Genomic DNA, 288,358 nt, shown 5'->3' on the forward strand with positions numbered 1-288,358 from the left:
TGGCCTGCAGGTCGCATGCAGCCCATCAGGGTAAGCTGTGTGCAGGCCATGAGACATTTTGAGGATGTTGACCATCTGCAGGCACAGACTCCTGCAGCTCCGAGTCTGGCCACCGCTTCCCGCAGCTCCCATTGGCCGGGAATGGCGAAACGCGCCCACTGGGAGCTGCGGGGGGCTGTGTCTGCAGACAGTCAACATAAAAAAAATGTCTCATGGCCCCAATCAGCTTACCCTGATGGGCTGCAGGTTGCTCACCACTGATCTAGAGGCAGAAGGGTATGTGGACTAGTGGTTTAAGGCAGCACTGGCAAATGCAGCGATTTGGCTCACTCATCCTAAGGAAGTGCAGCTTAGGTCTGCCATAATAGAGACTTGGGCTAGATTCTAGCTCCTAATCTGCTGGTGCACAGGAGCAATAAAGGGCAGATTGCCCTCCAAATGAATTCCTCCAACACAGGAGTGGCACAGAGCTGACACATATGGCCTTATGGCTGCTATGGCCTTTCATAGCACAAAACATAGGGCCATGCCAGGGGAATTAGGGGCATATTTGGGCAGTAAATGGAGTACTCTGGCAATTCTGGGCTGTATTACAGGCAGCTGTGTTAAGGTTGTTGTAAGTTAGAGCAGCCTCCATTTGCACCGGTTCGTGGTTTCAGAAAGCGCTTCAAATACAGTACACAATTCATTGTGAGGAGAATACCCATTTAAATCACTATGATTTTGGAACTTAATTAAGCACTGAACTGAACACTCCGTTTCCTCATTCTGCCCATATTATTTGGATACATCTACACAGCAGCCAGAGTTGCACTTTCCAGCATGAGTAGATGTACGTGTGCTTAGTTTTGTTGGACTAGTGCACAAAAAGTAGCAGTATAGCCCCGGTGATGCAGATGGCAGCACTGGCTGGCCATCTGAGTACAATCCTGTCTGATACATTCAGTATGTACTTGGGTGGCTAGCTCACACTGCTATGCTTCTATTTTTAACATGCTTGTTCTATCAAAACTATCACATGTACGTCTATCCATGCTGGCAATTACACCTCCTGTTGCTGTGTAGATGTTGCCTTTGTTTCTGAGTAATGCAATGTCATTCTGGGTACTCACTCTTGAAACTATTATTGCCTGTCTTTGATCACTCTATTACTGGCAACCTTTCACCTCTCTCAGCCAGTGTGGGGGGTTTTCAAACACTGGTTGCCCCAGAGCTGCATTTTCCCCATCTCCTTTCACTATATTCAGACACATAATTAACCTTTATAATTCTACAATGTGCCATGATCAGCCTCCAAATTCAAAAGAGGACGCTGCATACTAGATACTCCTAGATCTTTGCTGTAGTGACACAGCCCTCCCAGTTAACACTACAGGCATAGATAAGGAGAATTTTTTACACTTTCTTCATTCATGCCTGTGAGACACTTGCCTGCATCTAGATATATAATATGCTCCTGCCCTTCAACAACTCATTCAGCCAGCTGGAATTGTATTTACTATGTGGTTGAACACACAGAATTCTTGATCTGAGAGCAGCCATCATTGAATATATGTCCAATAAAATAGAAGTAGGTACAGTTCTTCATTCTGCCCAATGACTAGGGTGACCAGATGTCCCAATTTTATAGGGAGAGTACTGATTTTGGGGGCTTTTTCTTATATAAGATCCTATTACCCTCCACCCCCTGTCCTGATATTTCACACTTACTGTCTGGTCACCCTACCAATGGCCCAGGTTAGAAGGAACACCTCTTTCATATGATGAAACCCCTCATGATTTCTGCCAAAGCAGCCAGTGCTCTAAAGCACCACAAAGTCAAGCATCACACATATTCCTTGTTGAAAAATAAAATGGACAGAATGAAGAGAAAGCCCAGACCTCAGCCAGGCCTTTCCTTTCAGTATCTCAGAGATCAATGATAAGCTTATGATTTCTTAGGCCCTGATTCAGCAAAGCACTTAAACATGCTGTTTAAGCACAACAAAGTGCTTAACTGTTCACTTTAGTTGAACCATTTATGTGTTTAAATTATCCAAGTGCTTTGCTGAATAGGGGCCTTAATGTCAATAATTAATCATCAGGGCAAAGGTTCAAATGGGAGTGACTAATTGGTGCCTGGAAAATTTACATTTATCGACTGTGTATGTCCATTTTGCACAAACATTGGGTAGCTGTATAAGCAAATAGGCACTGTGGCCCATAATTGCCCTGTGGGCACTGATAGATGGCTATACATGCCACTTTGGCCCCACCACAGATGCAGGTTATGACTCCTGAGCATATCCATTGCACTTGTAAATTTGCATGCACAATTTAGGCAGCTAGTTTTTTTAATATATGGCTCTCAGTTTGTTGGATTACTGAAAAAGTATTAGGGAATGATTCTCATTTACACTAAGGTCTCTTTATCTCCCTCTGGCAATGTAAAGTGGTCTTGTGCAATTTACAGACATTTTAAGGCCCTATTATCATTGGTGGAATGGTGAATAGGAGCTTTAGCCTAAATGAAAATCAAGAACTCAATCTCAAAACACTTTGCATAAACGTAAAATAAATATCCATTCTTGGTGAATGGAGCTTAGTTGTCTCAAACTAAACCTTCAAACCTTTTGTGGTTCATTATGAACCTGTGAAATCCAGTAGACTATAAATCTGTTAAGATACCACTGACTGGGATTCAACCTAGATCACCAGTTTGTTGACCTGCACATTTGATCTAAGCTAGCCTTACAATTTGCAAGGAAACTTTTCAGTTTACTGAGGTGCCATCTGAAGAGGGTTGCCCTTTGTAACCACACAACCAAGATCACTTACTTTTAAATGATTCAGCTAACACTTTCTCACTCTCCAATTTTGCCCTTTACTAGTACTTTAGTGTAGCATTCTTGTGCTGTATTATGCATAGAGTATACATAGTGAAGTATAAAAATACAGTGCTCATGATCATGAATTATTCAGTAGCCTGGGCCATAGGCAGTTAAATACCTAAGATATCCAGTTCTACATCCTTTCTGCAGTACAAACTATTTAAAAAAATCTTACATATATCATGTATTGTACATGAAGTTTTTCTTATGTGCCATGAATCCGAATGTAATATGGGCCAAAGAACAGAAAAAGAAACCACCATGTCTAAATGTAGGGCAGGCATTTAAAGTCTGAGGGTGCTTCAAGAATGAAAGCATGTTAATAGCCTCACATCTCCAGCACAGTCTTGGAGCTGTGACATATCCAGCAAATTTTCTTCATCCAACACACAAACTCTTGGCTTATACTCCACACACTTAACCTTTTTACTACATCGTATATTCTTTTCAGAAGTCTAATCTCAATGGAGCCCACTTATGAGGGAAACTAAATAGTTTTTAGTGGTATTATATTTCTTTATTAGATGGAAATATTTAGCGACATTTCAGCTTTTTTACTATCCATACACTTTCACTAGAAGTTCATCTTTACTGCATGAATATCAATATAGATTCATTTTGCAGTGTGTACGTTATATGACAAAGCTATATTATACCATTAACATTTAACACCGACTGCCTGGCAATTGAAAATATTGATTTTACCAGTTGCTGCATGCTCCATTCTGGAAGCCACTGTGTGCAGAAATTCTAGATTAAAGCCTGTGGCATACTTTGCCATATACTTCATTAACTTCTCCTAGTTATCTACTATCTGATACTTGTAAAAGCTCTCGAAATATTCATGCATCAAAAGTTAGAGACAATAAAATTGAATTGAGCTTGTGATTTTTTATTATGAGAAAACAACCAATCTCACCCGCACAAGACACTAGAATCTGGTATATGATTTTTTAGTATGCATAAGTAACAGCTTAAAGCAAACAATATGTTGGAATGGGTACTAGCTGTTGGTGCCAAAGCTTACTTTGATCAGGATACAGCATATGTGATTCTCTATACAGTGAAAACATATTACACTCTGCATAACCAGAAAATAATGCGATCAACATAATATACCTGACTCTGGCTTGTTAACTGCAGTTAACACTTTTTACTATTGAAATAATGGCTTTTGCCTGACACAGTCCAGCACGCCTTGATCATGCAAAACTGGGATGAAACCATACACACACACACACATCACCTTTAGGTTTCAGAGTGGTAGCCATGTTAGTCTATATCAGGAAAAAGAATGAGGAGTAGCTGTGGCACCATAGAGACTAACAAAAGCCCACTTCATCAGATGCAGGCAGAGGAAAATACAGTAGGAAGATATATATATACAGAGAACATGAAAAATGGGGGTCGCCATACCAACTCTAACAAGACTAATCGATTAAGGTGGGCTATTATCAGCAGGAGAAAAGAACTTTTGTAGTCAATAACAAGTTATTTATTCTCTACAATAAAAAAGAAAAAAAAAGCTAATCAGCTGGTAGTAAGGAAATGATGAAATAAATAATCTCTGTGTGTGTGTTCATGCAGTAGAGTTGTGTCAGTCCTGCTCACTTGAGTATTTTGGACACAGACATTGAGAGAGCTGCTGAGATGATGTGAAATGGTGTCAGTGCTTCCTAAATGCCTGTGCATGGAAACGTTACAGACCTCCAGCCTCTTTCCATTAACAAATAATCAGGATGGCCTATTTCAAACAGTGAGTAACAGTAAGGGGAAAATTAACATGGAAAAATAGTTTTTACTTTGTGTAATGACCCATCCACTCCCAGTCCTTATTCAAGCCTAATTTAATGGTGTCCGGTTTCCAAATAATTCCAGTTCTGCGTTTTCTCATTGTTGTCTCTTTTTGAAGTTTTTGTGTTGAAGAATTGCGACTTTTAGGTCTGTAATTGAGTGACCAAGGAGGTTGAAGTGTTCTCTGACTGGTTTTTGAATCTTATACTTCTTAACATCTGATTTGTGTCCATTTATTCTTTTGTGTAGAGACTGTCTGGTTTGGCCAATATACATGGCAGAGGGGCATTGCTGCCACAAGTACTCCTCATTCTTTTTACATCACTTTTAGGATATTCTTAGTATACTAGGAAATTTTTCATAGGTTCTGAGACCAGAAGGGACTATTATGATCATCTAAATCTGACCTGTTGTATAAGACAGGCCCTAGAACTTCTTTGAAATAATACCTTTTGAAACAGAGCATATCTTTAAAAAAAAGAAATCCAATCTTGATTTAAAAATTGCCAGAGATGGGGAATCCATGAGAACCTTTGTTTTCTCAACCTATGCCTTTTAGCAATGTGAGTCATCAATGCCAGGGCCTGAAGTTACTGGTTATCCTTGACCCTGGCCGCTCACACAGTTCTTGTCTCTCAGACAACTCTCCCAGTGAGGCCACTACTTACATATCAGTGGATCACCATCTTCACTTCACTCTAGATCCACTGTCCCTATAGAGTGGGCAGTGACATTCAATGATTAGCAAGGTTAGCAGGCCACTTGGGGACATGGGTACAAGGATGGACAGAGATGTAGGAGAAAAAGCAGGATGAAAGAGAATATTTGAGTAATTACTATAGAATGCTGGAATGTGTATGCTAATCCCATTAAGATGGGTTTTAAATATTTAATATATATGTGTATATTATATATGTATATACACATACATATATATCCTCTTGTGAAAGGTTTTTCAAATATCTTATTTGATCTATAAAATGCCTAGTACAGTTTTGGATGCAATATTAAAATAATATTAACACTACATGGCTGGACAATTTGTAACATCTGTCTGATGAATGAATCCATCAGGTAGATGAATGAAAGATGTAAATATGTGTTGGACAATTACAAAAAACATGTGTTTTTTCCATTTGTATAAAATGACTGAAGGAAACACTCTGCTCTCTATTACATATCTACTTTTTTCCAGGCTTATTCAATCCATTATATAATTACATATCTAGACAATCTGTAAAACTGCATACTGTGTACAGGATAATGTGTAATAACCCTCAATTACTTTGTAGGAATCATTTTATTGTTCTTTGACATAAGACTTCATAGACCTACTTTTCCACTCCAGAATGAGGAGTATAACAAAGCTAATACTGATGTGATTTTTCAAAAAGCTCAGTGCACAGTGACTTAGGCCTATCTTCCTTCACCCTTCAGAGAAATCCACAAGAGTATATGAAGAAATCCACAAGTTTTAAATGCAGATTGTTAGCCCTATTTCTCAACCACTGCAGGATGAAGTTACCATCTTCTCAAAGAGTCAATGGACATTTTCCAGCATCCTATGTGAATTCAGCCTGACAAAGAAATGACCAAAACAATTTGGCAAACGTGTTTCAAATTCACAAATAATTTTAGGTTGAACAAAACAAAACAATTTTTTAGGGAATAATCTATTCATCCCCCCGCCCCCCAAATCACCCAGTTCTAATCTGGAGGCATCTGAGCTGACTCATTCCTCTCAGACACCACATTCCCAGATGGTGACTGCTTTTTACTCCTCCTCTGAGGATAATACAGATACAGATGTGAAATAAATGATGCTTTGAACAGCACTGACTTCTGCTCAGTTATCCATGTATTCCTGAGGGAAGCATGCTGTAGAGGAAGACATCTTCCTGGAACCACTTTTCTGCCCCCTTCTACTTTCTGCACACTCCCTGAAATCTCACAGTGCCTATCCCAACAAATGCTCCATAGGCCACAAGAGCTGGAGATAGTGGTGCTGCCGCACCCTCTGGCTTGAAGTGTTTTTCATCATATACATAATTTACAGTTTGGTTCAATGGCTCTCAGCACCCCCACTATGCTGATTGTTCCAGCATCCCTGCCATGGGCTCAAGGGCAGGAGGAAAATGTGCCAGGTTGTTTCTGTTCCTCTAGCTGATTTCTGAGACTTTTCCACTCTATTTTACTTAAGTGCTCTGATGAACTGCCGCCTAAAACCCTGAAACTGCAGGCATTCATATACTTCCTTTTACTCATAAGGGTAGTCCCACTGAAGCTAACTGGCTACACACACTTAAAGATTTACATAAGCATGTGTTTGGAGGGTTGGGGCATAAATGAAGAGATGCCAATGGCTTTGTGTACTAGAGGAGGGAGGCAGTTGTAGGCCATGAAAACAGATGTAAATACAGTTTTGTGCACAAATTGCTCTGTCTCTCTGCCCCCTCTCCACACCACAGTCAGGACTCTTGCTCTCTGCTCTCTTTCAGCAGGCTTTCTGCTTATCACACACACACACACACACCTTGCCAAAGAATCCCTTAGCTCTTGAGTTTGCCACTAGTCCCAGGGAAACCCCACTTTTTCTCCCTGAGTTAGTTCTTACTCAGGCTCTGGCTACACTGGTGCTTTACAGCACTGCAAATTTCTCGCTCAGGGGTGTGAAAAACACCCCCCTGAGGGCTTGGCTACACTGGAGAGTTGCAGCACTGGTGGAGGCTTTACAGCGCTGCAACTTAGTAACTTTCCACACCTGCAAGGCACATCCAGCGCTGCAACTCCCTGGCTGCAGTGCTGGCTGTACACCTGGTCTGCTTGGGGTATAACGACTGCAGTGCTGGTGATGCAGCACTGCTTGTCAAGTGTGGCCACACACCAGCGCTGTTATTGGCCTCCAGGGTATTAGGAGATATCCCAGAATGCTTTTAACTAAATTACTCTCTTTGTTTTGTTATGCAGCCTCTCTTTCTTTTGTTGTGAACTCGGGGCTCCGGGAGCTGCTTATCTAAAAAACAAACACAGCTCCTGTTTGCTGTGATCAATCTGTAACTGACTGAACAATCAATTGAAATAATCCACTACCTTGCTGTGAATGAGGCAGGCAGGGGGATGAATGTCTACAGCCTAGTGTTTGCTTGAGGAGAGAAACAGCAGGAGGGGGAGAAATGGAGTCCATTGGAGCAGCTGCTTATCTGGTCTGCAGGCTATTTGCAGTTAAGAGTGAATGAGGGGTCGAGGAAATGTTCAGATTTTCAAGGCAGGGAGCTGACACACAGTGTCGGCTCCAAAAATCCACTCTCTCTCTCTCTCTCTCTCTCCCCAGCTCCCTGTCACACTCCACCCCACCCCCCTCTTTTGAAAAGCACGTTGCTGCCACTTGAACGTGGGGATAGCTGCCCATAATGCACCACTCCCAACAGTGCTGCAAATGCTGCAAATGTGGCCACACTGCAGCGCTGGTAGCTGTGAGTGTGGCCCTACACAGCTATACGAACACAGCTGTAACTCCCAGCGCTGCACATCTGCAAGTGTAGCCAAGCCCTGAGTGCAGCAAGTTACAGCGCTGTAAAGCGCCAGTGTAAACAGTGCCCAAGCTGTAAGCTAATCCCCTCGTGGAGGTGCAGTACCTCCAGCGCTGGGAGAGAGCTCTCCCAGCGCTGGTGCCTCACCACACTCGCACTTCAAAGCACTGCTGCGGGAGCACTCCCGTGGCAGCGCTTTGAAGTTTTGAGTGTAGCCAGGGTCTCAGGCCTTGCTATGTGGTGTAGTGATTTGAGCAGTGGGTTCTATCGTCTCCACCTGTCTTTATGTAAAAGGGACTTAATTTTCCTTCCATTCAGTCTGAATGAAGAGTGTTCAACACACCCATGGGATTTAAATAGATGTGTGATTTTCTAATGATCAAAGACCGCCTTGATGGCAGCCATTAACACCTTCCAGCATAAACTATGCATTCAACCTTAATTTCAGCAAGAGTTGCAAGTGTGTGAGGGCAGAATTGGGCCTGTATTGTCTACATAATTTTTAACAATATAACAGAAAAATGTCTTTCTGCTGAGCAAATGTTATAAAATATTCTTAAATGCAAAATTTTAACTATATAGAGCTATATCCTGTTTTCATTCCAATGTCTATGAAGGTAGAATCTGAGTTCAGATTAAGGGCTGGATAAAATTCTTACAGTTCTATTAGGCGGGCAAAAGCATATATAGACCTACTATATTGATTGATGTTTTATAAAGAATCAGTATATTTCTGTTTTAACATTTCCAGTGGCTGACTCTCAGTTCCACACTTTGTCTGAAATCCTGGACCCGCTGAAATCAATGGCAAAACTCCCATTATCTTCATTGTGGTTAGGATTTCACCCTTGGTTAATTGAAATTGTCCAATTTAAGGCCTCAAAGCAAGACACTTTATAATAAAAGATTAACAAAGTAGCAGAAAGTTCTCTACCTCCTGGGAAGCAGCAGAAATGGCATCTGAAGGATATATTAGTGGAGACCTACCTTCCCTCACAGCAACAAGGAGGCTTTAGGAGGTGGATAGAGCAGCTGAGACCCAACCCCACACATACTTCAATGAGAGTTTTGCCTGAGTAAGGGCTGAATAAAAACTGAGTCAAGTATTCAGGATTTGGCAGTGTAACCTACTGTGTCTGGACAGATCTCACTGAAAATGCCAACGTCAGGGCAGACTGAAAAAAGGGAGAGCAGATACTCCCAAAACTGGTAGTTTACACTGAAGTTAAATTCACCAACCAGTCACAAATTGTACTTCTGATCCCTCACAATGGTTATCAAGAAGCTAAAAAAAGAAATCACACAGCCCCCTTTACAGCATTCCAGTTCTCTGGCTCCCAATCAGCACATAGGTCCACTACAGTCAGAAGTTATTTAAAAACTCTGCTCACATATACAAAAATGTCCTTCTGATCCCAAAGGGTAAGCCATGTTACCAGGTCAATATTAGTTTGGATCTTACCCAAAATACCATGCTGCCAGCCAATCCTTGGGTGTCTGAAACTAAAGGTTTATTATAAGGAAAGAAGAAAGAACAAGAAAAGAATTGTTAAATGATAAAGCACTCAGACACATACTGAGACTTCAAAGTCCATATATCAGGTTCTTAGCAATATTGGTGGGTTTGTTGGCTTGAAAGTCCCTCTGGAACACATCCATAGCTTGGATGGGTCATTCAGTCTTTTGTTCAGAGGATCTTTGTAGAAGATTTATTCCAGAGGTAAGAAGCAGGAATGAAGACAAAATGGAGAAGATGCAACTGCCCTTTATATTCCTGTTGCCAAGTGGCTTGTACTTCCTGTGTCCCAAACATAAGCTTCCCGGCATATTGTATTGAAAAGCCTTAGAGTTCTCTGTCCACAGGCATGCCCCTACAAGTCCTGCTGTCTCAGTGGGTCAGTTGTATTGCTGATGACCCTTGATGGGCCATTGAACAGGCTAGGCAGTGTTGATGCCAATGTGTCTGGGGTTATCACCCAGAAACACAGCACAAGTTTGGAAATACATATATACCATATGTATACTATATACCATACCATATACCATATATCTATAGCTTACAATACAAAGGTGATACAAACATATAAACAAGATTATCATACTTGGCAAATCATAACATTATCACTGACACCTTACATGGCATATCTGGTCAGATTCATTGCAATTTTATAATGTTGGTATTAATAATATCACAAAAAGTGTTCCACATATTCCATACAGCATCACAGGTAGGTATGTGTTATGTATAGAGCACTCACTTTTGCCAGCCTAAGTTTGGATGGGTTCCTCTTCAATTCTTAATATAGACCACAGTCCTCACATCAGCCCAGAAAAAAAAATTAGTTGTTTTTTTTTTTAAATTGAGGTGTCCGTAATTTTTTAAAAGTGGTTTTAAATACCAGGGAATAATGTTTCATGAACAGTAAATCCAAAATAAAAATCAAGAAATTTGGCAATCCTTGAAGTCCGAAAGGTCCTTCTGTGCCACTAAGAGCCCTTACTGCCCACTGACATAGGGTACACAGTCTCTCATCAAACCCATCCAACTCACTATACCCAATACTCGGTTCGCATGATATTTATCCATTATATAAACTATTGTATGAAAGCTAATAATACACTGGTTATTAAAACATTGTAAAATGTGTGTGTTAATGTTATATGTAGAGTTAAGAATTCCCTCTGTATGATGCTACTAGAACAAGTTTAAGACCAGATAGCTCAGTCTAGGTAAAGGAAATAAAAAGGTCTGTCCTGGACAAAGAAATATGTGTTTACCTCAATTTACATATAAGGAACAGAAAGAGACTCCATCTTTATCCCTTCACCTTAGGAGACAAAGCATTTGTTTTCTGTGATGGAGCCTGGTCAGGCTGGCCAGTAAAAGCTGGAAAGGAGACTGTGGGTGAGAGAAACCATCTTCAACAAGGACTCTTTCTTGCTAGAATAAGTTTTAGTCTTTTAAATGCATGTTTTCACTTTTATTTGCTTGTAAGCATTTCTACCTTTATCCCTTTTACTTGGTATCACTTAACCCATTACTTCTATTTAATAACCTTGCATTATTTTAAACTATAAACCACTTCAGTGCTGTGTTAGAAGGGAAGTATGTACTTATCCCAGTGAAATTAATAAACTACAAGGTACTGTCTCTTTAGCAGAGCAGTAAACTTAATATCTTCTGTGAATGTACAGTGATAAGTGCTGTGCATTGTGGAGAAACATCTCTGAGGTGCTCAGGGGATGGTGTTCACTGATTGTTATCTGCTAGGCAAGGTTTGGGCTGGGAGAGCTTTGAGGAGCTTACTGTTGAGGAAGACAGATTGGTGTGGCAGGGAGCTGATATGCAGTCTAAACTCCAGAAAAGTTCAATCTTGCTGAAGCAGAAAGGTAACAGTGGCTCTCAGCTCTGGGTCTGTTACACAACCCAAATTAATTCAAGAAATGTGCCAATCCTGAAGCCCATAAAGTCTTTAAATCCCTGTGATTTAGGGCTTATCTACACTTGAAATGCTACACTATCTACACTGACTGGAAGGGTTCTCCCTGAGAGGTAGTAGCTAAGTTGACAAAAGAATTCTTCTGTCGACCTAGCATTATCTACATGGGTACTTAGGCCTTGTCTACACCACAGGGGAAATTTAATCTAAGCTATGCAATTTCAGTTACGTGATTAGCCTAACTCAAATTGACATAGCTTAGATCTTCTTACCCCGGGGTTCACACTACACAATGTTGATGGGACACTCTCCCATCGACTCTCCCTACTCTTCTCAATCTGGTAGAGTACAGGAGTTGATGGGAGTGCAATTTGTGGTCGATTTAACGTTAAATTGACCCGTTAAATTGACCGCTGATGCATCGATCACCATTCATCGATTCCCCGGTAAATGTAGACAAGCCCTTAGATCAGCTTAACTATGCTACTCAGGAGTCTGGATTTTTTTCATATCCTTGGCCAACAAAGTTAAACCAATGTAATTTTCTAATGTATACCAGACCTTATTATTTTCTTTCTAAATCATTAATGAATGCTGGCAGAGAAGTGTTTAAACACACAATACAAATAATCATAGGAACCTGGGAAAAAGGATTTAATTTAAAAAAATACTAGGTCCAATTTTAGGTCATTCAGTTTTGATGACATACCTATAAGTGATGGAAAAGTGAAATAAGTGATGTACAATTATCTAGAAAGGTAATTCCCTAGGGTCAGGCAATTCAAATAGAGTGCTATTGAACTCTTCAACTTTTTGGCAATCAGAAGCTTTTATCATTAAAAGACAGAGTTCAAGTTCTTGAAATTATAGCATAATAGAGATTCATATTTGAAAGGTCTACTAACCACTCCTAAAGACTAGCTTTTTTCCAAAACAATGCTGTTAACATCTTTTCTGTAGTTAACTCTGTTGATACCATGGCTTTTATGACAACATTTTTATGACCCAAATTTTGAACAGTGCCTCTGTCTTACATATACACAGGGCAGCTGTACTGAATTGCCTTGCCTGTAAGAGGTTAATCAGTTCAATTAACTTAGTTGGCACCTGACCAGAATGACCAATGGGGAAAGAAGATACTTTCAAATCTGTGGGGAGGAGGTTTTGTTTGTGGTCTTTGTTTGTTCCCTCTCTGGACAGAGAGAGGGACCGGGAAGAAGAAGAAAAAAAAAACCATCTCCTGGAAACATACCATAAATGAGCATCTAACATTACAAAAATTGTAAGTAAAGCAAGGAAATGCATTAGATTATCTTTTGTTTTAGCTTGTGAATTTTTCCTATGCTAAGAGTGAGTTTTATTCCTGTTTTTGTAACTTTGAAGCTGAGCCTAGAGGGGAATACTCTGTGGTTTTAATCTTTTTATTATCCTGAAAAGTTACCTTCCATCCTGATTTTGCAGAGGTGACTCTTCTACTTTTTTCTTTATAATAAAGTTCTTCTTTTAAGAATCTGATTGATTTTCAGTGTCCTAAAAACCAAGGGGTTTAGTTTGTGCTCACATTGTAACCAATTGATTAGTATATTATTCTCAAGCCTCCCCAGGAAAAGGGGTGAAGGGACTTGGGGGAATATTTTTGGGAAATAGGGACTCCAAGTGGTCCGTTTCCTGAATTTTTGTCCAAATCACTTAGTGGTGGGAGCAATACCATCCAAGGACAAGGAAAGGATTTGTGCCTTGGGGAAGTTTTTAACCTAAGTTGTTAGAAATAAGCTTAAGGGGTGTACATAATTTGAGGAAACTAAAAAACTACATCAGGAAAGGTGTTTAACACACAAATAGCATTTTTTTTTAGTTTTAGTTTTGAGCTGTCTATCCAAAGCTCAAACAAAGTTTTGTTTAAAATGTGTCTTCACCAGGTCTTCAATGGTTTTGAATTTCAAAAATTCAGTTGTTCACTTATAACAATGGGAACTAATTTACCTGACTAGAAACTCCAAGAAGGTTTTGCATTAAATTATATTAAAGTGTCTCAGTAACTGGAATATGTTTAGCAGGGTTGTATTAAAAATGAAAAAAAAAAAGTTTTGAAGTTCTGAAAGAAATACCTGGTGAAGACTTCAGGGAAGATGGCTCCCTACAGCACAGTGCATGGAACCAAGAGTCACCATTTTGGGGTTTCTTTTTTAAAAACCACACATGATCTTAAGAATTACATCCATGCGACAGCATAGACTTTCAGCTACTAGTTATTTTAAATATTGCTTTGCATGCCCTGTATGTGTTAATTGACAGAATGTTATCTAAGCTAAGTCCTTTGGGACATATTCTATTTCACTCATTCCCATCAGTTAGCACCTTATTCCACACTTATTTCCACTGAAGTTGACTGTGGATGTTTCATTTGTGGAACATTTTGCTATTCAACATGAGTAAGGATATCAAAATCTGGCCCTTTCTGTTTATCTGAAATGAATGTTATTCCAAGTACCTATCACCACTGTATCTGAGTGCCTATTCTGTATACCTAAGAAGCTGAACTAAAGGAGAGAAAAGTTGTGCAAACCTATTTTGTCACAAGGGAACTTCAGGCTATAGCAAGGAGACTGGGGGCTGCATATGATGGTTTTGTCTGGCATGTTCAAGACATATAACTGAGCAAAACAGGCCAGTGTAAAGAGGGCACACAGTGTGCTTTGTGACACAGTAATTGATTTTGTACATCTCCTCTTGTTTGATGCTATCTAAAATAATCTCAAAAGGTTCAGTACAGATATCTGACTTTACAAAAAAGAGCTCAAAAACATATTTAAAGTGACTCAGTCAAATTCATCCCTGGTGTAACCATTTGTACTATCGGGGATGATATTGGCACATTATGTGTGATCCCAGAACTTAAGTTATTGAGTTTTACAATAAGAAGTCTTTTTCATTATAATTTAGTGCGTTTCTTGTGTTTGATTCAACCACATAATTTGCACAGATTGTTTCTGCATATGCATTGCTAATCAGAAATCATAATTAATTCTGAATACTTAAGCATCAAACTGGCATCATTGAGAACATATTGAGACAAAGAATAGTCTTACTGAAGGAACGAATAGATGGATATTTAATTTCAATAAATTTTGTTTGGCTCCAGAGTTTTCAGATGATCCTGGTCCAAAATCATACACAGGATATTAATTTCCTGGATTATCAGAAATGGGTGGGTCAGTGTAGAGTAGAAGTCTGTGGTTTTTGGAATGAAGTGTTATGTATCCCTCAGAGACCCCTGCAGGCTATTCCAAGGCCATTGAATAAAACTGTTTTCAATTTGTAAAACATCAATTATTGGAAATGTAACCTGAATTCACCAAATTGCCCACATAAAATCAGATAAGAAACCAAGGTATCTGCCAGCTCGGCTACAGCACTTTTATGTTCATTCCCCTTCATTCACCCTGGTGAATTTAGATCTGATGTTTAGCATACACTTCTTCTGTTGGTTTTGTTCAAAGCACAAGAGTCTGATGAATAGAGTAGCTAATCTTCAGTGATTTCTCATGGGTATCATTACTGAGGAAATCACATACTTGATATTTGTTTGGTCAATATATCCATTTCACTTTGGATTGAATTCTCTAAGTAAAAATTTTTTTAGTCTACGCTTAGAAAAATGGTCTAAACTTTTAAAGATACTCTGGACAACTATTCCAAATTAGTGCAAGTTAGAATTGTTTCAATAACTGTTTTCTTACTAAACTCAGCAGAACTTTAAAGGACACTGCCAGGTATTATTTAATGTACTAGTTCATCATTAATGTTATATATGTGGCTAATACTTATATAATCTGAACCAATATTATTCCCAAATTAATTTGTAAAGCAAAGTTTTTTATATATACAGTGTTCAGATGGGGAGATGGGATGATATTTTGTGAATTTATTACATCTAAGGTACAAATGAATTTACCTTGTATCTACCAAAACAGTTGGAATATTTCAGAAACAATTAAAATACCATCATACCAGCTGGGATTTGTAACGGAGCCTAAAACAATTCAGTGTACAACTCCCACTGATTTTCATTAACTTCCTTAGACTCCTTTGAAAATCCTAGCCACTAAAATAATTAAAACATTATAGAGGAGAAAATAAAAACCAAACATAGTGAAAATGAGGGAAGACAATTCTGAACTATAAAAGAGGAATTGCCACGTTAGAGTTTTTGGTGAGGAAACAACTAATGTTGTCAAAAGCTCTGGCTGTGAAAAGCAAGCAAACTCAGCTACAAATGGTCTGCTAATAATTGTAACTAGTCAGATAGCCTTATAACACCAGTGCTATTACTGTGATTGTAAGTAAATAAAAAATTTTGCCAGCCCAAAGTACGTAAATGTAGACATTTTGTTGAGTTAGAGTGAGGGAGAGGGAGTAACTTTTGTAGCTAACAAAAGGTGTACAGGCTTAGGTCTTGACCCTTCAAACACTTAAGCTCAGAAACTGCTCTATTTTTCCTCTAGCTGCCTGAGGGCTCTGTTTCCATCCAGAATTCTCACAGAGCTGAACACTACAGGAACATCAGATCCTTCTCTCAGTCCTACCCTTTACATGCTGCCTACATCAGGGTCTGTCAGGAGGAACAACATACTACTCTTTGCATTGTCCTTACTCTGCTACTGTGCTAGGAGAATGGTCCCTTGGCCAGCTCCCATTCCTGTATGACACCTATACACTGCTGAAGCAGACTGGAGCAAGGACAGAATTGGTCCCTTTATTTCTTGCAGAAAATTTAGTTGGTACTTTCACCTTGAATATTTAAAAAAAACACAATTTTTTTCAAGTAGAAATCTTGTATCCACCAGAGAATGATAACCAAACAAATGAGGTCCTTTATAACAGCTCTAGTTCTCCCACTACATGCAAATGTCTTCATTCTGTTACCTTTCTAAAAAACCCCAGCAAGCTGGTAAGTCAAGACTGACCTATAGTTTTGCCATTGTAATGTCAGCATATGACAAGAGCTCATCACACGGAGGTGTCTGTGATACTACATTACTTTGCTGTATCTAGACAAAAAAATATATGCAGATTCTATTTTGTGATGGCAACTGGTAGTAAAAGTGATTTATTGCTGACTACTGTAACTGTTGCATTGTGTGCATAATGGCTGAAATTCACCCCCAAAGGGCTAACAGGGGGTCTTTGCACTACTCACATCCTAAGTTGTGAAAGGAAATGGTTAAGGCTCTAGCCTAGGATATCTGAGAATTGGGTCTTAGTCTTGTTTGGTCAGACTTTCTGTGCGATTTTGGTAAAGTCACAACCTCTCTGTGCCTCAGTTCCCTGCCTGTAAAAATAGGGATACTAGTGGTTCCCTCCCTCAAGGGGTGTTGTGAGGATAAATACATTCAAGATTGTGAGGTGCTCAGACACTAGCATACTGGGGCCACACAAGTTCCTAAGCTCGATAGATTTGAACTCTAGGTTGAAGTCTTAAGTGGGACTTAAGTTGTGCAAAGACCCCCAGTTAGCCCACTGCAGATAGGTGAATTTCACCCAGCATGTAGTTCTCAACTAAACTTTATTTTGTTATTGTTGCAATGCAATTCCTGTCTGTTTGACATGCCACAAATCAAAGTTAATTTGCTGACACCATGCAATCATGCTTTTTCTTTCTTATGTACATGTAGATTTCTTCACTGCAGCTCACCCATTTTAAAATAGCTCAATAATCCAATTATAAAACATTTATGAACCCAAAATTCTCAAGTAAACCTGAAGTGTTGTGTTGTGTCATTTAACTACTTTGTCTTCTGCCTGTTGTGTAATTCTAGACTATCTGACAACTGAACAAATAAAAACTAGGGTGTAATTTATGCTTTGTTTTCTGAGCTATCATGAAATATTTCATAATTCATATGATCTTTGTTAATTGTGTAGTATGCCTTCACAAATATATCCACACTAAAAACAAATATAACTATAATATAACAGAATCATAGAAATTAAAATTGGAAGTGATCTATTAGGTCATTTAGAGATCACATCCCCCATACTTCAGGAATTTTCACTATCATACTTTTTATATTTTAGCTGTGTGCTACATTCTGAATCTGTGTATGATTGTACAATTTGAAAGTGAGATCTTCGGGCAAATATTAGCCAGCCAGTAATTAATCCCACCTAGTGGCAAAGATTAAAACCATGATGCAGTAAGAATGACAATGATTTTAGGAAAAAAAACAGGAGTACTTGTGGCACCTTAAAGACTAACAAATTTATTTAAGCATGAGCTTTCGTGAGCTACATCTCTGACTCCACTGTAATCATTCCATAGCAGAGACAGCCAAGGAAAAGAATCTTCTGGTTATATATCCCAAGTAACAGGAGAGCTCTATCATATTTCAAGGAGAAATACTGCTGCCTAGGGGAACCCTGAATTTTCTGGACCCAGAATCACTTTTCTGACATCCACTTTTGGAGAAGAGACTTCATCACGAGGCATTTGGGCATTTGTCAAGTGGGCTGGTCCTTTCCTTGGATCTCTGAGCCAGTTTGCTCGCAGTTGCATGCATGTATGCTAAGCACCTGCTCTTCAGAACATTGCTATATCCTTACAGCATGTGATGCCTCAGGCAACTCACAAGAGGAAACCAGTGCTTAATTGAAATTTGCCAGGTGAGGCTGTTCAGCTGTAAAAGCAGCATCAGTTGCAGCAACATGCCTTTCTGCACTACTGGTTCCTTGGAGGATTCCTTTGGTCAACAGCTGTGAAGACTCACAAACCTGAGGCTTTCCTTAGTCTCCAACCCCACAAGAATCAAAAACAATCCAAGAGGGGAAAGAATGTAGATTATTCCAGTGGTGGTGAGAACAGAGGAAGCAGGTAGATTTTGTGGGAGAGGGGACTTAACAGAAGTTACGTATGAGTGTGCATACGATCTTTAAAAATACTTAAATAGAATAAGGTGAGTTCTCTGAGGGGTGATGTCCTAGCTACATGAGTCTCCCTTTTGGTAGTGCCCCCAAACATGGCTTGTTTTCTCTTGGTATAGTCTGAAGTTGTTGGAGAGAGGAACCTGGGTGTTACATGTTAGAGGGGACCTGAGATTCATGCCCAGACGGACAACAAACATCAGATTACTCCTCAAGGACTATTGAGAATATTTCCTAAAGTTTTGGTTTGTTTATTTGGGATTAAGGTCATAGAATCATAGACTATCAGGGTTGGAAGGGACCTCAGGAGGCCATTTAGTCCAACCCCCTGCTCAAAGCAGGACTAATCCCCAACTAAATCAACCCATCATCAAGCCTGACCTTAAAAACCTCTAAGGAAGGAGATTCCACCACCTCCCTAGGTAACCCATTCCAGTGTTTCACCACCCTCCTAGTGAAAAAGTTTTTCCTAATAGCCAACCTAAATCTCTCCCACTGCAACTTGAGACCATTACTTTTTGTTCTGTCATCTGGTAACACTGAGAACAGTCTAGATCCATCCTCTTTGGAATCCCCTTTCAGGTAGTTGAAAACAGCCATCAAATCCCCCTCATTCTTCTCTTCTGCAGACTAAACAATCCCAGTTCTCTCAGCCTCTTCTCATAAGTCATGTGCTCCAGCCCCCTAATCATTTTTGTTGCCCTTATCTGGACTTTTTCCAATTTTTCCACATCCTTCTTGTAGTGTGGGACCCAAAACTGGACACAGTACTCCAGATGAGAGCTCACCAATGTCAAATAGAGGGGAATGATCACGTCCCTCGATCTGCTGGCAATGCCTCTACTTATACAGCCCAAAATGCTGTTAGCCTTCTTGGCAGCAAGGGCACACTGTTTACTCATATCCAGCTTCTCATCCACTGTAACCCCTAAATCCTTTCTTGCAGAATTGCTGCCTAGCCATTCGGTCCCTAGTCTGTAGCAGTGCATGGGATACTTCCTTCCTAAGTGCAGGACTCTGAACTTGTCCTTGTTGAACCTCATCAGATTTCTTTTGGCCCAATCCTCTAATTTGTCTAGGTCCCTCTGATAGATGGAGACCTACAGAGAATGAGAGGATGAAAGGGGCCTTGATTTTAATTTTCTGATTGCCTCCATAGGTGATGCGAACTTTGATTTACATCTGGGATGTCATCTGACTCTGACTCACTGGGAGGAATGTAGTAATATCCAAACTGTGTGATCTTTGGAATTCAGGGATGTTAATTGCAACACTTCCTTTAGTGGTGGCCCAGTCATTGCCTTCCATGGAGAGCTGTGATCAGCCATGAGCTTAGCAGGTATTCCCAGCCCTTCTTTAGCTGTAAATGAGGATGAAAGAGTGACTCATTGTTCATTAGGCAAAATATAAAGAAGTATTTGGGCTTTGTACCAGGAACCAGTGAAGCAACAGAGTCTTCCTGCAACCTGCATACAGCAAGTCTATGTCTACTACTTTAACAGAAAGCTGTAATAGTGCTCACAGCACACAGCAAGTCCTCCTCACTACCAGTCAGCGCATATGTCCAGTAGACCAATAATTTATGGACCAACTGACCGTGGTCTCATCTGGTATGTACATGGCATACAAACAGAGAAATTAGGTAAAAACTTGAATGCTTTTGCTAGAAGGTTTTAATGTAACTCTACTTTATTTCTTTGAATTCAGAACAATAACACACAAGACTCCAAAAACAGAGAGAGAAAAAAACAGGCTGGTCCATAAAGCGGTGAGATAAACTTTACCTCACCTTGCTTTAAGATGGTTCTTTCCAGACTTATTCATAGATTTTGTAAATTCTAAGGGTAGATGGAACCATTGTGATCATCTACTCTGACCTCCTGTATGACACAGGCCATAGAACTGCCACAAAATAATTTTTTTCATGTATCTTTTAGAAAAAAAAATCCAACCTTGATTTTAAATTTGTCGGTGATGGAGAATCCACCACAACCCTTGGTAAAATATTCCAATAATTAATTACTCTCACCATTAAAAATTGACACCTTATTTTCCGTCTGAATTTGTATGGCTTCAACTTCCAGCCATTGGATTGTGTTATACCTGTCTCTGCTAGATTGAAGAGCTTGTTAAATATTTGTTCCCCGTGTAGGTACTTATAGAACCTTAACCTTCTCTTTCTTAAGCTAAATTGATTGAGCTTCTTGAGTCTGTCACTATAAGGCAGGCTTTTTCTAATCCTATAATCATTTTAATGGCTCTTCTCTGAACCCTTTTCAATATATATTCTGGAATTGTGTTCCTACAAAGGGTATACTTATAAAGTAAAGTATACACGCTGTAGGGAGGCAGGGCATTGCGGAAGATGTTGTTACGGCCTAGCTAGGCAGCTCTGCTTTCTCAGCGCCCGGTTATTGTAGGGCACGCTGTGCCTGCTTCAACCGGCTATGACCGGTTGTAGCCACTGTGTGGAAAGTCCCTGGCCCTGGGCCATGAGGGGCGGCCCCGGGCGGTCCCGGAGGGTGGAAGGCCCCTTTTGCATTATGTATGAGCTGGCTTGCTGCTGTTTATATAAATATGAGCATGTTTTGTAGCGGCTTTTGGACTCCGTACCAGGCTGAGCTCCAGGGCGCTGGGTTCCCCGCCTCTGTGACAGCAACGCTTGGAGTCCCCGTTGCGGGTGTGTCACGTTACCTTCAGTAAAGCCAATTGCTCACAGAGTGTGTGTCGGCCTTGTTCTTGCAGAGCACCTTGGGTAGGCCGAGGCCTCCCTGGAACCCAACTCACACCAAGGATGGCAAGATCATCCTTGTGACTCTGTGATCTGGATTCCAATGTGCAGTTAGGCTAACTCTTGATCTTGACTCTCTTCAGCCTCTTGGGTTTCTCGTCTCTGCTGAGAATGTTCAATGTTCCATAAATCCCCAAAGGGTTCAAAGTCTTCTGCCTTCACATTACTACCTGAGGGAAGGGTCCTCCTTGGCTGTGATGCTTCTTTCCCTGCTATACTCCAAACACAGCCAAACCCAAAAATAAAAACAACCCCCTTGTCTCTGAGTGATGGCCTATGATTGGTTCTGGTAGTGTGGCTAGCCAGTTCTATTTCCACCCTAAACGCCAGGCAATCTCAGAAACAAAGTCCTGAACCTCTGCCACCATTGCTACTGTAGTACAGGGGTGAGTCCCCCTAGATGCTCAGTGTGGTATTTCAGGAGCCCCCACTTCAAAGGATTTACAGATTCATTTACCTCTACTGTTTGCTTGCATCAAGTTTACCAAGTGATCTAGATCACTTTGAATCAGTGATCTGTACTCTTCCTTATTTACCACTCACCCAATTTTTGTGTCATCTACAAACTTTATCAGTGATGATTTTATGTTTTCTTCCTGGTCACTGATAAAGTTGTTTAGTGTAGAACCAAGCATCAGACCCTGCAGAACCCCACTGGAAACAGACCTGGTCAGTGACAATACCCCTTTTACAGTTACATTTTGAGACTTATCAGTTGGACAGTTTTTAATCAATTTAATGTGTGTGTCACAGGGTCCACTCACAGCTAGGGTGCCTTTAATCCTGGTTACTCTGAGGATTAGCTCTTCACAGGTCTGATGCACTCCTCCCCCTTCTGTCAGTTCCTCTCCCTGTGGTCTCTCTGTCTCTGTGACTCAGGGACAGAGAGACCACAGACCTCCAGCCAGGTCACCATAGTCCTCCCCTCCCACGGTCCCTCTATCCCAGTGGTTTTCAAACTTTTTTTCTGGCAACCCAGTTGAAGAAAATTGTTGATGCCCACAACCCAGCGGAGTTGGGGATGAGGGGTCTAGGAGGGGCTCAGGGTTGGGGCAGAGGATTGGGGTGTGGGGATGGGAATGAGGGAGGGTGATGGGAGGGCATCAGGGCTCTGGGTTGGGGGTGCTGGCTCTGGGGTGGGGCTGGGGATGAGGGGTTTGGGAGGGAGCTCAGGGCTGGGGGGGGGTGCAGGCTTATTTCAGGCAGCTCCCAATCAGCAACACAGTGGGGGTGCTAAAGCAGGCTTCCTGGGGGTGCTACAGCAGGCTTCCTGCCTGTCAATGCAAACATTCATAGAATCATGGGGTTGGAAGGGACCTCAGGAGGTCATCTAGTCCAACCCCCTGCTCAAAGCAGGACCAATCGCCAGACAGATTTTTACCCCAGTTCTGTAAATGGCCCCCTCAAGGATTGAACTCACAACCCTGGGTTTAGCAGGCCAATGCTCAAACCACTGAGCTATCCCTCCCTCGGCACTGCGGACCATGCTGCGCCCCAGAAGCAGCCAGCAGCTAGTCCAGCTCCTAGGCAGAGGCACACAAGCGGCTCCACGTGGCTCTCGCCCATGGGCACCGCACCCCCCAGCTCCCATTGGCTGGTTCCTGTCCAGTGAGAATGTGGAGCCTGTGCTTGGGGTGGGGACAGCGTGAAGAGCCCCATTACCTCCCCCCCACCTGGGAGCCAGACCTGCTACTGGCCACTTCCAAGGCGAAGCATGGTGTCAGAACGGGTAGGGACTAGCCTGCCTTAACCAGGCAGCACCGCCGATGAGACTTAACAGCCCGGTTGGTGTTGCTGACCATAGCCGCCACGACCCAGTGCCTTACATTCTGTGATCCAGCACTGGGTCACAACCCACAGTTTGAAAAGCACTGCTCTATACAAAATATCAGTCGTCCTTCCATGGCTCTGAACATGCCATTCCTCCAGTGGCTGGTAGGGGAACCCAGGCCCACCCTCTACTCCAGGTTCCAGTCCGTGGACCCTATCTCTAGCAATGGTGGCCTGCTCACTCCTAGGCCATGTTGCTCTTCCCCTGGACTCCTTCCTACATCCTTCTACTTCTCAACTCTACTTCTGACTCCCCCTCTCTTTGAGTTTACCTGCCCAAACTCCTTCCTTCCAGGGAGTAACTGCAGGCTACCTGGCACTGTAGCCCCAAACATACCTCCCTTCTCCCAGAAAATGACTGCAGCCCTTCTTCTGTTGCCAATTTCCTGTCTTTATTCCAGCTCTGCCTGTTTTTTCTCAGCTGGGCTATATCCCCAAGCAATCTTTCCATCTCTGGATCTCTCCCAAGCTAATTGGCCCCCTTCTCAGAATCATTAACCTTTTCAAGGCTGGCATGGAGTGAATCAAAGCGTGCCATGTTAATTTTGTAGACACAAGGTGGGTGAGGTAATATCTTTTATTTGACTAAATTCTGTTGCTGAGAGAGACAAGTTTTTGAGCTTACACAGAAGGTTTGAAGAAGAACTCTGTGTAAAGTCAAAAGCTTGTCTCACCAACAAAAAATGGTTCAGTAAAAGATATTACCTCATCCATTTTGTCTCTCTAATATCCTGGGACCACCAATACAACAGCAGCAGTGTGTGTTAATTTTATATCTTTCTAGTTTTTTAATCAAAATGCCATGCAGTACTATGTCAAACCCCTTACAGAAGTCTAAGTACATTACATCATCACAAGCTTTGCTGCTGAGCCCCCTAGCCTGCAAGAAGGACCAGGAACATTCCTTGTCTCCCCATTCTTAAAGTTCTAACATGTAAGTCCAACACAGTTCTCAGTGCAACACATTATCACCTCTAGGAATCAGCCATAACCTTTTCTCCATATATTGAATGGAATACCTAATTTATCAGCTGTATGGCTTTCAGGGGATTGAAAAATCTCCCTGAATAGAATCTCTGTGCTCACTCTCTTCCCAACAGTGGAATTGAAATGGTTTCTCTGCCTTATGAGTCTATTGCAGTTCCCCCCTGCTAGATACATTTCTCCTTAAGTGTCCAATTTTAAAAAATCCACTGTGGTCAGAAGTGAAAGTCTAAATTTGGGCATCTAAGTCCATATTTAGACATCCTAATAAATGGCATGATTTTCAGAGGAGCTCAACACCCATATCTTCCAGTTAAATCAATAGATTTAGGTACCTGTTAGGGGGCTGAACTCCAAACTTGGCAGTACCACCCAGTGGCTACAGCCAGTGGCCATATTGGTCAGTGGTAAGAGTCAGTGGCCTGCACTGGGGAACCTGGGCCCTTTCTGCTCCACCAGGTTCCAATCTAGGACCCTGTGAATAATAGCTCACATGTGTGATCAAGGTACTCTCTTACACCTGTTCCATGTGCCACTTCCTAAGCCGGCTTTGGTTCCTCTGTCAGTGCCACTAGTCTGTTCCTGGATTCCTGCTGGAGTTCTGGAAGGTCTTCCTCTATCAGTGGTGGTCCGTCATTCCCAGTGTACATGGGGTGAAAGGCCAGTGGTGGCTCAGCATGGGGACGAGTCCTGGCAGTTTCTCTGCAGGAGCCTGCAGCACACAACTGCCTCCACCCTTTGCTCTGTCCACCCAGACTGACCTCAGATGCTCCCTTTCGAACCCCACCTCCAGTGTGATCATTCCCAGCAGGTACAGCTGGGTGGGGCCTTCTGGCCCTAAAGCTATTCTGAAACCCCCAGTTCACCAATGTGAGGCTCATACATCCCATCCCTGTACCCACTTTGGAAAATTTTGGTGTATGTCCCTAGTTTTCAGAAAATATCATATTAAAATCAGTGAATTCTTTGTTTTGTATTACCACTCTTCTGTTTTTCTCGGTAGTGAATCTGTGTCTAGAGGAAGTAAGGTTTCTTGCTGGAAAAAACAAGAAAATTTCATTAATTCTAAAATTAATCAGATATGAGATTCATTATAATAATATATCTGTCTGTGAAAAACAGTGATCATGTGAAAAAAAATTACATAATCATAAAAGTCAAAATTCTCTTTCATATAATTTAGTACTGAATGCATATTTTTACATTCTGAGATATGACAACCTCTAGTTCATGGTTCTGATAGCAATCAAGGTCCATTATTTCTCTGTATCTGATGGTCTTCATTAATGTTTCACAACAGTTTCTGAGCTGGAGTACCTGGCTGCTGCAGCCCAAAACAACGTCCAAATCTGTTTTTATAGATAAAGATAGTGAAACCTTTTTAATGAATGAAACTCATATCCTCAATCCCCACTTCTTAAACTTCATTTTTACTCAGGATCTTATCATATTAATCTCAGCAATTCTAGAAGGACTAGAGAACAAACAAATAATTTGTCTCATTTCTCTCACTTAAATCCTTTGATCTCTCTAAATAAATTTCCAGGATAGATGATCACTGACTGTTCTCTTTCTGTGGCATCTCTCTATAGGTACTTCATAATCCTCTCTCAAAAGTCATATTTTGAACTTTCCTTTTAAATATTTATCGAGCTAATGTTTTTGATGTTTAACCAAGGCCCTGATATGTAATGCTGATATTTTGCTGAACAACAATATTTTGTTCCTTCTTATTGTCTTACTCTGCATTTATCATAGTCTAATTTTGGTTAATGTAATAAACCAAATTAATATCCCCAAAGATTTAGTGTTTTGTTGTGACTTGTTTTACTAAACACCAATTTGAGTCATAGCTTTGAAGAGCTAAAGGAATAACACATGACAAGGCATATACATTAATGATAGATACATATATCTCTAATAGGTATTCATTGTTGAGGAATAAACTGTTAATATTGAATGTTCCTAAGAGTCAAAGAACCTGATTCTGATCTCAGTTATTCCAGTATAAAACCAGTGTAGGAGAGATCAGAATCAACACTTTTTCCCTAGTCTATCATAATCATTCAGGATCAGATTGTGCTAGATAAGCATGGTCCTCTGTATAGAGCAGTGCAGAACCACACCACCCCATGGTATTTCAAGGAGGCTTTTTGCCTCCAGAGGCACTGTGCCTACTGGAGACTCCTGGGGAGCATGCATACTGGACATATCTTAAGCAGATACATCTTGCTACCCCTTCTTACACACACATATTTAATTGGGTCAGTGAGCTATCTTCTTGCAATTCTCTTTGAGATGGGATGGATTAAACCCCACGGGGCAGTTGTGCCTAAATAATTTTATTGGGCTAGAGCACAGCTGAAGAATCAATTTAGCTAACATGTCATGACCATGTCAGTATAGATAAGGACAAGTCACATTCACCATGGTATCAGCTAGTCATAATTAAACCCTCGTCCTACAGAGTTCATCCATGACTAGCTGACATAACGCTGAACATGATTTGTCCTTGACTATACTGACTGTGAAAACATGGTTGCATCATGTTAACTAACTGGTTGCTGCAGTCAGACTCTGACAAGATAAAATCTTTTCTTGAAGAGATCAGTCCTGCTTGCAAAGGATATGACTAGGTACTATTTCTGCACATGGAGAGTGGCCATTTGTGTTATTCTTCCCCTTCTGCACCTGTGCAAGATCAGGGCAATATTTACCCCTAGTTAATTCACTGTAACTAATTTCTGAGCAAGTTCCAGTTTTTTTCTTAGAAAACATTCTTGAGAGGACTTGTGGTCAGTATCATCTCTAGAGTTGGTTGGGAATTTTAAAAGAAATTTGGGGGTCAAAAAAAATGCCAATTTGTCAAAACCAAAAGTGTTTGTGAAACAGAGTCAATTTCCACAAATCTCCCATCGGAAGAAGAAGTTGGAAAATAAATTAAAATTGTCAAAACATTTTATTTTTGCGTTTTCAAAACCAAAAAAAAAAAAAAAGAAAGAATCTGGGTTTCTGGTTCAAAACAACTTTTTAGAAATTTATTCAGATTAAACTTAATGTTTTTAAAAAGAAAAAATGTGAAATACAAACGAAATGTTTCAAAATTATTTAAACCAAATATTTTTATTGACCTGAACCAAAATATTTTTCAGTTTTTCCATTCACTAACATTTTAGAGACTGATTCTTTGTTCTGATTCGGGACCGTAAACATTTTTGAATTCTTAAAATATTTGCAGGATGGGAAAAACATTTCCTGACCAGCTTTAACTAAATCCTTCCTCTATATAATAAGAGCTTGCTAGTTCTACCATCTTCCTTCCACTGATAGGAGAATAGAATCAGAAGTGTAGAACTGAAAGGGACCTTGACAAGTCAAGTAATCCAGTCCCCTACACTCATGGCAGGACTAAGTATTATCTAGACTATCCCTGACAGGTGTTTCTCTGACCTGCTCTTAAAAAATCCCCAGTGATGGAGATTCCACAACCTCCGTGGGCAATTTATTTCAGTGCTTAACCACCCCGACAGTTACATAGTTTTTCCTAATGTCCCACCTAAACCGCCCTTGCTGCAATTTAAGCCCATTGCTTCTTGATTTATCCTCAGAGGTTAAGGAGAATAATTTTACTTCCTCCTCCTTGAAACAACCTTTTATGTATTTGAAAACTGTTATGTCCTCTCTCAGTCTTCTCTTCTCCAGACTAAACAAACCCAACTTTTTCAATCTTCTCTCATAGGTCATGTTTTCCAGACTTTAATCATTTGTGTTGCTCTTGTCTGGACTTTCTCCAATTTGTCCACATAATTCCTGAAATGTGACATACAGAACTGGACACAATACTTGAGCTGAGGCCTAATCACTGTGGAGTAGAGCAGAAGAATTACTTCTCGTATCTTGCTTACAACACTCCTGCTAGTACATCCCAGCATGATGTTTGCTTTATTTGAAACAGTGTTGCACTGTTGACTCTCATTTAGTTTGTGATCCACTATGACCCCCAGATCCCTTTCTACAGTACTCCTTCCTAGGTAGTCATTTCCCATTTTGTATGTGTACAGCTAATTGTTCCTTCCTAAATGGAGTACTTGGCATATGTCCTTATTGAATTTCATCCTATTTACTTCAGACCATTTTTTCAGTTGGTCCAGATCATTTTGAAATGTAATCCCAGCCTCTGATCCTACCTCATTTTCACTGGAATTCACTATGTTTTCTGACCAATCACTACTAACCTTTTTGTTGAAAACTGAAACAAAAAAAGCCATTTAACATTTCTGCCATTTTCACATTTTCTGTTATTGTTTTTCTCCCCTTGTTGAGTAACAGGCTATCCTGTCCTTGGTCTTCCTCTTGCTTCTAATGTATTTATAGAATAGTTTCTTGTTATCCTTTATGTTTCTAGATAGTTTGATCTCATTTTGTGTCTTGGCCTTTCTAATTTTGTCCCAACATACTTGTGTTATTTGTTTATATTTATCCTTTATAATTTGACCTAGTTTCTGCTTTTTGTAGGACTCTTTTTTGAGTTTCAGATCATGGAAGTTAAGCCATGGTGGTCTTTTGCCATACTTCCGATATTTCCTACGCAGTGCCCTTACTAATGTCTCTGAAAAACTGCCAACTCTCTTGAACTGTTTTTCCCTTGAGACTTGATTCCCATGGAATATTACCTACCAACTCCTTGAGTTTGCTAAAATCTGCCTTCTTGAAATCCATTATCTTTATTGTGCTGTTTTCCCTCCTCCCATTCGTTAGAATTGTGAACTCTACCATTTCATGATCACTTTCACCTAAGCTGCCTTCCATTTTCAAACTCTCAACCAGTTCCTTCCTATTTGTCAAAATCAAATCTAGAACAGCCTTTCCTCTAGTATCTTTCTCCACCTTTTGAACTAAAAAATCCAACTCATTTAAGGGAAAGTTGAACTTGAATCTTTTCAAGCTAAGTAGCTTTTGTTTCAGTCTCTTCTTCTCTTTCAGAAACCAAATTTCTTCCTTAGATTTTGTTCAGTAAAAGGAGTCAGCCTAATTCTATATGTTACACCTCTCCATTCAGTATCTTTAGATTTATTGGATGTGATAATTGTTTTGAGTCCCTGTTACTGTTCTTCTCCACCGCTTTTCAATGGAAATTCCATTCTCAATGGAAATCAAATATCAAATTGTATGGACTATCTTCTTTGCCAAACAATAGAAGTTGAAAGCTTCTGTAATAAAGTTTTCAAAATGCTTGGTGTAGATCTGCAAATGATTCAACCAGAACCCTCTTGGTAACTTATGATTTTTACATTTAGGGACATATGAAATCAATTACTACTTTGGCAAGGAAATTCCAGAGACGTCTCTTTGAAAACTGAACAACAATCAATTCACCTATTTCAACCACATTTTTATGACTATTTTTCTTCTATTTTCTTAGATGCCCACTCTAACATTCATTCTTCCAAAGCCCTTGTTTTGTAAAACTGAGTTTTCTTAACTAAGATGGTAACATTCAAATCAAGCCCAAACACACATTATGATATTTTTCTCTTATGAAACTTAGTTATCTAGATTTTACTATGGAAATACAATAATTAATAACAAACAACACTGATCAAACTGTGAATTTCTTGGCTATTCATAACACTAGTGAAAAGGCAAATCTCTGCTACTGCAAACTTTTATATGCCTATGTTTAGGTAGAACCAGTGACAAATTCCTGTATCTTCTCAGATAATATCGTGGTTGAAATAATAAGTGTCTACAGATGAGTGAAAAGCATATTATAGCCATGTATAAGAGAAGGAGAGCACTTATAGAGGAGTTGAAACTGAATCTAAGCATCACCCTGTAATGGTAGAAGTATCATGAAATTGGGCAACTAAAGGCAATCTGAGAAAGCATCATTGCCCCTATGGGACTCAGAAAAGGAGGCTCAGTTAAGGCTGATGATAGAGTAAATTATCTTCCTCACTGCTCAGACTAAGGCCTTGACTACACTTGCAAGTGAGAGTGCATTAAATCAGCCTCGGGTGCCCTAACTCCCGAGGTGTCCACACTGGCAAGGCACTTAGAGCACCTGGACTCTGCAGCTGAAGTCACCTCTGGTAATCCACCTCCACGAGAAGCATAGAGCTTGCTGCACCCTGGCATGTGCATGATGCGTTGCATTACTGCACTGTGATTGGCCTCTGGAAACATCCCATATCCCCTGAAGTCAAGTGGCCACTCTGGTCATTGTTTTGAACTTGGCTATAGGCATGCAGCTATCCCCTTTCAAAGCTTCATTTCTGACAGCCAGCATGCTTATTTGCTCCGCGACAAAGCAAACCATTACTGTGGAATGCTCCTGCTGCAGAGGCAGGAGTTTGTGCATGTGTGTCAGAGAGAGGTGGGAGTGGGGGCTGATGTCAGGGTTTCCCCCTTCCCCTGCCTGAACTTACAAGACAGCATGATGACACACTCTTCCCCCCAAAACACACTGTCTCCTCCCACTTACACACAACACACTCCCTGTCACATTCCTCCCACCCCCCTATTTGAAAAGCACGCTGCAGCCACTTGCACACTGCACTGCTTTCTGTGGCATTGCAAGAGCTGCTTTCAGCTGCAGTGTGAACACATGGCAGCATTTTCCCTGCTGCAATCTCTGAGGGGCAGGGGGACCTTTAGCAATTCAGCCCCGCCCAAGCGGCCCCGCCGGCCCCCCAGGGGCCCCGCACCCGGGCCCGACAGTGCGGCTAGGGGGGGGTGGCCCAGGGCTGGGGCTCCCAGGCAGGGGGGGGCCAGGCAGGCACCAGAGCCCCACTGCCCCCCCTGCCAGGCCTCTGGGGCTCCAGCTCTGGGGGGGCTGCTGCCCCCTGCTAGCTGCCCCCCCCCCCTTTAACTAGCCCTGAACCCCACCTGCTTTGCCCTGCCCTGCCCGTGGCTAGGTAGGGGGCTGGGAAGCAGAAGCAGGGGAGCCCCAGGCCAGCCCCAGGCCCCCTAACCCTGCTGCTGCTGCCCCTGGTGGGGAGGGAGGAGGAGCTGGGGCAGGGGAGGTGGGAGGGGTGCTGTACCACTTACCACCCCTGCCCCCACCCCCGCACCCCCCTGCCTGCTGCCTGCAGCCCCCCCCGCGCCGCAGCCCGCCCCCACCCCCCCCCCTGTCTCCAGACCCCCCTGCCCGCGCGCCCTGCCTGAAGCCAGCCAGTCCCGCACTCCTGTCTGTCAGCGCCGCCCAACCCCCCCACCCCCCCTGCAGCCCCACCCAGCAGCCAGCCCCCCACCCCCACCCCCCCCCCCCCCCAGCCAGCCCCCCACCCCCCCTTGCCTTGCAGCACCACCCACCCCCCAGCCAGCCCCCCTGCCCTGCCAGCCAGCCCCCCCCACTCCACTGCTGCCCTGCAGTTCCCAGGGCAACCCTTCAATGAGGGGGGGGCAGGGAGCAGCTGGGACCACACATGCACACACCACCACCTGTCCAGAGAGAGAGTGAAAAAAAATTGGAGGGGGGGGGGGGAACAGGAGCCTATATAAGAAAAAGAACCCCAAAAAATGGACATCTGGACTGGACACACACACCCCCCCAGGAGTGGCGGGACACACACATGAAACGGAGCTCAGTTCTAGTTCAGGCTCATCTTTAAAAAAAAAAAAAGGTCTGGTTACATCTGTATTTATTTTTTATTTTCAGACATGTTTTTGGTTCTTTCATCTTAAAGGAATTTTTTTTTTGGAATTTTTTTTGGTAATGGTATGTGGTAAAAAAAAATAAAAAAAAAAACAACATCACACAGCCAAGCAAAGCAGGAAGTTTTACAGGACAGAAATGAAAGGCTTTTTTTTTTTTTTTTTTTTTTTTTTTTTTTTCTGCCTGCCGCCCCGCCAAAAATGTTGAATTGCGTGACTTCCTAAAGCCGGCCCTGCTCTGAGGGTTCTAAATCTGTAAGAATAGCCATGCCCTAAGAAAGGGGAATGTAGTGAGATGGTGTAATACTTACTAGGAAGCTATATCAGAATAGCTGGAGAAAGGGAAGAACACCGTGGAAGTGGCTTGAACTAGCACCTAATTCAGTGCCCAATGACATCAGTACAAAGCTTCACACTGACTTCAGTGGCCTTTAGATTAGCAGTCTCCCCCCCCCCTCCACCCGCCCCCGACAGTACTGATGTGCTTGAGCTATAAAATTTGGATTGGGATCTAGATTTTGAACCTCCAGGAGCTTGGGATGTTCAGCTCAGGATTGTTACAGAATAACAGCCAGCTACAAAAATCTATATCCAGATCTAGGTTGTTTCATATCTGTGGGGCCTTTCTCTCCATGTAATATAACTTTCTCTAATGAGAGAGGCAATTTAATCCATCCATTACCTGGAGCAAGAATTTGTGAAGCCGCTCTAAGAACATTATTAACTCAGGATTAAAAACACAGATAGCGGGTATATTCATTTAACTTCCTTACAGAAATATAAAACTATGAGTAGCTGATTCATTCAAAATGATAGGGAGAGATGAAGTTAAGGGATGGAAACACAGGGAGGCAATGATGGAAACTGTGAGTGATTTGGGGGTTACAGTCTAACAAAGAACAGGAATAAAGACTTAATGAGCATAAATGAAAACTGAAATATCCAGCAAGATGTGCTAAGAACTGGTGACAGAGCAGACCCATTAATAACAGAGGGAGGAAGGGTTAATCAAGAATGATTTTAAAATGGCTGAGATAGCAACTCCCATTTAAAATCCATCTTTCGCAGGAAAATGAAGAGGTTTGAGCAATACAAAACTAAAGAAGACCTTGTCAGATGGCTATAGATAAAAATCAGGCAAGGAAATATCTGGAAAAGATATTTATAAACGAATCAGTGGGTCTGGTTGATGTGCATGCTTGAAGTTTAAAATAATTAATTAACAGACTTACTGAACTACTGCCAATTCATTTTGAAGAGTAATGGAGGACTGGGTACATACCAGGAGAAGGTGGTAGAAATAATGTAAATGTAGGAGGGGAAAACTAGTGCTCATATGGTGCCAGGCTTGAATGATCTGTTTTCCATTAATTTTTACTTCAGTCCCTAGTAAAATCATAGAATCAATATTATATTATAAAAATAAACATCTAATGGATACCAGACTCATAGCACTAAGGAAGCATAGCCTTAAAAACAAAACACATTTTTTTTTTGTTAGAAGGGCAAATGCAATGGATGGAGAGAACACAGTTGATGAAATGTGTCTGGTAGAGTTTCATGAATGTGTAGATTCCAAGGCCAGAAGGGAGCATTGTAATCATGTAGTCTGACTTCCCATATAACATGGGCCATAGAACTTCCCCAGAATTATCCCTAGAGCATATGTCTTTTAGAAAAACATCCAATCTTGATTTAAAAATAGCCCACCACAACCCTGGATAAAAAAATCACCATGACCCTGGATAAATTGTTACAATGATTAATTACCCTCTGTTAAAAATGTATGCCTTATTTCCAATCTGAATTTGTCTATCTACAAATTCCATCTATTAGATCATATTATACCTTTCTCTGCTAGATTGAAGAGCCCATTATCAAATATTTGTTCCCCCTGTAGGTACTTAATAGATTAAAGTCAAGTCACCCTTTAACCTTCTCTTTGTTAAGCTAAATAGATTGAGCTCAAGTCTATCATCTTAAAGAAGGGTTTTTTAATCCTTTAATCATTTCCATGGCTCTTTTCTGAACCCACTCCAGCTTACCAACATCCTCCTTGCCAGGTATTGTCTTGTCTCATATGTTCTGTAGAGAGATGGAAGACAGGGTAAACAGTAGAGCTGGGGGAAAAAATTTAGCCAAAACTTCTTTCACAGGAAAGAGCAGATGCAGGTCAACTGAAACATTTTTTGGGTTTGTGTCAAATTCACTGACTTGTTTAGGTTAGGAAAATAAATCTGAAAAAAAATTCTAAACATTTTGATATTTTTTAAATTAAATGTTTTGATTTTTCAGTTTGAAATTTACTTATTTTTTTTAAAAGGAAAACATTTTAAAAAGCTCAAAACAAAACATTTTGTTCAAACCAAAATAAATGTTTGGGTATTTTTACTCTTTAGTTCACCCAAAAAAAAAAAAGTTTTAAATTGATTTTTTTCCAGTTTTCTTGGAATGTCCAGCAAACCAAAAAAATTGATTAGTTATACAGCTCTAGTAAAGAACACTTCAGTTACAGCAACAGATTATATTAAATAGAGAAAAAAAAGTCTAATAGAAAGGAGACATTTCATCTGTAGATATCCCCTTGCTCCTGCAGAAGGACATGGGGCATCCATGTTTGAAATGGCATATCAGGATAGTGAATATACTATATGTACTGTCTCACCTGGAAAACAGCAAAGAATCTGCTTGATGTTGTATTAGCTTTGATGCACAGTTCATTCATCCAATGGAACCCACTTTTTGTATGTGTTCCAGACCAGGGAATGCCTGCAAGTGTGCTAGCACAGAGATTCTGTACCCACTGGCAGAAGCCAAGATCCTTTCAGTTCTTTGTTTTGTGGGTGCTGAGGATTTCAGTGTCACCTATGGAATGATCAGATAGCAACTCTGCAAGAGAAACCTATACTGTATCTTATGGGGACTACTTGGTGTACTTATTGGGACTACCTGCACTGCTCATGGTCAGAGAACAACAACATGTGATTAGATTGGAAAAATGAAAGAGAAGGACTTCACTCTATGAGGACTGATGTACATGAGTGACTTTACTCCTGGGAGTTGTCCCATTCAATTCAGTGAGGTTAGTTGTGAGTAAAATTACTCATGTGTTTAAGTGTTTGCAGGATTGGGTACTAATATTGTGTATGTCGGAAAAAATAAAAACTGAACAGTCATTCAATGGAAGCTTCACATCTGGAAACAATACTAATAGAAATAGATCTATCCTGTTAACTTCTAGCACACCTAAGTTATAATCAGCTATATGCATGTTAAGTAGAATTTATCAGTAGCTGCTTATCCTTGCAGTTGATTGATGAAGACGGATTAAGAGGCAAATACTGAACCTATATCCACAGGTGCAGAGATCCTCTGGCAGTGGACTCTGTGCACCTTCAGTGTGCAAGGGGAGGCAGAGTTTGGGTGTGATATACAAAGGGAAATCCATGTGCAGCCATGCATATGTGGCATTTAGACACAGGGACTCTACAAATAAGTAGCTCCTTCAGTCTTCTCCCTTACATACGGGGCATACACCTACATCAATTAATTAATGGGGTAACCTCCCTGCAGTGGCTCGGCTGCTGCTCCATGGTATTTCCTCCAGTGCCTAGCTGACATGTTCGAGCTAGGTTCTGGGCTAGCTCCTAAAAATGTAATATGTGGATGAAGGAGGACATGACGATTGTCTACAATGATCTGAAGGGAGTAAATTCTAATGGTGGAGAAGAATTGTTTGGAGTGGTAATAGCTGGAAGCAATAGCACAAAGTTAGGAAAAGTAACAATGAGTCTGTACTGTATATGGAAAAATAACTTCTTGACAGTGAGCCCTGTTATGCTGTGGAATATTTCCCAGTCCCAAAATAGCTTGGACATTTCAAACATGACTGGAAAAAGACTTAGAAAGTATACCATAAGGAATACTACTACATTGCCAGGGGAAATTGGCTAGAATATCCAGTAGATCTGTTCCTTCTCTAGTGTCTATGATTTTTAATATAAATAGTCTGATATCTCCAGGAGATGATTCCATCTGATGCAATGAAAATAAGGAGGGAGTTCTGAATTTGGCACTAAATCCACAGCTGTTGTAAAATGACTTCAACTGATTTCAGTGGAACTATGCTCCTTTACAGCAAATCTCAGGTAAACCTCTCTTAAAACATCCCTAGTCTCTTTTGCGATGTCAATTCTTAGCCAAAGTCAAATAATTACCTCAAAGTTTTGAGTCCCACTCTCACTTTTGGAAGAATTAATTCAATCTGGTAAAACAATGTAATTCCAATCCACTGCATATGTGGAAATGTATTTTGAAATGAAATGTGTCCTGTAGCACTGGCCTTTTTCTGTGTCAACTTATGTATAGATTTTCTTAGCATTAGGTTCTCACTTCAGAAAGCAGTGTGTTTCTCAGTCCAATTGGCCTGGTGTAACTTAAACAAGAGGTAGCTATTGCTACCATATGCAGCTGTATTACAGAACAGTGGGGCTTTCAGAACGATGTATTTCTTCACCAGGAACTGCACACAGCCAGGCATTGATAACTGTACAGCTGGGATCTGATGGCTTTATTCAATGGAACTGAGTCAGCACATCTACTCAGGCATGAAAAAGAGAAGAACTGTGTTTTAATCCTGTGACAGAACACAGTAAGTTATCAAAGAAAATAAGAGGCTGGTGACAATGTGCTGTTATGTTAAAGCCTTCAGAATTGAAAGCCTGAACCTTTTTCTACTGCACATTGTGACTAAATGTGGGAAGTTAAACATGTGGAGCACCCTCTTAGAGCAAGTTAAAGAAGTTAGAGGAACCAAGTCTAATGCAGATGTGATGCGACAAAAGTGCTCTCTGAAGGGTTCTGCCCATTATAAAAATGAGATCAAAATGCAAAGTTTAGATCAAGATTCATATCCAGATCCAAACTTCCCTAAAATTTGATGATTTTTGGAGCTGGGATTTGGTTTACGGACATCTCTAATATAAATGTTTGGTGGAGTATTTTTTTGCGAAGGTGGAAAGCATCAGATTTTTGTCGCTGCACTAGTCTTTATTTTTATGCTATGACAAGTTATATGGTACCATATACTGGGAGGAGTAACAAACCCAAAGATGAATGCTTTCACACATTCAAGAATGATAGATATCTAATATAAATACACTATGTGAAGTTATGTTTTTTAGTTATGTGAGCATGTGTTTTTATATATATAAAAACATAACTTCATATAGTGTATTTATATTAGATATCTATCATTCTTGTACATTTGAAAACACTCATATTTCTAAAACTTTCAAAAGAAACTAATTTAAAAATATACTAAAAAAAATAAAATCCACAGTATTAATCAAATGTGCTGCATCATTCCTAATGTGCCTTGTATTAGTCTGGGTCATTACTACAGAATGTTGCCCTTTTTTCCCCCCTTTCCTAACAAGCAGGATTTTTTTCCCATAAAAATAGCAATGACCAACATCCAGCACAAATAAAGTACTGGTAATGTAAAATATATTTGGTCTTAACTGAATGAATTTTATATGAATAATTACAAAGAAAATTTGGGGTCCAGATTCTCCGCTAGTGTAAATGGATAAAACTTCACTGAAGTCATGGGGCTACAGCAGAAAGCTTACACCAGCAGACAATATGCACCCAAATTTCAAGGCCTGTCTATGGATTTATTGTTCTCTAAATCAGAAGAATAAATGTAACTGTTGGACCCTTGACCCTGAAACATGTAGTTTATTTTTTAATGTTATTTAACAAACTACTTCAGTTGGTTGAAGTGTTAGAACTCTTGCAAATGTCCACTGCTACTATACACTGCCTTGTGTTTCCATGTCTTTAAAAGAGGAGGGGACTCCATAAAAAGGAAGGTGAACGTATCTAGCTACTCTATGTCTCTCTCTTTCCTAGGCATTTCTAATGTGCCCTTTGGATTCCAGATGATTTCAAGTTGGGTTAACTAGTGTCTGCCTGTGCAATTAAACTGTTCACTCTCAGGCACACCAAGGACTAAAGAAATCTGGGAGGCCTAGAAATAGTTTGACAAATAGAAGTTGCAAAGTACATTATTACTAATTCTTGTGAATTTATCATGAGTCTCATGATAGATATTTGGTGTTTTACAGAAAACAACCCTGACTGCTGGAGTTAGGAGATTACATACGAATTTCAGTTTTTATCTAAAAGAAAATACGTTGCCAGCCATCGTAGTTACAGAGAAAAGTTTGAAATGGTGACCATAAAGACTGACACCAGTAGGCAAATAAAAAGAACTCCACACCATAGCCATAACAGCATAGTGGACTGCAGCAGCTACAAGGTCATGGAGAGGTCTTTACTGCTGCTGTTTTGTTTGACAGGTGGCAAAAGGAAGGGATGCTGTTAATTTCTGGAGGATCCAGGAGATAGGTGAGAGAGCTTGCAGAGAGGAAGCAGCTTAAGAGGAGGAAGCAGGAGGCACTACAGAAGTAAGGTCATCAAGTGAGGAGGCATATCAAGAGGGCTTACAGAGGTGGGCCAGAAGCTCCTGCCAACATGAGACCAACGACCATCTGTACAGGATATTTTCAGTATATCTATATAGCTCAGACACTTGGTCTGCTGTTCCTGGGTTCCAGTTCTGCAAAGATTTGTACACATGCTGAACTTTACACACTCTGAGTTGTCTCACTAAAGTCAGAGTTAGATTATAGAGAGCAGGCACAGAAAAGGAAGTTTTTTTTCCCCTTCATATCAGGCCCTTAGAGTGCCTCAGAACATTGGGGAATCCTGATTGAATATCCATTTATTAGCAAAGAGTTAATAATTTATCCTTTTGCAGTAATGTCAACCATTCTATGATGTATTAACCAACCCAAAGGATGAAAAACATTTAGAGATCTCCTTCATTTTTTGTTGTCACATTTCCAAGTACTTAGCTATGGGTATGTACTTTGCAAAATTTACTGAATTTAAATTGCCCTCTATGCACATCATACAATGGCTTTTATATACAAAGTATACTGTTTAGCAAGGGAGAATTGTAAAGGACACATTATAATTTAACATCGGTTGCATGAATGTAGCCTATGTTTTTCAGAGAACAAAGACTGACTTTTTGTAGATGTGTATGTTTTATTCATCACGGAATAACTGGGCTATAAGTGTATAATCTGTAACATTATTGATTTGCAATATGTGCATTTTCACTTTAGTGTTTGGCCACATTCAGTTTGCTTTCTGCCATTATCTGCTGCTTGCTTTATCTATTATTAAAGTGAATAACATTTCTTTAATGTACTTACTGTTATGTAGCATTAAGTAGTATTTATAGTCATAAAACTTCATTTGTGCATTGAAATCATAAGAAAATGTGGAATGTGCCCTAAATACATTCTTTTACATTCATTATATTTATGCAAAGGTACTTTTAAATACATAAAGCATAATGTATTAACAAACATTTATTTTAATCTATAATGACTCAATGTATATAGTACCCCATTAATATCAATTTCATATGTTCTTTACAATCACTGGTAATGCAAAAAAAGGAGTATGGTAGTTGCTGAGTTATGATATGGGCTTTAGTGGGAATAAACTGGCTATCAGACTTGAAGAAGAGTTCTGTTTAGTTCAAAAATTTGCCTGTCTCTTCCACCAACAGAAGTTGGTCCAGTCAAAGATATTATCTTACCTATCTTCCCTCTCTAATATCTTGGGACCAGCATATCTACAACACCACTAAAAATATCTTAAAAGCAGCCATCAAAGGGTATGTCTACCCTTTGAATTCTGGATATAATTCCCAACTCAGAGAGACATACCCGAGTTAGCTTTGATTGAGTTAGCATGCTCAAAACAGAATTTAGCCACAGTAACATGAGTGGCAGGAGGGGCTAGCCACCCACAGCATGTGCCTAATGTTTTAGATGGGTACATACGCAGGGCAGCAAGCCCCTCCTGCCACTCATGGCTGCACTCTATTTTTAGCATGCATGTTCTATCAGATCCAACACAGGCATGTCTCCTCAAATTGGAAATTACACCCCCCAGCTTGAAGATCAGACATACTTTTAGATACCTGATTCTAGTTTGACTATTTGCATGAGACGAAAGGGAGAAAGGATGGTCTTGTGGATGAGGCACTAGCCTGGGACTCAGGAGTGCTGGGCTCAAGTCTTGCCTTTGGCACAGATTTCCTGTGGGCAGGATCCACAAAGGGGTCTCAGCATTGCAATGCCTAACTTAAGGAACCCTGCACCCCAGTGGAATCTTCAGCCCCAAGTTAGGCATCCAGGCTTCCTATGCAATGCATGGTGAGAGTTAGACACCTCAGAATACAATTAATAAAAGCCAGCAAGCTGAGTGCGGAGCCACCTAAATTATCCAGCAGAAAATACCAAGCCCTGCCCCTCAAACGAAATTAGGTACCTAAATCCAGATCAGAGAGAGGTGCTTATTTTCACTCAGAATTCACAGTTATGGACCCTCTCCTAGGGCTAGGTGGCTAAACCAGGTCAGCCCTTTCTCAAGAAAGGCCACGGATGCGGTCCCCCCTGTCACCCAATATCCCACCAGTTGGAGCATTTATCTTGGATATTCATTGGTCCAGAGAGACAGTAAGAATGACTCTATATCCTGATGACTAAGGCAGGAAGGAGGGAGATGGAGCAGGGCCTGGAATCTGCAATTAATATAATTATTTATACAACGTGGAACAGCTCTAGCAGGAGAAACTGAGACACTGACCTAGGATATTGGAGACCTGGATTCAAATACTTTCTCCACATTAGACAGCAGAGGGATTGAATCTGGTCTTCTGCCTAAGAACATGCTTACTGCATTGGTCCCTACAGGTGCGATAGGTAGGGAAACACCTGGTTTGTGAATCCCACTGGGGAATACACATGAGCCATGCATCAGGATTTAGGCATCTGTTCATATGCCCACTGGAAGATTTTTCAGTGTGTGGGACACTATCATCAGAGATTTAGATGCATAGGGAATTTAGGTCCCTAAAGGCTTAGGCAGCAGCTGAGCAGAGGTTTGAGGATCTAAATTTTGGACTGAGGCTCCTAAATCCCTTTGGATTGAGCCTTGTTTGGCCTTGTGTAAATCACTTGGGTCCAGAGTCAGCAAAGCATCTGGGAATGTGCTTAAGTTCATCCATATTCACCAAAGCAAAATAAAACATTCTCAAGTGCTTTGCTGATTCAAGTCTGTGCCTTGATTCTCAAGCTGTAAAATGGGAGTGATAATTCCTTATCTAGATGCATAGATTGGGAGGCATTGCTTGGGCTTGTAGAGAGCCATACAGGGTATATACCCTAGGGTTCTGGTGTGTCTCTACTCTAAGCAGTGCCTCACATTCCATACTGCTATTTTTACCAATATTAGCTGGGTGTGCAATGTTTTTACATGCCACCACAAGTGTAGACCTATCCTACAACATAGTACGCTTCCACCAATATAATACTATTGTAAACTGTTGCATCTTCAAAATAAATCAGTGAGGAGCATATTATATAGACAATGTACTAAACACTAAAACTAAACTAAAGTTTAGTCCTTTATAAAGAACACAGCCTGATGAATTTTGTGTATGAGAGAATTAGTGACATGAAGTTGTTAATTAAGTGTACTTTAAGAAAACTTGCATGAAACACTTTGCACATAAAATATTCAGGGCCGCCTGGGCGGGGGGGGGGGGGAGAGTGGGGCAATTTGCCCCAGGCCCTGGGCCCCGCAGGAGCCCCGCGAGCCGTGGCCTGGTGGCGGTCCAGGTCTTCAGTGGCATTTCGGCAGCGGGGGGCCCTTTAGTGCTGCCGAAGATGTGGAGCAACTGAAGGGCCCCCCGCCGCCAAAATGCCGCTGAAGACCTGGACTGCTGCCGGGTGAGTACAAGCACCGCAGCTCCTCCGCTTTGCCCCAGGCACCCTGAATCCTCTGGGCAGCCCTGAAAATATTAGTGATTTTTTTTCCAATTTCCTTCAGTTTTGTCAAAAGGTAGAATTAAAATCAATACTTTTTACCAGTACTTTTTTTTAAAATTATGTGTGACAGCAGAGGAGGGAAACTGAACATTTAATCAAAGTAAATTTCACATAGTTTGGCTTTCTTTAAAACTGCTGTTGTATTGAAAAATGATTAGTAGAAATGATATGTGAAGATATTTGAGCAATCCATAACACAGAAAAGTGGGTACTGCCCAGTAAATCTCTACCTAAATATTTGTTCAATTTATGTACACACAAACAGGTTGTCAAAGGGCTATACAGTTGATATAAGACCAAGCAGGGTACTGCTACTACAAAACCTGTTTGTCAGTATGATGTGATTTACTGCTAGGGTATTTTCTTCTTCAGCAAACACTAAAATGGAAGCTGTACTTCACAATATTGTCTGCTTTTGGCATCTAACATACTATAGGTCAACTTTTCTTTTAAAAGAATCCCAGTGGGAGAAGAAGTTTTGTTGTGCACAAAGACACAATAGTACCATCGATTCAAAAGAAAGACCATTACAAATATTTTGTGACTGTTAGAAAAAAAATAAAAATAAAAAAACAACCCACCAGTTAAATATCTGTAAGATATGCACATCTGGCCAGATCCTCAGCTCAAGTCAATAAAGCTATGTCAATTTACACAACAGTTGTAGGAGGAAGAGCAGTGTAGAAAGTGAGGAATGGAGAGAAGAGATGGGGTGCTTAAAAAATTTCTATTGACACTGTAAGGGCTTGGTACTGGAGAACTTGTACTTCTCTGCTGCACAGAGGCAGGATATAGGGGGCATGCTCATCTATTCTCTCCTTTTCCCTGCCTATCCCTCTCTACCCTTTCAACTGCCAGTTCCTCTTCCCTTTCCTCCACTTCAGTTTTTCCCTTATATTTCTGCCCCCTGCTATGCTGACCTATTAATAATTAGATACAGCTACCCTAACAGAGAAGTGTACAGACAGTGGAAATAAAGATTACTAACAAACCCATCTCCCACTCTACTATCCTTCTATTGTCTATCTTCACCTATTGCATTTTGTCTGGTCTTAGACTGTAAGCTCCTTGAGGTTCCTACACTGTCTTAAATAGTCTATAAAGCACCCAGCACACTTAAATACGCATAGGCTAGGTTATGTTTGCCATGCTGCTCCAAGAGAATAAGGAGGCACTAGTGTGCCATACTACTGCTTTCAGAAAGCAGAGTTTAGCAGGAGCCACAGACCTTCTATATCCCTCTCTCATGCAAGTGGGCATATAGGGGTGAAAATGGATTGGCTACACTGGTACAATGGGGAACATATTCTGTGTCGGTATAGACCTGTTGTGGTGTCTCCCGTTTAAGCAGTAGGTGGGCCAAGAGGGAGATTTTGAGTCTAGGAAGCAGCCCCAAGTAACACATTGCTTCTTACCAATGGCCGATTACAAACTGATGATCCAGCCCTGTATAAATAGTACTGAGGTGGGTGAAATTTGTCAGGCAAAATTTTTTTGGCAAGAAATGGAAGTCTGATGACACCAAAACATTTCACATATTCTTGTCAATTTTGCCAAACTTCTTTGGCTTAAAACAAACAAACAAACAAACAAAAAACCACAACAATTAAAAATAAGTTTTGAAAAATATAAACAATTTATTTTGAATGTTTAAATGAAACATTTTGATTCAAAACATTTTGTTTAGGAATTTCCTTAAACAATTCAAAATGTTTTTTCATTTTGATTTCAAATATTTTTAAAAAAACATTTTGTTCAATTTGAAACAACTTTAAAAAAAACACAAAACTTTTGTATTTGCTGGAAATTAAAAATATGATATCTTTCAGTTCAAGCTTGAAAAATTTAAAAAAATGCTTTTAATTACCAGTTAATAAAAAAAAATCCATTTTCATCCAGCTCTAGTCATGAGCTGTTTTAAGCCCCCAATTCTTGCTTTTCATGTCAAGTGAAAATGGAGAGAATTTATTGGCCATATTAGAGCTCACTGTCAAGGTAATGAGCAGAATTACTGTAGATTTGTCATACACTCCTCCCCCTCCACCCTTCCCCCGCAGTCCTACAATCTTGTTTTTCACAGCTCTCAACTCTGTGGGCTGCAAGGAGGAAATTTTCCTTGCAGCCAAATGTTTCTTTCAACAGTGAAGGGGGTTATTTAAAACAGCATTGGCTAGGGAGCTTGCATGTCAAAGGTTTCAGTCTGAAGGACAATTCTGAAATTAATTGAAAATTTTCTCTGTTTGGAAGTTTTATAAGTTACTCCTTTTCTTTTTTTTGTTTTTAAGAACTTCATAGATCTACTTTGTTTTTGCCACTATTGAATACATTTCTTCAACAAGCAAATAGAATTTTATACATCCACACTGTTAAGTTTGCTGAAGGATTTGTGCTCTAGGTAAACAATACCAAATTAAATAAGAGAGATAATGAGTTATTATTAGTTTTAACTTCTGCTTGCATCAATCTCTTTAACTAGGTTGAATTTTTAGGCACTATACATAACTTACATTGCAAGCTCTCTGGGCAGGGCTGCCCAGAGGATTCAGGGGGCCTGGGGTCTTCGGCGGTGGGGGGCCCCCGCTTCGGTGGTAATTCAGCGGTGGGGGGTCCTTCCGCTCCGGGACCCACCGCCGAAGTGCCCTGAAGACCCGTGGCGGGAGCCCTCCGCGGCCGAATTACCACCAAAGCGGAACCCGGCACCCCCCACCGCCAAAGACCTGGAGCGGAAGAAGCTCCAGGGACCCAGGCCCCGTGAGAGTTTTGCGGGGCCCCCGGAGTGAGTGAAGGACCCCGCTCTAGGGGCCCAAAAATAAACTCTCGTGGGGGGCCCCTGCAGGGCCCGGGGCCTGGGGCAAATTGCCCTACTTGCCCCCCCCCCCAGGGCGGCCCTGTCTCTGGGGCAAGAACTGTTGTTTTTGTTCTATGTTTGTATAGTACCTAGCAAAACAGGGTCCTGATCCAGAACCAGGGCTCCTAGGGGAAATTTCAATGCAAATAGTAAACAATAATAATTAATAGGAACACATTTGCAACACTGGGATGAAAGCATAACAATAGATCAACCACTCACTTAACATCTTTCATATAACCAATCAATTCGGTATAAGAATAGCTGACAGGCACTTTTTAGAGCTATTATATTGTTTTTGTTTTTCCTATCCTTTAGTCATCTGTAGTTTTTTTATTGAACACATATTACTAGTGAACAATCTAGAGGCACCAGACTTCAAGTCTCAACATGTTGTTTATTTACTTTTATATGATATTTTAAAAGAAAGGACTATTTCATGCTGATTTTTATGTGAAGAAAATACATACAATACCAGTATGAATCCTTGCTTACTAGGTAAAATGGAACATTTATTAGCAAATATTTGTGCACAGGAAGTGCTTTTGATTTAAAAATGTGTAAGTATACTGCTGTCCTCTACTGGATGGATTCAGAACTGCACTGCTGCTGCACTACAGCTGCACTGCAGCAAACCCACCTCAGACACTGCCACCATGTTTTATTTACCAAGAATGAAGCCTAGTGCAGATTAAGTTGAATAAGTGGAACTTTATTAAACCAATAGTAAGTACCTGAAATGCATAGGATTATTTAGACTCCTTTAGCTAGGAGTTCTAAAGCAAGGGCAGAGGGGACAGCCTTTCCTGCAACAATTGAAATGTGTTGAGATTTCACTACCAGTCAGATTTCTGTTTCTGAATCGCTATGCAGAATTTTTATTCTGGACAAAACCACCATCTCAGAACCTTTATCATTGCACAGCTGCACCCACCACATGCTCCAAGCAAAAAAGTCAGGCAAATCACCCCAAAGCAAGGAGGTTAGGCTATGGACCTATGCTCCACCTACGCCAGCTGTAGATTGGGCCAGGTGCTCTAGAGGGAGCAAACTTTGCTATCCTGTGCACTCTTACTGCACACTGAAAAGTACTTTGAGAGATCGAGTCTCCCTGAGGCATACTCCTTCCCCCACTGGGCAGTGCCAAAATCTAATCCTTAATAAGAACCTTGATATTTGAGTTTAATTAGGTAAGTGGTACATTGGAGGCAAATTTAGAATGAGCGTTCCCTTTCTTTAGCAATAAAGTGTTATTAACTAGTGATCTGGAAGCTGAGTGGATGTAAAATAAGCAGAGACAGAGAATAAGAGAAGGAGTTTCAAAAGTCATCAGTGGGAGTTAAGCTAACACTGAAGTCAGTAGTTAAACTCCCATTGGGAATGTCTTTGGTAGGAATTAGGAAACTGTGAAAGTCTTTGCTAAAACGTGGAATAAGAATGCCTGGTGTGATTTCTAATGATGGGGATTGTTCTCGGTTTGGGAGAGCCAAAGATAAATCTGGCCAAGAATTTCGGGGTTTAGTCACAGGACAGTAAAATTAAGATTTAAGAGTTTGTATCCTGTTTTCCATTATTCTCAAACAGATCACACTTTTTTTTCCCCTTTTAAAAAAATTCTCCATTTTGGCCACATTCCTCTACCCCTTTCTAAGCTGTCTAGTTCCTCCTTGAAACTCTTTACTGCTGCATAATAGGGGATTATGCTACCTTTCAAAACCAACCTACTGGCTTCCCAAAATGTTGCTGGAGAGAGTTACTAATGGTCGTCTTTTGATATATTTACCCACGATAAGCCAATTGGTTTATGAAACCTGGAGAATCTACTAACTGAGTGAGGCTGTTCCATTATCTATTTGTAGATGCAGAAAATAAGGGCATGGTCAGAGAATATGGTGTTCCACATTCTAGCTGCAGAGCTAAAATTATATGGTGAATCTGCTGAGCTGCAAACTTACTATTAGAGAGACTAATAAATATATTTTATTGGACCAAGTTCTGCTAGTGAGAGAGAAGCTTTCAAGCTACACGCAGCTCTTCTTCAGCTCATATTCACACTTTTGGGGGCATCCTTTGATATTTGTTCCTAGCATAACCAGCTCATTGATTGTATGCTGAGGTAATTTCCACTGAGAACAAAAAAGGGGAAAATGAAAAGAGAAAGAGACAAAGTTGTGATAGCGTAGAGCCAACCAACTCCTCAGATACAGAATGTTTTATCAGGCTCTTGGCCCTATTACAGGTTCATTTATCGGTTTGCCAATATTGCAAAAATATTGTATAGGTTTGGGGAGAAAGGGATACTATTTCAATGATTATTAAGAATGCGATTTGCATTTGCAGAGTTAAAAAGGACACTTATGACCATTCCTATCTTAGCTTACCCATGTTTCAAAACCTCTTTCATATTAGTCAGATGTAATAACTAGCCTTGGAAAGATTAGATTTGTTGGTAAATGTTGATTTCACCATACACACACACAAAGACTAAACAAATATTTCCATTATAATAATGTACAGATATGTGAAATTTACAGATATGTGAAGAAAAAAGCTGCTTGAGAACTTAGAGTTGATTTAAGGGTGTTTATGTAACCTACATACCTCCTGAGTGTGGTGTTCTGTCCCATCTAGTGGCACCAAGACCATTTTGGGGGGGGGGGGAAGAGAGAGAGAGAGAGAGAGAGAGAGAGAGAGAGAGAGAGAGAGAGAGAGAGAGAGAGAGAGAGAGAGAGAGAGAGAGAGAGAGACACACACACACACACACACACTCACACTACAGCCTTTGCTAAGAGTCACTTGGCTTTTAGCTCATGCAGTACAGGCTCATGCACTACGCTCCAAAGGTCTCAGGTTCTATCCCACCCACTGATGACTGGAGTCTTTTGGTATTACAACCACTTTGTAAGGTTTGACATGTGATTTTGACAATTTGTGTTTTAATGGTTATAAAGCTTTAACTTTTTGAATCTCAATGTCTATTGTCATTACACAATTACTGATTAAGCTTCTCCATTCTGATCTCCCCATAATTTCCCACAGCTGTGACAATTTAAATCAATTTTTAAAATGCTTAAAAATAGACACTAAAATTCAAAAAATAAAATTCAGGTTCTGCCAAGCCTATGTATAGAATTTCACAAAGTCATTTCTGCATCAAGCCCATGATTCTGGTTGAGCTATATCTTTTAGAAAGACATCCAATCTTGATTTAAAGAATTCAAGTGAAAATCTAGCACATCAATAGCTATGTTGTTCTACTGGTTAATTACCCTATTAAAAAATTGCCTTTTTCGAGTCTGAATTTGTCTAGCTACAGCTTCCTTCTATTAGAACTTATGCCTTGCCCTGGGAAATTAAAGAGCTTTGAGGTCTTGTACCCATATAAACTTATATGTCACCTTATAACCTTTTATTCAGTACTGTAAGCTACACAGACTGAGCTTCTTTAGCCTTTCACTGAGAGGCAGGTTTTCTATCCCTATTGAGCCTCTTGGGTAAGGGCCTGAAAGGAACTTTTGGAGACATTGAGCCAGCTAACCCAGACTCTTAAAGGGACAGCAGCATGAAGAAGGCTATCTGTCTTACCCAAAGTATGAAAAGTACCGATGTACAGCACATATGGTGGCACTATTTGACAACCCTTGCTCAAGAAAATTCAAGGATTGCCCTACCCAGTTTTGGCAAAGTAGAAAAGGATTCACATGCATCTTTGTAATATTTCCTCAGTGGACTCCAGAACACTGTTGGGCTGTGACTGGAACATCAAATATGCTGGGTCTACCCTGCTGTCTTCTATGAAGAGACAGATTTGGGAAGATATGTTAAAAACCAAAATCACTACAATGGTAATAAGGCACTCCAACCTGCCCTGAACTGTCTGGCAGTGTTTCAATTTGAAAGCAGCAACTCAAGTTTTCTCCATAACGCATGGGTTAATATATACTTATTATTGCCACTTGGGAGTACGGCAATATCGAATTTTCATGCCACTACAGTGCTCCTTAAAGTTTAATGTACTCATGAAGCTTTAAGTGCTTTCTCTCTGTGTGTGACTGATGTGAGATACAACAGCAGTAAAACCTACTATTTTATTATTTGTTGCACAGCAATATGAGTCTTTCAGTCTCTGTGTTGCCTGATATAAAAAAAATAAGTCTCCAAGAATAAAATACTCTGAAAGTGTCTTTGATACCCATTGTTTGGGTGAGGAGTTGTGGGGAAGCATTTAAAGAGTGCTCCTTTGGAATCTCCTTTTCTCTCTTTTCTTTTTTCAGTTATGAGCATTTTGAGGTGCATAGGTTTACCGTGTGGAATTTGAGGCTTACAACATTTGCCCCACTCTGTTTCTCTAACAAAAAATGCATCCTAGCAGGTTATGTCCCAGTGTTCTGGGATTGCCACTTTCAAAGTACTCACCTATAGCTACAAGCTTTATTGATGATAGCTAAGCAGCTTTGCAAATTCCTTCTAAGCACCAAGATGTTGTTATAGGTGGCCAAGACTGGTTGTCCATGATTCTATAGGAATTGTTAATAGAAAATATTGTGTTCCTATTTTCTCAGAAACATCTGGCCTAAATGTTGTGTTCTTATATCCTGGTCCCCTAGGTGTCAAGAGGAGTTTTCTCCGAGTTCCTAGAAAGGAGCTTGTTGCCAGGATAACCAGTATTCTGGTGATCTTAGAACAGGTGGAGTGTAACTCCTCTGTTTCATGTTCATTAGGTCATTCTTGAGCAAGTCACAAAGGCTTTGGATAGTATAGTGATGGAGCCTATGCAGCTAAATGTTCCCCTGCTTGATGAAATCCAAGAAGCTCTAGCAAGTCTGGTAGGCCTTGTTGGGAAGTAAGACTTGTTTTCTTCTTCCACAGCCTCCTGAGGAAGTAGTGGCCAAACTTTGTAGACTGCTCCATGGCCTCCTCCCCTCCTACAAATAAGGATCACGGTCTCTCCTCCCTTCCCTACGAACAAGCAAGTCTTCCATCAATTCTTCTCTCCTTCCCTATAACAATCTACCCAGACCCCACACAGTAACTTCCCCAAACCTCCATCTGACTGTTTATCTGTCCTTACCAGTAAGCTAGGTCCTCTGCTTGTCTTGGTCAGAGACTCTCTCTTTTTCTTGGGTCTTCCTGTTTCAGTTGATGCCTCTTTTGTAGCTTGGCTGCTGGCTTAGCAGTTAATGGGTAGCTGACAGTAACTACAGGGGGTGGCTACCGGGGGTGTGAGTGATTGCTGGACCCAGGCTTTAGCCCCCTGTAGCCACCCCCTGTAGTTACTGTCCTTTATTCCAGTTTCCTTCAAGTATCCTGGGGGTGGGATGGGGTGGAGAGGCTCTTTCTTTAGCCAGCTGAAGACAAAAGGGAGGGGTCTCCCACAGGTTTAAATAGACTTTCTCTTGTGGGTGGAGACCCCCTTCCTCACCCCTATGCAAAGTCCAGCTCCAAGATGGAGTTCTGGAGTCACCTGGGCAAGTCACATGTCCATGCATGGCTCAGTCTTTACAGGTAGACGCCATTGTCCACATGATATCTTGTATGTCTCCAGGAAAACTTCTTATGTGGATTGGAGCCTTCCAAGCTCTTTTGTCTGTTAAATGCTTCCTGATTGAGCACTTATTTTGCATATTCCTTTCCCAAGAAGTGACCAAATGTTCTAACTAAGGCTACTTAGAAATCAAGCAATTATATAGCCAATGTTCATAACTTTGAACACACAAATGGTGCCTGCAAACAACTAGGATGAACATAACCAGTAGATCATAACCTTTAAATAGATATGTTACATGGCATATGTAGCAAAACCCTATTCCAGCTATATCATACATACATTTATGAGCACCCCCACCCCATAAAGCCTTATGGGGTACACTGTCACACCCTCCAAAAAACATATTTAGGTACCATGATCTCCCTCCAACCATCAGCTTACACTAAAATGGTTGCATGGATTCCTTTCCTTTTCAATGTGTCAATTTCCCCCCAGTTCAGTGTTGAACTATTTCACATTTCCTTTAGGCTTTCCCTTTATGGTGTGCCTGTTGAGTGCATTTAGATTTGCAATGAGAAGAGGACATAACAGCAGACAGCTTGTGAGCTAAAGCCCTTGAGCTTTGAGGGGCTTGTCTGCCTGAAGGGAGAACACAGTTCACTGTAGCTCTACTAAAGTTCCATTTTGTTAATAAATGTATAACATGTAGCAGGCTAAATGGAAAAAAAATGAAACTCTGTTATAATTCCTAAAAGGACCTCAGGGACGTGTTAGACTGACAGGACACCTATTTGTGTCTTTTCCAGGACATTATACTGGTGGAACATCAGAATCATTTTATAGGGGTGAATACTACAAAATTTTCAAGCATTCTTTCAGCTGGAATAGACTTTGGAATGCAATTTTACCCTTTATCTGTCTATTTCTATCTTTAATGAACATAGGAATAGACTAATATTCCTAAAATACATCTGACCAAAAACCAGTCTCAACTCAAAGGAATGAATCACTGTAGGTAGAAACCATCATAAAACCTACCTCACTTATTCTGTTCTTAATTAATTATCCTACCTGAGTCTACTATTGTCCTATTTTGTATAATAAATAGCATATTATATTAGCTAAACTTATTAATTCCTTCTTGCTGATTCTTTTAAACTTTTTTTTGGTTGTAAATTAGTTTCTGCACAGGCACACCTTGCTCCCTGCCCCACCCAAATTTCAATAACTAATTCCTACCTTTGTTGCTCTGCTATTCATATTATCAATGTTAATTCCAGGGGGTGGGGGAGGCAGAGGAGGAGACACCTTGGGTCCAATCCTGTCCTCAGCATGAACTGAAGTTGATGAAAGTTATTTGATACCTGTGGTAAGAGAAACAGGCTTATTGAAATTACTAGTTATTATATTATCTGTTTAGTGCTGGTGTCAATGGGTCCCATTCAGGACTGGGACTCTATTGTGCAAGGTGCTGTACAAATACAAAGAGGGAAAGTACTTTCACCAAAACCCAAATAATCTAGTTTGAAAAATAAAAAATTCAGTAAACTAGTGTAGAAAACAATAGGAAGGACTGGGCTCTTTGAGGCATGGAATGTGTCGGTGTGTTTGTAGCATGCCTAACACTATGGGGCCCAATGCACATGGAGACCTCTGGGCACTACTGCAAAATACTAAACAACATCTGCTAACCCTGACTATTGCTTAACCCAGCCATTCTTAATTGGCTGATTTCTCACAGGTATCATGAGAGAAATGTAACATTAAAAGACATTTGAAAGGGGAGGGTAATGGATATAAACACCTAAACCAAAGCTAGTTCCAACTTTATTATTTTTTCAGCAGATGGCATGTATAGAATAGTCACAACCACTCTCAGTTCTTTACAAATTACCCCAAAACAAAGAATGGAGGCAAGGCCAGTCTGTATGAGGAACAAGAAATGTTTTTACAAGAAAGCACTGAAAAGTGAAGTAATAGTAGTTGTTACTGCACTTACATACAAATGTTAAACAATATCTGTGCATTGCACTTTATACAGAGAGTAAAAGACAACAGTGTTTATATTCAAAGGTTCTGACTCTGCAACTGATTCAGTAGGAGTAGATTAATGGGCCCTTGGAGGGGATTATTACAGGATCAGGACTTATATCTTTAGCATTGCACAGTTTAAGAAACATAACCTAGTATAGCACAAAAAATGAATGCTTTTTCCAGCTGAAACTTCAGAGGATATATATCCTCTGAATAGGCAATTGTGTAATTGCCTAATTTGTGAACTGGCAATGGCATCAAGGTTAAGATCCTTCCCCAAGTGCAGTTGAATATTTAACAACCAGCAAATAATCAGAACTTCTGGTTTAGGTCTCCTTCAGAAGACATGGCCATAGTACCTTATCACCCATTACCACCACCCTGGGGCATTAATTTAATACTGATTTGCAGGGAAGGGTTCCACTGCTGAACCCCAGTGCTACTCTCTGCAACATATAAGTGCACTTTCCAGGTCTCCCATCCACAGACTGGCTCAGCCTGACCATGATTAGATCTAACAGCATGACAGTTCAAGGTGGATTAGCAAGAGATGTAAGTGTAAGCAGAGTCAGGATGAGATCTACCCTGACATCTGGTGGTACATTATGAGGAGTGGGCAAAGGAATTTTAGGAATGTGCATTTGCATTGGTAAACCCACTCCACTTAGCATAACACACAGCAGCATGGGATGGTTATTTTCACACTGTGGAATCTCCAATTTCTTTGTTATTGGGGCAGGAATTAAAAAAAAAGGGCTGTTACCTTAATTATGTGAATGAGGAACTATGAGACTGCTTTATGACAGAAATGACTCAACCTACATTAAATAGTACTTGCTAGACAAGGGACATGGGTTCCAAAACCCAGTGAAGGGAAAGAGGCTGGGGACTGGTGTGTGTACCTGATGGTATGGGCCCCTTTTGAGGGCCTGGAACACCAATTGCACATTCTCCTCTCTCCACTGTTAAAGAGCAGAGCTAATTTTGAATCCTTTAGGGGTCCATCTGGAGGCTGCTGACCTGAATTCACGTTGGCCCAAGGTGGCACTGGGGCTCCTCTACTACAAGCTGAAATCACTAAAAGAGCTAAACTTACTGAGCTGAGATCACTGAGTGGGGGAGCTTGAAGATCAATCGCTAAGCAGCTGGCAGAGCGGAGCAGTCTGCAGCACGTTGGTGCAGCCCGTGGAACAGTGAGCGGTGTGGAGCAGTTTGCTTGGACAGCTGATGCGGTTCACGGGTTGGCTGGAGGAGCGGCACAGCTGGTGGAGTGGAGCCAGTCGTGGTGAAGGCTACAGCAGAACTCCACAGAGAAGCGGGGCAGTCGGCCCTGGCCCACGTAAGGTGTCCCTTAACACCCTGCGTGTGCCCCCCCCCCATTTCCACCCAGGCTGGGGGGGGGGGGGTAAAACTCTGCAGATAAACTTTTGAACTTTGGGGTGGCACTGACCAGAGACAGAGACTCTTGGGTTGTTGGACTTTGGGGTGATTGGACTTAAGACCCTAAGGGGGAAAGGACAGTGCCAAATGTACTTGGAGGTGGGTTTTTTGCTTATGGTTTGTGTATAGTCCTGTTTGTGGTGTCTCTCCAACGTGATGCCGCATTGTTTCCCTCCTTTATTAAAAGGATTTTGCTACACTCGGACTCTGTGCTTCCGAGTGGGGAAGTATTTCCTCCTAGAGGCGCCCGGGGGGGTGGTAGGTAATTGTCCCAGGTCACTGGGTGGGGGCTCGAGCCGGTTTTGCATTGTGTTATTGAAACAGAACCCCTGGATACTGAACCCGGCCCTTGTTGCTGCCAACTCAGAGGGGCAGAAGGGTTACATAAGGTAACCAGTTACTAGAAAAAAATCTTGAAAGGAAAATTCTGAAAAAATAATGAATTCTAATAAAACATTTTAGAGAAATACTTACAAAGCTCTGGAGTCAGTACCCCCCAAAACCTCAAATTTTCTTTTTTTCCTATTTAGCTCCTAGCCCTATGCTCATTCTTCTCTTCTCTTCAATTTCAAAACTCATCAGCATTATTACCTTCAGAACCTAAGAGGAAAAGTTCATTTGGGGCATTTTCTAGGTTATCAGCTCAGCTCATACAACTGCAAACACAGCTGGAGTTGCAATTGCCACTGATTTGCATTAACAGTTAACAGCATGGAATGCTCACATGTGGTGTTTCTGCAGTATGTAAAATCCATATATTCTCTCTTGTTTTTTAATCAACAGAGGACAATTTATTCATAATGTTGAAACTTGGTTCCTAGTGCCCATTCAAGAACAGCCAAATTAGTTAATATTTATAGTAGCTAAATTCTAAACTCAGATCAGATGGGCAAGTATCACTATGTAAAAAATAGCTACTGCTCACTACCAAAAATGTACTCACATGTATGAGCTCGGGAGACTGGACATAAACCAGAAAAGATTCTGCCTCAAGATTATGGTTTGAGTATGGACTAGATCAATAATAAATGGAAACTGTTATTAGCCAATGGCTGTTCACTGATCTGTGTAGAGTGGGTTGGTGGTCCTAGTATACATCTATCCACATAATACTTGGTACTAATTGTTATTCTTTCTGGAAGATTCTGAAGGAGATAAACAATGGAACAGTCATAGGGGTTAAACTACCCTATCAAGTTCAGGCCTTGTCTACACTAAACTTATAAAGGTATTTGAAAATATTTTCAAGCACACTTGCAAATTATAGTAGTTTCTGTCTGTGATTTCTCTGATTGCTGGCCATTCACAAAATGGTGGATCTTCTCAAATGAGAGTAAAATTAATTAGTTTTTAACTGCACCAACTTAACCCTATGGTTAGCTTCACCAGGGAAAAGGCTGATTCCTTAATCCCACTATAATGGTGGGTAATGTTAGAATCTAACTCTCTCCCCTTTTTTATATTACTGCTGTTATTTCTGATAAAACAGACTCCATGGGGTAGGAAAATAACATATAAAACTATCATTTATTTACCATTTGTGACAGGGTGCTGGACAAGGTGCTGCCCTCTGCCACACCAGCCCCAATTAAGGGGAATAGATTGGAGCTGGCTGAATAGGTCTGTGCCTGCCTGGCAACTAGAAACAGCTGCCAGCCTAGTTAGCCAGGGGCTATAAAGGCTAGAGGGGAAGCAAAAAGGAGAGGCAAGAGGGGTGGGTGGCTGTGGTCTGCTGATTGTGAAGGCTGGCTGTAAAATTCTGTATAGAGCTGCAGGAGGGAAAATAGATATAAATAAAGTACACTGGTGATTGCCTCAACCTGAGGTGTCCCTGACTGGTTTTTGAGGGTAGCAGGATCAGGAGCAAGATGGGCCCTGCTACACCATTGGACTCTAGTAGAAATGTGTATAAAAATTACAAGGGGAAAAAAACAAACTAGGCTTGAAAAAACAAGAGTTATTACTAAAGGGCCCAGTATAACCCAGATTGGCCTCAAGGGCATTTAAAGCATACTTAAGCATGGTTGGTAATATATAGCATGGGTTTAGTTAAGACTCTTATGTAATATGATTATCCTTTGTGTGGAAGGGAAAAAGCTCTGTTATGTAAATCCCATCCTCTGGAGAGAAGGGGGTAAACTGACTTCCTAAGTTTCCGAGTAGCAGCCATGTTAGTCTGTATCCGCAAAAAGAACAGGAGTACTTGTGGCACCTTAGAGACTAAAATTTATCTGAGCATAAGCTTTCCTGGGCTACAGCCCACTTCATCAGATGCATAGACTGGAACATACAGCAAGAAGATATTTATACATACAGAGAACATGAAAAGATGGAAGTAGCCATACCAACTGTAAGAGGCCAATCAACTGAGATGAGCTATCATCAGCAGTAGGGAAAAAAAACTTTTGAAATGATAATCGAGATGACCAATAGAAGGTGTGAGGATACTTGACATGGGGAAATAGAGATTCAATTAGTGTAATGGCCCAACCATTCCCAGTCTCTGTTCAAACCTAAGTTAATTGTATCTAATTTGCATATTAATTCGAGTTCAGCAGTCTCTCTTTGGAGTCTGTTTTTGAAGTTTTTTTTGTTGTTAAACTGCCACCTTCAAGTCTGTCACTGAGTGGTTAGAGAGGTTGAAGTGTACTCCCACTGTTTTTGTAATGTTATGATTCCTGACTCCCTAAGAATATTCACACATCCCCAAACCTAAGTAGAAGACTCAGTTTCTCTTGTCAGCTGCAGTGCTAATTATGACTCTGAGGTGGTATTCTATTGTCCCTACCGCAGGGTTGATAGGGAACACACAGGAGATTAGAGATCATTGGCACCTCTGTTAACATATTGTTGATGGTGAACTTCCTGGCAAAGTATTTCATACTGATGTAAGCAGGGGCGGCTCCAGACCCCAGCACGCCAAGTGCATGCTTGGGGTGGCATGCCGCGGGGGGCGCTCTGCTGGTCGCTGGGAGGGTGGCAGGCGGCTCCGGTGGACCTCCCGCAGGCTTACCTGCGGAGGGTCCGCTGGTCCCGCATGGCTTCGGTGGAGCCGCGGGACCAGCGGACCCTCCGCAGGCACGCCTGTGGGAGATCCACCAGAGCCGCGGGACCGGCGACCGACAGAGCGCCTCCCGCGGCATGCCACCCTGCTTAGGGCAGCGAAATGTCTAGAGCCGCCCCTGGATGTAGGCATATAACTCCTACTCTCCAGCCCTGGTGCCGGGTTCCAGCAAGAGCAGCACTGCTTCAGGGAAAGTGTCTCCAAGATGGCCCCCTTTCCTTGCTGCTTCTGATGAGTCCAGGAAGGGAAGGGAGAGGACAGGGAGAAGCAGAGTGCCAGTGGCTGCAGATGTCTCCAGCCCAGGAGAAGAAGTTACCACAAACTTGCCTTCATCCACTCCTCAAACAGAATAATTCTCAGTGTCTGATGCTCCTGCTCTTGAGGGGGGGAACCCCAGCTCCCACCCATCCTCAGTAGTTCCTGAGGCAGCAAATAGAGAGCAAAACACATGGAGGAGAATGCCTCCTGCCGAGCCATCAAAATACCTGGTGAATGGGGCATGGACAGGGAAGTGAACAAAAGGGAAGTGAGGAAAGAGGAAGACCTAGAGTAAAAGGAAGGAAAAGTACATGAAAGAATTGTAGGTTGGCTGAAGAGAGGAAGAGGAAGAGACAACAAAGGGAGGAGCTGGAAAAGAGAGGGAAGTAAAGTGGATCTGTTGAAAGTTACAAGAAAGGGCATGTGTATGGGAAAGGGGGCTCAGAAGTGGACAGACTTTTAAGTAGAGAGGTCTCACTCATAATTTGTATTTGAGACATGTCCATTGTGGAAGCCAGTAAATAATTAACAAGGATTTAAAAAAATCTTAATAAATGTTAGTTAGCAAAAGTCAGGCCATACTGTAACCTTAATAACGTAAGACTTGTAAAAGCAAAAATAGTGCGAGGCGACAGGACAAAAACTGTGTACAAAGTTATTACGACCTTGCAATCACTAACCAAAATGCAGACTTGCTTTTCTTAAAATTAAAACAAATAAGATAAGCCTTTTTGCTATGTATAAACAAAATGTAGTTGTTGCTTTTTACTGTCTGTATTATTGTTAAAAATTGTCTGTAAAAGGTATAAAGGCTTGCTGTAATTGTTTACCAGTTAAAAGACCTGTCCAGGACTGGGGTGACCCTGTGTCCTATGGCACTCTCTCCCTCCATGGTAATTACTAAAAAAATAATAAAAAATTTAATTTTGCTGCACCCAAACAAAAAGCGAAAACTAAGTTTTTCTTCGACAAACTTCTGGCTCGTCTGGGATGGCAACGCCCACAAACGGCTACTACAAATCATTCCCCTTCAAACCCCATGGCGCCACATAAAAGGTATAAGACCTTTTAAAATCTCTATTGGGGTATCAATTAAATTTAATGTTTTGAATAAAAGGGACAATCTTAGAAAGATTAGCTTGATTTAAATAGCTCATTTAAATGTTTCAGCTCTGTGATCCAAAGGTTTAACAAATGAAACAATAACCATTGGCTTCAGTTTGCAAGTGTAATGTTTGCACTGATTTTTCCCTTGCTGTAATGCTCACTATTGAATGCCATAATGGAAACTGCATTATTCTTTCATGTTTTCCACCCGACATTTTAACAATTGTCTTCTTTTAATGAAAAATTGTGACAGAAAAGAGATCCTGTTAGCAGCTATTTTTCCAGCCACAGACTTGCACACGTATCCCATATTTATTATCCATCTGTGTTTGTCTTTCAGTCTGTCTTGAAAAATAACAATTTATTTTTGAACTACTTGTAGCAATATTTAACCACTGAACCCTTTAATTACTTACGCTGCTGACAAGCAGGGCTCATTCAAATGCAGTGAGAAAATAGCTTTGTAAATGCAAGCTGAATTAAAATGGTAAATGAGCAAACCTTTCCCTCTTTGATATGCTGCCAGTTTTACAGCAGAATGTGAGTAGCCACAGCCAATGTTAATAGATGCAGTTTCTAGAATTACCTGCACAAAAGGTGTCTGTTAAAACTACGTGTTTCACAACCAGGAAGAGGGCAGTCAGTTCCTTCGGTTGGACTGAGAGTTGGGAGTCAGGCCAAACCAGGTACCAGGAGGTCAGAGTCCAGGAGAAGCCTGAGAGCAGACCAATAATCAGGCATCTGGAGGCAGGCAGGGTCAGGCTAGGAGGAAATCAGGATCAGGTACCAGGTTGCACACACAAGTCAAAGAGCAAATTCAAGCACAAACTAGGGTCATAAGCCAGAGTCTAGGGTCTATCACCAGCTGAAAGAGACAGACCAGCAGATTTCATTGTTGCTCAGACAGTTTCCCATCATGGCTACCTGGTTTAAGTACTGATAGCAGCCAATCAGTGGGCTATGAGGGGCCGCCACTCAGGTCCTGCCGGGTGGTACTTCCTGACAATCCAAGCCTCACAGGATCCTTCTGTGGGCACTTAGCCTAAACCTCTGGTGGTGATGTAGTAGTATCAGCAGTATAGAATCCTATGGTCTCAGGTTCCAGCCTGTATATATATCTATCTATATAGGATGGATCTGGTTAATCAGATGTCATTCTTCTGATTGGTCCTTTGCTTTTTATTTATAATTTCCAGTTTGTGTTAGCTTTCTTCAGTTTATTGATCATCCTCCATTCAATTCTGGCTTTCAATATGCCAGTTCTATGCATGTGAAGTGTGTAACCTAAGAAATGTACCTGGTAGTGATCAGTGAGTTGGCCAGTAAACTTAGTATGTGTTCCTATTTCTATGTCCATTTTCATTATTTAGAATAAGGTTGAATAGCATAAGGTTGAATCCATCATTTTCACAAGCACTTTATTCTTGGTACAGTTAGACCAATAAAGCACAAGTATTTCAGATCTAGACTTTGTTTTTGAAAGGGAGTTACTTAACCTTACCATGAGTGGATACCTTTTACCAAGTTGTCCCACAGAAACAGACCGCACACTATGTAAAGTGCAAAGTTTACCCACTTGATAGAGTTTGGTTTTATCAACAAAAACATCAACAATCTGGTAACATAAAAATCCACTCATGCCTTCTCCTCAGGCTCTACAAATTCCACTGCCCAGTCCACACCCTAAATCCTCTCTTCCCAGAGAACTACTCCATTATAGCCATATGGAATAACATATCATGTGCCTCAATGTATTGTCAAAAGCCACTTCATCTTTTCCCAGCAAACTGCTAATGGGGTGGGGGCATTTCAAGCAAATACTGCAAAACTATTATATAGCTCTCCCCACTCCCAGAATCATGCCCAAGGCAAGCTCTCTGTTTTCTGCCTATGTTGACAATTCTTGTGGTGTCCATATTATTGTTATGTTTCCTCTTCCACGGCCATCAGTTCATCCTGTGACCTCCTGGGTTCCGCTGGAAACCAAGGGGAGACTGATGATGTATCCAGTCTCATCTCACAATAATGGCCCAGTTTAGTGAGAATGCACCCCACACTGAGTCAGCCTCGCTTATACCCACTCACAAGACAATTACCACCAGTGGATAGGTCCCACCGTTCTTGCAGATGTGAGCAACCTGAACAGATTCTGCCTCCATGAAGGCACTCAGACTGCACCAAATCTATGCACCCTCACTCCACTCTGCTGCTACCATTCTCTCTTCTATTTGTATGAGCACAGCACATCCCAGGGAACTGTAGCGAGGAGGCATGGCATCCCTCAGATGCGGACGTGGAGGGAATGCTACAAGCCGACTGGAGGAAATAGGATTATAAAAATGATGTCCCGTTGTGGACTGTGACACTGAGGAAATCTGTAGTCCTAGCCTCAGCAAGGCCACATCAGACACTGATTCACAGGGACACTGAGGATGACCTCTGGCTGCAGGTGCACCCAAGGGGGAGAGTAGGAAGCAGCCCAGGGAAACCAAGCAACAGTCTGGTTGAGAACTGGCCTGATACAAGGTCAGTGTGTTACAGGTGGATCCCCGCTGACCCAGTGGTGGACCACTCTGCCACTGTTAGGGCTCTGGGCTGGGATTCAGTAGAATTGGGAGGGTGGCAGTACTCCCCCTCCTTAGGCCAGGAGGCCTGCACTCCTTGGGCATCCCTACCTGAGCCCCATAGACTGGGCTGGTGCTACAGCTCTGCCTTGACTCTTTGCTGCCCCCACCCTGATTAACAGGCCTGAACCCAGACTATTTATGGCCTTGCCCTGCTTGAAGGCTGGGGCCCATTCAGAACTGCTAATTCTTCCCCCCCACCCTCTTTTTTTTCCTTTGTGTGAAGAATAGCAGATAAAACTGTGAGGAGGTGTGGCCTCCCTCAGATACGGACGCACAGTGCTGACCGTGCCAGCTTACAGAACCCACAACACCACATTTCTACAGTAGTATGCCTCAGAAAATAATGCTTTTGTGTGTGCCCCCATCTTCTACGCAAAAAACAGACTACAGAAGGATCTGGGTGGCTTTTCTCTAGAATGTGAATCAGTGTCTGATGTGGCCTTGCTGAGGCTAGGACCACAAATTTCCCCAATGCCACAGTCCACCACGGGACATTTTTATAATTCCATTTCCTACAAACAAAGCAAACTTGATGAGGGTGTAGCAGCTTCCTCTTAGAATTTGAGCGAAGGTCCTTTGTGGCTCCCCCTTAGCGTCCTTGAGTTTTCTCAGGGTTGATTGGTCCATCCCATAGGCTGTCCAGTGTGGGATAGCTACTGTGTTGCTTTGGTGGCCTGCCCAGTGGCTCAGATTTCACATAGTCTACCATGTGCCACACAGGAAATCTGTCAGCATACACAGCTGGGACCAGCACACTCAAATCTTCACTCTTGCAGACATATTGTCTAAAACTGTTCCAGTACAATGAAGTTTATCATTTCTACCACTGACTGAGACTGAACCAGTGAGTTGTACAGTTAATCAACCACTATGCAAAAATGTGCAGCTGCACACCTAAGGAAAAGGCTCACTCTCCATTCTTCATTACTGCTGACAGTACTTTTCTTCTGAGATCTCCAATCACTAGAGAGGATGGCAGCTTTGTAACTGTGGCACAGGGCCCAATACTCATTGTGTGTTTCTTTTTTTTTAAATGCTGATAAACGAATGGCCCAGATCTATTCCTACTGATCAGGAGTGGCTAGGGTCTCAAGGATTACCAGGGAGGCCTTGGTCATCACCTGATCCCAGAAGCACTGATGCTACTGGCATCCAGACAATAATTGGTACTCAATTAGATAAAATGAATGCAGATTTAATGAAAGTATTTGAATCCTTTCATGAAAAGATGCCAAAATCCCCTATTTCTCCATAGCAGTCTCATTGAAGTCTGTCTTATCATAGAAAGGAAAATGTTCTCTTTTTAGCTGTCACTGCTGTGGATTCTTACACAGACCTTTTTTTTTTTTTTTTTTTTTAAAGGCACCGATGGAAAGACTTTTGGAATTAAGCACATTAAAGTAATTTCACCTGGAATCTATTTCTTACATAAAATGAATCAGATTAGTTTTAAAACAACTTCAGGGGGCCTGCTTGTCCCTCAGTCAGCTTGGATGCAACCCCTATGTGTGTGAAACAAATACAGAAACACACACACACACATCCAGAGAGATAGTTCAACTTTGATTCTAGCTATCTGGGTGACACAACATTTAAAAGTCACATTTTACATCTTTATATCCAATCATTAATATGTTTGGATTTTTATGTTCCAGGCAACAGACAGTGCACCCCATTAGAAGAACTGGCTAATGACTCACTTTCCTTTTTCTAAAACTTATCATATGAGGGTGTTTTAATTAAGCTTTAAAACTCCCAGTAACTAGTGAAAGAACATTTGGGACCAAATTTTTGAAAAACAGGAGTTCACAATTTGTATATCCAATACGAGTTAAAATGCAGACATGGGTAGTTGTGCGGAGAGGGACATGTATATATGGTTACCCATTTTGATAAGACAATTATCTGTTTGTTCATGCAGGCACCTATTTTGTGGGTGCAACTCAAGAGTTTGCTTTTAAAATATGGTGCTTGGTTTGTTAACCATTAGTTTTAGATGGTGAGATAAATGTGAGTCACCCTTCTGTCTAGCATTATATAATCTTACACAATGTTCCAGATCCCCTGCCCAAGTTAAAAACCATAGAAGGAAATTTTTCATGAACAAACCACTGAGCAGATTATCTCGCTTTATGCTATCACGGGGAAGCAAGATTTGTGCCCATACCCATGGAAAAGCCAAAAAGATGTCAAATCCCATACAATGCTCAATGCAGAGGCCCAGAAACCCCAATGAGGTTCTGACCCATGGCATCTTCTCCTGCTCTGTGGCAGCAGCTTCTGGAGGCCCTAAGGAGCAAGATCCATGACAAATTTACTACAGTCTGAAGCTATATTAACACTTTCAAGGAAGTTGAACAGAGAAAGATGCAGAGAAACACTGCATCTCCCCAAGTCCAGCCCCCCACTATGTGCAGATCCCAGACTGTATGTGGAACCCTCTGCAAGATCTGGGGACTGAAAAGGGAATGTGCCATGGAGGAACTTGACTCCCTCTTCCTTGCAAAGAAGTGGAAATCCACATGTATAGCAAAATTTCATGTGTGGATCTGAGTTGTCACAATGTGGTCAATTACCACCTCATCTGATATATCTTTACTAGTTGAGAGGGACTGAGTTTTGGTCTATAAAAATGAACAACTTCTACAACTGGAAGAAGCCAGAATTCAACTAAAATAATACTAATACTATCACAAACTTTATAGAGCACATACTGAAAAGTGAATTATTGTTCAAGCAATGCTTAATAACTAATTACAGAATCTTTTCTTGGTTTGTTTTCCACTATGCTTCGTGTGAAATTCATTCACTGCACTGGTCTATGCACCAATCAAATCCATTTAAATCTTGTCCTGGACCACTGCACAGAGGTACATTTCACTCTTGCTGCTTAGTCTGAACTTACTGTGAGCTTTCTATCTTCTGGCTGGCACTCATGAGTTTTCAACTACATTTTCTATAGAATTCTAATGTATGCAGAGGCAGCTCTTTTCATGGGTGGAGGTCCAAAAGGAAAGCATTAATCCATGTATGCATTTCTATTTACCTATGACCATACTATGTACGTGTAATATCTGTTCTGTACATGATGTTGTCTCATGCTGACTGTAGATTTCCCTGATGTTAGGTATCTACTGTTTTAAAAACATTCATGACCTCAGCAGAAACACAAGTATAATTTATATTTTCCCTGCTTTGTAGGCAAAGGCTTATCTGTAATCTTTTATAATCTTTTGTTTTCCCCCTCTGGGGTCCTATGTAAGTGAAGAAAGAGTGTATATGCCATATTGGTAGGTTAAACCTTCAGTCCTTCAGGTGAAACATTAAAAGATGGGTTTATCACAATGGATGATCTTAAAAATAAGGTGTACACCTTAAATTTGTCTCAGTATCAACAGTAGTGTCTGCATGTACTGGGATACCAGGAGGAAACACCACAGGAGGAGGGTGCAACAAGGAAGTCTCCTGATTCATACTGAGAAAGTAAGGCAATTGGCTGGTTATCTTAGGTGCCTGTACATGAACACAAGGGGTATCTGGTGGGCTGCAGGAACCATATTGATGCCACGGTACTGAGGCCCCTCTGCTTCTGCACTGGGAGGCAAGATTTGTCCCTTCACTGGGAACAACATATTTTTGAGTGTTCAAAGCGGGTGTAATGAGCATTAATGGGATTGCTAGTCTGGCTCCTATTCCTAGTCTATAAGGAACTTCAAACACAGGTACTTGGCCAGGTACTCAGAATGCTTGGCCTACCCCAGCTGCAGTGCTACACTTTGCCTACTTGCATTGCATCACTCTGTGGATTACTCAACCAAAAAACAAGTGATGTCACTTCTAGATTCTCAGGAGGTTGCACTTCCATGGCAAATAAACTGGTGACTCCCTGACACATGCCATATATGGGGTAAATCAAATGTTCATGAAGTAGCTGCTGATGGCAGGGTTTTCAATCCTTGTTCTCCTCTAGTTTTTTAGTGCTCTTGGGAACAGAACATTGATAGCAAAACATACTATATCACAGCCAGTACACTACACAATGGAACTCAGTATAGTTTAAAATAAGGACTTAAATACAAGGCTTCCCTTATGCACAACAGCATTTTGAGCTGTGTAGGCTCATATGCTTCATAAAACTATGAGAGCCTCCCTGAAGACAGACACATATACTTTTATTTTTATTTCAGAAATTCATCTTTTATTGCAAAATGACTGCATTTAAGTCGCTGTCACTGCAGTACTGATGGATCACTGCCATCTATAGACAGAGATTAGCTTGGAACACAACTTGATATATAAGAAATATGACAGCATTCTAGATTTTAAACAACAGGTCTTTCATTTGAAAACAATAGCTCAAGAAGGAGTAGTTCACAACAGACATGCTGGAATGGTCACACCACTGTATCTGATAAGAGTTAAATGAGCACAAGCATTAACTCAACAGTCCATCAGTAGTAAACACAGAATAAAAGCTGTGTTTCATTCAGCTGTAGAGAGTTTCTAAATGCAAATCTTACATATAGTTGAATAAAGTAGACTACACTGCTGACCATTCTTTTTTTTTTTTTTTTTCCTGTGCATGTACTTAATTGTGGTTGACTATTACCTGAGTTGATTCACGGGGGGAGGGGGAGGGAAGGTTGTTGATATTTTATCCATCATGAGTGCCAAGTAGGTGCTAGTTTAATTAGTCAGATAAAACCAAAACTAACTCAGCTTCTCACCCAGACCTCAAACTAAGTTAAACCAAGCCCAAAACTTCTGCAGGAGATTATCGGGAGGTTGATATATCAGGTTCCTTAATCAAACTAGTTTGACTCTTAATTTAAACTAGTTTAAATCTTAATAAAACTTTAAACCATGATTTGAAGACTCCAGTGACTCAGCCAGTGGTGAGGGGTCTATTTCAGGAGTAGGGAAGGTTCTGTGGCCTGCAATGTGCAGGAGGTCAGATGAGATGATCACGATGGTCCCTTCTGACCTTTAAAGCCTGTGAATCTATGAATAAAAGGTTTGGATTCTGTTCTGTCTGGGGATGGGTCAAGGTTCAGTCGAATCTCATTATAACCAAACCAGGGTATGAAGCCAGAGTTGAGAACATCCCACACAATTTTCTCTGATCTAAGTGTACTGGTATCTAAAAGTTAGACTTCTGTAAGATTATTCTAGGGAAGAAATTTAAACAGAAAAATTTAGCACAGTTCTTCCTGCAACAGGTAGTGTTCCCCTTTGGCTTATCTAGAAGACCCACTGTTACTGAGCCATAAAGATCCCAGTTCAAGTCTAGTCTGCTGTAATATACCACATCACAGCTGATAATTGCAGCCCTCAAACGGGGGGGGGGGTCTATTAATTGATAAAGTCTGATATAGTGAAAGAAAAGATGGAAGTTAAGTCAATATAACTATATCACTCAGGGATGTGAATTTTTCACATCTCTGAGCCATGTATCAGATGGGTAGCCGTGTTAGTCTGGTTCTGTAGAAGCAGCAAAGAATCCTGTGGCACCTTATAGTCTAACAGAAGTTTTGCAGCATGAGCTTTCGTGGGTGAATACCCACTTCTTCGGATGCACCGAAGAAGTGGGTATTCACCCACGAAAGCTCATGCTGCAAAACTTCTGTTAGACTATAAGGTGCCACAGGATTCTTTGCTGCTTCTACTGAGCCATGTAGTTATACTGATGTAAGTTTATAGTGTAGACCTGGCCTTTGACTTTCTTCTTCATTTCATGCAATAAGTATTGTTTTGGGAGTTACTGGGATTTTTCCCCCAAATTGTTTATTACTAATTTAAATTGTACTTAGGAAGAATCCAGGCATCATGAAGAAAAAACAGGGTAAAGGATCTGTACAGTAACAGTATAGTCAGGGGCGGCTCTAGGCATTTTGCCGCCCCAAGCACGGCAGGCAGGCTGCCTTCGGCAGCTTGCCTGAGGAGGGTCTGCTGGTCCCGCGGCTTCGGTGGACCCTGCGCTGGCAAGCCGCCGAAGGCAGCCTGCCTGCCACCCTCGCGGCGACCAGCAGAGCACCCCCAGTGGCTTGCCACCCCAAGCACGCGCTTGGCGTGCTGGTGCCTGGAGCCGCCCCTGACTATAGTCTAAATTATAAAAACTGGTGGGTTTCAATTGCTGAAACCATATTCCATTCCATTCCCTTTCAGCTCCAAATCTCATCTTCCACCTACAAATTGATTAAATGGAATAAAATAGATAATGAAGTAGTGGAAAATGAGATAATATACTATTGTTCTCAGTGTACTATACTATACTATTACTATACTATTCTCAACAAACATATGTGTGCTAAATTTCCCAGTAGTATTAGAATGTCTGTCTAACTTGGGTACTCATTAAATCTGCAGATACTTTATCACCAAATCTGCACCCTTGTGTTGGAGTCAAACTGTATATGATGATCTCAGAGAAATATTTTAATTTCTTAGATGGTCTATGATATTCTATTGATTTACATTATACTCAGTTTTATACTATATATTATATTTTGGATAGCTAGAATCCAATCAGCCCAGAAGCAGATTGTATTGTATAATTAAAGTAGGTACTGTGTATGTTTTGACTTAGTGAGTTTAAAATCCACAGATTAATAAATATCTTCCCATCCATCTCAAAAAGCATAGTTAAAAGAAGCTAAACTGTCTTATACTTCATAAGTGGATCAAATTGATTTGAAATAGCAATTTCCTAAAGCTCTGCAGAACTGATGTAAATCAATTATTCCAGACGAATGAAGCCCACAACCTGTTCAGCTATCTGTTCAGCTAGGGAAGTTCCTCATTTATTATCATCAGGACTTGCTTTGAACTACGATCTCCATTTTTTTGCCAAATTGTGTCTGAATGATATATTATTAGGAAGAAGTCAGAGGTAAAACTAAGGTTCCTGAACACTTTTTAAATAAAGAATAGCAATAATAGGGTATTTTGAAAGTCCATTACATAGCAGTGTGTAATGGATTAGCCACCAGGTACAGAGGCAAGAATTCTTAAATTCTAATCCCACTTGAGTCAGTGACTTACTGTGTCATTTGGCAAGTCATTTAAACTCTGAGCCCCATTTCTTCCCTCAGTGGAAGAAATAACACTTAATTCAAAGGGTAGTTGTGAAGCTTTATTAATTATTTATTAATTATTATTTTTTATTATTATTGTTATTATTTGTATTACTGCAGCACCTAGGAGCCCCACTCATGGCCCAAGACACCCATCCCCCTATACTAGGTACAATTACTCCCAAACAAATCACTTTATCTCTGTGTGAATAAGTCTCTTCATCTCTAAAGCAGGGATACCAATAATATCCTGCAATTATACATTTCTTTTTTTTACCTGTAGATCTCAAAACACTTTACAAAAGGTTGGTAATTATTACATGTTAGGAATAATGAAATGGAAAGGCAGAGAAGTTGTTTTGTCCAATGTCATAAATCAAATGAGTATCAGAGCCAGGTCTCCAGACTGCTAGATTAATTCTTTATACAATAGACCACAGTGTTCCTCAAGCAACTTCCTTAACCTCTATGTGAATAGAATTAGATGAATAGCTGTCCAGCTGATATTATTTGCACCTTCATGTAACTGTGGTCACAAAACTACATGCAAAAAAATACATTTTGAAAATGTGGTACATGAACTCCACTTTCCTTTCCAAATAAAAATGGCACTTTTATGTCAAAAATTTCCCTCAGATCCTACCATGGCAGGCAAAATTTCAATGGAACATGAGGACATTATGTACCCCACACACTTTTTGGGTGTGGTGTTCTGTCCCATCTAGTGGCAACAAGACCACTTAGAGAGAGTTAAATGAGTTTTCTGTACAGCCTTAACTAACAGCCAGTTAGTTTTTAGCTCATGTGGTAGATGCTCATACACTAAGCTCCAGAGGTTGCCGTTTCGATCCCAACAACCGAGGCCTGTCGGCTTTACAATAACATACTGTATAGCCATACAGTAACATGGTTGTCGTCATTCTAGATATGTGCAGTATGCTCATAGGGCACTGAAAGGCTCTTGGAAAATTCAAATATTTAATTATAAAGTATTTCTTTTTGTTGAATTCTGTAAGGCATCACTTTTAGCATTGAGTAGTACAAGTCCAGAAAATGGTTCCGGTCCCTGGATGGATACATAATAGACCCTGATACTTCATAAAGCAGACAACGACACTGCAGCACCATATTATAAATGATAAAGCAGCCTGTTTTCTACAGCTCAGTCATACCAACATGCAACATTTTTTGTTTCGGATAGGTGGATAATCAAATCTGGGGTGGGGGGTTCAGAAAATTCGAAGAAATAAGTCACTTTCTGTTTGTTTTTGTTACACACAATATCAAAATGCTCATCGTGCAGGTATGTTATGTCTCTTTTAATGAGTCAGATGTTTCTTTCAGAAAAATGCTTATCCATTTTTACCATTTGAGCAGAGACGTTAAGCATATATGAGCCTGTTGTAATTACAAAATTGTTGTCTTATCTCAACTGCATGTTATGTCAGATATCTAAAATGCAAAAAAGGCACCTGTAGCTGCTTTTGGGTCTCCATCTGCACATCTACACTTTCTAAGTGGTTCAGAAAGCTCAAAGCTGCAGCCATCCCCATCCATCACAATCACCTTACATAAACATTTTCAATATAGACATTGCAAATATATATATGTGAACATGGTATTTGCAAGATTTTATAGCACACATCTCTGAAAGAAAATATTGTACTGAAGAGCAGTCACAAAATGCATGTCCATATAACTTGCAAGAAGGATTTAAACTCTTCAGGCAAAAAAAAAACTATCTAGTCATCCCAAGACTCATGGGGTGGAGGTAAGCATTTTGAAACAAATCAATCAATGTAATTCTGTACTACCAAGAATTGTTGATAATGGGGCAGTATGCAGGTGAAGCTGATTTTACCCTCACTGAATACATATGAATAATGAATAGATTTGCAGAAATAAAGATGGGTTCTGGAAAGATTCACAAACCAAAAATACCTAAATTAAGCAAATGTTGGGTTCAATAAATAATATTATTCCACCAACTCACCAGTTTATTGATAAAGTTGGAGTTTTCTGTAATTACAAAATAAACTGGTTGAAATCTGAAAGGATGTTTTCAAACAGGGGTCCTCAAACTTTTTTCTGGTGTGGACCCCATTTTAAGACAGAGATTGCCTTCTCCTTTGAGATCATCCCTGTGACAACTACAGTAATTGGAAAGGTAATGCTAGCAAATATATTTTAGATGTCTTTATAATGCAATTTAGAGCAGAAAATAAGATGAAGCCAGCATCACATGACTGGCCAGCACTCCACAGACTAACATTGATCCATGAACCATAGTTTGGGAGCTACTGTTTAAAACAGCAGTTTGAAAAATAGCACTTCAGATATTCTTCTGGGGTGAGCTAAATCTCCTGGGAATTATTTACTAGTAATAAACTAAAAGACACATCTAAATTGAGCTTGGAACTGCTACGAAATTAAAGAAGACTGGGGCTTAGTAGCATCGAGCAGCTATCATTAATATGGTGTGGTGGGGAATGCATTTCAGAAAGGTGCTTAAAGGTGACTGTAAAGTATTAAATCATTTTCTTTATATCTGCAAGCTATTACTTTTGTGCTGGTTTCGATCTGAAATTTGTAGGTGTAAATTGCATGGTACATATCAGATTAACATGTTGCTTCTCAATAATAGCTATATATTTCAAAAAGATAAATGTGCTTCCCACTATTCTCCGGGTGGCAAGGGGAAACTTTTGCCCTAAGAGTCATCCCTACAACTTCCACTGGAGTCAATAGATGCTCCATGCATGCATCAGAATCATCATTTAGCCCTAGATGCTTTCCCAGTACAAGCCTCTGTCAAATACTTGTATAATTTTAACAATATTTTCAGGGGGATGGGAAACTGTATTGTTGCTCTGAAGAAGGGAGTAAAGGATAATTTGGCTGAATATTACATAGGGTGTTGAGTAATGGTTGGCTATATATTGCGAAAGAAAAAGAGACAGACTGGGCGGAACTGAGATACACATTTGTGCTTTCTGATTAGAGATGGATGAGAAGAGAGAATTGGAGGGTGCTTGAATTTAGGTACAGAGAGGATGGACCAGAAGATGCCAGGGCACTTGACCACGTGGGAAGACATAACTTGAGCTATTGTATTTAGATATTGTTGTAAAGTGAACTGCTTTGGCAACATGGTGAGAATTTTTGTAGTTTCATTTAGGACACAAAAAGGCCTGATCACACCTGTTTGTTCCAGCCATTCCATCCACTCTGGTGCCAGGCACCTATGCTGGCACCTGTCCGGGGGTCATCTTCCTCTGGCCAATTGCCAGCTCTGTGGCCAGATTCTTCCAACAATGCTGCACAAAGAAGCCATGCTGCACCCAAGTCAACTACCATTTCTATCTATCTCAGGTTTTACTATACAGCCTGTTACTGTACTATCGAAGCACACATACAGGTTATTTAGATCTAGAAAGCATTCTTCACAGTAGATTTATAGTGGATTCTGCTTTTCATGTCTCCCTGACCCCAGAAGCATACCAAATTTTCTTTCTTGTTGTTATTAGTAAACCAACAAAACCACTGTAATTCCAAATTCCTGACACGGATAGGAAAGCTTCCTCTGGAAGTCAAAGAGCTCTAAAATAGCTGATGATCCAAATACTACCATGTAGAAATATCAAATTTCATTGTGGGCTTGCACCTTTTGGGTGTTATTTTTCCCCAGTTATCTTGTATCCATGATCCAGTGAATTCATTGAGTTCAGACTGCTCTGATCTGATTCCAAAACATTTACTTCCTACGAGGTCATCTTGTCTCATTTGTAGGCTTCTATGACTATTCTTATAACTGTTTCCATAAATAGGTTTTTAATTATTTTTAATAAACAGTCTTTATTTAAAATGAGGTAAAAGTGGCTCCGTAAATTAGTGCATAGGTCTATTAGTGAGTCTGTCCTGTTCTCATTAAAGTTAATGATAAAGATCCCATTGACTCCAATAAAAGCAGACACAGGTCTAATGATAGTAAAAGATCAGTTCATAATTACTGCACTTTGGCCTTGATTAAGCTCATGTCTTCTTAGCTGGTGGCTAGTAGTGGTCTTTTTTACAGAGGGTTCTTGACAAGGAATCAAGAGATGTGGTACAGTAAGGTGCCCTAAATATTTTGTTTATAAAGAGAAGAGAAGATGCCCACTGGCACTTCTAATCTCCAAATATTTTTTAACATTAAAAAATAGAGGCTCAGGTCAAAATTAATCCTAACATTGCCTGGCCAACCTGATTGCCTTCTATGATGAGATAACTGGCTCTGTGGATATGGGGAAAGCAGTGGACGTGATATACCTTGAATTTAGCAAAGCTTTTGATACGGTCTCCCACAGTATTCTTTCCAGCAAGTTAAATAAGTGTGGATTAGATGAATGGACTATAAGGTAGATAGAAAGCTGGCTAGACCATTGGGCTCAATGGGTAATGATCAATGGCTCAATGTCTAGTCGGCAGCTGGTATCAAGTGGAGTGCCCCTAGGGCCAGTTTTGTTCAACATTAATGATCTGGATGATGGGATGGATTGCACCCTCAGCAAGTTCATGGATGACACTAAGCTGGGGGCAGAGATAGATACGCTGGAGGGTAGGGATAGGGTCCAGAGTGTCTTAGACAAATTGGAGGATTGGGCCAAAAGAAATCTGATGAGGTTCAACAAGGACAAGTGTAGAATCCTGCACTTAGGATGGAAGAATCCCATGCACTGCTACAGGCTGGGGACTGACTGGCTAAGGGGCGGTTCTGCAGAAAAGGACCTGAGGATTACAGTGGACAAGAAGCTGGCTATAAGTCAACAGTGTACCCTTGTTGCCAAGAAGACTAATGGCATATTGGACTGCATTAGTAGGAGCATTGCCTGCAGATCGAGGGAAGTGATTATTCCCCTCTATTCAGCACCGCTGAGGCCACATCTGCAGTATTGCATCCAGTTTTGGGGCCCCCCACTACAGAAAGGATGTGGACAAATTGGAGAGAGTCCAGCGGAGGGCAATGAAAATGATTAGGGGGCTAGGCACATAATTTATGAGGAGAGGCTGAGGAAACTGGGCTTATTTAGTCTGCAGAAGAGAAGAGTGAGGGGGGATTTTATAGCAGCCTTCAATTACCTGAAGGGGGTTCCAAAGAGGATGGAGCTAGGCTGTACTCAGTGGTACCAGATGACAGAACAAGGAGCAATGGTCTCAAGTTGCAGCGGGGGAGGTCTAGGTTGGATATTAGGAAAAACTATTTCACCAGGAGGGTGGTGAAGCACTGGAATAGATTGCCTAGGGAGGTGGTGGAATCTCTATCCTTAGAAGTTTTTAAGGCCTGGCTTGACAAAGCCCTGGCTGGGATGATTTAGTTGGAGTTGGTCCTGCTTTGAGCGGGGGGTTGGACTAGATGACCTCCTGATGTCTCTTCCAACCCTAATATTCTATGATTCTGTGATTCAGACTAAGCCCATACAATGCAGAGTAATAGTGAAGTGAGGACTCCTTGGCTTTAAATTACAGAAACAGTACAGATCTGAGCGTAAGTTTAGTAGACGAAAGACAAGCACATTAAAAGGATACAAGCCAATGAGGTCCCACTAGAAGGTATTTTAACTTGAATAACAAAAGAAAGATGTAAGGATAAGTGTATGAACAAAAACAAAATTACATGCATCTAGTTCTATGTAACCTTCTGCCAGGTGGAGCCGGCAGCAACCAGGGCCGAGTTCAATATCTAGGGGTTCCTTTTCAACACATTACCACTTGAGCCCCCACCCAGTAACCTCGGAAAATTACACACCACCCTGGGTGCCTCTGAGAAGCAATACTTCCCCACTTGCAAGTATAGAATCTGAGTGTAGAAAAGAAACTTTTAATGAAAGGAGGGAAGTCACCCAACATTAATTAGGGAAAATACCACATGGAGGATTCATAATCATAAAACTGTGAGCAGGACACCTACTCCAGAGTCCATGGGGTATTGTCTTCTGCCTCATGTTCTTGAGTTCTAAAATCAAAAGTTTCTTTTCTATGCCCCTCTCTGCTCCCTACCATACTCCACTCACCGTGGTTTTCCTTGGTCAGTGAGGATCCAGGGTTCAGAGGTGCATCTGTGTGAGTTCACCTACCACCTGGGGAAGAAGGCACCTTGCTTTCTCCGCCACCTGAGCATTTGTGCTGGCTGGCCACATTGCCAGCCACTCATTCCTCTCCACTGAACGCCCTGCCAGCCATTCATTTGCCAGATGACTGCTTACTGTCAGACACCTTCTACTGCCACTTGCCTCCCTGCTGTGACCTCTGCAGGTCAGTCTCTTAGTGATTTTCAATTCTTTGCAAGCTGGGCAGAAATGCTGTCCCATAACAAGTGATTTCAGCACTCATTTGAGCACTTTAAAATAACAAAAAGCTCCTAATGAAGCCTATTTAGCTCTGTCTTTGAACAGTGGGGAGAAACAGGGACCCTTAGGGAGACTCCATGCTGCCTGGCTGGGACACTGTCCTCACCCCTATTACTGTCTCAGGGGTCTGGTATTTGAGCCCTTGGCTTAACGTGATCCTTTCAGCTGAGGGTGACCCCTCATTTGGGAGAGGTTATGCTCCCCTTTAGTCATACAATAAGGACAACAACATTGATAACATCTCACTACCCCTGCATTCAGTATTAAAGTGATTTGTAACCTAACACCAGCCACAGTTGATCACTTTGAGCAACACCACTTTATCTGCAGCCTATATAAGCAAAGTAGGTGTGTTCATGTAAATACAGTTTGCTCCTGAAGTCTCTCCCACTGCCAGCTAGCTGTCAGGGGATAACTCATTCAGACCCTGCTTACATCTAGATGACTAGACACTTTGTCTGATTTACTAGATTAATAATTTAACTGGTATCTGGCACCAGAAATACCATGGGCATCCATGGAGATCATTCAAACCAAGTTGAAAGTCCCACCATCCAGCCCAATATTTGATGAAGCTCCTGGAGATGGGGTAGCCATTGACTGTCTTGTACGAGGACCACAAAGAACACCACCCAGTAATCCTCTAGGCTCTATTTTCTGGAAAAATTCAGAAAACTCTGGATCTGTGGGGACACTTGGAAAAGAATCACTCTTTTTCCTTCCTCTCTATTACCAGAATGATGTCTGGAAGACAGAATAGGTACCCCAATGGTGGGATTTGAGCCATATATTGGCCAGCACTGAGTTAATTGCAAATCCAGGTGGAAATCAATGAACCTTTTGGCTCAGTGCTAGTCACGTTAACTCAGCTCCCTAGAGCTGTGTTAGTACAGCACTCTCCTGATTAAAATAAAATAAAAATAGCTATAACTGTATACCTTCTCTCATAGTCCCCCTTCCCTGTCTACAATCAGGTAACAAGATTAGCTAACACACATGAGCTAATATTAATAAGGGATTTTAATTTTTCTGATGTCTGTTGGAAGACTATTGCAGCAAAACTTAACACATCCTGCAAATTATTAGTGTGTGTAGGGGACAGCTTTCTGATTCAGAAAGTTGAGGAAATAACTAGGGGGCCATCCACTCTGGATCTGATTTTGACCACCAGGGATGGAAGTTGGGAGGAGGTGATCATGATCTGACAGAATTCAAAGTCTTATGGAAAGCAGGTATCATAACCTCAACATGAGTCAGCAATACGATGCTGTTGCAAAAAAAGTAAATGCAATTTTAGGCGGCATTAACAGAGGCATAGCATGAAGTGACAGGAGGTGATAGTACCGCTCTACTCAGCACTGGTTAGGCCGCAGCTGGAGTACTCTGTCCAAATTTGGTCACCACTGTATAGAAAGGATCCAGAGGAGAACAACAAAGATAATCAAAGGGATGGAATGCAAATCATATGAGCAAAGGCTGAAGGAATTGGGTGTGTGTCATTTGGAAAAGAGGAGATTAATGGTGGATATGATAGCAGTTTTCAGACACTTGAAAGGCTGTCATAAAAAGATGGAGAAAAGTTGTTCTCTTTTACCACAGAGGGCAGGACAAGAGGCAATGGGTGCAAACTACAGCATAACAAATTTAAATTAAACCTCAGGGAAAACTTCCTAACTGTAAGAACAGTAGAACAATGCAACAGACTGCTTTGGGAGGTTGTGGAAGCTTCTTCATTGGAGGTTTTCAAAAGAAGGCTGGATAGCCATCGGTCTTGGGTGGTTTAGACACAACAAATCTTGCATCTTGGCAGGGGGGGTTAGACAAGATGGCCCTTGTGGTCCCTTCTAACCCTATGATTCTATCTCTGATGCAATTCAGTACAGGGGCATGGTCAGAAAAGTAGCTACTACCTCCAGCAAAAGGATGGAGTATTTTCTGTTCTCAGGGTGAAATTCTCCCCATGAAGAAGGCAACACGAAGACTATGCACCATTAAAGGTTGGTGGTGGCTTGTGCACTGATACTCATTTACATTAATGCCTCTTTAAACCTAGCAGTGTAAAGGGACTTTAGTGCAAATGGAAATCAACCCCAAATCTCTGCACCAGGCCCTGTTCAGGCTTTGGTGGAATACCCTAAAGACAGTTGTGAGAAACATAAAATAGACCACTGTCCAAGAAACTTACACTCTAAAGATTTAGCAGTTAAAATACAGCATAATATACCCAACTTTTTCCATAAGAAAGGAGCATATACATATAGATTAATTTAGAATGAACTCTATAATTTGCATTAAAAGAATAACAAAGGAAGAAATCTGAAGCTCTCTATGGCAGAACATAAGTGTGTCACCATTGTAGCATATGGCATCTGAACGCAAAATGGCAGCTGCCTCAACAGCAATGATGGGGACATCTCTTCATATATGTGCATTACACAGGAAACAACTCAATGAAGATACAGGGTGCTAAGAGGGCAACTGGTCTTCTGTTTGTAAATAGAAACCGGAAGGCTGAATAAGCACATGTACTGCCTCAAACAGCTATGGGGCTCATACTAAGGTCCTCCATCAGGTCAGTCAATTGGCCAGGGAAAGTCTTAGATATTGATTATCCTTAACTTTCTTCAGGTGTTTATACTGATTTAGATAAGTTGGCAAGAGACTGTGTATCAGTTAGGGAAGCACGTAGCAGTCAGGAGGGAAATGGTTGAGAATGCAAATGAAGGTCTCTAATCTCTGGTGATAGTACATTTCCGGTAAAAGGCCAGGATGTAATTTGTTTTTTTTTTCCACAATGAAAAAATCAAGAATCTAAATGAAAATATTTTCAAAGCAAGTCAGTGAAAAACTATTTGTGAATGTGGAATGGGACAAGGAGTCATTCAGAACCTAACAAGTCAGATTTCAAAGTGAAGCATTAACATACTGCAGATTGCTTGTTTAATGCATCATCTTTCAATGTGTTTGAAATTATGCATCTAATTTTGACTCAAATGAAAAACTTGGGTTAAAGTTATAAATATAAAAATAGCAAACATTTCTTATTGGTATTCATAAAACAAGCGGGAGAAAGTCAATGGAGGGAAAGACAGAAATCAGGCATTTCTTTAAATTATATTTTTATTGGATTTTAGTTAACACTTAATGACAGTGCTTCCTTGAGGCACATGGCTCCTGCAAAGTGATCACATAGGCAAGATGCTGTGGTCCTTAAACAGAATTAAAGTTAATGGAGGCTTCACTGAGCAAGGGTTGCAAGAGAGCAGAACCGTACAGACTATTAAGGGTGAGAACTTGTGGCACTGTGTTTTTTACTATCTGTTACTTGTGCCTTGTGATGTTGAGTGGCTCCATTTGTGGGCCCAACATGAGTTCCCTCTAAGGGGCCTGATTTTCAAAAAGTGAGCACATACAGTCTGAAAAATTAGGTCTCTCCAAGTTGTCTCAAGTTAGATATCCAAAAATGGAGGCACCCATAATGGCTACATCACTTCTGAAAATCTTGGCATATGATTTTATTGGTCTTGTATTTTGTCAATCACATTGACATACTACACCATGGATTCTGAAGCAGAACTCCCTATTGGCATGAGTTATGAAATCCATATGATGTGATATGGCCCTATTTTGGCACTTAATAAATAATTAGTAATAATAATGAAATGACACTTCCTGGGACCACAACATTTTTCCAGATTCAGAGAGAGGCATTCTTCGATACTAATGTACAACTATTTTTCAAGATTGAAAGCGGAGTGTAACATTTTTATTTAGACATCATGCTACTTTGGTCTTGAGATCCTACAACTCATACAAGTAGTCACACTGCAGTTAATGAGACTACAGAAGAGAATAGGATTTTTTCACATAAGTATCACCAGACTTAACACTGGATTGTTTGAAAATGCAACTAATTTTATAGAAACATAAGATTTATGTAGTATTAAATTAAATGAGTTAAAGTCCTCCCAAGATTTTTTTCATTCATCTTCATGATATTACATAATATAATTTATACAGATGTTACAATTAATAAAAACTTGCCAAAAAAGCATACAATATATGTTGCCACAGTAAGTATTCTCTATAGGTCAAAGTTCTCTGGAGTATTTTACTCCAATTACTGCTTGCATCCGAAGAAGTGGGTATTCACCCACGAAAGCTCATGCTGCAAAACTTCTGTTAGTCTATAAGGTGCCACAGGATTCTTTGCTGTTACTCCAATTAATGTCTTAAGAATATTACTGTCAAGCTATATTACTATAAAAATGTTTTTTGAATCGCAACCAAAACTAATTTCTTTAAATAATACCCTACATATATTTACCATGTTTCACTTGCAAGATATATACAAGTTTCCATACATTTCTCAGCACTTTGGTATTTTCAACAAAATGATGGATTATACAGAAATGCAGAAGCAGTTTAAATGTCTGTAGCCATGGTTATGTTTATAGAGACATATATTGGGATACATAAGACATAGCATTTCCCTTGTTTATTGATCAACAATATGATCATTTCACACTTATATGACTACCCATACTGTATGTTTTCACTAATTAGAGTTCTTCTTAACATTTGTTTGTTGAGAGAGCCATGATTCAAAAATTTAGGCACTTAAACAGTGAATTATGTAAATATATTCAGCATGAGTATTAAAGGTGGTTATTAAAGTCTTCATGAGAAACTATTACTGCTTCTTATGATAATGTACCTGGGGAGGTTCATATTCAGTGAGTGAACTTCCACCATAGGTTATGTCATAAGGGATTAACCGTACCTGTGATAAAACTACTTGCTGACACTGAATCAGGTATCAGTGTAAATCCTTAATGCAATCATGGCAACATTTAAGAGTCATAACAACAGTTACTCAGTCATTGCCACATCCCTTTTGATTTTACTGTAATGGGTACTAACACATGTAACGTTAAACTGAATTTGGCTTAGGTAGCATAGTCATATCATTGCCGGGGGAAATTATGTGGGCATTTCTTTCTTTCTTTCTCCAATTTTAGAATAATCCTATGTGTTTTTCAAATATGCGTGTATCATCAACATGTGTAACAGATTAAAATGAACTGGTTCTTAGATTTCACTGGGTCATTGATGCAACAATGACCACGTAAGCAGAATACTGAACTGCTGATTAATTTGCATTATGAGTTTTATAGGCAAAAGTCCAACCAAAACCCTCCCTGTGTAATTTCCTAAGGAAATACACAACCACAGCTTTGTCAACAGTCTGATTAGAATTGTTTCCGGTACTACAGCAAATATTTAGTGGGAGACATTGTCTAACCAGTGAAATTGTCATAATGACAAAAATAATTCCCTTCTATAAAAAGTTGTATTTTAACCACACATTTTATAAAAAATAACGCCCACCCACACATTAGATTTTAGCATAGTTACCAGTTATTTCCAGATAAAGTTCCTCTAGAAAAGTGTAAAATTATGGATTGTGCTGCTTCTAACATTGCTATTATACTCAAAATGAACATTTTGAGATCTACAAATTAAATGAAACAATGTAAATTACATGTACCTAAAATAAATTCACTCTAACATACAACTACCTTTCAAGTTTGTGACATAACCTAGATAGTCTATTGGAGTGCTGGGCAACCTGCAGCCCATAGGCTGCACATGGCCCGTCAGGGTAATCCACTGGCAGGCCGCAAGACAGTTTGTTTACGTTGACCATCCGCAGGCACAGTTCACCGTTCCTGGCCAATGTAGCTGCAGGAAGGGCGGCCAGCACATCCCTGTGGCCTGCACTGATTCCCGCAACTCCCCTTATCTGGGAACGGTGAACCGCAGCCACTGGGAGCTGCAGAAACCTGGGCCTGCAGACGGTCAGTGTAAACAAACTGTCTCGTGGCCTGCCAGCAGATTACCCTGACGGACCACGTGCAGCCCGTGGGCCACAGGTTGCCTACCCACTGATCTATTGGTTTCTAAACAACTTGCTCTTTATGACTTCATTTCTTGTCCTAAATATTTGTATATTTTTGTTGTGCTCAAGAATATACCTGCTGCACTCCACTCAGGATTAGATTGGGCTGTTATGTGGATTTCCACAATACCCGCCCTTTTTTTTAAGTCTCCTTCAGTTTCCACAGAATTTAAACTTTAATTTTAAAAAGCCCTTTGACATTTTCGACCTATCATATATCTCAGCCTGCTAAGGCCTCAATGTGGGATGCAATATCTAACAAAGATCAAAAATAAGGAGGCCCAAAAACTATTCAGGCATTCATTAAATGTTGTTGGATTCATTCCCTTGATGTAAATAATGCTTTGTATCCTCTCTTTCATGATTCTTAATTTTTTACGTAAAACATTTTCAGTGATAAAAGTTAGGGAGAGACACAGCAAATTACAGAAACACACATGCATTTGAAACTGGGTTGAGTGGCATCCCTCAAAAGGAAGGACACTTGAGAGGTCTGGCACCAGCAGCAATTATGATGGCAAAGATAATATTTTAAGAGTAAACTGACAGCAAACTGTCTGTTTGGGACTGTGGACAGACAGTCTGAGATACAGTGGCTAGGTATTGCCCATATGTGGGTGGTTTTGTTAATGAAGGATTTTAGTTAGTTGTTTTTGATCATTTCTATTCCACTGGCAGAATTAGTTTAGTTTAATTGCTTTGCTGATAGAATTGACTTACTTTAGTTATTGTACAATCCTCAGAAATATATATTTTAAGTCTCAGAGACTAGGGCCTAGATTTTTTAAAGTATTCAGACATGCTCTGCTCAGCATTGCAAGGATTAAGTCTCAATTTCAAAAGTAATTTAGGCAATTAGGATCCTAAACCCCATTGATTTTCAGTGAGACTTAGGATATGTCTACATGGCAAAAAAAAAATGGCAGTGAGTCTCAGAGTCTGGGTCTACAGGTTTTGGCTTGCATGGCTCTCACTTGAGCATTAAAAATAGCTCTGATGCGTTTGCAAATAGGATGTAACCATCTAAGGGACATTTACATGAACATATTGTGCAGCAAACAGGGGTATAAATCAATGGAGCTTCAGCATGTCACACTGCCTGTGTGGACCCTGCTGCTGCGCACTTGCAGTTCTCTAGTGCACTTTCAAACTGCAATATGCCAATGTGCCCTCGGGAACCTTTAGTGTGCAGCAGCAGGGGCCACACAGACAATTACTGCACTACACTGGAACACTGTAGATTTATACCTCAGCTTGTTGCGCAGCAAGTGTTCAGGTAAACATACCCTAAGTCACTTAGGTCTTGTAACCCTGAACACAGCAAGGCCTAAATAACTTTAAAATTCTGTGCCTTGTTGCATAGGAGCTTGCTAGCTGAGGTGAAGTTGAACCAACATCTTGTGCCAGTTGCTAATTTGTTGTTGTTTGGTTAATTGAGGGTAAGGCGGAAACAGCCCGGTTTATCATATTTTGTATGTACATACTATTTTTAGCATTGTTTATTCATAGGAGCAAACTGCAAGAGTTACTTCCCATTTTTTGTTCCCACAGAATAGGGGTGTGTTTTTATTTCCATCTTGTAAGATGGGAAGGACATGGACTCACTTCCCTATGTGCAATAATTGTACAATAACTAAAGTAAATCAAGAAGTAGCAAAGAATCCTGTGGCACCTTATAGACTAACAGACGTTTTGCAGCATGAGCTTTCGTGGGTGAATACCCACTTCTTCGGATGCAAGCCGAAGTATTCACCCACGAAAGCTCATGCTGCAAAACGTCTGTTAGTCTATAAGGTGCCACAGGATTCTTTGCTACTTCTACAGAACCAGACTAACACGGCTACCCCTCTGATAAAGTAAATCAATCATCATAATTTGATCAAATCTTTGTAAGAGCCAAGCTAACCAAGAGATGCAAAGATTCAGACTTGGCACAAAAACATTTAAACAGTGTTAAACTAATGACAAATTAGAAAGAAGTCATTTCCATTAGCATCATTCAAACCACTCACAATAGTTTTACTTTAGTAGAGTCCTAAATAGAACAGACAAGGATTTGAGAGGCATAATCACTTCCCATAACACTCAGTGATTCAGCAAATACGGAAACCACTGCAGAAGCAGGGCCAAGCCACAGGATCTGTAGCCAGTCTGTCTGTAAATGTTTTGGAACTATTTAAACAATGAATAATAATAAACTGCCAATGGTGGCAGTAATGGTTCCTGGAGGAAGAGGCTAATTATAGCTCACTCTCCCCTGTCAGGGAATTGTTTTACAGCTTTGGGGCACTTTTGATGTACTAGAGTAATGTGTCTTTAAAGATTAAAGCCAGCTATGAAAGCAGGAACCCAGGGGGGCTTAGCCATAGAAACTCCAGGAAAGATTGAGACTATGTAAACTTCTCGTGCTTATTCAATTTGGGCCTGATCCTGTGAAGTGGTGTGCATCATTAAGTGCTTTGAAGTTGGTAGGAGGTGATGGCACGTGACACATTTTGAGGTTGCTGGAAAATGGTCCTGGAAGCACAGTGGAACTCCATAGATTCTGAACGGAATGCACCACTGCTGATCTATAAGAAGATTATTATAGTGTATGTTGTCAAGGTAGCTCCTTTATGCTAACAGTATTGGCAGTCAAACAAAAAATACAAATGCTGCTAACAATCTGTCCCTATTCTCTTATAATTTGTATTGTTGTATTCTGTAGTGATGGCCCAAAACTCTTGCAGTTTACTGTAGGGTTATGGTTTGCGGCGTTGTGCTCTTATAATTGGGAATGATAAAAAGATATCTAGCACACTTGTTAGTTAAATGTTTTTGCAATTGACAGCATGGTTAATGCTCCCAGATTTTCCAGCAACAGCTCATTTCCAGGCATCCCCTCTATTGATTCTCAGTGTTTCCAAAGCATTGTTTTTTTCTATGCTGCATTGTTGTCAGATCATATGCAAATTCACTACACTGGGAAAACAGCATGCATGATTTACTAGGGTTTATCTGTAATCCTTCTAGAACCAGATGGTAGCAATTAATCTTGACAGTAACATCTACTACAGTTTGGTTTGGGATAAGAAGGGCAACAAAGCCTTCCTATTAATGTCAATGGTACAACACACACAGTTGTCTAGATCCTCCACTGGTGTGCATTGGCGTACCTCAATTGATATTAGTAGAGCTATGCCAATTCATACCATTAGGTTCTGACCCTTCAGCTCAATCTCTGAACTTCACAGGAATGTGCTTATTTTTAAACATACACCTACTATAATGCAGGCAATTTTTGGTGACCTAAAGCCATTTTTTAAAGTAAGACAACCCACTTGATACTCCCATCTATCTAACACTGTCACATTGGATATAAACTGTGTTATTTTTTGACTATGGAAATAAATTGTTTCTAGAGTGGAAGAAAATTGATAGTCACAGCATTGACTCAAGCCAAGTTAGAAAAAGAGCATAAACTATTACCAACTATCCACAAACAACCTTGATGGGAATCTTGGTATTGTCATGACAATACCAAGCACTGAAAATGTATTCTTTAGGTATGTGCAGAAGCAAAAAGCTTACTAAAAAAAAATTGTAAAAAATTGCTTCACATTTTATGGTGTAGTTTTTATCCACGATGCAGGAAAACTCTTATTCTCATTTGTTTTTATTTTATTTGAAGAAGAAGAAAAACACAGAAAAAGTTAGTCTAATTTTCATAAAGTTTCACATTCATACAAAGAGAACATCTCTCCAATACGTGAAATTCATTGGCTGGTAGGTAAAGAGTAGGTAAAGTAGCAGCTAAAATGTCTGTTTTATAGTGCAAAGGCAATGATTTCAAATCTCAAAGATGTGCTTTTATTAGAAATCATTCATATATTTTATTCTCTGTCAAAAACAACACTATATATTCACTTATCTTGATCATCTCCAAATGCTCTGGATTTAATGAAACTATTTAAACAACTGTTTTCTTTGTTCAAGAAACAAAACAATATACAGCATTACATCTGTTTTTCATAAAATCTTAAATGCATGCTGATCTTGTGCTGTACTAGGGAACACATTATAAGCCTTGTGGTCAATGCTGTATTAGCATTATTTTAATACTAAGTATATTTCTGTTGTACCATGTGAATATTATGAAAGCTTTCCACACCTGTCAGAACATCTAAAAATCCTTTGGATGATGAGCAAATAACGCTTTATCTGTTCACCCACTTTGGCTTCACACCTTCACTCAAGCCTTATTTGAAAAGTCCCATGTTTTATCTTGGCTGGATTAGATTAACTCTTTGGGAATCATATAGTTTGTATGTACTGTAATGTGGGTTCATTTATAGTACTATATTAATCTGTATTAGTAATGAATCTGATTCTCAGTCATTTCTCTGGCAAAATTCCCATTGAAGACAAGGCTTAATAACTACAGAGGGTAGAATGTTTTGGGACAAATTTTACCTGGCCCTTGTGAGTAAGGGATAGAGAGAGAGGGTACAAGCAGCACAGCAACTGGTCTCCCTACCTTCCTGCGGTCACAAATCACCTCAAGGGCCTAGTCTCAACTTCCTCTCTACTCCAAGCCCCTCCAAACAAGTGAGCTGCACAGAGGGTGCATAATGCCCCATCCAAAGGGATGGTGTAGGGTGACCAGATGTCCCGATTTTATAGGGACAGTCCCAATATTAGGGGCTTTTTTTAATATGGGCTCCTATTACCCCCCAACCCCGTCCCGATTTTTCACACTTGCTATCTGGTCACACTAGGATGGTGAAATGTGTGCACTTCCCTCACATGCTAAGGAACTCGGGGAGAGATGATGCCTTTTTAGGCATAATCCTTCCCAAAGCTTCCCCTCTGCAATCCAGCCATGCACCAGTGTAACAATGGCCTGTCCTTAACCGCAAAATTTGGCCCTTGCTGTCGTACATTATAAAGGCAAGGAATTCAAATAGCATTAAGCTTTTTCCTTTATAAATAAATTACCACAATGTTCCATCAACTAAGTCATATATCTATTAATTCTTGTAACTTTTGTAAACATAAAAAATACCTAATTCAAAACTTTTAACATATTTAGAGCCAAATTAGTGAAATAACAGTTAGTTCCATAAAGTAAAGACGTGATATCTCTAGAAAGAGACATTGTAAAGATCTAGCCATGCAAATGGCCATGTTTCCTTGGCTTCCCTCTGAAAGTTCATAAATCCACACATGGTAGTTTTGGATTAGGGAACGGAGACCAAGTTAAAAATAATTGTGTCTTGTCTGGTTAAAATTATGCCAGACCCCAAGCATATAAAGGGTGGTTAAAGTGTGAGGTTCAAATCTCTATTTGCTGTCAGATAAAGTCACATTGCAGTAGCAAAAAATTCTCTCTTTATAGCAAAGTAGGAATCTTTGCTAAATCCTCAATCAAGCACACAAAAAAAAGGCAAAGGAAGCAATCAATGAGTTCAAGTACAATTCAAAACCCTATAATTTGACATCTACCTTCCATTTACATCATATCACACAAAGATTAGTACCAGATTCCACTATTTGTAATTATTTTATGGGCATTTCTATGGCATTTCAGTATTGGGAAAACATCTTTTTTCATGCACTGGATTATCAAGATGCTAACAAAGGGTCTGATGTTGTGAAGTTCTGAATGCCTCCAGAGGGGTGCTGAACACCTCCAGTTGCCATAGCAGGGACCTCATTGAATGTCAATGGGGCTTAAGCTTCTAAGTCCCTGAAGCTTTTTTGAAAATATTACCCACAAAGCACAAGTCAGGAGGAAGATGCAAAGCTGGCATAAATTCATTTTTGCATTCCCCCAATCCTGGGTCACTTTTTGCTGGGCCTCACCCCAGCATAAATTATGCCAGTTGTCAATGACCCCAATACAGCAGCTGGGGAAGCCAAGTCACACTTTCTATGCTGATATGAGAGGTGGTGTAGAAGCCACTACAATGGTTATATCCATAACAGGATCCTCTCTGAACTTGGATGATCTGAATCCAGCCAGATTTCCCTGTTTCTGTGGCACAGAGTAGCTGCACCATAGCCAAGAATCTGACCCAGGGATATCAAGAATAAAGGATAATTCAGATCAATACTATTAAATGCCCCACACTTCTTAGTCCCTATCATTTACCAAAGTTCAGGTTAGTTTCCTTACCTCTCTGTGAAAAATCAAGTTTACAAATCTCAGTCTTGATAGAATCTAACTTCCAAGTTTATTATTTTCACCATGACAAACAAGGGCACTGTTGGAGTTTCAAATGTCCTATTGGCTGAGTTTAGCAGCAAGAAAACCTGAAGATAATTAATGAGCTCTGTCTTCATTGGAACCTGCCTGTCAGGGACAATGGCTAGGACTTCAGGAGGCAAAGAAAATTCTCTTCTCTGATATTTTCATTACAGCAGATAATTCAGGATCACTTTTCATTAGTTGAATTGGAAGGTGTCACTTGAGCTTTTAAAAGTACTATCCTCATTATGTTGGATTCTACTGGAGAGGTGTTTTGCATCAGTGAATCCCCATTAAAGGTCAACTGACAACACTGAAAAGTTGGTGAAAAAGAAATCATTAAATGTAACATTATTGATCAGTGTGTAATTGTCCCATTAAAATTCATGAAGTTTCCAGTGATTGCTCTTCACCAATAACAATAGCTTACTGGGGGAGTGTGTATTTGATGTTATATCATACATCTGGGACTTTTACTAGCAGTTGCTTTTTTAAACAGAAGTTAACTCTTATCCAGGAACAAGGCAAGCATGCTTACCCAGCTTATCTGCTTATCCAGCATTTCCACCTTCTAAAATAATTTGCAGTGAAGCTGTAAGAATTGAAGCATGTGCTATTTCTCGCAAAACTTAGCTTTGGATTCTTGCCCCCTATAAGCAATGACAGAGGACAGCTAGTCAAATCAGGATTCATAGGACTCTCACCTATCAGTATTTTTATGGGCCATCATCTTCCCCATTAGATCCTGCCCTTCTTCCCTTTCATATGCCACATTTGCTCCATGATGCTTCATCCCATTGCCAGGGTGACAGGCAGCCTCCCCATTCTGTTGCTCTTAAACAAACTGCTGGGTGGGGCTGGGAAGTGATTCACCACAGTTCTCCTCCCCCAGGAAGATCTCAGCTTGCCCTGCTTTGATATGTGAGACCCTAATAGCAGCCAAGAACCTGGATCTCTCTCTCTCTCTCTTTTTTCTTACTCTTGAAAGAAAATCATCTGCAACTCATGAGTTTTTCAAATATTTCTAATGTTCCTGGACTTCCCAAATATTTTACTTCATTTCACGCAAATGGATACAATTAACATGCTATTTACATTGTGAGTGAGGAAAACTGTAAAATCTCTATGCTGTCCCTATTCCATAGCACTGGAATCAATGTAGCTGACACCGTTTAAAAATTTCTAAACAGCCTGTGTTTCTCCGTGGGCCTGTCAGTGCTAACTGTAGGGTTTGAGGGCAGCTTGAGTCATCATTGACCTCATTTTGTAGGCCAGAAAGGCTAGAGTGAGTTATTGAGCAATCTCGAGCTAATGCCTACTTTTCTTCCTAATGACTTGAAATTTAGCCCATTATGAGGTCTTCTCTAACTAGCCCATTTTGTTCTTTTCCCACTGTACTGCTTAAAAGCCTGGCAAGGGTAAACAAGGGGGAGGAGCAAGAGACTTCAAACAGCAGCAGCTGTCTATGGAGATCAGCTGCTAGAGGGGAAAGAAACATGCCCTTGTCATAGGTCTCACCCCCACTTGGAGCTGTTGGGTTCCAATGTGGGGACCTGCCTTGGTTTCCCTCTAAACTAAAATCCTAGTTTAGATCTAGTAAAAGCTGCCACCACTCAATCAGGTATGTGGATTGAGACACAGTCCTTCCCCAAAATCCTAGGGGATTCCAAGAGCCCCAAATCCATGGAGTTCTTACACCCAGGAGAAATAAACCATTCCCCCCTGCTTCCTCCCCCCTCCCTTTTCCTAGGAGGGACACCGGGATTTAACTACAGAGGGATACCTCCCCCTCCCCTTTCCCTGAGAATCCACCCAAGGAAAGACCAACCAAGTCCTTAATAGAAAGAATAAAAAAAGAAAAGTCACTGTCTCTGTAACCAAGATGAAACAATACAGGGTCTAAACTTATCAATCTCTGGAGATAATTCCCCCTCCCCCTCCCTCTCCCTCAGTAAAAGCAATATCAGCAAACAGGAATAAAGAATTTCCTTTAGCAAACACACAATTGCAAATATAGAAAGCAACTCAAAAGACTAATCCGCCTTTCTAATTAATACTCACTATTAAATAGTAGAAACTACTCCAGGAGAACTTGGAGACATGAGTGACCTCTCTTAGATCCAAAGAGAGCTCTAACAAAGAACACAGACAAAAGCTTCCCTCCACAGAGATTTGAAATTACCCTGTTCCTTGATTGGTCCTCTGGTCAGGTGTTTCTCAGGTTACTGAGCTTGTTAACCCTTTCCAGGAAAAAGAGACCTTAACCCTGATCTGTCCTGCATACACCAAAAGACATCTGCTAGCTGTGGGAGGGAGAAAGTTCTGTATCCCCACCAAGGAATCTGTCAGGTCAACTTGGAGAAAAGTAAAGGGAGCTATGATGGTTAAGGCCAGCCAAGAATCTGATACTCTTAATGTCTGTCCCCCACTTCAAAGAAATCCCAAACTGGCAATGTGTTGCGAGAACAGGGAAGTTATTCTGGGGAGATCAGCAGGCTGCTGTTTTGTCCGACCAACTCAGCAGTGTTCCAGCCACAGGAAGAGCTGCCAGTCTCCCTTTCTCCCTTTGAGAGAGGAGATGAAACAAGACTGACTGAGTTGCACTAGCTTCTCTCTTTTCCCCAATCAAGCATGATGGGATGGAATCTTCTATTCTGAGGGGCTTCCTGGAGTCATTTTAATCATAATTGTTATTTTTTTGTTTGTTGCAAAGCTCAGCTAATGTGCTCAGGAGGTCTAGTTCCACCCCATCCTGTAGCTGGCAGATTTTGATAGGGTTTCCTCCCCTCCTCTCCCCTTCCTTCCATAACCGATCTTAGACTGCTGAGCCTGTCTTCAGGCAAGTGCTGCCTACCTCTGCTAAGGAGAGCTGTGGGTATTAGGCATCTCTCAGAATCGGGTCCAAAGTGAAGATCAGTAGGGAGAACTGTCCAACTTGCTCTAAAGAAAAGCATCTTTAAGGAACTATCTGAAGCAATCTCAGAACTGTTACCAATTACCTTTGAGAACTCATGGAGCACAGGTGAAATCCCAGAGGACCAGACAAGGGCAAATATAGAATATATCTTTAAAATGGGAAACAAAGAGGACCCAGGAAATTATAGACTAATCAGCCAAAATTAAATACTCGGAAAGATACTGGAACAAATAATTAAACAATCAGTTTGTAAGCACCTAGAGCAGGGGTAGTCAATAGGCAGACCACAATCCAATCCGGACTGCCAGAGGCTTTTGACCAGATTGCAAAACTCTGGGAGGCTGTGGGCAATTAGTGCAGGGGGAACTAATGCAGAGAGAGGAGTGACTAGTTTCATGCTGGTGGGCTTGGGGGAGCTGGTGCCCAGAGCTGACTCATAAGAGGAGGGGGACAGGTGTCCACCTTCCCTTTCCCTCCCCTAAATGAAGCTCCACCAGGTGCGCTGGGGAGCACCAGCACTCAGGGTTTCAGCCCTGAGGAAGGCAGGCCAAAGGTTGGGGCTTCAGGCTCACTGGAGGCTGATAACAGTTATCAAATATGTTAAGGGCTGTTATAAAGAGGATGAGGATCAAGTGGCAGGTAGGACAAGAAGTAGTGTGCTTAATCTTCAGCAAGGGAGATTTAGGTTCAATAGTAGGAAATTTTTCAAACTACAAGGATAGTTAAGCTCTGGAATAGGCTTCCCAAGGAGATTATGGAATCCCTGTCATTGGAGTTCTTTAAGAACAGCTTGGACAAACAGGTGTCAGGGATACTCTAAGTTTACTTGGTCTTGCCTCAGAGCAGGGGACTGGACTTGATGACCTTTCAATATTGCCTCCTGCACTACATTTCTATGATCTTATCCTTATATCCTGCTTTAAGTAACTTTTATTTATGAACATCTTGACAGCTTTCTATATTTAAAAGATGCAGCTGTGCTGTAGGGAAATCCTGCATATCATATTCAGTTTCTTTACAAGGACAAAACTACAAGTAGAAAGTGAATTCAGGATTTCTGACTGGTATTTTTTTTTAAATCACACAGTATATCATACCCTGTGATGTTAAGGAATATATTTATTTTTTACCCCTGTTATCCCAGTTAGGTAAGTTAATGGACACCTCTAATCCAGTCAGAAACATAATGTAAACACTAACAGAATATAAGAGGACAAGCTTTGTGCTTCACAAATAGCTTTTGTATCAGTATTAGTTTACTGCCAAATTGTAAATTCAAACTGATTCATAGTATCAGTCTTCAGTGCACGAGCAGCATCAATCACTCAAGCTTTATTGCATCAGCTTTTGTTGTAGCAGAGTTATATATCATATTAAAATACACAACAAGAATGCACAATGGAAGTACACAATGCAAATACATAGTAAAATACACAATAAAATATATCATAAAAAGACATCGCTCTACTGTATGGATAAGGCTAAAATTGAAAATGCTAGGTAGCAGCACTGTTGAGCATATTTCACCATTATATTACTAGCGTTCAACATAGTCTTAAATTGCACTATTACCCCTCAGGAATTTATATCTATTTAACCTTTCAAGTTCTACTAATATGTGTGCCTCTCCAAATAACAGACATTCTTCACTTCCACCAAGTAACCAGCTAAACATTTCTTTCCCTACTCATATTTCAGTATTTACCAGGAAAGTATTCCACCAGTTTCTCCTATAGGTGACCTACCACAGTGTCTCCTTTCACGAAGGTGTTCCTTCAAATGGCACGCTTTGCTTATATCATAGATGAATGAAAACAAGGATGAAGGGGAGGAGAAGGATGAAGAAGAGCTGCTGCTTCTTCATTTATACAGTTGCTGACTATTCAGTTTCTGTTTTGTACTTTAGTTTCTCGCTTTGATCCTTCATCCTCAGCTCTAAAAGCTGTGGGACATACTTGCCCTAATTTCCGACAGTCCTCTTTAGAAGAGGAACAAACTGGGGCCACTCAGACATTTTGTACTGCTCTAGTGGTGTAAAGCAGCTAGATACCTGTGACCTTCTAGATCCCTGCATGGGACTATTGTTGAATCCCACTCCCACCATTATGGCAGTGGGTCCTGCCCAGGATCCCAGTCCCACTATAGGGCTCTACACTACTCCCATGCAGGGCTCTACTACCTTCCCCCACACCACCACCTGTGTAGGAGAATCCCTGGGTGCCACAGCGCCAACACAGAAGCTACTGATCTATTCCTTTCCTTCCTCACCCTTGCACAGGTGGCATTACCAAGGAAAGGAGGGCATAGCTGGAGCATCCTTCCATCCCCAGCTGTCAGAACACCTCTCTTGGCACTATAGGCAGTCAAATTTAAAAGCTACTCTATTTTACACCAGAGAATGAGCGGGTGCCAGATGGCCTTGGGAGCTGGGGAGCATAAAGCTGGAGTAATATAACTTTGCCTTACCTTTCTGGTCCTGCACCAAGCACATCTCTGCTGGAACAGAAAGCCTATGCCATAGATTCAGGGGTCTGCGCAAGTATAAGTCTTTTCAAATAATTCCAGCAGCAGTAGAGAGGAGTGCTTACTTATTTATAGCATGCCTACAAACAAGGCACCTGATTCAGATTTCACTTACTCCACTTCACACTGGTGTAACTCTTGTGATGTGTCAGAGTTACTGGTAATTTTCACTAGTATGAGATCAAAATCAGGTCCAAAGTCTCTGGAGCTGGGTTTTCCCTGGATTTATTTGCTACAGGATATCACTCATCATTTTTGTTTGTTTGTTTGTTTAAACAAAATGTAAGAAACATCATAGTTGAAGTTGTTTTTTCTCCACGAAAAATTCTGTTTCTTTGTTATAAGCTCACCTCTCTTTTTCTGTCCATATGAATTGCATTCTGACTGTGTGTGTGTGTGTTAATTTTTCTTTCATCGATCACACTGATATATTTGTTGGTCTAGCTGCTGGTCCTGATAAAATCTGAACATTAGACCTGTTGGACCACCTCAAGAAGCAGCCTTAGCAGAAAAATGTGCCATCAAATACTGTGTTTCTTCTTGGTTTTTTTTTTTTTTTGACTGACTGACAGTAGATAGGAAAAAATCCCTATCTAATGAATGTAACGAACAGCTTGCCATAATGTATTGCCTCTGAAGAATAATAAAACATTGATTGTTATGTTCTACAGGAGTTAAAAGGCTACTGTCAAGGTATTTTTCATCCTTTTTGGTACATTTTTCCTCTCTATTTTATAATTATTAGAGATGAGAGCCACAGTGTTCAGATCTGGATCTGAATCATCTCAAAATGTCAGAGTGTGTTTTTTAGCTCAGCCTATTTTTAAGATAGAAGCATCCACAACATTTGCACCCTAGCCTGGATCTACAGTTCGGAAGCTCATAGCTGTTTTGACCAAGAGCTTGGGGTTGACCTATTCTAGAGAAAAGAAAAGAGGCAGCTGCAAAATTTGGATTTGCAGCCAAATCTGGATTCAGACGTGGTTCAGACTTATCTGTAATCATCATCCTCTTGACACTTATTATTGCTTTGTTTTTGTAGGGTTGCTCATGGACATGAGTGTTGCTGAAGTCTTTCCCAAGGATGGGAGGAGAATTAGAAAGAACACTGGAGAATTTGTTTTATGTAAGTAATATAATATAAAACCACAAGTAAAAGCCTATGCTGAAGATCTTGCAGAGCTTGCTTCAAATTAAGCCTGAGGCAGCCCTCTGAACTCAGTGAGCTGCTACTGGATCATACTACCCATTATAGTCTTTCCATGGCATAGGAATATTGAATCTTGTTATGTGCTCGCAAGAGACCTGCTTCTAGTCTTATACAGCAGTGTGAGTCAGGGGTAGCACCCTTTAAATCAGTGGCATTACATCTATGCAAAGCTGCTGTACAGTAAATAAGATCACAGTCATGCCCAAATGTTCAACAGGAACTAGTCTGTTAATTATTATCAGAGATGATTCTTGGGATATTCTGTTTTGAAATCCCATTTTTGTTTTCTGTGGCATAGCTAGTGATCCCAGCCTGAAATCTGAAAGCAGCTTTTATCAGCACTATAGAATAGTCTCCCTTTTTGGGAGCATTTAGGGACCAGAGATTTGCTTCTGGTATGCAACTTCACCAGAATGTTTAATTAGTTAGCATATATTCACGGGATTATTGTGGTGTCACTGTTATGGAAGGATGCTCACCATCTGCAGAATCACACAGTGCTTAATCCTTTGTGTGCTGCAACCATCGAACATGTCTAGGACTTATCTTTTCCTGAGGAGGTCCCTTTGGTTTCAGTAGCTCATCAAAACACATGGCATATGGTCATAGCACTACACTTTGCTGGATATACCCCAGATGTTTAAAGGCAGTATAGTAGTTAAAAAGTGTGTCACTACCCGTGCATGTAATTGTAACTAAAGAGTGACCTGGGAGCATTTTTTTTGAGTATTTTAATTGAGTTTTTTATTTGTATGTCAGTTCAAATGAAAGCTGCACTACATGAAACTTCAGATCAAAGCCCCTTAGTTCTGGATATGATAAATTAAGGTGGGCTTTATTATCTCAGAAAGGCCACCTAATAAAACAAGGGCCCAAGTAAGCTTGATGGGCCTTAATTTTCTAGCTCAGGCCTTATGACCTGACACAGTGAATTTACTGCTTGTATATAATTTCAGTCAGAAAATAGTTTCTAAAAGTTGACAGTAGTTAGTGAGGTTTTAGATGTACTTTTCCTTACTTTGACAGCTTAGAATTGTGATGTGAGGAGGCTGCCAAGATTTTGTAGTGCAATTAAGTGACAAGCAAACTTTAAAGGGATTTAGAGTCAGGCTGTAAGTTGAAAACCAGGTTTGTGTCTGGATTTAGGTTTGATTTCGATGGTAGGCCTTCCTGTTTGTCTGCCCTTGAGCTCTGGCCACTCCAGCAACAGACACTGAAATTAGATTATAAATGTTAAATTCTATAACAAGTTCACAACAAAAATGATTTTTACAGGACTCTGGAGACTTTCTTCATTACCTTTTAAATAAAATAACTTTCCATATATGTGACTTTTTCCCCTATTCTAATAATTGGATTGTCACTCCTTTTTGCTATCTTCACTATTGTATATACAGGTTTGCACTTCTTACATTTGCAACTCTTCATTTCTGTGGTTTGTTTCTTTTCTTCTTTTTTTTAATCTTTGTCTTTTGAGCCACGTCCCTATTCTATTTTCCATTTCTCTCTATTTTCCATTTCCATTCCAGTCTAAATTACTCGTTTAACAATTTTTCTTTTTCCTACTCCTTCAATTCTGCCTTTCTATCTCCATTCCAAACCCTGGCAGATACTAACTTCTTTTTTCCAGGTGCTCCACCCACGTCTCCTTTTTTAATTTTTGACCTGCTCAGCCTTTTCTTTTACTACCTAAATGATCAACATGGAATTCAAAGAAGGAAAGAAAAGTACAACTATCTAAGATAGCGCATTTTCCAGTGATTGAAAGGCTTATTTCACAGAGTAATGGTTTGCCTTCAGTAGTATGTTTATGTCTGATCTCCTTTTAGCATCTATCTATCAGATTTCTCCACTTTCATGTTGGCTAATTAGTAATCATTTTAATAGGCATGCACACCACTGTACAGTTGTTGAACTATATCAGACAAACAACAGGTTCTCACCCTGGAGAGTTTACAATCTATTGGATGCTTTGTATGAAAATATTGTACATTGAGATCAAGTAGGTAAACAGCAATGATGAAATCCTGACTCCACTGACGTCAACAGCAAAATTCTCTTTGACTTCAACGGAGCCAAGATTTTACCCTAGGAGCCTGGGGGTGACACTCGGGGCCTGTTTCTACCTCCTTATGCTGTCAGAGTAACAGCAGCAACAAAAACAGTGTAATAGAAAATTAAGTCCTAACAATTTGAAAATTCAGCCCATTCACTTACAAAAAGAGACAGACGTGATCCTGAATATGGAAATGTTCCAGGCAGCCAGATTCTGCCAGATTCCTCATGATAGAGTAACTGAGGGTTCCTTTCCTTCTGTTCACTGACAAAACAGTCTGCTATGATTTGATATATTAGTCTTAGGGCTTGGCTACACTTACAAATTTGCAGCGCTGCAAATTGCAGAGGGTGATAACACACCCTCTGCAGCGCTGCAAATTGCGGCGCTACAAAGCGCTGCAAATTGCGGCGCTACAAAGCGCCAGTGTAGTCAAAGCCCCAGCGCTGGGAGCCGCACTCCCAGAGCTGTCCGTTATTCCCCACAGGGAGGTGGAGTACGGACAGCGCTGGGAGAGTTTTCTCCCAGCGCTGGCGCTTTGACTACACTTAGCGCTTCAAAGCGCTGCCGCGGCAGCGCTTTGAAATGCAAGTGTAGCCAAAGCCAAGTCTCTTCCAACACCCACAGACTAAAATGTTTTTGCTTTGAGTCAAACACGTAATTTCTCCTTTAAATGCAAAGAGAAATGAATAGTATGTAAATAATCATGGCAAACGGAGCTTACTTATTGAAATAGGAAAGTCATCCTCCCTTGATAAAAAGGATTGTATTTAGTAGACTGGAAAAGTAACACCTCTCTGAAGTAAAGGGATTATATGTGTCACACTGCACTGCAAGTTGCGTGTTTAAAACAAACAAATGCATCAAATATTCTGAGAGTCACTAAAAGCAAAATACTGTAAAATGCACATGGAATCCCACAGAGAGGCTTGTATAATGCTTACTGAACCTCAGATTGTAGTACAGTGAATCTTCCCTCCCCCCTCCCCCCCATCACCTTTCACCTACGGCACTTACTGCAACTCTGCCCCTTCAGCTTTTAACCTGTTTTAAGAATTAGGGCTTGTCAAAATTACAGCCGTGATTGAGTCAGTGGACTCAATTCCCATCTGATTGCCCCCAATGCCTTTACATCATGGTTTCAAAGTTCTAGAGTAGATGGAAGCTAACAGTGTTCCCACAGCAGGCTCTAGTTACAGAGACTTTGTTCTGGTAGGTCCCAGCTCCACTACAGCTCATAAACCATGTTGTAATTGCATCATAGGCCAGTCAGCTTGGAACCAAGTCCCTTGACTCAATTATAGTTGTAGTGTAGACAGTGTCTTACTCGGTTAGAGCTCAAGCTAAAATAACTGACTCCAGCTAAAGCAAATAGAGATGCTATATCTCCTGCTGATCTTTTGTATTTAATACGATTACAAAAATTTGTTTGCTTCCTATGTCCTCTCTATTTCCCAAACATAAATATACAGTATTCTAACCAGAGGGAGAAGAAATGTCCTCTTTAGTAATTAGGCTCCCTGACTCTGAACTTGAGAGATTCTGGGCTAGCTACACTCCAGCCCAAAGCAGAAGGACCCCAGTGGTAGAAATACTACCTGGGAGAGTGGGAGATTGAGTGGCACAAGCAATCCGCCAACATCCCCTCCACCAAACCTGACCAGCAGCAGCTGAGGAGGGGAAGTGATGCAACCTTTTAGCAGCCTCCACTGAAAATACTTCTCTGAAGCTCATAATAAAGACCCTTTACATATGTGAATAGGCTGATTATTTGTTAATGTTGCTGAGGTGGTAATTAAGATTTTGTGTTAATGCAAACTCCTGGCAAGAAATGCAAAATCATGAGACACCTCTTACCCTAATGCCCACACAGCATGTTTCTATTGACAGTGACAGATTCTGCATCTTCACAAGGAACTTTCTTTAGCCTCCAGCAGATAAGGGGAAATATAAAATGAGGGAGATTGTTGTGAGGGAATGTTACATCCTTGCAGATAACCAGTATGTGTAGGCAGGGAGACTTATGGTTACACAGGATGGATTTTCTGTTTTTCTAGGGTTCCCTGGTTTTTTAACCGATTTATATACTTCAGCCAGTGAGAACTTGGTCAACAAAAGGTTTTATAGTAAAAAGTCATTATAATCTGTCAATAACAGCACACTGGACAACAAAACCAAGACGGTTCCACGTTTTTGACATTTGTTACACGTTTCAATTCCTTGTGTCTCGCACCGATGGGTTTCAAGATGGCGAGATGTGCAACAGTGAAATGATGGCCACCATCCCTGTGGGGAGGCTCTGGTTCAGATATATTAAAACAGTGGGAAATTGCAGTCATCTTTCCTAGGGACAGCCTCACAGCAAAGCTTTAGCAAATGGCAGATATCTTCCCTGAAGATGGTCTGTGGTTTCAATTATACTAGACATGTAGTCCTCTCATATCTATATTCAGAGCAATTCAAAAGGCCATAATCTGAAAGGAAGTGGCATTAGTCATGGAGAGCAGAAATCTGCTGAAATTTTCTGTTTAAGCCCTTTCCATTCCCACCACTACCACCACCTCAAAAGGGTATGATTTGATCCTTGTTACTTGTCCATTTATCAAGGTTTCACAGAATTGACTTTTGGGTTTAGGTCATATGGAAGTTTTATAATATATCACAGGGGAAGACAGCAATACTTGAATCCAAACTATTTTCAAAAGGGAATTTAAATATACAGCGCAGGATAGAAGGAAAGATTTTATGAATGTTCTTCATGCTGGGATTTCCGATCCAGGACATTCCTGCCATAGGTGCTGGAACTAGGGGTGCTGGGGAACTGTTGCACCCCCTGACTTCAAGTGGTTTCCATCATATACAGGGCTTACAGTTTTGGTTCTATGGCTTTCAGCACCCCCACTATACGAATTGTTCCAGCACCCTTGGTTCCTGCAAGCAGAGTCATTCTAGACTTTAATTTCCTGTCACTGATGATAGGCCAAATTCTACACGCCTTTCTTGCACTGAGCAGTGTTTACTCACATGAGTAAATGCTCACTGTAGTGAATAAGAAATGCAGAATCAGGCACCAGATTCCTGTCCTTACTTACTAACTACTGTAATTTACTAGTTTTGTTTATGTCTGACTAAATTTGAAAGCTGTTTTCATGGTTAGAGATGAAAATGTAACTCTCCATGAATAGGACATAATACAGCTAAGAAAGCTTGGGAAAATCCTCTTTGCAATTAAACTATGGATGCAAACGAAAACTTGTCAAGTGTGTGAGCCCTCTGGGTAAGCTTAATTGAAGATTATATCAAGCCCTACTGTGGAAAAAACCCATGAGAAGAGTGATTTTGTGTGGGAAATTTTTTGAACAGAAATTTGTGGAGTTTCTCCACACATCATATGGTCAGAGAACAGGGTTTGCTTCCCTGCATAGTGAGACAGCGTGTGGCCCTTCAACCCTTGAAATGTGCTGAAATCTGCAAGGAAGTTAGTTATACAGTTCTTGGGGCACTACAGGGGCCTGGCCTATTTGCATAGAATGCCAACCACTCTGCATTACTCTCTGGATCCTACCACCATATGCCTGCTCTCTAACCCCACTTCCAAGATTACTGGAGTTCAGAACAAGTTCTCATAGGAATTAATCATAGAATCATAGAATACTGGGGATGGATGGGACCTCAGGAGGTCATCTAGTCCAACCCCCTGCTCAAAGCAGGACCAATCCCCAATTAAATCATCCCAATCAGGACTTTGTCAAGCCTGACCTTAAAAACCTCTAAGGAAGGAGATTCCACCACCTCCCTAAGTAACTCATTCCAGTGCTTCACCACCCTCCTAGTGAAAAAGTTTTTCCTAATATCCAACCTAAACCTCCGCCACTGAAACTTGAGATCATTACCCCTTGTTATGACAGTCAATACTAAATCCCATGTAAGATGGTTCTCTGGACATGACCCCCTGACCCTTGCAACAGACGGGGGATGATATCTTGACCTCATTGAAGTCAAAGGGAGTTTTGCCATTGACTTGACTTGAATATGGATTTCACCTGAGACTCTCCCATGCGGTATTTGCAGAAATGGGATTCCATGGACTTAGAATGGAAATATGCTGTTAGCTCATATCCTCCTCCTGACAGATTTTGCTCCATCACTGTACACTACTTTCACATCCTGCACACCTGAAATTGGCAGTAGTGGGTTCTGTCATTTGGGTATCTAGAGCACCACCACACCTTGAAAAATCTGAGGAAATAAAATCAGAAGAAAGCAAATGTACATTCATCCCAATACCATGCATCAGAACTCATTCACAGAGGTTTCAGCCACCTGCAATTCATGCAATTGTAATTTTAACCAATTTTCTCCAAATCTGGTAGCTGGTTGTTCACAATTAATTGGACCAGAAATTAAATTTTGCCCATAATTGACTGAGGGTACAAATTTGGGAATGCAACGTTAATAAGTCAGATTGAGACCCATTTTAAAATGGGGACCCATGACCATTTACTGCTCTGTTGGCTGCCTTTCAGAGCACCTGGAAACAGATTGGCAACTCAGCAGTACAGTAGAATAATTTTCAACATAAACAGCACAAGTAAAGAGCAATGAATAGGTAATGTTAGAGAGGCTTACACTTTCAGTGTCACATTTTGGTAAACAACAAGCTGCAGCTCTGATAGACCTATTGGATGTCCTTCTGTAAATTGTCAATGCTTCTCTATAGGAAGAAGAGTTAAGAGATACAAAAGCTTGAATGGCTTCAGACAAGGCCATAAATATCTGTCTGTTTATTCCATGCTTAACCAGTTTTTTAAAATGATCTTTCTCTTGCCCACTTCAACCTTCCTCACACCCAATCCTTCTCCCTCCACCTTCTCAACACACCCAGGTACAGTACTTCATCTTTCCCTTGACTTTTCTTTTCCATCCAGCTCTTCATCTTGATACTCATCTCTTATTTCTCTTCTGCCCTGCTCGTACAATCAAGTAGGAACTCATCATTCTGGCTTGGACAGGATGATTCCTATTTTCTATTCCCCCCATCCCCACCATGGCAGAGCTTCTTTTTCATTTTCATCCACCCACTAACTTGATCTATGATCTGTTTTGCTCTTATGCCTTCAAAAATTCCCTGCTTTTGCTGATATCCAACAGAACCATGGTGTTGGTTTCATTAAGTTTAACAGCTTTTGCTGGGCCAGCTAATTATTTCAAATGTCATCAACCCTGGGGTTTTGCCTCAAAATGAATTGGAGAGCTTAACTTTAGGAAAGCCCTAGGGTATTCATGATTTAAAGAGAGCGGCCATACCAGATGAGTGTACCAGATCTACAGAACCCAGGCCTTAAAATGGATTTGCAAGATAAAAAATGTAAAGGCAACTAACAGTAAAAGGCACTTTCAGGAAGCCAAAAAACTGATTGAAAGGAGTTCTTGTGCAAAGAGATTTGAGCCTTCAAAAAGGCCTGTCTTCTTTTCAGTGCTTTGGTTTTATTGTTTTTCTAAATTGGTTCCTAAAGTGATAGGTAGTGTTGCCATGCACTGTTACACATTTATTTTGTGTTGCCCCAGAGAGAGCTGCATTTAGCGGGGCCTGAAGTAACTCCTAAATATATGCCACAGTTTGCAAAGCATTTTTATATCATTCCAGATGACAAGTGCTATATAAATGTAAATCATTATCATCCCTAACCCAACTTCTCAAGTATTCTGAAGAATCAAGTATTTCTGGTTCAAGCAATAAAACTGTCTCTGGCTTTTGAGTCTGATATAGGTGGGGGCCCATTCTAGCTAGACATGGTTTTTCGGTCATCTCAACCCAATTTGTGAAACAAAACAAAACCTTTTTCTCCCATGCAGCAGAAAAGTTAGAATAAAGGTATGAACTGATAAATATTTACTAGCAGAAACATGAGATGCAGCTGAAAGATGAAATTCTACAGAAACGGTTATACCTGAGGAAAAGCTGTTTGAAAAATATTCTTACTGTTGTCAAGCAGCATATCACATATTCATGATTTTGGACGTAGTGAGCGGTGGGATTCAGATGTATCTGGTTTGGGTTTTTTTAATCTTGAAAGTGGAAAACATCAAAATTGAAAGATGGGGGGGGACCAAAATTTCTCTTAAAAATTGTGAGATTTCTCCCAGGATCAATTTCACAATTTCTTCCAGTGGAGTAGAATTTTGCTACGGTCACTGAGACAAGCTCTGTTCACTGGTACTAGAGCAAAACTGTGCCCTGGAGTTTATTCATAAAAATCTTATCAGAAGAGTGTTCACACATTCAGAAAATAAAAATTGTTTGCTTCACCCAGATAGATGATCCAGAGGAAATAAATTAAGAACTCCTCCTGAACCATCCAGAACCATCACCTAAAACTTTCATTGAACTGGTCTTTTTTGAGGTCTGGAAGTATTTGGAATATCTATAGCTATATAGATATTAGTGGGCAAGGTTCTAGCCAAGACCAGAAGCACAAATGTAGAAATGCCAGAAGAGGGACTGTGTTCATTATATGTCCAGCCAAGCTGGAAGCAGAATTATTAGAGATCTTATTGGAAAGCCTTTTCTCATGACAATACCTTCCCTGTTCTGAAGACCCAAGTGTTTCAGAAACTTAATGTAAAGTTTGATTAAAGCATCTGAATTTTTGGGTGCTTATCTGAGCTGAATCACCCAGTGTTTTGAGGCTGTCTATTAGCAAGCAGTTTAGAAACATTGGTTGTTCTGTCTCACATAATTATACTTTAAAACATGGTCAGCAGATGCAGTCCTTGTCATCAACCACATGCTTTTCACTACCCTGCAACATCTGCATTGGTGGAACTATGCCACAAAAATGTCCTCTGTATTCCAAACCTTCACCATTGCTATATGCATGCTGTACAGTAGCAGCTCATAGGCTGTGCAATAATTAAACTGCAGTTCAAATGCATACACTTTAGTGGCAGAACAGAAAATTAGCTACAAAACTGGAAAACAGACAACTGTTTGTTCATATAAGCTATTTAAAACCTATTTCTTTTTTGTAAATACATTTCCAAAGTTATCTGACTATATCGACTCTTTTTAATCAGTGTAGATAAACACAAGATAAAATACTTCTAAGTACTGTGGGACTACATAGATTCTCCCTCCTTAAAAATAATGAATATGTCCTCCTAAAGAACTTATCTTGGAAGGGTGTCCTGGGATTGATTTTTCCTCTTTTCTGGGCTTCCCCTATAGAAGACCCTTCTCCCTTTGTAGAACTATTCACACTTGATGGGGATTGTCTCTTTTATATCCTTTTGATGAAAGCATGAAATCTTCAAGTCTCCCTTTCAGTCTCATCACAGTTCTGGATGGATTAGCATTTATGTTGTTAAAATACAGTAGTGTGATTTTTGTCCCACTTGGGTTGTAGCTACCTAGAAATATAAAAACTGCCATACTAGATTAGATCAATTGCTTATCAAGTCCAGTATTCTCTCTGTCTGACAGTAACCTGTGCTTTGGAGAAAGGTGCAAGACATTTCATGGTGAACTACTATCATATCACCTGCCCATATGAGAACTTTCTTCCTAACTATGTCAGTCAGTGATAGGCTTATGCCCTATAGCATGAGGGTTTATCTCTCTTAGCCGCATAAGTGTCCGGTCCTTGTTGGAATTATACTAAGCTCTTGATAAAATATGTCAATGTGATGTCATGATAATAAGTTCTGCAAGTAAATTAGGTACTGTTTGGAAAGTATTTTGTCTTTTTTCAGTTTTAAAATTTGTGGCCTTTCCCATTTTTTAAACATCCCCTCATTCTTGTTTCATGGAAAGGAGTAAATAAGAGTATCCTATTTCTTTTGTCCAAGGACAAGTACCTATGTGGTTCTAGTTCATTAAACTTTCTTTTTAATTAAATGTATAAAGCTCCAATTTTGTGCTGATTGGGGTGCTTTTCTAGTGGCTGATTTCATAGTGTCTCAGACAGATTCTTTTTATGGTGCAGCTAAAACGGATTCCCTATATAAATGTAAGATGTTTTCACTTCATCTTTTAAAAGTGGTGTCTGATTTGACAAGGAGCATAGCCTAGCTAAAAAAGGAAGTCTATATTAGTTACTTTAGTATCCATAGTAGACTCTGAGCACATGGTTGCAAGCCCCCCAAATTACTGCGATAGTTACTTCACAATCACAAAATAAATATCCTCTGCCAAGAAACATTTTTATTAGCCTTCCTGCTGTATTGCATAGAAAGCGAAAAAAAGTAGAAACAAAGTGCGTGACCTAGATCAATATTTGGATTAATGTCTCCCATTCCAGCTAACCATTAGACAAGGTCATCAGCAGTATGCAAAAAAAAAGAATTAAGTTTTAGCAATATCAAATAAGATTTTTCTTACTTTTTATCCAACTGAAATTTACAGGGGAAGAATATCTGTACAAACTACATATAAACCATTTACTTCTTAACATCACTGTTCAAGGTTATGAAGTGAAAAGACTGTCAAAAAAGATACGACAGATAAAGTTGCTACAATACAGCTATGTGGCTTATAAGGACATTATTGGTTAATATATCAGTTTTGAGTTCTTGGGTAATTTGAAAAGCATTTTAGCTACTTATATTTATCAGACAAGGTATACGAAAAACAAGGGACAATTTTGCTCCTATTTGCTACTATTATCAGTCTGGTATGTAAAATATGTTTGGCTGTATTTTAAACAAGCATCAGTGCAGACATTCTGACTGCATTTGATTGCAGCCATTTAGATAGTGCTGTTCTGAAAAGGAAGTATGGGTCACACTGCGGCCAGATGACTGTAGAGCTAGTATTCCTGGATGTGTTGCCTGAATGCTGAAAATCATAAAAAGTAACACATCTTTATGAGGCTAAAATTAAGACATGCTGCATATAATTCATTGGCCATATCCTTGGATGATCTATATCAATCAGCCTAGCTCTGTCTATTTACAACAGCTGATGATCTGGCTCCAACACAGAGTCTAAAATCTATAGTCCTCAGTTGAGGAAAAACTCCCATCAAAGTCAATGGGCATTTTGCTGAATTAAAGACCACAGAATTTGACCACATATCTTTAAGAAGTCTAAAATCTGTGAAGACCCTGGACACTATTCCAGACAGCCCCATCTCCTCCAGGATGAATAACTCCCTGCCATTGATTTCAGTGGGAGTTACTCAGATTTTGCAGGAGGGAAACAAAAGCCCCCAAATGTCTCCATGTTCACCTATTAGAGAAAAGTACTGATGTCTTCCAAAGGGTCTAATGTAGTAATACCCTCTTAGGGGGAAGCAGACTCTGAGAGGTTCTCTGTGAAGAGTCCTCTACCTTCTTTCACTGGAGGTAGTGTTTGCCCTGTAATCCCGGCAGGAAAATGAGAGGATCAAGCCCATAAAAAACTAAAGATTCCCTATGATCCATGGGGTGAATACAAGATCACCTGTAGAGAAGGTTGTGCTTCTGCAGCAGCTCTGGGCACCTGAGGTTCTACCCCAACTCCCTGACAGTGTTACCTGGGAGCCATGCTGTCTGGCCCTCTCTTGACCACAGCTCTTCATTGCTTTTAATCCTCAAAAAACAAAATGTGCAAACAAACAAGTAAAATCTTGGGGCATCATCGTGGAAATATTTTCAGTGTGCACATAAGTAACTTTACTCACATGAGGAGTCCACAGTGGGTATAATCACCTGAATAAAGCTACTTATGTATGATTGCAGGATATGTCCTTTACACAATAATCCTCCATTCAGAAACAGAAAGTGCATGAAATACAAGCACATATAATGAATCAAAGACATAGGGTCATATTATGCAATAAGTTTTACACAATGGGAAAATTGGCGTCACAATGTAGTCCAGATTCAAAAAATGTGTTCTTTTAAGAGCCTTCCCACATCCAAAAATTGCAGCATTGGCTCATTAGTTAAGTTTATATCCATTTTTATATTACTTAGAATGTGTTTAAAGTCTTATTAAATATTCTGATAGAAAATATTCACTAGAAAGAAATTCAGAGTTAAAGTGTGATTATTGTCAGAAAAGTGACTTTTTAAAAAATAACATCTTTTTACGTATCTGTTCCCTGTGAGCATTAGGATCATATCAGCTTACTGACAAAAAAATATATTTTACTGCTGTTAGCACTACAAATTGATAGGACAGGGTGAGTTGAATACTACAGTGTCTTTCCCAGAACTGCTAAATAAATTCCAACTGCAATTTCTTTATTATTGATGGTGATGTAATAGACAAACACACACACAGTTCTTGCTTTTCAGATCCCAGGAAGAATTCTGAGTGCAGGCATTTATGAAAATCATTCTCAGACTTACAAACTGAACAGATTTGATATGGAAGTCATAAGAGTGAATAACGAGGGGTCTTCACAAAGACAGCCTTACAGTCACTTCAGCAGCATCACTTTAAAGTTGAAACGTACATTTTGTCTTACAGCAACCTAGGCATGTTTCATAAAATCTGGTGCAATTTCTTTTCTTGTGAAGTTTTGTGCTTTGCTTTTAGTTTCTTTATGATTTATTCCTTTGTTCCTTTGTCATTTTGTTCCTAAATCTGTCTCTGAACTTATATATATATAAATTTCACATTGGAAATAGGCAGAAATAGGTTGACCAGCAAAAGAAACAGATATATTATCTAAAATTTTCAGCTTTCAAGTGTCTCACCCACCATGCACCAAATGTTCCCTTCCTTTGCAAGGTAAGAAGGGAAGCAAATGAATGCAAATATGGTGGAAAAGGCCTGGAAAACAGCATGAGGAGAAGTAGAACTGGTCAGAAATTTCTCAAGAAAACAGAGTTCTGTCAGAAAATGCCAATTTGTAGAACACAAAATGTTTTGCAGAAACATCTTGAGTTTGATGAAGTTTCAGCAAATCAAAGAAAATCTGCCTGGGTTCCTGCGAGCTTGCTAGGTGGACTGCTGGAGAACCTGGGTTGCTGGAGTCTGTAGCTCTGGGACAGACACTTATGTGAGCTGCCCTGGAACTGGGATCTCTGATCTACCAGGCTCCATAGCTTTGGAGCAGACATCCATGCTGGGGCTTCCAGACTCCCTGCTTTGGAACCAGAAGACTGACAGCCCAGAGTGTCACAGCTCTACCTTGGGCTTGACTCCCAGTTCCACAGCCTGGAAATGCTGAGAACCCCAGCTGAATCTGGGGCTTTAGGACTTCCAGCTGTGAAGCCAGGAACTTTGAAGTCGTGAGGTCCCCTGTCTGGGGTAGTCACCATGGCAAGGCTGCGCTGAAGCTGCAGAGTCTTGGATCCCTATCAGGGGCAGAGTGAAAATAATATTCTTGTCAGTTTTACCACGGTTAGTAGTAGTGATTAAACTGACAAAGGTATCACTTTCACTCAACCACTGTCACGGTCCTGGGAAATGAAACCAAGTCTAGAAAATGCAACATTTCCTGCATACTGGAAATCCCACATTTTGTCCAGCTCTAGTAGTAGATGCACAGCATGTACTCACCTCCCCCGGAGCTTGTGGAAGGTCTCTGTGCAAACACTCTTTATACAATCTGTGGGCCTTTGGAGGGAAATGGAGCTGGAGAATAGCCACTCTGCATGGCATGATCACCTGGTAGAGCAGTGCACTGCAAATGGCAAATCATGTACTATTTAGTGCTGTGAATGAAGCATGTCTGTTAAGAATGTAAATCCAAAAGTCTGGAGATTGTAGGCAAATGTCAACGTGTATGGGTATTTGAAGATGAATATTAAATGTTTCATTTATAAAGACAACAAAAATTGTCCCAATTAGCCAGCTTTTCAGAGATATTTAGGAGCCTACAGATGCAGATAGGAGACTACTAGGATTTTCAAAAAGGCCAAAGCAAGTTAGGCTATGGCTACACTTGCACTTCAAAGCGCTGCCGCGGCAGCACTGCCGCAGCATCGCTTTGAAGCGCTAAGTGTAGTCAAAGCACCAGCGCTGGGAGAGAGTTCTCCCAGCGCTGTCCGTACTCCACCTCCCTGTGGGGAATAACGTACAACGCTGGGAGCCGTGCTCCCAGCGCTGGGGCTTTGACCACACTGGCGCTTTGCAGCGCCGCAATTTGCAACGCTGGAGAGGGTGTGTTTTCAGTGCTGCAAATTTGCAAGTGTAGCCATGGCCTTAGACTCCTAAGTCTCATTGAAGTCAATGGGAGTTAAGCAATTTAGGTGCCTTTGAAAATCCCATTAGGTGCCTATCTGCATCGTTAGGCTCTTAACCCTTATAATCAAATCTGTCCCTTATCTTGTACATCAAAATATCCTTGTGAGAAGGCCAGCAAACATGTTTTAGTCTTCAAAGTACTAAGACTAGTGTTGCACCAAAATACCTAACACATTCTATACTGGAGAAAGTCACCCTGCCACCCTGTAATCCGCTAAAGCTATGTAACTCCTTTGAGTGCCCATCACCACCATGATCTCACTGTTGCTCAGCATTCCTCCAGGTAACACGTGGAGGCAATGCTCTCTAGTACCCTATCGGGCCTAGATTTTTTAAAGGTATTTAGGGATTGCTCCATTGTTGCTCCAGTGTTGTGAGACTTAAAGGCCAGAATTTCAAAAGTACTTAGGTACCTAAAGATGTAGATAGGTATCTCATAGGATTATCAAGAGTGCCTTGGTGCCTAACTCCCATATAATTTAGCCAGACCCCAAGGCCTCAACTGGCCCGTGAGGTATAGCATAGTGCCAAATGTAAATCTCCATTGGAGTTGACTGCAACTATGAATGAACATATGTGTGTAAGATTAAACCTGTAACTTTCATGTGCTCAGATTACAATTGGGTTCATTAAAGATATATCTTTACTCCCACAAAATCTTCCATTGTCAGAATCAAAGCTGCAATTAATTCTGCTGGAAATTAGAATTTGGCACTACACTACATCTCAAAAAGCACTTTTAGACCTCCATCCCTTATTATAGTGGCACTATTTATACAGTCATAATTACTAAACTAGATATATTTTACTCTTAAATTATATGTTATATTAGTTATGTATGTGAGTTGTGGAGAGACAGAGAAATTCCCAGTTGCAGCTCGCAAGTGGCATATTAATTAAATAAATGGAACACTGTTAGGAGCAGTGATGTGTGTGTGTGTGTGTGCGCGTGTGTGTGTGTGTGTATAAAATCAACCTTATAAAATTCTATTTGTCCCCTCACCCACAGCAAGTACATTGGTTTGTTGATTTTTTTGTTTTGTTTTGATTGGGTAAAATACACAGGGCAAGATGGGAGTTGGCTCTGGTGTGGTTGCAGAGTGGGAGGGAATAAGGAACCTCACTGTCTGACCCATGATTGAGCAGCCTGTGTAAAGAGCTGAGCAGAATGGGGCTACTGCCAAGTTTATCTTCCCTCCCTCCTGCAGCAACTCACCTGAAAAGGAGCAGGGAAGAGTTGGAGTAATCAGAATCATGGCCACATCCGACCCTCAAGAACCAGATAAGGGAGCTGGCCACCCATGTGAGGTGGGGATATGTGCTTTTCTCCCTGCCCTTTCATATAAAAACTCCCACATAGCAGTGTGGTGCTGCAAAATGCCTTTCTACAAACTGTTCCTAAAAAGTCTGCCCTGAAAAATTCATTATCATCAGTCATCAGGGTAAAGGGCTGGCGAGTAGACCTTGTGCCTGGACTTGTAAATTTTCATGAGAGTTTTCCTAAGCTGTCTTAAACCATATTTTGCTGATAATTGATTCATAACTATTACAATAAATAATAGCATACAATAGTATATGATCACTACAGAAGGGATCTTAGTAAGAAGTAAAATAGGCTGCAATCTTTCATTGGCCCAGAGTTTTCAGTTTCTCTATTTATTTTCAGTAACTCATTCTGACTTAACAATCTGCAACTGAAGTAACCGAGCTGTTACAGTTCAGTACCCCCATTCCCTAGACATCCACGATTCACCCTTGTTTATTACTTGGTCATACAAATAGGCTTTTGGTTCACACTTGGAATAAACTGAGGGAGAATTTTTTTAAGTTATAAAAAGACTCTATGATCCAGGAATGTACAAAAATCAGAGATTTGCAGGTTTCAAACCCTTTCCTCTCATTCCTTCTACAACTCTCCCCCCCCCCCGCCTGACTGACACTGACACACACACACACACACACACACACACACACACACACACCACCACCACCACCACCCACATACCTTTTGTAAAGACTCATAGAGCCATAATATGGAGAGCTAAAAGGCCAAACAGCCACTTAATGTGGACAGTGATTATTTTTCATAGAAATGTTCCTTTTCTTAACCTTGAAACTTAAGAATGGGAGGTCTGTTTAGAGCCTGAGCAGCTAAATCAACCTGAAGTTCCCAATTGCCTACTTCTTTATAGTTAATTTCAACAAACATTTGGCAAAAGACCTCTAAGCTGGTGACCTTATAAGTGAGAATGTGTGTGCTGTTTCTCTAAACCTATAGCAGAAAGCCAGGCAGCAAGGAGTGGGAGAAGGTGCCAAGCAAATTCTGTAGAGTGAATCAGGGTAGATTTAGAGATAATACTGTTCTCTTTATCTTAATAAAATACAATATTAGAAGAAAGTGACTCTCTATGTTCCTTTGCCTTCGTCGCATGATACCTTGCACACTGAGGAGTAGAATTGGGTGAATCAGATATTTCAGTTTGGTGTCAGTTGCGAAAAATTGGGAAAATTTTCTGTTAGTGAATAAAAAATGTCCAGTTTAGACCTGTTCTAGAGCAGAGATTTGAACTTGGGTTTCCCACATCCCCCATGAGCCCTACAGTCCTACCAACTCCTCCTCTGCTGGCTGTTTTGTGAACACCTGAAATGATTAGTGTCAAATTCATTAATAGTTCTTACTGACCAAAACTGCATTTTTCGTCAAATAAACTGTGTGAAAATTTTTGTCCAGCTCTACTCAGGACTTGAGAATAGACCAAAACAATAATGCAGAATGTAAATGATATAACAGACTTGCTGTCAGTTTTAGTTTATCATGACCCAAAAATGAACTCAAATTTCTCTCCCATAACCTCCCAGCTCCCACATCCATTCTCTCTTCCTATTATCACCACCACCACCATTCAGTCTGTCACTCAGGCATGTAATTGAGCAGTCGTCCAAACCATGTACAAATACTACTGCTCCACCCTCTGCAACTTTCTTAAAGATCTGTCCTTTTCTTTTTGCCCATACCAGGGCAAATCTCTAGTTCAGAACCTCAATCTCCTGTCTCAGTGCCAGATTCTCCCTTACCTCCCCGACACCCATACTCCTCCATTTCAATCCATGCAGTATGCTACCTTTAAATTAAGCTTCTTTGTCCATTGCCCTAATCATATACCTCCCTCTCTGAAACCCTGCATGTGCCCCCACTCTTCCATCACATCAAGTGTCTTTTCCTTACATTCAGAGCCCTATATAACTGCCTCTAGTACCTTTCTGACTCATTTGGTGTTGTTCTCTCACCTCTAACATTCCATTTTCTTTCTGCTTTTCCCAATACTGTCTTTATGCTTTCTTCTACTCTGTCCCCCAACAGTTGGGGCATCATTTCTGTTCTCATCCAAACGGCAACTACCCTCTCCCCATTCAGATCCCTTCTACAGCAACATCTACAAGAAGTTAGCTCACAATGATTAGTCTGAGGTACAACTGAGGATAATGTACAAATCTTGAGAACTTCTGAGTTGTGTCATCAAACATATTATCGAAACTTGGCTAATCTTATCATGTTGACTAACTTGTGTCTTCCCCTACCCTTCATGGTCTGTCTGTTTTGTCTTAGATTGTGATGTCTTTGGGGCAAACCATGTGCCTGTTAGGTGTGTACAGCACTCAGCACATTGTGAATATTATTGGAAACATCATAATAATCTTCATTCCACACCACAGAATAATTAGTCATTGAGCTCAGCCATAAAGGAGGACATCTCTGTAACTATCCAAGACTTGGAGAAACTATTACACCCACTTGGGGTGATCAAATGCCCATTGACGTCAATGGCACCTTTACCATCAAGCTAAAATTTGGTCTCTCAAGACAGTCATTTTGAAAATGAGACTGAAGTCATCAAAAATAAAGTGGAAGTTACTACCTCAAAGCTCCATTGTCTCAGAGAGAAACAGAATTGCTGGAAAATCAAATTTGATCCTGGGATGTGCTGGCAGTCATCACACAGTACTGACTGAGAAAGAGGCGTTAGAAGTGACTACCGTCCTGGGGAAAATACTCTGATGTTTATCATTTAGATCTAAAAGATAATTTAATTTATATTGATGAATACAACTATATTCTACTAATCTTTCCCATCTGTAAGTTACATCATTCTCATTTCCTGGGTACCTGAGCCTCTTCTACCTGGGTACCTGATATTAATGTAAACAAGATCTGAATGAGCTCTCCCCAACTTCTAGTGATGCACTGGTGGGAAAAGATCTCAGGAGCAGACCATATTTTCATAGACACACCTACTCTGACAGAGCTGCATTGACAAAGTGATCAGTTTAGGCTGGTTTGGGATTCAATTCACTCTAGTATTGAATGCAGGGGTAACAAAATGTTATTCTTATTGTATGAGTAAAGGGCAGCAGAACGGTACTTAGCCTGCCCTGATTGAGGCTATCACAGTAAACAGAACCTGACTTGCTAAGCAGGGGTAGGAATGCAAAGATGAGAGAGGGACGGGAGCAGGTTCTGATTCTGCCTAAAGAATCCTAGACACCAGTTGACCATTCCCTCTCCAATGTTTAAAAATATGCTGAGTGGACTCAATTAAGAGTCCTTGTTTCTGTTCAGAGATTACTAGAGGTAAAATCACTGATGAACAGGTCTGGGGGCTAGGCCTTAAAACTGGTATGGGGATAGTGTTGCAGTAAAAGACAATGAAGAGGCAATAGCACAGAGGTTCTCCACTAGCAAGTGAAATCACCAAAAGCTGAAATCACTAAGTGCTGAGCTAAGTGGGAGAACCTGAGAACGTGGCATTGCAGAAGTGGTAATGAGCAGCAAGCATTAGCAGTGAACAGTTGGCAGAGATGGTGGCCAGCAAAGATAACAGCAGCAGGAAGCAGTGAGCAACGTCAGAGAACAGTGGCAGCAGCAGTGAGCCAGTTGCAGAGGTGGTCGCAGTAGTGGAGGCACTACTTGACACACATGAATGCATCTCTGAACTCTGGGTCTTCACTGATGAAGGACAACCAACTGTGCAGCAGAGGGAAAGTGAAATGGCATGTCAAAAGGGCGGTTTGTATGTCAGACTTTCACACTGACCGCTGGGGAACTGAGACAAAAGGACACTGCTTAGTGTAGTGTGGGGTGGGTGTTTGCACTTTCAAATTGAGCTTGTGGCATTTTCCCAAATTAATGCTGGGTTTCCTTGCAATAAAAAAAGTTTTCTTTTGTTACACACAGATTCAATGCTTGCGAGTGGGGAAGACTTACCTCTGAGAGGGGCCCAGGGTGATGTTTATGTGTCCCAAATTACTGGGTGGAGGCTTAAGTTAGTTCTCTTTTGTATTGTAAAGAGGAACCTCTAGATATTGAGCCCAGCTCTTGTTGCTGCTAACTACACCGGCAGAAAGATTACATTAGCAACTGTAAACGGATTTAATGAATGTCCATACAAAAACAAAATGTCCAGTCCGAAGCTCCAAGCTAGTCTACTTCATGGATATCAACAAAATTGGACAATGATAAAAGAAATACATCAAGGGCTATACCTAATTAGGGGTCAGTGTGGAGTTGCACCATCCCAGTAAGAGCTCAGGCAGGCCTTTGCCCAAAGATCAGTTTTTATGCCACCCCTTCAGAGGTTACAACAGGCAGATCTATGGTCAGCCAGCTCTGTATGCAAGGACTAAAGGGTTGGAGTCATGGCACCACCTACATTGCACCACTTCTGGGCAACAGTGCCAATTCAGATATTTCTTGGCGTAGGGAGGAAATTCCGGTCCCTCAACAGGCAGGTCCCTTGTTCTGGTCCCCGCTCATCCCCTTCTCCCTTCTCCTCTTCCAGGGTGACCCAGGGCCTCTTTCAGCTGGAGAGTCTCCCCTCCCTCTCACCCACACAATGAACAAATTGGGGCCTCCCTGGATTCCACAATACAGGAACAGACTACCCATGTGCCTGACTGCAAGACCATGTAACCTGGCTGGTTGGAGAGAGGGGTGGCCAAGCCAAATTTCAATGGCATAGTGACCCTGTGCACCTAGTCATAACACCACACATCAAAATTTGGCCCAGCCACCCCTCTGTCTGTATGGAGGGGCAGCTGGGTCAAATTTCAATGGCACTGTGACCACATAGCTGGGGCGATGCTCTGGGCCATTCTGGCAGCACCTGTACTGATTTAGTATGGGATTACTGCTTAAAAATGGTCAGGCCATGGACCTCCCCTGGCTCTGTGGCCTATGGAACTTTAAACAAACAGAAAAACCTTGCAGGGGGCATTCACTTCCCCAGCCCCCACAACTGGCAACCCTGCTTTTGTAGTGGCTTGCATCCCATGCGACACTAACAGGGAGTTGTGCACCTATTCTGAGGGGAATGCAATTTTAACTGGCCTCTGGGTGCAGATCCCTGGGCGCAGATCCCACGCCCATCTAGCAAAGAATGCACAAGCTACAGTGCTATATCTCACTAAACACTGAATTACCAACAAACAAGGAAGTACTGAGTATTTTTAGAAACATATTGCTCATAACTTACTTTATATCTATTGCATTCTTGCTATTATTATATCATGTTAAATTGTTTCTCTAAGGAAGATCCATGTCACATATTTTATTATTTGAATCAAATTTTAACTTAAAACTTGCTACTAGGTTCTTATTTCCTTCTATCACAATTTATAATTTTATTTCATGTATATATAATAACAATGACTCCAGTGGCATGATCAATTTAACAGTCTAAGGCAGGGGTTCTCAAACTTTTGTACTGGTGACCCCTTTCACATACCAAGCCTCTGAGTGCGACCCCCGTTATAATGAAAAACACTTTTAAATATATTTAACACCATTATAAATGCTGGAGGCAAAGCAGGGTTTGGGGTGGAGGCTGACAGCTCGCAACCCCCCATGTAATAACCTCATGAACCCCTGAGAGGTCCCGACCACCAGTTTGACAACCCCTGGTCTAACCCCTGATTTTTACTTGCAAAATCAGACAAGTAAATTAAGCAACACATTGTTATTTGATGTATCTATAGAAAAATCTAGGGGAATCAAATGGAATGAAAAAGTTTCTATCCAGAATGAATTTACATCAAAGACATGCTGAAGACTGTTAATTTGCTTCGTATCATCCTCTAAGAGGCACCTACTCAGCCTCATTAAGTCTGCTTTGTGCAGCTCCAGCACTACAAAGCAGACTGACAGCCATCTTAATTAAGGATCTGAGGATTCCACTTTTATATGGGAATCCTCCAGTGGTGTACATCTGAAATAGCTCTCAGTTGGTTAGGGAACCAACATGTACATCTATGCATGTACCCTAGACATGCCCGCCTGACTTATAAATTGATTAACTTTGTTTCAGTATATTTTATTTTAACTTAATAATTAAGAATAATTAAGAACCAGATTGTGATCCCCTTATTCATGTTGAATAATACTTTAATTCCATAATCAATCCCTTTGCAGTCAATGGAATTGTTATAGAGAAAGATAGTATATCTAGTTTGATTAATGGTATCACAATTTGGCCCTAAAGACGTGGATTATTCCTTCCACAGCTTTGAGTATAAAGAATTTCAAAGATGGAAGTATGGTAGTTTCCTGAATAAGATGTGAAGATCTATGGGTCCAGTCCTAAACTAGTATAAATTGGCATAGCACCACTGAAATCAATTACTCCAATTTAGCAGAAAATCTGGCCCACAGTATTTACCAAAGTGTGTAGAGCAGTGTAAGAAAAACCTTTCAAGTGTGTAAAAAAAGAATGGGCAGGAGGTCAACATTTAGGCCCTAAATCAAGAATCTAATCCATGTGGGCATAGCCGTGTCCAGTGCAAACTCCTAATGAAGTCAATAGGACTCTCCATAGAGTAAGGTCCACCTCAATAGATCAGAATACTATATGGTGATCTAAACAGTGAGGTTGAGTTGAACGGGACAGTTTTTGGTCCTCTAGTTAACAGAGAGAGTGCTTTCAAAAATATCTTTAAAACATGATTTTGGTAAACAGAATAAAAGTGAAGATTTATGAAACCATAGCAACAAGGACAAATACACAAACACATTTCCCTTGCTTTAGGTATGTCTCAGAGTTCTATTTGACAGACACTATTTAATAATTTATATTCTCTTTGGAGGTCCCTTTTATATTAGATCCATTTTTTCTTGTCACAAAATGCTTTTTGAAATTACAGTAAAAACTATCACAGTATGCATTTAAATATAGTCACTCAGGAACAGTTTTGATACATTACACACACACACACATTAGAAGAGTTATTACAGTTATATTTAGTACTGTGGTTCATTTCTGGAATCATGAACAGGCAAAGCAAAGACTTTTCTCACAAGATTTCCAGCTTTCTCCCACAATGATACTGTGTGCATAATACAGTGTGGAGACGAGCACAATAGTCTGTTATGTTAGGTTTTGCATTATTATTATAAAAAAGAGTGTATTGTGCTTTCATATGTCATCTTGCAGGTGATTAATAGTTATATCATCCATGCATATTCCATTTCCATTTCTTAGCATTAAAGTTGGCATTAAGATTGGATTAAATTAACTCATTTTCTATTGAAATTTGACATTACTGCACATTAACCACTGTTATTGTTGTAAACATGTAAATCATTGTAAGAGTGTTTGTTTTCATTGTATATTATAATATATTAGGCACTTTATATTCAGCATGCGTTGGTTTTGAATATTTAACTTAGTGGTTATAATTCCACATGCAGTATAGGGAATTTGAACCTTTATAATTTGTTTTATGATTTAATAATATAAAGTGACAAAACTTTGTTATCTTCAAGGTTGCTGTTTAAACATTCAGGTTTATATATGAAGGAAGTTTACAATTACACAAAAAAACCAAGGGACAGATTCTACATTGTGTTCTGGCTCCTTTGCACTAATCTGGTGCAAAGAGCAGCCCGATCTGGCCAGCTGAGAATTCCGCCAGCATGAGAGAGTTCTCAACTAGTGCAGACCCTTCATAGTGAGCCAATCCACTACCCCAACTGGGCCAGGGCACAATGGAGCCATATCAGGGACAGAGAGGAGCATGAAGAGTGTGGAGCACTTCTGGAGGGAAAATGTCTCATATGGGCCATTGAAGACTGTTGGCAGCTTGTGTAGGTTAGAGTAGGAGCTAGGGCTCTTCATAGACATGAGAGAGTCTGTGTCACTTTTTGTAAGTCCTTTTTCTTCTCCTTTCCTGCACTTTTGTGCAGTATGTTGTGCAAGTTCTGCCATTCCCTCCACAATGATGATGGGGATGATGACTTGACAGCAATGTTTCAAACTGTCTGTAACCCATATTAAAAGGAAATATTGTTGGTACCTTTTCCCCTCTTTCCCTGATTGATATGTAACATAATGACTACAATACATAACAAAAACAATTTGGCAGCTAAAACTTCAAATGCTGTTGAAGTGCCAGTTATTGACTCTCTACAAAACACTAAGAAATATGTAAGAAAAAAAAATAGCGAGTGTAAATTAAATTGACTGTAACTTGAGTTGCATTTTATTACTTCTTGCGCTGAAACAAAAAGCTTTAGAAGCTTTAAATTAACTATACCACACTCTCACAACTGCCCCTTAACCAAAGATCAGGTCAGTTATGTCCATCAGCTGACTCATTGTATGGGGCTGGTAACATTGGTTATTCCTTGTGTCTCTGATAAAAAAAAATTGATGTTATATCCAAATTGTTTAAAAAATTAAATCTGTAGCCAAGAGTTTCAAGATTAAAAAAAAAAGGTAATTTGCTATTTTATTTATGGATTTTCACAGCAACTATTTTTCCCTTCAATTAGACTGGTAGAAGAGTTTACACTCCCACTTCCTCTACTAAGTGGTACCTGTGTCTACATTTGCTAAAAAAGGATACATTTTTTGCAAACATTTTCACAGACATTTTATCTTGCTTTTTGCATCAAAATTTCAAATTTTGAAATTTTTAATCTGCTTGACCTCTGTGTTAATGATCTCCACAGTAGGCTAGTTCTTTTTGTTTGTCAACCAGACCACTTTATTTTGTTTTGCTATGGAGAAAAAAAGCTTAAGCTATTTCATTAATTGGATTTATTTATTCCTATCAGTTACCTATGCAAGTTCTGGATACTATTTTGTATGCATTTTACTTACATAATGTATAAATATTTACATCCAAAGATTTCTCCCATTAAGAATTCTTCCTTTCAAACTGTCCAGCATACCCCCAAACCTTTTCCTTCAAATTTTTCTTCCTCAACTTCTCATATCAGAAAAAACATAGAAATAGTAAGGCTTTGCAGTATGTCCTGAAGGTCATCAGCTCCAGGATCTGTTTGATCAACAGAAGGATCAAACTCCAGAGTTGAGGGAGCTTTGCAGAAATAAACCTACTATCAGCCCTCTCCCATTTAAACTAGGACCTGTTCACTTGAGCATCTCTGCTGATAACAATTGCTGTGGAATCAAACAAGGAGAGAGGGAGTCATTTACATATTTAGAACCCAAACTTCTTTGAGAAACCAATTGGTAGCCAATGCAAATGTAATGCGTCCTTTGCGTACAATACTAGTTAGTAAGCACACAGCTTCATTTGGCACTACTAGCACTATCCAGCATCCATTCACTGGATCAAGCAGTAGATGAAGCTTCCAGTGATCTCAGGTTGAGCACTTAAATAATCCAACTTTGATGTGACACAGGAAGGGTTAGTCATGAAAGTCCAGCTCTGGAGGAAAGAGATACATCCTTCTTCCCAACACACATGAAACCATACCCTTGGTTACTCTGCTTTCTGGACATCTGAAGATCTAATAACATCTCCATAATGGTGAGTGACAAGTGTAGACATACTCCCCCAGTCATGGAAGCCAGTACCATCTTTGCCGTTTTTTCTGGTTGCTTCGCCTAGTCCAGAATCAGTATCACATTCTTATCTGGTTGGAGCTAACCGGCTAGGCCTATCTCCTCAGTCTCATGCAAACATTGGGTAAGCTGCTCAACTGCACCAACTAAATCCAGTGAAATGGAGTCACTTTTGCACCCATTATATTTCCTGACAAAATCACTGCCACTCTTTTTAAATTAACTTAGTCCTAATATTGGATTTAAGAGTAACAGTTGCTGACTTTCATTATTTGGAGGGTGGGGGAGAAATGGCACACCAAAGAGCCACCTCAGGCACACATATAGGCAAAGGGAAACATCCCCTTAAATTATTGCTGGCACAATTGGCTGCCCTTACCAATTGACCAACTACAACTTAATAATTGTGCGTAACACAATACAGCAATAAATAGTAAATAGAACAGGCTGCACAGCAAGCATGTAGCGTTTGGGATAGCAAAATACTCTCCTACCCATAGAAAAAGCAGTAATGGCCCAAGTGGGTTTCCTTATCAACTGAATCTCTGTCTACAACTTAGTAGAAGCTCTATAATATAGCCTGACAGTAAATGTATAGTAAGAGGCAGATCTAGAGTATACTTCCTTTTGAGGAGTATTTCTGGACTCAGGAGAAGTTGACTTAACTGAGCAGCAAAAGATGGCTCAGAACAGGTGACACACAATGTGGTGTGTTTTTGGTTTTCCCTACAGCGGCTTGGAAGAACACAGTTCCCACTCGTGTGTGCATGTGAGAGAGAAATAAATGTGTAGGTTCTGTGCATGCACAGATACATCACCAAAAACAAACAAACAACCCCACACCAAAACACCCTTTAAGAATGGGAGGAGGCAGCATGTACACAAGGCAGCCTCATGATTGCTGTTTGAAAACAGCTATATTCCTTCAAATTCTGGGGAGGACCTGAGAGAGATCCTTGGCTCTATGACAAATTGGGAGGACAGGTCCTGGAATGCCACCCCAGCCCACCCCTACTCCCTACCACTGGAGGCAACACATTTAAGCTATTTTGTGTAGGCTACAAGTATACCTTAGATTATGACACAGTCCTCCTTTGTAAAGCACTTTGAGATCTACAGATGAAAAGAGCTGTATTAGAGCTCGGTATTATTATTATTATTATGGAGTTAGGTGGGGAAATTTTATGCTATGAAGTAAGTTGAGTTTGCAAACTCCATGAGTACAAGTGCTCTGTTGTCTCATTGCCTTGGAGAGGAGTACTGTGGTATGAGGCAGGGTGACATTACTGATTCCAACATCCGTTGTTGGGAAAGAGTGGCAGTAGATACACTCTACTTATAATTTGTGTAAATTGTTGTTTTATAAAGCACCAAATCCTGCCCCCTCCTGTGTGAGTGAAAAAGGCTTTGAACCTCCAGATACCATGTGCTACCACTTGAGAAAGTAGGTATCAGGATTTGAGCAACTCACAGGTCTCTGCTCACCACAGAACTCTTCTCTGCAGGGGATCTGTGTGCCCCAACACACAGAGGAACTCAGAGGGAGCAGCAGGCTGAAGCAAGAAGAGGGGAGGTTAGATCAGGGACTTTGTGGGCCCCCCTGGCAAAAAGGGAGTGCCTCTGCTGCCAGGACTATTGCCTTCCTGAGGCTGCTGTAGAAGACCCTCCTGCCACTCCATGGCCTTGGGAGGAAGGAGTCTCTGTCCAGAAGTTGCAGAGAATAACAGCAAAGTCACTTGGCCAACACTTTGGGGCAAGGATTTGTCCTAATAAGTGCAACATCAAACCTAGACTTTTTCTTCTGCCAGAAAACTGGTAACAAATAAAAAAGTGAACTTCTTGCAATAATTTTACATAAACTCCGCTTATGGCTATGTGCATAAATTTCATGTCATTGGCAATGTGAGTTATTACAAATAAGTACTTTTCAAAATTTCAAATGCAGCACAATGATTGAAATAACTGAAAACACTTTTGGAGCCTATTAAGAAATAACTGGATCCTTTTTAGTGCCATGCTTTATGAATAGGTAGTTTCTTAGCAACTGAAATACTTCCTGAAGAGACAGAAAAAATTAAACATCTAGCCAATATTTGCCTGAAGTGATATGACATTAATCAAGCACATAGGACTTTGCCTGACATTTAATGTATTTACACTATTTTGGGCCAACAGCTTTATGCAGTCCTAGCTCCTTGTCACATTATTTCTGTGGGTAATGTAGTTTGTGCAAACTTGTTTGAAGAGGTATTGCGTATAATAATTGGAGCAGGAGACTTACCTCTACCAAAGCCTCGCTGGCAACTTTGGCATATTAGATATTGTACATCTCTAGATACCCCTCTTTTAGCCATTTGCAGAGAGAGTATATTTACCATACAGATGTGAGTTTTAAAGAGTAAATGCTTGTAAAGCACATTCAGGTTGTTAAACAAAAGATACAATATACCCCTAAAAATACCACATGTTCTATAGCAATAACCTAATAATATCACTATTTTAAGTTGTCATAATTTAGACTATTATTGTAGGATACTATTATATTTTTAAAATAATAAGTACAGTGTCTTATTTGTAATTTTTTATATTTGGAAAAAATCATCTATTAATCCTGACAAAGATAGTGGGTTCTTTCTCTTCTCTCCACTCCCCTGAAAACTGGCTCCTTTGCACTGCTCAGGTGGCACAATGGAGCCAGGGTCTGGTCACAGATGACTACCTGATAATTCCCCTCGCAGTGGGATAGAGTTTTCAGATGGTTTAAAGCCAACATACCCAGTTTCTTCTCCAGCTGTCCCTCTACCCCAGCACAGGAAACAAGTTAAGGAGAACAGTGACGTGTCAAGGGTGGAGATGAAATGCAAAGTGTCATACCAATTCTCAGCTGGCATTCAGTGTTTTAATGTATGTCTACACTATGAAATTAGGTCAATTTTATAGAAGTCGATCTTTAGAAAGCAATTTTACACATTTGATCATGTACGTTCCCACTAAGCACAGTAGGCTGGTGGAGTGCGTCCTCAATACCATGGCTAACTTCTGATTAATAGTTTAATACTTTCAGGGGCACGCAGTAGTTATACAGCATAAATGCATTTTAAAAAGTGTGTGAGAGACGTTCCCGTCTGGTGTTATCCAGACCAGTGATCTGCTAGGTCACTCCAATCCTTGACTCTGGGAGCCAGCCTTACCCTGCTCTGCTGTGAGAACCCCCACTCCTGGGCTGTTCATGCATAACTTCTGGCATGAAAGCTGCTCCTTAGATCATGCAGCCGAATGACACTAGCCACTATCTCCGGTCCCAGACACAACCCTAGGAACCTCCTTCTTGCAGTGTCCAATTATACCTGCTGGACACTGCAAGCTTATATGAGTTCATCAATTTAACAAAGAAATGTATATGTGCCAGGCTTGTTATCCCAAGGGGAGCCTCTGACACACCTCAAACCAAACCCACCAAACAAATTCATTAACTATAAAGATGGATTTTAAGTGATTATAAGTCAAAACATAACAAGTCAGAGTGGTTACCAAAAATAAATAAATAAACAAACATGCAGGCTAAACTCTCAACCCTATTAGACTGAGCAGCAATTAGATTAAGCAGTTTTTCTCATCCCACTGGATATTGCAGTCCTTAATATACAGGTTTGTTCCTTAAACCTGGGCCAATCTCCTATGTTGGAGTCTTGTCTTCTTCGCAGTGTCTTGGTTGCTTGCAGCATAGGTGGGGGCAGAAGAAGGGCCCAGTATGTGTCCACTCTGTTTTATACTCTCAGTCCATGGGCTTGGGGAGCACAGGTCCAGGCATATCTGGGGGGCATTGCTGAGTCTCTCCAAGCAAGGTTGAGCAATTCCACTGGTGTGGCCTCATGCAGGTAAGTCATTGCGTGGTAGCTCCCTTGCTGGACAATGGCTGTTGATGGGTTGTTTGACACTCTGCCCGGGTGTTGGTTACTTTCCTTGCTGTTGCCTCTGGGGAGCTAATATCTGGCTGATTCCCCAACTTACAGCATGCTTTAGTGACCATCGTACAATACAATTCTCATAACTTCATATGCATTAATGATACACATATATGGATAGAGAAATGACTTTCAGCAGATCATAACCTTTCCCTTGGTACCTTACAAGGCCTGCTTTATATGTAAGATCACGATTATATGAAAATGAAGAATATGGGGGTTACAGTACGCTCCCCCAAGGTATAGAATGTGTGTGTGTGAGTGTGTGTGTGTGTGTGAGACAGCTTCATGCTCTCTACTTAACAGATAAAGCACAGGAGAGTAAAAATAATACAAAACAATAAAATGTCCTAAATGCAATGTCCCTCCCCTTGGGAGATCATCACTGAGATCAGGCAGGTCCTCCACCCCTCTGCCTACTCTGCCCCTACAGCAGTCTTCTGCATCTTAATCTGGTGCAAAATGGCTCTCTCCCCCATGGAAAAAATACCCCTGTCCCAGCACCAACTTCCTAATATGAGCACAAACCCCCGCCTTTGTTGCCAAGGTAACTTCACCTCTACTAAACCAGTTCTTCTGGGCAGGGACTATCTTTTGTCTATAGTGACTAGACTTCCAAGGATTGATTATTTAGGCGTCAACTACCCTCAATTATTCTTGTGCCACAAGCCTTTATAATTTTCAACTCAACATGCAGGCAGACAATAGAGAAGGCAAAAGGGTGCCTGTCCGACATGAAGTTTGCTGCCTGATACACACATATAGAGTTCATAATCTCACACAGAATTCAGAAAATGTACAGATATATTCCCAGTTCATCACAGCATGCCACATGCAACAACATAAGATCCTCAATGACTTTCTTATTTTAATACATTCATTTTTTTCAGGTCAAATAATTAACAAAATCTTATTACACCTAACAAAGTCCAAAGTAAGTTTCCATCAGCATGATTTATTTGAAAAAGTAGCAATCACTGCAATTTTACTTCAGCAGGCAATTTATTTCAAACATAGGCTGCTGTAGTTAAAATTGTTTCTGCTGCCTGTATCTCTACTTTTAACATAGCGCATTGAAAATCACAACATTCAATGATAATTATTCATTTAATCAATTAATATGAAACCGTGATCTTCCATCCAAACTGAGATCCTCTTCATGGATACTTTTCCTCTGGTCTTTGATCTTGAACCAAAAACAACATTTGATGTTGGCAATATTCAAAAAGAGCCTATTTTGTATAAGATGAGACAAGACAATTTCCTACTGTTTGAATAACTCTCTGGTCTTGATTACTCAAAGAAAATCTGCTGGATTCAAACATTTCATTTTCACAAGTCTTGCTCTGTCCTTTTATACTACAGATGCTGCTAGATGAACTGACAGCAGCTTTCCCATCAACATGAAGAGTGTTACGTTGTGTGATGTTGTGAACCGTTGTCGGGCAATGTTATTCACCTGAATGACAAAATGCCATCTCTCCCTGTAAACAGTTTATTAATGTGAGAACATCTGTTTTGTGCTGAAAAGGCCGCTGACAGCTTCTGCATCTTTAGCTGCCACCAGATTGAGGGGAAAATATGATATCAATGTGAGTACTTAAGTCTTATTAAACTTTAATGGGAATAGCAAGCATACCATAACAAGGGAAGAATAGGCAAAAAGAAGATTCAAACCATCAGTTTAATGTTAAAATCAGAATGGATTTCAAAAGTAAATCAAGTAGAATGTTCCAAGAACAAATGAATAACATCTGCTCAAGTTCTCAGACATTTTAGTTGCCCTGCACTCCACAGTTGAGGAACTCAAGGATGAGTTTGATTGTGCAATCCTTGACATTATCACACAGGACGCTTGATCATCTTAGTTCACAAGGATCCCCTCTCACTATCTGAAGACAGCTTTTCTACCCCCTGCGCCAGAAGAGAACCTCTGGCATTAGGTATAAGCTGTGCTATGTTTGTCTCAGCTAAAAGAATTTTCTGAACATATCTTACTCTCCTCAACTTGAGGCAATGTTATGCTTTTTCCTATCAAATGCTTTGCTGTAATCAATGTATATTATACCATTATATTGACCTTATTCCTTAAACATAAGTAAATCAGTTGCATCATTCAGCAGTGCAGTTTTTTGAAGAATGATCAAAGCTAAGGATCAAAGCCAAGCATCTTACTGAGTTGAATGCAATATTATTTGAGGCAGGGGCGTTAAATCTTGTCATTGCATATAACGTGTGATCCAAGACATTTGTTATGACTAGCAAGATAAGAAGTCCATAAGTGTTCACATTATGTACATTTTCAGTTCGATACTCAGAAAAAAATTGCTATTTGTTTCCAACATGAGGTCTGTTGACCAGATTGCCCATTAATCCATTCCAAACGCAGGTGCACAGTCAAGGTGCAGCCAGTTTCATTACTTTTGTATCAATCATCTGCACTTGGCTTCTGGTTCATATTTCATGCCACGATAAATTTAAACACTGCATCAGTCTTCAAGTTAGAAAACACAACATTTGATAAAATTGACTTGAATAAGATGCAGAGAGCAGGGGCGGCTCTAGGAATTTCGCCGCCCCAAGCACGCCGTGGGGGGCGCTCTGGCGGTCGCCGGTCCCGCGGCTCCGGTGGACCTCCTGCAGACGTGCCTGCGGAGGGTCCGCTGGTCCCACAGCTCCGGTGGAGCATCCGCAAGCACGCCTGCGGGAGGTCCACCGGAGCCGCGGGACCAGCGGACCCTCCACAGGCACGACTGCGGGAGGTCCACCAGAGCCGCCTGCCACCCTCCCGGCGATAGGCAGAGCACCCCCCACGGCATGCCGCCCCAAGCACGCTGGGTTCTGGAGCCGGCCCTGGCAGAGAGCCAAATTCATCCCTGGTATAAAACCATTTACTTCAGTGGAAGGATTTGATGTGGCCCACAGAGTAAGGTTTTGATCTTTTGTACGTGCATGCATCCATTTCCCAGCAGATTATCTAGGCTGGGCTCTATTGTGATCTTCAATTATAGAGTTTATAAGAATCATGCAGCAGGCGGTGGTTAACTAAGTGTGAATTTTACCTCATATATAGTCAAGGGACAATACCTACTTTTCACCTTTATAATGCACTGTGCAACTTGGTATATATAACTTTAACGGGTCTTTTTTTCTGAAGACTACAAATGCACCAAATTTAAGGGTCATTCTCTCAGCGTTTTCTATGAAAAGATAAGCAACACTGAATTTGTCTTTAAAATTGCCAGTGCTTTCTATCCAGCATATGCTACTACTCCTTCTTTTGGTCAGGAAGTTACTGTTGCATCAATGCCTTGTGTGGTGGAGATGGGTACACTCCAGCCTTTTATATGGGTTTGTTGGGGAATGTAATACAGAAGATAAGGAGGCAGCTGAACACCTCAGGGATATCCCGGTAGGTTTTTAAAAGAAAAAATTGGCAATCTGATTTCAAGATGGTGTGGAGTAATGGATAACATACAGCTTTATAGTGATAGCTAATGTAGAATCTTTTGATGCAGGATCGTCATGAGACAATGCTGGTCAGGCTATGGACTAGCAGTGATTGATTTGAAGAGATCGCATTCATTCTCTGCAGGAGGGTTCCAGATAGGTATTTTTTCAGGGTGTGTATATAAACTGTTATTAAATGTGCATGAAGAAACTGGGAGAGCTGACAGGGAAGCAACAGCATCAATAGGCTATTCATCATATAGATAATGATATCCAGAACGGTGTTACCATCTCATCTGATCATGTCTCAGTGTTGTCCTGCTACTAGATGAAGAGTGAATGGGAAAGAGGTGGTTGAAACTCAGCCCATATTTAGTAGAAATAGAGCTCAGAAATCCATTCATAGTGAACACTTCAACTGATAAACTCAGCTTTCTTTTCTTGTTGTGAATTGTCCATGAATAGGACATTGATTTTATGAATGTTTATTATTCAAAATTGCTCAATGGTAGCAAAGATTATCTGTTGCCAATGTAAAATGTCAGAAATGGGTAGAGCTGAACGGGTTCAGAACATTATTTAGATAATAGCAGAGAAGGGGCAAACATTTTGCAATGTTTCAGTAACTGAACAGAAGAGGAGGCAGTCGACATTGAGGGCCTGTGTGACTCTGGGAAGTTTTGGATGGATAACTATTATTGCATGGAGGAGCAACTCAAGTCAATGTAGAAAAACAAAAATAACATTGTGTGAGATACATAATAATACTAAAGACCTTGTAATGATCTCTTTAATAAGTTTGTGTAGTGTATGTATTTGAAAACACGTTTTTCAGACTCATAACTGGAAGTGATATAGTGTTTTAATTTTTTTTTTATGAGTCTGAAAAACTTCATTGTTGCCCACATAAGTAAAATGAGTTTAACTGCAGACTTATACAGATATGAAAGCACTCTTCTTGTTGTACTTCCAGCAACCTGTTGGTATTGATTTTGCACACTTACAATTCCTTTATTCCCGAATAAGAGCATGGGTATTGGATGGTGATTTGGGTTTAAGAGTGGTTTATGGTAGGAAGATTAACCCCCTACATTCACTGAAGGGATACCAAGTTTTAGTCTTGCCACTCTCATTGATGTCAATGGAATTCATGCAGTTAAAATATTACAGACCACCCACTAAAGTTTAGCAGAAAGTGGTTTGTTTTGTTTTTAAAGTGGGCTGTATCTGTACAAAGCGTATCACATGAGTTGTGTATCTAAGCCTTTTGATGCTGTGTTTGTATATCTGTTCAGGAAAGTTCCTATGGAATATAATATGGATTAAATCAGTAGGCATCTATAGATAAAATGAAATAGATGATGATAGCCTTTCTATTGTTTTTTAAACCATCCTATATAATTCTGTAGCAGGGATATAATTCACACTGTGGTAAAAAAAATCCATAAAAAGGGAAATAAGTTTCTATTGAATTCTATAGGAATTTCCCATAAAGGTGCTTAACAATTCTATTAGTAGTAACTGCTCTGTTTAACTCTTACCATATTATGGTTCTCTGCTTTTTTACATCAGTTTAGTTGGATAGTTTCACAATTTCTTAATGATATTTTATGATTGGGATAATCCCAAAGGTATATTTGCAGGTAATTGCACATCTTGTGTTTTTTGCTCAAGTGTAGTAATTACTAATATCTTCGTGAAGCATTTTCCCTTAAGATAGGATGATTACAATAATTATCTTCATCTCTGCAATTACTACTCATTAACTATTTGGATAGCCATATCCCTTCATTTGAACCTAAATTTCATACTTTTATTAACTGCCTAATAATGAAAAGAATGTCACAAACTACATCTCTCTCCTCCTTTGGAACTGCTATGTAGACCCCAAAGACCTGCAAGTATGTACTGCTACCTAGACAAACAAATGGCTTTGTTCCAAAAATGTTATAGCTGCATGTGAGCTGCTAATGATCCATCTATCTACACATGCAATATGACACCTGATTTACTTGGAGAGGATTTAGAGGGCAAAGACTCCACTAGAAAGAGAGGGGCAATTTCAGCAGCGGTGTATAAGGTGGTATAAATCAGACCCTGTAACAGGTTCTAAGATTTTTATAGGAACGAAGCCTCTTCTGTCAAATTACCCTAACCTCAGATACTAAAACTATGGATTAAGATTCAAGATATGAGTGAAGCTATTAATGCTAGATTCAGTTAGCTTAACTGGGATATAAAAGGGGTAGAAGCAGTGGCAGATTTGAATGCAGGGTTTTTTTGTACATAATTCTACATTTGTAAGTTCAACTTTCATGATAAAGAGATTGCACTGCAGTACTTGTTTTAGGTGAACTGAAAAATATATTTCTTTTGTTTTTTACAGTGCAAATTTTTGTAATAAAAAATAATATAAAGTGAGCACTGTACACTTTGTCCTCTGTGTTGTTATTGAAATCAATATATTTTAAAATGTAGAAAAACATCTAAAATATTTAATAAATTTCAATTGATATTCTATAGGGCTGTCAAGTGCCATACAAATGTCTGTTCTCACTTTTAGGTGACATTGTAAACAAGAAACAGACAGCATTATCTCCTTAAAATGTAAACAAACTTGTTTGTCTTAGCGATTAGCTGTACAAGAAGTAGGACTGAGTGGACTTGTAGGCGCTGAAGTTTTACATTGTTTTGTTTTTTAGTGCAGTTATGTAACCAAAAAAATCTACATTTGTTAGTTGCACTTTCATGACAAAGAGATTGCACTACAGTATTTGTATGAAGTGAACTGAAAAATACTATTTCTTTTGTTTATCATTTTTACAGTGCAAATATTTGTAATCAAAAGTAATATACACTTTGATTTCAATTACAACACAGAATACAATATATATGAAATTGTAGAAAAAAATTCAAAATATTGAATACATTTTAATTGGTAGTCTATTGTTTAATAGTGCAATTAAAACTGTGATTAATCATGTTTAAGTTTTTTGAGTTAGTTGCGTGAGTTAACTGTGATAAATCAACAGCCATAAAATGAAATGACTGTGCCCTTTCCTGTTTCCATTTCTTATTTTAAAGATTGGATATATTCCATCAAATTCATAGAATCATAGAATATTAGAGTTGGAAGAGACCTCAGGAGGTCATCTAGTCCAATCTCCTGCTCAAAGCAGGACCGATACCAACTAAATCATCCCAGCTAGGGCTTTGTCAAGCTGGGCCTTAAAAACCTCTAAGGATGGAGATTCCACCACCTCCCTAGGTAAACCATTCCAGTGCTTCACACCCTCCTAGTGAAATAGTGTTTCCTAATATCCAACCTAGACCTCCCCAACTGCAACTTAAGACCATTGCTTCTTGTTCTGTCATCTGCCACCACTGAGAACAGCCTCGCTCCATCCTCTTTGGAACCCCCCTTGAGCTTAGTGTCATCTGCAAACTTGCTGAGGGTGTAATTAATCCCATCATCCTGACCATTAATAAAGACGTTGAACAAAACCGGCCCCAGGACCAACCCCTAATGCACTCTGCTTGATACTGGCTGCCAACTAGACATCAACAATCTAGCCTGCTTTCTATCCACCTTATAGTCCATTCATCCAATCCATACTTTTTTAAACTTGCTGGCAAGAATACTGTGGGAGACGTTATCAAAAGCTTTGCTAAAGTCAAGATATATCACATCTACCGCTTTCCCCCATATCCACAGAGCCAGTCATCTCATCATAGAAGGCAATCAGGTTGGTCAGGCATGACTCAGCTTTGATGAATCCCTGTTGACTGTTCCTGATCACCTTCCAAGTGCTTCAAAATGGATTCCTTGAGGACCTGCTCCATGATTTTGCCAGGGACTGAAGTGAGGCTGACCGGTCTGTAGTTCCCCAGGTTCTCTTTCTTCCCTTTTTAAATATGGGCACTATATTTGCCTTTTTCCAATTATCCGGGACCTCCCCCAATCACCATGAATTTTCAAAGATAATGGCCAATGGCTCTGCAATCACATCAGCCAACTGCATCCATACCCTTGGATGCATTAGATCTGAACCCATGGACTTGTGCATGTCCAGCTTTTCTAAATAGTCCTTAACATGTTCTTTCACCACTGAGGGCTGCTCACCTCCTCCCCATACTGTGTTGCCCAGTGCAGCAGTCTGGGAGCTGACCTTGTCAGTGAAGACCGAGGCAAAAAAAGCATTGAGTACTTTTTCCACATCATCTGTCACTAAAATTAGAGTTTTGTAGTCTAGAGTTTAACTTTTTCAATATGCTTCCTTTTGATTTGCTAACCACTCCATTACTCCCTATTTAAATCTTAATTAAAAGGTGGGGAAATGGTAGCATAGCCAGCCAGTGAAAATCCAGGATGGAAATTAAAATAGTACAGCATGCTAGCACACTCCACAGAACATATCAGGCAGTAAAAAGCTAATCCTTCATTCCCATCAAATTTTGTAGGAGCACAAACTGATAGAGCATGAATCTGTTCTCTTGACAAACCTTTTTCATGGCAAAGAACATAATTAAAATGTGGGGATAGTAATGCACAAACTTAAATCAATCATTTTTAATCAAGAAACATTTTTTAACTTGTGTTCCTATGCAAATACAGTATGAAATGTAATTTAATCTGTAGTGGATTCCCCAGATAGAATTATAAAATATAAAAAAGAAGAAACATTATGTAACTATTTTATCATGTCAAATTCAGCTAAAAAGATCATTTCTCTCAAACATTTTATCATTAAAATTCCCCTCAATTTAGTTTCTGGCAGGGTGTTGAACTCTCCCAATGAACAAAACGTTGGCATGTCTTACCTCACAGAAGCCAAATACACTGCTCTACAGCCAAAATGCTTCTGAAATAAATGTAGTCAAACTTCATTAATTCTGGGTCACTGAGAACGAAAATTATGCTTAAAATTGTTGATTGGCTCTAGTTTTCAAGTTATGCTATTGGGTCAGTATATACGACCCTTGACTTGGAAATAGCGGAGAATAAGCGAGTTATAAAGGGAAGGGATCTCAATTTAAACCAGAAATGACTAAAATACATCTTTGACTGGATCTATGAATAAATCTATGACTGGGTTTGGACAGTACTTGCTTTTTAGGCAAAGCAATGAATGATGCAATCTGAAGCTGGTATTGCATCATACATGATATGAATTTCATCATATTATTCCTAGAAGTCATGAATGATGCAATCATAACGAAGCTTACATCACTCTGCTGAACAAATTGCCCTATATCAGCTCTAGAAATCATACAGTGTCGTGCTCTCTTATTTGTCAGTGTTTGATTTTGCAAAGGGACACATTTCTGTTTAGCCAAAGTGAGCAGAGATGCCTCGTACTTGTGTTAACAGTGCAGATAACTTCTGCTATGTTTGTGGTGAAGTGACTTTTGCATCACAAAAGCGCAGTATAACCACTATGATTAAGAAAGCCTATCACCTTTATTTTGGCTGCAAAATTGGAGATCAGGACAAGAGGTGGGCCCCACACATATGCTGCAACACTTGTGCAACAAATCTTCGCCAGTGGTTGAACAGGAAAAGGAAATCTATGCCTTTTGCAGTGCCAATGATTTGGAGAGAGCCAACAGATCATACCAGCAATTGTTACTTCTGCATGGCGCCTCCAGTTGGGAAAGGTGTGTCAAAGAAGAAAAAGTGGACTGTGCATTATCCAAACATTCCATCAGCTATACACCCAGTACCCCACGGAGAAGAACTGCCGGTTCCTGATGCACCAGAATCATTCTCACTTGAGTCAGACGAGGAAGAGGAAGAGGATGAAACTTCTGGTCCTGAACCATCAATGTCACAGGACCCACATTTTCTCCCATCCTCCTCCTCTGAATCACACCTCATAACACAAGGTGAACTGAATGACCTTGTCAGGGATTTGGGACTACCCAAGAGTAAGGCAGAGCTGTTGGGCTCCAGACTACAGCAGTGGAATCTCCTGGCAGGTGATGTTAGGGCTTCCATGTTCCGTGACCGTCAAAAGGATCTTGTCCCATCTTTCTTCATGGAAGGTGTTCTTGTAGCCTGCAACAACATCGATGGTGTGATGGCAGCCCTCAACATCGTTCACGATCCAGATGAGTGGAGACTGTTCATTGATTCATCGAAGACGAGTCTTAAAGCTGTTTTACTGCATAATGGCAATGTTTTGCCATCAATTCCAGTGTTATGAGGTGTTATGAAGGAAACCTATGACAACATGAAACAACTTTTGAGGTGCATAAGCTATGACCAACATCAGTGGCAGCTCTGTGGCGATTTGAAGGTTGTTGCTCTCTTGCTTGGTCTGCAGACTGCATACACAAAGTACTGCTGTTTTCTCTGCGAATGGGATAGTCGTGCAAGAGATTCCCACTACATCAAGAAAGATTGGCCACTCCAACAGTCATTGGAGCCTGGGAGGAAAAGTGTTCAGCATCCACCACTTATTGAATCAAGGAAGATTTTGTTACCACTCTTACACATCAAGCTGGGTCTGATGAAGAACTTTGTCAAGGCCATTGACAAAACACAAGCAGCTTTCAGGTACCTCCGTGGAAAATTTCGAAGGTTAAGTGAAGCTAAGATAAAGGAAGGTGTCTTTGTTGGTCCTCAGATTCGTGAACTTCTTCGAGATGATGCATTTGACCATGCACTGCGTGGCAAGGGAAAGACGGCATGGAAAGCCTTCCAGTTAGTGGCAATACATTTTCTCGGAAACAACAAGGCAGACAACTACAGGTTGTTGGTGGAAAACCTCCTCAAGGCATACAACAGCCTTGGTTGCAACATGTCACTAAAGATACATTTTTTGCACTCGCATCTAGATTTTTTTCCACCGAACTGCGGAGCAGTGAGCGATGAGCACGGCGAGCGATTTCACCAGGACATTGTAACAATGGAGAAACGCTATCAGGGCAAATGGAGTCCATCAATGCTTGCAAACTATTGCTGGACAGTGACAAGAGATGTTCCATTTAATGAATACAAGAGACAAGCCAAGAAGCGCCGAGTAGACACTGAATAGGACTAAACTATGTACATAATAGTTTTTTGCCTTTTGTTTCATAATAAATTTTAGTTATATAACCCTTTTGCTGATTTTTAAAGTGTTACATAAACAGGACAGGTGAAATATTATCATGTAAACCAACCATAAACACATGAAAAGACCTAGGTTTACAATTTATGATTAAAACTCTACTATCTACACAATATACATAGACATAAAATGTAAAAACTTAAATATCTTAGAAACAGTAGCCTATCAGTTGTTTTAATTGTCATATTTGAATTCAGCACATCAAAATACATAATAAATAGCACATTTTATCTCTGAAGCAGACAACTTCTCAAAAATTGTAGACCAGTGATATGAGAGGCTAATGGATTTATTAGGGATGGTACAATCATTTTACCAATTTAGAACTCTCACTTTGGTACGAGAATTAGAATATAACAAATTTGGGCTAAAGCAGAGTCTTAGGCTGCTGAATGGCTTTTTAAATATATTGGATCTTACGTTACCTTAGAAGCAGGGCAAGAAGTACTTTAAAACATATATGTCTATTGTTTGTACATCATTGGTTCCTATATAATTACAAATGAGTACAAATCCTGAAATCCTTTCTCAGTCATGGAACCCTTGCACAAACAAAACTCCTCTATTGACTACAATTTGTCCCATGGTATATTAAAATTAAATTCCACTTAAGAACAAATTGAAGAGGGGAAAATATTGTTCAGAAGTTGATAGTGTTTGATGGATTCCCAAGAGTTTAAAGAGTGTCCTAAATTTTAGGAATCCCAAAAGACCAATGCTTCTCCTTTCCCCAGAATTTATAGCATGAAATAGAGTATACTTAAAGCTATTCATCCGATATAGCTTTGTGTAACTGTTGCATATGAGGTTAAAGGTGGACTGAAAAGATGTTTTTCAAATAACTGTAATAAACCATTTTCAATCCCAAATTACTAAAAGTGGTATTCACCCTTCAGAAGGTCTGAATCATCTTCAGGCTTTGTGAAGTGAATTAAGTAGGTGGGGTAGATTGGAATTCACCCATCCAAACTTTGGGCAGGCTACGCGGCTGCAAATCAACCCCTTCACAACCATTATTCTGGTTATTGCCTGGAATAGCAGCTAATCTCTGGGATGTGGTTTAGAACCGATGGCTCAGTCAATGACTACAAGGCTACCACAGACACAACCTCTGCAGCACTCATTGGATACTAAGGCTATGTTTACATTTGGAGCTGGGTGCATGATTCCCAGCTTGCACAGACAATAGTAGCGTAGTTCCAGTAACATGGGTAGTGGAGGAGCAGCAGCATGTGCTAGCTGTGCAGAGTACAAATATACCAGAGCCCCATGAGTGCATACTAAATACAGCTAGCCTGTGCTGCTACCTCCTGTGCTGCTACCGCCTGTGCTACCCCTGCCACACTACTATTTTTAGTGCACTAGCTCAATGAGAACTCGCACAAGTATATTAATGCAAGCAGGGAATCACACCTCCAGCTCCAAGTGTAGATGTAGACATGTGCATGTGAACTTCAAAGAGAATATTTAATCCCAAATATTTCAGGATCAATTCTTCTTTCACTTACCTGTTAGGACTGCTGTAAAAGTTGATATTAACAAAACTTAATGTAAAACATTCTCTGTATGCATCCTACTGTTTTAAGAGGCATATCATCAAATATTGTATGGGAAATGGAACTCTCAACATTAGGCCTTGGCAGATAAGTGTAGGAGGAGCTGCTTTTTTGAGATGTCTGCTTTTAAAATGTAAATCTATTTGTACTTTTGAGCTGACCCATGTAATGTATTCTCTTATTGGTCTGGAACCTTGAACAGTTTTAAAATATATTTTCAAAGCACTTCAGTTCAGTTTAGATCATACAGTAATTTAAACTGCAGGTTATTAGAATTCATTTGCAGGCTGTGATCTGACTGCTCAATCTGATTCATAGCTTCTAGATACTATAGTGTTGGAAACTCTAAAACCCATAGGCAGGCAGGCAGAAAGTGGCACGCATACAGCAACTGAGAAAAAACTTGGTGGTGACTGAAGAAACCCCCAGAACATAAAATATAGTGCCTTCTGAATCATAAGCATGTGCATTCTTTAAAAAAAAAAAAAGCAAGCGCCATCAAAAAATAGTCCTATGAAATATGACAGCTATAAAAATCCTCTAAAATACATTAATCTAAAAGACAGTAGTCACAGGCCAATAACCTATGTACTCTATGATCTCTTAATTAATCCATAATGACCAGCAATGACCTCCATGAACTTTAATTGCTCACCCAGTTCTGTACTCTAGTGCTACATTCAAGAGCTATGACACCTGTCTGTTTCAGGTTCTGTAGTTTTTACAATCTTTAGAATGTGGCTTGCAAATTGAAAACCCCAGGGTTTAAAATGGTTGTGGTTTAATCATATAAACTAATTCAAAGAAGAAAAAATGTGAAATTTCATGTGAATGTTGCTTGCAGGTCATAACTACAACCACCTCTTCATCAATAAATCCATAGTGTAAATTAAATGTGCCATGATGTTTGAAATGAAAGTTCACTGTCACAAAACAACTGTTCGCATGAGGTGGTGATATGCTAAGCAGGCAACCCGAGATTCAGGTTTCTTGGCTCCTACAGCCTAGAAGACTGTGTAGGTCCAGACCACTAAACACAGCTGGATCTTGAAGGCAAGAATGAAAACAAACACAAAGAACTGGTGAAAGCATTACAGGGCTCAGAGATCTTTCCATATGGGCAGTTCTGAAATCCCAGTAGGTCAAACGCTGCATTACACAGCCACAGCTCTCCAATATAACAATCATGGCTACTGATCCCTTAGCAAGTGTAGGGTCTCTCCAAAGATTTTTTGATATGGAAACTGTGCTGGTTAACCAGCACAACTAAGCAATGTTAACCTGAAGTGTGATGTACAGACAGAAGGGTTTTCACACTGAAGTAAATATTGAGGACAGCCAAAGTTGCTGCAGACTAGTGTATACAAATGGAATTTAATACAGACACACACACTTTGTGGTGTATACTGGTGTAGCACCACTGAAGTTATGCTGAGTTATACCTGCAAAGTATCTGACCCAGAATTCCAGAATCTGATTTCAAGTTGCACTGCTGTACATCCAGCGTAACTCCACTGAATGAGCCAATGAGTTACTTTGGATTTACACTGATGCAACTGAGGTCAGAATCTGGCCCACAGTGTTCATCCATATAGCTTGAGGGAAGCCAACAAGACTACTCTGATGCAGTTTTTGAAATGTCTTTTAATGCAAGCTTGACTGTTTTGCACATAGCTGAGACACTGATAAGGGGATATGCTTTAACTGAAACTGTCTTGTAACTTAAGAGAGCTTTCCCTGCAGGATTACACCTCAACCTGATTTGATTTTTCCTGATATTACAGGCTTCAGCAGAGAAATGAAATTGTGCTTTCTACCTTGACACTTAAGCCTGAAGTGACAGCTATGAATCAGGGGAAGGAGGAAGCTACTCAGAAATTACTATCCTTATTTTATTTTTGAACTCTGAGTCTAAAGTGTTCCTTTCTGTAGATGAAATAGGTTGGCATTCTTTAGAACAGAAGTATATATTCATGGGGCCAGAAACTTTAATAAATATTATTAGTTTAGGTTAACACTTAAGTTATTGAAGGAATGTTTAATTGGAGATGAGTTTTCTAAGTATGTTCCCAGAGTAGACTGTGAACCTCCGGCAAGGATAATTCCTTATTATAAAGGGTTAATATTTGAACCAGGCAGTTATGATGAATTATCTTTAGATGCATAAGGCCTGATGCTGATCTCACTTACACTTGTGTGGTGCAGAAGTAATTTCATAGACCAGGGGTTCTCAAACTGGGGGTCATGACCCCTCAGGGGGTCGCAAGCTGTCAGCCTCCACCCTCAAACCCTGCTTCACCTCCAGCATTTATAATAAGGTTAAATATAAAAAAGATGTTTTTAATTTATAAGGGGGTAGTGCTCAGAGGTTTGCTGTGTGAAAGGGGTCACCAATGCACAAGTTTGACCACCACCATCATAGACATCAGTAAAATTATCCTATTTAAATGAAATCAGGCTCAAGCTCACTGGGTCCTTGTTGCAACCTGGCCCTGGCCCTCTCTCTGGACAGATTCCAGTCTGTTGTAAGTGGACCCAATCACTGAATCCCAAATGCTTCTAATTCCTCCAAGTCTCGGTAGTGACTGGTCACTGTTTCTAGGTCTGGGTCTCTCAAGCACATTCCCAGCTGCAGACTTGTAGCCTGGGTGACTTAGACCCTGAAACCAATGTCACAACTCTCTTAAGCCCCCATTTGCTTAGACATATTTCCCCTGGAGACCACCTGGCTGTGGAAGCTCTGGTTTCCAGTTATATCTTCTAGGGACAACATAGCAGGAAAGCAAGTAACTCAGGCTTAGCACAGCCATTTTTTAAGCACAGACACATTACTCTTGAAAGCATTAGAGAGCTACACATCTTTGAAAAACAACAAAAAACCTGCACACTTCCCCCTTGGTCTGATCTCATCTCTCCTGTGAATCCTGTGTTTGGTCAAGATCTTTAGACAAGGCTTCTTGGCCTGGTGGTCTTGAATGTCATGGTGGTGTGGCCTCGTTCCCCTTTCTTAGAGAAGCATCCTCTTTTTAACACAACCTCTTTTCCCCATTTGCCTAAATTCATCAGCTGGGAGAGTTCCGGGCTCTACCCCTACCTCCCTCAGTTTCTGTGTAGAGACACATTCAACTTAAGTGTCCCGAGCAGTAGAAAACCCACTGTTCCAGTATAGGATAGTAATTCAACGTTGATGGCCCTTGACTGCTGTCATAGCTTCTAAGGCATATTCTTCCCACTAGGGGCTTTTCAACACTTAAAACACTGCAGCTGCACCACTGTAGTGCTTCACTCAAGCCGCTATCTATGCCAATGGAAGGGGTTCTCCTATTGGTGAAGGTACTCCACCACCCTGAGTGGTGGTAGCAGGGTCAAAGGGAGATTTTTCCTGTCAACCTAGCGCTGTCTACACTGGGAGTTAGGTCGGTTTAACTGTGTTGCCCAGGGGTGTGACTTTTTCACACCCCTGAACAACATAGTTATACCAACCTAATTTCCTGGTGTAGACCAGGCCTGGTTGTCAAGCCCTTGTCACTTAATGGATGCTTTACTCCACAAAGGAGGCTGCAATACAACATAAAGTTCACACACCAAAATGAAGGTTACAAAATAAAGTGAAGTCACTGAAACAACATGAGGTCATAATTTGGCACAGACATATCCAACAATCTGTCACTGTTCTATTATCCCAATGAGTTACAAAGCAGTTACTCAGACCTTGTAGTGGAAAAATAGGACCTATACAACATCAGAGCTTACAATGGTCTTGAAGTGCTAAGACTGTCACTTCCCCATGACAAATTTGCAATAGTAGGTAAACTTTCAGAACTTGGATAGCTAGTTTAAACAACCCTGCCAGCAACTGTCTTAGCTTAGATCCACCATATAGGTTTCCTTTTTCAGTAGCTATGTTTGCCATCCCTGTGACCTAACACATTTTAACCATTATGTATGTCTATCCTGAGCCCAAATCCTCAACTAGTGTAAGTCAGCTTCATGACAACTTACATCAGTTTTAGCTTTGGCCCATTTATGTAACTGTGATCTAAAGTAATGACCTTTCTTATTATCCATTATATGTATTCAAATTGCATAGTGAGGGAAAAATGCAGTACAACATACAGCAGTAGTGAGGGTATCAGCAAAACGTGAGATTTTCTGATGCACCTAAAACAGTTAGGAAACCAACTTTCATTAAGTTTAGTTCCTAACTCTCTTAGAAGTCATTTGGAAACCCCAGTTTAATTGTACAATCCATGAGCTTGACTCCTGGAACATTTTCTAAATTAGCTCTGCTTCTCTTTAAGAGCACAGAAATAGTGAGAGAGAGAGAGAGAGAGAATTACATTCTTATATGTTAGAGAAGGAGAGAGAGATTGGGGGTGGGGTAAAGACTGATTAGGAAGGGGAAAAAAATGTGCATCCAAATGAAAGTTTGGTCACACTTCATTGACAAAGTCTATTGTGTCTGGTAAGTAATGAGTGAGTTTAAAACAAAACCAAAAAACTTTAATCTTCGCTCCACAGAAAAATGATAAATTAGTGGGAGTAAAACTACCATCACATAATATGCATCTTCTGAAACTTCATAGTTTGCTTTAGTTGGGCTTTATATGAAATTTTCAGAAAATATATTTGACACAAGACCTGCTACCTGTATGGCTGACATGTGACTTGTACTGCAAGAGTTCTAGAAATTATCCTCTCTCTCCCCCACCCCTCCTTTCTCTTTTTTACATGAACTGTAGTGGAAAATTTTGAAATACTTAAATCCATGGTGGAGGGAAAATATATGTTTAACAATTCAGTTATTTATGAATTAGTTCATAAATGTTCACTGCATAGTTTTTTTCATTTTCATCTCTAGCATATGTATTTCTTCCCAGCAAGTTGTCCCATCTTTATCTACATTTACTTCGTAGCTACATAAATTTAGCAGATTCTTCCTCCCACTTCATTAATCAGGGCACGGAAAAATTTGCAGCAACTTAACCCAGTTTTTGTGACAGTCACTGTTGAATTTTGTAACTGAAAAATATCAATTCTATGGGTGAATGTTTTTCTCCTATGGCTCCTGCTGTCGCCTTTCTGTAGCCCTTTGCATTCCCTCACTTTTCTTTGTTGTCCCACCCTCATTATTACTTCATATACCTTTTCTCTATTTCACCTATTCCACCCATCTCCCTCTTTTTTGCCTCCACCCTCTTTGCTAACACCTTCCTTCTTATCCCTCATTCCCATTCACTCCATCTCTTCAGCTATATCTATGCTATAAATTACTTCAGTCCCTCAGGGGTGTGAATAAGGGTGAGTGACATAAGTTAAATCAACCTAAGCATTAGTGTGGACAGTGCTATGTCAGTGGGAGAAGCTCTCCCGCTGACATAGTTACAGCCTCTTATGGAGGTAGGAGTTATGAAACCGATGTCTCTCCCATCCACTTAGAGGAGCTTCACCAGAAGCACTACAGTGCACCTCAGTGCAGCTGTGCTATTGTAGCTGCTGTAGTGTAAGGAGTAAGGCTGTGTCTACACAACTCCCACTTGCATTTTGTCATCTATGTTAAATAGAAATTAGGTTTTGGCCTAAATTAGCTTAAGTGCAGAGGAGTATGGAAAATTGAGATTGCTGGTGTGAGACTTAGAAGTAAATTGGAAACCATAAGATGGGAAACGTGAAGTTAGCAAGAGCATGACCCAAAGTTGTATTGTGGCTATGAATGTTTTATTAAAATGCTTTCTATGTTGATCGTATGGGAAGGATATTGATGCAGATGTTAATTTAAATTATGTGTAATGTAAAGACGGTGACAAGAAGGTGACAAGAAGGTGACAGAAATATGATTATCATAAGGAGCAGTCCAATGGTAATTAGAATTACAGAAGATTATAGAAGGAGTAGCCTAGCTAAATTGCAGGAAAGCTCCAATTGACTACAAAAAGTAGGTTCAAAAATTATAAGGCTGGTACTTCACTCTATTAATCACACATTAATGCGCTATTTCATCTTTGAGTATAAATAAAATTGCAGTATTGTATAAGTGGTAATTGTATGCCTGGTTAATTTTAAAGAAAGTTTAATTTTATCCTTCAAAATGTTCCCTAATAATCCTCTACTAAATAGATTTTCTGTAACCAACCTAAGGGCTCAAACCAACAAAACTAAGTTGGGTTTTATTACATCCTTGTCTTCAACAACTTAATATTAATTATAAACATTTAAGCATAAAATTACAAAAAGTTAAAATTTCTCCTTGCATCCCTTGAATATTCTTCTTTAACCTGAAGGTAAACCACCTGCTCCCTCATAGTCTGCCTTCCACCAGCAAGCTCTGGTATGCTGCATGACTGCCATTGAGCTCTTCCTGTTTTGTATTACCACAGAGACAGAAAGTCTGAGGTATCTATCAGAAGAATGGCAAAGACACAAAGCACGTCTATAGTTCCCAGAACAGGGCAGGAGAAGCAGCAGGAAGGATTTCAGAACACTGTAGGCTGAAGATGCTGGGGGCAGGATTCTGTTGCGGCAGAGACATTCTGAAGCGCCAACTCTTATTTTTTTCTACATTTTCATAATCACAAAGAGCAATCTGCCATCTGATACATTTGTTCACATTTCAGTGACGATTTTAAAGGTTCTTTACCTACTTTTAGGAGCACTTATTTGCCACAAGGATAGAGATTATCAACAGGATTTTCAAAAGAGCTCAATGGTGAGAAATCTTTTCCCACTGAAGTCATTAGTTAACTCCTGTTGACTTCAGTGGGTTCAGATTTAGGCAAACACTGAGTACTTTTTAAAATCCCATCCTAAATAAGTAACTTAAGATGGACAGATAAGCAGGTAACTAACAGCCATGCTACTTACTGTACCTGATTCCTTCAATTAAGTTGTACTGTATGACTCAGCTGACAAGCAGAACTAGGAGCTGACTAGCAGCCCCAACACCTTGTTTTGGTGCCAGCTCTGAAGGGGGAGTGTGCAGTGTTGCCAAATCCGATGATATTTGGTGTTTTTCCTCAAAGTCCCAGCTCTTGAAATCAGCTGATCATGTGAGAATTTCAACTTTAAAAAAAAAATGTTTCTGAACCTCATGGTTGCAGAGATATGTTTGAAAATGTGAACCCTTAAGACCCAAAACACAGATGGTAACAAAAAGAATCTTAGATCTATTATTTTTTAAATGTCATGATTTTTAAGCCAATCCTGTTATATTTTTAGAGCCTGACCAGATTCATGGTTTTTCAGTGGTTCAATAGTCTCCTGTGGGTTGTAGTACTTTGGTCCAATTTTGATTGTTGGGCGGGTGGTGTTGTGGCCTGTCATATACAAGAGGTCAGAGTAGATTATCTTGTGGTCCGTTCTGGCCTTAAACTCCATGACAATTTGGAGACTGACATCTACAATTCACCACCTAGAGTATGTTAACCTTTGGACTTCATATGAACTCAATCCTTATTAGCATCTGAGGGCCTCATTCAACGTCAAACGAAATGAATAAAAAGATTTCCAGGCCCTGAAATCTGATAAAGTCAGCACAAGCTAGGACAACAGCAGTCAAAACAGAGGTTGCTCATCACAATGCCTAATACTAATTAAATATTTTTGTCTGTTTTGGGAGAAGGAGGCTGGTTTATTATTAAAAAAAAAAAAAGGCATTGTTCCTCTGTAAAATAATAAGCATTCTGTTATATAGCAGTTTAGATTAACTTTAGATAAAATGTTTGTCTTTTTCCACAATAAATGTTGTTTACATATTTTAAATTATGCATATTGTATACAGTGACATTGTGTAAAATTTTGAAAATAAGAACAAAGAATAACCATAAGTGAGTCAAAAGGCAATCAAAAGGAATCTGCATTTTACAAAAAGAAAAATGAATCTTCAGGGATTTTCCTACCTGTTAATCTTGCATATGAAGGCTGTAATTGAATGAAAACCTGTTGCACAGTTATCTTCCTGTAAACAACCAGAGAAAAACAGAAACAAGAGATGAGGCAGCAGAATAAACACAGAGGAAAAGTAGGAAAAAAATCCAGCCAACATCAGTAAAATAGACAGGCAACGTGACTGTCCCTGCCAGCAGGTATATGGGATCTTGGGGAGCAATTACCACACGGGTGGGGTGCAAAATAAACTTTATTAAGAAAATACAAAAACAGGGAAAATTCAATAGTGAGGGGTATGGGGTTGTTAAGGTAGACAATTGGGGAGGGGTTCCTTTTTGGTGAACAGTAAGGGGGTTTCAATAGTGGGGTACAACACAGTAGGATACAATACAGTGGGTAATCAGTTAACACTGAGGTATAATTGTAACAGGTAGCTAGCGATTTCTATGTAAAAAGGTGTGTCACAGCAGCATATAACCAACTAACAGTTATGGAAAAATATGTTAAATAACAATTTTAGGTAAAATGTGTCACAGTGGTGTAAATGTAGAATGTGAGGTGTATCAGAGAGGAAAAAGTAACCAATGGGGTTTTGTGCTAGACTTCAGCAATACAATCGAGGTTTGGCAGTAGGAGCACAGAGATACAGACACACAGAGAACAAGCAAGCTAGGAAGACACAGAGAACACGCAGTCTGTAAGTTTAAGCAGCAAGGACTTCTGGGAAGTTCAGAGGGTGATGCAGACGTGGGGGAAAAGGCAGCAAAAACCTTATCTATCTTCTAACTTAATCAAACTTATATAAAATGACAAGCAGCTTATATGGAGCAACAAAACAACGAACTATAGCAAGGCAGGTGAGACTTACAAGCTTTACAATCTTAACAAACTATGACTTATCAAACTAAGAAAGAAAAAACAAAACCTATGGTGCACCTTATGCTATGGGGAAGTTACAGAGGGCAGAGTGGTATGTGCCCAGAATACAGCTCCCAAGGCAGCCCCCAAGGAAGCCAAGGGAGGTGGCTGCAGCAGTGGATACAGCTGAAAACCATGAGTCCAGGGCAAAGCCCACAGGAGCAGAGCTTAGCAGCAGCACCAACTTACTTCTAGTGGCAGAGTGCCACAGAGTTTAAGAGAGAGGTTTTAAAACACAGACCAAGGTTTAGCTTGAGTCTGTGTGCTGGGGAGACAGAGCCAGCAGCTAAAATAATAAAATAAAAGTATAGAAAGTTTCACAGAGGGATTCTTACCATCCCACAAGGCAGCAGCAGAGCAGAAACAGCAAGCACATCAGAAGGCTCAGTACAATCTTGATAATCAGGAGATCTCTCAGGCAGCAATTCGTTCTTCGTGGGGGGGTTTCAAAAACGGGGGTACGCTCAAAAATAAAACGAGAGCAGAAAAAGGACCCCCAGAACCCCTGGTTGATCAGACCAGGTAGCAATGCAAGAACCTTTCTGAAGTCTGTTCAAAAAAGTCTGTTTTTAAAGGCAAACCCTGGCAGCTTCCCGCCAGTAACTCTGATTGGTTCCCCTTCTCACAGGGAGGAGAGCAGGCAGGGAAAAACTGCAGGAAGCCACAGAGGCATGTTTGGACTAGCCCTGAGCCCAGAGGTATGACTCATGGCCAGGATCCTAAAAACACAATAGGTCTTGCAGCTCTGGACAGTGCCCACCCTACACCAAGCCCAGGTTTTAACAAGGTGATAACAGGACTAACCCTTTGAACAGGGCAGTGGTCCCACTTAGCACAAGTGGCCATCCCTTTGAGAAGGGCAATGGCTCTGGTTAGACAACTTAAAGGGCCCTCCCTTTGAGAAGGGCAAAGGCCCTGGTAAATAACTTAACAGCCAGGGAGGGGTGGCCACAGGAGGAAAACAAGAACAAAATGGAGTAAGGGGACAGCTATAAGAACAAAATGGAGCTGTAACAGACAGTGACAAAGAGCAAAGAAAGCAAAGCCCAGAATTTTGTAAATCATCTGCAAACTATCTAAAGGAATAAGGGTCCTATGATTTCATCACCAAGGCAACCCCAGAGCCACAATTCAAATGGCACTGACTCCTTGTTCAGGCTGAAAGTAGTTTGAGCTATATAAAACTTCTGATTTTCACTCTGCAAAAACAACAAACACAAATCATGCAAAAACCACCGAAATGCAGGTTTGTTTTTGCTTTGTTCTTTTTGAAAGACATTATGAGAATTCCTTTTGCTCAACTCTGACCACTGGCACAGTCTCCATTAAAGAGGTACTAACTACGCCATTCATGCCTGATGTGATTTAATGCAATATGTCAAGGATTATTATGACAAGGGAAACTTAATGATGGTATATAAATAATTATTCACCCTCCTAAGTAGCACCCTCTGTAGGAATTTTCATGAAATGGTAACAGTGGGGCATCATGTCAGTAATTAATATTTCCTGTAGATGTTGTCCCCACAGATTTAATTTGCCCATAAATGTTTTCTCAAGCATCTGTAAATTAACTCAACTCTGCACTTTTCCATTTGAAAGCTCACTATCTTTTTCACATAGGTTTGAAAGATGTTTTGACAAGGAAACCTACAGCTCTTTAGTTCCTACTGAAATGTCATACATCATTTAAAGTGAAGTCTAAACATGGCCTAAAGTATAGCCAAATCTTGATGTTTGACATGTGGATCCTTCAGTTAAATCAATGCCAAGCAGAGACTGACTACTTACACTTTTACCACTCTACTTGTTTGTTCATTCATCACAAAACTACTGCACCCATGGACATTTCCTTAGGGCTCAGTTCACATACTAGGGCAAAATTAAGTTCTGTTTCTGACATTGCTGATATTATATACAGATAGATTGCTTATAAGGCATCGAGGTCTGTGGTGCCAAGCTTCAATTTCTGCATAATACATTTTCTTTTTTATTAGATTGACGAAAAAGCTTGGAACACAAGGTTTTGGGGCTTCCGAATACCTCATCAGAAGTATTAGTAGATAGCTACTAATTACATAGCTACTTTTTTGTATCCTGTGCATGTGAGTAAAACAAGCTTCACAACTAGGAAGTTAAGATTCTCCCATCAACCATCACAGCATACAATAAAAAGACTTCCAGGGTAGGTGTTGGCATAGCCTCAGAAATACAAGAGATAGCACCTGAACAAGAATTCACAGAGTATTATCAATTTACCAGCATGCCTGTTTTCACCTCACAAAACACCTGTACTCTCAAAGAAACTTCAGTTTAATCCAGAAGTTCCAACCACTACCACACAGTGATCAGGAAACTTGAACAAGCTTTTGTGCTTATTTTGTGATAGGGAGTCCTTCCATGAACAAGAAAATACTGAGGATGCCAGAGCAGGGGAAGGGAACCTGTTCAAACTCCCAGATTTTTCTTGCAAGCAGAAAACTCCAGAGAAGACACTTATTTTAATACTTTAAGATAGCAAGCGAAGGTCCAAATAGAGCAGGATGAACTGCAGTTTGGAGTAGGGCAGAGAATTTAAGTTTTCAGAAGAAATATTATAACTCGAGACTTTTAAAAATGGCTAAAGTTGGGTTACCACTGAATGGGAACTGAGGGAGCTCACAACATTTGAAAATCAGGCCACTTATATACTTTCCAGCTATGGATTTAGGAACCAAATTAAGGCTCTTTTCTTTTCTTTTTTAAATCTTGTCCATAATCATTGTTAAAATAAAGGGGTAAGAGCTTTAATCATTGTGACCAAAATATATATTATTAAAGACTTAACGCCCACAACTATAAGACATCAATTGTAGGCCTTACCAGCAGAAGGAACACAAAAATATAGAAGCAACCTTTTCAAATTTAATTCCCTAGCATGCCCTATTAGGGACATTATGTACTATACAAATTCCATCAAATATACAGACCAGGCAACCCTGACCAGACAATTATCTCAGCCAGTTCTCTTAATTCACTAATAGAAGAGTCTTCTGGCTGTGTAAAAAACATTCTCACACCAGTTACCCACTTACTTAGTTTTATCTTGCATGCTCCTGATTTTCTGCACAAGCTGACTCCCTACTGGTCACAATGGCTACAGCTAGGCTGCAACTAACTCTATTTAGATAAGCTAATGCTTGCAAAACCTCACCAGAAGAGACTAAATAGCATCATAGAATAATACTGTAAGATGCTCAGACTCTGGATTGAACCACACTTATTTTATTGTCAGGAATTAATCTACAGAACAGAAGTATAGCAATACGCCGTAAACCAGCACCTCAATATGCCACCATTTGTGTGAGTGACTTAAGGGTAAATGTCCTATTGGTGCAAATTACCCCGCTTTTAATATACTACAGATCCACTGATGACATTTTTCTCATCTGGATGAACAGTGGGGACAAAATACATGAATCTCATAAAGTTTTCAACTTTTTTCTTCATAATAGTTAAAAAGAAAATTGAATAGCCTGTCCACTATCCAGACAGAATCAGCTACCTGGCCAACACTTGCACCTAAGAGAGGAGGGTCTTCTGCATGACCTTGAAATCTCACTGTGTTTAATTATTTTAGTAGGCTGCAGATCAGTATATTTTAAGAATTCCTTTGTACCCAGCTGTGTCCCTCTTTTTGTATGCAGCATGCTGCATGCTTGGATGATAAATGTAGTGACTGACTGACGCTATATGATTAAGATGACCATTTATATCATTGTTGCTACCTCTGTTGCATAATTGCACTAAATCTGATACAAAGCATGTCATGTATGGTATCAACAGAAAAGTTATGATTAAGGCTAAGATTTTGTCATGGATATTTTTAGTAAGTCACGGACAGGTCATGGGGAATAAAGAAAAATTCACAGAAGCCCATGACCTGTCCATGACTTTTATGAAAAATGGGGAGCTGCGGAGAACCCACATGGCCTGTGTTGGCTGGGCAGTTGCGGGAGCCCCCACGCTCAGCGGGGCCCTCCCGCCCCTTGCAGCAGCTGAGAGCTGCTCAGCTCGGAGCCATCTGCCACCCGCAGTGGCTGGGAGCTGCAGGGACCCCTCACCACCCATGGTGCCTCAGAGCTCCAAGGGGCCCCTGCTGCCTTGGTTGACAGGGGTACCCCGCAGCTCCCGGCCGCCACAGGCAGCAAGGAGATCCTACAGTTCCCAGCCACTGCTGGCTGAAGTCACAGAGGTCTCTAGAAGTCATGGATTACATGACTTCTGTGATGTTCATGACAAAATCATAACTTTAGTTATGATTTGCTAAATATGATAATCCTATTTATATGCATGCATCACCTTTGTACGTGAAGTTATGAATATTGGCCACATATTTGTACTTCAAACATGTGTTGCATGCCTGGGTGACAGACACCCCCAGACAGATTTACATCAGGATTAATGTGTCGCTGGCCTATTAAGGACACTCAACTCTCACAATGGGCCATTGAAGAGACTAAGCATGCTCAATGAGCCTTTCCTAGAGATGTTTCACAAAGCACTGAGGCAATGGCTTCCCAGTGACTCATCATGGCATGTACGGACATGTGATGAGGACATGTGACCTAAGACTCCACCTTTTGCCATTAGTTTTCCATGCTCCTGGACTGAAGGTATAAAAAGGAGACTGTGACATCACTTCTTTGTCTTCATTTCCTGCTTCACTTTCACTGCTTTCAAACAAGGAACTGAATGACACACACACACACCCCGCCCCGGCCAATCTGTTGGATGAATCCAGAGAGCCTTTTTATAAGATAGCAGCTTTGACATCAATTTTATAATCCTGACCAGCAAACTATAAAGTTAAATTATAATGTATCTGATTTCTTAACCATTTAATAGTCTCTTCTTTTCATATAAATAAATCTTTAGCTTTAATTACTAAAAGATTGGCTACAAGCATGATTTTTGGGCAAGATCTAAGTTATATGTTAACGGGGGGTAAGTGCCCGATCCTTTGGGATTGGTAGAACCTCACATATAGTGAATTGGGTTTTCAGTAACCTCGCATCATACAAGACCAGTTTGTCTGGATGGGAACCAAATGGCTGGAATGCCTAAAGGGGACTGTGATTGGTTTCTTGTTAACCAGTGTCATGCTACAAAAGCTCTTTTGTTACCAGTTTGGTGAATCTCATTATAAAATAAACCACCAGTTTTTGGAGTGTACCCGCCCTGTTTCTTGCAGTTTGCCCACATTGACATCCTTTTACTTATGAACATATTGGAAATTCATTGACATCATTATAACTTAGTACTTGCATTGTTTTTATTAGCCTGTGACATGATGACACATTGAGAAAGTTTTGCCACTGGGAGTCAAAATCACAGAACCAGACTAACACGGCTACCCCTCTGATACTTGACACCATGCAAGGCACTGCATTTAGCCGTATGGAGTGGAAATCCATCAACCTCATGAAGAAACTTGCACAAATACAGACGGATATCATCTTCCTTTCCAAATGTAAACGGATGGACATCATACCTAATGGACTAAAGGTAAAAAATCCACTGCTATCTACATACTACACAGACCACAGTGAGAAATTATGCCATACTCTATCTAAGGGCTTAGCTTTTAGCAACTGCAGCAGCTGCAGGTGTGTGCAGCACACACCCTCTGCAGCTGCAAAATTGCGGCGCTAATAAGCAGTAGCAGCAGCGCAAGGAGCGCGCTGAGCGCGCCCCCCGCGCTGTCCGCTAGGGAGGTGGAGGTGGGAGGGGACAGGCGCTGGAGAAGTTTCCGCAGGGCGCTTGACTACACACACAGCGCGTCAGCGCGCTGCGGCGGCAGCGCTGCGCGCAGCACTTTTGAGTTTTAAGTAGCCATAGCCTAAGAAACTGAGGAACCACCTGATCAGCATACTATACAGCAAACAGGAAAACATCAAAAAAGAGCTCTCCAACCTAGAGACTCTCATCAATAACCAAACTTCCATACAAACGGACTTCACTAAAAATTTAGCCACTGCTTGCATCCGAAGAAGTGGGTATTCACCCACGAAAGCTCATGCTGCAAAACATCTATTAGTCTATAAGGTGCCACAGGATTCTTTGCTGCTTCTACAAAATCACAAAGTCAATCTCTGGCAAAGTATGTGGACCAAATGCCTTTTAATCTGGAAATTTAGCTAAACATAACATAGACCCAAAGCAGAAAAACAAGCAGTCTTACTGCAGGGAAGTGTTTGATCCAGAGCAAAGCACTAAGTGAAGATTAGCAGACTCTTAAAAATGAAATCAAGCTATTAAAAGCCAATGGATAAGAGAAAGGTTCTTTTTGTTATTCTGCTACTATCTTATTTGATGTAGCATTAAATTGCCCTTTGGGTAAAGCAGAGAAAAACTAGTATGGGAATGCCTTGTTTTTAATGTTCACTTTCATCTGTGAATCACAAAAGCAATTCATCAATAACAAAACAAGTTTAAATGGTGTATGCGGTGAACACAGCACTCTGCAACAACTGCTTCTTCCAGATAAGACCCAAGGAAAAAGTATGTCCAGAGGGAGATGAAAGCAAGTCAGCATAAGGTTCCCACAAAGCATAGAAGCATTTTGCTTAGCATGAAGGACTCTTTATCAAGTGCATTAGTTTAGATACATTATAATCAGACCAACAGAAAGCCTGATCTGCATTTTACAATTTTCCCATTAGCACCTAGTAAGGCTTTAAAACACAATAATTTGATAACAACTTCCTTAAATGTCACGCAACATGTACAATTTACTCCGTGAACAATGACATGATTCCCCTAAGATAGATTTAATAAAGCAAAATAAATCAGTGATTTCTGTTCATTATTTTTGAACATTTAGGAACAGCTGCAGGAAATGTGCAACTTCCTAAATAGGTTCCACCTCCAGCAGTTGTCTAGACCAGATGGGAGACTGACAAGCTCCACTTAATATGTCATAGCATCAGCTCAATCATAAAACAGTGCCAAACAAATCTCTTTGGAATAGGAGCCACCTGTTTACTATAAATACACCTTTTATTTCCCAAAGTTCAGCTTTAATTTGTGATGTGCAATGCAAAGAAGCGCCCTTCAACTCCACAAAGCAGCCCCTCTGCAAATCAATCAGCCTCCTTTGAAGAGTTAAGGCCTCAATCTTTACAGTCACACTTGGGCAGTTTTAGAGCCTTCCATTTACAATGCTTCCTCACAGATTATTCAAAGTGTCATTTTCCTACAGAGTTTCTCTAATACATTATTATTTCGGTTTGGGTTTGGTTTGTCTTCAACTTTTAATTGGTGGTTATTAGAAACAGAAATCGGTGATGCCTTCTGTTTTATCTCAGTGACTAAGTGAGCACTGCTCTGAAAAGCTTAGAGCTGGTTTCTGCCAGTAGCTATAATTTTCCATACACTGAGAAAAGAATATATTATGTGTTGTCTGTTACAGTTCACTTAGGAAGATGTGTGAGGGTCTCCAGATGTCTATATTGATTAGACATGTATGTCTTGGGATGGGAGAAAACAATATTTAACTGGGAAATATTATAAGCTATAAACAAACCTCAAAGCAAATGTTTATATAATAGCCACTTGTATTGCAGGGTTACAGTATGAGTCTATAAATCTAATGGAGGGGACGACACTGTCACTCCCTCAATTTCTTTCTCTTTTAACAGGACATTATAGTATGGAAATGGAGGATTGTTCCTATTCCAGTTGCCACAAGAAATTATAGTGTGTTTTAGTTAGTTTTCCCATAGCACACATTTTAGTACTGGAAGGGGTTAAACATGAATCTGTTTTATTATACTAACCTAAAATTAACTTTCATCTTGCCTAAAAGCACTTTGGAGTTTAACATAGTTCATTTTTGCTAGCATATCATCCAGATTAAATATAGTGCTAGATTCAGAATAGACAAGCATGTGGTGTGAAGGACATCTGAAAACTAAAAAGCTTTTATTTCTAATGATTTGCAAATAAGTCACTTTGACGGATCTTTAGCGACCTCCAGATTTCCAATCCTGCTGATGTTTTGCTTAGATGACATTCATTTATAAAATGTCTGATGCTACCCATGTCAGTATCTGGTCATTCATGTGATAACCATTATATTAGGGGACAGGGATTTCATCCATTAAACTTCTATGACATTGACTTCAGGAGCCATTGTGTTAGATGTCAGCCCACTCAGAAGTATAATGTTGTTCTTAAAGGTGTAGAAAATATAACATAGCTATAAGTCCTTGCCAACACTATAAGGCTATAGTGGACTGTATCACTCATTACAAGACTTCCTTGATGGTAATGTGAGCAAACTTTTTTTTTTTTCACAAAAGGGATGAGAGGAAAGGCCCACCAGTATCACGTTTGTGTGTTTAAGCAGATGCAACAAAGCACTGGTTTCATTTTGATTGCTGTGCACATGACATATTTTATGTTGCAGTGGAGGCTCAATTAAACATTAAATTAACAAACACCTACAGGTTAAAATAGCAACTTTTTATGCAGGTAAGATTTGTTACTGCCCACTTTGTCTGTCATCTTTATCAGAAAACCTTGTGGTTACTTGCTGACATGCATCAAGATTTGTGTCATATTTTCTTTCTGGACAAGTGTTGATATATTTGTTTTCCATAGTTAAATATTTTGACAAAATGGCACTGAAAAATTGCTATATGTCGTGTAAATTTGATGAAGAGTGTTGCCAACTTTTGTGATTGTTATTGTGAGACTCATAATATTTATGGTTTTCCTTAGACCTCCAGCTCCTGCAGTCATGTTTATGTGAGAATTTCAGCTTTCCTTTTTTTAAAGTTAACTTTGTAGTAGGAGCAAACTGTCTGGTAGGGCTAACAAATTTCCTGACAGAAAAGGGGGTATAACTGAAATTTTCATTGCGAAAAGATTGATTTTGGTGTAATCCATCAGGAAAATAGAAATTAATTGTTTTATTTTGGTTACAAATTAAAATGTTTCATTTTAGAATATCTTCCTTTGCCTGTGCAGCTGAGGAGCCTCCTAGGCGGTGTAGTTCCACATGCTTCCTGCCCTCATTCTCCCCTATGGGCCCTGCTTCCTGGCTGGACTCCATCTCCCATGTTGCACAACAGTCTCTCCCTCTGGCTTAGCAGCCACAGAAAATCATAGTAACTGTGGATCATGAGACAAATCAAAATGGAACAGGAAACTACAAGTCCCATGACACACTGCTGCAGAACAACCATAGGGAGAGACCACCGTCCATTATGGGAGATTGAGTACATATGGGAGAGTGGGGACAGGTGAGATATACAACTCCAACAGGTACCAGGACAGCTCAGACAGGAGGAGATATTCCAAAATAAAATGTTTTGAGTTGAGATTGGCCGAATGTTCTTTTGTAATTTTAAAAAAAATACATAGGAAATGTTCATTCCATGAAAAGTTTTTATATTTTTATTTATTGTCCTAAGTTAGGGTGAGAACAAATATTGAAATATCAGAATTTCCCAGGAGACAGAAATTCCATTTTTCAATCAGTTCTTGTTTCTAGTCCTCCAAATAAGAACTTGAAAATGAAAAGATAGGAAACAAAAGGTAGGAATAATTGGTCAGTTTTCAGAATGGAAAGAGGTAAATAGTGGTGTCCCCCAGGGGTCTGTACTGGGACCAATCCTATTCAATATATTCATAAATGATCTGGAAAAGGGGGGAAACAGTGAGGTGGCAAAAGTTGCAGATGATACAAAACTGCTCAAGATAGTTAAATCCCAGGCAGACTGTGAAGAGCTACAAAAGGGTCTCTCAAAACTGGGTGACTGGGCAACAAAATGGCAGATGAAGTTCAGTGGTGATAAATGCAAAGTAATGCACATTGGAAAACGTAATCTCAACTATACATATAAAATGATGGGGTCTAAATTAGCTGTTACCACTCAAGAAAGAGACCTTGGAGTCATTGTGGATAGTTCTCTGTAAACATCCACTCAATGTGCAGCGGCAGTCAAAAAAGCAAACAGAATGTTGGAAATCATTAAGAAAGGGATAGATAAGAAGACATATTGCCTCTATATAAATCCATGGTAAACCCACATCTTGAATACCGCATGCAGATGTGGTCTCCCCATCTCAAAAAAAGATATATTGGACTTGGAAAAGTTTCAGAAAAGGACAACAAAAATTATTAGGGGTATGGAACAACTGCCCTATGAGGAGAGATTAATAAGACTAGGACTTTTCAGCTTGGAAAAGAGGCGACTAAGGGGCGACATGATAGAGGTCCATAAAATCATGACTGGTGTGGAGAAAGTAAATAAGGAAGTGTTATTTACTCCTCATAACATAAGAACTAGGGATTAATAGAGAACAGATTTAAAATAAACAAAATAAATGCACAGTCAACCTGTGGAACTCCTTGCCAGAGGATGTTGTGAAGGCCAAGACTATAACATGGTTCAAAGAAGAACTAGATAAGTTCATGGAGGGTAGGTTCATCAATGGTTATTAGCCAAGATGGATAGGGATGGTGTCCCTAGCCTCTGTTTGCCAGAAACTGGGAATGGGCAACAGGGGATGGATCACTAGATGATTACCTGTTCTGTTCATTCCCTCTGGGGCACCTGGAATTGGCCACTGTCAGAAGACAGGATACTGGGCTAGATGGACTTTTGGTCTGACCCAGTATGACTGTTCTTACGTTTTTAAAAGCTTAAAGGCTCAAAAAAAGAAGGCACATTAAAAAAAATTCCCTACATTTAAAAAAAAACTAATTTTTGGGCAGCGAGGCTGACTCGATTTGAACACTTGGGTTTGGCAATACTATATAGAGGAAACTGTAAATTTCTCATGCTGTGGGTCAACAAATTCATAAATACTCTTCATAGCAACTAAATACATTAGGAACTGTATTTTTCTCATAGAAGATTATTAAGGACAACTTAACATCTTCTGTTACCAATGGAAGATAGCTTAATAGTAGGAAAATTAGCCAATTCTCATGCACCCCAAGACTAATGAAGAGGTTAATATGGAGACTAGGAAGCAGGAAGTGCCTCAGGTGGAGCAGAGCATGGTTCCTGTAAAGGTTTCTCCTTCAGAAAAAAAGAGGACTGGTTGAGGCAGGGATGGTCTTCCTGAAAATTGGCTCAGAACTGAAATAGCCAGTTTTAGAGCTATTTAAAACTCTTCTGTCTACCCAAGGAAAGGAGTGACCAGTTAAAAGTGGACTCTTGCAGAAGGCTTGGTTAAAGCAATTTGGTCCCTGGATTTCGTAACTGTTTACATTTGAGGTAGAGCAAATTTTGTTTGGTTTGGACATAGGCAGCCTCTGAAAGGGACATCACAGCTAGTAATTCTACAGCCACCTTCAGAGAACAGTTCTTCGAATTGGAGCATCGTATTATCTGAATAGTTTTTGTATTGATTTGACAATGTCTCAAATGTTAGTATCTGCTGTGCTTTCTGGAAATACAACTGTTTTCATATGTGAACTAATTCTGAAATGTGTGGGTTACCTGAAACTCCCACTGTATTTCATGACATTCACCACCTCAGTATTTGACCAGGTATTCTTAATTATTCAGGGGTGCCTGAACAATTTTTATAGTGGGGGTGCTGAGAGCCACTGAGCCAAACTGTAAAGCCTGTATTTAATGAAAACCACTTCAAGCCATGGGGTGTGGCAGCACCCCCACACCCTTAGTTCCAGCACCTATTTAATTATTTGTAATAACATTTATTAGTAAAGCCCCAACGAGTACAAAGGTGCCTTTAGAAGCAAGAGCTTTGTAAGAATTTATAATCCCCACCCAAATAAACATTTTCTGACAGTTTCATAGGCCCAGAGATATAGATGGTGAGGAGATTAACATTAAAACTATGAAGAAGTGTGTGTGTTTTTAAAGGAGGGGTTTAAAAAACGAGGCAGCATATGGGAAGTTCAAGGACAAGGGGCAGCATAATGAAAGGCATTAAGATGAATGAAGATGATGATAGGCACAGTTAAAGAATACATCACCGTGCCTCAGGCTACTGATAGGTATTCTGGTCCATTGCTCTGGAAAAGCTTTGCTGTGAGATTGGTAACCATGGCACTGACAAATTCTGGAATGTGGAAACATTAAAGCACATTGAGTGTAAAACATCAGTAAAGTTTTCCAGTCACTTGAGGTTTGCATGTATTAGTGAAAATTCACTTCAGAGCCAGACTCTTGTAAACTGCTGCTGACCCTTCAGACTTCTCCATAGCTTAAACACACCTTCTCTCAGAACTCCATTCAAAGGTATGAGCATTCAGGGTTACAGTTTAACTCTTTCAGGTGCATGTGATAGGTTTAAACAACCAGACACACACAGATAGGCAGGCTTTGCACAGAATTCTAACACCAATCCTCTTCACATAACAGATAAAGCGCAGAGTACAAATTGTTTAGAAAACAAGATACAATCTAAATGCAATGCCCCTCACTTACTCACCCTTCCCTTGTGAGTTCTTGTCAGTCCATCTGCGGTTAAGAAAGCACAGTTCCCCCTTCCTCATCAGACAGCTATCAGCTTGAGTTGGTGAAGTGGCTGAAGACAGCAAAGAGATCAGCCCCTGTCCTTTTATAAACCTTCCAGATCTTCAGTTAGGTGATTTTCTGGTCATTCCCAACAAGTGACCTCATTTCTAGGTGACCTCGTCCCTGCCAATCCAGTTCCTCTAGGCAGAAGCCTGTCTTTCATCTTAGGGCAATTGCATTTCAATGGTGAAGCACTCAAGTCAACAACCTCATGTTTTGGCCCTTTGCCACTCACCTTTAGTCTTCCAGTCCAACATGAAGGCAAAAATCATAAGAGAAAACAATTAGCCCCCAAAATCAAAGTGGAGTTTGCAGCATAGTAAACATAGAGAGAGTTCATAATCTCACACAATTTGTAAATTGTATAGAACAGATTCACCAAATTGTCACAACAAATCCTCCACAATTTTCACTGAAAACTTGAAGCCAATATGAAGCTGTGACTTTTTGGGGAATCTCTCAGACCAGTCAGTTTAGTAAGGAGTTCTGTCACCAACTTCCTTGTCATTTTGGGCACCTTAAATACTATGCTGCTATGGGTCAGAGCCATGACACCAGTAGCCAACCTATAGGCATAAAAATCTCATCCTGGCTTCCACCAACCTAATTACTACTTGCAGAGTGACCATAAGAGCCAACCTAGTCCCAAGTCTCCCCAAATCTATCTACACCGAGCTCTTAACTACCAGACACTTGGACTTTTCCCCTCTGGTTCATAACCTCTTAAAGAGTAAAACCTGCTCCCCAACTATCAATTCACTTTGGGACACACACTTCACACAGTCTCAAAAGAGACCTATTTGTGGAAAGAGAAACAAATATTTTATTTAACAGAAGAACCAGAAATTAAAAGAGGAAATAGTAAGGGAAAGCAAACACATACAAGTTACACAGAAAAGAAACATAAAGATGCAACCTTCGGTTTTACACTAGATAAAAATCCCTTTTCAAATAGAAGTTATCTGTTGCTTTTTCCTCCATTTCCCAGTATGCCCTCTGTCATAGAGGAGATCAAGTGTTTCATGAACAGCAAACCATTGGCCCTCATTTCCTGGATACATTTCACTTCAAACCACTTTTGTTTTAACAGGGTTAGCAACTTTTTGTTTGGTTGTTTTGTTTTCCTTTCTATGAGACTGTGGTGATTGGAAATGGGGGGAAATTCTCTCCTTTCTTACTTTTCCAAGACAGGTTTTTTTTTCCCTTCAGTTTCAAGTTGTTTCAATGTTTTCCCATTAACTTTAATGGCCCATCACTTGTCTTTTGTGGGCTTGTAAAATGCTAGGTGCTTGGAGCTAATCTTCTGTGGTTGGGGAGGTAGACCCTCCCTGACTGACTAACCACCTCCCCATTGTGAGGTGGAGCTGAATGTTACATCACAAATTATGAGCACAGTTTTACAAATGCACAAATTCATAACCACAGTCTGTATACATATCTCATACTAACCACCACGTTCAGAACATTACAAGCTTTTATAAAAAAAACTTTCTTGACATACTTTATAATATTGTATGCAACCAGTTGTTCCAATTGCTTATTCCTTGTGGGTTCAGACCCTCTGTCCTCCTTGGAGTGTTTGGACCCTGATAGTTACACATGTAAACAAAACAAAACTTCCATCTCTCAGAAAATTCAGATATTTCTTTTGTGGTTTTTTCCCAAATTGGAAAGAAGACTCAAAACATCAAATATTTGCAAAGAATGAAAAATGATCATATATTTTTATTTAGAAATGTTAACATGCTTAGTTTCTGCTTGGCTTGGTTTTCATTGAACTGAATTTGCCTAAGCAGTTCAGGTACCTCACTGGAGTTGTAATGCAGGTGCCTCATGTCCTCATTTTGCTCTATGGGCAACATTTTCTGGCCAAACTATATCTCCCATGATGCAGTGCAGTGGTTTAACCAGAGGAGAGACCATGATGCATCACGGAAGATGTAGTCTAGCCATTAGTCAGTTATTACACAGAGTGAAACATGTTCAGTTTTGTGTGAAGTAAGGTCATAACATCTCATTAATTGTTAATATTAGTTACACCTTACATTTATAGGGACTCTCAAAACACTATAAACTACACATTCACTTACCCAGCAGTCACTTCTGGTTAGGTTTGTTTGTTAGCTTAAATAGATAAGAACAGCTTCATTGACTCCTGAAATACAGTCAGCTGTAATGTGAAATGGAGTAGATATTTTAGAGTAAGTAGCAATAGTGAACAACAGTGTAGGAGAGGTAAAGAAGAATACCATGTCTAACTGAAAATGCTGGGTATTTGCTGCCTCAAATTCATTTTTCACCTAAAGCAAAAGTTGCTTAAAAGCTCAAGAGAAAGAGTTAACATGTTTGCCTTTCCATTACACCATTTAAAAATCACTCTTCAGCACTTTACCAGATTAAAATATTTCTCTCAATTTTATTTTGGGGGTTGAGTACTTATAGATAGAAGTTGTAGGAACTTTAGTCTCTGCACACTTCATTTATTGTTTGGATTTGGGCACTTCTCAACCAGGATCAGGGCACCATTATGCTGGGAAATGTACAAACAACTCCCTCCTCTGAAGCGTTTCTCTCTAATGCTCATCAACTAATAATGAAATGGGGGCATCTGTCATTTTATGGGCCACATTCCGCTTACATTTGCACTAATACCACCTCAATGACTTCAAAAGATGTACCCATTCATTGACCTTATGAGGTGTACTTTATATATAATCAGCCATCTTAGTGTTGAAGGGTTTGGTCATATTTTGTGTCTTCTGTACTTTACAAGACCTTTCTAACTCGTGAACCATTGTTAATCCAGCCACATAAGGCTATCATTTGAATCAAAGGGAACATCTACACACCAGATCGGCAGGTAGTGCTCAATCTATCGGGGATTGATTTATCATGTCTAGTGTAGAGACGATAAATCGATCCCCAATCGCTCTGCCATCTACTCCTGTACTCCACCATGGTGAGAGGCGGAAGCGGAGTCAATGGGGGAATGGCAGCAGTTGACCCTGTACTGTGAGTCAACCTAAGATACGTCAACTTCAGCTACGCTATTCTCGTAGATGAAGTTGCGTATCTTAGGTCGACCCGCTCCCCCCCCCCGCCCCCACCCTGTCCCTCCCAGTGTAGACCAGGCCAAAGAAAGATATTCCATATGGAATAGTTTGTTTTCCTAACTTAATTTCCTACTCTCCACTGGGCTATGTCAGGCACATGTGGCTATCTAAGGGCTTGCCTCACTGCCCCTCAGTTCAGACTGAGCGGACATGAATAGCAATGCACACAAAAGTTCCTCATGTGGATGCTGCAGGCGAGAATTTAAAGCTTCTGAGTTTTTGTAGTCCTCTTTGAAGAGTAAATTAGAAAAACCATTCTGATAAGGATTACATCAGTGTGAACTCAGGACCTTTAAGTTTGCACCTGCAGCATTCATGTTGGGGAGTGGCAACGCAGCACGTTGGTGCATGCTGCTATCCATACCTACCTTAGTCCGAACTGCAGAGCAGTGTAGATGTGTCCTAAGATAGCCCAATTTTATTTATTTTTAATACACTCTTTAGTGTTCTAATAGTTTCCATAGAGATGCCAAAACAATAAGGGTTTACTTTTGCCACAGCTCTGAAAGACCCCAAGTGGGACACACTCTGTTAAGAAGACCATATTGATCTGTAATATAGAATGTATTGTTTCTTCACAGGAATAGAATCCCCAAGCTCTACCTACTGCAATAATCAGATATCTGTAATTGCTCCCTGTGAGATTTACCATACTACTGTACCTAGCCCAGATAAGAGAATGAGCTTCTGGCCTTGTTTATGAACTTGTCAGACAAAACAGGGGAAAAAATAATACATGTATAGCATGCTGCAGACATATATCAAGTTAGATGTACTGGGTTAGAATGTAATAAAGTTGAAATGATCTAGCATTGCTGTATATTGTTTTGACATTATGGGCTGGATTCTGAGCTGATTGACACTGGTGTATATCTGGAAGCAGATAACTGAAGTCACATTGGAGTCTCAGTAGAGAACCTCTGGATTTCCAGCAATGTATGAGAGATGAAAGTCTGATCTACATGCTTTTTAAAACATTAAACTTAACACTTAATCATTCTGCTAATGTACACCTCATCTTTCTCATAGAAAATAGTTGTCGAATGACACCATTTTTATATGTATAGCTACTTATGAAGGGAGCCTATGTCGTAGCCCTCACACAGAAGAAAAGCCTAAACATAAACTTACTGAAAGAGCACAGAGATTAATTTATCTAATGCCACCTCACTAATTTGAAGGAACAATGCTGAAAACTTGCTTTATTTACTCCTACAGTTTGTCAGGCCCATGAACAGAGAACTTTAGTCATTTTCAGATTGGAATAATGGATCATTTCATTCACATAACAGATAAGTCTCATATAAAGCATACTGTACTGTTTAAAAGCTTTCTGCATACATTTTCAGTGTGAATATAAATAGTCTTAATACATATTGCCTTTTTCACCATTGCAGAGAAAGCAAAGTAGCTACTTTCTTTTCTGAAACTCAGAAGGGACAACACAAATTAGTTAGTGCTTGGATGGAAGGAATGCAAAGAAAACCTAGATAAGGTTAGAAATGGTGATAATAGTGCAATAGGTGACACGCCTGCTTTCACTCAGTACTCCTGGAGTCAGGAACCTGAAATGCATGCACATACCCCATTGCCAGTGCACAATGCCAGTGCCTCTGTCCTTCATGTTCATTACAGTTCTATTTGTAACAGCACTGTCTTGAAAAGAACTGGGAACTTACAGGGGTGGGAATGATCAATGCTGTAGTCCCTTTTGCCAGTCACACAGTGTTGCCCCACAACTGGTCACGCATCCTGCTTTCTCAGTGACTGATGTGCCCTCGGAACTTTGTTACTTTTTTTTTCCAAGTCTGCAGCCCAGATCACCACAGGCCTGACCCCTCTAAGCATTATATATGCATATTGTAATAAAATAATTAATGAATACATCACTTTTATATAGCACTAACAAACGATCTTGACATATGGCCTTCATGTATTCATCAGTGTGATAGCCAAACCCATTGTCTAACAGGCTGATCACTTATCACAGGGAGCATACTTTCAATACACACTTAAACCATGTCTGTTTGTCAAACGCCAATTTCCAGAGCATCAGGCCATTAGAAGCAAACTTTGAAAGTACTTATTGCTTTTAACTTACCATCAGGTATCCTTGGCATGAAGTTGGTTGCCAGTGCTGATCTAACCCCATTGCTCAAGTCACTTGGCTATCCAGGGGTCTCCAAACTTTTACAACTGCTCTTTAGTGCCCACTAGCATCTCTCAGCTCCATACTATTTCCTACTATCATTCCTTTAGATCTCCTTAAAATGTCTCTGTCTCACTTTCACAGTGGATTCAGGCTCCCTTATTATTCTGGACATTATTCTTTTTAGTTGTCAGGATCAGCTGCCCAGCATCTCCAGAGCTTCCTCAGACATCCAACGCTAAAATCACTTGAAGGGATGACATTAGCAAGCCACTATCCAAGGCCGCTGTACCCGTGGCCCTGACTCATACAATACAATATATCTGTCTGCATTGTTGCTTCATCTGAGACCCGCTTAATGCTCCTACTTTGTGACGGGTTCGATCACAGATACCCGCTTGGGACTGTCACCTGACATGCTGAAATTACCTCTGAGCCCATTTACCCTGCCAGCTTGGGACTCCAGAACCGTACCTTGTTGAGCCAGACATGCTAGCCTGCTGCAACACAGACTCAGGATCTGGGCCATGCCCCCAAAGCTGCAGACTTTAACCAAAAACAGCTCAGCAGACTACCTCTCCAGCACCCAGACACCCAGTTCCCAATGGGATCCAAACCCCAAATAAATCCGTTTTACTCTGTATAAAGCTTATACAGGGTAAACTCATAAATTTCTGCCCTCTATAACACTGATAAAGAGATATGCACAGCTGTTTGCTCCCCCAGGAATTAATCGCTTACTCAGGATTCATTAATAAACCAAAGTGATTTTATTAAGTTTAAAAAGTAGGATTTAAGTGGTTTCAAGTAATAACAGACAAAACAAAGTAAGTCACCAAGCAAAATAAAGCAAAAACATGCAAGTGTATGCCTAATACATTAAGAAACTGATTACAGGTAATATCTCACCCTCAGAGATGTTCCAATAAGCTTCTTTCACAGACTAGACTCCTTCCTAGTCTGGAATCAATCCTTTCCCCTGGTACAGTCCTTGTTAGTTCCAGCAGACCCTTAAGTGGTAAGCAAGGGTTTTCTCATGACCTTTGTCCTGTTCCACCCCCTTTTATAGCTTTGGCCCAAGGTGGGAATCTTTTGTCTCTCTGGGTCCCCACCCCTACTTCTAAATGGAAAAGTACCAGATTTAAAATGGATTCCACTATCATGTGACATTGTCACATGTCCTGTGAGACCTCAGCCAGCATTCTTCCTGGGCTGGCCCACATGTACACAGGAAGGTTTGCAAGTAAACAGAGCCATTTACAGTTCATTGATTCTGAAGTACCCTTAATGGCTTCCACTTAATATGTTTACATCAGTAATACAAGATTATATCTTATTCTTCTAACTCCAGACACAGAAATAATACATGCAAACAAATAGGATGAACACACTCAGTAGATTATAAGCTTTGTAATGATACCTTACAAGAGACCTTTTGCATAAAGCATATTCCAGTTACATCATATTCACATTCATAAGCATATTTCCATAAAGTATATTGAATGCAATGTCACATAATTATTCTGCAGATTCATCAGAGATGAACATCTTGTTCAGCTCTCTGCTCTAGATTAAAGCCTCTTGCGAGTCTCCTGTTCCTTGAGCTATACTATGGCCATCTCTGCCACACCTCTCAGAAGATGGTGCATGTGCTACACTGCTCAGGGTATGCCATGTCAGCCCTCAGTGGGGTCTCCCAATAGCACTGGAAAGATAGGACCACCATGACCAGCTGTAAATCAGTTTTTCAGATGGTGTAGCGAGGCGGTGGGATACTCCACGGCCCTGCTGAGAGACGAGCCTCCCCTAACACCAACGTGGGCGGAGCCACTGGGTCCTGCACCCGCCCCTCAGAGGTCACGGCGCAGACCCGGAAGTATAAAAGCTCACCTGCAGAACTCAGTTGAGACCCAGCCGCCACAGAGACCAGACGTCTGCGGCCGAGCTCACTCTGGGGAGACAGCAGAAGGCCGCGGCCAGCCTGAGGTTGCCCCGGGCCGGCCGAGTCTACCCCTCACTCATTACCCAGAGGAGGACTGGCTGAGCCTATCCCGCTCCAGCTACCCCAAGGAGGAGCCGAGCCGACCTCTCGCCAGCTACCCCGAGGAGGAGCCGAGCCTGCCTCTCGCCAGCTACCCTGAGAAGCAGCTGAGCCTACCATCTGCTACTTACCCAGAGGAACCGATGGTGTTTGAGACTGCCGGCGACGCTACAACGACTCAGGTACCCTATGAGGGGGAGTGTGGAAGTGGCCCGGGGGCAGCCGACCCCAGTCTGGCTGCAGCACTGCCTGAACCTATGTCAGTGTGTTGCGGCCGCCAGGATCCCCACTGACAGCAGCGAGTCTTTGCCGCTGCTAGGGCCCCGGGCTGGGACGCAATGGAGTGGGAGGGCCTGCCTCCCCGCTGCCACCCACTCCTTGGGTGGCAGACTCCCCCTTTTCCCTGGCCTGGAGAGGCTAGGACCTCCTGTTATAAACTACTGACTCAGCCCTGCCTAAAGGCCTCTTTGCCTCTTTGTTTGCTGCCCCGCCCTGACCCAGGGCCTGGGCTGATATTGACTAGTGACTCAGCCCCCGCTGAAAGGCCTGAGTCCCTGACAGCTTGTTTGCCGCCCCACCCTGGTCTAGGGCCTGGGCGGCTATCTGAACTATTGGCTCAGCCCCCTGCTTAAAGGTCTGAGCCCCTGACCGTGTGCTGGCCATCCCACACTGCCGCAGAGCTGATGGCCGGTGGACTAGAGCGAAGCGGTGGGATACCCCACGGCCCCACTGAGAGACGAACCGTGGCAAAGCCGCACCACAGATGGATCAGTGCTACAGTTATTTATTCATTTTCTCTCCCTCCTTGCAGGACTCAATTACATTCTTTTTCAAGTACATTTGCTTCAGACTGGGTTTAGGATACATTTAGAAATTCATGCTGAGGCACTATCACTGAGACTGCTGCTGCTCACTTGCAGCACACGTTACAAATTATTTGGGCTTGTTATCACTACAACAGCTCTTCTTAGCCTTCTCTAAGTTCATTCAGCGAAGGGTTTCCTCAGGTTGGCAGCTGGCACAAACATTAGGCTATTCTTCAGGATATGTACTTTTGATGAAGAACAGGGACACCTGCAGAGCCTGTGAGAAAGGTACCTATTAGAGTGACAGGTGGCCAGCTTCCTTTTTTGCGTCTCCCTTTTCATTATCTTCTGACATCTTGGAGACAGATTTCTTACAGAATGATAGTAGAGGACAGGAAACTGGAGAGAGAGAAAAATATATAGCTGACATAGAAACAGAACATGTGTTTAAAAATTGAAATACCATAGGTTGCTTTGTAGCTTATCACTGCAGAGGTATTGGTGATTTAGAACTAAAATGTGTGATATCTCTACAGAGCCTAGACATAACTTTTAAACACTGACAAGTATAGCTTCTTTCTTTACTTTACTTGTGCTTTAAAATGTGTGCTGAATAATCATAAAAATGCACCAGAATTTTCTTAACAGTGCTTAGTTTTTATTAGAAAACAAAGAAACGTCCCAAATAGACATAAATTGATAATCCAGTTCCAGCTCAAACTAGCCTTGACTGACTATTTGTGCAATGCATATAGCATCTGACAGCTTGGGCCACAGACTTTTCTACCAAACTGACAAAAGCCTAGCAGCAATAAGGTTACATTACATAACTCTGAACCTAAATATTTCAGTCACTCACATTCTGCTTAATTAAACTAGATGCTTACACTCCTGAAACTAATTTACCTTGTATTACCTGGATTAATATGTATTACACGGCAAAGCGCATATGACACTGGCTCTCTTTTTGCATCATTGCAGCTTACAAACTCCATTCACTCATAGCAATTTTTAACTAATATGCTTTGACTGTGCAGGCATTGCTTTGGGTATGTCAGTTGGCAGGATCCTTGTGAAGGTCACAGATACCCAACCAGAAAGAATATAGGTCAGATTCTGATCTCAGTTACATACAAATCTGGCCTATCCATGCGGCAGATGGGACAGTCTTTCCATTGATTTAAATGAGCTTTGGATCAGCCCCTATGTTGGCACTATCTACTGCCCATCAATGTAGCTCCATATTTCAGGGCACTAGTAGCTACCTAAAGATCTCACTAGAAATCTAGCCTTCCAAATGTGGATTATTTTAAACAAAGGACTAGTACTTTTGGTTAATTTTGAACTCAAAGGAGTAAAGACACATGCTGGTATATTAGACTACATATTTACTGTACATATCCCTGTAAATTCTTTGAAAATTCATTAAAATAGCAGAGTTCTAACAGACAGATTAATTACACAAACTAAAATACAATGAAATTTTTGAGAGAGAAAGAGAAAGACCTGAATTTTGTTTAAAGATTCAATTTGCTTTTGATTTTTTGTAGGATCACATGACCATAACTATGGTAGATGGACCTCAAGATTGTCTTCTAAACAGAACAGAACCCATAACATCTGAGCATCAAAGCCAGGAAATAAAAATATCCACCCAGAAGATGGATGACAAGTTGCAAAACAATAATCAAATAATTTACTTTACTCCAAACCCCATATGAGAATGGGTAAGTTGAATGACAAAGAAATGTCAATTAAATTAACCTTCCAAAACTATGAAATCAGACTTCAGTGGCCTTTTCTGTAATGCACTGTAGAGCATCCATTTGTATAACTTAGGCATATTTTCATTGTCCAGGCATAATAATAAGAGTATTGATTATATTTGTTATAAAAGCCCAATCCAATACCCATTTATGTCAATGGGAGTTTTCCCGTTAGTTGGAATAGGCCCTAAATCAAGGACAATATTTTTGGATAGCCAGATGTCTCTATAATGGCAGTCCAGAATCAAGAGAGTGATTGTTTTATAATGAATGTGAAAATGCATGTATGTGTTTGTGTGTTGTACATAATAGTGGTGTGGTGCTATTTGCACTGCAGTACTCACAAGTGGTGAAGTATGAAATCTTTTTACATCTTGCTCAGTAACTTTACACAAATAAAACCCACCCAGGTTTTCTTCTGGTTCATCTTGGCTGCATAGATTTCTCTTTAACAAACTCGTCACCTTGTCCTAAATATCATAGAGCTGAAATCACACAGTAATTCAGTGAACTTTTATAGAATCCTGCACTTCATACAGTACCAAAATGGAGTGAAATCTAGTGAGCTAAGCAGGAGATGCTTAACACTGCACAATAACATCACACGACAGTATTGAACAGGAAGAGCATGATCTAGTGACTAATGAAGTCAAAAGAAAAATTCCCTCTGACATCAAAGGTATTGGACTGAGCCTGAATGAAAGAAAAATAGCATATTGAATCGAAACTGCCTGGGAATGGTGATAGATGGAGTTTAGCTACCCGAGTTAGAATTTGGCTACCTCAGCAGGGTTAACACCCCACCTATTACAAAAAATGCTATGGCTAAAAATAGCCTAGACTTCATTTTGCAACTGTTCCATAATTACAAGCATAACAGTACAACATAACTGTGCAGTATTAGTGTCAGGTACTATGGTGAGGCTGAGAAACATCACACCAGCACAGAAAGGGTTAAGTAGAGCCCATGGGCTCAGTTAGCCCTATGCTGCTATAACTGCAGCTAATACCAGGCCTGGAGGGGGGAGAAAAGCAGAGAATTTGTCGCAATTCAGGAATGACTGGCAAAGATTCAGGAGCAAGCTGTCTCCCTTCATGAGGGGAGCATCACTAGGAGCCTGAGAGCTGGGACAGCCACCAGGGAAGAAGCACTAAGGAGCATCCTGTAGTGAGTGACCTGCATGATTTAACTATAGAGACATTGTGGGCTTATGCCCTTCTATCTTACGTCCGTTCCACCAGAGGGACCTGAGGAGGTGGCAGGATGCCACAGAAGGTCCACAAGGGGGCACTACTCAAGTTGAGCCACTATAGACTGTTTGGAATATCAGGGCCATGCCCCAAACTGAAGAAACAGAGGTAGAAAATAGACCAGTGGACTCAGACTTTCTGGCAGGAAAATCCGGCCAGCTTTGCTTTACGTAAGGTCCCAGGCTGGGACTGAATGGAGAGGGATGGCCCTGGTCCACCTACCATGTCTCCTTATGGACTGAAGCACCTCTGCTAGGGAAGCAAGTGTCCAGAAGTCAGGTGTGCCAACTATTAGGCTACCCAGCCCTCTGAGCACCCTATTACAGGTACGTTACACTTTCAAATGTTCTATACGGACAGGTTCTCCCAATAATCAAAAGAATATAGTGGTTTGAAATATAACGTCAGGACAATTATACTGAAAATAACTACGTTCAAAGGATCTACTATTGCTATAAAAGCTTCAGTCTAACTGTTTAGCACATAGATTTGTTGCCCGTGACATAATTCCTACAAACAAAGCCTCAAATAAACAAACATATTAAAAAAAATTTAAAGTTATAAGAACATAAGAATGGCCACACTGGGTCAGACCAGTGGTCTATCTAGCCCAGTATCCTGTCTTCCAGCAGAAGCCAATGCCAGGTGCTTCAAAGGGAATGAACTGAACAGAGCAATTTACCAAATGATCCATCCCCTGTTGTCCTGTCCCAGCTTCTAGCAGTCAGAGGCTTAGGGACACAGAGAATGGGGTTGCATCCCTGGCCATCTTGACTAATATCTTCCATGAACTTATCTAGTTCTTTTTTGAACCCCATTATAGTTTTGGCTTTCATAACATCCCCTGGCAAAGAGTTCCATGGGCTGACTGTGTGTTCTGTGAAGAAGTACTTCCTTTTGTTTGTTTTAAACCTGCTGCCTATTAATTTTATTGGGTGACCCCTGGTTCTTGTGTTATGTGAAGGGGTAAATAACACTTCCTTATTCACTTTCTCCACATCATTCATGATTTTATAGACCTCTATCAGATCCTCCCTTAGTTGTTTCTTTTCCAAGCTGAACAGTCCCAGTCTTTCTAATCTCTTCTCCTATGGAAGCTGTTCCATACCCCTAATCATACCCCTAACATTCTGTTAGTTTTTTTGATTGCCACTGCACATTGAATAGATGTTTTCAAAGAACTATCCACAGTGACTCCAAGATCTCTTCCTTGAGTGGTAACAGCTAATTTAGACCCCATTATTTTGTATGTATAATTGGGATTATGTTTTCCATTATGTATTACTTTGCATTTATTTATCAATATTGAATTTCATCTGTCATTTTTTGCCCAGACACCCAGTTTTGTGAGATCTCTTCACAGTCTGCTTTGGATTTAACTGTCTTGAGTAATTTTGCATCATCTGCAGACTTTGCCACTTCACTGTTTACCTGTTTTTCCAGATCATTTATAGCAACGGAAATACAAGGTAAGTGTAAAAAAATGTGACAGAGAAGCAAATGAAAATTGAGACTTTTGAGCCATTTATCTAGACCAGGAGCAGACTCTAATTTCAATCCAATTTATCTTACAACATAGCTGCCCCAAATCTGTTCTGAAAGAAAAGTGCTTAATTTTATATATGTCAGTTTTAGAAACAATTCTCACAATAGGCCAGATTGTCCCCTATAGTAACAGAGCACACAGAGAGGAAAAAGTGCTTCATAAATTTCTCTGGAACAGTAAAGTATAAACAGCACTTTTTTGCCCCCTGAATTTCATGCAAATTTGCATTGAGCACAGCAGCTGGAGGCAGGAGCTTCAGTACAGGTGAATTACAGGATGTGAAAGCACTCTCACTGTGTGCTTTTCATTATAAAAGTAAATGCTATAAAAGCACCCTCATTTATGGCTCTTGGTCATCCAGCACTGAACCAGTTGTTCGTGATTATAGCAATTGGCTAAGACGTGAAAGATTTCTATTATGCAAAAGTTATAGGTAGTGGCTGGTGGTATCAAAACAAGAAGATTGACAGACAATAGGAGTGTGGAAGATGAATGGATAATGGAAATGCAATCCCAGGAGAGATAATAATCCACAACAATTGCAGTAATTAGTAGTGTAAGTGAAAAAGTGCTCACCTGATGGATAATGACTTTTATATGCACTACTATGTACCACAATTAACAGAGCAGTATGTATAGCATTAATACAGATGTATCCATTAATGTTTCTTAGCACTGGAGATGTACCCTTATGGGGCATATGTTGTTGTAAATACAGAATATGGTTATATTCAATCATAACAGTTAACATTGCATTAAAATCAATAAGGATCAAATAAATGTCTGAGATTCAGTGGCAAGTGTTTCATGGTGCCATTCTAAGTGACATAAGCTGCACATCAATCAGAATATATCCCAATGCAAACAGGTGCCAACACATGCATATCATCAGTATGATGTCAATATGGTATTCATATAACAAATAGCTCATGTACAGCATTTGTCACTCATCCATTTCTTACATAGCCAAAGTGCCTCAAGGAGCAATGGCTCCCATAGCAGCACCAGTCACCAATCTCTGCTTTCATTCCCTATTCATGTTGGTCCCCTCAAGGAGAAGGTGTTTACTGCCTCTGACGGGTGGCCCAGTCTGCCATACTCACAAAACCTCACAGAAAACAACATTGAGGTGTAAGGACATACCCAAGAATAACCTTCCCTTCTATACTCTTGCCCCTTAGGAGCTCTGCAATTAACTTCCACACAGATTGCACTCTGAAATCAGTTGCTTTATGAGAGGAGGATGCTGTTGAGGGCATCTACCCTACAGCTCCTCTCCTGTTTCCATGCCAGTCCATCCTTTCCAATCCACAGAGCCCTGACAATGTAGACATCATGATCACTGGCTTCCTCAAGCTTTCCTGGAGTACCAACTATGCACCAGAGTTGCTGCATCCTATGAATGCATCAGCTTTCTATCAATATAAGTGAAGCAAACTATTCATATTACAGAAAAGGACTCAAATCTATTCAAATATGGCGTAATTCCCCTGAGTGTGTATGTCATTTCTGCAAAAGGACTCATGCTTGCCTTAATCCAATGGGACATTTAAGAAGGTCTTCATGATTTCCAGTATTTACTCTGCTTCTCCTTTTAGCAATCATTTAATTAGCTTTAAGCATTATTCCAATGGATTTATTTATAACATCCCCACACAACACATTCTAGATTGTAGTTCAAAGGTTTTGTTTGATTTTTTTTTTATTGTCAATATTTGACCATCTAGGATTGGGTTTATATCATATGAAATCTTCCCCATTGTTGTGTTTGCCTTTAAAGTAAATATTTGGAAAGGTGAAGTGCACTCTAAACTGCAAAATGTTAAAAAAAAATTGTTTCATTTGTTAATATTCCTGTAAGCCCTCCAAGCAGTTTCAAATACCATACAGTATATTTTTCCAGACATCCCTTGCAATCTTCCTCTCAAGAACAATCTCCAATTTCTTAAGTAGAATATAGTGGAAAACATCATTGCAAAGCCTATTCAAGAGGTTAGATGACTATTCAAGGTCTCTCTGGAAAAAAATATCCATTTGAATAAGGCTGCAGCCAAAGGTTTTCCTCCAGAGTTCTCTGTATTTTCCTCAGTGAAGTGATCTTACTTTTTTCCTTCTGAAACCTGGACAAAACAAAGCCACGTTGGTATATCAATTAAAAATCACGCAAATGGAATGGAACGTTTTGCTTACTAGCAAGGTTGGGATGCCCCACAATTTCTATGACAAAAAAACATTCCCACAATGGATTCTGATGTAATTTTGGAAGACTGAACTCTAGCACAATATCATTATTATGGTATCTGATTCATCACAGTTTTTACTCAGTATTTTTAGGAAGATTGGAGAGATTCAAAACACTCAGTCCTTTATTTAAATGCTCTGTCTGTATCTGTGTGCTTGTGTAGCTGCATGTCATGGAAGCATTTACACCATATTACTACTAGCTTGCCAAAAAATATTTTAAAAAAGTATAGCTATACATTCAGATCATATGGATGCCATTAGAGGAGTAAAATGACCCCAAAAGTGTTATTGGCTCCTAAATATCTGGCAATCTAAGTACACTTTTAAGGAAAATACAATTCACCATGGATATATTTTTGGAGCAGAGTCCAGGGGTCCTGCTTTTGCGTTGTATTCTGAATGGAAGGGAGGAGGAATATTCATACATGGAAACACATCTGAAAAGCTGAACAGATTTTATTAAAATAAAACTTTAAGTCACTTACACTAACTTTTCTTTGTGCTTCTTCACTTCCAAGGTCAGCTCCCAATTGGCAGCACAGAAGGGCTAAGGCAAGCTCAGCCCCCGCAGCTCCCATTGGCCACAGGTCCCAGCCAATGGGAGCTGTGGAGTCAGTGCTCGGGGTGTGGGCAGTGCACAGAGACTCCTGGCCCACCCCCAGGGGCCACAGGGACATGCTGGCCACTTCCGGGATTGGCACGGAACCAGGGCAGGCAGGGAGCCTGCCTTAGCCCCACTGAGCTGCTGACTGGGAGCCACCCGAGGTAAGTGCTGCCCGACAAGAGGCTGCACCCCTCACCTCCTCCCACACCCCAACCTCCTGCCCCAGCCCTGAGCCTCAACCTTACAACCCTCCTGCACCCAACCCCCTGCCCCAGCCTAGAACCCCCTCCTCCACCCAAACTCACTCCCAGAGCCCACACCCGCTCCTGCACCCCAACCCCCTGTCCCTGCCCGGAGCCCCCTCCTGCACCAAAAATCCCTCCCATAGCTCGCATGCCTCACCCTCTCCCACATCCCAATCCCCTGCCCCAGCCCTGAGGCCCCCCCAGAGCCTGCACCCCACACCTGCTCCCATACCCCAGCCCCCACCCCTAGCCCTGAGCCCCCTCAGCACCCAACCTCCCTCCCAGAGCTTGCATCTGGCACCTCCTCCTGCACCCCAACCCCCTGCCCTAGGTTCAGCCCACAGCCCCCTCCCATACTCTGAACCCCTCAGCTCCAGCCCAGAGCCTGCACCCCCTCCTGCATCCCAACCTCCTATCCCAGCCCGGTGAAAGTGAGTGAGGGTGGGGGAGAGTGAGCGACAGAGGGAGGGGGGATGGTGTGAAAGGGGTGGGGCCTCAGAGAAGGGGCAGGGCAGGTAAAGAGATTCGGGGAAGGGGCTGGGCAAGGATGTTTGGGTTTGTGTGATTAGACAGTTGGCAACCCTAGCTGGAGCATGGCTACTCCCATGAACCTGGCATACTTGTGACCCATGGGTCTCAAACCCAGTAACCATTTCTGAAAATAGGGACAAGAAAGAGCTCCCAACACAAGATAACAGTATTGGGGTGTACCCTAACCTAGGGTGTTCTCTTGTTTGTTTTCTGGTGATGGGAAGCCCTTTGGTTCTGTTGTTATAAACACCATCATTTAACACTCCTCCACCCCACCCCACCCCACCCCAAAAATACCTTGGAAGAAAAGTCTTTGCTGACTTCAGTTGTTTTTATATAAATTAATCCTCATCCAACTTTTTGCCATCCCTAACTGATATTTCATATTTCAAATATATTTAAACAGAAAAAGTAATTTCAATCCAACAATTTAAATTAGTCATAGAAAATGTAGAGCCATATGCATTGCTGGAAGCCCTGGGTGAATGGCAGTTCAACTCTATCAAATTAAACTCAATCAGTGGAAACTGATTATCTCAAGGTTATTATGTATCTATAATGTAACCCAAATCCATCAATTATGTAGACTCCTTAGGCTTAAAGCGGTGTAATAAAGTGTCCTGACTCCAAGAAGATAGGTCTGAATTACCTGTCGCTAGTGCCAGCACTATATAAATGGTGCATATTCTAATATTCAGTACATATTGCTAAAGGCTCAAGAGCCAGCAATAAATGTACAATAAGTATCGGTCTCTCCTGATGGTTACTCCTAACCAATGTAAATGTTTAATTCCCCTAGCAGCCTTACATTGCTGCTCAGCTCAGGCCACAATCTGAAACTGAAACTTGTGATTTGGGAATTGGTGTCTATGTAAACCGAGATCTTTGTAGTTTAGTATATTTCATTATTGCAGGATACAGATTAATTTATACCCAACATTTTAAACCTCTTTTGATGTAGTCAAAGGCTTTTCCCACAGCAGTCCATGCAATCACCAAGGGCTCCAGTCTCATCCCCCATGGCCTATGTAATAAGCAGTCAACAATTCAGATTGTTAATTCATTCGGGAGGAGAACGGACGACTAACAATGGAATCTCTGTATAAGAATAGCATGGACAGAATTTTGAAGATCTCTTCAGAAGGGAAATAGAAGTCTCAAATCTTTTTAGCCAAGTTATAGAATTAATATGCTGGATTCACCACTGCTACTGTGGGCAGGTACCTGTTGCACACCTCACATTCCACCCTCCTAATCCCCCCATGGGAAATCACCCATGGGGAAAGCGGGCAGCTTCTGTATCACCAACTTCCCTGGGTTAGACAATTTAAGAATATTTGTTGTTTTACAAAAGTGTACTATGGATCTTTCATTTGTGTTCCGAGCTCTCTCCTGGCAGAGGCTGCCCAGGGTATGTGATGAATCAGTACATCTCCCACATACCACTGCCACACCTTCCTCCCCAGGTAGCCAACCACACTTTCTGATCTGTGCTCCAGCTGTGGGCTACTCAACAGAGTAGATCTGTGGACACTGTGCCTTACTGAAAATACCCATTAGTTGGGCTTTCCATTACCAAAAGGAATAGTGCCCACTCTTGTTAGAGAGGCAAAGATCCATCATGCAGAGAAAAATTACATATATTATTCCAATAATTAAAAAAAAAATCTTGTCCAAATTGATGCAGTTGACAGTCTCAGTCTAAAATCATCTCTTATTGCAGACAATATAGTGGCTCATCTACTGTCTGTTTATTAATCACTCCTCCCAAGCTTCAAAATCTTAGTCAGTCAGCTGGGATAATCGGGATCTCTTCAGGTATTTGATCCTGACCCTGCAAACTCTTACTCATGTTTGATAAGACTAAAACAGTCCTATTGCCTTCAATTGCACAACTCACATAAGAAAGAGCTTGCAGGTGCAGGCTGTCTAGTCATTTAGGGAGACTGAGGTGACACTGATTATGTATAGGTTTTTTAACATTTCATTTTTACTCTGATAATTTCATTCTAATACTCTTGTTTTGTCTCTTTGTCATTCTTTAAAAAGTGTTTAAACTGTTTTTTTCAGCACGTTGTACAATGAATTTAACACCTTTCCCCATCTGGATGTCTCACTCTTTCCTCACATGGGTTCTGGCTCCCAAACTGAGAGTGTTTAAGTAAAGATTATATGGAACAGATTTGGCCAGGATACTTTACACTTTGGAGGGCAGATGGAGGAGACATTTGTGCTTAGCATAACAGTATATATGCAAGAGGGAGCTTTTCCAGGAGCACATAACACCAGGCTGCTGGCAAGTGACAGATAGAGTTTATCCTGAAACCTCTGTGGGGATTCAAACCTGTGGCTTCTTAGCCAATCTGGAGCCTTCATTACCCTTGGTGTAATGAAGCAAACACAAGGAAAATGTGATGAGAAAAAGCTCCCCTCCCCTCCCCTTTCTTTTCTAAATTCCACTTTCCAATTCATTAGAGATATCTGTTATTCATAATGACTGATTCTATTCTTTTCATTGGGGCTGATTTGGTTTCATTTGGGCTGGTAGTTCAGCCAGCACACTGTGACCTTTTTTCACAACATTAATAACTAAATAAATAAATAAGTAGCCTATCTCCCTGACAGCAGATCGATCACAGGGCACCCAGCATACTAACTCAGAAAACAATAGGTGAAACCATCAAGCATAATCAGATCAAATGGCAGTGGGAATCCCAATAGACAGAATCTATACTTTAGTTACCATGTGAAATCTGACATCAGTAGCCTAATCTTCAAGACCCCCAACTCTAAAGGAAAAGGGAAGAGGGTCCCGCAACACCCCGTTATTCCTGCATGTTAGACAGCAAAATACAATCTTTGGGGAAAAAAATCTGAGATAAAGTGAATCAAACTAATGGTGCAGTTAAAAAACAGAAAAAGAAATCCCCCTGACTATTAACAGCCCAGCAAGAGCTGCTGAAGCCAGGATGATGAAAGGTCTATGGTGAGCGAAAGGGACAGTGGTGAATTTCTGGTGGTTTGAGTGGCCATGGGGTTGTGGAAATCAGCAGTAAGAAATGTGGATAATGGGGCAAGCAGCTGCCTGAGGGAGGCTCAGGGGGAAAGGATTAATGACCACCGAGACCTGCTTTTCTTCCACTCCTTCCCTGAAATGCCAGACTGCTGAACCAGTTATCAATCAAGAAAGTGAAATGCATTGGTGGATTGATTGGGTTTGATACAGTGGCAGCCAGCTACACTTTTGAATACTCTTTGAAAACAATTTTTACTATGCAATGCTGGAGAAAGCCAACAAATAATAAAGCTGTCAGAGTACTCACCAAGTGCTCGTAAATACAAAAGCTGCTGTATGCTGCCTAGCAGCTGCAAATTGGAACCATTCCAAAGCTTGAAAAATTGTCAATACTTAATCGGTGCATCTGATATCAATTCTAATTTAAACTTCTGCTTCTTTTCTCCCCTCCCTCTACACTTTGTCTTTCTCCAGTACAAAACACACAAGAGTCTTATTAGAGAGCACTCTGCTAGTATGACTTGCTGCTTAGAGCAATGAATTTTTTTCAGCCTCACTCCCTTTCCCCTGCTTTTGGCAATTTTTTAAAGTCTCTGACTATATAAAGTACAACTGAAAACACAGATATGTTTCTGGAAATGACATCTCAGGTTCAAAGTATCACACTTAGAGTGAATTTTACCTTGGGCTATGCAATAACTAATAATGGCCCAGATTCTGAGGTCTTTGCCTAGTCCTTACTGAGGCAGAATGCCCATTGAAGTCAACAGGATTTTGCTTGAGTAAGGGCAGAATAAAATGTGAGGGACAGGTTGTATTCATATGTGGGCCTTACCATGCAGGGGGCTGGAAGAGTTTTTCTACATTCTTCAATCAAGAAGACAGGTTCTCCTCCCACCTCTGCCATGGAGGAAAGCTTGAAAGGCCACAATGCCCTGAAATCTCTGGGTCATAAAGCAATTTGTACAGCAGTTGTGTGGTGCTTCAGCACCTCTGGCCCTTCTCCTTGCCAGTTTGGGTCAATGGAAACCTCAGTGATGGGGATGCCCATGATCCCTGAACCCCACCTCTGAAGAGTCCCTACTGTTTATGAAGGCTGAAATGAAATGCACCCTCTGGGAATTTTATATGTCTGCAGAAAATGAACTGGAGGCATGGTAGGGCTATACCCTCCACCCCACTCTCCCTCTGCCCAGAGCCGGCTCTACTGTTTTCGTTGCCCCAAGCAGTGCACCGAATTGCTGCCGCTGACGGTGGGGGCAGTCCATGCACCGTTAGGGCGGCAGGCATGTTTCCGCGGCGGCAGCAATTCGGCAGCAGCTTCTGTCTTCAGCTGGGAGACAGCTGCGCTGCCATGGACAGCTGAACATAGAAGCTACTGCCGAATTGCTGCCACCGCAGAAACACACATGCCGCCCTAATGGCACACGGACTGCCCCCGCCGTCCGCAGTGGCAATTCGGCCGCTGCTTCGGGGCAAAAACATAGGGACTGCCGCCCCTTGCAGGTTGCCGCCCCAAGCACCTGCTTGGAATGCTGGTGCCTGGAGCCGGCCCTGCCTCTGCCTGCCACCCGCCACCCAGAGATCTCTGGTCCTAGACAGAATCCTCCACAGAGTCCAGTGGAAAGAGGGGACAGTGCTGCATAGGCAGCTGACTCCTCCTTTTCACATGGGGAGTGGGAGATTGCTCCACAGATGGGACTCTATTCATACAAATTGAAAGAGCGCAATCTGGTCCTGAATGAGGATTTTACTAATAAAGATTTATACGTATATAGTACTTAGCTTCAAAACCTTTATGTGCATTAACCAATCACTAGGACATGCTTTCTCCCAGACCCCTCAGTGCACTTCATGAATTGAAAGGCTGGCCTTAAGTTAACCTTTCCAGGACTTATGTGAAGTAACTCATGCTATTCATGCCCTTGTGCTCACCAGCTTTTCTGTGTCTTCCTCCCAGTCTTTATGGGTCAGATTTTCAAAACTGCTTAGCTTCCATTTGGGCCTCAGAATAAATGGCCAGATTTTGCAAAAAGCTCAACCGTTTGGTTGCATGCTGAGTGCTGAGCTTTTTGGAAAATCTGGCTTTGTTGTTTTCCCTCTCCCTCTGTATGTGTGTGAGTGCACATGGATGCATGCACACCTGGGCCCCAGGATCCGTTCTGGATCGTCCCCAGGATTATCTCATTCCCTCTATACCGGACAAGAAATGCCACACATACAATAAACATAAAGTGAAGGACACAAGTCTGCAGCAGGGTGAGCAAACTTGTTTTGCAGCACTAGATAACTAGAGCTTCAGATTACTACCCTGCACCTTTTTCCTGATCTTCTCCTGATTAGATGATGGATTTGGGCTTTTTGATGCCCTTTGTGATGCCCTGCTCAAGTCACCCAGAACAGTGAGCCACTATGTTACCGCTCTGCCTCAGCGAGAGTGAGCTTTGCTGTTGCTAAGCTATGAGTCAGCAACCTAACGCACCAGTTAGTCTGCCTTGCTAGCAAACTCCTCAGGACTCTGCCAATCCAAACCTTGCCTTTCAGGTAACAATCAGTGGACTGCAATTCCCATCTTTCTGCAGTGTCCAGTCCTCTCATTGAGCCCTCATAAAAGTTATCAAGTTTGCTGCCTTCAAAAAGACAGAACACACACCAGACTATTCTTTTGGTTGAGGATTTTACCCTTCAGTTAAATGTACAGCACTGAGATGGTTTTGTAATAAAGAAAAGTAAGTTTATTAGCAAATGGAGATTTAAGTGATAATAAGTAAGAAGATGCAGTTATGATTACAAACAATATAAGACATGCTTTCTAGTGGCCAAAACTCCATTTCAACAAGTTATAATCTTGGTCTAAGCAGGTTCTCACCTATGGCAGGTCCCAGAGACTTCAAACCCTGGCTGAAGGATCCAGCTTTCTCAGATTACAAGAGCTCTGGCCCCTTGTTTCCATCCAGCTGTAGATGAAAAAAATGGCTTTTTGCTTCTGCTTCTATCTTCACAAAGTTCACTGACCCCATTTCAAGAGGCAGGAAGGCCTCCTGGGGCATGCAGCTTTCATCACCCATCAGGACTGTTAAGTGGCCATCTTCCCCCACTTGCTCACCTGAGGGCTGTGTTTACCTTACCTTTAAATGTCCTTTTCATTGTCTTTTGTCTCACTTTGCTTAATTTACCCTGAAGACCACAGTCAAGCTGGAGAAACAACATTCCTTTGCTAGGATTGGCTGGATTTAGGTCTGGTTACCAAACCCATTTTAGGAACATATTTCCAGCACATGTCTATAATTCTTTATAGCTCACCTTTACATACCTTATACAATAATATTAATGGCCAGCACGTTATCTTACACAACACCTTTTAGATATAGATTATGACAATAGTGAGTCAGGGCAATGACTGTGTCTGGTGTGATGAGAGCTAAGGCATGGTGTGCCCTCTCTCAGTTGTCACTAAGGGGCTTCCTGGGTCACACCTTTATTTCAAGAAAAAAAACAGCAAAAAAGTTGAGTAATTTTAATTAAAAATAACCTCATTGTTAGAATAAGTTCCATCGCGCCAGCCTATCAAATGTTCTGACTGAAGCATCATCCTTATTCAATCTTATATTATGATCAGGAACTTAAATTGCTAGTAGCTTGATCTTAATAAATATGCTTGGAAAAATAAACCAAATAATTTAGGATATTAAAATACACCTGACCACAAAGTTAGCTGGACCTTGACTTAAATAAAATAAAACTAAAAGGACTACAAAGCATTACAGCAAATGGTTGATGAACTAGGGAAAAGTGTGAAAAAACAACTGAAGAAACTAGCTTAGGTTAAAAAAAATCTTTTCTTGTTTATAAGTAGTTTGTCATAGAGATTTTTTTTTGTCCCTTAATGGCCCAGCAGCTTTTAATTTAATCCCAGCACACAGTTCCCCAAATGAGAATCTACTATCCTTTTGTTCCCTCATGGACAGTTTCTGTGTCCTGTTAACTCACCATCCTGAGAAAAAAACTGTTAAAAGCAGGTAAAATGGTGGGAATTCTGGTCTTTCAGGTATTCAGGATTACCCATGTGTGTCTGGGCACTCGGTGATTCCATATCTATTATGCAAAAGGGGGAAAGTTCCCTTAGGGCTTCATCCTGCTCCCATTCAATCGATGGAAAGATTCCCATTGATTTGAATGGTGCAGGATCAAGCCTTTAGTGGAAATTCCCTCCCAGGAGTTTGAGTTAGATAAAACTCCAATTCTAATCTTTATTCTCCCTAGAAACAGAATGATGAAATGCCCTCAGAACAAGTCAAAGTCCTATATTTAATCCTGCATATGCTAAAAAAAAATAAAATGGAACCATCTGGGCTGTCCAGACAAAGTACAGCCTCTTTTAGTCCTCTAGAGACAGGAGGGAGAGCAGGGCCATGGAAACTAGATAAACTGAAAACAAGGTCCTTTTCTCTCTTTTCTCTTTGGCACTCACTTTATAAGGACCAGGGTCTGGCCTGACTCAGTCCCCTTTGCACTACTGAGGGAGATCAAAGGAGGGTTATAACTGCCCTAACAGGGCAGCTGAGGATTTCCCTACTGTGCAGGAAAAGGCTTGTACAGACTCTGGGCTCCTCTCAATCCCAGGCACAGCCCCACATGCCTCTTCTCACCCTTCATTTACCTGCTATCAGCAAATCTCTTATTGAATCTGTAGTGCCCTTCAAGCCCCTCACTCTCTGCCTGCCTGACTCCTCAAATCTGTTCATCACCCTGTCCCCCCCCGCAACCCAACAGAGGCCAGCTCCATGCCTCCTGCAGCCCAGCCAGCTCACTATGGGTATGTGTGTAGCACCGCTGGTGAGTCCAGGAGAAAGGTGGTAAGAACATTTTGAGAAACAAAATTTCAATGGAACACATTTTTTAAAATGTTCACTTCTGTTTTCACTGAAAACAGAAGCAGTTGATGAATCTTAGTAATGCTGATAGCTAATATTTGCATAGTTCAAAACAGTCATTCTGATTAAAAGGAATAACTCTGTGCATTGAATTTCAAATGTGTAGAAGTAAACTGTGTGTGAGATATTGTCCAAACATGTCTTGAAAGTTTGGCTTATGTGGGGAATGTGTTTGGAATTTGTTTTTCTTTTTAAGTTAGAGGGGCCCAAGGCAAAACATTTTAAAAACATATTTATATGTTCTCTGTAAAGGTTAGCAAATATTTTATTAAAAATATCATGGGAAATTCAATTGTCTTATGAAGGGGTATTGCGCCAAATTTAAAGTCTAAATTCAGTAGTTAAAGTATGAAACAGAAGGAATCTAGTCCTAATTTAAGTGCAAATCTGCAGCAAAGCTAACTAGAGTTGTTAACAATGTTACCATAATTCATCCTTTTTGCACCTCTCAGCACACACACAATGAACTGTAGTAGTAAAAAGTTACTATAACACTTGAATGCAGTTGCTTGCAAAGATTGAATTTCTGTATTTTAAGAAGAAATCCAAACTATGTTATCTTCATTGGTTTCCTCTGAAAATCTTAATGGGACAGATTCTGTGACTCTTGTGGCTTTTCTACGTGGTGAGGTAATGTGTTAAATGGGGGTGTGATTTCTAAAGCATGTTAACATGTTGTGTATTAATTGACCCATGTAGACTCTGCTGGTGTGCACTAAAAGTTCTCTAGTGTGCTTCAAAGTAGTACTGTTTCAAACAACACCATATTAAAGCACACCAGGTGGGTTGACACAGACCAATTAATACATAAGACATTAGTGCACTTTACAAATCACACACCTGTACAGCTTATTACCCACCGGGTGGACAAGCTAACTTGGTTGCTAACTTAAATAGAGCTACTTCAGATTTACTGCAGTATAAATTAGCTGAATGTGTCTCTTTGTTTCTTAAGTCTGTGTTTTAAGTTTTCCCTTTTAGACTATGCTTTATGATTTGTGAAAGGAAAGTTCAGTTCAATTTGTAGAAAGACTTCTGAATATCAAAGAAGCAAATCTTCACTCTATTTAATTTGAGTAAATTCATATTCCTTTGGCAGCTAGGAGACGTGCTAAATAATAAAAATTCTGTTGCCCCTTTCCTAAGTGGAAGCAAATTTGTGAGCCTAGCATGTCAGTTTCCAATTTGGAACAAAAATGTATAGTGCAGTCAGTATCTTCTTAATGTAATTTGTTTTTTATAGAATGTACACAAGACCTATTTCCCTGAAGAAGCGGGGTGGTTACAATTTGCACACAGGTAATTCTCTTCTGTGGAAATTTCAAGTAAAGCCCAACTCTCCTGTTCCAAGAAGCAACTGCCTTAGGCCCCTCACTCTCTCTCTGCAGAACCCACACATTACCAGACAGATCAAAGAGCTTAATCACACTTTCTGCCCTTTTTCTTCCCTCGGCCCTTACACATGGGATGCCTCTAGTCCAAGCCTCCCTTCATAATTCATGGTCTAGAAAAGGTGGCCTAGCCATTAACTCTCTTTTTGTGTAGCTGGTCTGTCATACAAAGGAAGCTCACAACCATCTCATAAAAATGAGCACAGCTTGATGTCTTAAAACGCAGAAAGCAAATAAAAAGAACCCATTTTTTATGTCATGGGTTTTGGGGGTCTAGCTCATGATTTTTGAATGTTTATGTTTGGCATCATTGCTCCATTGCAGTCTACCCACAATGCAGCTACTAAGATTATCTGTCTTGCTCAACTAGATCATGTCTCTTCACTCTTTGAATCCCTAAGTTGTCCACCATGTGAAATGTAAGCTTCTTGAGCTTTCCATCAAGACCATGAACATTTTTGTTTCAGCTTATGTTCAGATCTTTTTTTTTCTTATCATGTCCTTCCTCGCCTCACCCTCCGTTTTCCAATAACATCAGGCCAATAACTCTCTTCATTTTTTTCACTCACATTTTTGTACATTTACCATGATGCCCGCTGAACGTGGAACAACCTACCATTCCCATTGAGCCAGGCTTCTACCCTCTCTTCATTCAGATTTTTCCTCAAGACCTACCTCTTCTGCAAGGTTCACAAACACTAACTCACCCTAGTCAGATACCTTCAATTAACACCATATAAATAGAAGCAAGAGAGACAGAGAGACAACATTCTAAGCTAACACCTTCTCTGGGTATCCTAATGCATTTTTTTCTTATCTGAGTCTGTCTCAAAGACTTTGTCTTCCCTTAACAGCTTAAGTATAAATAAATAAATAATGATTTATAAAAGAGTACAGCTTACATCACAAACTGTATAGCACAGTCTACGTCTGGGGCCTGATTCAGAATGGGTGTTTCATCTAAGGAAGAAAGGCAGATTCAGGTTGACTGTAGGAAAATTTCTGTGGCTACATCATCTCCAAACAAAGTTGTAGGTTTTGGCATGGAGTCACAGCATGCCAGCAAGAACTTCAGGAGCATGATCCCTCCCTGAGACTCCCTCCTTCCCATTGAGTTTCCTCAGTGTGGAGAGAATAAATATGTGACCTCCCTGCCCTTCCCACTTTCCTTTTGGATAAATTGTACCCAAAGTGGACACTAGAAAGCAGTAGTCTCTGTGCATCCTCGAGTACTTAGACTGACTGTCCCTGGCCATTGCAAGGGGGGAGGTAAAGAGGCAGGGACAATATTTCCTATTTCTGTAAAGGGAATCAGTTTTCATGACTGAATAACTCAAACCAGGCAGTTCCACAGCCTTGAATCATAAATCTAAGACCAATGCATAGAGATGGTAACAAAATTGAAACTCGTTAACATCACATGCTTGCAAAATAAAATAACATTTGTCTGGATAGCTGGTATAAATTTGGTACTATACATTTATTATAAAAGAAAATTAATAATATGTTACCAAGCAGTAAATAGAAGTCTGTAATTCACTCATTGGATTATTCTGCTATTCATAAATAGAGTGTAATGTGCTGCTATTTCATATAATATTTTCAAACCACACTAGTGAATTAGAACATGCCATTAATTCTCCTGCAATCAGCTGTTTTAGGTATATGTATTAATTGTCTATATAATTTCCCCATAAAATACATGGGGTTTATAATGAACTGTGAGGAAAATGGGCCTGTTATGAATGAGCATTTCAGTTTTGCCGGGACAGCTGGTTATAGCACACCATGGAAGACCTGGCAGGTATCTATGGTACATTTCATAGCTACTACAAAACATTTTACTTGGGGAATCAGAGTACTTAAAACAACAAAAATCCACATGTGAGTTTAATGGACCCCACAGTAGTGATATAGGGGCCCAAGAACTCAGATGAGGCTGCTCTTGACGAGTTCCCTAAAAATAGGAAGAGTTGGGAAGTCTAGCAAGAAGGCACAGAATCCTTTAAAGGGGATTTCTTTAAATCTCAAGGAGGCAAATGACTGTATCATTATCAGCTCATCCCACAGCAGGTTTCTTTGCTTTGCTGGTTGTTACAATTTCCACTACAAATCCTTGCCATCTGACCTTGCCACAGCACCTTGGGTGCTCACATAAGTTCTGGTGGTTTTTCCAGCTTCTCACAGACAGAACGGGAATCATATTTATTCCCTCTTAGATGATTTCCTGAGGTGAGCCACATCCAGGGACAAGGTCCTAGAGAGATTCTTGCAATCCAAACAAGTGCCATAAAGCCTTGATTCTCCAGTTAAAAAAAAAAGAGTCAGCTCTCAGTTTTTTAGACATTTATATGGGAGTGCAGACAGATAGTGTTCTCTATGAGGTATCAATACCTGTGAAGTGAAAACTCATGTTAACAAAAGCCCCATAGAGTATTCAATGTTCTATACAACTCACAATCCAACCACTCCTGAGACTCTTGGGGATGCTGCTTTCCTGATATATTAATTATACTGCAGTGAGCCAAATTCTTCATGAGGCCTTCTGGGGTTCTTCTGCCTCTGATTCTAGACTCATTACCATGACAATCAACAAAGAGCAAAATCCTCTCAGAAGCATCTAGATCATGTCAGTGGTGGATGATGAGAGGCAGATCCCAGAAGTGTCTCTAAAATCACATAATCAGATACAGATTCAAATAAATAAAACTTATGCTACCTCAACAATAACTATAGACTGTGATCTGCTTATGACCCACTTCACCTACAGAAATCTTTTTTCACTGCTCCATTCCCTCAAAAATCCAAAGTAAAAAGGAGATGAACATGATAGAGGTATATAAAATCATGAGTGATGTGGAGAAAGTAGATAAGGAAAAGTTATTTACTTATTCAAATAATACAAGAACTAGGGGCCACCAAATGAAATTAATGGGCAGCAGGTTTAAAACAAATAAAAGGAAGTTCTTCTTCACACAGCGCACAGTCAACTTGTGGAACTCCTTGCCTGAGGAGGTTGTGAAGGCTAGGACTATAACAGTGTTTAAAAGAGAACTGGATACATTCATGGAGGTTAAGTCCATTAATGGCTATTAGCCAGGATGGGTAAGGAATGGTGTCCCTAGTCTCTGTTTGTCAGAGGGTGGAGATGGATGACAGGAGAGAGATCACTTGATCATTACCTGTTAGGTTCACGCCCTCTGGGGCACCTGGCATTGGCCACTGTCGGTAGACAGGATACTGGGCTAGATGGACCTTTGGTCTGACCCAGTATGGCCAGTCTTATGTTCTTATGTTATGTAACATGACCCTGACCTTCCTGTATCTTTTCACTGGGCTTCTCTTCCATATAGAGCCAGATTCTGCTATCCTTACTCATTAATAGTATGCACTGGGACAACTCACAGAGCACGGTAAACATCGAATGCAAGTCAGAGTGACAGAAACTGGCCCATAATGTTGAAATTTTTCTCTGCCTTCAAAGCACTCCATCACTAATAGTTAAGTGTCATCTTAACAAGAGCAGTCTGTGAACAGAGACCTAAATTTTTCAGAAGTTACTTAGTGATTTTGGGCACCTCTGTGTTTGGATGCCCTGTGTGAGGCACCTTAATGGTTGATTTTCAGAGGGTGGTGCTCAGAACTTCCTGAAAATCAAGTGTCTCAAGCTGAGAAGCCAAAAACTGAGGTACCCATAATCATTGTCCCTTTTGAAAATTCAAAGGTAGGCAAATGTAGGCATAAAACTTTGGGGGAAATTGACAGGGAACAAATGCTCAGAACACACTGGTCTAAAATTTTTGCGAAGTCATCTGCTTCAGAGATAAAATGTGCTATTTATTATGTATTTTGATGTGCTGAATTCAAATATGACAATTAAAACAACTGATTGGCTACTGTTTCTAAGTTATTTAAGTTTTTACATTTTATGTCTATGTATATTGTGTAGATAGTAGAGTTTTAATCATAGATTGTAAACCTAGAACTTTTCATGTGTTTATGGTTGCTTTACATGATAATATTTCACCAGTCCTGTTTATGTAACACTTTAAAAATCAGCAAAAGGGTTATATAACTAAAATTTATTACGAAACAAAAGGCAAAAAACTATTATGTACATAGTTTAGTCCTATTCAGTGTCTACTCGGCGCTTCTTGGCTTGTCTCTTGTATTCATTAAATGGAGCATCTCTTGTCACTGTCCAGCAATAGTCTGCAAGCATTGATGGGCTCCATTTGCCCTGATAGCGTTTCTCCATTGTTGCAATGTCCTGGTGAAATCGCTCACCGTGCTCGTTGCTCACTGCTCCGCAGTTCGGTGGAAAAAAATCTAGATGAGAGTGCAAAAAATTTATCTTTAGTGACATGTTGCAACCAAGGCTTTTGTATGCCTTGAGGAGGTTTTCCACCAACAACCTGTAGTTGTCTGCCTTGTTGTTTCCGAGAAAATTTATTGCCACTAGCTGGAAGGCTTTCCATGCCGTCTTTTCCTTGCCACGCAGTGCATGGTCAAATGCATCATCTCAAAGAAGTTCACAAATCTGAGGACCAACAAAGACACCTTCCTTTATCTTAGCTTCACTTAACCTTGGAAATTTTCCACGGAGGTACTTGAAAGCTGCTTGTGTTTTGTCAATGGCATTGACAAAGTTCTTCATCAGACCCAGCTTGATGTATAAGGGTGGTAACAAAATCTTCCTTGATTCAATAAGTGGTGGATGCTGAACACTTTTCCTCCCGGGCTCCAATGACTGTCGGAGTGGCCAATCTTTCTTGATGTAGTGGGAACCTCTTGCACGACTATCCCATTCGCAGAGAAAACAGCAGTACTTTGTGTATCCAGTCTGCAGACCAAGCAAGAGAGCAACAACCTTCAAATCGCCACAAAGCTGCCACTGATGTTCGTCATAGTTTATGCACCTCAAAAGTTGTTTCATGTTGTCATAGGTTTCCTTCATATGGACTGCATGACCAACTGGAATTGATGGCAAAACATTGCCATTATGCAGTAATACAGCTTTAAGACTCGTCTTCGATGAATCAATGAACAGTCTCCACTCATCTGGATCGTGAACGATGTTGAGGGCTGCGATCACACCATCGATGTTGTTGCAGGCTACAAGATCACCTTCCATGAAGAAGAATGGGACAAGATCCTTTTGACGGTCACGGAACATGGAAACCCTAACATCACCTGCCAGGAGATTCCACTGCTGTAGTCTGGAGCCCAACAGTTCTGCCTTACTCTTGGGTAGTTCCAAATCCCTGACAAGGTCATTCAGTTCACCTTGTGTTATGAGGTGTGGTTCAGAGGAGGAGGATGGGAGAAAATGTGGGTCCTGTGTCATTGATGGTTCAGGACCAGAAGTTTCATCCTCTTCCTCTTCCTCGTCTGACTCAAGTGAGAATGATTCTGGTGAATCAGGAACCGGCAGTCCTTCTCCGTGGGGTACTGGGCATATAGCTGTTGGAATGTTTGGACAATGCACAGTCCACTTTTTCTTCTTTGACACACCTTTCCCAACTGGAGGCACCATGCAGAAGTAATAATTGCTGATATGATCTGTTGGCTCTCTCCAAATCATTGGCACTGCAAAAGGCATAGATTTCCTTTTCCTGTTCAACCACTGGTGAAGATTTGTTGCACAAGTGTTGCAGCATATGTGTGGGGCCCACCTCTTGTCCTGATCTCCAATTTTGCAGCCAAAATAAAGGTGATAGGCTTTCTTAACCATAGTGGTTATACTGCGCTTTTGTGATGCAAAAGTCACTTCACCACAAACATAGCAGAAGTTATCTGCACTGTTCACACAAGTACGAGGCATCTCTGCTCACTTTGGCTAAACAGAAATGTGTCCCTTTGCAAAATCAAACACTGACAAATAAGAGAGTACGACACTGTATGATTTCTAGAGCTGATATAGGGCAATTTGTTCAGCAGAGTGATGTAAGCTTCGTTATGATTGCATCATCCATGACTTCTAGGAATAACATGATGCAATTCATATCATGTATGACGCAATACCAGCTTCAGATTGCATCATTCATTGTTTTGCCTAAAAAGCAAGTACTGTCCAAACCCAGTCATAGATTTATTCATAGATCCAGTCAAAGATGTATTTTAGTCATTTCTGGTTTAAACTGAGATCCCTTCCCTTTATAACTCACTTATCCTCCGCTATTCCCAAGTCAAGGGTCGTATATACTGACCCAATAGCATATCTTGAAAACTAGAGCCAATCAACAATTTTAAGCATCATTTTCGTTCTCAGTGACCCAGAATTAGTAAAGTTTGACTACATTTATTTCAGAAGCATTTTGGCTGTAGAGCAGTGACATTTGAAACCACAGAATAATTCTTCCATATTCAAAATGACTGACTTAAAAAACCTCTTCGGAATATCTTCAGACATTTGCTAGGATCTTTATAGCAGAGTCTATAGAAATCTTGCCCCTTTGTGGTAACACAAATAGTAAATGCTGCACAACTGTAATGTGACCAAACTATTTTCTCCTGGCAGGAACCTTCACTTCCATATATCCTGACCTTTGTATATGTTAACATTTCCACCTTAATATTGCAGTGATATAGATTTTTGCATTTATTATATTTTATTCAAAGAAAAAGTAAGCATGACTCATAAACAAAGGAAGTTTTCTTCCATTTTTTTTTTACAACTATTTAAATTTTATTAGTATTTGAAAGGGTAATGTCAAGACAGTATGGAGAATATGCCTAAGGTTATACAGTTAGGATATGTAAACAGGAACAAAGAACGTACATAGGATTATACAAGAACATTATGAACTTATATTAATTACACACAGAAAGTAACACAGGGGTATTAACAATCCATTATTTTACTATGAATAGGAAGTCAAGCTGATATTTGGTGCATGATCAGTTTGCAAACAAGTAAAAACCATACATGAAGGTGAACTAGTCCATAGGAGTACTGCAGAAAGGGATCTGGGGGTCATAGTGGATCACAAACTAAATATTAGCCAACAATGTGTCACTGTTGGAAAAAAAAGCAAACATCATTCTGGGATGTATTAGCAGGAGTGTTGTAAGCAAGACACATGAAGTAATTCTTCCACGCTACTCTGCATTGACTAGGCTTCAACTGGAGTATTGTGTCCAGTTCTGGATGACACATTTTAGAAAAGATATGGACAAATTGGAGAAAGTCCAGAGAAGAGCAACCAAAAATGATCAAAGGTCTAGAAAACATGACCTATGAGGGAATATTGAAAAAATTGGGTTTGTTTAGTCTGGAGAAGAGAAGACAGAGGTAAAACATGATAAGAGTTTTCAAGTACATAAAAGGTTATTACAAGAAGGGTGGGAGGGAATTGTTTTTTTTTAACCTCTGAGGATAGGACAAAAGACAATGTGTTTAAACTGCAGCAAAGGCGGTTTAGATTAGACAATAGGAAAAATGTGGCCTGCTTAAACCCAGGGTTGTAAGTTCAATCCTTGAGGGGGCCACTTAGGAATGTGGGGAAAAAAATCAGTACTTGGTCCTGCTAATGAAGGCAGGGGGCTGGACTCAATGTCCCTTCCAGTTCTATGAGATATATAGGTATATCTCCATGTATTTCTTTTAAGAACTAGAACATGATGATACATTTCCTAGCTTCTCCAGGGAAGATTTTGAATAGATGTTGCTTTGAAAGAGTGAGAGGAATTTGCCAGAATACAATAGGTTGGATTTTCATCACACTGTGTGTTGACGGCATTTGTGTATGTAAGACCAGAAGTTTTGCATATGAAAGCATCTCCAGAAAATGTGTGCAGAACCAGGTCACTGTTTGTCAAACACAGTGTGGGTGTTATATAGCACACGAAGCAGCAAAGAATCCTGTGGCACCTTATAGACTAACAGACGTTTTGCAGCAAAACGAATTCACCCACGAAAGCTCATGCTGCAAAACATCTGTTAGTCTATAAGGTGCCACAGGATTCTTTGCTGCTTCTAAAGAACCAGACTAACATGGCTACCCCTCTGATACTTGACACCATATAGGACACGAAGACTTATAGCTGAATTTTAGATCCTTTTGGACAGTTATTCTAAGCCATATAGCACAACAGGGTGCTAACCCTAGCTCCAAGTGCCCTACCCATAGGAACCCTAACCCTAGCTCCAAGTCGCCTACCCATAGGAACCCTAACCCTAGCTCCGAGTGCCCTACCCATAGGAACCCTAACCCTAGGGTGGGAAGCCCTACCCATAGGAACCCTACCCTAGCTCCAAGTGCCCTACCCATAGGGTTTTGTTGATTTTGTTTGTTTTTAAGAAATACAGAACAACTTCTGCTGTTGGAATTGGAGCATAGAGGAATTCTAAGTAGGCAGAATAGAATTTCCAAAGTCAGGGGGGATTGTCTGGCATTAGGGAGGATAGACTTGTGGTTAAACCAGGGGCTCTCAACCTGGGGTATAGCAACCCCCTCCATACCTCCAAAGAAGAGATCACAAACAAATGTCTGAGAGTTACAACCACCCTTGTCTATCCTATTGTAAAAGGGACGGTAGCACTGGAAAATGGGGTAGCAGTACAAAAAGGGTTGAAAACCCCTTGGTTAAGGTATTGAACTGGGTTTCAGGAGATCTGGATCCCTGACACAAATAGACACTCATACCACACTGAAGGCAGCTAAGGCAAAGAGGCTGGAATCTGTCCATAAATTATGTTTTATCTGGAGCCAAATTGTCATAAAAATGAGATATGGAAATCTGTAAGTTTATTTTCAACACCCAGATGAAAAGATGTGGGATAGATCTGAGCCAGCAAGATGCTAACTACTAGATTAAGGGGGAAAATATATGAAAGAGATATTAATTCACCCCCTAACTATAAACTTCCATAGAATGGGGGGATGTAAAGGCTTACAGACACCTATAGAGTGAACCTATAGGACTACAGGGATGGAGATGGGGGAAGAGAGTTGGATTGGAGAAAGAAGGATGGGGGAATGTTCCAGAGCTAGTCGGGGTAGGAGACGTGAATGAGGATATAGAAGCCATTGTATGGGGAACACAGGGCTATTTCACTTCCAGACAGACGGTCCACATGAACAACATTCGTTTGTAGAACTATTGGCGCAGCTTCTCCGGGATATGAGGATGGACTCTAATACCTGGGAGATTGCCTATATAATGGGACTAAGAAGACTAGGAGAGATCTGAGACTTCCATAGGAGAGGTTTTCTCTGGATGTTCTGACAGCAGGGGATAGGGAAGGGATTGATTTCAAAAGATGAAAGAAAAGGAAATGTAAAGCTAGGGTTAGAGTTCCTATGGATAGGTGACTCGGAGCTAGGGTTAGGATTCCTATGGATATGGCACTCGGAGCTAGGTTTTGGGTTCCTATGGGTGGGCGACTTGGGGCTAAGGTTAGGGTTTCTATGGGTAGGGCACTCAGAGCTAGGGTTAGGGTTCAATTGGGTAGGCGACTCGGAGCTAGGGTTAGAGTTCCTATGGGTACGGTACTCGGAGCTAGGGTTAGGATTCCTATGGGTAGGACTTCCAACCCTAGGGGAAGGGTTCCTATGGGTAGGCGACTCTGATCTAGGGTTATGGTTCCTATTGGTAGGGTACTCATAGCTGGGGTTAGGGTTCCCAACCTAGGGTTAGGGTTCCTATATATAGGGTACTCCGAGCTATGGTTAGGGATCCTATGGGTAGGCAACTTGGAGCTAGGGTTAGGGTTCCCTTGAGCAGGGCCCTTGGAGCTAGGGTTAGGGTTCCTATGGGGAGGCAAATTGGAGCTAGGGTTAGGGTTCCTATGGGTAGGGTACTTGGAGATAGGGTTAGGGTTCCCACCCTAGGGTTAGGGTTCCTATGGGTAGAGTACTCCGAGCTAAAGTTAGGATTCCTATGGGTAGGATTTCTCAACCTAGGGTTAGGGTTCCTATGGGTAGGTGACTCGGAGCTAGGGTTAGGGTTCCTATGGGTAGGGTACTCGGAGCTAGTGTTAGGGTTCCTATGGGTAGGCGACTTGGAGCTAGGGTTAGGGATCCTGTGGATAGGGCACAGGGAGCTACTGTTACGGTTCCTATGGGTAGGGTACTCAAAGCTACGGTTAGGTTTCCTATGGGTAGGGTTACCAGTATTAGGGTTTGAGTTCCTATGGGTAGGTGACTCGGAGCTAGAGTTAGGTTTCCTATGGGTGCAGTACGAGGAACTAGGGTTAGGGTTCCTATTGATAGGGCATTCGGAGCTAGGGTTAGGTTTCCTATGGGAAGAGCACTCAGAGCAAAGATTAGGGTTCCTATGGGTAGGGGAGTCGGTGCTAGGGTTCCTATGGGTAGACAACTAGATGCTCGGGTTAGGGTTCCTATGGGGAGGGCACTCAGAGCTAGGGTTAGGGTTCCTATGGGTAGAGCACTAGGAGCTAGGGTTAGGGTTCCTATCGTTAGGCAACTTGTTGCTAGGGTTAGGGTTCCTATGGGTAGGCAACTCGAAGTTAGGGTTAGGATTCCTATGCATTGGCGACTTGCAGCTAGGGTTAGGGTTCCTATGGGTAGGTTACTCAGAGCTAGGGTTAAGGTTCCTATAGGTAGGGTACTCGGAGCTAGGGTTAAGGTTCCTATGGGTAGGTGACTCAGAGCTAGGGATAGGGTTCCTATGGGTTGGTGACTTGGAACTACGGTCAGGGTTCCTACGGGTAGAGTACTCCGAGCTAAGGTTAGGGTTCCTATGGGTAGGACTTCTCAACCTAGGGTTAGGGTTCCTATGGGTAGGTGATTCGGAGATAGGTTTAGGGTTCCCACCCTAGGGTTAGGGTTTCTATGGGTAGTGTACTCAGAGCTAGTGTTAGGGTTCCTATGGGTAGGTGACTTGGAGCTAGGGTTAGGGATCCTGTGGATAGGGCACACGGAGCTACTGTTAGGGTTCCTATGGGTAGGGTACTCAGAGCTAATGTTTGGGTTCCTATGGGTAGGGTACTCGGTATTAGGGTTTGAGTTCCTATGGGTAGGGGACTCGGAGCTAGAGTTAGGTTTCCTATGCGTGCAGTATGAGGAACCAGGGTTAGGGTTCCTATTGATAGGGCACTCGTACCTAGGGTTGGGTTTCCTATGGATAGGGCATTCGGAGCTAGGGTTATGTTTCCTATGGGAAGAGCACTCAGAACAAGGATTACGGTTCCTATGGGTAGGGGACTCGGTGCTAGGGTTAATGTTCCTATGGGTAGGCAACTAGGTGCTCGGGTTAGGGTTCCTATGGAGAGGGCACTCGGAGCTAGGCTTAGGGTTCCTATGGGGAGAGCACTAGAAGCTAGGGTTAGGGTTCCTATCGTTAGGCAACTTGTTGCTAGGGTTAGGGTTCCTATGGGTAGGCGACTCGAAGTTAGGGTTAGGTTTCCTATGGGTAGGCGACTCGGAGCTATGATTAGGGTTCCTATGGGTAGGGTACTCGGAGCAAGGGTTAGGGTTCCTATGGGTAGGACTTCCAACCCTAGGGATAGGGTTCCTATGGGTAGGCGACTCTGATCTAGAGTTATGGTTCCTATCGGTAGGGTACTCGTAGCTGGGTTTAGGGTTCCCACCCTAGGGTTAGGGTTCCTATATATAGGGTACTCCGAGCTAGGGTTAGGGATCTTATGGGTAGGGGACAGGGAGTTAGGGTTTGGGTTCTGATAGGTAGGCGATTTGGAGCAAGGGTTAGGGTTCCTATGGGTAGGCAACTTGGAACTAGGGTTAGGGTTCCTTTGAATAGGGCCCTTGGAGCTAGGGTTAGGGTTCCTATTGGTAGGCAACTTGGAGCTAGGGTTAGGGTTCCTATGGGTAGGACACTCGAAGATAGGGTTAGGGTTATTATGGGTAGGCGACTCGGAGCTAGTGTTAGTGTTCCTATGGGTAGGCGACTCGGAGCTAGCGTTAGGGTTCCTATGTATAGGCGACTCGGAGCTAGGGTTAGGGTTCCTATGGGTAGGGTACTCGGAACTGGGGTTAGGGTTCCCACCCTAGGGTTAGGGTTTCTATGGGTAGTGTACTCAGAGCTAGTGTTAGTGTTCCTATGAGTAGGTGACTTGGAGCTAGGGTTAGGGTTCCTGTGGGTAGGGCACACGGAGCTAGTTTTAGGGTTCCTATGGGTAGGCGACTCGAAGTTAGGGTTAGGGTTGCTATGCATTGGCGACTTGGAGCTAGGGTTACGGTTCCTATGGGTAGGGTACTCAGAGCTAGGGTTAGGGTTCCTATGGGTAGGGTACTCGGAGCTAGGGTTAAGGTTCCTATGGGTAGGCGACTCGGAGCTAGGGTTAGGGTTCCTATGGGTTGGTGACTTGGAACTACGGATAGGGTTCCTATGGGTAGAGTACTCCGAGCTAAGGTTAGGGTTCCTATGGGTAGGACTTCTCAACCTAGGGTTAGGGTTCCTATGGGTAGGTTACTCGGTGCTAGGGTTAGGGTTCCTATGGGTAGGGTACTCAGAGCTAGGGTTAGGGTTCCCACCCTAGGGTTAGGGTTTCTATGGGTAGTGTACTCAGAGCTATTGTTAGTGTTCCTATGAGTAGGCGACTTGGAGCTAGGATTAGGGATCCTGTGGGTAGGGCACACGGAGCTAGTGTTAGGGTTCCTAAGGGTAGGGTACTCAGAGCTACTGTTAGGATTCCTATGGCTAGAGTACTCCGAACTAAGGTTAGGGTTCCTATTGGTAGGACTTCTCAACCTAGGTTAGGGTTCCTATGGGTAGTGTACTCAGAGCTAGTGTTAGTGTTCCTATGAGTAGGCGAATTCGAGCTAGGGTTAGGGTTCCTGTGGGTAGGGCACACGGAGCTAGTGTTAGGGTTCCTATGGGTAGGGTACTCAGAGCTACGGTTAGGGATCCTATGGGTAGAGTACTCCGAGCTAAGGTTAGGGTTCCTATGGGTAGGACTTCTCAACCTAGGGTTAGGCTTCCTATGGGTAGGCGACTCGGAGCTAGGGTTAGGATTCCTATGGGTAGGGTACTCAGAGCTATGGTTAGGGTTCCTATGGGTACGGTTCTCGGTATTAGGGTTTGAGTTCCTAAGGGTAGGCGACTCGGAGCTAGAGTTAGGTTTCCTATGGGTGCAGTACGAGGAGCTAGGGTTAGGGTTCCTATTGATAGGGCACTCGTAGATAGGATTAGGTTTCCTATTAGTAGGGCATTCGGAGATAGGGTTAGGTTTCCTACGGGAAGAGCACTCAGAGCAAGGATTAGGGTTCCTATGGGTAGGGGACTCGGTGCTAGGGTTAGGGTTCCTACGGGTAGGCAACTAGGTGCTCGGGTTAGGGTTCCTATGGGGAGGGCACTCGGAGCTAGGGTTGGGGTTCCTATGGGTAGGCGACTTGGAGCTAGGGTAGGGTTCCTATGAGTAGGCCAGTCAGAACTAGGGTTAGTGTTCCTATGGGTAGGCTATTCAGAGCTAGGGTTAGGGTTCCTATGGGTAGGGTACTCGGAGCTAGGGTTAGGGTTCCCACATTAGGGTTAGGGTTTCTATGGGTAGTGTACTCAGAGCTAGTGTTAGTGTTCCTATGAGTAGGCGACTTGGAGCTAGGGTTAGGGTTCCTGTGGGTAGGGCACACAGAGCTACGGTTAGGGTTCCTATCGGTAGAGTACTCCTAGCTAAGGTTAGGGTTCCTATGGGTAGGACTTCTCAACCTAGGGTTAGGGTACCTATGGGTAGGCGACTCGGAGCTAGGGTTAGGGTTCCTATGGGTAGGCAACTCCGAGCTAGGGTTAGGGTTCCTATGGGTAGGGTACTCGGAGCTAGGGTTAGGGTTCCCACCCTAGGGTTAGGGTTCCTATGGGTTGAGTACTCCGAGCTAAGGTTAGGGTTCCTATGAGTAGGACTTCTCAACCTAGGGTTAGGGTTCCTATGGGTAGGGTACTCGGAACTGGGGTTAGGGTTCCCACCCTAGGGTTAGGGTTTCTATGGGTAGTGTACTCAGAGCTAGTGTTAGTGTTCCTATGAGTAGGTGACTTGGAGCTAGGGTTAGGGTTCCTGTGGGTAGGGCACACGGAGCTAGTTTTAGGGTTCCTATGGGTAGGCGACTCGAAGTTAGGGTTAGGGTTGCTATGCATTGGCGACTTGGAGCTAGGGTTACGGTTCCTATGGGTAGGGTACTCAGAGCTAGGGTTAGGGTTCCTATGGGTAGGGTACTCGGAGCTAGGGTTAAGGTTCCTATGGGTAGGCGACTCGGAGCTAGGGTTAGGGTTCCTATGGGTTGGTGACTTGGAACTACGGATAGGGTTCCTATGGGTAGAGTACTCCGAGCTAAGGTTAGGGTTCCTATGGGTAGGACTTCTCAACCTAGGGTTAGGGTTCCTATGGGTAGTTTACTCGGTGCTAGGGTTAGGGTTCCTATGGGTAGGGTACTCAGAGCTAGGGTTAGGGTTCCCACCCTAGGGTTAGGGTTTCTATGGGTAGTGTACTCAGAGCTATTGTTAGTGTTCCTATGAGTAGGCGACTTGGAGCTAGTATTAGGGATCCTGTGGGTAGGGCACACGGAGCTAGTGTTAGGGTTCCTAAGGGTAGGGTACTCAGAGCTACTGTTAGGATTCCTATGGCTAGAGTACTCCGAACTAAGGTTAGGGTTCCTATTGGTAGGACTTCTCAACCTAGGTTAGGGTTCCTATGGGTAGTGTACTCAGAGCTAGTGTTAGTGTTCCTATGAGTAGGCGAATTCGAGCTAGGGTTAGGGTTCCTGTGGGTAGGGCACACGGAGCTAGTGTTAGGGTTCCTATGGGTAGGGTACTCAGAGCTACGGTTAGGGATCCTATGGGTAGAGTACTCCGAGCTAAGGTTAGGGTTCCTATGGGTAGGACTTCTCAACCTAGGGTTAGGCTTCCTATGGGTAGGCGACTCGGAGCTAGGGTTAGGATTCCTATGGGTAGGGTACTCAGAGCTATGGTTAGGGTTCCTATGGGTACGGTTCTCGGTATTAGGGTTTGAGTTCCTAAGGGTAGGCGACTCGGAGCTAGAGTTAGGTTTCCTATGGGTGCAGTACGAGGAGCTAGGGTTAGGGTTCCTATTGATAGGGCACTCGTAGATAGGATTAGGTTTCCTATTAGTAGGGCATTCGGAGATAGGGTTAGGTTTCCTACGGGAAGAGCACTCAGAGCAAGGATTAGGGTTCCTATGGGTAGGGGACTCGGTGCTAGGGTTAGGGTTCCTACGGGTAGGCAACTAGGTGCTCGGGTTAGGGTTCCTATGGGGAGGGCACTCGGAGCTAGGGTTGGGGTTCCTATGGGTAGGCGACTTGGAGCTAGGGTAGGGTTCCTATGAGTAGGCCAGTCAGAACTAGGGTTAGTGTTCCTATGGGTAGGCTATTCAGAGCTAGGGTTAGGGTTCCTATGGGTAGGGTACTCGGAGCTAGGGTTAGGGTTCCCACATTAGGGTTAGGGTTTCTATGGGTAGTGTACTCAGAGCTAGTGTTAGTGTTCCTATGAGTAGGCGACTTGGAGCTAGGGTTAGGGTTCCTGTGGGTAGGGCACACAGAGCTACGGTTAGGGTTCCTATCGGTAGAGTACTCCTAGCTAAGGTTAGGGTTCCTATGGGTAGGACTTCTCAACCTAGGGTTAGGGTACCTATGGGTAGGCGACTCGGAGCTAGGGTTAGGGTTCCTATGGGTAGGCAACTCCGAGCTAGGGTTAGGGTTCCTATGGGTAGGGTACTCGGAGCTAGGGTTAGGGTTCCCACCCTAGGGTTAGGGTTCCTATGGGTTGAGTACTCCGAGCTAAGGTTAGGGTTCCTATGAGTAGGACTTCTCAACCTAGGGTTAGGGTTCCTATGGGTAGGCGACGCGGAGCTAGGGTTAGGCTTCCTATGGGTAGGCGACTTGGAGCTAGGGTTAGGGATCCTGTGGATAGGGCACACAGAGCTACTGTTAGGGTTCCTACGGGTAGGGTACTCATTGCTACGGTTAGGGTTCCCACCCTAGGGTTAGGGTTCCTATATGTAGTGTACTCCGAGCTAAGGGTAGGGTTCCTGTGGGTAGGTGATTGGGAGCTAGGGTTAGTGTTCCTATCGGTAGGAAACTTGGAACAAGGTTGAGGGTTCCTATGGGTAGGGCACTCGAAGCTAGGTTAGGGTTCCTATGGGTAGGCAACTCGGAGCTAGGGTAGGGTTCCTGTGGGAAGAGTACTCAGAGCAAGGATTAGGGTTCCTATGGGTAGTGGACTCGGTGCTAGGTTTAGTGTTCCTATGGATAGGCAACTAGGTGCTCGGGTTAGGGTTCCTATGGGGAGGGCACTAGGAGCTAGGGTTAGGGTTCCTATTGGTAGGCGACTTGAAGTTAGGGTTAGGGTTCCTTTTTGTTGGCGACTTGGAGCTAGGGTTAGGGCTCCTATGGGTAGGGCTTCCCTCCCTAAGGTTAGGGTTCCTATGGGTAGGGCACTCGGGGCTAGGGTTAGGGTCCATACGCAAAGGGCACTTGGATCTACGGTTAGGGTTCCTATGGGTAGGGCATTCGGAGCTAGGGTTAGGGTTGCTATGGGTAGGACACTTGGAGCTAAGGTTAGGGTTCCTATGGGTAGGGCATTCGGAGCTAGGGTTAGGGTTGCTATGGGTAGGACACTTGGAGCTAAGGTTAGGGTTCCTATGGGGAGTAGACTCGGAGCTAGGGTTAAGGTTCCTTCGGGTAGAGTACTCGGAGCTAGGGTTAGGGTTCCCACCCTAGGGTTAGGGTTCCTATATGTAGGGTACTCCGAGCTAGGGGTAGGTTTCCTGTGGGTAGGCGACTGGGAGCTAGGTTTAGTGTTCCTATCGGTAGGCAACTTGGAACAAGGTTGAGGGTTCCTATGGGTAGGGCACTCGAAGCTAGGGTTAGGGTTCCTATGGGTAGGCAACTCGGAGCTAGGGTTAGGGTTCCTATGGGTAGGGCAGTCGGAGCTAGAGTTAGGGTTCCTATGGGTATGCGAGTTGGAGCTAGGGTTAGGGTTCCTATGGGTAGGGTACTTGGAGTTAGGGTTAGGGTTCCTATGGCTATGTAACTTGGAGCTACGGTTAGGGTTCCTGTGTGTAGGGCACTCGGAGCTAGGGTTAGAGTTCCTATGGGTAGGGCACTCAGAGCTAGTGTTAGAGTTCCTATGGGTAGGGCTTCCAACCCTAGGGTTAGGGTTCCTATGGGTAGGCGACTCGGAGCTAGGGTTAGGGGTCTTATGGGTAGGGCACTTGGATCTAGGGTTAGGGTTCCTATGGGTGGGGCTTCCCACCCTAGGGTTAGGGTTCCTATCGGTAGGGTACTCGCAGCTAGGGTTAGGGTTCCTATGGGTGGGGCTTCCAACCCTCGGGTTAGGGTTCCAATGGGTAGGACACTCGGAGCTATGGTTAGGGATCCTATGGGTAGGCAACTTGGAACTAGGGTTAGGGTTCCTTTGAATAGGGCCCTTGGAGCTAGGGTTAGGGTTCCTATTGGTAGGCAACTTGGAGCTAGGGTTAGGGTTCCTATGGGTAGGACACTCGAAGATAGGGTTAGGGTTATTATGGGTAGGCGACTCGGAGCTAGGGTTACGGTTCCTATGGGTAGGGTACTCTGAGCTAGGGTTAGGGTTCCTATGGGTAGGTTACTCGGAGCTAGGGTTATGGTTCCTATGGGTAGGCGACTCGGAGCTAGGGTTAGGGTTCCTATGGGTTGGTGACTTGGAACTACGGATAGGGTTCCTATGGGTAGAGTACTCCGAGCTAAGGTTAGGGTTCCTATGGGTAGGACTTCTCAACCTAGGATTAGGGTTCCTATGGGTAGGTTACTCAGTGCTAGGGTTAGGGTTCCCACCCTAGGGTTAGGGTTTCTATGGGTAGTGTACTCAGAGCTATTGTTAGTGTTCCTATGAGTAGGCGACTTGGAGCTAGGGTTAGGATTCCTATGGGTAGGGTACTCAGAGCTATGGTTAGGGTTCCTATGGGTAGGACTTTTCAACCTAGGGTTATGGTTCCTATGGGTAGGCGACTCGGAGCTAGGGTTAGGATTCCTGTGGGTAGGGTACTCAGAGCTATGGTTAGGGTTCCTAAGGGTAGGCAACTGGTGCTAGGGTTAGGGTTCCTATGGGTAGGGCACTCAGAGCTAGGGTTAGGGTTCCTATGGGTAGGCGACTTGGAGCTAGGGTTAGGGTTCCTATGGGTAGGCGACTCGGAGCTAGTGTTAGGGTTCCTATGGGTAGGGTACTCGGAGCTAGGGTTAGTGTTCCCACCTAGGGTTAGGGTTCCTATGGGTTGAGTACTCCGAGCTAAGGTTAGTGTTCCTATGAGTAGGACTTCTCAACCTAGGGTTAGGGTTCCTATGGGTAGGCGACTCGGAGCTAGGGTTAGGCTTCCTATGGGTAGGGCACGTGGAGCTAGGGTTAGGATCCTGTGGATAGGGCACAGAGCTACTGTTAGGGTTCCTACGGGTAGGGTACTCAGAGCTACGGTTAGGGTTCCCACCTGGGTAGGGTTCCTATATGTAGTGTACTAGAGTTCCTGTGGGTAGGCGACTGGGAGCTAGGGTTAGTGTTCCTATCGGTAGGACTTGGAACAAGGTTGAGGGTTCCTATGGGTAGGGCACTCGAAGCTAGGTTAGGGTTCCTATGGGTAGGCAACTCGGAGCTAGGGTTAGGGTTCCTGTGGGAAGAGTACTCAGAGCAAGGATTAGGGTTCCTATGGGTAGTGGACTCGGTGCTAGGTTTAGTGTTCCTATGGATAGGCAACTAGGTGCTCGGGTTAGGGTTCCTATGGGAGGGCACTAGGAGCTAGGGTTAGGGTTCCTATTGGTAGGCGACTTGAAGTTAGGGTTAGGGTTCCTTTTGTTGGCGACTTGGAGCTAGGGTTAGGGCTCCTATGGGTAGGGCTTCCTCCCCTAAGGTTAGGGTTCCTATGGGTAGGGCACTCGCAGCTAGGGTTAGGGTTCCATGGGTAGGGCACTTGGATCTACGGTTAGGGTTCCTATGGGTAGGGCACTCGGAGCTAGGGTTAGGGTTCCTATGGGTAGGACACTTGGAGCTAGGGTTAGGGTTCCTATGGGTAGTAGACTCAGAGCTAGGGTTAGGGTTCCTTCGGGTAGAGTACTCGAGCTAGGGTTAGGTTCCTATGGGTAGGACTTCTCAAGCTAGGTTAGGGTTCCTGTGGGTAGGCGACTGGGAGCTAGGTTTAGTGTTCCTATCGGTAGGCAACTTAGAACAAGGTTAGGGTTCCTATGGGTAGGGCTCTCAGAGCTAGGGTTAGGGTTCCTATGGGTAGGCATCTCCGAGCTAGGGTTAGGGTCCTATGGGTAGGGCAGTCGGAGCTAGAGTTAGGGTTCCTATGGGTAGGGTAGTTGGAGCTAGGGTTAGGGTTCCTATGGGTAGGGTACTTGGAGCTAGGGTTAGGGTTCCTATGGGTAGGGCACTTGAGCTAGAGTTAGGTTCCTATGGGTATGGGAACCAGGGTTAGAGTTCCTATGGGTAGGGCACTGGAGCTAGGGTTAGGGTTCCTATGGGTAGGGCACTTGGAGCTAGGGTTAGGGTTCTTTTGGGTAGGGTACCCCGCTCTAGGGTTAGGATTCCTATGGGTAGGGATCCCCGCCCTAGGGTTAGGGATCCTATGGGTAGGGCACTTGGAGCTAGGGTTAGGGTTCCTAAGAGTAGGGCACTCCCAGCTAGGGTTAGGGTTCCTATGGGTAGGGCACTCGGAGCTAGGGTTAGAGTTCCAATGAGTAGGGCAATCGAAGCTAGGGGTTAGGGTTCCAATGGGTAGGCAACTCGAAGCTAGGGTTAGGGTTCCTATGGGTAGGCAACTCGGAGCTAGGGTTAGGGTTCCTATGGGTAGGGCAGTCGGAGCTAGAGTTAGGGTTCCTATGGGTATGCGACTGGGAGCTAGGGTTAGGGTTCCTATGGGTAGGGGACTGGGAGATAGGGTTAGGGTTCCTATGCCAATGTAACTTGGAGCTGGTTTAGGGTTCCTGTGTAGGGCACCGGAGCTAGGGTTAGAGTTCCTATGGGTAGGGCACTCAGAGCTAGTGTTAGAGTTCCTATGGGTAGGGCTTCCAACCCTAGGGTTAGGGTTCCTATGGGTAGGCGACTCGGAGCTAGGGTTAGGGGTCTTATGGGTAGGGCACTTGGATCTAGGGTTAGGGTTCCTATGGGTGGGGCTTCCCACCCTAGGGTTAGGGTTCCTATCAGTAGGGTACTCGCAGCTAGGGTTAGGGTTCCTATGGGTGGGGCTTCCAACCCTCGGGTTAGGGTTCCTATGGGTAGGGCACTCGGAGCTAGGGTTAGAGTTCCTATGGGTAGGGCAATCGAAGCTAGGGGTTAGGGTTCCAATGGGTAGGACACTCGGAGCTATGGTTAGGGATCCTATGGGTAGGCAACTTGGAACTAGGGTTAGGGTTCCTTTGAATAGGGCCCTTGGAGCTAGGGTTAGGGTTCCTATTGGTAGGCAACTTGGAGCTAGGGTTAGGGTTCCTATGGGTAGGACACTCGAAGATAGGGTTAGGGTTATTATGGGTAGGCGACTCGGAGCTAGTGTTAGTGTTCCTATGGGTAGGCGACTCGAAGTTAGGGTTAGGGTTGCTATGCATTGGCGACTTGGAGCTAGGGTTACGGTTCCTATGGGTAGGGTACTCAGAGCTAGGGTTAGGGTTCCTATGGGTAGGGTACTCGGAGCTAGGGTTAAGGTTCCTATGGGTAGGCGACTCGGAGCTAGGGTTAGGGTTCCTATGGGTTGGTGACTTGGAACTACGGATAGGGTTCCTATGGGTAGAGTACTCCGAGCTAAGGTTAGGGTTCCTATGGGTAGGACTTCTCAACCTAGGATTAGGGTTCCTATGGGTAGGTTACTCAGTGCTAGGGTTAGGGTTCCTATGGGTAGGGTACTCAGAGCTAGGGTTAGCGTTCCCACCCTAGGGTTAGGGTTTCTATGGGTAGTGTACTCAGAGCTATTGTTAGTGTTCCTATGAGTAGGCGACTTGGAGCTAGGATTAGAGATCCTGTGGGTAGGGCACACGGAGCTAGTGTTAGGGTTCCTATGGGTAGGGTACTCAGAGCTACGGTTAGGGATCCTATGGGTAGAATACTCCGAGCTAAGGTTAGGGTTCCTATGGGTAGGACTTTTCAACCTAGGGTTAGGCTTCCTATGGGTAGGCGACTCGGAGCTAGGGTTAGGATTCCTGTGGGTAGGGTACTCAGAGCTATGGTTAGGGTTCCTATGGGTACGGTTCTCGGTATTAGGGTTTGAGTTCCTAAGGGTAGGCGACTCGGAGCTAGAGTTAGGTTTCCTATGGGTGCAGTACGAGGAGCTAGGGTTAGGGTTCCTATTGATAGGGCACTCGTAGATAGGATTAGGTTTCCTATCAGTAGGGCATTCGGAGATAGGGTTAGGTTTCCTACGGGAAGAGCACTCAGAGCAAGGATTAGGGTTCCTATGGGTAGGGGACTCGGTGCTAGGGTTAGGGTTCCTACGGGTAGGCAACTAGGTGCTCGGGTTAGGGTTCCTATGGGGAGGGCACTCGGAGCTAGGGTTGGGGTTCCTATGGGTAGGCGACTTGGAGCTAGGGTAGGGTTCCTATGAGTAGGCCAGTCAGAACTAGGGTTAGTGTTCCTATGGGTAGGCTATTCAGAGCTAGGGTTAGGGTTCCTATGGGTAGGGTACTCGGAGCTAGGGTTAGGGTTCCCACATTAGGGTTAGGGTTTCTATGGGTAGTGTACTCAGAGCTAGTGTTAGGGTTCCCACCCTAGGGTTAGGGTTCCTATGGGTTGAGTACTCCGAGCTAAGGTTAGGGTTCCTATGAGTAGGACTTCTCAACCTAGGGTTAGGGTTCCTATGGGTAGGCGACTCGGAGCTAGGGTTAGGCTTCCTATGGGTAGGCGACTTGGAGCTAGGGTTAGGGATCCTGTGGATAGGGCACACAGAGCTACTGTTAGGGTTCCTACGGGTAGGGTACTCAGAGCTACGGTTAGGGTTCCCACCCTAGGGTTAGGGTTCCTATATGTAGTGTACTCCGAGCTAAGGGTAGGGTTCCTGTGGGTAGGCGACTGGGAGCTAGGTTTAGTGTTCCTATCGGTAGGAAACTTGGAACAAGGTTGAGGGTTCCTATGGGTAGGGCACTCGAAGCTAGGTTAGGGTTCCTATGGGTAGGCAACTCGGAGCTAGGGTAGGGTTCCTGTGGGAAGAGTACTCAGAGCAAGGATTAGGGTTCCTATGGGTAGTGGACTCGGTGCTAGGTTTAGTGTTCCTATGGATAGGCAACTAGGTGCTCGGGTTAGGGTTCCTATGGGGAGGGCACTAGGAGCTAGGGTTAGGGTTCCTATTGGTAGGCGACTTGAAGTTAGGGTTAGGGTTCCTTTTTGTTGGCGACTTGGAGCTAGGGTTAGGGCTCCTATGGGTAGGGCTTCCCTCCCTAAGGTTAGGGTTCCTATGGGTAGGGCACTCGGGGCTAGGGTTAGGGTCCATACGCAAAGGGCACTTGGATCTACGGTTAGGGTTCCTATGGGTAGGGCATTCGGAGCTAGGGTTAGGGTTGCTATGGGTAGGACACTTGGAGCTAAGGTTAGGGTTCCTATGGGGAGTAGACTCGGAGCTAGGGTTAAGGTTCCTTCGGGTAGAGTACTCGGAGCTAGGGTTAGGGTTCCCACCCTAGGGTTAGGGTTCCTATATGTAGGGTACTCCGAGCTAGGGGTAGGTTTCCTGTGGGTAGGCGACTGGGAGCTAGGTTTAGTGTTCCTATCGGTAGGCAACTTGGAACAAGGTTGAGGGTTCCTATGGGTAGGGCACTCGAAGCTAGGGTTAGGGTTCCTATGGGTAGGCAACTCGGAGCTAGGGTTAGGGTTCCTATGGGTAGGGCAGTCGGAGCTAGAGTTAGGGTTCCTATGGGTATGCGAGTTGGAGCTAGGGTTAGGGTTCCTATGGGTAGGGTACTTGGAGTTAGGGTTAGGGTTCCTATGGCTATGTAACTTGGAGCTACGGTTAGGGTTCCTGTGGGTAGGGCACTCGGAGCTAGGGTTAGAGTTCCTATGGGTAGGGCACTCAGAGCTAGTGTTAGAGTTCCTATGGGTAGGGCTTCCCACCCTAGGGTTAGGGTTCCTATGGGTAGGCGACTCGGAGCTAGGGTTAGGGGTCTTATGGGTAGGGCACTTGGATCTAGGGTTAGGGTTCCTATGGGTGCGGCTTCCCACCCTAGGGTTAGGGTTCCTATGGGTAGGGTACTCGCAGCTAGGGTTAGGGTTCCTATGGCTGGGGCTTCCCACCCTCGGGTTAGGGTTCCTATGGGTAGGGCACTCGGAGCTAGGGTTAGAGTTCCTATGAGTAGGGCAATCGAAGCTAGGGGTTAGGGTTCCAATGGGTAGGCAACTCGGAGCTAGGGTTAGGGTTCTTATGCGTAGCGCGCTTGGATCTAGGGTTAGGGTTCCTATGGGTAGGGCTTCCCATGGAGCTAGAGTTAGGGTTCCTATGGGTAGGGTACTTGGAGTTAGGGTTAGGGTTCCTATGGCTAGGTGACTTGGAGCTACGGTTAGGGTTCCTGTGGGTAGGGCACTCAGAGCTAGGGTTAGAGTTCCTATGGGTAGGGCAATCGGAGCTAGGGTTAGGGTTCCAATGGGTAGGCAACTTGGAGCTAGGGTTAGGGTTCCTATGGGTAGGGCGCTTGGATCTAGGGTTAGAGTTCCTATGGGTAGGGCACTGGTGCTAGAGTTAGGGTTCCTATGGGTAGGGTACTTGGAGTTAGGGTTAGGTTCCTATGGCTAGGTGACTTGGATCTACGGTTAGGGTTCCTGTGGGTTGGGCACTCGAGCTAGGGTTAGAGTTCCTATGGGTAGGGCACTCAGAGCTAGGGTTAGAGTTCCTATGGGTAGGTTACCACCCTAGGTTTAGGGTTCCTATGGGTAGGACACTCAGAGCTAGGGTTAGTTAGAGTTCCTATGGGTAGGGCAATCGGAGCTACGGTTAGGGTTCCAATGGGTAGGCAACTTGGAGCTAGGGTTAGGGTTCCTATGCGTAGGGCGCTTGGATCTAGTGTTAGAGTTCCTATGGGTAGGGCACTCGGTGGTTCCACCCTAGAGTTAGGGTTCCTATGGGTAGGGTACTTGGAGTTAGGGTTAGGGTTCCTATGGCTAGGTGACTTGGATCTACGGTTAGGGTTCCTGTGGGTTGGGCACTCGGAGCTAGGGTTAGAGTTCCTATGGGTAGGGCAATCAGATCTAGGGTTAGAGTTCCTATGGGTAGGCAACTTCCCACCTAGGGTAGGGTTCCCATGGGTAGAGTACTCGGAGCTAGGGTTAGGGGTCTTATGGGTAGGGCACTTGGATCTAGGGTTAGCTTTCCTATAGGTAGGGCTAGGTGCTAGAGTTAGGGTTCCCATGGGTAGGGTAGTGGGAGCTAGGGTTAGGGTTCCTATGGGTGGGGCTTCCCACCCTAGGGTTAGGGTTCCTATGGGTATGCCACTCGGAGATAGGGATAGGGTTCCTATGGGTAGGGCTTCCTCCCTAAGGTTAGGGTTCCTTTGGGTAGGGCACTCGGAGCTTGGTTTAGTGTTCCTATGTGTTGGGCAATCGGATCTAGGGTTAGGGTTCCAATGGGTAGGCAACTCGGAGCTAGGGTTAGGGTTCGAATGCGTAGGGCGCTTGGATCTAGGGTTAGGGTTCCTATGGGTAGGGCTTCCTGTCCTAGGGTTAGGGTTCCTATGGGTAGGGTACTTGGAGCTAGTGTTAGGGTTCCTGTGGGTAGGACACTCAGAGCTAGGGTTAGAGTTCCTATGGGTAGGCCTTCCCACCCTAGGGTTAGGGTTCCTATGGGTAGGCGACTCGGAGCTAGGGTTAGGGTTCTTATGGGTAGGGCACGTGGATCTAGGGTTAGCATTCCTATAGGTAGGGCTTCCTGCCCTACAGTTAGGGTTCCTATGGGTAGGGTAGTGGGAGCTAGGGTTAGGGTTCCTATGGGTGAGGCTTCCCATCCTAGGGTTAGGGTTCCTATGGGTAGGGTACTTGGAATTAGGGTTAGGGTTCCTATGGCTATGTAACTTGGAGCTACGGTTAGGGTTCCTGTGGGTAGGGCACTCGGAGCTAGGGTTAGAGTTCCTATGGGTAGGGCACTCAGAGCTAGTGTTAGAGTTCCTATGGGTAGGGCTTCCCACCCTAGGGTTAGGGTTCCTATGGGTAGGCGACTCGGAGCTAGGGTTAGGGGTCTTATGGGTAGGGCACTTGGATCTAGGGTTAGGGTTCCTATGGGTGGGGCTTCCCACCCTAGGGTTAGGGTTCCTATGGGTAGGGTACTCGCAGCTAGGGTTAGGGTTCCTATGGCTGGGGCTTCCCACCCTCGGGTTAGGGTTCCTATGGGTAGGGCACTCGGAGCTAGGGTTAGAGTTCCTATGAGTAGGGCAATCGAAGCTAGGGGTTAGGGTTCCAATGGGTAGGCAACTCGGAGCTAGGGTTAGGGTTCTTATGCGTAGCGCGCTTGGATCTAGGGTTAGGGTTCCTATGGGTAGGGCTTCCCATCCTAGAGTTAGGGTTCCTATCTGTAGGGCACTCAGTGCTAGAGTTAGGGTTCCTATGGGTAGGGTACTTGGAGTTAGGGTTAGGGTTCCTATGGCTAGGTGACTTGGAGCTACGGTTAGGGTTCCTGTGGGTAGGGCACTCAGAGCTAGTGTTAGAGTTCCTATGGGTAGGGCTTCCCACCCTAGGGTTAGGGTTCCTATGGGTAGGACACTCGGAGCTAGGGTTAGAGTTCCTATGGGTAGGGCAATCGGAGCTAGGGTTAGGGTTCCAATGGGTAGGCAACTTGGAGCTAGGGTTAGGGTTCCTATGCGTAGGGCGCTTGGATCTAGGGTTAGAGTTCCTATGGGTAGGGCACTCGGTGCTAGAGTTAGGGTTCCTATGGGTAGGGTACTTGGAGTTAGGGTTAGGGTTCCTATGGCTAGGTGACTTGGATCTACGGTTAGGGTTCCTGTGGGTTGGGCACTCGGAGCTAGGGTTAGAGTTCCTATGGGTAGGGCACTCAGAGCTAGGGTTAGAGTTCCTATGGGTAGGGCTTCCCACCCTAGGGTTAGGGTTCCCATGGGTAGGCAACTCGGAGCTAGGGTTAGGGGGTCTTATGGGTAGGGCACTTGGATCTAGGGTTAGCTTTCCTATAGGTAGGGCTTCCCGCCCTAGAGTTAGGGTTCCCATGGGTAGGGTAGTGGGAGCTAGGGTTAGGGTTCCTATGGGTGGGGCTTCCCACCCTAGGGTTAGGGTTCCTATGGGTATGGCACTCGGAGCTAGGGTTAGGGTTCCTATGGGTGGGGCTTCCCACCCTAGGGTTAGGGTTAGGGTTCCTATGGGTAGGGCACTCGGAGCTAGGGTTAGAGTTCCTATGGGTAGGGCAATCGGATCTAGGGTTAGGGTTCCAATGGGTAGGCAACTCGGAGCTAGGGTTAGGGTTCGAATGCGTAGGGCGCTTGGATCTAGGGTTAGGGTTCCTATGGGTAGGGCTTCCTGTCCTAGGGTTAGGGTTCCTATGGGTAGGGTACTTGGAGCTAGTGTTAGGGTTCCTGTGGGTAGGACACTCAGAGCTAGGGTTAGAGTTCCTATGGGTAGGCCTTCCCACCCTAGGGTTAGGGTTCCTATGGGTAGGCGACTCGGAGCTAGGGTTAGGGTTCTTATGGGTAGGGCACGTGGATCTAGGGTTAGCATTCCTATAGGTACGGCTTCCTGCCCTACAGTTAGGGTTCCTATGGGTAGGGTAGTGGGAGCTAGGGTTAGGGTTCCTATGGGTGAGGCTTCCCATCCTAGGGTTAGGGTTCCTATGGGTAGGGCACTCGGAGCTAGGGTTAGAGTTCCTATGGGTAGGGCACTCGGAGCTAGGGTTGGGGTTCCTATGGGTACGCGACTTGGAGCTTGGGTTAGGCTTCCTATGTGTAGGTGATTTGGAGCTATGGTTAGGGTTCCTATGGGTAGGGCACTTGGATCTAGCATTAGGGTTCCTATCTGTAGGGCACTTGGAGCTAGGGTTAGGGTTCCTATGGGTATGGCACTTGGAGCTAGGGTTAGGGTTCCTATGGGTAGGGCTTCCCACCCTAGGGTTAGGTTTCCTATGGGTAGGGCACTCGGACCTAATGTTAGGGTTCCTATGGGTACGCGACTTGGAGCTAGGGTTCGGGTTCCTATGGGTAGGCGACTTGGAGCTAGGGTTAGGGTTCCCATGGGTAGGGCTTCCCGCCCTAGGGTTTGGCTTCCTATGGGTAGGGTATTTGGAGCTAGAGTTAGTGTTCCTATGGGTTGGGCTTCCCACCCTGGGGTTAGGGTTCCTATGGGTAGGGCACTCGGAGCTAGGGTTAGGGTTCCAATGGGTAGGGCTTCCCATCCTAGGGTTAGAGTTCCTATGGGTAGGGCAATCGGATCTAGGGTTAGGGTTCCAATGGGTAGGCAACTCGGAGCTAGGGTTAGGGTTCCTATGCGTAGGACGCTTGGATCTAGGGTTAGGGTTCCTATGGGTAGGGCTTCCTGTCCTAGGGTTAGGGTTCCTATGGGTAGGGTACTTGGAGTTAGGGTTAGGGTTCCTGTGGGTAGGACACTCAGAGCTAGGGTTAGAGTTCCTATGGGTAGGCCTTCCCACCCTAGGGTTAGGGTTCCTATGGGTAGGCGACTCGGAGCTAGGGTTAGGGTTCTTATGGGTAGGGCACGTGGATCTAGGGTTAGCATTCCTATAGGTAGGGCTTCCTGCCCTAGAGTTAGGGTTCCTATGGGTAGGGTAGTGGGAGCTAGGGTTAGGGTTCCTATGGGTGAGGCTTCCCATCCTAGGGTTAGGGTTCCTATGGGTAGGGCACTCGGAGCTAGGGTTAGAGTTCCTATGGGTAGGGCACTCGGAGCTAGGGTTGGGGTTCCTATGGGTACGCGACTTCGAGCTTGGGTTAGACTTCCTATGTGTAGGCGACTTGGAGCTATGGTTAGGGTTCCTATGGGTAGGGCACTTGGATCTAGCGTTAGGGTTCCTATGGGTAGGGCTTCCCGTCCTAGGGTTAGGGTTCCTATCTGTAGGGCACTTGGAGCTAGGGTTAGGGTTCCTATGGGTATGGCACTTGGAGCTAGGGTTAGGGTTCCTATGGGTAGGGCTTCCCACCCTAGGGTTAGGTTTTCTATGGGTAGGGCACTCGGACCTAGGGTTAGGGTTCCTATGGGTACGCGACTTGGAGCTAGGGTTAGGGTTCCTATGGGTAGGCGACTTGGAGCTAGGGTTAGGGTTCCCATGGGTAGGGCTTCGCGCCCTAGGATTTGGGTTCCTATGGGTAGGGTATTTGGAGCTAGAGTTAGGGTTCCTATGGGTTGGGCTTCCCACCCTGGGGTTAGGGTTCCTATGGGTAGGGCACTCGGAGCTAGGGTTAGGGTTCCAATGGGTAGGGCTTCCCATCCTAGGGTTAGGGTTCCTATGAGTAGGGCCCTCAGAGCTTGGGTTAGTAAGAGAGCTAAAGTAAGCATACTTGACTGGGTACTCATTAAATTCAATATTATACTTAATATTTAGTATTATTTTAATCTTATTTTCTGTCTATTTTTAATAAATCTTGTTTTTAAGTAGACTCCTGTTGTATGGGTAGTTTCACACTGTTCATCCCCAAAAAGAGGAAAATGCCTCAACTTCTAAGGAGAGGTAGTAAAGAGTATAGGGTGTTTGGAACCTTCATCCCCACTTGGAAGTCTCACTCAAAGGGGCATAGATGGACTTAAAGGGTCATCTCCCAGAAGATGTTACCTAAGGCTGACACTGGTGAGCACAAGGGAGATGCCTTAGAACCAAAGACAATACAGGAATTGGCACAGGTGTAGGTGACAGCAATCGTATAATAACCAAGATAGAAGCTGGACTCTGACCATGAGACTTTGCATCCTACTGTTGTAAAACTGTCTTGGTATCTCTCAAGGCTTTGGTTTAATGCTTCATCCAAACTCAAGCACCTCCATGCTCTCTAACTTGATGCTAAGGTTGGTTCAGTGGTAAAATCAGAGGGAAGAGTGCCACCTACTGAATCACGAGCAGCATTTTCTGCAGCATCAGGGATTTTCTTGGAGGTCCCAAATTCATGTTTTGATTATCCAAATCCTGTTTAGGATATGATCACACCGCACAGTTTTATGGCTTCAGGCACTGGTAAAAGCTTCCTATGTTATAACCAGAAGTACCAAGTGTTCCCACTCCTTTAATTTTCACATGCACGATTTTCACATAAGTGGCATTTTAATAAAGAAAGCTGTAATTGTAGCATGTTTCTAAAACAGGAAAACGATTCCATAGAACTGTCATTTCAATAAAAGTACACCTTAATGAGATACACTTTTTACATATTTACAAAAAGATAAATATAGCATGATGTGGTCTTTTGTTTTAGGCAGGCAGAAGAATTTTTACTCATTAGATCTGTAGAACTACTTACCAGCCTCCAATATTTTCAACATTTCTGATAATACAAAGAGAATAATCTGTGGGTGGCACTTTCAGAAATAAAAATATAAATAAGCTAAAAGAGGATTTTTTAAGTTTTAAAAGTGTTCTCCTTGTAAAATTCACTATTATTTATTACATATTTTTTTTAAGATCAGATGTGCCACAGAATGTTTTTCTTGATTTTCAGGTTAAAGCTCAGGAAAATAATATGTATTCTAAAGAGGAGGTCTGAATACCTACAAGAGTGCCATAACTTTACTGTGTCAAAGAAGGTGGAAATGAAACATCAGTCTTCTCCCTCTCATGTCTGAAGTGTTAAAAAGCTGTTTGAGCCAAGAGAGATGTTCATTGCTTTGCCATAGTCGTAATCGCTTTCATTTGCTTCAGATAACCATGAACTATAATGCTGCTGAGTATCCATTATTGAAAAAGCAATATCCAGTTGAGCAGACAAAAAGGAGAAATTTAACCACAAGGAGAGAGAGTTTGAACTGTATGTTCTGCTGTAGTTATTCACCTAATAAAGTACACATCTTTGACAGCCCAGGTCATAAATGGGAGTTACTACTAACTTGTAACAGGAGAAAAAAGCAGTATAATTTCACCTCTTATCTCGCTCTCCCCTCTTTTGTTTGTTACTTCAACCTATTATCTATTCCTATCATATGCTTAAACTCCAAACTCCATGAGGCATGGACTGTTTGCTTTTTACATGTGTGTTGTTATTATTTATTCATCATTTGTATTACTGTAGCATCTAGGACTCCTAGCCAATGACCGGGACCCCGTTGTGCTAGGTGCTATACAAACACAAAACAAAGACAGTGAGCAGGGAACCCAGAGTGGAAGGCCTTTGTGGAATTCATGGGAGCCATTAGTTTTAGGGGGATGTCACCCACTTGTGCCATGATGGGAAACAAATTTCATTCCCCCAAGTGAATGATGCCAGAGAAATTCTACAAGAGGAATGTTGCAAGGTCTCCCATCCCATACACAGGCAATTCCTCCACAGGGGATGATCTGACCCAGAGTGACAGCTTTAACTCTGAATTGCTTTTCTTCTCATTTTTATCACATCCTAAGCATTACATAAATGCATTTATGAGTCTGTTTACAGCTCTATATTGGCACATCTCCTTTAAAGACCACAATTCATTGCTACTACTGCTCTTACTACACTCCAGGGAGTGATGGCTTTTAAAAGGGGTGAAGAGAAAAATAAAATCTTTGTCCTGAAACACTCTTTTTAATGATCATCCCTCTGCCATTTTATAACAATAATGATCTCTTTGTTGGGCTTTGCATTCAAATGCTGTATGAAACTGATTAGAGAGGAGAAGTGGGTGAGGTAGTATCTTTTAATGGACCAACTTCTGTTGGTGAGAGAGACAAGCTTTTGAGCTACACAGAGCTCTTTCTCAGGTCTGGGAAAGGTACTCAGAGTGTCACAGCTAAACACAAATTCAAACAGATTGTTTAGCATAAGTAGTTAGCACATATTCTAAGGGACCATTCGAAGTGCAGTGGCTCATTAACACTCCGCTCCCCCTATTCATAAGACAAAAAGGAAGGGGGGATTAGTGGGTTACAGATTGTTGCAACAAGACATAAATCCAGTGTCATTATTAAGACCATAATTTTTAGTGTCAACAAAAGTTAGGAATTAAAGCTCTGAGATTCATCTTTTGACAGTGTTTTGCAGGTTTTCTTTGAAGATGCAGATTGATAGATCAGATATGGAGCGATCACTTTATGAAAAGTAGGAGTACTTGTGGCACCTTAAAAACTAACAAATTTATTTAGTATGAGCCGAAGAAGTGAGCTGCAGCTCACGAAAGCTCATGCTAAAATAAATTTGTTAGTCTTTAAGGTGCCACAAGTACTCCTGTTTTTTTTGCGGATACAGACTAACACGGCTGCTACTCTGAAACCTGTCTTTATGAAAAGTGTTCACCAACAGGTGATATGATCTTTTTCATCTTTTATCATTTTCCTGTGTGAGTTCATTTGAGAGTGTAGTGATTGTCTGGTTTCACCCACATAGTTTTGACTGGAGCATTTAGTGCACTGGATGAGGTACACCTCATGTGATAGGCATATGTAGGTCCCATGGATTTTGAAAGGTGTTTTGTGTGGTGTGTTGATCAGTGTAGCAATAGAGATATGTCTGCAGGTTCTACATTTGTTGTCCTGGCAGGGTCTGGTGCTGCTTTCAGTTGGTGTGTCCTGGTCTGTGGGGAGCTTGTTTCTGATGAGGAGATTGAAGAGGTTGTGGGGGGTTGTTTGAAGGCCAAAAGAGGGGGTTCAGGAAAGATTTCTTTCAGGGTGGGGTCCCCACTGGGTATAGGTTGTAGATGTTTGATGATACCCCGTATGGATTCCAGTGTGGGGTGGTAGGTGACAGTGAGGGGTGTGCAGTCAGAGGGGAGTTTATTTCTGTATTGAGGCAGATTCTTTCAGGATATTTTGGTGTATAATAGCTGCTGTAATAGTGTGTAAATATACACTTTAATAGAAATGAGTAATGCTTATGAAATTTCTCATCTTCCATTACAACCTCTGTCATGAGAAGGTAAATATGTGCCATTTTATTTTCTTGTTACAATCAGAGTTTAAATGTTATGTCCTTCCATTTAAACTGCTACACTACTCTGACCTTTCCAGTATTCTGTAATTAGACTAGCTAGCCATTTCTCTTCCACCTCTATTTGCAGTTACACTGATTTATAAAAGATGGGTTAAATAGCTTACAAAATACAGATTAGAAGTGTCAAAGCAGTGAATCATATTGTAATGTTCCTCATAGATCATATGGCTTACTAGAATCTTGGTATTTCATAAATTATAAGCAATGAAAGTGTTGATTGTAAATAAGAGTAGGAATTGGTATCAATTTCAGAAATTCTCATTTCAGGCAGATTATGATTTCATTTTCCTTATGGGGCTGAGGGTGGTTTGCATTGTAGTAGTACATAGGGGCTGAAATCACAGACCAGGGCCTCATTGTGATAGGTGCTGTGCCATCACATAACACAAAGATAGTCCCTACACCAAGGCACTTACAGTTTAAGAATAAGACAAAAAACAGGAGGATATAACAGAGATGGGGAGCACAAGGTAACAGTGAGACAATGTTGGTCAGCACCATGGGCAATGATCACAGCACAGCTACCTAACCAAACATCCCGGCAGAGGAGAGCTTTAAGGATGACACTGAGGTGGCTTTGTAGTTAACAGTAAGTCCTCCCATGCTTCCAGGGGTGATCTGGAGAAAGCACAAAGGTGATTGTTTGAAAATTTGACCAATGGACAAAGAAGGCAGGCTGGCATCATTGGTAGAGTGGAAGGGGGTGTGTGGGGGGGAGTGTCTGTCAATGTCTCAATAATGTATGAGATATAACAGGGAGAACAAGGATAGGCTATGAAGAGCCTTGAAAGCAGAGCTGTGGAGGGACAAGTTTTCAGAGAATTTTGATTTTTCAGAATTTGATTCATTCTAGTTAGGAACAAAATCCAAAAATTCAAAATTCTCCACCAGAAGGAATGGAGATCTGACTCTATCTGTATGGCAAAGCTGCTCCAGAACCACACACCCTGGAATTCCAAGTCCCAGGATAGGCCACGTTGCCAGGCTGCCCCAGAGCTAGCTAGGTACTCTGGCAGGAAACCAGGTAGGTTTCTGACAGAATTCTGCTTTGCAGGCAGCATTCTGAATCCTACCTGAGTTATGTCAGAACTTTGATGGCATCAGCCCATCTCCTCATAATGTTCCAATTTCATAGAACTTGCAAATTGTGACAAACCAGTGTATCAAAAGATTTTTTTCCAAACCAGCTTTACTTAAAAACAAAGATGAGTAGTTTGTGTTTGAGGCGGAGAAGGAGGAGCCAATGGAAGGATGCAAAGATGTGGTAATGTAGAAGAAACCATGGAACAGAAAAAAGATCTTTGCAGCAGTGTTTTGAATGGATATAAGTGGAGGAAGGTTTCACTTGTCAAGGCAAGAAAAGAGGAAGTTGCAGTAGTTAAGATGCAAGAGGAAGAGGGTCTGGGTGAGAGATTTAGCTTTGAGAATGGGAAGCAAAGTTGGATCTTAAAGATGTTAGGAAGAAGCGGCAAGATGTAAACATTGCCTGGATGTGAAGATCTAGAGAGGTTGTGTATCTCTGTGACAGGGAGGATGGTGGTATTGCCTTTGGTAACTTAGAAGAGGGCTTGAATGGGAAGATTAAGAGCTATGATTTGCCACAACTGAGCTGTTCATCATTATTACCTGTTTCATTTCTGTTTGTTTTTTGTTAAGAGTTTAACACTCTACAAAACAGATTCAAGTGCTGCAAATAAAAGGTACTCACCTTGCTATAAGCCTGAAAGTTCCCTACCTAAGAGTTTTCCTTTTATCACTATTCTTGTCTGAAGAATGTATTGGTCCATTATGCACGCAATGCTTTGGTGTACTAGCTACTATCTTGTCCTTATTTATCTCCCTCTTAAATATTCAGTTATTCCATGATGCCTACAATAAGTTAGTCAATAATATTTGCTATCTTATGTCTTTATCGTCATTGTTTTATACATGTTATGCATGCAGCAGGAGTGATGCCATAGCTAAGGGTATGTCTACACTACCAGAGTAGTTCGATTCTACTTAAATCGAATTTGTGGCACCGATATTACAAAGTTGAACGTGTGTATCCACACTAAGGACAGTAATTCGACTTTGTGAGTCCACGCTAACGGGGCAAGCATCGACATTGGAAGCGGTGCACTGTGGGCAGCTATCCCACAGTTCCCGCAGTCCCCGCTGCCCATTGGAATTCTGGGTCGAGCCCCCAATGCCTGCTGGGGGGGGAAAATGTGTCAAGGGTGGTTTTGGGTAACTGTCATCATTCAACCATTACTCCCGCCCTCCCTCTCTGAAAGCGCCGGCAGGCAATCAGTTCTCGCACTTTTCTGGTGAGTGACAGCGCGGACGCCACAGCACTGCGAGCATGGAGCCCGCTGCAATCATCGCTGCAGTTATGGCCGTTGTCAACTCCTCGCACCTTATCGTCCACCTTTTTCACAGTCAGATGCTGAGAAATCGGGCGAGGAGGCTACGGAAGCGCGGTGAGGACATGAAGTCTGAGAGTGGCACAGACCTCTCACAAAGCACGGGACCCCGCACCGTGGACATCATGGTGGCAATGGGTCATGTTCATGCTGTGGAACGGTGATTCTGGGCCCGGGAAACAAGCATGGACTGGTGGGAACACATACTGCTGCAGGTCTGGGATGAATCACAGTGGCTGCGAAACTTTAGGATGCGTAAGGGAACTTTCCTTGAACTGTGTGAGTTGCTGTGCCCTGCCCTGAAGTGCAAGGACACTCGGATGCGAGCAGCCCTGACTGTGCAGAAGCGAGTGGCCATAGCCCTCTGGAAACTTGCAACGCCAGACAGCTACCGGTCAGTAGCGAACCACTTTGGCGTGGGCAAATCTACCGTGGGGGTTGCTGTGATGCAAGTAGCCAACGCAATCGTTGAGCTACTGCTCTCAAAGGTAGTGACCCTGGGAAACGTTCAGGTCATCATAGATGGCTTCGCCACGATGGGATTCCCAAACTGCGGTGGGGCTATAGATGGAACTCACATCCCTATCCTGGGACCGGCCCACCAGGCCAGCCAGTATATTAACCGAAAGGGCTACTTTTCAATGGTGCTGCAAGCACTGGTGGACCATAGGGGACGTTTTACCAACATCAACGTCGGATGGCCGGGCAAGGTTCATGATGCGCGTGTTTTCAGGAACTCTGGTCTGTTTAGACGCCTGCAGGAAGGTATTTTCTTCCTGGACCACAAAATAACTGTTGGGGATGTGGAGATGCCTATAGTGATCCTCGGGGACCCAGCCTACCTGCTAATGCCCTGGCTCATGAAGCCCTATACAGGCGCCATGGACAGTGACAAAGAACTCTTCAACTACCAGCTGAGCAAGTGCAGAATGGTGGTGGAGTGTGCTTTTGGACGTCTCAAGGGGAGATGGAGAAGCTTACTGACTCGCTCAGATCTCAGCGAAACCAATATCCCCATTGTTATTGCAGCTTGCTGTGTGCTCCACAATCTCTGTGAGAGCAAGGGGGAGACCTTTATGGCGGGATGGGAGGTTGAGGCAAATCGCCTGGCTGCTGATTACGCCCAGCCAGACAGCCGTGCGATTAGAAGAGCCCAGCGGGAAGCGCTGTGCATCCGGGAGTCTTTGAAAGCTAGGTTCCTCAGTGAGCAGGGTAACCTGTGACTATTAAGTTTGTTCCCCCCCTTCCAACACACGTTTAAAAATAAAATACATGGAACTTTGTTAATTAACACCGTTTTCTTTATTACTGATTTCGCGATAAAGGGTTGAAACTGGGACACAGACTGTGGTGGGTAGGGTGTGTAGTGATGTAAAGATCGCTTCTAAACTCGAGGAATGACCCCCTTGAAACACAGTCTCCTCTAAAAGAACATGACGGAAACAGTAATTAACAGAAAAGTATTTTTTATTATCAACTAGACAGTTAGGGGATGAAACTGGGACAGGGGCTTGGGTGAGGCGGGAAGGAAAGGACTTATCAAAATTTTGGGAATGAAAGCCTTCTTGTACTTGAGCACTCTGCAGGGGTGGAGTGATAGTTTTCACGGCCCCTGCCGCCCCTCCTTCTTGGTACTTTGGGTGAGGGGGGTATGGGACTTTGTGGCGGGGGAGGGCGGTTAGAGATAGACTGCAGTGGGGCTCTGTCCTCCTGCCTCCGGTCCTGCAGAACATCCACAAGGCGCCGGAGCGTGTCCGTTTGCTCCCTCATTAGTCCAAGCTGCGTTTGAATCGCCTGCTGGTCTTCCTGCCGCCACCTGTCCTCCTGTTCGCTGTGTGAGCGCTGGTACTGCGACATGTTCTCCCTCCACTGGGTCTGCTGGGCCACCTCGGCTCGGGAGCAGCCCATAAGTTCTGAGAACATCTCGTCCCGTGTCCTTTTCTTTTGCTGCCTAATCTGCGCCAGCCTCTGTGAGGGGGATGCCAGGGTAGGTTGGGAGACAGTCGCAGCTGTGTGATGGGAAAAAGGGAGTGAATTCCTTACAAAGATACATTTTTGCGAACAATGAACATAGTCTAGTCTGTCTCTGTGAACAAGACCATGCACAGCACCTATCTCATGCACACTCAGGACAAGGTCGACTTTCTGCCTTCACATTCAGTTCCTGGGGTCTTGCAGTAGAGATCAGACAAGCGGGGCAGGACAGCAGAATTCGTGTAGCACGCAGACATGGTAAGCCGTAGACTTTTGGCTGCTTAAAACTTAATTTATAGCAGTGCCCTCCTTTCACGGTCAAAGCAATGCTCCTAGCGTTGGCCAGTTCCTGCTGCCAGCAATCCGGAAAGCATGAACTCTGCCCCTGACCCACCCCCTCGTGGCTGTCCCTGGGAAAGATCCCTGTATGCTGCCCCTGTCCCGCCTCCACCACATGGCTGTAAACCGCCGGTTACAGTTATGTAAAGGAACAGGCAAGCAGTCCCAATACTAACATTCCCCTAATTCAAAGCAGGTCACCATGAGCGAGATCACCCTGATGAGGATCAGTGACACAGATAAAGACCGCATGCTGCGTGAAAGCCAGCAAAAACCAGGGCCCTATGCCACCATGCTCTGTGAGGCAATGATACCCGAGTACCTGATGATAGCCTGGCGTGGAAAAGTGTGCTACCACGGAGGATGCAATAAGGCCGCTCTCCCCAGGAACCTCATGCAGAGGCTTTTCAATTACCTCCAGGAGAGCTTCGTGGAGATCTCCCATGAGGATTTCTGTTCTATCCCCGTACATATTGACCTCCATTGTTAATATTCCTGTTCTGTTAAAAATAAATGTTTACATGTTTAAAGCACTTACCGACTGATCCTTCCCCTGATTCAGGGTCCAGGTTAACGGCTGGGGAGGGTTGGTAGGGGATCTCCGTGAGGGTGATGAAGAGATCCTGGCTGTCGGGGAAATCAGCGTTGTAAGCGCTGTCGACTGCCTCATCCTCCTCATCTCCTTCCTCATCTTCCCCATCTGCGAACATCTCCGAGGAACTGGCCGTTGACACTATCCCATCCTCAGAGTCCACGGTCAGTGGTGGGGTAGTGGTGGGATAGTGGTGGCGGCCGCACCTAGAATGGAATGCAGTGCCTCGTAGAAACGGCATGTCTGGGGCTGGGATCCAGAGCGTCCGTTTGCCGCTTTGGTCGTCTGGTAGCCTTGTCTCAGGTCCTTGATTTTCACGCGGCACTGCGTTGCATCCCGGCTGTATCCTGTCTCTGTCATGGCTTTGGAGATCTTCTCGTAGATCTTCGCATTCTGTTTTTTGGAGAGCAGCTCCGAAAGCACAGAGTCATCGCCCCACACAGCAATCAGATCCAAGACTTCCCAGTCAGTCCATGCTGGGGCCCTCTTTCTATTCTGAGATTGCATGGACACCTCTGCTGGAGAGCTCTGCATCGTTGCCAGGGGCGGCTCTAGGAATTTGGCCGCCCTAAGCAGGGCGGCATGCCACAGGGGGCGCACTGCCGGTCCCGCGGCTCCGGGGGACCTCTTGCAGACGCGCCTGCGGAGGGTGCGCTGGGAGGGCGGCAGGCAGCTCCGGCGGACCTTCCGCAGTCATGCCTGTGAGAGGTCCACCCGAGTCGCGGGACCAGCGAACCCTCCGCAGTCATGCCTGCGGGAGGTCCACTGGTCCAGGGGCTCCGGTGGACCTCCCGCAGGCATGACTGCGGAAGGTCCGCTGGAGCCGCCTGCCGCCCTGCTGGCACAATGCCACCCCACGCGCGTGCTTGGCGCGCTGGGGTCTGGAGCCGGCCCTGATCGTTGCCAGTGCTGCTGAGCTCGCCACGATGTCCAAACAGGAAATGAGATTCAAACTGGCCAGACAGGAAAAGGAATTCAAATTTTCACGGGGCTTTTCCTGTGTGGCTGGTCAGAGCATCCGAGCTCGGACTGCTGTCCAGAGCGTCAACAGAGTGGTGCACTGTGGGATAGCTCCCGGAGCTATTAGCGTCGAATTGCATCCACACCTACCCTAATTCGACATGGCCATGTCGAATTTAGCGCTACTCCCCTCATCGGGGAGGAGTACAGAAATCGAACTAAAGAGACCTGTATGTCGAACTAAATAGCTTCGTTGTGTGGACGGGTGCAGGGTTAATTTGATTTAATGCTGCTAAATTCGACATAACCTCCTAGTGTAGACCAGGCCTAAGATTGCAGACATGTCATAGGACAATTTAATTTTGTATATTGGAGTGAGTGTTAGAGGAATTGGTTGTGTTCATTATGGGTAGTTGTATCTGAGAAGTGAAAGGAAAAAATGGTTGTAGAGGTGAAGAGTCTGTGATTATATACAGGTAGTAGTATACTGTTTGGATGGTGTGACAGATATAACAATATCCTGCACATGCCTTACTGAATTGAGTTAAACCTTATTGAATTGAGTTTAATACCTTTGGGGTCTATTGTATTAAGAATCCAATTGTATATGTGTTATTGTGAAATTGTACGTAACTTCTTTAGGAGGAGGCCATGTGCTAATGTAATTCTTCCAGTTATTAGCCCTTTGAAGCCACTTTCTGGGGTGGTGGGGGAAGATTGCATATACCAGTTCAAACTGGACTCTCCAGGGATCAACAGACAAAGAAAGGATTTTTTTGATAAATAGCCTAGTTTTAAACTGGTTCAGGGCCTTCTTCTGAATCCAGCAAATGGACAGGACCTCTGTCCATGAAGGGCCCAGTCCTTAAGGAAGGGTTGGAAGGAATGGGGCCTCAGAAGGCCAAGAAGACTATGTGCTATTTCTAAGTTGAGGCTGTAAAGAACTTGTGACCAAAACAAAGAAACCCTATTCGGGGTTTTGAAGGACTCAACTGCCAGAACCTATATTGAAGACAGTTGTGGGGGATCTCTGGTAAGTTTAATAGCATACTTGTTGGTTCTCTATCATGGTTCTTTATCATGTTTTCTCTGTAGTGCTTTTACCTCAGCAATGAAATAGGCTTTCATAGGAAGTGGCTGTCTGGTAACTTATAACGGTTGGCAATGACTCTGTTATTAGTGAAGGGAAAGGAAGCAGGTCCGTTTAGGCAGACTGTCTTTTTCTGGGAATAAGACAGTGAAGGCAGGGGTGTATGCAACCTGGAAATACCCTCATCAAGAGAGAGTGAGATATGTATCTCCACCCAAGGGAGATAACAGTTTGGGCACTGGAAGCCAAGAGGGGGTGCCCTCGCTGGACCATAGAGGGGAATGCAGGTACAGTTGCCCTGAACTGCGACAGCTACTATGTCAGGTACATGTTTATGCCTTGAAATATCATGTTATAACAGAAAAAAAAGTTCTGGAGCCTCCCTTCCATTTAAAAGTGAATATAGTTGTGACTCTTAGAACCCTCTTTGTGACCCCCCCACCCCAGAGGTTGAGCACCCATACATGGATGGAAGCCAAATGGTGTTTTTTAAAACAAACGTGTACATACCATAGCATCTGTCACAGTTCGGGGCAACTGCACTAGTGGCAGATGAACTTCAGAAAGATTCAGCTTTTCAATTTATTTCAGCTAAGCACCCAAAACTTTATGTGTTTACCCAAAACATATCTGAATATCTTGAGTCTACAAAATTGAGTAGGAGACTCATGAGCATAGGCAATTTTTGAGTTATTTTTCTAGCATTTTTGCTTCTGGTCCTGACCGGAACCAGGAAGTGTGGTGCTGCATAAAACTGAAAAATAATGGAAAGGGGTGGGGGCACTGGCTGAAGTTTTTCAAACTTTTCAAGGTTTGATAGAGGCTCAGTTTGAGATTTTGATGATGATTCAGGTCAGTTCTTTTATCCAGTCAGGTTCACCCAGCTCTACTATATCAATTTTTGCCTTCTAGTATGTCCTAATACATTTAAGAGTTAGAGAAATAGCCACTGTTCAATGATTCTCATACAGTGGCTTCTCTTCAGAGCAGTGTGGCCTTGAGAATGGTGCTTGGCTGGGACACAAAAGACTTGGGTTCCATTTCCAGGTCTACTCCTGGGTGACCTTGGCCAAGTCACCTCTCTATGCCTCAATATCTCCATCTTTAAAACAGGGATAATGATATGGACCTTTTTTGTAATGCACTTTGAGATCTACTTAGGCAATAGGGCTAGGTAATATAAACCTATATAAAAGCTAGGTACTATTAATATTATTCCTAAACCCGCAGTTCACTTTAACATGCATGCAAACAAATAGTAATAAAATTAGCAAACAACTTCAGATTTGTTGCAAACAGAAGTGAGAATGTTATTTTCTGAAGGGAAAGGGCAATAGGAAACCGTACCTATGCTCTGAACAGACGCAGAGAAGTATGAACTCCCAGCAATTTCCCCAGAATTCTTCAGGTTTTAATCTGAGAACTTTCATTAATGAAACATGCTGAGACTGTCACACTCTGCTATACTGTCTGCTCTTCCAATGCTGCGGAGGCCCGGATGTGTCAAATGGGCAGATTACTTTGCCAGAGGCGGACAGATTCAGTCAAAAGTATTAGAAAATTAAACCCAGGCCTTGTCAAAAACAAAACAAAACAAAACTTCAGTTCACATGACGTGCCTGATGTACAGGCCATACAGCACAGCTGCTTTTCCCCTGGCATTTCTACTTTGGAAAAATTTTGATGCAAGGCATAAAAATATCTAAGGCAACCTTCACTTCAGGCCACAGTTGGCTGGCTTTGAGTACATAGTATTTGTCAATTCCAAACGCTAAATCTGCTAACCATAGAATGTGAGATGATCAGAATTAGCTCTAGAAGAAAAGTTTGAGTGGGACTAAACTTATTTACTCCTATGTCTGATTCTAGGGAACAATAATTATACTTTACTCTGTATTATCATGTTTTAATGTTTGTTCAATGTTATTATCTACCAGCACTAAACCAAATGCATTACAAACATGCACAAAGACAAGAGTTCCTGCCCAAAGAGCATACAATCTGAACATACGATCTAAAATGGGCAAATTAGTTATGGGAAATAATGAAAAGCAGCATTATTGAACAATGAGATAACGTGCTCATTCTTCTAGTGTAGGGCTGGTTGAAAATTTTCCATTTAAACAGTATTCTGACAAAATGAAATTTTTCATGGAGTGTCTGCTTACAAGGAACAATTTCAACTTTTCATAAAAAAAAAAAGTCCTGAACATCTGAAAACTACAAAGTTTGAACTTTTCAGGTAAAAATTTAAAAAATTCAATTTGGAAATCTTACAGCAGTGCCTCATAGGAGTTGTAGGTCAGAAAATTTATCTTTTTTTGCTATGGGAATGCAACTTTTTGACCAAAAAAAAAAAATCAAAACATGACAACTGCCAGACAAAAACTGAAAATTTCAATCTGAAAATGGCACAGGTGTGCCTCATAGGAGTATTAGTTAAGGTGCCTCATGATCCTATTTTCCTCTATGTGCTAGGCTTCTCAGCCAGACTATGTGTCCCATTATGTACCACAGCAACTCAGCAAGAAGGGAGATCCTACTGCTTCATGGGAGATGTTGACCAGCTGGGATGCTTAGCCCATGAAGGACATTACATTACTTACATAGACTTTAGTGGCATCCAAGAGGTGTCCCACAGGTGTCCCACCTACCTTGAGAACTCTGGTCGCCCTTTTGAACTACGCTGCCCAGTGGCCAGGTAGACAGGAACACACACCTCCCTTTTAAAGCCCTGCAAATTTTTGAAATTCCATTTCCTGTTTGTGCGACTTGGAGAGCTCACCTAGCAACTCTACAGCATACCTAACAACTTCTCAGCTGACCATGCCAGCTACATGCTGCAGCTGTTCTCCTGCCTGAACTACTCAGGAGGTGTTGGATCTCCTGCGTCTGTGGGGAGAAGAGACTGTGCAGGCACAGTTCCAATCCAGCTGTAGAAATGTCGACATCTACGAGCAAATTGCTCTGGGCATGGAGGAGAAGGGCTAAAGAGAGGTTAACAACCACTCTGGTGCAGAGCCACAGACTTGCCACTTTTACAAAAGGTGCATGCCATTCTCAAGGGAGACCCTCACCATCCACCCCAAGAGCCCTGTGGATACTTCAATGGAGCACAAGTCACAGGCTCCCACCATGAACAGCGAGGAGGTAGAAGAGAAGGAGGAGTATCAGGGACAGGCGGCTGGGGGATCCAGCGGTGCAGCAAGCCAGGACTTGTTTTTGACTGCTGGGCAGTCCAGGCAGTCCCTACAGTCCAGCACATTTGAGCCTGATGCAAGGGAAAGAACCTCTGGTGCATATGCATTTGGCTTTGAAATTGCAGAGATGGGAACCCCAAAGTAGCAGGACACATCTGTTGATTTAGTCTTTTTAACTTATGCTAGAAAAGGTAGTGCAACAACCAATAGAGGTAGAGTTGCTATCTGCTTTTCATTCCCCTGTAGAGTTAGGAAGGAGGGGCCCTGTGGAACAGTTTGTTTACGTGCACCGGGATATCCCATGAATCCTCCGTAGACAGCTTGAGGAAACTTTTCTGGAGGTAGTACACAATCCTGTGCCAAAGGTTTCTGGGGAGGGCAGCCTTATTTCTTCTGCCATGCCACTTTCTTTCCTATGCCACTCAGCTATTATATCAGCCAGATAAGGAGGACGCAGGATGACATGCTGCAAGCCTCTGCTGCTTTGGAAAATGAGCAGAGGGTTTGGAGGATCACCTTTGCAGACAACATGGACAGGGATAGAGCAGAGAGGAGAAAGCTGCAGGAAAAGGAGAGCAGCAGGAGATGCTAGTGCGTCTCACGCAGCAAACAGACATGCTGCAGACTCTTGCTGACCTAGTTGGTGTTGCTGCTTTAGTTTCTGTTGGTCCTGCTTTGAGCCGGGGATTGGACTAGATGACCTCCTCAGGTCTCTTCCAACCCTGATCTTCTATTATTCTATGACCTTCAGGTTCAACAATCCCGTGCTTGCCTCCCTCTGCAGCCTATAGGGAACTGCATTCTGGGACCTCCCTACACACACCACCACTTTCCACATAGCATCTTGCCACTGTCCTACCCCTCATTCCACCCTGGGGGAGAGCACAAGTAATCACAACTGCACATACACTGACCTGTGAAAGACACAATTGGTGTATGTGTTTGTGAAATGGAAATGACTGTTCTTTCCCCTTCAAAAGTTCTTTTCCCTTTATTTATTAAGTTTTATCTTGTCATAAATGAGTCTGTTTGCACGGGTATGGAATAAAAGTCTGTTTTTGGAAACTTAATTCATCTTTATTAGTTCACAACATATGCTGGCTGGGACTGACATCATACACAGATAACAACAATGGGTGCCTTTGCAATGTTATATTACTGCACACACAGCACTCATTACAAGGCTCATACCAGGGTGCAAAAGAGCAATGCCAGGTAAAGCGCACTACACAACACACACTACTCTGGCTCACTATTAAAATAGTCTTTCAAAGCTTCCCTGAGCCAGATAGTTCTGTGCTGAGCTCTTCTTATAGCCCTGGTATCCAGCTGCTCAAAATCAGCAGACAGCTGTTCTACCTCCACCCCAGCAGAAACTTTTACCCCTTTGTTTCACAGACATTATGCAGGAAACAGCAGGCAGCTATAACCATTGTGATATTTTTTTCCACTGAAGTCCAATTTCATGAGTAGACAGTGCCAGCCACCTTTCAAACGGCCAAAGGCACGTTCAACTGTCATTCTGCACCTGCTCATCCTGTAGCTGAAGTGCTTCTTGGTGCTGTTAAGGTGGCCGATGTACAGCTTCATGGCTAGGGTGACCAGAGAGCAAATGTGAAAAATCGGGATGGGGGTGAGGGGGTAGTAGGAGCCTATATAAGAAAAAGACCCAAAAATCGGGACTGTCCCTATAAAATCGGGACATCTAATCACCCTATTCATGACCCACAGGAGCAAGGGGGTCTCCCAGGATCACTATTGTCATTTCAACATCCCCAATGATAATCTGCCAGTCTGGAAAGAAAGTCCCTGCTTGCAGCTTTCTGAGCAGCCCTGTTTACTTAAAGATACATGCATCATTCACTTTCCCTGACTAGCCCATGTTGATGTCAATGAAGCATCCCCAGTAATCCACCAGCGCTTGCATAACCATAGAAAAGTAGCCCTTTCTGTTGATGTACTCTGTGTCAAGGTGGTCTGGTCCCAAGCTATATGGCACACATATCTCTATCATCCCACCACAGTTTGGGAACCCCATTGCTGAAAAAACACCCGCTATGATGTGCACATTGCCCAGAATCACAGTCCTTCATAGCCCTGGACATTTGCATCACAATAACCCCCACGGTCAATTTCCCAACTCCAAATTGATTCACGACTGATCGGTAGCAATCTTGCATTGCAAGTTTCCAGAGTGATTGTCACTTGCATCTCCCCTGTCAGTGAAGATCTTATTTTGGTGTCTCTGCGCTGGAGGGTTGGGGCAAGCTCTGCACACAGATCTAAGAATGTGGCCTTGTGCATTCAAAATTTCTGCACTCACTGTTCATCATCCCAAACCTGCATTACGATGCAATCCCACCAGTCAGTGCTTGTTTCATGGGTCCAAAACCTGCACTCCACCATTTGCAGTGGCTCTATGAATGCTGCCATCAACTTTAAATTATTTCTTTCTATGTCTCACAGCAATCTAGCCTCCAAGGAATCACCATGTTCCCGTGGCTCCTCTGGAGGCTCTGCAAATACTGCAAGATCAGGAGCCCTTGTGCTCACAATGCTCATCACAATAATGCAGATCTGTGCAGGATCCATGCTTCTTACACAGATGGCAGACAGCCCAGGAGGGACATGTAGGTTTGCAGGGATTTTGAAAAGAAGCATGAAACATTATGGAATACAGATGAAATTATTGGATGGAGAACACTGCATTATGGGACGTTGAAATCATGTTCCCAGATACCTCTGCACGACTTGTTTGGGCCCATGAGGCATTGCAAAACCTTCACAAAAGATGGTGGTGAGTTCCATGGTGGGATAGCTACCCACAATGCACTGCTCTCTGCATCGATGCACACACAACTAATGAGGATGTGCACCATGGACACAAGGAGCATAGTGTGGATATGCAAAAGCAATTTAATTACTGCAGCGGCTGTATGCCAACATACTTAGGTCCAGGGGCGGCTCTAGACCTCAGCGCGCCAAGCAGGCGCTTGGGGCGGCCGTTTCCCAGGGGGGCGGCATTTGGCTCCGGTGGAGCTCCCGCCGGCATGCCTGCGGCAGGTCCACCGGAGCCCGGGACGAGCGGACCTGCCGCAGGCATGACTGCGGCGGGTCCCGTCTTCCCGCGGCTCCGGTTGAGCTCCCGCAGGCATGACTGCGGCAGGTCCGCTGGTCCCGAGCTCCGGTGGACCTGCCGCAGGCATGCCGGCAGGAGCTCAACCAGAGCCGCGGGAAGAGGGGACCCGCCGCGGGACCGGGGAAGGGCGGCGCAGCGCTCCGCGCTGCTTGGGGCAGCCGGATTTCTAGAGCCGCCCCTGCTTAGGTCGACATAATTTTGTAGTCGAGACAAGGCCTTTGCTTTTCCCACTTCAGCTGACCAACAAGGCTTTTATTTTGTTTCTTACTTTACTCTCAGCCCAGTCATATGATCAGTCATATGACCCTGGGATTTCATTCCCAAAAACTCCTGTAGGTAAAAAGGCTAAGGCCCCATGACAGCTGTGCTTAGCACTTGATTGTACTTGCACATGAAGCACTAGCACCCTATTACATACTCAGATATTTGAATATTCATCAAAACCTCGAGTCACCATAACTGAGCAGGAAAGGTATCTTGTTTTTTCCCATTAGGTTTTTGTTCTCCTGGGTCAGACTAAAATGACCACAAAAGTGGACATTCCAGTGTTATTTTAAAACAGCCACATCCACTAGGAACCAAACTGTGCAGAAGCATAACTATGAAAATAGCTTAACTTTAAAAACAAAACAAAAATGAATACTCAGTGTTTTGGGGGGGGAGGGTGGGGGGGTGTTTTGTTTTTGTTTTCAAATCTCAATAAACTTTTTGATATAAGTTTGGCTATAATGTTGCAGAAGTTTTGGGTCAATTCCTGATTTAGCCAATCCGGGTCTCTTAGCTTTAATTTTGATATCACTAGTATTGGCACAATTAGTGCCCTTGCTGTCAGCTTCAGCAAAAAAGGGCAAAGGTTTAATAGAGATGATGGAATGTAATCTACTCTCTTGCCATTGTTATTGGAAACTCATATAGCCTTTAATATCTATCTAGTTCTTTATACCACACTCGTCACTGTGGTGTCTGAGCATGCTACCTACTCATTAGAGTGGACACATAAAGCTCTGTGTATCTCTCACTCCAGTCCCCAGACAGCGATTTTTTTTTATTATTATTTTTTGGTGGTGCTTTTATGAGACAGGTAAGCCAAAGAAACCCAGTTTTGCATTTCAATCCGAGGTCACTGAGGTTTTTGGTCATTGCTATGATCACTATGATCTCTATGGAAGTGAGTTCACAATTGTGGTCCAGCTGCCAGAAAAGCTCTGTGTCCTGAACTCATAAGTATCACTCTAGGTTGGCCACTCCATTTTATACTATAGCAGGGATGGCCAAACTATGACTCCTTTACAATTAAAGTACAGCTTGCAGAGCCCCAAACCCCATTCTCCACCTACCAAACTGGAGGGGGGGGGAAGATTGGGGCTTCTGCCCTGCAGCAGGTTGGTGGGGCTAGGGGGGCTTCTGCCAGAGATGACTGGTGCCTGCTAGGAGGTGGGGGGCACAATTTAAAGGTTTTTCCCCCAACAGCTTGAGTCATGCCCCCAGGTATGCCCTCCTCCTCATCCTCAGCAGCCCCTGAGGTGCACCTGTCAGGGCTCAGGGCTTCAGCAGGTGTGGGACTGAACCCCGATCTTGGGCAGGTGCCTCCTGTAGGCTGAAGCTTCCAGGTGTTAGCTCTGCCTGGAGAGGCAGAGGCAAACATCTGGGAGCTGCAGGGAGCTGCTTTAGCTCAGGGAGAGGCGGCAGCAAAAGCAGCAGCTCTCCCTGCAGCTCCCACCTGTTTGCTGCTGCCTGTCCCCATGGCCGCAGCTCTCAACTTGCCAACTCCTGCAGCTGCCATTCAGGGAGAGGGCCCGGCAGCACTATGTGACCAAGCGGGAACAGCAAACCCTGGCAAAAAGCTGGGGGGGAGGTATGTGACCCCACGTGTCCCCCCTACACATCACTTCTGGCTTCTGTCCTGTGGGGAGGGAGGTCTCAGGGTGCACCTGCCAGGGCTCAGAGCTTCATCATGAGTGGGGCTGAAGCCCAAATCCTGGCCAGATGTCTCCTGCGGGACTGAAGCCCCAAGATCCCCCTCCCCACTGGGCAGAAGCCCCAGCAAGTGTCTCCTGGAGGGCTGAAGCCCTGATGCCCAGCAGGCATGCCCCAGCTCTTGAACTTCTGAGGATTGTCTTATGCGGCTCAGAGAGACAATAAGGTTGGCCACCCTGTTCTGTAGGGATCTACCTATTGTGAGTGGTCATGATCATGATGGGTGAAGTGATGTCCCAGGAGACTTTGCCTCTGAAGATAAGGACCAAGGCCCTGACTCAGCAAAGCACTTAAGTGCACGTTTAACTCTAAACACTTGACTATTCACCAGAGTATTTAGGCATATGCTTAAGAGCTTTGCTGAATCAGAGCCTATGGTTGACTCAAAACAGTATACCAAGCTACAGGTGACTCATCCAGGCTATATTGAGACACTGGCAGAAGGTAGGCAAAACTTGTTCTGCTGTCTCTCCAAAACTAGCAGTCTGTCACCTAATGCAAGTACTAAATTCACCAAAAAAAAAAAGGAGAGCAGAAATTTAGAACTAGCCAGTGCCTTCTTTCCCTTCAGTAAAGCTATACTATAATCTTACTTTGTTTCTCAGACTCAAAATTAAAGGCTATTCATTGCTAACATAAGGAAAACACATCACCACCTCAGGCATCTTATAAAGCCTTTGTTTGTTCTGCATGGTGAAATATGTTTGTCATAATTCAGACTGATAGGTGCAATTAACATCTGTGTTGTTCTATCTAAAACTTCCACAAGGCAAAGCTTGGACTCTGTATTCTGATCTAATTTACATCCTATTCTCTTCTCAGCATAAATCCTCCTCTCATTTCAGTGGACTTACATCAGTGTGCAACTTGTACGAGTTGAGAATCAAGCCCTCTATCTTAGTTTTGTACTTAGTTAAAATGAAGAAGTGTGTCAGTACAATATATCTCTTCCATCTCCAGCCTTTCTATCCCCACAGCTAGCATTTTTATGTACATTTCAGGAACCATGGGCACGGGAAGATGTGATTTGTAGGGAGTTGGAAAGGGGAGATAAAGAGAAGGAAATTGTGCCAAACAAGCAAGATACACATATGGTACTCACAATGTTCCAATTATACTGTATATATATTTGCTAAACCACTAAAAGCAGGGTACATATGAAGGCATCTCACAGATAAGTGCTGATTGCAGAAATTAAACCTAGCAGATTTTAGGTCTTATTAACCTTGCGAACATATTGTCAGAGTTTTTAATTTCTCTTGAACGTTTCCTACAATGCCTTCAGAACATAGGTTTTCATTAAGTATTACACAAATATTTATAGCTTTTTTGCTTACCCTCTGTCCTCCAATATAGCAGCTATGGACAATGCAATGCAAGGAAAACCCCCATTCTACATAATGTGTAGATTCCCTTGAGCCATATGGTTTATAGAAACCTTCCAAAATGATTGCCCATATTTTTTTTCAGTTCTTGTGCATTTTGTGCATTCGAGGCTGCCTCTTAGTGACAAAATAAATATTTTTATGGGCTTCCTTTTATGGTCAGGGAAAAAAAGAATTTGGGGACTGATTTTGAGAGCTGAATAACCACAACTCCAGCTGAAGTAATGGGATCTGCTGTACCAGCACCTCTGAAAGTAAAGTCTTTGGCATTTAGCATAAACATTTAGCTACAGAATTTGGAGAAAATAGGTTAGATTTATTGAAACAAAGGTACCAACCTTAAATGGGAAATTGCTCTATTGTGTTTTAATTATCTGAGTAAAGGACTCAAGGTCTACTTAGACTTTTGATTTTTCTTTCATGAAAAATTAAATAGTAAAAAATCTATTGTTCTGTTTTAGCCAAGGAGGAAGTTATCAACATTAGGAAGTCAGCTTATTTCACGCGTAGGTTTAAAACCTCTCGGCAAGTTTCAGGGACCGTGGCTGTTCACAGTAATACAACAGAGTGAATGCTATACTGTGACTTTTAAAATCACTGCTGCATTGTAAAGACTCCACTGGGACCCAACACCAAGGGCAGTGGCTGGAGGCATTTTGCATGCCGAAGGTTGAGAGAGTCAATATGCCACCTAAGTGCAGCAGGAGGGTATGCAAGAGCAGCTTAAATACTCTCTGTTTATAAATGCAGCATGTGCTCTGCCCCCTGCTGAACCCAGGCTACCTGCGAACATGAAAGAGGAGGTTGGGTCCTGCCAAGCCACCCACCACACTCTTGTGGGATGTTCAGCACCCGTGAGACAAGGTGGGGTCTTCTATTGGTCCAATAAAAGATATTATCTCACCCACCTTGTGTCTCTAATATCCTGGCACCAACACAGCTACAACAACACTGCATACAGCACCAGTAAGTCATGTTGGGCATATGAGAGAGATGTGATAAATCTGTCAAGTTGCCACTGCCTTTCTTCACCTGGAACTTTAGTTACTTGGAAAGCACATATGAGCTGATGTTATTTAGTCTGTTGTATCTGACTGAACTCTGTGCTTCTGGGAGAGGGGAATGGAAATGGAAGCTTTATGTGAGGTCTGGAGGCCAGACCTGAATTCTCTCCCAGCTAGGATGGGGAAAAAATTACTAAGTTTGATGTGGAAAAACTGTTTGGAGATTTTCTATAACTCACTTTTAAATGCCATTGGTATGGACATGTGAAATGGTTATGGGAAGGTGTGTGTTTATTTTATTTGTTCATCTTGATGGAGGTTAAGTTGTGTGGTACAAAATACAAAATATTAGGTTCCATGTGGTCCATTCCATTTCCACTGAGGTCAATGGCCAAACTTCCATTGATTTCAAAGGAACCAGGATTATGATAATAGGAGAGATAAGGTGGGTGGGGGAATATATTTTATTGGACCAACTTCTCTTGGTGAAAGAGAAAAGTTTTCAAGCTCCTCAGAGTGAGGGCTAGTCTACACTGGCAACGCTAAAACACCTACATGAGGGGCATCAACAAGCATGTGGACAAGGGGGATCTAGTGGATATAGTGTATTTAGATTTTCAGAAAGCCTTTGACAAAGTCCCTCACCAAGGCTCTCAAGCAAAGTAAGCTGTCATGGGATAAGAGGGAAAGTTCTCTCTTACTGGAACTTTGATTAAAAGATAGGAAACAAAGACTAGGAATAAATGGACAGTTTTCAGAATGGAAAGAGGTAAATAGTAGTGTCACCCAGGGGTCTGTACTGGGACCAGTGCTATTTTACATATTCATAAATGGGGTAAACAGTCAGGTAGCAAAATTTGCAGATGATACAAAATTGCTCAAGATATTTAAGTCCCAGGCAGACTGCAAAGAGCTACAAAAGGATCTCTCAAAACTGGATGACTGCACAACAAAATGGCAAATGAAATTCAATGTTGATGAATGCAAAGTAATGCATATTGGAAAACATAATCTCAACTATACATATAAAATGATGGGGTCTAAATTAGCTGTTACCACTCAAGAAAGAGATCTTGGAGTCATTGTGGATAGTTCTCTGAAAACACCCACTCAGTGTGCAGCGGCAGTCAAAAAAGCAAACAGAATGTTGGGCATTATTAAGAAAGGGATAGGTAATAAGACAGAAAATATCATATTGCCTCTATATAAGTCCATGGTACGCCCACATCTTGACTACTGCATGCAGATGTGGTCGCCCCATCTCAAAAACGGTATATTGGACTTGGAAAAGGTTTCAAAAAGGCCAACAAAAATGATTAGGGGTGTGGAATGGCCACCAGATGAGGAGAGATTAATAAGACTGGGACTCTTCAGCTTGGAAAAGAGACGACTAAGGGGGGATATGATAGAGGTCCGTAAAATCATGACTAGTGTGGAGAAAGTAAATAAGGAAGTGTTATTTACTCCTTCTCATAACACAAGAACTAAGGGCCACCAAATGAAAATAATAGGCAGCAAGTCTGAAACAAACAAAAGGAAGTATTTTTTTCACACAATGCACAGTCAACTTGTGGAACTCCTTGCTAGAGGATGTTGTGAAGGCCAAGACTATAACAGGGTCCAAAAAAGAATAAGATAAGTTCATGGAGGACAGGTCCATCAATGGCTATTAGCCAGGATGGGCAGGGATGGTATTCTAGCCTCTGTTTGCCAGAAGCTGGGAATTTGCACCAGGGAATGGATCACTTGATGATTACCTGTTCTGTTCATTCCCTCTGGGGCACCTGGCATTGGCCACTGTCAGAAGACAGGATACTGGCATAGATGGACCTTTGGTCTGACCCAGTAGGGCCGTTCTTATGTTCTTGTTTTGCAGATGGGTAAACTGAGGCACTGAAAGTTTAAATGGCCTGCCTAATATCTGTCCAAGCCAGCTGCAAAGCCAGGAATAAAATAGTCTTGTTTTCATTTCAATGACATTCTCTTCCTACGGTTATTTAAATGTTAATATCTTCAAATTTGTATGATGTCTAATGTTTTCATTTTTTCTTCTCAAAATCAAGTATAAATAAGCCAATTATCTTGAACCAGGCATTGGAAAAGTAGAACTTCAGAAGGATTGTTTATAGTTTCAGAAAAGAGAAGAGCTTCCACTCTCTCCCCCACCACCCTGAACACACACACACACCAGCTCCTTAGTTTCCATAGATCAGTACTCACTTGCAAGCATTTTCCCTACATCTGTGATCACATTAAGGTTCATCCATACCTTTGCTTTGCCTGTTACTGATCTGTGGCCTGCTCAGCAGCCAATTCATAAATCTTGTGGCATACCCATCACTTTTGCCTCTCTTGATGTAGTACAATACAGTGTAAAATGTAATGACTATCTTTCCAGATTCTGAATTCATAAACCTAGAACAAATAAAAGCTGACAAAGTACCAAGGCCAGAAGAATTATAACACTGAATTCTCAAGGGAGTAAGAAGGAAAATAGGAAAGGCGTTTGGAAAAATGTATGTAATAGGTGGATAGATTTGTTTTTAACCAGATAAGTCCTTTGTGCACTTCAGCCTAGTGTAATGTGAGATAAATGGGATAGCGATCATAATAGGCATCAGATTTATAAATCAAACTCACTGCAAACAGATAGAAAGAAAGGAATAGTGAAATATTTGATTATAAATATTATGCCTAAAAGTCTGAATACTATTTGCAAACAAGAAAGTTAAAATTAAGCATTGTTTGAGTCTGGCTATTACATGCCGTACTGAGAAGACTTCTCGAGGTCCCCTCCAGTCCTACGACGCTATAACAAATCACAGTTCACATAATAGGAAAGTTTGCCAGTATTCTGTGTTGTCAGATGCCACGGGTGATGCAGAGACAATTTTTCGGAGATAAAGCAACCTCTGGCTGTTTGGAAGTAAGGCTGGTGGGATCTAAATGTTGTTGCATCCCATTCTCTTTTGCTGGGGCTAGTTTAGCTTAAGGCAGCACTCTCACTGTGGGAGACATGAGAAAATTCCTATCTAAGAACCAATGACTGCACCGCACCTTTAAGTGGGGGTGAATTTGTCTGGCTGGCAAAGTGCTATGGCGGGGTGGGGGAGAGAGGTCAGATTGCTGCAAAAGGGGACAAGGGGTGACACTGACTCATCCCCTGGAATCTGGATGGGTGAAAGAGTTTAAAAGTGGTGGCCTGTGTGGTGAACCCCCTTTCACACAGAGCAGGCTTCTGGTGCTTTCAGGATCAGCGAACTAGTACCTGTGTCCACTAGGGACTTTACAGGAAGAGCTTTGGAACTGTATGATGTACATGAGCACTCAGTTGTATTGAACTTGCAAAGGTCAAAGATGGATCAAGTTGGCCGGGGAGAATCTGTTATCCTATGGGAGGGTGATGAGCCTCGTGCAGGCTTTGAGAGCCTACATGGCGACAGGGCTGGGGAGAGGAAGGACCCCTTTTTATGCACACTGACAGGAGTCCCCTTGCAACATATCAATTTGTTATGGTGTACTGGGACTGATGATGAATTTGGTTCAGCCCATGAATCTGGTTTCCACTCATTCAGAATAGAGGCAGCAACAAGAAGCGTCACAGCTAGGTATGGGAGCAGAGGCAGTCGGGCATTGGCATTCGGAAGCATACCAAACGTATGTGAGACCTTAGGTGGTAAATCAGCATTAATTTGTTGTAATCTCATTTCAGATGTTGGATGACCAGCCACGCAGACAGTGGCGTGGAACTGCTGGAACAGTATTGCCTTTTGGGCGCCTAGGCATGCATTCAAGTTGCCTGAGGGTTCGCAGCTGGGGTTCAGCGGTGAAGCAATACTGAGTTGGCATGGAAAGGGGGGCATGTTATGATACCACTGCTGTATGCTGTGCGTGCCCGTCAGCAGCCACCAGATATCGTTGTGGTACACTTTGGAGGAAATGATGTGGGAATGTGTAAAGGGATCAAATTAATGCTCAGAGCAAGGAGGGACTTAAGGCTGATCCTTGCACTTTTTCCTGGAGTTAAAATCATATGGTCAGACATGCTTCAGTACAGGGTCTGTCAGGGAACCATGAGGCCCCCCCCCCCAAGGTGACTGTGTTCAAAGCAAGGCGGTATGTGAACACAGCGGTGGCCAAATTCCTTGGGACCATAGGAGCCGCAGTAACTTCACATTCTGACATAGTATATGGGGCACCAGAGTTATTTTGGGAGGATGGGGTTCACCTGTCAGACTTAGGTGCTGACATGATTTTGGCATTGGGCAATGTCTGGAAACCTAACTAGGTTTGGGGGAGGAGGCAGCAAAACAAATTGCTGACACCTGCTTGTGGCAGATGTCCAGTGCAAATACTCCAGAGGGAAGTTATACAGAGGCCAGATAAATGGCCTGGTAAAGGACTTAAAAAAGAGGGGTTGGTTAAAGGAATGGAATGGGGGGTTGGGGCTTCTATGAGTGGTATGGCAGGGAGCCAGGCCCCCTTTCTTATATCCCACCTTAACCCTCCTGTGAGGGGGGATGAATGGTAAGGTCCCAGCAATAGATTGTCTGGGGGACTTGGATGGAAAAAAGAGGGGGAACTAGCAGAAGCCCCCCGGGAAGTTATTGAATGAACATGGGGTTACATATACTGTACACTTTTATCTGCCAGGTAGTCCCAGACATCTAACAATAAAGTTGTGGCCTGATTAAAACCATATCAAATGTCTCCTCTTCTTCTTTCAGTGTAGCCAGATGTTTCCTATTGGGCAAGAGCAATGACCTGTAGGTTGAATTAGGGGGAAATATGGTATTCATAAACAAGCTAGGAAAAAAACAAATAGAAAAACAACAACTCTGCAAGAGCATGGAGTTATGGAAATGAATGATGGTCTGGGGATGAGGCACCACCCATGAGCATATAGCACATCAGTGTGAATGAGTATGGGCTTTAAGGGAAAACAGAAACAATGACAGGGAGAAGGAAGGTACCAATAAAACAAATAAGCTCTTACCAGGGCATGTATAGGTACTTATTGCTCTTTTCATTTGATAGTAAACAAACTCACACTTTTTTGGAATTACATTGGAAGTATTAGTTGCAAACCGTTATTAAAGATGCCCCTTGAAATGGACTCCTATATTATCAATATGGATGGGTGGGATTTTAGCCATCTGCAGCTCCTTGAGTTCAGTGGGGAATAACAGAGCTGATTTTGGTCTCATTTACAATGGTGTAAATCAGATGTAACTCTACTGTTACAAGAGTTAAACTGGTGTAAGTGAGATCAGAATCCGTCCCACTGCACACTACTCAAAAGTGTGTCTCAAGTTAATTCTCTTTCAAACAAGTTTAATTTTCCTCCTTTCTTATTGCCTTGTTTGGTTTTCATTTTCAGCTCCAATATCCCTCTATCTGCCTACATCACTTCATATATTTTAAGGACAGAAGAGACCTTTAAATCATCTAATCTGATCTCCTGCCATTAAATTTCACACAGATACACCTGTATTAAGCCCTCCTGTGTTTGGCTAAAGCATAACTTCTAGAAAGTCATCCAATCTTGATCTGAAGACACCAAGGGATGGATAATCCAAGACTTTCTTTGATCGTTTGTTTCACAAGTTAGTCATCCTCACTGTTAAAATATGAGTGTTTTATTTCTATTTGAATTTGTCTAGCTTCAGATTCCAGCCACTGGTTCTTGTTATACCTTTAGATTAAAGAGATCTTTGTTAGCTGGTATTTTCTCCCCTGGAAGGTACTTATACATTGTAATCAAGTCTCCTCTCAATCTTCTTTTTGATCAACTAAACAGATGGAGCTCTTTTTGTCTCTCACTGTCTTTAACTGCAAACTACTCAGATACCATTCACACAGTGTAGTGCATCCATTTGAATTTATAGTGCTTTATACTACTCTAATGACTAAACACAATGGGACATATTCACCCTGAAATTAATGCCATTCACTTCAGTAGACTTACCTCAGGGAGAATTTGGCCCATTTTATTCACAGATGAATCATAGCCACATTATGCATTAATGGCTGACATTGCCAATTAATCCATGCAGAGGACAAAGGGAAATAACATGCCACAGAAGTTGCATAGCCTTAGATGAACCCTGTACATTCCAAGACACTAAAAGCATTAAAGGAATAAAGCAGTTGAAAGAATACATTAGCAGTGTTTGTAGATCATACTTCTGACAAAATTCCCAGAAATATTAGAATGTTCTATTAGTCATTTTCTTTATGTTTTTAACTCAAACAAGCAAGCACATCATATTTTTTTTTTAAATAAAACATTGAAAAGGCTCTCAATATTTTAAGGAAGATTTATTCCATTCTTTGCTAAAAAACTTGTTTCTTTTCCCACAACAAGAGCACAATTTCTCTTTTGGGCATTTCCACATGCTGTTGTGCCGTGGCCTTCATTCTTGGCCAGCTACGGCAGCTCTCACTAATCCTTTCGACTGCTTTTACTGACAAGGCTTAGATAGTCAGTACCATTAACCCACAGTCAAGGGCACTGTGCCACTTATTAGATTTTTTTTTATCAGACACCTTTGATCCCAAGCAATACTTCTCAGCTGACAGCTCGCTAGGAATGTAGCGTAGCCACAGTGAATAGTTTGCACCAACAGCAGATACTGCCCAGCAAATTAGCCTGCACTGGGAAGGGAGGAAATGTGTGCAACAGAGGGGGACAAAAGGGCCAGGAATGGAGTAAGTTGATGAAGAACTATGCAACAAAGTACCAATTTAAATACTTTAAGATTTACAGATTGCAAAAGGAGAGGATGCATTGGCAGACTACCTATACAGTAGCCTTTTTTTGAGAACATATAGGCTGAGATTTTCAAAGCCATCTAAGGGATTTGGGTGCCCAACTCTTATTTTAATGGCAAATAGGAGTCCAAATCCCTCAAGTAGCTTTGACAATTGCAGCCGTACTATAAAGGCACATGCTGTCTCATTCAGGACGGTTTCCAAAACAGAAAATTAAAATTTCCAGTTCAGCTCAACATTCCACATTTATGTTTCTGATAACAGCCCTTATATTTAGGTTTGCCTAATATTTTCCATTATAAAAGGTTCTTGTGATCTTCTTCAAAGACACTAACATCGTCATCATTTGGAGCTGGTCTTTGAAATTCGGCAAGAAGAATGCCCTCGGGTTCTAAAAGTGCCTTTTCTTTATCCCATGAAATTCTATTCAATTTGGCTGATATGAACTTAAAAATTGTCATTTCTCTTCTCTTGCTTGTATTCCTCAGGAAGATTTGGCAGCCTGCCACATTAATAACTAAACATGGACATTCCAAAGAGTTCCTCCTCACTAACCACATGTCTCTGACCCCAGCACCCACCTCTGGGGCTACCATATGGAACAGAAGATGCCCACCTCAGGCACAGGGGGGAATAAAAGAGAGCTGAGTTGGGCCAAGCTCTCCCTGACCATCCTCTGACTCCAGTCATGCATATAACATCCATATCCTGCTACTAGTTAATATAGTTAACACTGTAGCGCAAATCATAACAGTCTATGTTGAAAACTCAGGGTTCAAACCCCCCTGATGATGCATGATGGAGGACTGTTATATTCATATGTAAATAGGATTTTCTTACCTTTTAAAAAATAGGAAATTACATTTTAAAACCTGTGTTAAAAGACAGTTATTTAGGATGCAAAGAGAATTACTCAAAAGTTAGCAAATACCAGTTTTACACTTGCCTCTGCTCCCTTAATTTGGCCCTCTTGGGCATATGCATTATGATACATTTAATAATATTATCTCATAGTATTTTTCCACCATTTCCCTGCCTCATTCAGTTCATAGATTCGGGCACACAAGAGAGTAAAATTAAGATTGCACAGGCAACCATAAATGCGGCATTTCCTAACTTTCAAGTGCTTGACTTTGTAACTTTAACTTTCTTATTACTTAGGGCTTGTGGGAAGTGGGTAAGACAGCTGATTCTCTCTCTTCCCCTTTCACGTGGAAGTGGTAGGTCCATGGATGGAGGATTTCTCCTTGGGAGACAATCCCACCCAGAGTCACAGAACCATGTTTTTCTGTCTACAGTGACAATTTTAAAAAGTGCTATAACATGGTGTGCACAAGAATGGGGAACAGCATGGCTTTCTTAGTGGACCTTGTACATTTCACTACTATGACGTAATATTCAGCATAAACTTTTCTTTGCTGAATTTCATCCCACAGGATGGACCCACAGTATTCACCCTCTTACCCAGTGGAATATTCTAAACCATGTATCTTTGTCAGTGGCACTTTTCCAATACTTGTTGTTGATTACCACATACCTTCGATTGCTTACCACACATCGTGAACCAACAGTTCCATCTCTTTTATAATGTATTTTTCACCAGCCTTCCCTATTTAAATCCATGTATATTTGCACTGTTCACCCAGCCGTGCAGAAAACTTCCACACAGGCCACACAATAGCAGCAGCAAAAGTATGAACTATGTCACCTCATGTCAGCTCACTGAGGTGTTAATGGAAACACTTAGTTGGGACTATTTAAATGTTAATACTACTAAAGAAGGCATTCTAGAAAAACTCAGCTGGAATAAAAGAACTTTGCTCAGCCCCAATATATTTGTTAAAGCATACATGGGTCTTGGCAGCAATTTTTACCAGAAGAGCCATTAACATACCAGGTACCTCAGGATGCATATAAAGAGGGGTTTTCAGTCAAACTTGATGTGCTCTTTTAGTCTAGGATTATTTTCAAGTACAGTGCTACAGTGGTGTAGCTGTGCTGCTGTAGTGCTTTAGTGAAGATGTGACTACACCAATGGGAGATCTTCGCCTGTTGGTGTGGTTAATCCATCTCCCTGAGAGGTGCTAGTTATGTCAATGGGAGAAGCTCTGCGGTTAACATAGCACTGGCTACATGAGGTGTTAGGTTGATATAAATATGTCACTCAGGCAGGGCCGGCTCCAGACCCCAGCGCTTGGGGCGGCGTCCCGCGGCAGGCGGCTCCGGTGGACCCGCAGCTCCCGGACGGTCCGCTGGTCCTCCGGTGGACCTCCCACAGACGTGCCTGCGGAGGGTCCGCTGGTCCCGCGGCTCCGGTGGAGCATCCGCAGGCACGCCTGCGGGAGGTCCACTGGAGCCGCAGGACCAGCGGACCCTCCGCAGGCATGTCTGCGGGAGGTTCACCGCAGCCGCGGGACCGGCGACCGCCAGAGCGCCCCCCGCGTCGTGCCGCCGTGCTTGGGGCAGCAGAAATCCTAGAGCCGCCCCTGCACTCAGGGGTGTGGATTTTTCACATCCCTGAGCAACGTAGTTATAACAATATAGATCTGTAGTGGAGACCTGGACCAAGAAGAGACTGACTCACAAGGCTAATTCTGAAAGGTCAAATAAGAATGCAGCAGAAATGGAGACAAAAGATGGAACAGTTATTAAATTATTCAAAACATATTATACATATCACCTGAGACAGAGTTAAAAAAAAACCAATAGTGTGATAGAAGGGGACAATGGATGGCAGAATATTCAGAAAGGGCTTAATAGTGAAACAAGCTATGCCCTCACACAAGGAAGTGAGCAGCACCAGAGACCCCATTACTGTGCTCTGCAGGCTATCTGCATTGTGGATTTCATCATAGTATGGAGAGCAGCTGCCAAAAGACTCCAACCGTTCATCTCACACTGATGTGCAGGGGGTGGGCAGACCCTTGGCTCTGTTCCCAGTGCACCAGGCAGTGCAGGTCTGGCAGCATGAAGGGGGAAGTAAGCTGTACCAGGAAAAGGGCTGGCACAGATTACATCTCTCTTGGAGCATGTGGAAAATAAGAACTGAATTAGGACTTGGAGTGCCTGCTTTGCTCCTGGCACAGCACAGCTACATGTTGCCCTTTACTCAGAGAAGACTGTAAGGGATAATTCTAGCTGCAAACAAACTTCACTACCAGACAAAATTACTTATTAACACCCATCTGTCTTAGATTTGTATTTATAGGGTATCCATCATTGTGGTATCTGGTCCCAATTGAAATAGTTTAATTTGGTTTCCAATTAACATTCCCAAATGTAAGGCACAAATATCCTGTAACACCATGGACCTCAGGGGGTATTACCCCAGGGATGGAGAACTCTCTCACGGGGTTCGCTCCCATTCACTGAAGGAGCAATGTTGACAGGCTGCAGAGGAAGTCTCTTCAAGCCCTTCTCACTCAGAGATGGATAGAAAGCCACCAAGACAAAGAGCCTTTTAGATGAGGGTAAAGAGGAGGAAAAATAGAGACTACCGTCAGGTAGTCCAGTTGAAGAAGAGGAAGAGCAACAAACCCAGAAATAGAAGGAAAATCATTCAAACTTTACAAAAAGCCACATGCTGCTCATCCTGGAAGGTCCCGAGCACCTTCAAGTCCCATTAAGGGCAGAGGGAGTTGAGAGCCCTCAACACCTCACAGGCATGTTCAGCACCTTGGAGGATGAAGTCCAATCCTGCAAGGTGTTGGGCATGTCTAAGGAGCTGAGCCCCTTCAAATCTCTCTTGAAATCAGTGCTAAGCCCCATAAAGGATTATGGTCACAGAGCCAGAAATGGATTTCCATCAGAAATTATGCCATTAGCTTCACCTCTCAGTTGCCTCTTATTCTCTTTACTCATGTACTGTGAATTTCCTTCCATGTATGTTTGAGTGAACGTACTGGACAAGGAAATCATGAATACTGAGCTGTCAGGCTCTAATGCTGTGCTAGAAATGTGAATGCAAAGCTGTTATGTTGGTGTTTTTGGTGCTTAGCCTGATTATTAATGTCAAAGTGTAAAAAGGATTTGAACAGTATAATTGTGGGCTATCAAAATAGTCATGGCTTCCAAAAGTGTGCTTCAGATTGGAATATAAAAGCCGAGAATAGATAAATGTGAATGCTTTTATCCCAATTCAATGCTTTAATCCAAAAAGGGGCTTCATCTTTATAAGGGAATCAGTCTTGAAGATGATAGTCAGGGAGTTATCTTTCCTTTATAAGACGGGATCAGTGAGACTGAAACCAATGATTTCATGTGAGTATAACAACAGTGCTGGTGGCAAAAATAGGCCAAAAGAAAAGGAAAGGACAAGGCTGATGAATGACAGCATTATTAAAAGATTAGTGAGAAAGTGTCTTGTTCTATAACAAGCTTAATGCCTTTGAAGCATTTAGAACTGGCATTCTTCTCAGCTGCATGGGCAGACATGTCTTAATCTTCAAGATCATGGGAAGGAGGACACCATAGTGAATATACCTTTTCGATTAGTAAAAATAAGGAGATTTTATTTTCTATGAACTCTTCTGTTAAAAAAAATACCACAAAAAAACAACTTTACGCTTAATATGTCTATGAATTAAGTAAAAAAGAGAACAGTCTTTGACTTGCCTAGCCAACAATATGGTTATGTGCATTTTGTACATTAAATTTTGAAGATGACATTTTCACATCTTTATTTGCTCCTATAGGGCTGGCATTGCAGCATGATCTACTGTTGCTTTATGTGAAAAGCCCAGGCTGAAGTGCACTGCAGCGGGCTATTTTTATATATTTTAAAACTTCATGGCTATAAGGCTATGACCTAGGGGCAGATATAAAACACCTTCAGATGGGTTTACATCTTTGGGCCCTCGCATGATACACCAGCATCCCACCACAGGTTGCCACTGAGTGGATTTGGGGTATGAAGCAGAGCAAAAATGAAGAATTGCACTGTAATGCACAATGTAAAACTATGCTAAGTCTTCTTTGAGAGAGCAGAAGAGATGATTGGGATAATATTTAACATGATTGGGATAATATTTAACATCATTGCTATTGTCCACAGTTGGCATTTGACAGATCTTGTGGTGGGCCACATGCAAAGTGGAAAAAAAATTTTAAAGGAGAAAATAGCCTGTGCCTTTTTATTCCATGGAAAACATTGGCCTAACTTGGTAATGACAGAATAAATTAGCTATATTTTTACAGATTTGTTGCTGTAGCTACAGATGAACAAAAATGTCTATCTACTCATGTGCCCATCTGTAGTGTCATCCCAGAGATGTAGTTTCAGTATGTACGGAGTATATAGATTCACCATACTGAGTCACTATTACAGTCATATGAAGGACTATAACAGCAGCTCTCTAGGGAAAGTAGATGCTGATTGCTCTGTGTGATTTCAACATCCAGATGGATGTAGACTCTTCTAGTGAGTTCATGGAACTGTACCAGGTAGCAAGAGCCAGCTACCTGGCTACATAAATCTGGGAACCTTTTTCTCTTATTTCTGTGAACTAGAACTGGAGGTAGAGATGTCCCCCTACCCCCCCACCCCAAATCACCATTTTCTTTATGGCTCACCTTTATGCACATTGGGCAGATGAGGCAGTGAATCATGTTGAATAGCTTGATCTTGGAGCTTAATGCAAAGAGATTGGTTTCAGAAGTGTGTGAAGAAAAATACTGCTCAGTTGATAAAGTGTTATTCTTGATTATTAATATGATTTACCCTTCCCTTGCATTGGCCTCTCAGGTCTCTGCTGAATGCAGAGGACAGAAATTAAAGTGCTGGCAGAAGAAAGTGTGCTCTGAGGTTCACTGATCCATTTTGAAATATTATGATCGAGAATGGAGTCTTTTCCTTTGCCATAGTATCTGCAAAGCTCCAATAAGCAGAATTGACATAAGTGGTGGATAGCATGTTGAATCAGGTTTGTCTTTATCTGATTAAAGAGTGTAATGCTTTTCACTGTGGTTACTCTTCCTACTATTTCACAGATTAGATTGCTCAGATTTGGACTAGATTGGCAGGACCTTTGGTGGTAATTTGTGTGAGAGAGGCAAGAAGGATTGAATTGTTTTTCTTACTTGAGTTTGGTCTTTTTCACTCACTGAGTTTCTGGAGGTGCTCATGAGGTTTTTAGGTACAACTTATGATTTTAATCTTGACAGGTAAAATCTAGCAAAAGGATATCAGATCTATAATTGCTGGAGATTGTCAAGGGCTACCAGCATTTAAAATCTTCCCTGTCCAATGAAAACTATCAAGAAGGTTATGCCAGTGAGGCAATACTGGTATTATCTCCAGTCAAGGTTTATGCTTTAGTTTATGTTGTGTCTAGTTAAAAACAAAACAAAAAAACCCTTGAGTTTGAGGCAATAATTGTACTTTTTATGGTTTTGTCAACAAAACTGCAGTGCATTTTTCCAGAAACTTTTCTTTTCCAACAAATGTACTCTAGCCTTCCATTTTTTCCTTTCTTAGTGGTTAATGTTCTTATGTTTAGTAGAGATTTGTGTGTGTGGATTTGTTTATTGGATTTTTAAAATCTAGGCAGTGATATAAATGTTAAAAATGGAAAAGCCAAAGAGGTTTTCTTGCCTCAAAACAACAAGCTATCTTGATTACCCAAACAATTCTATAAAATGTAGAAGAGATTTTTTACCAGCAGTAAATCTCTTGTGAAAAGAACTACTTAAGCAGACAATCCGCTTGTCCAACTACTTCTACATTAAAAACAAATGTTTCATGCTATTGAAAGCATTCAGTTACCCGGCTCATATGCCTTATCAGGAGTTAATTTCTACCAGATTCCAGTTTACTTTGCAGACAAGTTTCCAGGCACTCTTTTGAATGTCCCATGAGGCTATTTCATAAGTGAGCTAAAATCAGTTCAAACACGATTCATTTTTTCCATCACTTTACACCTTAGAAAACTAATACAGACTTACACTGATGAAGTTTAATACAGAACCTAGGTTTATGATGTATGGCACCGCATTTCAAATGTACACAGAACATATTGATATAGATTCTGAATTTTTTTTTTCAAAGAATAAAAATTCGGTGCAGTATCCAAATTTTATAACATGGTTCTTTGCATAGCAATAAAAGAAGAAATCCAAATTCCAGCAAACCATGGAATTTAGCGTCCCACTTGGGTATTTCCAAAAAATGTGCTAATTCAGCAGCTAAGTACACATTACTTCCAAAATACATTTAAATGTGTAATTGAGTGCTAATAGTTGTAAAACTTCAAGGGATAAATTATGGCTGCTCCAGCACTGATGGGCAACGAAGAGAGAGGCCAAAGAAGCCCTTTCTCCACCTTGTGTAATAGAGAGTCAAAATATGCTGCATTCCTTTAGCACAATGGAGGTTGCTAGCAGACACACACACATGCATACTTGTGGCTGAAAGGCTGCACTGGGGGAAAGGGGTATCATAAAATACAGGTTTTCCAAAGGTGTTGCCAAGGCTACCACTGCACACTGTCCCCAACACATCTAAGGCCTGGTCTACACTAAGGGGGGGGGGGTTGAACTAGGGTACGCAAGTTCAGCTACACGAATAGCGTAGCTGAACTCGAAGTACCCTAGTTCGACTGACTTACCCGTCCAGACGCGGCGGGGTCGAACTCCGCGGCTCCAAGGTCGACTCCGCCACCGCCGTTCGTGGTGGTGGAGTTCCGGAGTCGACCGGAGCGCGCGGGGAGTTCGAACTATCGTGTCTTGATTAGACGCGATAGTTCGAACTCCGAGAAGTCGAACTCACCACGTCAACCCGCGCGGTGAGTATGGACCTGCCCTGAGTCACATCTACACCAGGAAATGCAACAGGTGCAGCTGAACTAGTGCTGAACACAGTTTAACTGTAAGTTAGACCAGAAACAAACCATACTTCATAGCATTTCAAAAGTGGTGATTAATGCCTAAGGAGGATCTTTTGTGCCATTTCAGCCTGAAATCTCAAAAACATTGTAATTAATAACAATTTGCTAATATTTCAAGCTTGTTGTAACATGTAATGCCAAAGTAGGCATTAACACTCAAATTATATTTTCATGCTATCTTGAGTGGCTCAGAACTGTGAGTGTCTATCTCAGAGCAGATTGTCAAAAACCCAAACTGCTGGTATGTTCCATAATTAGATTTCACCAGTAACAAATGTGAACTCCTGGATCACTATACCAGTCTTACCATGGAGTCACAGACAGTCCCCTCAGATTCTCCAGTCTGTCTTGCCACTCAGACAAACTGAAGTTTGTGATAAAAGGTTACTTAAATCTAAAAATCACACCACATCAGATTTCTCCCAGTACCAACAGACCAGTCACTTACCCAAGATCAATTGGTACTCCAGACCTTACACCAGGGGTCGGCAACCTCTGGTAAGTAACCTGGTGGGGCCGGGCCATTTTGTTTACCTACCGCGTCGGCAGGTTCGGCCGGTCACGCTCCCACTGGCCACAGTTCGCCATCCGAGGCCAGTGGGGGCGGCGGGAAGCCATCCGGCACAGCCCTCGCACATGCCACTTTCCACCGCCCCCATTGGTCTGGGACGGTGAACCGCGGCCAGTGGGAGCCGTGATTGGCTGAACCTGCTGACACAGAAGGTAAACAAACTGGCCCAGCCTGCCAGGGTGTTTACCTTGGCGAGCCGCATGCCAGAGGTTGCCGACCCCTGCCTTACACCAAAGACAATGCTGGCAGCTAATCCCATAATAACCTAACTAAAGATTTATTAGCTAAGAAAGGGAAATGAGAGTTATTGAGAGATTAAAGTAGGTAAAATGTATTTACAGGTGAATCATAGTTCATAATTCCACATGGTAGCAGTGATGTGGTAAACTGCCAGTTTCCCAAAAGGCTTTCAGGGTACCCAGCCTGCATCTAGAGATCTCCACTTTGCATCTGGTACACTTTCCTATAAGAGTCCAAACAGTTCAGAGATGAAGGATCTTTCTTTGAATCCATCCGTAAATCTTGTTTTGACAGAAGACAAGCTGACAGTGTCTCTACCCACAAGGGCTTTTCCTTTGATGATGGTGAATGAGGAATACAGTTACAGTCCTTGATCCCAACCATCACACACAATAACCACTTGCTTTGAAATTAACATTTTCTATTTAAGTTTTTCATTTGTATTCCAAGAGGTTTCTTTCTCTTTTAACGAGTTATATAGTTACAGGAGTACACACCATGTAAATGTTTGTCATTATATTATAACGGGATATAGATCAGTGAAAACAATGCAAATAACGCTCCATTAGTTTTCATTAAGTTTAAACACCCAATACACTCTTATACATCTAACCATTACTTTGATCTATACTAATACGCACGTGAATTGGCCTGTGGCTCTGGTCTGACTTGATTTGCCAGCATCACAGATATATTTTATAATTTCACATTCAAAAAATATAGGCCCAAGCAGGGGTGCTGGAACAATTTGTATAGGGGGTGCTGAGAGCTATTGAACCAAACTGTAAACCCTGTATATAATTGTAGCAGGGTGGACCCCTGCTCCTGGTTTTAAGGGGTTTAAAAGCGGCTTGGCAGGGCTTGAGAGCTGCTGCTGTCAAAGCTGGGCTGATTGGGGAAGTAGCCGCAGCTGGGCCACACCCCAATCAGGCCACAGCTGGCCCCTATAAAAGGCTATGAGCCAGGAACCCAGTCAGTCTCTCTCTGCCTTCAGAGAGAGAAGGGCCTGGCTGTAGGGAACTGAGACAAGGTACCTAGGGTGAAGCAGGGCTGAGGAGCTGGGAAGCTCCAGCCTAGAGAACCCCAGGCTGCGGCCTAGTATAGGGCAAAAGGTACTGGGGGTTGCAGGGGGCAACCTAGGGGTAGGCCAAGGCAGCAGGTCCAAACCCCCTTTGCCGATGATGAGTACTGGATACTGCAGTCTGCCCCAGCAAACGGGGGCTAGATAAAGATTGGGTCAGAAGCCACTACTGAGGTGAAGTGGGGATAGTAGGGTGAGGGTTCCCTGAGGAGGGGAGACCCAGAGAAAAAGGGGTTACTGCCAAGGGGCAGCACCCCATGTGAAAGGGCACCGGGGTCCTGGGAGGGACACAGGGGCCAGTACTAAACAGGTGGATCACCGGCCTGCAGAGGGCGCTCCAGGGCTGGAAAGAGCTAATTCTCCAGAGTCACCAGCAGGAGGCGCCGCAGGGGTGAGGCAGACCTGTTACAATAATGGAAACTACTTTGTCAGGTGGTGTTGCTGCACCCCTAGTTCCAGCACCTATGGGCCTAAGATTTTAAAAAATGGGTACCTAAAGTTAGATGCCTAAATGCATAGTTCAATCAGTTTTCATCATAGTTCATTTCAGAGGTACTCCCACTGAAGCCAATGAGGGCTTTCAAAAATCAAACCAATGATTTAGGTGAATAAATATTTATACACCCTTAATGAAAATATCACGACTTGCACATTCCCCAGCATTATATAATAAACCTAATTACTGCTGATATTTACACTTGGAAGGTTATCTTTGCAAGGAGAAAAATCCAGACACAATATTTTTCAAACGCAAGCCTTGAATCTGTAGAAAACTTTGCAGCTCACAGAGAGCAACTTCAAAACCCATATTACTGTCATTACATCAAGTCATGGAACCATTCATTCAAAATATAATTTGTATCTAGTAGATATCAGATATGGGCCTAAATTGCAAAGTTTGGATCTACATGCATGTCTAGTGTTCTAGTTCATGCCCATCCCTATGGAGTAGCTAATGTGATTTATTACAGGGATTCCAGGCAAGTTATGAAATAAGTACCATACTACCTGTACAGAATTATCATTACAAAATTAGGGTCACATACACATAACCCGTCTCAAGGCCCCTCATGCTCTCAGATGTGGATTCATAAGTCTGTCTCATACTTTTTCTTTAGTCACCTAAATCTAACCTAGTAACCTCTAATAAAAATAATTTAGCTATTATTATGATATAGGGAGCCTATAAATCAGCAAAGTTAGATTGATGATATTTTACCATCAATCATGAGGTCAATGGAAAGAATCATGTTTTCCCATCAGCTCATAATATTAAATGCCCCCATCTTACTTTAGTTTTCATATGGCAACTATGAGCACTTAACATTTCAAATCTATCTTAGGAATTCCTTTGATATAGAGACTATGGCCTTGTCTACACTTCAAATGTTTGCCAGTTATACTGGTAACCCCTTCTAGAGCAACTGCAGCTTATATTTGAAAAGAGTCCTTTGGTTGGTATAGCTCTACCAGTTCCCAGGACAAAATAAGCTACAGTGCATCTATACTAGGGCTCTTTCTGGCATTAAAATGTTGCAAAAACACATCATAACCCCTAACCAACTATACCAGCAAACTTTTAAGTGTAGACCAGACAGAGTTGGTTTAAAAAAAATCTATTTTAAGGGGAGAATGTGATTTTAAAGTTGTTTTAATTTCAAAGTGTTTGAAAGAGACACACTTTTGTTTATTTTATTTTTTTTCACCATTTGGGGGAATTTTCAACTTTTATTGAAAACTATCAAAAAGTTCATGAAATTGGATTAGAATATTTGTTTAGTGATGTTAATAGCCATTTCAACAATATTTGAAGTTTCAATAAGAATTTGAAAAATAAGAAGCAGGCATTTTTCACTAAAAACAAAAATCCACCAATAATTTTAATAAGAGATTTTTTGACCAAATATTTTGAACATCTCTAATTTTATTGATTATTTTTGGCTTCAACCCAATCTCAGCAGTATGAACACACTTTTCTTAATTTAGGTCTGATTCAGAAAAGCACTTAAATTTGTCAGTAGAGTATAAACAGTGCTTAACATTAAGGATGTGCTTAAGAATTTTGCTCAATGGGGTCTTGAAGGCTTGATTTTTTTTCTCTTTTATAGATTGAGAGATTGTTTTGCTAATTTAAAGGTAATATTTAGTTTAAAGGAAGTCTCTGATGTGATATATGGATCTCTCTCACACACAATCACAGTAACTATGGTAATCAATAATTTTGTCCTAAAATTCCTTTGCTTTGTTTCGTATGGAGTGTTTTTTAGAACTAAAAATCTTATGAAACAATATCATGATTGACCTAACAGGCCTGATATTAAAAAAATTGAGGCAAACAAATGTGCATGCAAAATATATGTGTACATATGACAGCTCCATGCACAAATGACCAGTCATGTATTATGAAGCTCATGGGCACTCACAAATAACCATTTTATGAAAGCTATAAAGAAAATTAGTGCACAAATTAGATAAAGTATCAGAGGGGTAGCCGTGTTAGTCTGGATCTGTAAAAGCAACAAAGAATCCTGTGGCACCTTATAGACTAACAGACGTTTTGCAGCATGAGCTTTCGTGGGTGAATACCCACTTGCATCCGAAGAAGTGGGTATTCACCCACGAAAGCTCATGCTGCAAAACGTCTGTTAGTCTATAAGGTGCCACAGGATTCTTTGTTGCAAATTAGATAAATGCATTTATAAATCTTAAAAATCTCACCTGTAGAGAGCTAATTAGTTGGTCCTACACTTACTATCTTCCTTTCTCTTCCTTTTCCCCCCCTTTAAATGACTGGACCCCCTTGATTTTAGTGTTTGTATTGTAAGCAGGTAGTATTTTACAGCCTTTTTACTATATTGTGCTTGTCTTTACTTTATTGTACAGCACCCTGAATGTTTTGGTAGGGGCTGGGGAGCAACATATATTCATGTATATTTTTGTCACTTATGCAAATTATCTATTTATAAATTATACATGTCTATTCTAAATAACGATAATGATAATCGTAAGACAGAGTTATGTTGTTTCATGGTCTCTCATCTAACTGTGTTATTTAAGCAACTCTGTAAATGCTTAATATTTACTCAAAAGAACATATTGGTTTCTTTGAAGGCATATTTATGTTTACCATATAAATATGAAATTAGTCTTTAGTGCATGAATAGAAACAATCTTATGAAAACTATTGACTGTTGATGTGCATTAACTTCATTTCAGAATTAAAATCAGTATTTCAGCTACTCTCCATTTTTTTTCAAAAAGTAATTAGACAATTTTGCGTACTAATCAGTTGTCAAATTTCATGTGTTAAATTGAAACTGGTTTGAGCTGAAACATTCCCCAGAGAGTGTCTTTACTCTTTGTCTGGAATTGTTTGGTTTGTTCTTACATTCAGAATCTGAGTTTTTAAATGGTATGGAGAAAAACAAACTCTGGAAAACAGGGAGCTGCGGTGCAAGTTCTCTCACAGCTGGGTGCCATTAAAAGTGTAGCTTAGACAGCAAAGACCCAAAAGGCACTGTTGCCTCAGGGTCAGCTTATCTTCCAAGCATAATTGCCCTGAGTTGGAAACTGAAAGTTCAATAGACAGTCAAGTATTTAATTATGCATTTTAAAATTCTCTCTATGTTCCAATACTCTAATCTGTAAACAGCCAAGCTCATGAAAACCAGGAATTGTTCAGGATCAGGCCCTATACATCTACATCCTGGGGATGTGTCTATACTTGGAGCTGCGGATGTGATTCCCAGCTCAATATCACAATCTCGCACTTGTTCTCATAAAGCTAGCATGCTAAAAATAGAAGCAGCATGAACAGTGGAAGACCACAGATATGTAGTTGGGGTGGCCAGTCCTTGCTCCCGCTCATGCTGCTGTGGTTGCATTCTATTTTTAAAAAGAACAGGAGTACTTGTGGCACCTTAGAGACTAACACATTTATTTGAGCATAAGCTTTCATGGGCTATAGCCCACTTCATCAGATGCATAGAATGGAACGTATAGTAAGAATATATTTTTATATATATATACACAGAGAGAAGATGAAAAGGTCGAAGTTGCCATACCAATTCTAAGAGGCTAATTAATTAAGATGAGCCATTATCAGCAGGAGAGGAAAAAAAACTTTTGTAGTGATAATCAAGATGACCCTTCCAGACAGTTGACAAGAAGATGTGAGGCTACTTAACATGGGGAAATAGATTCAATTTGTGTAAAGACCCAGCCACTCCCAGTCTCTATTCAAGCCCAAGTTAATGGTATCTAGTTTGTAAATTAATTGTAGTTCAGCAGTTTCTCATTGGAGTCTGTTTTTGAAGGTTTTATGTTGCAAAATTGCCACCTGTGCTAGCTCTGTGAGAGCTAGTGTCAGTGTCTCCTTCAGCTAGGAATCACATCCCTAGAAGGAGAGGCAGACTTACTCTTTTGAGGGGCCCCACTCGTTTTATAAAATGTTGCTGACAATTCTGTAATGCCTTTACAATGGGCAAACTGTAGAAGCAAGTGGGGCCTGATCCAAATCCCACTGAAGTTAGAGTCTTTCCATTGACTTCAGTGGACATTGGATTAGATTCATAGATCATAAGGCCAAAAGGGATCACTGTGATCATCTAATCTGGCCTCCTGTATAACACAGGCCATAGGATTTCCCAGATTTTCCCTGTTTATACTATAGCCTATCTTTTAGAAAAACATCCAGTCTTGATTTAAAGTTTGCCAGTGAATCCACCAAAACCTTTGGTAAGTAGTTCCAATGGATAATTACTCTCACTATTAAAGATTTATGTCTTATTTCAAGTCTGAATTTGTCTAGCTCCAGCTTCCAGCCATTGGATCTTGTTATACCTTTGCTGCTAAACTGAAGAGACCATTATCAAATGTCCACTGCCCATATAGGTACTTATAGACTGAGATCAAGTCACCCCTTAATCTTCTCTTTGTTAAGCTAAATAGATTAAGCTCCTTGAGTCTATCACTATAAGGCAGGTTTTCTAATCATAGAATCATTTTCATGGCTCTTCTTTGACCTCCCTCTGATTTAACAGCAACTTTTTTAAACTGTAGACACCAGAACTAGATGCAGTATCCCAGCAGTGGTCACACCAGTGCCAAAGACAGAGGTAAAAGAACCTTCCTACTCCTACTCAAGATTCCCCTGTTTATGTATCCAAATATAAGCACATCAGGTAGTTGCCAAAATTCTATTCAAGTCAATGACCCCTCAGCATTTCATCATATATGTGTAGAGTTTGGTTCGTATATCAAAGCATCTAAAGGATAATTTCAAACAGTAACGATGTGACAAAGCATACCAACCACATATCAGCTTGAATGCAATATGGATCGAGATAGTTATCATGTCAAATATAAACAATGACAAATTAGGCATAAACAGCACAATTAAAGTTTGATAAGTTAAAAGATCAGGAGTGGTAATAGGTCATTAGTTATGACAGAATCACTTTGGCTATATCCTAAGTGCTGAACGTCCATCAAAGGAAATTCATGCTACTGATCACCTCTACTTAGCAAGGGCCTTAATTTAGCCATGCACTGATATTTACCTCGCTGCGCAGTTCCCTAATTTTCCATGCTGAAGAGTTTACCCTATGGTCACTGTTTATGCACTTACATGTTACATGTGAAGCACTGTGTTTGGCACAAAATCCAAAAATAACTGCCCAGCTCTTGGGTAATGACATGAAAAAGTCAGCTAAAACAGTAGCTTCCACATCCTAGAAATTCATCTAATAATCTATAAATTATAGTTAATTATGAAAAATGATTAAGCTTTTAAATCATTCTAATATGTTGGAACTTCCTTAAGTAAAGCCTGACTCTGTAGTGATTCTCTCAAATTAAAACACGTTTAATTTTCTAATTTAATGTGTCATTGTATAACTTTGCCAATTCAGGGTGGGGGGGCACAAAGAGAAGCTTTATTAAAACTGGGATAATAAAAATATCAGACAAGTGAGAGAACAGTGTAAGAAAATAACTTTTAATGTGCTTTATTTCTTAATTTATTTAGCACAAATCCATTCCAGGAAATGTTTGTATATCTGTGACTCCAAATTTCTATTAGCCAATGAAAAGGGAAAGAAAAGTCTGCAAAATCAAAACACAGAGATAGAAATTAAGGCAAAAATTTTCAAGCATGACTAGTAATTCGGGGTGCATTAATTTTGGGGTGCCTACTTTGAGACACCCAGCCTCTTAAAGGGGCCTGATTTTCAGGTATATCAAATTAGGTATCCAAGAATGGAGGCACCAAAAATCACTAGTCAGTGTAAATTTTGGCCAAAATATACCTAGGTTTTAATACCAAATGATCCTTATATACCTCATGAACTAGGAAAATAAAATTAATATGGGCTATAGAAATCTATGAGGGATTTTAGTTAATCAGTTAGGATTTTCCCTCAAAAAATATGCCTTTTTTCCTGTGGCCATATTCCTTTTGTTTATTTTGTCTTACATTTGTATTTTAAAACTGAATCTCTCTGTAAAACACAAGAATGGGGAGTTTTTAACAATAATATATTGTTACACTGCTCTCTGCTGCTATATCAAGCACATCTAAAGGATAATTTCAAACAGTAACGATGTGACAAAGCATACCAACCACATATCAGCTTGAATGCAATATGGATCGAGATAGTTATCATGTCAAATATAAACAATGACAAATTAGGCATAAACAGCACAATTAAAGTTTGATAAGTTAAAAGATCAGGAGTGGTAATAGGTCATTAGTTATGACAGAATCACTTTGGCTATATCCTAAGTGCTGAACGTCCATCAAAGGAAATTCATGCTACTGATCACCTCTACTTAGCAAGGGCCTTAATTTAGCCATGCACTGATATTTACCTCGCCATGCAGTTCCCTAATTTTCCATGCTGAAGAGTTTACCCTATGGTCACTGTTTATGCACTTACATGTTACATGTGAAGCACTGTGTTTGGCACAAAATCCAAAAATAACTGCCCAGCTCTTGGGTAATGACATGAAAAAGTCAGCTAAAACAGTAGCTTCCACATCCTAGAAATTCATCTAATAATCTATAAATTATAGTTAATTATGAAAAATGATTAAGCTTTTAAATCATTCTAATATGTTGGAACTTCCTTAAGTAAAGCCTGACTCTGTAGTGATTCTCTCAAATTAAAACACGTTTAATTTTCTAATTTAATGTGTCATTGTATAACTTTGCCAATTCAGGGTGGGGGGGCACAAAGAGAAGCTTTATTAAAACTGGGATAATAAAAATATCAGACAAGTGAGAGAACAGTGTAAGAAAATAACTTTTAATGTGCTTTATTTCTTAATTTATTTAGCACAAATCCATTCCAGGAAATGTTTGTATATCTGTGACTCCAAATTTCTATTAGCCAATGAAAAGGGAAAGAAAAGTCTGCAAAATCAAAACACAGAGATAGAAATTAAGGCAAAAATTTTCAAGCGTGACTAGTAATTCGGGGTGCATTAATTTTGGGGTGCCTACTTTGAGACACCCAGCCTCTTAAAGGGGCCTGATTTTCAGGTATATCAAATTAGGTATCCAAGAATGGAGGCACCAAAAATCACTAGTCAGTAGTGTAAATTTTGGCCAAAATATACCTAGGTTTTAATACCAAATGATCCTTATATACCTCATGAACTAGGAAAATAAAATTAATATGGGCTATAAAAATCTATGAGGGATTTTAGTTAATCAGTTAGGATTTTCCCTCAAAAAATATGCCTTTTTTCCTGTGGCCATATTCCTTTTGTTTATTTTGTCTTACATTTGTATTTTAAAACTGAATCTCTCTGTAAAACACAAGAATGGGGAGTTTTTAACAATAATATATTGTTACACTGCTCTCTGCTGCTATATCAGGTTTTACAGAAAGTCTCCCCATCCTGCAAGCTGCACAGCAGGAGTCCATCATTATTGTACACAACATTTCAAGGGAAGTAACAATCCTCTCAATTTGAATAGTGGACTAATTACATATTTGGAATGTAGTGTTATTCCCATTCAACATCACAGCAGGATGTAACCCATACTGGATTTCTTTGGTACTGCTATAAAATTGAAATAGTATTTTAAGTGATCATAATTAATTAGGCTTCAAAATTAGCGCCCCATTAAGGAAAAATTCTGTCTCACTGACTGCAGTCTCAATAAGATGGGATCTGTTTGTATTCTGAAGACTATTTTAGCAAGAAGAAGGAATAGAACGTGAATTATTTTAAAATGAAAGTTTAGGATCTGAAGATTTGCGATCTGAAGAACATAATCTCTAGTAAGACCCTAGTAAAACCCTAAACCCTTGGAATTAATGTTACTTTTGATTGCAAAGATAGTTTTGCGAATGCTGATGGGACAGGCTTTCTTGTACTTAGCCCCTTCATGGGCATGAAAGGGCCATTAACCAAGTTTTTGTATGGTGATGTTCCACAATAGCCAATTTAGTTTTGATAGGCCTTCTTGATGGGTAGTGGACAATTCCTCCTGACTAGGTTCACAGGTTCAGAGCAAGAATTTTTACAGTTATAAAGCAAAACTTACATGTCACCTAATATCATGAGATACCGACATTACAAGCGAAATTAACCATTGCTGTATGCAGTGTAGTTGTAGCCATGTCAGTCCCAGGATACTAGACAGAAAGTTTCAAAGGGGTAGCTGTGTTAGTCTGTATCAGTAAAAACAATGAGGAGTCCTTGTGACACCTTAGAGACTAACAAATGTATTTGGGCATAAGCTTTCATGGGCTAGAACCCACTTCATCAGATGTATGGAGTGGAAAATACAGTAAGCAGGTATAAATATACTGCACATGAAACGATGGGAGTGAGAGACAAGGTGGGTGAGGTAATATCTTTTATTCGATGAGAGACAAGCTTTCAAGTTCTGTGTGGCTTTGAAGTTGGTCCAATAAAATATATTTACCTCACCCACTTTGTCTCTCTAAGTGAAATTAATGCAGGTAGCAACTTACAAGCATTCCATAGAGTGTAAGCACTAAACATTCTTATAAGTCTAATACCATCTTGAACAACACTAACATACAGGTGATCTGGTTTGGTTTCCGGCTATGAATTTGTCAGTGCTCAGCTGACACCTACAGCCTTGGCAAGAGTTGGCACCTGGTTGGCCAGCTTCATGATGCGCATACCTTTAAAGCCATGAGTAGTCCTATCACATAATAAAGTTACACACATGCGCAGAAGTCCACAGGATCAGGGCCTAAAGGTTCAGGTGGTTAGTATTTGTGCAGTGTTCTATCATATGGCAGCACTCAGTTTGCTGTTGCCAAAAATCTCTTGGTAGCTCAGTATTCATGCTATTTTAAATGCATGTACGTATAAATACTTATGTTCTATATTTATTTAGCAAATTCTTCTATCCATGTTTTATATTTAAGTTTGTTCATTGTTGCTTGCTATATACTTTCCTTTTGTCTTGCATTCCCAGAATTTTATGCATCTCATATTTTTACATAATTACTGATCTTTTATTAAAAAACTCTTACCAAGGTGTTGTCCGTCCATATTTTTATCTGCCTTACACCATTTTTAGTGTTGCCTTTGCTATGCTAATAAAATAAAAGGAAAGATTAAGTCAGAATGTCTTTCTTTACCACTCATAGTGTCTCAGAAAATGAATAGTGGCATTGCACATTATTAGATATGCAGGTAATGATGTATTCATTCTGCCAAACCCTTCACAGATAATAAAAAATACATGCTTGTTGCAGACATGCTAATTATCTGCAGTTATCAACAAGAAGAAAAAAATACTGAATTCCTTCTATAAGACAAAGTAATTTGCACTGAAGACTGCCTTTGACAAGAAGTTTGTGAATTTTATTTTAATTTTCTCAGCAGTAAATTAGAACTATGTTGGAAAACTATCAAAAATTTGAAATAAAACTATTAAGTCTGATTAATGAGCTAGATAGGAGGTTCTCTACCTATCTGTGTCTGACAGTTGCAAATATGAGAGAGAAGAAAATTTCTTTAACTTGAATAGTGGGAATTAATATTATTTAATATTTATGTAACAGTAGCATCTAGAGAGGTGTGTCTCAAAGTTGGGCCACTGCTCGTTCAGGGAAAGCCTCTGGTGGTCCGGGCCGGTTTGTTTACCTGTTGCGTCTGCAGGTTCGGCCGATCATGGCTCCCACTGGCCGCGGTTCGCTGGTCCACGCCAATGGGGGCTGCGGGAAGTGGCGCAGGCCAAGGGATGTACTGGCCGCCCTTCCCGCAGCCCCCATTGGCCTGGACCGGAGAACCACGGCCAGTGGGAGCCGCGATCGACCGAACCTGCGGACGCGGCCGGTAAACAAACCGGCCCGGACCACCAAGGGTTTTCCCTGAATGAGCGGTGGACTGGCTTTGAGAAGCACTGATCTAAAGGCCCTGTCAAGATAAGAACACAAGAATGGCGATACTGGGTCAGATCAAAGGTCCATCTAGACAAGTATCTTGTCTTCCGACTATGGACAATGCCAGGTGCTTCGGAGGGAATGTTCAGAACAGGTAATCATCAAGTGATCCATCCCCCGTCGCCCATTCCCAGCTTCTGGCAAACAGAGGCTAGGGACACCATCCCTGCCCATCCTGGCTAAGATCTGGGCTGTGTTGTGCTAGGTGCTGTACAAGCATATATGAAGACCCAGTTTCTGCCCAACACAGTTTACAACCTATTTCTTATATACTTTATGCCATCACTGCTGCCTTCCCACTGGTGTAAAGGGCCTGGCAAGGGAAGAGACATATCTGGAGCACTGCTGTGCTTTGGCTGCCCCTAGCTGCTGGAATAGCCTCTAAGGGCCACAGGCAGCTGGGCATGACTTCTAAAACTAACCCCATATATTCACAGCTTTTGAGAACATAGGGGAATTTAATTCTTGCGAAAGTGCTAGATTTTTAGCACTGAAGTGCTCTACTGATCAACAAAAGAGATGCAGAAAAGGCAGTAGCAGAGTGAGGTTTTCCCCCATATTGCCTCAGGTTGGAAGTTCCCCTTTCATATCCTTTCTAACATGGTTTCTGTTCAGACGGTTACGGTGCCAACTATTGCCACCTGAGGTCATGGTTTTATAGTGTGGAAACTCGTAGACTACTAAAATAGACTAAAACTACCAACTTATTTCATATAGGCCATTGAACATTGCAGGATAACAGTTTTTGGTCACTACCAACTTAGTCAGGATGAACTTTTTTCCTGATCACTTCACCCCAAACCTTTCCCATAGATCTAAATGTATTTTCATACTAACAACAAAATACATTTGTTAACTAATATAATTTATTTAGTCTTCAAAACCATGCTCTCCTGGTAAGCCACCTTTTCCTGTTGTGAGTTGAATACATTCGAAATGGAAAGTGAGCCTTCATAAATGTAGGAATGGTAAAGAAATTAATCCAACATTATTGTGAGCCTCATGTTTTATTATTTTTGTATATGGCTCTCATTTTGGTTCTTTGTCCTATCTGTTTAGGCTTATCAGGTTAAAAAGGCCACATGCTATCTTTATGAAAAAATATAACCACCCTGAAAGATCCACTCTCCTGCACATTCAAATGATGAAGCAAAAAAGAAATAACCGAAAAATAAATCCACAATGTACATCAGATTTATGAAAAAAAGTCAGTTCAGCACAATTTCTTACAAGAGAATTGGGAAGACCTGCTAATAACAGTCATAGAAGTACCACTTTGCCAACTCCCTGTAACTATCAGTTCCAGGCTTCAGTTCCCCATTTTACATGGCCATAGCATCATGTAACCTGTGTAATTTCAGGCAGCCTATTAGGTGCTGCAGAGGTGCCCAGGGCGGCAGCAGAGAGAGGTGCCCCTCCCCCAACTCATAGTGTCTCAGGACACTTGGGACTAGAGTTAGGGTTCCTATGGGTACAGCTCCCTGCCCCAAATGTTAGGAGTATTATGGATACGACTCCCCACCCTAGGGTTAGGGTTCGTATGGAGAGGGCACTTGGCCTTGGGTAAGGATACTGATGGGAGCAAATATTTTGAAATACAGTTATAGAGCCAACAGTCATAACTTCAAATACGAAAACGATATATGCATACAAATAGCATAATCATATTCAGCAAATCATAACCTTTCCATAGACATCTTACATGCCACATTTTGTACAAGATTCTTGCAAATATGTAATGGTGGTTGAAACCATGATCTATATGATGATATTTTAAACAGATAACATCACTAGGACGGGGAGCCCTACCCATAGGAACCCTAACACCAGCTCCAAGTGCCCTACCCATAAGAACCCTAACACTAGGTCCACGTGCCCTACCCATAGGAACCCTAACCCTTGGGAAATTAATAGTTTATTTTTGAGCATATTTAGCTTAGGCTGATGGCTGACCATTCACAAGGAGAGATCAAAGAAACAAGCTAAGATTTTAGTTTGACAGAAGGAGACAGATGCAGAGTAGAGAGGTCTCTGTGAGTCATCAGCACAGAGATGCAACTTGAACTTGTGCTTGTGAATGAGATTGTCCAGTGACAAGGTGTAGAGTAAGAAGAGGAAGGGACCAAGGACCAAGTTTTGAAATGCTGGCATTGGTAGCTTGTGTTTTTCTTTGTGTCATTTTCATTTTGTTTCAAATATTCTTTGCCACAGCTCGAGCTACAGCTAGCCAGGTTTAATAATCAAATAGTTAAACCCAACAGACAAGAAATCACAAGAATAGAGATAGATTTTGCAAAGTCAACATCTTAAATTTCAAGGACTCAAGTCTGTGACATTTTATTGTTTGCATTTGGCATATGCATATTTTAAGCATTTATATCTCACACGGATTTTTGTATATCAGAAATATGCCACTGTTATGCAAACAATTTTTCTAATTCAAATTCAAATTGGTTTTCAGCTGAGATGGTTTATTCCTAGATTTAAAGATCATTGCCCTTCACTAACCTAGGGATCTAACAATAGCGATTAATACCTCCCTAATGGAGAGCTGCATTTCATATTTTGGTGGCAGCTTCTGAACGTTGTTCTTTCCACCAGAAGAAGATGGAATTGCTCCAGAGGCAGCATTCTCATCCCATTCCAGTGGCAACTCCCCTGGCTCCCCCACCCCCCCAATAACTCAATGGGCTAGATTTTCAAAAGAGCTCAAGGTCAGATTTTCAAAAATACTCAGCACCCAAAGTTGGGGCTAGGTTTTTCAAAATGGATCAACTTCCATTAGGCACCTAAATAAGGGCCAGATGTGCAAAAGATCTCAGGACCCACCAGCTCTACCATGAAACTTATTGCCAGATTTTCTATGTTTCAAAGATCATACTGAGCTTCTTTGAAAATCTGGCTTCAACTATGGATGCTGAATGTGTCCAAAAATTCTGGCCCATATTTGTTATTTAGATATAGTAGATACCATAAGGGATCCTTAGCCCAAGAAGAAAGAGTCAAGATCCCAGAATTCAGGTAGGCCAGAGACTTCTTCTTAACATATGACAATTTGTTTGCTTTGCCATAGCCTTGGTCTTCCCTTTTCTCCCAATTTTTGTTTGTTTCATACACCCCTGGCATCTTGTCATACTGTAATCAGCCAGGTCTTCAGGGCAGGAACCTTTTTTTTTGCATGATTACATGGTGCCTATATAATGGGGCCCTGATCTTCGACAGGTGCCCCTAGGTACTAATGCAGTACAAAAAGCAATTACAACAGCTGTATAAAATAACGAAGTGTTTTATTCAGCTAGAGACAACCAAGGTTCCTCTTTGTTTCTCCCAGCTGTCAATCCTGGGCCTTCTGGTCCAGTCCTATGGTTTGTAAACAGAAAGAGACTGTTGAAGATACTGCTTAAACCGAGACCCTGCAACCTACTTTTTATTTAAAGGATTGAGGGAGGGAATATGACCCTAACTAGCAACTCTGTAAATATTATAGTTATGATCCACCAGAGGATGAGTTCAAATTCACTGGTGACACCCAATCCATGCTGTAGATTCGTAGATTCCAAGACCAGAATGGACCATTGTGATAATCTAGTCTGACCTCCTGTATAACTCAGACCAGAGAACTTCCTCAAAATAATTCCTCAAGCAGATCTTTTAGAAAATAATATCCAATCTTGATTTAAATATTGTCAGTGATGGTAAATTGTTCCAATGGTTAATTACTCTCACCATTAAGAATTTACACCTTATTTTCAGTCTGAATTTGTCTAGCTGCAACTTCCAGCCATTGGATCATATTATGCCTTCCTTTGCTAGATTGAAGAGACCATTATTAAATATTTGTTCTCCATGTAGATACTTATAGTTTGTAATCAAGTCACCCCTTAACCTCCTCTTTGTTAAACTAAATAGATTAAACTTTGGGAGTCTAGAATTCTAGGGCATGTTTTCTAACCCTTTAATCTATTTTTCTTTCTTTGAGGCACTCACCAATTCGTCACAAGCAGTACCATTTGTTTGCCTTGGCTCAGTCCCTTTATTTCTGCCTAATTCCCATCCCTCAAAGAACTGATCTTAGCTTCTAGAGATGAGACCCACCCTAATTTTGCCACGGCGGAGGTGAAGAGTGAAAGCCTTTGATGGCTTCGGAAGTTGTGATTCACACCTGTGACTGCGGAAAACAACTGACTTGGACAGGAGGACAATGAAAAAACATTGAGTCATGGCAGATAATTTAATTAGAAATAGAGTTTTATGAGCAGTGTTAATGTGTGCTACCTCAGCTAACCTGACAATAAAGGTTTCACAAGCTACAATGACATCTGGCACAGAATCACATGTAGGAATTATGCAGAAGCAGTAAAAGACACTTAATTAGCATTGCAAATAGTGTTCCAACATTTATGAAATGTCTGCAAATTTGCATACAGATACATAATTACATAATTTGCAGCTGTTGTGTTTGTTCCATAAGACCTTGCCACTTTAATAGTGGAATATGTAAATTAGGAATTAATGTGCTTTACCATCTACTTTCTCAGCGGTCCATAAATGTGTGGCAAATCATGGGAACTTGGTATAGCTCTTTTATCTGGACTTCATCATCTTGTCTCAGAATGATTTTGAAACAAAACCATATTCCATAACTTATTTAGCTGCAAAGGTCTTTTCAGAGATTTTTAAATACCATTTGTTAATGAATGCATCTCATTTATTAGCAAAGGTTTTATGTACTCCAGTCATCTTTGAAATTCTTAGCTCGCAGTGAAACACCAAAAATCTGTCCTCATTTATCCTTCTTCAATTTTAAGGAGGGTAAATTAAATATTTGCTCTCATTGGTACAGTTAAAATAAGGTCAGCTATCTTGTATGATAAATGAGTATGTAAGGAGAGGATGAGGTACACCTGACCACGTAAGAGTGCTGACTGTTGAGCATATTAGATGCAAAGTGATGCGGAGCAATTATGACACCTAAAATGAAAAATTGGACTGCATTTTATTAGATAAATTATAGTCAAATTTAATTAATTTATCATAAATCCCTGTGTATTGAATTATGTATTTAACCGACTTAATGAAGAAGATTTGTACAACTGCAAAGCTGGGATCACTTTGTATTGATAGGAAAGAACATGCAGAAGAACCATGATCTGAAATTCAGGTTCCCTCAAAATATATTTGACTTGCAGTTTTCATCATGCTACTTTCATCCTCCTGAATATAAAAGTATTACTATTTGTATGGCTAAGCTTTCTAGTATTTACTAGTTCAAAAACTACTCAAAAACACACTATTGGCTGCAAATTTTATACATATGATTAATGTAAAAATATTTTCTTTGATTTTACTTTTTAGTATTTAGTGTTTCCTTTATGCATTTGACAGTGTTTTGAATATGGTAAGTTTCACTGTTTCCTCACCATAGAGAGTTAGTTTCCCCTTTTGTTTGTGTGGATTGTTTACACAGTAACAGGGGAGGGAAACATGTTAGGAAAATATTATTGTAAACCTACAAAAACTGGCAGAGACATTTCGTTTGTATTTTGCAATTGACTAGATTTCAGTTTGACTGTGTCTCCTTAACACTATTTCAATAGATAAAATTGGTTTACAGTAATAGAGCCTAAAGAATATTTTTGTTGTTTATACCCACTAATGTTTTCCCGGTTACTTTTGTCTTGTAATCTAAATGGTATGTGTCAAATGACAATCTGTTTATACAACAAAAACTATAATCAAAAAGGAATATGTCATTATGGTGTCTGTTGTGGTTTGAATATGGTAATGAGAAATGCAATTTCATTCTTTTTCTGCAAAGAATGATCTTTCCTACAGAAGTTTCCAAAAATAACTTTTGTTAGGGAGGGAAGTAGAAGAAATTGCAAGTACTCAGTTATACCATGCTGGACACCAAGGTACAAGCGGGATGGAAAAAGTGCTTTGAAACTTCCCACCCCTTTGTACCCCAAGGCTTGAACTGGGCACAGTTGCAGTCCTAAATGTTTCTCTCAGTGCAAAGACTGCTCCAACAGTGTGCTGTTGAAGGGGCTAGTCTTCCCAGAAGAGAAGGGCTTAATAACGCTTTTCAACCCTTGATATATGCTGAGTTGCTCATGATCAGTAATATCCACGGAGTTTATCACTAATACATTAGCTATCTTTTTGTAATCTGTTTGGACAGTCCCTAATACAATGAAGCCCTGATCCATGACTGGGGCTCCCAGACCCTACCACAATACAAATCAATAATGATAGCAAGCAAAAAGAAACATTCCTTGATAATTTCACATATTTGTGTGATTCTTTCCCTTTTCTTTTTTAATGTGAATCCCGCAGCATTGAAAGAAGGAGGACAAAGCTTTTATTTCATGTTCCAGTCAACATGCAGGGCCAGCCCATTTTCTCTTTCAGCAGGTGCGTGTGCTTCTGCTCCTGCTTTGTGGCTCTTGCATCCATAGCCAGTTTAACAGCTGTGTAATATGTGCAGTCACAAAAGACATTCCCTTACACCAAAGATTCATGACATTTTTATCATAATTAAACCTTGTACTGATTAGCCACCCTGGTGAGTTCTATGAAGAAGTAGCAGCAAAGTGAAAGGGGGGAAATAGCATGGACCTAACTGAAAAACAGCATGGGTCAGATCTGAATTCAGACATTTGCAATGCAGAATAACAACTCTATTGAACCTACAGATTAAGGAACCATATGAAATACCCAATATTTACTGTGAGGGATAAATGTCTGACTTTATGGACAGATATCAGTAGCTCCTAGACAATTTACCAAATGACATTTAACCCCAGAGGAGGATATTGTGAGCCCCATTGCTATTTTGAAAGAAAAAACAGCATTCTGATTTTTATGGGTTTTATTACAAATTAATAAAAAGCAAACTTAAAATTAATTAATTTTCACCAAAACAAATGACTATAACTTTTACTAAACTAATCAAGGATTGCACAGCACAATTATCAAATCAAAATCACAATTAGCATTGAGTTATTTCAACAAGTCAACAACAATATGGAATGGAAGCAAATCATTGGGTGAACACAATCAAGGCTTAAATCATGAAGTTAACATAACACTCGATCAATTCTTATTGATACTACACTTAGAAATCTAAGGGGATGTAAGCCTCTTCTCAAGCTATGAAGCAGCACCCACACTCCTTCAATGTTGTCATTTACTGTCTGACTTCTACAGTTAACTCTTTTCCTGATTAATCTAGCCGCTGTCATACAGAGCTTGTCTACATGGATCTGCAACACGCACTAAAGGTATCTGAATTCTAATGTGCACCAATGTGTTATGCACTAACTGGCCGTTGTAGACTCTGCTGGCACACACTACAAGTTCCCTAGTGCACATAAGAGTAGGGGAACTAGGAATTTTGCTTCGCTCGATCGGACGAAAAATTATCTCTAGGTAAAAGTGCTGCCTTAAGTTCTTTTAACATTAACTTTGCTTTTCTAAAGAAAAGCTAAACATTTATAGGAACAAGAAAATCTGGAGTTTATGTGTGTGATGGGTTCGGTCACAGAGACTCCTTTGGGACTGTCACCTGACGTGCTGAATTTACCTCTGAGCCCATTTGATCCAGACACAGTAGCCTGCTGCAACACAGACCCACGTCTGGTCCACACCCTGAAAGCTGCAGGCTTTAAGCAAAAACTGCTCAGCAGGTCACCTATCTTCAGCACCCAGACACCCAGCTCCCAATGGGATCCAAACCCCAAACAAATCCGTTTTACTCTGTATAAAGCTTATACAGAGTAAACACATAAATTGTCCACCTTCTATAACACTGATAGAGAGATACGCACAGCTGTTTGCTCCCTCAGGTATTAATCACTTACTCAGGGTTTACTAACAAACAAAAGTGATTTTATTAAGTATAAAAAGTAGGATGTAGTGGTTTGAAGTAATAACAGATAGAAGAAAGTAAGTTACCAAGTAAATAAAGCAAAAACACACAAGTAAAGCCTAATACATTAAGAAACTGAATACAGGTAATATCTCATCCTCAGAGATGTTCCAATAAGCTTCTTTCACAGACTAGACTCCTTCCTAGTCTGGGTCCAATCCTTTCCCCTGGTACAGTCCTTGTTAGTTCTAGCAGGCATCTTAGGTGAAAAGCAGTGGCTTTCTCATGACTGGGACCCTCACCCCCTTTTATAGCTTTGGCCCAAGGCAGGAATCTTTTGTCTCTCTGGGTCTCCACCCCACTTCTAAATGGAAAAGTACCAGATTTAAGATGGATTCCAGCATCATGGGACATGGTCTCATGTCCTGTGAGACCCCCCCAGCCTCCATTCTTCCTGGGGTGGCTAACGCGAACACAGGAAGGCATGCAACTAAACAGAACCATTTACAACCAATGGTCCTAGTCAATGGGAGCCATCAAGATTCTAAACCACCACCAATGGCCCCACTTTGCGTAATTATAATAGGACCCCAGAGTTATACTTTATATTTCTAGCTTCAGATACAAGAATGATACATACATACAAATAGGAGGACTATATTCAGTAGGTTGTAACCTTTGTTATGATACCTTACAAGAGACCTTTTGCATAAAGCATATTCCAGTTACATCATATTTACACTCATAAGCCTATTTCCATAAAACATATGGAGTGCAACATCACAATGCATGAGGCCAGAGTTTCCCAAACAGTGATTCCTATGATTTTGGCCACTCACATACACAAATTCAGACCCAGGGTAGATCACAGAAAAAGAAAATGCAGTTAGTGGATTGCCCTATTAAAAAGTTAGGAAATCACTACACTAGGCCTCACTCAAATAGGCCAATGTACAACAACAGAGCTTGGGGTGGGAGACTTTGGTCCTGCTGAAAAATGTGCAACACAGGATGGGGACGGGTGGAAGGGCAAAAGATAGTGTAATCCCATCTGTACACTTTCTGGTCCTGAGGTCACCCAGAGTTTGGCAGAGCTGTTTACCAGAGGGGGTTCAGGTCAGATCCTGCAGCTTACTCCAAGGCTTTTCTAATATGAACAGCACAATTTTTGTCTTCATATTTGTTATAGAAGATTTCAGTACAAAACACTTGCCTCAATGTTTGCATTTTTTGTCCTTCTAACGTTTACCGAGGAGACCTGGCCAGCTCTTTCTAGAGCTCTCGGTCAAATAACAGTCTGTCTGTTGGATACATTTATGTGCCAAATTTCTTTAAATTGAACAAAAAGGAAATTAAAAAGACAAAGGCTCATGTTGCACAGACAGCTAGATTATATCTCTGAGACACCTGTGTGTCGGAAAGGAGGCCGCAATGCAGCCACTTGCCTTCTATGGAGTAAGTGCTGCAGAGGCAGCATCCATTAAAAGGGTGCAGCAGGATGTCATCCCCTTGCATTCAATCCAGCCCATTTTTTTAAATTAAGAACCAGATTCCGATTCCCTAACCATGCATAGCACCCTATTTCATGGGACTACTGATGTAGTAAAGTTCCACTCAATGAAGCCCCAAAAATAATAAGGGCAAATTAGTCACATTGAATCTTTTTTATTGGCACCACTGTGCACTGTCTTACACATTATTAACTATTTCTCTACAACCTACTCTAAAAGTAGATTCAACCATATACACAAACGTCTGAATTCAGGCCCACCAACAAAGGGGGCAATTGCTGAGGGCCCTGGGAAATTTCAAAGGGCCTGGGCAGGCCGCAAGGCCCACTCTGCAAAAGTGGTGGGCTGGGAAGTCAGTGGCTGCCCTGCGCCATCCCTGCCGGGAAATGCCTCCTCTCCACCACAGGCATCAGCACCGGGCAGGTAGAGCTGAGTAGGGCTCCCTGGGATGGGACCACTCTGTGCTCCCAAGCTTCAGGTGTTCTGCCTCCTAGGACTGTGCTGGGAGTGGGGATCCCTGCTCTGCATTGGCTCAGCAGGGCCAGTGAGTATGGCCGGGGGGGCAGGGCATGGGGGATGGAGTCTCTGGGGCAGTGCTGGGCAGTGGGGTAGATTTCTGTGTTTTGGAGTTCTAGACAGTGGGGGGGGGTTATTGGGGGTGCTGGGCAGTGGGGTGGCCTGTGTGTGTTGGGGTGCTGGGCAGTGGGGTGTCTATGTGTGTTGGGGTGCTGGGCAGTGGGGGATCTATGTGAGGTACTGGGCAGTTGTGGTGGGGCTGTGGGGGGGAGCGCTCAACATAGCGGGTCCTATGGAGGCTGGGCATAGGGAGTTCGGGGGCATTGGGTGGAGGGGCGGTGTGGCACGGCATGGGCCCACCCCTCCATGCCATTCCCCATTGCCCCTGACCAGCCCCTCGCTACAAGTACTGACCTCCCTGCACCATGCTCCATTGCCCCCATGGGGGCCCACAAATATGTTTGGCACCAGGCCCACAAAAGGTTAATCCAGCCCGGACTCCTAGGCGTGCATAGGGTGGTACCAGCAGTGGCAAAGGCAGCTGGGTGGGCACATCCCTTTCTAGGGGGCCCATTGACTGTTCTGCCCTGGGGCCCAGAATTGCTGTCCACAGGCCTGCATCTGATCCATAGCCCAGTGAAGTCAAGGGGACTGTTTCTATTGATTTCAGTGGGCTTTGAATCAGGTTCAAAGAGAGTAGGAAAGGTCTCACCTTCTGAAGGATGAGTATATTCCATCACAGATATTGTTACCAAAGTGTTTCAAACTTACAAAAGCCATGGTTGTGCCTTAATATAATTACAGTGATTTTGATACTCAGGCTTCCTATAACTGTTCTTTATTAATGCACGGAATCTGGCCTAAAACTTACCTCACTGGTAGGAAGAAAAGACTTACAGATGGGAAATAAATGGTCAAGGCTAGTATATTTTTATAACTGGCACATAGCTTTCAAACATCCTGGTGACCATAGATGGTTTCCACATCCTTTCTGTTATAATGAAAAACAAAATAGGATTTGCCTTCAACTTCCAGGAATTTAATTTCAGCAGAGTTGTGGAGAAATGTTAGAACCAGATCTTATTCTAAACCAGAGTTAAGACATTTGTCTTATGCAAAAATGTTTGCAATAATTATAATAATACTTTCTGGTTTGCGAATGATTTACCAGGTAATTAATATTTGGTTTTGTGAAACACATTAACCAGATGGTATCTTCCATTGAAATTATCCTGAAAAACTATATGTATTTGGACTGGGCAGCACTATAATGAAGTACAGTCTCATAAAGAGTTTATTATTTATTATTAATTACTATTATTATTTAAATGACCCATGTATAAGTATAGCATGCAACATTGAAGGTAACTATGAAGGTGCCACTGCTATGGTAATTTGGAAGTGATTGATTTTAATCACCTTAATAATGATGAAAAAAATAGCACAGTGTAAATATCCTATTTAATGTTAGAATTTTGGTCTATCATTAGTTTAGTCTAACATCGGTGATATCCTGAAAATAATGATGATATTGAGTTGTCTCTTATATTTACAGTAGAATAATTTGAATACCTTGAATAATTCTGTAGGAAAGTTCAAGGATTTGAGGGTAAAATCCCTGCCCTATTGAAGCCAGTGATACAACTTCCTTTGATTTCAATGGCCCAATAGCTCAATGCTTCAGGGCTACTTGACCAGGTTTCATTCCCAAAAAGAGCATATATAGCAGTTGTAGTTTGGGGCTGTGAGGACGATGGCAACTCTCAGATGCCAAGAGAACTATTTAGAACCAGGAATTCCTAGAGGTCTCTATTTTCATTTTGTAAAGTTACTCAGGAGATGGAAATAACTTTTGCAGAGGAACTGCACACTGGATTTAACAAAATAGTACCACAGGAGGAAGTGGTCTAACAAACCATTGAGGAACTTGGCATGACCATATACACACTTGGAAATAAGAGGATCTCTTTACATGCAGAACCTTTAATTAAAGATAACACCCAAGATTTTCCAAACAGTGCACCTAAAGTTAAGCTCCTAACTCTGTGTGACTAAAGTTAGAATCATAAGAACATAAGAGAGGCCATACTGGGTCAGACCAAAGGTCCATCTAACCCATCATCCTGTTTTCTGACAGTGGCCAATGCCAGGTGCCCCAGAGGGAATGAACAGAACAGGCAATCATCAAGTGATCCATCCCGTCACGCATTCCCGGCTTCCCGCAAACAGAGGCTAGGGACACCATCCCTGCCCATCCTGGCTGATAGCCACTGAAGGACCTGTCCTCCATGAACTTATCTAGTTCTTTTTTGAACCCTGTTATAGCCTTGGCCTTTACAACATCCTCTGGCAAAGAGTTCCACAGACTGATTATGAATTGTGTGAAAAAAATTCTTCCTTTTGTTTGTTTTAAATATGCTGCCCATTAATTTCATTTGGTGACCCCTAGTTCTTGTGTTATGAGAAGGAATAAATAACAATTCCTTTTTTACTTTCTCCACACCAATCATGATTTTATAGACCTCAATCTTATCCCCCCATAGTCTTCTCTTTTCCAAGCTGAAAAGTCCCACTTTTATTAATCTCGCCTCATATAGAAGCTGTTCCATACCCCTATTCATTTTTGTTGCCCTTTTCTGAACTTTTTCAATTCCAATATATCTTTTTTGAGATGGGGTGACCACATCTGCATGCAGTATTCAAGATGTGGGCTCACCATAAATTTATATAGAAGCAATATGATATTTTCTGTCTTACTATTTATCCCTGTCTTAATGATTCCCAACATTCTGTTTGCTTTTTCGACTGCCGCTGCACATTGAGTGGATGTTTTCAGAGAACTAACTCCAAGATCTTTTTCTTGAATAGTAATAGCCAACTTAGACCCCATCATTTTATATGTATAGTTGGGATTATGTTTTCCAATGTGCATTACTGTCAACATTAAATTTCATCTGCCATTTTGTTGCGCAGTCACCCAGTTTTGAGAGATCCTTTTGTAGCTCTTTGCAGTCTGCCTGAGACTTAACTATCTTGAGTAGTTTTGTATCATCTGCAGATTTTGCCACCTCACTGTTTACCCCTTTTTCCAGATCATTTATGAATATGTTGAATAGCACTGGTCCCAGTACAGACCCCTAAGGGGCACCACCATTTACCTCTCTCCATTCTGAAAACTGTCCATTTATTCCTACTCTTTGTTTCCTTTTAACTAGTTACTAATCCATGAGAGGATCTTCCATCTTATCTCATGACAGCTTACTGTGCTTAATAGCCTTTGGTGAGGGACCTTGTCAAAGGCTTTCTGAAAATCTAAGTACACTATATCCATTGGTTCCCCCTTGTCCACATGCTTATTGCCCCCCTCAAAGAATTCTAGAAGATTGGTGAGGCATGATTTCCCTTTACAAAAACCATGTTCGCTCTTTCCCAACAAATTATATTCATCTATGTGTCTGACAATTTGGTTCTTTACTATAGTTTCAACCAGTTTGCCTGGTACTGAAGTCAGGCTTACCAGCCTGTAATTTCTAGGATCACCTCTAGAGCCCTTTTTAAAAATTGGTGTCACATTAGCTATCCTCCAGTCATTTGTTACAGAATCTGATTTAAATGCTAGCCACTCCTGTTCACTAGCTGTAACCTAACAGGGGAGTTTTGTGAGGGAGTTTAGCGGGGAACGTGGGGGGTGGCTAGATACACTTACGATTCTGTAAATGTAAAGCCAAAAACACCCCCTGATAAAAACAAAACAACAACAAAGGAAAAAGCTTCAGTAGTATAGCGAGATAATGCAGGCAGAAGTCCAGCAACAGAGTAGGGGCTATCCAATTTATTGCACCCAATGCAGGATATATGATTACCTGCCCTATGGGCAGATGGCATAATATGTGCATTTGGTGCAAGGAGCTCCTGGTCCTCAGAGACCGCTCTGGGCTTTTGAGACCAGAGTGGCTGAACTGGAAGAGCTAAGGGAGAGGTATATAAATGAGACTTTCTGGGACACAGTAGTACAGTCCCAGAAAGCCTCAGTGCTGTTGAGGAGGATGAAAGTCTCAGGGAAGGAGAACATCCAACTGGAGCAGAGAGAAATGATCCCATAGTTGGGACCCTTCTTCAAGATGATGTTTTGGTATCCTCTCACCTCAATTTCAGTAATTCATTTGATACAGTTCCACATGGGGAATTATTAGATAAATTGGAAAAGCTGGGGATCAATATGAAAATTGAAAGGTGGATAAGGAACCGGTTAAAGGGGAGACTACAATGGGTCATACTGAAAGGTGAATTGTCAGGCTGGAGGGAGGTTACTAGTGGAGTTCCTCAGGGATCGGTTTTGGGACCAATCTTATTTAATCTTCTTATTACTGACCTTGGCACAAAAAGTGGGAATGTGCTAATAAAGTTTGTGGATGACACAAAGCTGGGAGGTATTGGCAATACAGAGAAGGACCGGGATATCATACAGGAAGATCTGGATGACCTTGTAAACTGGAGTAATAGTAATAGGATGAAATTTAATAGAGAAAAGTGCAAGGTCATGCATTTAGGAATTAATAACTAGAACTATTGTTAAAAGCTGGGGAGGCATCAGTTGAAAGTAACAGAGGAGAAGGACCTCAGAGTATTGGTTGATCACAGGATGACTATGAGCCACCAATGTGATATGGCTGTGAAAAAAGCTAATGCAGTCTTGGGATGCATCAGGCGAGGTATTTCAAGTAGAGATAAAGAGGTGTTAGTACTGTTATACAAGGCACTGGTGAGACCTCATCTGGAATACTGTGTGCAGTTCTGGTCTCCCATGTTTAAGAAGGATGAATTCAAACTGGAACAGGTTCAGAGAAGGGCTACTAGGATGATCTGAGGAATGGAAAACCTGTCATATGAAAGGAGAATCAAAGAGCTTGGCTTGTTTAGCCTAACCAAAAGAAGGCTGAGGGGAGATATGATTGCTCTCTATAAATATATCAGAGGGATAAATACCAGAGAGGGAGAGGAATTATTTAAGCTTAGTACCAATGTGGACACAAGAACAAATGGATATAAACTGGCTCTCATGAAGTTTAGACTTGAAATTAGACAAAGGTTTCTAACCATCAGAGAAGTGAAGTTCTGGAACAGTACTGGGAGTAGTGGGGGCAAATGACATATCTGGCTTCAAGACTAAGCTTGATAAGTCTATGGAGGGGATGGTATAATGGGATAGCCTAATTTTGGCAATTAATTCGTCCTTGACTACTAGCGGCATATGCCCAATGGCTTGTGATGGGATATTAGATGGGGTGGGATCTGAGTTACTACAGAGAATTCTTTCCTGGTGTCTGGCTGGTGAGTCTTGCCCACATGCTCAGGGTTTAGCTGATCTCCATATTTGGGGTCGGGAAGGAATTTTCCTCCAGGGCAGATTGGCAGAAACCCTGGGGGGGGTTGCCTTCCTCTGCAGCGTGGGGCATGGGTCACGGATCACTTGCTGGAAGGTTCTCTGCACCTTGAAGTCTTTAAACCATGATTTGAGGACTTTAATGGCTCAGACACAGATTTGATACAGGAGTGAGTGGGTGAGATTTTGTGGCCTGCGTTGTGCAGGAGGTCAGACTAGATGATCATAATGGTCCCTTCTGACCTTAAAGTCTATGATTCTATGACTAATAATGGAGGATTTCAACTATCCCCATATTGACTGGGAACATGTCACCTCAGGACAGGATACAGAGATAAAGTTTCTTGACACCTTAAATGACTGCTTCTTGGAGCAGCTAGTCCTGGAACTCACAAAAGGAGAAGCAATTCTTGATTTAGTCCTAAGTGGAGCACAGGATCAGGTCCAAGAGGTGAATACAGCTGGACCACTTGGTAATAGTAACCATAATATAATTAAATTTAACATCCCTGAGGCCAGGAAAACACCACAGCAGCCCAACACTCTAGCATTTAATTTCAAAATGGGGGACTACACAAAAATGAGGAAGTTAATTAAACAGAAATTAAAAGGTACAGCGCCAAAATTGAAATCCCTGCAAGCTGCATGGAAACTTTTTAAAGACACCATAATAGAGGCTCAAATTAAATGTATATCCCAAATTAAAAAACATAGTAAGAGAACCAAAAAAGTGCTATCATGGCTAAACAACAAAGTAAAAGAATCAGTGAGAGGCAAAAAGGCATCCTTTAAAAAGTAAAAGTTAAATCCTAGTAAGGAAAATAGAAAGGAGCATAAACTCCGGCAAATGAAGTGTAAAAATATAATTAGGAAGGCCAAAAAAGAATTTGAAGAACAGCTAGCTAAAGACTCAAAAAGTAATAGTAATTTTTTTTAAGTACATCAAAAGCAGGAAGCCTGCTACAACCAGTGGGACCACTGGACGATCAGAATGCTAAAGGAGCACTCAAGGACGATAAGGCCATTGCAGAGAAACTAAATGATTCTTTGCATCGGTCTTCACAGCTGAGGATGTGAGGGAGCTTCCCAAACCTGAGCCATTCTTTTTAGGTGACAAATCTGAGGAACTGTCCCAGATTAAGGTGTCATTAGAGGAGGTTTTGGAACAAATTGGTAAACTAAACAGTAATAAGTCACGAGGACCAGATGGTATTCACCCAAGAGTACTGAAGGAACTCAAATGTGAAATTGCAGAACTACTAACTGTAGTCGGTAACCTATCTGCATATTTATACATCTAAATCAGGGATCAGATTTTCAAAACTGCTGAGCCTACAGCCATGCAGGGACTTCAGTGCAGAAATGCCAAAGCAATTAAATATAAATTAAATATAAATATTTCTCCCTATTAGCCAAAAAAAAAGAGAGAGAGAGAATTCCCAGAATAGTTGAAAATCAGGCCACGGATTTAGGTATCTAAATCTAGAGTGAGGGAGTTTAATTTTAGGTGCACAGTTTGGAAAAATTTTGGCCAACTTCTTTACACTGGAAAAATGAAATGTTGTAGAATTTAAATTCATTACCTTATTGGTGTTATGTTTTCACAAATGTAGAAGAGAAGATCCCCCAATCACTTTTTTAAAGAGTTAGTCAAAATCTTGGTAATTAAGATCATGATCTCTCCCCATCTTGCAAAAAATATATATTTTTCTCCTGAGTAAAATGGGAAGTTCTGTTTAAACTGGTCTTTAGTAAGTGTGCCAAAATTATGAACTATAAACAGAAACTAAGGTTTCATTGTCAGAAGAAGTTTCTAGCTCTAATGGTTGTGAAGGGAACTTTGAAAATGTGAATCAAGTGCATACCAACGCAAGTGTCATCATCCAGAAGCAATTGCTCATAAAGGTGTAAACTGCCTATTCATCTCAATGGACTGTAAACTCTGAAACTGGAGCTATGCAGAGAAAGATAATTCCATTATGCAGAGGATTCTGATATTTTGCCATTTGGTTTCATTCTGATTTAGAAGAGTGTTTTTCTATTGACTTCAGTAGATCTAGAATTTCACTTCTGGTCACTGAAGCACTAGCTGTTCCGTTTCCTTCTTAAATTTCATATCTAAGAGTTCACTTGCACAATCATTGAATGAAATCCTGGTTCCACTAAAGTCAATGGTGTTTTCTCATTGACTTCAATGGGGCCAGGATTTCCCCCTTCTTTAAAAAAAAGGAAAATTCAGAGTTAGTCTTCATTGGCCTCTGGCCAGCTAAGCAAACAAGAAAGAAGGAATTACAAAATACTGGTGTATTCCTCCTTCACCCTTGAGGAAAAGCCCTTCAACAAGGGTAATTTAGCACTGAAATTGCATTGTCTTCTTTTAGAAATCTCAGTGATCTTCACCATCTGTTTCATGTGATAAAATAAAGTTGTTGATTTGACACTGTACCTTCCATGTTTGAATAAAGGCCAGCTCTAATTTGCATCAAGCAGCAAAAACTGAGGTAATTATAAATTGTAATGAATACAAGCACATGCTTTCTCACATTTTAATGAAGCCAAGGTAGCTACACCAGATTACAGTTCTAATCAAATTCAGGTCACATATAGTGAATTTTTCAGACTTTCCAAAAGGTAGGAACATAGCAGGCACAGTATAGTCAGAGCTCTAATGAGTTTCCCCACCACACAAAAATTATCCTGTGAGCAGTACAAAGATCACACAAATGAAAACAAATCCTCAATAAAACAGATAATTGACTCCAATCCTTTTTAATGAGATGGCCCAAAACTACTCTGCAGAAATGCCAGAGCAACTAAATATAAATATTTGTCTCTGTTAGCAAATAAAGAAAAATAACTTCTATTACATGGTTCCAGAAAACTGCTATACAGTTTTATGAGAATCTGATGCACTTTTAAAAACAAATCTGTTTTATGTTAAAGGGTTTGGTTTTTTTCAAGTTTTATTCCAGCTTTGAGTCCCACTTTTTTAACGGTCTGAAATCCATGTTGTTCCTGAGAATCCGTCCGCAGCAGACTTATTTTTACACTGAAACAGAAATGTTAAAATGGCATGCTCTGAGCTGTAAAATTGTGAGAGCTTTTACCACCATTGCAATAAAAATTCTCCAAATGGGACAGCTCAGAACCTGTATCATTAGCTTTTTAACAAAGAAAACGTTTTAAAATATATAAATAGATAATGAAAGGTGTTCAATTATTGGCATTTCTGAAGGTTACTGATCATGAAAGGGTATGGAATAGCATCCCTAGGTAACGGAAGCCCTCCATTTGGGCTTGACCTTGCAATGTGTTGAGCACTCTGGCCCCAATCCAGTAAAGACCATGTGACTACTCAAATAATGTCAAGCATGTTCTTATGTGCTTTGCTGGATCAGGGCCAGAGTACTCAGCATCTAGAAGGATTAACGTCCACAGGACAGGATCAGCAGAGGGAGTAGAAGGGCAAGTTTGCATCACATCTCTAGGCTCTAGGGATCAGTTCTACGGGTAATAGGATAGGTCAGTCTCGATGCCTATTTCATCCTCAGCCTTTATGCTGAGAGTACTTATATAGGTATAAATTAGTGTCAAATGGGACAATATCCTATAAGATATGGAGACTTGTCCAATAAAAATAGTATTGAGACTATGCCAATGCCATTCACCAACTGAACATATTGGAAGTGTATGTTTCTTGAAAGTCATAAGGTAAAATATCAGTCACATATGAATACAACAAATCACAGAATGGGGAAATACATATACATTAGATAGTTATTAACTTACTAACATATATGTGTTCTGCCTTCTATAATTACTGACTCTACAGTGCCCTCTGAGTATACTAGCCTACTTTGGTTAATCTATCAATTCAGCAGTAGTACTTAAAATTTTTCAAATTAATATGGGATTAGTACGAGTAAGGAATTGACAATGTAACTTCATCACCTGGGATTCTCAAGGATATTAAACAGGGTTGAATTTCAGTGGGAGTTTGGCTCCTAACTCCCTTAGGCTCCTTTGAAAATCCCAGTCATCCCAACACCCTCCTCTTCCTCCCCCAACTTACCCCCATTAGTGGATCTTCTCCCCATTAGGGAAATAAGTGGTGCTGATAGGGTTAAGCAGAGTCATATTATGAACAAAACTTCCATGTAAGGAAATGAGCTTAGGAAGAAATGTAGGAGAATACATGCTGATAGGTGAACTCTGAATGAACTCTCAAAAGGTTCAGAGGTTTCAATAAACATCTTAAAGTTTGATGCTTATCTGAACTTTTTGCCCTATTTCTTCCCCACTCCATCAATAGGACCTAGCTCCTTCTTTTCAAACACAATCTACTCTCCACTGACCACACTCTATCTACTTGGATCCATAATGTTGTTCTCCAAACCATCATTGATGTGTCCTCTTTAAGGGAGAGTGTTAACTACGCAGCCCACTCCCTTCTAGTCTGATAGCAGCTGCTGCTGGGGTGGGGGAGGGCAACCAACTTCCCCTCTCCAGGAAGGAGTGTGGTCCTTAGGAGGCAGTTAGGCAGCCTTTTCTTTCACCCCACACTCACCCCACACAATTCCAACAGGACAGAATAACTCCTCTGCTGTTCCCATGACCTCAGACCTTTAAGATTTAGAAGCAATATGGGGCTTCTACCAACCAGAGCACCAAATGCTCTGCTCACTTGTAAATCCCAAAGTATGCAAACTCCCACCATCCCTTCATGTCAGATCAGTGGTAGAGTGGGAAGGAAAAGAACAACCCTGCCTCACTCCTTTCTCTGACCTCCCCCCCCATCATCTCACTGCCACTAGATTGGCGCATTCCATTAATGGCAGATCTTATAAATAGAGAGCAGCCTAAGCTGCACAATTCTGATCCAGATGTCAAATCCTTCTCTTCACATAGTTGGGATCCATGGCTTTGATTAGGACTCATCTCCATTATTGTGATGATGTATACTACGACAGTCGGCAAAATGTGCTAGGCACTGTAAAACACATAGAAAGACCCAGTCCCTGTCAGAAAATAGCTTGCAACTTAAAGAATCTTCCGAGAAGTGGCCAAAAGTCATACAGACATAATTCAACTCCTTTCCACTTCTTTTCCCTTTCAGGCAGTAATCACAAATTGCCTCCCCCATGCATCGTAAAAATGCAAAACTTCATTTTCATCCATGGAAGAGAGCTTTTCCAATGCCAGAAGTCCCAATAACAAAGTAGTTCTGCATATTTTAAAATTATGGTTAAAGCCTGGGAGTCAGGAGACCTGGGTTCTATTCCTGGCCATACCACTGATCTGTTCTGTCACCTTGAACAAGTCACCTAAAAATTCTGTGCCTCTGTTTCCCCATCTGAAAAATTGGGACAATAATCCTTCCCTCCTGGGGTACTTAGTCATCTATGGATGAAAATGCTATATAATTGCTAAGTATTATTATTATTCGTTATTTTTAATTCCTTTACATTTTCTTTTTTTCAATATTTAATTTGAGACAAATTTTTAGTGACTGCGAGTGTGCACAGAAGAAATGTTGTTTATTTCAGTTTATAAAAGCACATTTAGGCAACTCATTCCTTGCCTTGGGTACCCTTATATGGTTTAATTTCACAATAAAATACTGTATACGGGACTGCAATTCCCATCGTAACAAAGAAAGACCCTAGCAAATACATTGACATTTCTATGCAACAGACGCAACCCCCTGTCCACTCCTTAGACTAGACCTCCCTAAGTATCTGGGAGAAAAGATGGGCCTTGCAGTGTGTATTGTCAGTTAACAGCTCTGGGCACTGGCTAAGATCTGCACAGGCTAAGATGTCACTTCAGACAAGAAGGAGCAGTCTCCACCCACAACAAGGCCCTTTTGTGATGCCAGAGTGGTGTAAGAGGACATTAGTGTAATTGAGAATCAGACCCACTAGGCCTAATTCACTAGTGCATTAAATCCACTGTTATGTCAGGGTAACTCCAGTGTGTGAACAGAATAACTGGAGAAACACAGTGATAAGTATTGAGTTGCTACTACATTTGGTAATTTATAGAAGCCCAATATAGCACAAACAAAGGGATGGGGGCTCATAAGAGTTAATATCTGAAGACACTAGATAACATTTTTAAAAGCACCTATGTGGCTTGGAAGCCTAAGTCTCATTTTCAAAAGTAATTTAGTCACTGAAACTCAGTATAATTTAGGCCCTTAGCAGCCAGATTTTCAAAGATATTTAGATACTGAAGATTCAGATAAGCATCTGCATCTTTAGGCATCTAAATACATTTTAATTTGGGATAGTGGGATTTTCAAATCTGCCCAAGAAGTTTAGGCTCCTAAATCCCATTCATTTCTATGTGCTAATCTGCTTTGGCACTATTGAAAATTCCCCTAGGCACCTCTGTGCATCTTTAGGGGCCTAAATCCCTTTTGAAAATGTGACTTAGGGCTTGGCTACACTTGCAAGTTAGAGCACATTAAATCAGCCCCGGGCACCCTAACTCCTGAGGTGTCCACACTGGCAAGGCACTTATAGCACCTGGACTCCACGGCTGGAGCACCCGTGGTAATCCACCTCCCTAAGAAGCATAGAGCTTGCTGTGCCCTGGCTGAAATATCCAGGTGTCAATGTGGATGATGTGTTGCATTACTGCACTATGATTGGCCTCCAGAAATGTCTTGAAGTCAGGTGGCCACTCTGGTCATTGTTTTAAACTCACTGTAGGAATGCGGATACCCCCTTTCAAAGCTCCATTTCTGACATCCAGCATGCTTATCTGCTCCGGTACACAAAACAAACCATTACTGTGGAATACTGCTGCTGCAGAGGCAGGCATTTGTGCATGTGTGTGTGAGAGAGAGGTGGGGGTGAGGGCTGATGTCAGGGTTTCCCCCTTCCCTCTGCCGCTGTCTGAATTTACAGGACAGCATGCTGACACACTCTCTGCCCCAAAACACACTGTCTCTCCCCCCACGTACACACAACACACTCCCTGTCACACTCCACCCCCCCTATTTGAAAAGCACACTGCAGCCACTTGCACACTGGGATAGCTATCACAATGCACTGCTCTCTGTGGCATTGCAAGAGCTGCTAATGTGGCCATGCCACTGCACTTGCAGCTGACAGTGTAAATACACAGCAGTGTTTTCCCTGCTGCTGTCTCTGAGGGCTGGTTTAACTACCAGTGCTCTACATCTGCAAGTGTAGCCATAGTCTCAGGCTTTTCAGTCACTGGGGTACTTCTGAAAATTTTACCTGAAGTCAATGGGTAGGCAGTGTGGCCTATTGGATAAAGCACTGGACTGGGAATCGGGAGACCTGGATTCTATTCCTTGCTCTTCCATGGGCTTGCTGGATGACCTTGGGCAAGACATTTAGGGCCAGATCTTCTTTAAGATAATTAGACATCTAAAGACGCAGACAGGCACTTCTGAAAATCCTACTAGGCACCTATCTACATCCTTAGGTGCCTAAATACCTTTAAAAATCTGGCCTTCAAACTCTGTGTCCCAGTTTCTCCTTCCATAAATAGGAATAATAATCCTTACATCCTTGATAAAATGTTTTTAGATTTACTGATTAAAAAGTGCTATATAAGAGTCAGGTATTATTATTATTATATGCTAATATTAAACAATAATTATATCATTAAAAGACAAAAAATGAAAAAGGAGTTCCAGCAGCACAATGGTTTCCTTTGTTCTGCTAAATAACTAAACCAACACACACATTAGCAAAGCATAAAATTATACATTCATGTCTTCCAGCGTGAAACAACAAATGCTACTCTGTGGACTTTGACAGTAAAAGTACAAATAACTCCAATTTCTTTAACAAAATAGCCCTTTATTATTTGCCTGTTTATAAGTTTAAGACCAGCGATCTGGCAGCCAAACCAATAGCATATGAGTTGGGTGACCACAAATAGAAAACAGAGTAAACAAAGTAACCAATTTGCAATCTGAAATTTGTTTGCATAAACTATTCTATGAATACTTACAAATAACAAATGCATTCATATGAATCAGGATCATTCTGCAAATGGGCGAAAGAGCAAAATTAACTGGATAATTTAGTTGCAACAAATAGATTGAGCAGCAGACTGCTGAGATCATAATGAAGGAGGTTTTGCTAACTATAGAAAGCTAATCCACCCAGTTGGCCTCAAGCTACTTCATCATATAAATAAAATATAGAATGCTGAATATAAATATAAAATAAAAATGCATAGCCTCAGCCCTTTTGCATGATAAACGGAGTGGGGAAAACATTTTATCCTGGAAGAAACATGAACAGGGTACCTCAAAAGTTTCCTCTGCAAAGAGGATCCACAGGAGGAGGTTACAATGCCTTGAAAAGCCTGCTCCTTCATTTTGTGTTGTTCCCCAGTTTTCTCTCTCTCTGTTCAATATGGTACGTATAGACCCAGAATCCACTTTTGCCTGATTTATTGCATGTCCTGTAGGTGTAATTCAGGACAGAAGTTTGCCTTTAAATTAACCTTCTCTTTCTAATTTACCTCTGTCCCTTTAACTTTATCCAAAGTTAAATCAGAGTTTATCCAAACTAATCAGAGTAAAGGTGGATTAATTTTCCAGAGTAAAATTATTCAACCAACACAGTTTAAAACAATTCATTTCACACATTTTAACAAAAGAAGGGTACACAACTTCACTATCTTCACAAATAGGGCAGGTTCCTTCATCTACTAAATAGTGTAGCTTGGAGCCAAAGTCAGTTCTAACATAATACATGGAAAGACTCCCAACCAATGAACTTCAGCGTGCTTTGGATCATGGCCTTTCATCCTGTACAACTCCATTAACAGTAGTGAACTTTCACCAGTTGTAAATCGGCTCATGGTTTGGCCTCTGTTGTAATAAACTGATCTGGACTCCTGTTTCACCAGTCCCCACCTTCCTGAGGAAGGTTACACCTTTTAAACGTAAACCAGTGAAAGGAATTATTTATTTAGACACATCCATAGGCTTTTCATGAAACAGGAATTATGTCCTAGTCATTTTCTCACTCTTTCAGTGCAAATGCCAACAGCAATGTCTCACTTCTTTTCCTTTGTAAAACCGAGTGACTTGTGCAGATCACTGCTTATTTTACAGGTGCATTTCCACCCACTGAATGTGATTTGCAAAGGATTTTTAGATTGTTAACTCTTTGTGGCCGGAACTGTCATTTTTTATATGTTTGCACAGAGCCTAGAACAACTGGGTCCTAACCTGGTGGCCACTAGGCACTACTGTACTAGAAATATAAAATCAATTATAATAATTAATACAAAATTAGGCTTGGGCCATTTTGTTTCCTTATGATTTAAAAACACAGAAATGTGAGGGAGCAGGGTCTTCCCTTTTTTCTTCATAAATAAATGGGGTGAAATTCTAGCTTCATTGAAGTTAATGGCAGAATTTCCTTTCACTTCAGCGGGGCCAGATTTTCACTCCAGGAATAGTAAATGTAGTTTTCTCTGATTCTGCTGGAGGGTCTCCAATCCCAGGTACTGTGAACTCCCAACTGAAGGCACAAGTGTTTCTAAAAAAGATTTCCTTTTGCAAAAATCTTAACTAAGCATTGAAGTTCCTCAGGGGTTAACACACTGGCTGAAATTTGTCCTATTCTGAGAGTCTAAGTATAATTTAAGTTGTGTATGGGCTTTGTATTGCACCCTTGAACAGGGATGAAATTCATCCTGAGTAGTAACTTAATCTCCAAGTAGTCCCAGTGAAGTCAGTGGGATTAATCATGTGCTAAATTATTACTTAGTGGGTCAGATTGTTAATCCCTTTCTTATTTATGGAGTAGTACTTTATTTCACAAGTAGTCCCACTGATTTCAATGGGGCCAGAATATCATCCCTTTTATTTAAGATTACATGGTGTACAGTACATTTTCAGTGTGAGCAAGGGTTTCACAATCTGAGCCAATGGAAGTAGGGATGTCAGGAAAGATCCCTGAACAATTAGTTATCAAAAGGCTAATGGTGATATATGTGTTTGTTGATTAATTATTGAGTCAAGTGTACTCATTTTTAATATTTGCTTATAAAAAAAGAGATGATGTATCATACACTTAAAATTACTTAAGGGCATAGAAACATTTTTCAAGACAGAATAAAAGAAACGTCTAGAAACTTGTAGTGTTACAAGAACCAAGGGACCATGCTTTTAAGTATAAGAGGAAACAAAATGCAAAAGGACTGCCCCAATAACCAGTAAAAAAAAAAAGAATGGTATTTGTTATACTCCTCTTTTATACAGCTCCTGTTTGAACAAATGAATAGAAAAAAAAATACAACCCACTTCCCTTTTTTTTAAAATTAAACGTTCCCAAACCTGCTAACAAGTCTTTCTACCCTTTTACTGTCATTTCCACCCAACCAGCTGCTCTAGGAATTATTCTGCATTCTTCATCAATTTGAACATGGACCGTGGGACTACTGCCTATCTGCAGATAATTGAAGCTTGGAGCCTCTAAAGTTGTTTAACTGGCAACTGCATAAAGGCAAACCGAATGAATGGACAGTATTAGCAGTTAAAGTATGTGTAACAAAATAACCACAAAGACATGATTGTTCTACCGGGCTGGTTATGAGCTGTTGTTTTTTACTGTTCTGATTTTAATCAACCTCCATTTTGATACAAGTCAAGGGAAGCTCTAAAAAGATGGTCAGTCAATGTTTTATTAATAACTACAGGTCCCTTTGCCCAGGTTACGCACAGAAGCATTTCATCACACACCCTTGCAATGAATTTATTTGTGTGAATTATTCATCAAGAGAGGATGTTACTGATAGCATGCTTTCAAGAGCCCCACTTGCTGGCAGACAAGAACAGAATCATAGCTAATGAAGCATGCAGACATTCACACAACAGACTGTACATTAATTACTATTGTGCATTCCAGGTTAGGCATCTGCAGTGTGAATTTGTAAGTCCCGTTTGAGGACATTGAGCGAAGGTTGGCTTTTTGCTAGCACCTCTAAACATAATGAATCCTTCCTTTAAAGGTAGAAGGCTAAAAGGACTACAGGCCTCTGATAGGTGTAGTGAGAAAACCAAAGGTCAGTGCTACAAAGCCACTGAAGATCCATCCAAATATGTTCTCTAAAGAGCCAAAACATGCAACCCACATTCAAAGAAACCCTCCTTTTCCTACTGCTGCAACCCAGATTTTAAATGGCCAGTTTGGTCAATGGCATAAAAGGAAAGAAGAGGAGGTCTGGAGACTTGGTAGCGACACTGACAGAAAGCACAAAATAAGGAAGGTCAAGACAACTGCAGCAAAGAACTGCAGTAGTGGGAATAGCCCTGCAAACTGATGTGCAAAAGATAGGAAGGACAGTTTTTTCATGAAGGCACAGGATTGGGACTAAACAGATCTCGGTTCCGTTCTCAGCTCTGGCAGAGACTTCCTGCGGGACTAAAGCAAATCTCTTACCCCTGTACCTCAGCAACACATCTTTTTGGAGGGAACTGCCAGTTGGGATCTGTGCCTAGCACAATGGGGCTTCATCTGGCATGGGGCATTTTTGTAATACAATTTTGTAATACAATAATAAAAATACAAAAGCAGTGTGAGATTTGGAAACTGAATAGACTCTCACTTAGGGTAACTGAAATAATACACCAGCTTCAAGGCAGTAACAAACTCTCCTTTATTAATCTGATTTTCTATAGAGAAATTTAAGATGGCTGCTGCCATTCCATAATCTTTAAAGTGAAACTGATTATTCTGTTTAAAGCTGTACAGATTGCAAGTACAAAGCAATATTAATGTTCTATGAACTCCTGCCACCCACAGGAAGACAATAATACAGGGTCTTCTGTAACAGAAGTAATCAGAACAAATGAAGATGTGAGATGTAATGTATTATTGAATCACTACTTTGGATGCTTTAATTTTCTAATATGCTGTAGATTTTCTGGCCACATACATACTTGATACTGTGGTAATAAGCACGGTATGAGATCCTATGTAGAATAGAATATTTTGGTGTGCGACCACTGATAGAGGGGAAAGAGATACTCTGCATAAAGTTCATGGTTAAGATTAAGGCCTATGTTTGTGAACACAGTACATAAAGAGGGAGAATATTCCTACCAGAGCTAGTTTTGTAGGAGCTATTTTCTATATTGAACTAATTAGGGAATCATTCCTTCCCTAAATAACATTTCAAGAAGTGTTTAAACATTTCTTTGCGGATCATCAAGCCCAAGGTCTGCCCCCCCTTTGCTCCAGCACAATGGACTTTCACTGTAGCTATAAGGCTTCCCTGGGAAATATCACCAGTGCAGAGGGTGTGAAGGAGGAGGCATGGCCATGGTATTCCTATGCCTTCGCTATTCCCCAGCTACTGCAATGCCATAAGGGTCATTGCAGTAAAAGTGCAAGTTAGGATAGACCTGGCATCAACTCAATGCCCAATTCAATGCTGTTGATCTGTAGAATATTCTCTTAAGGGAAGAAATGCTTTTGCCTCATGGCTTAATTATTTTAAAACTGAGCAGAGACCTTGAGCAGATATTGTCAGGGACAATCCTGCACCAACAGCAGAATAGATTATATAATCCTCAGGGAATTGTGCGCCACTCAGTGTGCACATAATTAATGTGCTGTGCATACTTTTAATATTTTGCACCAAAAACGCTTCTGTTGGAATGTTGCTGCCATTCTTCCTTTTGCCCACCAGAGGGCACTGTGGCACTAGAACACAGCAGCTGCTCCCAGCCAGCTAGCGAAGAGAAAAAGTCTGCCTTCTTCACAGTGTCTCCCAGGCCCAGTCAGGAGACACGGGCTATGGGAAGACAGACAGCATGGGGCTCCTGGGGAGACAGACGGCGCTCATAAGGACTAGTGGGGGAGGACAGAGTGGGGTAGGGGCTGAATGGGAGGGGAGGTGCAGGGCCACATGGGCAGAGGGGGAGGGAGGTGCAGAGCTACAGGAGTAAGGGGGTTGGACTGAGTGGGGGCACAGAGATACATGGGAAAAGAGGGAGAGGGTGCAGGGACATATTGGGATAGGGAAGTGGCTGAGTGGGAGCACAGAAACACATGGCGGGAGGGATGCAGGGCCACATAGGAACATGGGGTGGCTGAGTAGGGGCACAGAGACACATGAGGACAGGAGGAGGGGGTGCAGAGCCACATGGGGATGGGGGAGGGGGTGTCTGAGTGGGAGTGGAGGGACACATGTGAACAGGTGATGCTAGGACACATGGGGGTGCAGGGCAGATGTGCCTGACTGAATGGGAGAGATTAGGCGTCAGTCAGGGTCTGCATGGGGGAAGCGCCCTAACAGTCTCTCCCTGCCCCCCCCCAAAAAAAACCATTCCATACTTCACCCCACCCCATACCCAACAACCCTGCAAGTTCACATCCAGGCTCCTTCCCAGCAATTACTTCCCTCTCTCTCAGCTCCATCCATTATCCCTGACTCCCCCAGGCCTTTGCATCTGAGGGGTGTGGGAAATATGGTTCTATACTGTAGTTTAAATGAAGTATTACTCACTATTAATATGTCTATTAAGGAATCTATTTGTCAAAAAAAAATTTCTGAATCTTTTTTGTTGTCTGTATTGTTACAGACATACTTGCTGACAGATATTTTGAAATAAATTACCAAAAATAATTGAAACTGGTGTGATTTATTTTGACAAACAAAATATGAAGAATTTTGCAGAATTTGAAAATATTATATATTAATTTTTAATTTTTTGGTGCAGAATTTCCTGGGGAGCAATTATAAAATCTTCTTTCTCATCTCTAATTGCTATGATCACATGAAAGTCTAATGTGAAGTAATCAGAGATAATATTACATCTCATTTATATATATTCCACTTTTTAAAAAACTTCTAAAATCATGTAAGATTATTTTAAAATGTTAAGTTCACATAAAAATGAGTGGAAGGTAGTGTTTGAGACTAGAAACCCAGCAAACCAGGTCTGCTATTAGGAACTTTTCAATAGAATGCTTCTGACCTCTGCTCCACATCAGTAAGCAAAAACAATGAGTTAAAGCTGCCTGAAACACAAATATTTGTTAAACAAGTGATAAAGCATAACTCCAGCTCACTGCAAGAAATTTTATGTAGACTGATTCCTAGCTGCCACATCAAAAGCTGACAAGTTTATGAAAGGAAGGTAGCCAGGTTTTTCTTGCCTGCAGTCATATCTCATTGGTAAGGAATCTGGAGAAGACGACTGAATGGAGACCTTGGTAAGAACCTTTCAAGTCTAAAGTAAAGGAACTGCACTAATCCCTTCTGATTTCTCCTTGCTGTGTGAATTTATACAGCAGCATGCAGATTCGGACATTTATAATTCCCAGTACAGTTAATATTATACTCTGGTTGCATTGAAAAAAATTGCCTTTGTATGATGATAAACTAATCTATTTTCCAGGCACTGTATAGTTAAACTTTATCTGATTTACAAAACCTTTACTATTTCCTTTCTTTTTTAAAACCACTTCAAGATTGAAAACTTTAACTTAATTATTTTTTCTGTATGAGAACCTGACATTCACTGATGTATGTCTGCTAAAGATTTTTCTCTTTTGCTGGACAGTTAGTGGAGGGGTTTTTTTAATACTTCCCCACAGGTTCCAATCATAGCGCTTTCTGTTGAATTACAGGACCCACTGAGGTCACTCTGATTCTGTCTGGAGATTTACAGAACTTTCTAAATATAAACTAGTGTATTGGTACCTGCCAGATACACTTCAGTGTTTGCAGCACTAGAAAAGAAAAAGAGCAGAAGCATCTCCAGATATCCTCTCTTTGATACGTAACTGGAGAAATCAGCTTTGCAGAACTGCTACTTTGGGGTTTGGAGGAAAGGAGCATTAGAGGGCTCCAAGGATTTCAATATCCATTTGGGTAGATACAGCATTGATGTCACA

The 288,358-nt window shown here is 41.7% G+C and overlaps 2 long non-coding RNA genes across 4 annotated transcripts; both read right to left on the reverse strand.

Annotated features, from left to right (window-relative positions):
* Window positions 1-23,936: 23,936 nt before the first annotated feature.
* Window positions 23,937-89,228, reverse strand: LOC120405772. Of its 3 annotated transcripts, none has more exons than XR_005598853.1 (4): window positions 89,167-89,210; window positions 58,622-58,797; window positions 51,372-51,496; window positions 23,937-25,196 (listed from the first exon to the last, which is right to left on the reverse strand). It is a non-coding gene; the product is annotated as an uncharacterized LOC120405772 (long non-coding RNA). The 3 variants fall into 3 exon arrangements; XR_005598854.1 differs by lacking the exon at window positions 23,937-25,196 and adding an exon at window positions 48,775-49,603; XR_005598855.1 differs by lacking the exon at window positions 58,622-58,797 and having other exon boundaries at window positions 89,167-89,228.
* A 7,952-nt stretch (window positions 89,229-97,180) lies between these two features.
* LOC120405774 lies at window positions 97,181-142,106 on the reverse strand. The gene is made up of 3 exons (XR_005598857.1): window positions 142,046-142,106; window positions 99,062-99,257; window positions 97,181-97,492 (listed from the first exon to the last, which is right to left on the reverse strand). It is a non-coding gene; the product is annotated as an uncharacterized LOC120405774 (long non-coding RNA).
* Between the last annotated feature and the right edge of the window lie 146,252 nt (window positions 142,107-288,358).

Source organism: Mauremys reevesii, linkage group 5 (assembly GCF_016161935.1).
Source record: "Mauremys reevesii isolate NIE-2019 linkage group 5, ASM1616193v1, whole genome shotgun sequence".
Taxonomy (NCBI): domain Eukaryota; kingdom Metazoa; phylum Chordata; order Testudines; family Geoemydidae; genus Mauremys; species Mauremys reevesii.